General features: G+C 31.8%; 29 protein-coding genes, 2 long non-coding RNA genes and 1 pseudogene across 55 annotated transcripts; 16 read left to right on the forward strand and 16 right to left on the reverse strand.

Moving 5' to 3' along the window:
- Positions 1–9,022: 9,022 nt before the first annotated feature.
- LOC114401812 (probable receptor-like protein kinase At2g42960) lies at positions 9,023–13,913 on the reverse strand. Of its 6 annotated transcripts, none has more exons than XM_028364422.1 (9): positions 13,297–13,832; positions 13,157–13,185; positions 12,048–12,848; positions 11,816–11,920; positions 11,484–11,606; positions 10,606–10,776; positions 10,390–10,519; positions 10,072–10,281; positions 9,023–9,534 (listed from the first exon to the last, which is right to left on the reverse strand). In XM_028364422.1, exons 3-9 carry the CDS (start codon positions 12,740–12,742, stop codon positions 9,415–9,417), a joined length of 1,554 nt encoding a protein of 517 aa, XP_028220223.1. In that variant the 5' UTR covers positions 12,743–12,848; positions 13,157–13,185; positions 13,297–13,832; the 3' UTR covers positions 9,023–9,414. The 6 variants fall into 6 exon arrangements, with proteins under 6 accessions (XP_028220223.1, XP_028220207.1, XP_028220214.1 ...); XM_028364406.1 differs by having other exon boundaries at positions 12,048–13,012; XM_028364413.1 differs by adding an exon at positions 13,897–13,913 and having other exon boundaries at positions 12,048–13,442.
- Positions 13,914–18,820: 4,907 nt separating this feature from the next.
- LOC114372095 (cellulose synthase-like protein D4) lies at positions 18,821–22,986 on the reverse strand. The gene is made up of 5 exons (XM_028329498.1): positions 22,535–22,986; positions 22,023–22,412; positions 21,111–21,915; positions 20,029–20,792; positions 18,821–19,837 (listed from the first exon to the last, which is right to left on the reverse strand). Exons 1-5 carry the CDS (start codon positions 22,984–22,986, stop codon positions 18,874–18,876), a joined length of 3,375 nt encoding a protein of 1,124 aa, XP_028185299.1. The 3' UTR covers positions 18,821–18,873.
- Positions 22,987–28,501: 5,515 nt separating this feature from the next.
- LOC114401852 lies at positions 28,502–29,421 on the forward strand. The gene is made up of 2 exons (XR_003664374.1): positions 28,502–28,637; positions 29,092–29,421. It is a non-coding gene; the product is annotated as an uncharacterized LOC114401852 (long non-coding RNA).
- Positions 29,422–31,274: 1,853 nt separating this feature from the next.
- LOC114401842 (conserved oligomeric Golgi complex subunit 5-like) lies at positions 31,275–36,422 on the forward strand. Of its 2 annotated transcripts, XR_003664373.1 has the most exons (4): positions 31,275–32,485; positions 33,717–34,190; positions 34,841–35,914; positions 36,206–36,422. XR_003664373.1 is itself a non-coding variant. In XM_028364428.1 (3 exons), exons 1-3 carry the CDS (start codon positions 31,403–31,405, stop codon positions 35,777–35,779), a joined length of 2,496 nt encoding a protein of 831 aa, XP_028220229.1. In that variant the 5' UTR covers positions 31,275–31,402; the 3' UTR covers positions 35,780–36,087. The 2 variants fall into 2 exon arrangements, 1 of the variants encoding a protein (XP_028220229.1); XM_028364428.1 differs by lacking the exon at positions 36,206–36,422 and having other exon boundaries at positions 34,841–36,087.
- Positions 36,423–38,282: 1,860 nt separating this feature from the next.
- LOC114401856 lies at positions 38,283–41,499 on the reverse strand. The gene is made up of 2 exons (XM_028364438.1): positions 41,278–41,499; positions 38,283–40,540 (listed from the first exon to the last, which is right to left on the reverse strand). The coding sequence occupies exons 1-2, from the start codon at positions 41,370–41,372 to the stop codon at positions 38,515–38,517; spliced, it is 2,121 nt and encodes a 706-aa protein (XP_028220239.1). The 5' UTR covers positions 41,373–41,499; the 3' UTR covers positions 38,283–38,514.
- Positions 41,500–43,951: 2,452 nt separating this feature from the next.
- On the reverse strand, positions 43,952–46,420 carry LOC114401865 (glycerol-3-phosphate acyltransferase 1-like). The gene is made up of 2 exons (XM_028364445.1): positions 45,490–46,420; positions 43,952–44,958 (listed from the first exon to the last, which is right to left on the reverse strand). Exons 1-2 carry the CDS (start codon positions 46,219–46,221, stop codon positions 44,071–44,073), a joined length of 1,620 nt encoding a protein of 539 aa, XP_028220246.1. The 5' UTR covers positions 46,222–46,420; the 3' UTR covers positions 43,952–44,070.
- A 2,957-nt stretch (positions 46,421–49,377) lies between these two features.
- On the forward strand, positions 49,378–54,355 carry LOC114401869 (DNA primase small subunit-like). 2 transcript variants are annotated; one of them, XM_028364450.1, is made up of 16 exons: positions 49,378–49,523; positions 49,655–49,705; positions 50,067–50,242; positions 50,394–50,474; positions 50,567–50,678; positions 51,484–51,568; positions 51,656–51,707; positions 51,782–51,843; positions 51,922–52,037; positions 52,127–52,248; positions 52,536–52,604; positions 52,776–52,833; positions 53,061–53,134; positions 53,411–53,459; positions 53,637–53,719; positions 53,967–54,355. In XM_028364450.1, the coding sequence occupies exons 1-16, from the start codon at positions 49,469–49,471 to the stop codon at positions 54,027–54,029; spliced, it is 1,308 nt and encodes a 435-aa protein (XP_028220251.1). In that variant the 5' UTR covers positions 49,378–49,468; the 3' UTR covers positions 54,030–54,355. The 2 variants fall into 2 exon arrangements, with proteins under 2 accessions (XP_028220251.1, XP_028220253.1); XM_028364452.1 differs by having other exon boundaries at positions 53,640–53,719.
- A 5,902-nt stretch (positions 54,356–60,257) lies between these two features.
- Positions 60,258–67,109, forward strand: LOC114401876 (mitogen-activated protein kinase 10-like). Of its 5 annotated transcripts, none has more exons than XM_028364468.1 (12): positions 60,259–60,636; positions 60,743–60,790; positions 61,920–62,328; positions 62,688–62,815; positions 62,951–63,010; positions 63,291–63,440; positions 63,561–63,716; positions 63,900–64,111; positions 64,236–64,337; positions 66,140–66,297; positions 66,384–66,569; positions 66,678–67,109. In XM_028364468.1, the coding sequence occupies exons 2-12, from the start codon at positions 60,767–60,769 to the stop codon at positions 66,818–66,820; spliced, it is 1,728 nt and encodes a 575-aa protein (XP_028220269.1). In that variant the 5' UTR covers positions 60,259–60,636; positions 60,743–60,766; the 3' UTR covers positions 66,821–67,109. The 5 variants fall into 5 exon arrangements, with proteins under 5 accessions (XP_028220261.1, XP_028220257.1, XP_028220269.1 ...); XM_028364469.1 differs by having other exon boundaries at positions 66,384–66,546; XM_028364460.1 differs by having other exon boundaries at positions 60,258–60,640; positions 66,384–67,109.
- Positions 67,110–72,066: 4,957 nt separating this feature from the next.
- On the forward strand, positions 72,067–73,047 carry LOC114401895 (transcription factor PAR2-like). Its single transcript, XM_028364476.1, has one exon. The coding sequence runs from the start codon at positions 72,335–72,337 to the stop codon at positions 72,722–72,724; it is 390 nt and encodes a 129-aa protein (XP_028220277.1). The 5' UTR covers positions 72,067–72,334; the 3' UTR covers positions 72,725–73,047.
- A 2,508-nt stretch (positions 73,048–75,555) lies between these two features.
- Positions 75,556–77,607, forward strand: LOC114401919 (peroxisomal and mitochondrial division factor 2-like). Of its 3 annotated transcripts, none has more exons than XM_028364494.1 (2): positions 75,556–75,631; positions 76,083–77,607. In XM_028364494.1, the coding sequence occupies exons 1-2, from the start codon at positions 75,619–75,621 to the stop codon at positions 77,030–77,032; spliced, it is 963 nt and encodes a 320-aa protein (XP_028220295.1). In that variant the 5' UTR covers positions 75,556–75,618; the 3' UTR covers positions 77,033–77,607. The 3 variants fall into 3 exon arrangements, with proteins under 3 accessions (XP_028220295.1, XP_028220298.1, XP_028220303.1); XM_028364497.1 differs by having other exon boundaries at positions 75,614–75,831; XM_028364502.1 differs by lacking the exon at positions 75,556–75,631 and adding an exon at positions 75,862–75,879.
- A 2,723-nt stretch (positions 77,608–80,330) lies between these two features.
- On the reverse strand, positions 80,331–83,613 carry LOC114401904. 3 transcript variants are annotated; one of them, XM_028364482.1, is made up of 4 exons: positions 83,396–83,613; positions 82,261–83,051; positions 82,027–82,119; positions 80,331–80,653 (listed from the first exon to the last, which is right to left on the reverse strand). In XM_028364482.1, exons 1-3 carry the CDS (start codon positions 83,490–83,492, stop codon positions 82,033–82,035), a joined length of 975 nt encoding a protein of 324 aa, XP_028220283.1. In that variant the 5' UTR covers positions 83,493–83,613; the 3' UTR covers positions 80,331–80,653; positions 82,027–82,032. The 3 variants fall into 3 exon arrangements, with proteins under 3 accessions (XP_028220283.1, XP_028220289.1, XP_028220291.1); XM_028364488.1 differs by lacking the exon at positions 83,396–83,613 and adding an exon at positions 83,296–83,355; XM_028364490.1 differs by lacking the exon at positions 83,396–83,613 and adding an exon at positions 83,155–83,289.
- A 1,293-nt stretch (positions 83,614–84,906) lies between these two features.
- On the reverse strand, positions 84,907–86,131 carry LOC114377021 (xyloglucan endotransglucosylase/hydrolase 2-like). Its single transcript, XM_028335395.1, has 3 exons — positions 85,862–86,131; positions 85,518–85,711; positions 84,907–85,306 (listed from the first exon to the last, which is right to left on the reverse strand). The coding sequence occupies exons 1-3, from the start codon at positions 86,129–86,131 to the stop codon at positions 84,919–84,921; spliced, it is 852 nt and encodes a 283-aa protein (XP_028191196.1). The 3' UTR covers positions 84,907–84,918.
- A 3,434-nt stretch (positions 86,132–89,565) lies between these two features.
- LOC114401933 (taxadiene 5-alpha hydroxylase-like) lies at positions 89,566–91,742 on the reverse strand. Its single transcript, XM_028364506.1, has 3 exons — positions 90,555–91,742; positions 90,082–90,269; positions 89,566–89,961 (listed from the first exon to the last, which is right to left on the reverse strand). The coding sequence occupies exons 1-3, from the start codon at positions 91,549–91,551 to the stop codon at positions 89,665–89,667; spliced, it is 1,482 nt and encodes a 493-aa protein (XP_028220307.1). The 5' UTR covers positions 91,552–91,742; the 3' UTR covers positions 89,566–89,664.
- A 6,091-nt stretch (positions 91,743–97,833) lies between these two features.
- On the forward strand, positions 97,834–100,223 carry LOC114401940 (protodermal factor 1-like). Of its 2 annotated transcripts, XM_028364516.1 has the most exons (4): positions 97,834–98,188; positions 98,379–98,921; positions 99,078–99,600; positions 99,702–100,223. In XM_028364516.1, the coding sequence occupies exons 1-4, from the start codon at positions 98,026–98,028 to the stop codon at positions 100,030–100,032; spliced, it is 1,560 nt and encodes a 519-aa protein (XP_028220317.1). In that variant the 5' UTR covers positions 97,834–98,025; the 3' UTR covers positions 100,033–100,223. The 2 variants fall into 2 exon arrangements, with proteins under 2 accessions (XP_028220317.1, XP_028220313.1); XM_028364512.1 differs by having other exon boundaries at positions 98,379–99,600.
- A 2,149-nt stretch (positions 100,224–102,372) lies between these two features.
- LOC114401955 lies at positions 102,373–104,400 on the reverse strand. Its single transcript, XM_028364523.1, has one exon. The coding sequence runs from the start codon at positions 103,718–103,720 to the stop codon at positions 102,659–102,661; it is 1,062 nt and encodes a 353-aa protein (XP_028220324.1). The 5' UTR covers positions 103,721–104,400; the 3' UTR covers positions 102,373–102,658.
- A 6,061-nt stretch (positions 104,401–110,461) lies between these two features.
- LOC114401962 (probable galacturonosyltransferase 15) lies at positions 110,462–117,501 on the forward strand. 2 transcript variants are annotated; one of them, XM_028364529.1, is made up of 6 exons: positions 110,462–110,851; positions 113,634–113,677; positions 114,793–114,948; positions 115,042–115,623; positions 116,063–116,365; positions 116,841–117,501. In XM_028364529.1, the coding sequence occupies exons 1-6, from the start codon at positions 110,665–110,667 to the stop codon at positions 117,135–117,137; spliced, it is 1,569 nt and encodes a 522-aa protein (XP_028220330.1). In that variant the 5' UTR covers positions 110,462–110,664; the 3' UTR covers positions 117,138–117,501. The 2 variants fall into 2 exon arrangements, with proteins under 2 accessions (XP_028220330.1, XP_028220334.1); XM_028364533.1 differs by having other exon boundaries at positions 110,784–110,851; positions 114,774–114,948.
- Positions 117,502–119,848: 2,347 nt separating this feature from the next.
- LOC114401974 (agamous-like MADS-box protein AGL5) lies at positions 119,849–127,166 on the reverse strand. Of its 2 annotated transcripts, XM_028364541.1 has the most exons (9): positions 127,016–127,166; positions 126,504–126,745; positions 123,189–123,270; positions 121,878–121,939; positions 121,692–121,791; positions 121,467–121,508; positions 121,135–121,176; positions 120,868–121,044; positions 119,849–120,221 (listed from the first exon to the last, which is right to left on the reverse strand). In XM_028364541.1, exons 2-8 carry the CDS (start codon positions 126,737–126,739, stop codon positions 120,868–120,870), a joined length of 741 nt encoding a protein of 246 aa, XP_028220342.1. In that variant the 5' UTR covers positions 126,740–126,745; positions 127,016–127,166; the 3' UTR covers positions 119,849–120,221. The 2 variants fall into 2 exon arrangements, with proteins under 2 accessions (XP_028220342.1, XP_028220346.1); XM_028364545.1 differs by lacking the exon at positions 127,016–127,166 and having other exon boundaries at positions 120,872–121,044; positions 126,504–126,992.
- Positions 127,167–137,083: 9,917 nt separating this feature from the next.
- Positions 137,084–138,820, forward strand: LOC114401986 (annotated as a pseudogene).
- A 1,417-nt stretch (positions 138,821–140,237) lies between these two features.
- On the forward strand, positions 140,238–141,678 carry LOC114372102 (HVA22-like protein f). The gene is made up of 4 exons (XM_028329511.1): positions 140,238–140,464; positions 140,940–141,065; positions 141,161–141,404; positions 141,508–141,678. Exons 2-4 carry the CDS (start codon positions 141,025–141,027, stop codon positions 141,532–141,534), a joined length of 312 nt encoding a protein of 103 aa, XP_028185312.1. The 5' UTR covers positions 140,238–140,464; positions 140,940–141,024; the 3' UTR covers positions 141,535–141,678.
- Positions 141,679–143,173: 1,495 nt separating this feature from the next.
- LOC114401994 lies at positions 143,174–151,303 on the reverse strand. Of its 2 annotated transcripts, XR_003664382.1 has the most exons (4): positions 151,100–151,303; positions 149,737–151,000; positions 143,569–146,517; positions 143,174–143,472 (listed from the first exon to the last, which is right to left on the reverse strand). XR_003664382.1 is itself a non-coding variant. In XM_028364556.1 (3 exons), the coding sequence occupies exons 1-3, from the start codon at positions 151,129–151,131 to the stop codon at positions 143,683–143,685; spliced, it is 4,131 nt and encodes a 1,376-aa protein (XP_028220357.1). In that variant the 5' UTR covers positions 151,132–151,303; the 3' UTR covers positions 143,198–143,682. The 2 variants fall into 2 exon arrangements, 1 of the variants encoding a protein (XP_028220357.1); XM_028364556.1 differs by having other exon boundaries at positions 143,198–146,517.
- Positions 151,304–159,179: 7,876 nt separating this feature from the next.
- LOC114402007 lies at positions 159,180–162,054 on the forward strand. 3 transcript variants are annotated; one of them, XR_003664384.1, is made up of 3 exons: positions 159,180–159,292; positions 159,612–159,683; positions 159,791–162,054. It is a non-coding gene; the product is annotated as an uncharacterized LOC114402007 (long non-coding RNA). The 3 variants fall into 3 exon arrangements; XR_003664385.1 differs by lacking the exon at positions 159,612–159,683 and having other exon boundaries at positions 159,181–159,292; XR_003664383.1 differs by lacking the exon at positions 159,180–159,292 and having other exon boundaries at positions 159,303–159,683.
- A 5,171-nt stretch (positions 162,055–167,225) lies between these two features.
- On the reverse strand, positions 167,226–172,277 carry LOC114402016 (integrin-linked protein kinase 1-like). The gene is made up of 12 exons (XM_028364569.1): positions 171,789–172,277; positions 171,623–171,697; positions 171,047–171,142; positions 170,710–170,795; positions 170,479–170,599; positions 169,804–169,883; positions 169,563–169,625; positions 169,296–169,414; positions 168,891–168,976; positions 168,065–168,186; positions 167,833–167,944; positions 167,226–167,550 (listed from the first exon to the last, which is right to left on the reverse strand). Exons 1-12 carry the CDS (start codon positions 172,095–172,097, stop codon positions 167,455–167,457), a joined length of 1,365 nt encoding a protein of 454 aa, XP_028220370.1. The 5' UTR covers positions 172,098–172,277; the 3' UTR covers positions 167,226–167,454.
- Positions 172,278–173,643: 1,366 nt separating this feature from the next.
- LOC114402025 (ubiquinone biosynthesis O-methyltransferase, mitochondrial-like) lies at positions 173,644–177,458 on the forward strand. Its single transcript, XM_028364576.1, has 9 exons — positions 173,644–173,961; positions 174,053–174,142; positions 174,940–175,018; positions 175,398–175,475; positions 175,635–175,683; positions 176,534–176,583; positions 176,742–176,891; positions 176,987–177,067; positions 177,152–177,458. Exons 1-9 carry the CDS (start codon positions 173,777–173,779, stop codon positions 177,263–177,265), a joined length of 876 nt encoding a protein of 291 aa, XP_028220377.1. The 5' UTR covers positions 173,644–173,776; the 3' UTR covers positions 177,266–177,458.
- A 2,333-nt stretch (positions 177,459–179,791) lies between these two features.
- LOC114402050 (citrate synthase, glyoxysomal-like) lies at positions 179,792–185,483 on the forward strand. The gene is made up of 14 exons (XM_028364595.1): positions 179,792–180,166; positions 180,540–180,720; positions 180,928–181,013; positions 181,543–181,647; positions 181,941–182,003; positions 182,213–182,322; positions 182,563–182,682; positions 182,777–182,852; positions 182,982–183,055; positions 183,220–183,340; positions 183,870–183,967; positions 184,076–184,199; positions 184,909–185,082; positions 185,171–185,483. The coding sequence occupies exons 1-13, from the start codon at positions 179,918–179,920 to the stop codon at positions 185,038–185,040; spliced, it is 1,539 nt and encodes a 512-aa protein (XP_028220396.1). The 5' UTR covers positions 179,792–179,917; the 3' UTR covers positions 185,041–185,082; positions 185,171–185,483.
- A 247-nt stretch (positions 185,484–185,730) lies between these two features.
- LOC114402033 (probable LRR receptor-like serine/threonine-protein kinase At1g07650) lies at positions 185,731–196,023 on the reverse strand. 3 transcript variants are annotated; one of them, XM_028364581.1, is made up of 24 exons: positions 195,690–196,023; positions 195,251–195,425; positions 193,459–193,530; positions 193,281–193,349; positions 193,101–193,172; positions 192,759–192,830; positions 192,566–192,637; positions 192,227–192,298; positions 192,070–192,141; positions 191,907–191,981; positions 191,752–191,823; positions 191,369–191,440; positions 191,221–191,286; positions 190,745–190,810; positions 190,627–190,665; positions 190,478–190,536; positions 189,443–189,825; positions 189,121–189,316; positions 188,760–188,906; positions 188,295–188,413; positions 187,788–187,998; positions 187,451–187,688; positions 186,709–186,859; positions 185,731–186,404 (listed from the first exon to the last, which is right to left on the reverse strand). In XM_028364581.1, the coding sequence occupies exons 1-24, from the start codon at positions 195,808–195,810 to the stop codon at positions 186,018–186,020; spliced, it is 3,078 nt and encodes a 1,025-aa protein (XP_028220382.1). In that variant the 5' UTR covers positions 195,811–196,023; the 3' UTR covers positions 185,731–186,017. The 3 variants fall into 3 exon arrangements, with proteins under 3 accessions (XP_028220382.1, XP_028220386.1, XP_028220390.1); XM_028364585.1 differs by lacking the exons at positions 195,251–195,425; positions 195,690–196,023 and adding an exon at positions 194,307–194,327; XM_028364589.1 differs by lacking the exons at positions 193,101–193,172; positions 193,281–193,349; positions 193,459–193,530; positions 195,251–195,425; positions 195,690–196,023 and having other exon boundaries at positions 192,566–192,669.
- Positions 196,024–203,705: 7,682 nt separating this feature from the next.
- LOC114402058 lies at positions 203,706–207,544 on the reverse strand. The gene is made up of 6 exons (XM_028364601.1): positions 207,308–207,544; positions 206,176–206,289; positions 205,804–206,065; positions 205,421–205,535; positions 204,878–205,042; positions 203,706–203,974 (listed from the first exon to the last, which is right to left on the reverse strand). The coding sequence occupies exons 1-6, from the start codon at positions 207,398–207,400 to the stop codon at positions 203,938–203,940; spliced, it is 786 nt and encodes a 261-aa protein (XP_028220402.1). The 5' UTR covers positions 207,401–207,544; the 3' UTR covers positions 203,706–203,937.
- Positions 207,545–209,616: 2,072 nt separating this feature from the next.
- Positions 209,617–211,776, reverse strand: LOC114402063 (KIN17-like protein). 2 transcript variants are annotated; one of them, XM_028364610.1, is made up of 2 exons: positions 211,614–211,776; positions 209,617–211,043 (listed from the first exon to the last, which is right to left on the reverse strand). In XM_028364610.1, exon 2 carries the CDS (start codon positions 211,029–211,031, stop codon positions 209,835–209,837), a length of 1,197 nt encoding a protein of 398 aa, XP_028220411.1. In that variant the 5' UTR covers positions 211,032–211,043; positions 211,614–211,776; the 3' UTR covers positions 209,617–209,834. The 2 variants fall into 2 exon arrangements, with proteins under 2 accessions (XP_028220411.1, XP_028220407.1); XM_028364606.1 differs by having other exon boundaries at positions 209,617–211,038; positions 211,614–211,775.
- A 1,057-nt stretch (positions 211,777–212,833) lies between these two features.
- Positions 212,834–216,608, reverse strand: LOC114402079 (small nuclear ribonucleoprotein-associated protein B-like). The gene is made up of 2 exons (XM_028364619.1): positions 215,618–216,608; positions 212,834–213,182 (listed from the first exon to the last, which is right to left on the reverse strand). Exon 1 carries the CDS (start codon positions 216,479–216,481, stop codon positions 215,633–215,635), a length of 849 nt encoding a protein of 282 aa, XP_028220420.1. The 5' UTR covers positions 216,482–216,608; the 3' UTR covers positions 212,834–213,182; positions 215,618–215,632.
- A 3,751-nt stretch (positions 216,609–220,359) lies between these two features.
- On the forward strand, positions 220,360–224,897 carry LOC114402087 (glucose-6-phosphate/phosphate translocator 1, chloroplastic-like). Its single transcript, XM_028364625.1, has 5 exons — positions 220,360–221,335; positions 221,858–222,080; positions 222,482–222,704; positions 223,498–223,711; positions 224,544–224,897. The coding sequence occupies exons 1-5, from the start codon at positions 220,820–220,822 to the stop codon at positions 224,553–224,555; spliced, it is 1,188 nt and encodes a 395-aa protein (XP_028220426.1). The 5' UTR covers positions 220,360–220,819; the 3' UTR covers positions 224,556–224,897.
- A 2,722-nt stretch (positions 224,898–227,619) lies between these two features.
- LOC114372111 (putative F-box/LRR-repeat protein At1g56400) lies at positions 227,620–229,563 on the forward strand. Its single transcript, XM_028329524.1, has 3 exons — positions 227,620–228,648; positions 228,886–229,059; positions 229,196–229,563. The coding sequence occupies exons 1-3, from the start codon at positions 227,719–227,721 to the stop codon at positions 229,490–229,492; spliced, it is 1,401 nt and encodes a 466-aa protein (XP_028185325.1). The 5' UTR covers positions 227,620–227,718; the 3' UTR covers positions 229,493–229,563.
- Positions 229,564–235,431: 5,868 nt separating this feature from the next.
- LOC114402105 (septum-promoting GTP-binding protein 1-like) lies at positions 235,432–238,576 on the reverse strand. Its single transcript, XM_028364633.1, has 6 exons — positions 237,871–238,576; positions 237,379–237,499; positions 237,140–237,236; positions 236,995–237,034; positions 236,361–236,444; positions 235,432–235,947 (listed from the first exon to the last, which is right to left on the reverse strand). The coding sequence occupies exons 1-6, from the start codon at positions 238,210–238,212 to the stop codon at positions 235,783–235,785; spliced, it is 849 nt and encodes a 282-aa protein (XP_028220434.1). The 5' UTR covers positions 238,213–238,576; the 3' UTR covers positions 235,432–235,782.
- A 5,706-nt stretch (positions 238,577–244,282) lies between these two features.
- LOC114402097 (chloroplastic lipocalin-like) lies at positions 244,283–247,285 on the forward strand. The gene is made up of 5 exons (XM_028364629.1): positions 244,283–244,406; positions 244,986–245,112; positions 245,797–246,030; positions 246,333–246,623; positions 246,847–247,285. The coding sequence occupies exons 1-5, from the start codon at positions 244,351–244,353 to the stop codon at positions 247,126–247,128; spliced, it is 990 nt and encodes a 329-aa protein (XP_028220430.1). The 5' UTR covers positions 244,283–244,350; the 3' UTR covers positions 247,129–247,285.
- The last annotated feature ends 1,450 nt before the right edge of the window (positions 247,286–248,735 follow it).

A 248,735-nucleotide genomic window follows, 5' to 3' on the forward strand; every position in this document is an offset into this window, starting at 1 on the left:
ATATATATATATATATATATAATATAGAATTAAGAAGTACAATAATTATGTTTCATTTCTTTATAAAATGCAACTTGGAAACAAGGGTAATGGTAATATAGTTTCCTTTCGCTGACTTATATTAATCTTTCAAATGAAAGTAATTTTATTCTATTCGTTTTTCCCTCTGGTACGTCCATAATTGTTATTCATATATTTTAAGAATCCAAACATATCATGAAAATTATTTTTTATACTTAAAGAAATTTAGACTCTTTAAAATAATAATCATGTTGTGCCATATTCATATATGAACACTTTGAAATTGTTTTTTTCCTTGTTTTAAAAAAATATTATACCAATAATATATAGATTATAATATCAAAACTATAATCCGAACAAATCATGAAATATAGACACTTTAAAATAATAATCATGTCGTGCCATATTCGTATATAAACACATGAAATTGTTTTTGACATTTTTTTAAAATATATTATACCAATGTAGATGGTAATATCATAATAATTAGATAAGTTATACTATTTTGTTTTGCTCCTTTTTAAAATACTAATTGCTCTTTTTAATCAAAGATTTATATTTTGTACTAATTTTTGTATTTTAAAAATTTGTCGTATCTCTATATTTGTGCCGTATTGAAGTTTTAACTCATGCTCGTGTGCATGTGCACTTTCTATGTTATACTAATATTCTCTTTTCTATTTGATTTAGAATTTCGTTATTCAGAATTCACTTTAACTAATTTTAATTAAGTCAGATGATTTACTAAAAAGGACAATTTTTTCGAAACTTTACTTAAACAACTTAAACTAACACATATATCAATAGGCTAGATTAACACTCTCTATGTTAAGGCTTTTTAATACACTTAAAGTAATACGAAGACAATAAAAAAATAAACGCAAACTAAAGCCAGAAAATATATAATGGGAAAAAAAGCAAGAAAATGAGACCATTTTTCTTCTTAAGAACAATATATGTTGCAGGCGTCTTCACGAATCTTGTTTCTCTATTTGTTTGTTTTTCACTATTGCAACAAATTTATGCTCTAAAACTTTCAATATTGAGGAGCATTCTTATTTTATATTTCTAAAACTAATATGATTCGATTAATTTTCCTATTTTTTTAAAAAAAAAACTTCATTCACGAGCTTTATCTTTATATGAGTGACCTATAATTAAATTCATTAATATGTCAGATTTTCTGATTGAAACATGTTGGCTGAAATTTATATATTTTTTACTAGAATAAATATTACAAAGACCATTAATGAGGTTAAAAGAATATGAAGTCAGGTTTTAGAAATACTACGATAAGTAGTCAAGATGTCTGTTACCCTTCCATCTGTCCTCATGCACTCTAGATCTAAATGGGGTGTAGTTACCCTTAACCTTTTCATGTTCATTATTAAACAATTGTTTGACGTTTACCAATTACTTTCATAATTACTTAATTTGTATCCTGTTTAATTGATTGCGATGAATTAATGATAATCCAACTAGCCATACAACTATCCAAGTTGAGAATTTGACCAGAATAATGCATTGGATCCAGAAATGCACGCATGTTCTAGGGTACGTGATGTCCATAAAATCATTTACTGGTTATAACTTATAAATATATATATATGACTAAATATAATTATAATGGGCATGTTTTATTTATTTATTTTCTACTTAAAAATTGAATATGATTTTTTTTTTGTTTTGTGTGTGTGTGTGTGTGCAACTATTCAAACACGGGGGGCTAAATGCATGTTTTCCGTAGATCAAATCATACTTAAAAAGGAAAAAGCAAGTTGCTTAAAATTTCAGTGCTCTCATTTGTCTCGCTCTTACCTTTTTTGAGATGAGTTACGGTGGTGTTAATTATTTTTCTGCGATGTTTTACTAACTTGTGTTTATAGTTTTATTATTTGAACATAAAAGAATAAATATTAGATATACTATTATCTATAATTATTCTTATCTCGTATTTTAATTTTATTTGTATATATGTATTCTAAAAATGCACCATATATTAAAAGACATTTTTTGTTATTTCAAATTTGTATTCAAAAGACAATAAAGTCTTGATGCCTACAACGCTTCAATAAAGTTATGAGTAATTTCTATTTTTATATATGGGATTTAATTTTAATAGTTGATATCATTTCTTAATTAGTCATGTGCAATTATATATTTTTTGAAAATAATTTAAAATAGTTATCATTTCTTTCAAAAGCAATATTTTATATTTTTAGTGTAACCATATACGTATAGTACAAAACTTGACATTATAATTTTTCAAAGTTCTCTTTTTTATCCATATATTTAATATGAAAATTTATAATTTATATTGTATTTTAATTTTAAAAATATAATTTCTTTGCTTTTTTTTAAGTCAATTTCTTTGCTTATATCTTAAAATACTGAACATTAAAAAAAACTTAAAATACTGAACAACTAGACCATGTTAAATTCTTAATAGAATGTTGCTTTGAAATTTGTCACACGTAACATCAACGAGGGTGGTGTTATATGGCATAGAAAGTCAAAGCAGGTGGAGCTAACGGGGCTGGGTATAGCTGAGGGCTGCTCCAAGGTTTAAAACATTTTAATATATAATCATTGAAAATAAATGAAAAATGATAATTTACTGTTAATTTCATTTCGATAATCGATAACTTTAAGAAAATGAGCAAAAGTATTCCATAGGAAAATTCTAATTGCTCACAAGACAAATAAAAAGTGACAAAGCTGATTTATTTATTCTGCAGGTTAAACATTATATCACAAAACTTTTGTAGATTGCAGAAGTCCAAATCATTATGGCTATAAATTCGGTTTACCATAATTAACGGAACTAATTAACAAACTATTTACCATCCAAACCGTCTTAATTAATTCCATGAATGAATCATTGAGTGCCTCCATTATTGATTTATTGTTTGCTCTGCCGCCATAGAAGCTTTTTAAATGAGCTTCACCTTTCTCGCGACTAACAGTTTGTCTGTCTCGTGTGCTTTTAGTTTATCCTAAATTTATCAACGATTAGTCAACACAAAGTTACCATCTCAACTTCAAAATATTTTCTGCTTTAAAAACACATCAAAATATATGCTACTTTAGAAAATCAAGATCAATTATATTTATTTTAATAATATTTTTGTTTATTTTCTTGGTATAGACTATATATATCTTTAATCAGAACATTATGAAGTATGGAGGATAAAATTTTAGCTTTGAATCTTTAACACATTTACATATCCAAAAATATATTCATTATTGGTATCTTATGTGAAATATTTTATTAATTTACAATATTATACTGTAACTCCTTTAATGAAAATATTTTAATAAAAGAACATGAGACCAGCTTATTAAAAATTAAAAAATGGAAACTTATCACACTTAGCCAAGCTAGTCAAAACAAATATTATCGATACACACATAGGAAATTGCCATAAAAAATTAAGTCTAATGAAAGAGATTAATTTCTCACAATATGACAAAATAAGGTTCTGATCTCCATTGAAAAAATGTATTCATATTTAGTGTCAGAATTATGTTTTAGACTAGATTATCTTTGAAAGAAAAACTTCTAGAAAAAAAAAATCATACATTCATTCATACCAAATTTTGTCAAGTGAAAATTTCAAGAAAATAGATGCTTATATATAATTTTGTTTGCTCAATGAAATTAACATTCTTACAATATTTTTTCAGATAAAGTTATTTTGAGGGACTCTTTTTAATTTATTAATATATAGAGACTAATTTAAAACTGTAGTTCACTTGATCTCAAGATGCCTATTGAAAAATGAAGGCAGATTGATCAGGGTTAATTTTACAAATAAGGTATTGAAATAAAGTTCTTTTAAAATATTTTATCAAACTAAGACAATCAGTTTAACTAGACACTTTAACTAGTGTCACATAATTTATTTATTACTGTAACATGAGATACTGCAATATTAGTATAGTGTCCCACATGAGCACCACATGACATTGATAAATCAAAATTTTAAAATATTACTTGACACTTTATTGGAGTTTTCTGGTGTTTACCGTCACAATTTGATAAAATATTTCAAAAGAGATCTACTTAAATATATTTTTGTAAAATTAACCCCTTTTAACCCATCAACCAAAAATGAAAAGATAGTCCAGCTATATAATGCAACACTTGTCCAACTTGTTTACAGTAGCGGCTTTTCATTTGTCTGCACATACGGATACAAACAAAGTTGTTGCCCAATAAAAGTTTGAGTGACATGCAAGGCATATCTTGATACAAAAAGGAAAATGTTTCAGTAATGTGGAACAGTAAAAATTATCCTATTTTGTAGAAATAAATTCATTACTGAAGTAGTATTTCACGTACGATTTTCTTTTTAATTTTTTTATGAATACAAAATATATTAAAAAAATTCAAGTAAATTTTACATTGCAGTGAAAGTTTTTAAAAATGTATTATAAATGATTGTGAAAGATTTAAAGCTAATTCATTATAAAAAAATAAAATTTAAACCCTCGATAAACTATAATATCTTCATACTAATTATTTTACTTGTATGTACATTGAATTTTTTTTATCATGTTAACTATAAATGAGTGTCTAATGATTTTACCAATAATCAACTTTTATTGAAAAATGCAGTTGACCGTCTCTAATGAAGTCTGATCTCTAAACTAGTGAACAGTTTATTTTTTAAACATTAAATATACATAGTTATTTTTATTCAATATTTTCTTTATAAAATATTGAAACTATTTGTTATGGTATATAACATTAGTCTTATCAAAGAAAGTCTAGATTAATTGATTAAATATAATATATGAATTCTGATATTATTTTCGATTCATACGAATAAACAAATAATTTGCCAAAATTATCAGTTTGAGTTGAAATTATACATGCAGACAGAAGAAGTGCTGCATCTATCTGGCAAGAGTCCCTCTACTTCCGTGGTTGAAAAAGTGACATGCTTGTGGTTGTGGCTGTTGCTTGTAGAAATGGACTTGTTTTGTCTGACTTGCAAGTTCCAACCTCAAAGCAATGCCTTAAAACGGCATTAGTTTCCATCACATTCCAGTTGCATAATTAACGTGACTTGAATATTGCCAACTTGTTATAGCCAGTTTGGAATTGGAACCACGTTAACCAAAAGTAAGAGTAAAGATGGTGGATTTACATTTTCTAATTCCATGTTAGAACTAGGGTCCAAACACGCTAATTTATAAGAAACAGCTGGTTACACATGTATATAAAATAATTTGCTTAATGAGAAGTGAGGGAAAGGAAAGAATTACAGTGATTGTATATATACAATCAGAAGTTCATACTGGACATGAACATTTTTTGGTTGTGATCATGTTACATATACTTTTCTATCAATATTTTTTTAATTTGTTCATAAAAATTGAAAATATTATTAAAAAATTTATAATAATTCATGTACTTGTTCAATTAACTTAAGTTAAATTACTTTAATCTCGTCTAATCAGATTTGAAATAAATATACTCATTACTATGGAAATTAGCATAAATTATATCTATATATATATATATAGATATATTCTGTTTTAGAAGTCCAAATACGTATGCGAGTAATAAATTAAATAGATAAAATTATGTGAAAAACTGTTGTATTTGGTAAAGAGAAAGGAAATAGAGGGAGTATAAATAAGTAAATAAAAAAAGAAAAAAGGAAAATAGATAAGATTTTTTTTAATTAGCCAAAAACAGAAATAGATAAGATATAAAGTGACAAAATAATAGTTGTTTTGTTTGAGAGAAATAGAAGGGAAATTGAATGAAAATAAGATCTAAACACACTTTATGTTGAATACATAATTGATTATGTTGGAGATCGAACACCAGAGCTTGTGAGGAAGAAAACACCAACAACACGAGATCGAAAGCTAGAGCAAAAGAGGAAGAAAACATGAGGACTGTTAAAGAAAAAGCTGCCTCAAGTTTTTCACTCAAATCTTCTCTGTAAAGAGTGGAAGTTAATGACTGTGGACTCCACCAATTTTTTTTATAAATATTTCTCATTTATTTCATGTGTACCAAACGAGGGAAGTCGTACACTTCTTTGCATTTCTATTCCCTTCACTTCTATTTAATATTTCACATGTACTAGACAGAGCCTTATTAATGAAAATTGTATGTACAAGCAGAATTTTGCTTACATGCAGGTTATTCGTAGATTTCTATATTATCTCTGAAGATAATAGAGATAGCTGATAGCTTCCACATCTTTCAAAAAATAGATGCGTTTATTTTCTTCTGCTCCTATAACGTGTTTCCAAACATACTTATATATCATTGCTTGTATAGAAGTAGTAAATGTATGTATAATTTATAAATACCCTATGTTAACATATTGAAGAAAAAAAAAAAGACCACTGAGTTTTCAATAAAATAAATACTAATATAAAAAAGTTAATATAATCAACTAAAAAAAACATTATACATGCAGTAAACAACACGTTTATAAAAGGGAGGAAGGAGAAGTCAAAAGCTGTGGCAAATATGGGCCAACTTGCCCCATTCCCCATGGAGCTTGTAAAGTGGTAGCAGAAGAGAAAGATAGTTATCAAGAAGCCTAGATGCTAGTCCGTGAAAATAGGCCTACTTTATCAGAATATTGAATTATTATGTATTCCACTTCCACCGTTTGAAACCTTCAACTTGAATCATTTGTTTGACTGTCTACCTAATAAGTGCTTCCTCAAGAAACTCCCATCTATGGATTCCTTTTCCGTTTGGGGTGAAATTAGAGAATCAACAAGGATTGCAATAACAATTGCAAAGTTAACAGTTTTTCCCTTCTCATTTTCACTAAGAAGTAAGATCCACAAAAATGTTAGTACAATTTAATTTATTTATGGAAGATAAGATTCCTTTATGACACTAGCATCAATGGAATGGAACAAAAATTATGTTGAAAAGAATCAAAAGACAATCATAACTAGCTTCGCCCGCCATTCACAATTTTAGTGCATGAACCAACAATGTGCTGGGAAGGAAAGCAACCACTTTTACAAATTATTGGGGTACTGCACCGTTCGGTGCTGGCATCTTGAAATGGAAACCTGATTAACTGTTAAAAATGAAAAAATGTTTAGGGCCCATTTCTTGTCAGATGATTTATGCAAGTGACTGTATAGACAAACCTTAGCTATATCTAACCATAAAGCCCAACAATTTGGAGAGGGGAGAGAAGCAGCAGTAGTATTGATAAGGAATCAAATTGTTGAGAAAATAATACAACTAAGTCAAAATACTGCATAACACACACACACACACACATATATATATATATATATATATATATATATATATATATATCCACAAACTATTTAACTTCTTTATAACAGCCCTAACACCACACAAGTTTTAAAAATTTCAATGTGCAAGGCTGTGTTTGGAAAGCTGTTACACACTTACACTGCTGTCCAACAGATCTTTTACACATTAGGAATAGGACTTTGGATTGGCATTATGTTGAACTTAACAGATATAAAAACGGGCCAAATCTTTAAAAACAAAATAAATCTGTCAGAGTGTGTTTGGATGATGACTTTTAATTAGGTAATTTATTTTAATCATGTAATTGAAATATTTTAAGATAAAATTACACGTTTAGATAAATCATTTAAAAGAGAAATTGAATTCAGTCATTTTAATAAGGAATTTTATTCAATAGAAAGAACGAAAGAATTGAAATTCTTTGAAAAAATGAGAGAATTTCAATTTCTTAGCAACTCCTCTCTATAGACGGGTCTCCTTCATCACTCTCCACCTGCACCTCACTTGCTTTCACTCATTCCTCTCCACCCACACGCTTTCCCCTGTGACCCTAATCGACTTCAACGACTTCAAATCAAACACGACATCGATATCCGACATCAAATTCGTCAAGGCGTCATGCAAATCCAGAATCTTGAACAACTTCTCCGACGACCAACAGCTTATGCTAATTGCCTCAGTGAAGTTGAAGAGCTGAATCGCGGAACCTTTCACCATCTCCATGAAGCAAGCCTCGTCGATGGAAGTTCTGACGCTGTCGAAGATTTGCTCGCAGAGCTTCTTCTCACTCGCAAAGAGAGTTCTGACGCAGACCTTGGCGGCTTTTATCCCGCGTCTGCTTTTGTTCTCGAGCTGCTCCCACTCAAGGCGCTAAACGTCTATGATGTTGAGCTTTTCAATGTGGAGCTTGTGGAAGCTCACGTCCACGGAGGATTTTCGCACGCTGACATAGACCTGGATGCACTCGCAGAAGTAGCCGAAGGAGAACATGCACTCATCGATGCAACGGAGGTCGTAGATGGCATCGGAGGGGATCAAATCAATATCGCGGATGCTACTAGTGGAACAGTAACTGTTGTTGTTAACAAAGTTGACAGAAATAATATAAGAATTAAAAATATAAGAAATCTAAATTGGTTTATCTAAACAAAAAATTTGAAATTCAAGGAATTTAAATTAGTTTATCCAAACAAAAAATTTTAAAAATCCAAGAATTTTAATTGATGTATTTAATTTTCCTGAATTTTCAACTCTCTAGACTTTTAAAATACTCCATCCAAACAGACAGCCAAGTTATTTCATATACATATTTATATTCTTTTAATAAGTCACAAGAAATTATTTTTTAAAATGTTCAGAAACAAGTTTCTTTTTTGAAAAAAAAAACCATTCTTACATATCAGTTCTACAGTCACCAGTTTGCTAAAAATCATTAGGGTTCAATATGTTAAGTACCTTTGACTCGATTAATAAAACACTAAAATATGTCTCTAAATAAGGAAAATATTTTGTTAGAATGAACAGGATATATTGGAATTATTCATATACAATATCATAATTATTGACTATAATGGTGAACTTATATAAAAACTGATTCTTTAAGTCTAAGAATCTCATAAGGAACTTCCATTCAAGATGCTTGAAAAATATATTATCACTAGCTTAAATGGTTTTCGAAGCTTAAAACATGGATAAACTAAAAGCAAAATGACAAGGAAATTAGCCAAACATTCGTTTTTAATTACTATCGCCACTCTCCAGCAGCATGTTAGGATAAATAGTCAAGGAAGTAAAGAAAGAAAATCAACAATCATGTAAGATAGACCCCACAGACATCTGTACAGCACCCATACTGATTCTAATCCCCTTTGCAAGGCTAGCTCTAGCTAGTGTATCATATCTTCAATGGCAACCATTCAATTAAAAACAAAAACAGAACAAAACAAAACCATCATTATCCAAACGGGCTCACTCTGATCTGATTCTATCCTCAGATGCAACAAAATTTTCTGAAGGTCACAAAGTTGGAGATATATGAATATGGTATAGATAAGTTACTATAATAACGTGTACAGCGGGAATTGTCAGGCTAAGTCATGGGGTTGTCAATTCTATCCTTCTTCAACGTGGCTTTCAGAAATTACCATCTTTTCAGCATCAGATGGACCAGAAATATCCTTCACGGTTTCAATTTCCATGCTGGCAGTGCCACTCTTTCTTTTCCTTCTATCCTGAAAGTCATTATATCAATCAGTTGTCTAGCTTACCTACGTTTTAGTGATTTGCTGTCAACAGATATACTTCAATATTATGTATTCACGAAGCACCAAAAAACATGCATTCAAAAGAGGACCATGCTCTTTATAAGATAATGCATCAGAATGCTAAGTATGTAGAAACAGTATACTCCCACCAATATGTTATGATGAAGTAAACGCATGCCATCTTAGAGTGATCATTAATGTGACATTTATGACACATTATGAGGATTAAAACCAACAATTATTTTTTTAAAGATAAAAACCAAAATTTTCCATATTTGTAGGAAACACGGACATATTTTTCCCCCAATTTTTTTCCTGAGAGTTCATCCAATATTTTGTTCTTTCTAGTTGGTGGTAGGTTAGCCAACACATGTATGAAGGAGAATAATGATAAGAATGCAAACAAGGTCAAAAAGTTGCAAAAATTTGATAAAAGACTCAAGAGTCAACTCATTAACTAAACACTAGAACTTAAATGTGAGAAAACAAGATATTGAAGGGAACCTCTCGAAATGGATATTCGTCAGCTTCAAGCATCCTCACAACTTGACTCATTTTAGGCCTCTTGTCAGCGTCAGGATCAATACACCTGAGTGCAACCAAAAGAGTGCGCTTCAAAGCACGCAGCGGTGGTTTAACTTCAAGGCTTGAGTCCACTACTTCTTCGGCCCTCCTTGTCCCCACCATTGTTTTGAGCCATTCAACTAGATTAACCTGTCATAATGAAGATTATCTCATCAGCTATTTGAAACACAGTGATGACTTCCAGTGGAAAGTATGGTTAGAACTGGCAAGCTGGCAGAGTTCATAAGAATTAGGCACCTCATTAGCAGGGCGCGCATAGTCTACAGGATCCCTTCCAGTAACTGCTTCCAGTAAGAGGACACCAAAGCTGTAAATGTCACTCTTCTCATTTAACAAACCACTGTTAGCATATTCTGGTGCCACGTAACTGAAATCCACAACAGAAGTGAGTTCCTAAGTGCATAAATCCTTTAAGTAAAAAATAAGGAAAGAGATAATAAATTTTCTGTATACCCAAACGTTCCCATTACTCTAGTGGTTATGTGACTTTCGCCTGAATCCAAAAGTTTGGCCAGACCAAAATCAGAAACCTTTGCATTGAATTCATCGTCAATCAATATGTTGCTAGACTTTATATCCCGGTGAATAACTTTTGGTTCTATTGCTTCATGTAAATAAGCAAGCCTGCCACCAGTCACAGTACATTAGGGGGGTTAATTAGCAGAACAAGTTCCATCGTTGAATCTTCCATAAAAATAAATTTGTAACTAATTAAGTAAAATATTTAAACTACAATAGGTCACTTGTCCATTATGTTTGAACTAATGGAAGGAATGGAGTGGAGTGAAATGAAATGGAATCCATTCCATTCCATCCAAAAATGCTCCTTTTCTTCCCCCCAATTTGGGGGTACTGGGTCGGGGTGGAACCAGATTTTCTAATTCAATTCCATTCCATCATAAAATATCAAAACAATGCAACGGTAAATTTATTTCATTCCATCACATTCTTTTTTTTTTTGAAAAGGCATTCCATCACATTCTACCCATTGTTAGTTATCCATATCCAAATATAGCCTAAGATAGTCAGTGGTCCGATGGGCAGATATTGTTGTTTAGACTAAAAACCTAATGGGCTTAAATAAACTATATGAAAATATAAAGTCTATAACATAATATTAACAAGAAACATAAATAAACAGTCAATAACATTTATGATATATTTTGACATGCAAAAAATACTAATAGTAATAACATTAATTAAAGGAACACAACATTGTTACAATCAAAACTCAGAGATGAGAGATTCATGATAATTATACTGAGTGATTTGGCACCAGACTATACAAATGATTACCATGGTATATATTTTAAGTTGCACCCTGAACTTACGCTTTGGCAGTGCCAAGTATAACTTTCATGCGGGCCTCCCAGGTAAGCGTCCCATATTGGTGCATGTTTCCATGTAACCATTGTTCTAAGTTACCATTGTTCACATATTCATACACAAGCAGCCTGAATATCAATCGGGAAGCACATTCATTATGACAGAATACATATATAGAGACATAACATAGAGAAAAGCTTATGTTCAATTTTGGACCAAGTAGAATATGACAATCATAAACCCAAAGCTGGCACTATTATTGAGAATGAATTTGTGAAATATAATACAAAATTGTTAGTGGATACTTTTCTGTAAGAAACCAGAGAAATTTTTTTACCTATGAACTCCTTCTACACAATATCCAAGAAGGCGTACAAGATGCTTATGTCTAACATGGCCGATAGCCTCCACTTCAACCCTGAATTCTTTCTCAGCTTGTCCCCTTGGAATTCAATGTAGAACTCAATTACATAACAAGATTAACAGAAGTTGTTGTTTATGTGTCATGCCAAAAAGTGCCACAAAAAAAACCCTTAAAGGGTATATCAATGATAAATAAATATCCTTACAAGTTGTTAAGAAGCTTCTTCACTGCCACCTCAGTCCCATTAATCAGTCTGCCCCTGTAAACAATGCCATATCCACCTTCACCAATGATGTTTTCGCTTGAGAAACGATTGGTTGCCATTTCCAGATCTCTAAGTGTAAACCAGTGGCCCCACCCAAGATGAGAAAATTCTGGTAAGCCAACTAAAGGAGAGGCAGTGGCCAGCCCTCCATGTGACAATGTAGATTGCTTCTTAACATTCCCAGAGCTTCCTTCTTCGGCCGACATTGAACTAAATCCTCTCTCATGATGATAAATTGAGCTGCACTGACTGATATTATCAGGATCACCAGATTTGCTCTTCCCTAAATGAACTGATACATTATCTGAATTCTTATCACTTGCCTTGTCATGAACAGGAATAACCACATTTTCTGGTTGAACATGAGAACTCTGCACCCCAACCTTGTCAACATCTATATCTTTTGAGACATTTGGTATTTGGGATACAGAATACTTGTCCAGAGATCTCCTACACTTTCTCCGAAACATCGCCCATATCGATAATATACACAGAATTAGCACAATAAATGCACCGACACCTATCCCAATCAAAACCCATCGTTTCAAACCCAAAAATGATGTCTTCTTTGACAATTCCATATTCAAAGAACTGTTGGATGACATAATTGGTTGCAACAAGTCAATCAATATCATCCCCACAAGTTCTTCAGCTGGTAGAGCCAAGACATTTCCACCCAAGTACAGGATTCAAGTTAAGTACTCCCCTTACTCAAGACTTCGAAACACACATCTGAACATTCTAATTTACAGCCAACATTTCAGTTCTTGCAACAATGCCATAAACAATAACCAAAGCCAGATTTCAACAAATCACTAATTGCATCTTAATCATGATTTAAGATAATCTCAGACTACAAAGTTTCCTGTAAGCTAAATTTGAAGATCAAAGGCTCCCATATCAGGCTTTATTGGCAAATGGCAATGGCATACAATAAAACAGAATCCAATTAATACAAGAAGCAGCATACATAATCAGCAGTTTCAAAACCAACACAATAGAAAAGGCATGATGAATGAATTCACAGTTTATCGGGAAAGTAAAATAACCTGATGAATGTTGATAAGCGCCATAATTTCTAATGAAAAGAAAAGGAAACCAGGAAAGCATCACTTATGATCCAAGCAAACAAAAGAGAAAGTGAAATGCATATTATCCAAAAAGTGGTAGAGAAAGACAAAGCATTTACCTTTGTGGTGATCCAAGGTAGCTAGACTCCTGAATCCTCTACCCAAAGAAGCAACAGGTTTCACACCTCATTTTGAACCGACAACTCAATGTGCAAAGAATACCTGAGGATGAGCAACACACATACCCTACAGCAAAATCCAGATGCTGCAAAAGATGTAGTGGCACAACAGTAGGTAATAAGTGGGCCACACTTAAAACAAAAAATGAAAATACATTTTAAAAAAATGCAAGGGAATGCCAGACAAAAATCTTATTTTGATGGGAAAAATAAAGAGGCAGAGAGAGAATGGTTGTATTTTACTAATTTTAGAGAAGAGGAAGAGTAAATGCGGTAAAAATGGTTGGTGGGTATTGTGTTGTGTTGTGTCTGAGAGCAGGACCAGAACAAGCTGGAAAGGAAGCTTGGTTTGCAATGAAGGAAAGCGGAGACAGAGAGAGAGAAGAAACAGTAAAGGGAAAGCAAATGTGAAATGAATAGGTAAGTATGGTGTTTATGGATGGCTGGTAGAAAGAAGATTAAAAAAAGAAGTAAAACTGTAATGAGTAAGGAAGAAAGGTAAAGTAAAGTGAAGAGAGAGAGTAAGGAGAGAGGGTCAACCTCAATCCAACAGAGGAGCTAAGCACCAAATCTAGGCTTCCTCTGATGTCCTCACTAAACTGTCCTATTTGTGTGAAAGGGAAAAATCCTGTGCAAATCTTGAAACTTGGCACCATGCTATTATGCTTCCCCTCACATGCCATTTCAATTTGCTTTGGGTTTTGGTTTTTGGACATAGCCCAAAATTAACTATGTTTTGAACGGATCATAGAAAACCAAGATGGAAAGAAAATCTTAAAATTATAATAATAATAAAAAAAGATAATCTTAAAATTTAATTTGTAAATTAAATAAAAATATATCATTATTTAAAGAAAATTTTATTCTTAATGTTGAATAAATTATTGTATATATCACATCTCAAAGATAATTTATTTATTTTTCCTAGTATAGCTTGATATGTTCAATCCTAGACTAATTATTTCATATTATTGAGAGAGAGGAAAAAAATAACATTTGAATATGTAATAAGAAAAAACATTTTTAAAAATTATGGGAAAAGCCAACAAATATAAACAGTGAAGTAATAAAATTACGTTTTTTCTTAACCAACTCAAACTTAGCCAAGTAAGGTTAAGAAAATAATTATCTTCCACTTTTTTTCCCATTACAACTCAAATTTATGACTTTATTTAAGGGGGAAAAAAAACTTTTTTGTTATGTACAGTTGTAAGCCAACCAATAGCATATATAATTTGTTATTATTATAAGAAATTAATTCCTTACCAGCAATGGCTAAACTTCTTTTTCAGATTAGATTAAATGTGTCGAAGTAGGAAGCTTTTAGTTGCCAGCTTATTGAAAATACATACATTAGGCGAAATATAACTTGCAGAAAGGTATGTTTTTTTGCCCCTCTTAATAGATGATGTCATGCCTTGATGTTTAACTATGCCCCGTATGATATAAAATTCCGGTGACTATAGTGAGAGAAATAATTTTGTCAATACGTTTTGACTAAGTTTGATCTTCAGACCTCTCCTGAGAAAAAATCGCAAGCTTGAGTAAAAAATTTTGCATTTTCTGAGTATCATTATGGGTTTAGAGGGCCACAAAAAGCCACCAATGAAGGAAGAAATAGATACTTTGATTCGAAGCATATTTTTTTATTGAAGATAATCCGGACAAAACCTTTGCACTTTTCCTCACCTTTTTAAATTAATTACTATTAGAATTACTATTTTTTATTATCTAATATTATACGAGATTACGAGCTTATAATTACTATTGGCTCAAACTATTGTCAAGGTATTTTTTTAATCCACATTTGATATTATCTTATATATATGGTTCAACTCTTAAAAAAAAAAATTGTGTGTACTCAACTCTTGCATATAGAGATTTAGTATTTCACAGGGAACAAAATTTCTATATTAATATAAAAATATATAACAAAAATAAAATATCCAAATGTATAAAGTAGCAATTTAATCAAATATTATCATTTCACAAAGATGAAAGTAATTTTACCCTGTGATAGCGGAAATGATGAGGTTTTATAATTAACAAATGAGAATTGAAAATATCTGTTATTCAATTATTTTAATAGTGTGGGCCAAAGATTGAATATGTCAATAGATATATATTTGTTATAATTTGAATTCTAACAATACTATTATTTTTTTTAAAGCAACAATAGTAATTATTAGAGATTAAATTGTGAGTAAATCTTTGTGAATTTTTTCATACAGCGTGCATAGATAGTTCTTAGTCGGATCAAAAGAGTAAATTAGTTGAAGTGATTCCTTAAATTTGAGTATTTTTTGTCCTTCATATTAAAAATTATTTTATTTAATTCTCCAATTTTACAAAATGTTGTTTTGATCCCTTGTAGCTAACGGTGTTAAACTCGTTGTTTTGACATCCACATCAATAATACACGTGAAATTAATTAAATAACAATTTTTAATAAAAAAAATAGTTTAAGTATTCTTTTATCTCTTAAAATTGCGTCCCCAAATTTAAAAAATTACATATATACATCACATTATTACATTAGGATTATTAGAATTAGGAAGTAAATTGTGACCATTCAAAAATTCAGTTAACTAAGTATGAAAGTCTCGTCACATAAATTCCCATCTTTCTCAAGCACACATGATTTATTCATATTTTAAAGAAATTATATGTAACTTCTTCGAGCTCCAACAAAAAAAAACATTTTGTAACAAAGAAAAACACGATCTAGCTACACTTTGACCACATTCAATATATATATATATATATATATATATATATATATATATATATATATATATATATATATATAATTTGCATCAATCCAATTTCCATTTTGACTGCGGAGGTAAATAAATTTGGGGAAAAGATTTGTGTGGAGAACACCAATCTTCTAGTTAACACCAAGAGAGAAAAAGAGAAAGATGAAATATAAATGTGACTATAATAAGTAATATGATCTTATAAGAAAAAAGAGATTATGGTCTTGTGAACCCTTAGACACCACTCCCTTCATGATTATGGTCTTGTGAGTTTCAGAAATCATCTTCTCATAATCAGTGTCCCCTGTTTCTCCAAGGATGACGTACATGTTTGCAACGTTCAATCTCCAACGTACAAAGAGATACCTATATATAAGCAAATAATAAACATTCAGTATTTGTAAATATAATACTGTAATTACATTTAACTTAATATTATAATATATATATATATATATATAGCAATATATACTTTGTATCCTAATTTTTTTTTTTAAAAACATCGTATTTACATATATGATATCCATTTCTTGTACTCATATCACATATACAACATAATAAGGCAATTAAAGGCAGGTCAATTATTAAGTTAGGTAATATGAATTGAGTGTGGGATCAAGTTTCCACAATTCTTTTTCACTCTCTTATTTCCTCCCTCTCATAGGTGCTAGTATCAACTTCTCCTTGAAAGAAAAAAAAAACACATAAATCTACAGGTCCTCAGCACTCGCTAGCAACATTTTTGTTATATAATTCACTATCTATCTTTTTCATTGCTCCATGCTATTGCTAACATGCAATAACGTTAATTTATCCAACTCCACTTGCTTCCTGCAAGATAAAGTATAGTACTTGATTATATTCAGATTTTTACTCTCTAGTTTTCATTTGACATGCAAATGGCAATTAACGCACTATGCCTATTTTCCTCTCATATCAACTTAACGGATAGATCTGATGAAATATTTAGTTTTAGAAATAAATTTAAATTCATTATATGTCTAATAATATGTTATACGCTTTGTTAAAATTGACATCTTATGTATTTTCAAACTTATTAAATAAATGTGATGACACATTATATAACATAAAATTCATACCTTTGAACCCGTTTGATTTTATATATTTAAAAACTTGCCCAAAATGGTTAAAAAATTGTTGTGAGGCACTCACCCAAAGCCTATGATGTCTGAACAAAATGGTTAAAAATCAAGGGACAATGTCGCCCATGTGTTTGATGCGAAAGTTTGTGGCAAGTGAGCCATCATCCCTCAAAGTGGTAATCGCCATCGACCAAATTAACTTTATCTCTTCTCTTAACACATTTTCCCTTCATTGTTTTCGAGCCTTTTACAAAATATATATGCATGCCTTTCCGAAATATCTAGTAATGCATTAAATTGATTGCACCAAATTTTAGTTTCGATACGATTGATTTCATTGACACGTCCTCTCCTTTAGCAATCAGACAAGAAGGGTACGTAGCTATTTGGGTGAGACTTGGCAAAAGCAGACAAACTAGTGTTTGTGGCACTTCGTCACACTTATCCTTTTGTTTTAGACTGATTCACTGAATTCGATTCCAATTAATATATCAAAAAGAAAAATGTTGCTTGTTGTCTTGGTTCTTCTTAGTTATCTTTGATAAACTTTAGGAACCATTCACGAGTAGTTTAAAGATATTAATTAAGAATTAATGCATAAATATATTAGTAATAACATTAAATTTTACGTATTACTTTTAGTAACAATTTTTCACTTTTATTTTTTTTAATTAGTGTTCTAATTAATATTCTCCCACACGTAACAACGAAAAATATGTGATAAATTTTGTATTCGTAAAATTTAAAAAAGACAAAAAATAAAAAATAAAAAATGAAAGGGTTCTCCGAGATGGCTCAATCTAGATACTTGAGATTTTATGGGCTAAAAGATTGAAAATTTAAACCATCTTGAGACTTGCTAAATCGTTTTCTTTTTTTTGAAAGTGACTTTGTAAATAGTTAAAATGTCCATACATAAAAATAATTAATATTGTTTATTTCCGCTATTTTCTTTTCCTTCTTTTTGCTTGTCATTGTGTTGCTAAATCCTGTAAACACAAAAATCAGATAGCACATTAGGGAAGCAGCCCGCAATTTGTTTACTTTACTGTTTAGTTGTTTAAGCAAAGAAATAACCAAAGAAATTGATTACTTTACTGATGTTTAGTTGTTTAAGCAGCCCGCAATTTGTAAGATTAGAGTAAGAAGAATTAACTGTATAATGTTTTAGCAAATCGATTACCCTTTTTTTAAGTACTTGAATTTTGAGGAATTATGAGTAGTACCTGTAAAAGGCTTGCCAAACCCTTTTCTTGTAGCACCACTTTGACCAGTGAGACAATTGTACCAGACTACGTAACAGTCAATTTTCAGATTCATTTGAACTTCATTTTTCCTTTAGTTCACTTTAATTTAAGTTACTAAGATGCTTAACTATTCATCTACTCTAATGAGTAAATCAAACAACATAACCGTTTAATGCTTTAGAGGATGAAAAAAAATGGAATGCTTAAATCTGAATGACAATAAAAACTAATCCAGATGCACATTATGATGAACATCAATCATGTCGTCCTGTATAAACTAATTCATAGTATTATTAATTTGACCTTTTAAAAAAGAACTCTAAAAGTAATTTTTATTTTCCTATTTTATGTACTTAATTAAAAGACATGATTGTTAAGTAGCCATGCATTTAATTGTTATTATTAATTTCATGGAAATTGAAAATCTCCCCCTACACCTTGTCCGTCAGCACCTTGTGGTGGGCTAATGGAAACCCAAAGCAAAGAAAGTGTAATCGCAATGAGACCTGACCACACAAACACAATAGTTGGTGTCTTGCCTCTCCTCCCCATCAAACCTTTGGCAAACGGGTACAAATGAGCAAGCACCCAAAAACTGAAGAATGCACCTCCAATAAACTTGCTCCATTGTGGGTTGGCACTGTAAATAGTCCTTGAAAACGCAACCGCAATGGCAATGATGTTGGTCATAGCAATAACAATCGGCGGAACCATGAGTGAGCTCCACTTTACTATATACAAATCTGCAAACATGTCGTCCTCGTCTTCACCCGCTGATTTCGACGTTAGAGTGAAAGATATCTCAATGCCAGCCATCACCTTCAGGAGTCCTTGCACCACAGCAGCCAAGTGAGCACTGGTTCCAGAAATCAGCCAAAATTGTTCGTTTCTCCACCATTGCTCTAACTCCACACCAGACCACTTCACCTCCAGAATGGCCAGCATCACCAGGCATACGGTGATGATGAGCAAGTAGATTAAGAAGGCGATGCTGAGGGTTTCGACAATGAAGGAACCAGAGAATAGAGAGAGTGCAGGGAGGAAGCAGTACACGACTAGGAAGAGGGAGGTGAAAGGGTAGATTCCAACGTTGAGGTAAGAGAGACGTTGGAGAATCTTGAGGCGCTTGCTGGCGAGGAATGCGTTGTTCTTTGAGAAGAATATTTCGACTGAGCCTGTGGCCCATCTCAGCACCTGGTGCAGTCTATCAGTTAGGTTGATTGGTGCTGATCCGCGAAATGCATCTCGCTTCGTTATGCAATACACCGATCGCCATCCCCGGTTATGCATGCGGTATCCTGTAACCACATCTTCAGTCACAGACCCATAAATCCATCCCACTCTATCTCCCCATTCAGTCTTGTCTTCATACCTATACATATACATAGATAACAAATTTTAAACACACTTTGAGAAAATAAGATATGCACTCATAATGTAAAATACTTTGATTGGTTGATCCACTCAAGTGTGTCGGTGCATTATCATTAGAATCAAACACTTTTGTTACAAAGAAAACTTTCATTCTAGTTTATATAGAGAAAAGATACGTATGTTACGAACCAACAAGAAATGACAGATACGGCTTCAGCTACGGTAGTAGCATCGAGTGGCTCGCGAGGAGCCCTAAGAACACCAAGTGGGCGTCCAAACTTGATGGCGGGGTGATCTGCTAAAGGACGTCCCTGGAACTCAGCGACGGGTATGCTCTCAGCCAACATGGTTGAATTTCCAAAGCGCTTGGGCAGTAAGTTCACGTCAAGATTTGGATCAAACTCGCTAGCATTCATGGCCGGTGTTTCAGACCCTTCAATCTTTTTACCATCTTTATTGTCACTGTCCTTGTCCGCGAAGGGAGGGTCGAATCCGTATAAAGCAAATCGTCGAAACATGCATCCAGTTCCCACGTACATTGGACCTTGAAGACCATCAAGGGCTCGCATGTTTCCATCAAAGAACACAGTGTTGTGATTGGCATAACGATCTGAAGGGTCAATGCCTTCGAATCTTTGTGGGAATTGGATGTAGCATATGTCCTCGCCACCTCTGTCCATCATGAAGCACATGCCTTCTCGTACTGCCTTGCAATTGTAGATGTAATGATCACAATCAAGGTTGAGAATGAATGGGCCATTCGACAAAATTGCAGATGCTCGAACTAATGCATTCATGGCACCGGCTTTCTTGTTGTGATCATAACCTGGTCGTTTCTCCCGAGAAACATATACAAACATTGGCAACCGTGTATCAACCTCGGTGAAGTCTAGAATCTTGTCATCATCGGCACTTCCAAATAACGGATCGGGACTTGGTGGCTTCAACATCACCTATATTCATTAAATGCCAAAAAGTTGGATTAAAATAGTACTATTATATATGAAATTGATGTTAAATTGATTCTTGGATATGTCATCATATCTTTTTTTATTTTAATAGTTACTTAAATTGCTAGCCAAGTAGCAACAAAGGTTGGCCCAGTTTATAAGGAATGAATTTATCACACAAGGACGACATAGGTTTGATTCCCGATCCTGATGTGTTGTATTAAGCCTTGAAGTCTATCTTGATCTGATTTTATGTAAGCCCCCAAGACTGAACTCCTCTAAACTTTTTTAAGTAAAAAAAATGCTAGCTAGGTGTAGTACCTGAAGTATTCCAGCATGATCACCCTTAGCATGTTCACTAGAAGGAGTAGCCCAAGTACCAGGCCAGTGGGTGCCATCAGCCATCCATGTGGACTTTAACACTTTGACAGGCTCAGAAGGGTCAGCCCCACTCTCCTTCATATGCTTCATCATCTTCATTTCCTCTCTCGCATTAAATGCATCAGATCTTCTCCTTATGGAATCTGGTAGGCCATTTATGCGTACCTTGAACTCATCATACTCCCTCTTAACCCTCCTTCTGTCCTTGACAAAATCTGTCCTGCTTTTGTTCTTGGTAGGATCAACTTTTAAGCTAAAATACGATTCTGGATTCCTCGGCTCGATGTTGTGCTTTCGGCAAAAGGGAACCCATAAATCAGCAAAACTTGCAGCCTCAGCCATGGCTTCGAAAGTCAAGAGAGCACCTCCATCATCAGAAATGTAACACGCAAGCTTTTCAACAGGGTAATCAACTGCTAATATGGAAAGAATGGTATTGGCAGTGGTTAGAGGTGGCTCCTTCTCAGGATCAGCAGTGGACACAAAGAGGTCCATACCGGGTAGATCAGATCGCCCTGTGGGATTTGATGGGGATGGACTATCAAATTTTTCGTGAAGGACTGCAAGGTCAGTGGAACGATTCACAGGGCAAAGCTTTGGAACTTGATCTAGAATCCATGAGAAGCCAAACCATATCTCACATGTAATTGACATAATCCACAACCAAACTGCATCTTTATTTGGATTTACCACTCTCCAATGTAAAAAAAAGATCAATACCACAAATCTCACCAAGATAAGTAACCTGCAAATAGATATAGATATAGACATATATTTAGTCATGTAACAATAATTATTATTATCATTATAATTACAAACTATGGGAAGTATATATAACTTGATGAAATTAACCTGTAAGGACTTATGATGCCTGATGGAATTGGTGTTACCCGGCTCAAAGGCTTCCACGGCTTCTCTGGATCCAGCATTCCTGCCTTTAGGGCATCATCACCATACATGTCATCTTGAGGCCAATATGCATTACCAACTCCGTAGGTACCTTGAGTCTCAAACAACCACTTGTTATGATCAAATTCTCCATTTTGATTTCTCTTCATAACTGACATGTTGTTTGGATTGCGTTTGGAACCATTTGGGGCTGGCAATGGCAATGCCCCATTGTTGGAATACTGATCTGTGAGGTCTTCCTCATATTCCCCCACTTTATATGGCTCCTTGCAACCGGGACACATACCAGATTCTTTTTGTGCATCTATAAAGCAATCTCTACAAATCTTGTACCTAAATTTGAATTATTATTATGTAATTTAGTTAGTTCCTCTTAATTTCTCAACAAGGAATCAAATAAAAATAATGTCAAAATTAAGATATGATAATAATAATAATAATCAATTTCCACATACCTACACTCACAGGGAGTGACATCACGTCCCCTCTCATCCCTCATGACCCTGCCATCACAAATTGAACATAGAGAGCCTTTGGAGCCTGCCATTTGAGGATGAGTGACTTCAGAATCAATGACCTTATCCATTAGATGCGCTCTAGTCACGCTGTTGAATCCACCGGTAAATAAAGAATTAGAAACATATTGTTCTTCAGCTTTCATTGCAACAGATGAGTCCATGGGTTGATTGTCTGGGGTAGGAGGAATATGAACAGTGTAGTTCATGTAATCCCCTGATAAGTCTGAAGACACATCAATTTCATCCCTTGAAAGACTCACATATCTCCCACTTGAAGTTCTTCTCGCAAACTTAACACTTGGCCCGCCAGAGCTTTGTGACCCTTGAGATGTTGATCCTCCTGAATTACGTCCAGATTTCTTCGAAGATTGCCTATTAATGGATGACATTGTTTCTAATTGCTACACCTTACACCTACACCTCTAAAATTTAATTACTACTTTTCTAGTAATTAATTAACAAAGTCGATCTACATGTACATTGTATCTGATTGATAAATAGCTTTATGAAGAGAAATTAAATTAAACGAGAAATGTAAATAAAATTACACCAACTTTAATTTACCATGCATGGCAAGATCTATTGGATGTTGAACATGTTATAGCTACAATTAAAGATAAGAATGGAAGTTCAAATTATTCATGGTAAGAGAACAAGAGTGGTTAGAGAGGAGAAGTTTGATTGACAATGAAAGATTTGTCAAGAGCATAGAATGTTGGTAGAGAAGAAGAATGATTTATGGTGCGAGACCAAGTCTATCTTACAATGCTATTTTCAGGAGTCTCACTTCCGAATTCATAGAAGTGTGTCGCTCTCTATCTCTCTCTATACATTTGTAAACTATTTGATTTTATAACTTTTCTATTTAGGTTCAATCTTCAACTCTTTCTATTGTTAGACTTTATTTGGTTTAAATTTTGTTCATATTCTACTTTTAATTTTTATATGATCAAATTATTTTATTAATTTGGTTAAAGAAGTTTATGTATTTTGAAGGGGGGGAAACCTTGGTCTATTATAAGGGATATTTTTACGTACGTACTAATAAAACATCAATTAAATAATTACTAAGGAAAAATATATTGACACCAATATATAGGATGGAAGACTCATGATAGGGTTTTGTGTGAGATCTCAGAATGATGCAACACCAAGAAAGTAAATGAATGGGTTGGTGACCTCCCATGCACTTGATGGCGAGGCTGGATCTCCTATATATATAGTCCTATGTCTTACAAAAAGATGCCTCTGATTTTAATGGACTCTCTTGCTATTTTACTTGAAGAATTTGATGTCATTAACCTAGTGAAAACTGCTAGTGTGTTTGTATATATATATATATATATATATATATATATATATATATATATATATATAATAATGAGGTGGATCTGATTGGGAATGGTTTGAACAAATTGGCCCGTGCATGTCTTAAAATTTATATTTCTAAATAAGAGTATGGTGCAGGGAGCAATCCTTGGAAAGGCACCTTAGTTGTTTTGATAAATTTTAAGAATAATAACTCCAACTTTCCTTGATCATATTTAATTTGTTATGATAATTAAGATCGAATAAAGCGATGAATCAGGTTATATATAAAATAAACAAGATAAAGATAGTTCAGGTTATATATATGTACGTATAACTTTCACAAGTAACTAATTTTCAATAAAAGCATTCTTAATAATATAAAATCCAAACCATGACGATTTCTATACAAAGATAATGTTTAACAATAGAGTTTATAAAATTTGATAGTATTTCACAATAACAAAGGTCTTGTAAATTTTACCTTTGATTTTGAGAACTTTTAATAATTAAAGTAGTTAAAACAAAAACACACACAAAGTCATGTATCGACACAGCAAAAAATTAATGCCTTAATTTTAAAATCATGGGCATGCAATTCTTTTAAATGTTGCAGTATATGTAGTAATAGAACATTTGTTATACCCTAAATTTAGTTGTGTAATATGCAACAAATTAAATTTTGTTCAAGAAAAATAATTCAAACATTTCTTATTTTTATTTTTAAATTACAAGAATGCTATTGTTTTAATATTTATATATGAGAAATAAATTGTTGTCATTTAGCGACCAAAGTTTTTAGCCGCTATTTCTATGTGTTTTTGTTTTTGTTTTTAGACACCCAGCAACTGATTTCTGGATTGGCAGCTATTTTTAAAGTTTTCAGCAAATGATATTATTCGGTCTCTGTGTGGCGCTTTAAATAGTGTTTTAATTAGGGACATCAATGCAGTCGCAAATTATAAATCAGACTCGGTTGCTGATATGAATATAAAAGATGGTTACTTTGCTGCAGAATTAGCGACCGATGTTTATGTGACTTTGATTTAATTTATATAATTAAATTAAAAAAAATTGATTTTGAATGAGATTAGCAAAAATAGTGCACATATGTAATAAATAATTTGACAAAATATTGATTTAATTATTTACATAATCAAATAATTTTTTTATCAATATAAATTATTTTAGATTTTTAACAAATATGTCTATGCATGAGAGAATTAATTCGCCGAAAACTACATATTCATAGAAAAAACTATTAAATTTTCTGTAATTTTTAATGGATAATCCCCAGAAGATAACTATATTTTTATGAAATTCAAAAGTAAAACTTGAAGAAACTCTTAGGAAAAACGTCACAACAAAATTCTAAAAGTGCCAAATGTCAAATATCTTGCTACGTACCTTTATGAGAAACGGTCTTCTTTTTTTTTACATATATGTAATAACGTCTATGATTATCAAATAATGATAACGTTTATGAAACGGTCATTAGTCATTTACTGGTATACTAGCCGTTATGCATTGCAAATTGGCATATGTAGTTAGAGAAACCAAGTAAACAACGATTAGCTAACGTCTAAGCATAAGTGGACATGAGTATGTGGGACCACTTGATTGACCCATTTTGGAGGGACGACCATACCAAAGTGAAATTAGGGAACCAATGAAATAATGTCAATTTGTCTTTTGACAACACAGTTCAATGAGAAAATTGCTGAAAATACAAGAAAAAAGGACTTGATAGATAAAGTTATGGACAAATGTAGAAAGGATATCCAACACATAACATGTACATTTCACACGATGTTGTTTCAATGAAAATAACACTAATGTCATCTACTACTACAATTAATAATAATTAATAACTAGAGAAATGTTCTTGTACTTTACACGGAGAACAAAAGAAAAATGTTCCAATCAGTACGTAATTCCATTTTTCAATGCAAATAAAAGAAATTATGATGTGGAATAAAGCATAAAGTGTTGGAATCTGTCCAATTCCTGAGCTAATTTTAATATATGTTGAGATAATATAATATATAGAAGTCATGAATAAAAAAAATATTAGATTCGATTTTGATGGATTACTTCATTAATTTATTTTATACTTCACTTAATTGGGCATTATTAATTTGTTAAGAAACTCTTTAATAACAATTTCAAAATATTTTGTTTGATGACACGATAATACATGAGTAACTTATAATAAAATCTTTTGCACCGAAGTCAATTGAAATAAAACTCGAAGATATTTTATATAGATATTTTAAGATTTTTCTCAAGAAAAGACATCTTTGGATTTTTTTTTTCTTTTCAGAATTGGATATTTTCTAACATTATTATTTATATTATAATATAGTAATTATAATTCTGAAGATAATAAATATAATAGTGTTAGAAAATATTTCACAAGAGCTTAATGAAAATTATGAAAATAGTTTTTGTCTTTTTTATAAACTCTTACGTATATATATGAACTCTGGCATCATACTTACAAAATACAAATCTACTCCTATATAATAAATGTAAATCATTATCTTGATTTTAATTAATAATTTTTTTTAATTCATTTTACTTTCTTATTTTTTATAAGTTGATTCTATTCAAACTCGGTCATAGTAACAATTGAATATTATGAGATTCTAGGCATGCATGTCTTCCAAAAATTATATGTCAACTTATATATCAACCTCTAATAGAGTAAAAGTAGGAGCAGTTTAACAAGGAAAGGTATGCATATTAGGGCGTAATCCTAATTTAAGAATGGTTTAATAAAAGACGAAAGTTTTAAAATATACAGATCAGTTGTTTCTAATATATTTCGTAAGACCATTAACCATAAAATATAACCTGGACATTATTTTCTCACCTCCATTTTATTTATATCAACGTATCAGAATTGCAACATTAATCAATAAAAGTGAAACGCTAGCTCCCCTCTTTTTTCTTCTTCTTTTTGCTGATTTTTTGTTAATTTGAGACTTGCACTTGCTAGTTATATACATTATACAACTTTGTTAATTCTTCGCACCCTTGTTACCAAGCCAGGTCAAGTCTTATCATCATGCAGTGCACGACAACAACGCGGGAAGCAAGTTGCTCCACGCAACCAAAAGAAAACTATAAATATCTCTGCAAAAATGTTTTCTAGTAACGAAGTTGTCTTGATTTATAAACAAACAAAATCAATTATACAAAATTAATATTGGATTGTGGGATTTTGTGTATAGATAAATTCAATTATACAAAGGTGAGATTTGCTGGAAATATCACATTACTTTTCGTGTTTGCAAGGGAATAGTACCTTTCATTTTTCTTTGCATACATACGTACGTATATAATCAATAAGTAAGAAAATATTTAAATATGTTTCTGGATCTTAAACAATTTTATGTACATGTACAGTTTTTATTATTTCTATTAATTATTTTTATTTTATTAAACAATGACATTTTTTTCATTTATCATATCACACCATCACTTAATAGAATAATAATAATAATATAATTTAAAATATAAACAATAAAGTGAAAAACTTTATCTATGCTTTAATAATTGATCCTAAATCTGGATAAATGATGAGAATTGTATTAAGCCCTAAACAAACATAAATCTCTATAAAGTGAAAGGTCAAAATAATAAAGAAAAATAGGAACTAAAATTAAAATCATTTTTTCAGCATCTAAAAACATTTAAGAGAAATATTACAAACATAATTTAATGTGATTTGATCCAATTCATTTACCAACCTCTATATTATTATAAATTTCCACTCTCATTAAATATTAGAATATCTTTTGTTATAATTTTTTTATAAAACATGACGTTATCATTATTTAATATTTGTATTTTTACAATTATCAAATTATTAATCATTTTAAAATTTATTTTTATATTAATAGTCTTTATCCGCAAATCTCAACTTTAATTACTAACGGGAGGTATATATATGTCTAATTTGTCTTAAAAATATGTATCAGATTATATACGAGGAGTCTATATAATTTTAATCTAATAATTGTAATTTAATACTTTTATTATTATTCACAATAATAACTCGTAAGATATGCTCCCTGCAGTAATGTATCGCAAGTTTAAATACTCATTTTTTAAAAATGGGATAAAAATCATATTTACTTTCTTTCTCATGTGGCTATGATTCTTTCTAATTAATTCGTGACAAATGATATATGGTATTCGATCTTATTCTATATCAAATCGAATTGATAGAGTTAGTTATTCAATAAGAGAAGACTTTTATATCTCCCTTCATCTTTAACAAGCTTTTAAATCTTTGATACAATTTCTAAAACTAGTTAATTATCTATGATACAACGGAAACTAAAAATCGGGAACAAGATTGGTGGAATTTTTTAATGATTGAGACCAAAGTGTTGGATTGAGAAATGTGACAAAAGCAGAGTTCATAATAAAGTGATATAGTAATTGTTTAGGGTTCAACGGTTCAACCTATTCATGGGCCAGCAAAACATCCTTGTCTTTGAAGCATCCAAAGCATCCCAATATTCTATATATAAACAACAGCTCATACTCTTATTCTTTGTGTCCAAATTACATAATAGAGAAAGAGGGAGAGATGATGGAGGACAAGAACAAGAAGAAGAAGAAGAAGAGGAGCAAGTTGTGGTTGAAGAAGGTGTCGTGGCCGTTTCGGTGGAAACGACTGGATCTTCAAACGACCATCATGGACACCGTCGTTTTCAAGGTACTCTACGCGGCTGAGGCTGTAGTTCTTGTCTCCACCCTCTGCTTCTTCTACCTTTGTTGTGGCTGCCACTTCTGAATCACCACCACCACCCTTTGGCTTCTTCCATCAGAAAAAGATGATTTAGCTAATTTCACCTTACAAAATAAGTTTTTTTTTTTTTAGTTTCTTCTCCAATAAATATTTATAGAAAAAATTCTCCTGATATTGTTATTTCATTCATTCTTTTTCATTATTACTTTGCTTCAATTGTATTTATTTACAGGTTTCTGATTAGTAAATGCACAGAAATTAAGCTTGCAAAGTTGCCATGACATATTTTCTGCTCAATTTCTTCTTGACATTCCCATCTTGCTCTGTTTTATAATTTGAAAGCTTAGTTTTCACACCAAATTGGAAGATACGAGATGATGAATGATCATATATGTAGTTTGATATATTTTCACGTTTATAGGTTGGAATGAATAATTTGAAGAGCATAAACTATGAATTCTGGAGAACAAATTTCCCTACCATTACATTTTTTGTCTCTTCCTCGTACTTTTCTTTCCCATTGTAAAAATAGTATGAGAAACTGTTTGGTGAACAAATATGCTGGAGAGATTTGACTGCTTCATTTATTATTATTTATTGGGAGAAGAGGACTGGTTTCTATATTTGTAAATGCAAAAATTACCACTTCGAGTGAAATTACATTGTGGAACTACCAATTTTACGAGAAAAATAAGTGTTCTTTCGGTGATGAATTGTAATTGCAATATCTATATTAATATTCAAACTATAATTTTATTTTGTTTTAAATGTCGGGTGAAATGAATGGAAATCAATTACTTGGCTATTTAAAATAATATGTGATCAGTGTGCTCGTAGTGATATGAATTCGTCGGAGTAAAAGAGAAAGAGAAGACAATCGTGCTTGTATTTCATTGAAAATAAGTTAAATTTAAAATTATAAATAAAAATCTAATTTTTTTAAAAGGGAAAAGTATATTGATATTATAAGTAGAAGAGGTATTACAACTGTTCTGTACAAGACTACAAGGTGTACAATATAACAACATGCCAAAACAAAAAAGCAGAGCCAAACAATATCCCTTTTTAGTACCTCAACCAAAAAAATTACTCTTTTATAAAACATCCAGTTTCATGACACAACCTTAATGTGTGCTATCAAGTCCATAGCAGTGAAGGATTTATTTTTGAAGATAATAGAGTTTATGGTGATCCAAATACATCAACATGTTGCATATATGCCACAGAATATATTCATTCTTATTGCTTTTCTTCCTACAAAACACCTCCTCATTGGGACATACAATTGCTTAATGTTATGAGGCATTACAAACACAATACCCAACCAGCTAAAAATAGCACGCCAGATTTCAGAGATCACATTCACATGGCATATGTAAAATAGATGATGGCAGTCTTCAACAACTTCATTACAAAACACGCAGGAGTTTTGTAACTGGTCACACATTTGAAGTCTGTTTTGTAGAAGACTCCGCAAAAATATCAACACTTTGGGAGGAATCTTACAAGACCAAAACTTCATCAAAATATTTGAATTGGATTGGATATTTGAGAACTATGGAACACTAATACTTCTTTTGTTTGAAATGTTAGTGTGTCAGACATGTTTTTGACTGATCTTTCTTATTACGTGTCTAATTTAAAAAATACTTTTTTTACTTAAACACCTAAGTTATTATTTTTTATACTTAAAAACATAATATTTGTTTAAGAATATCAATATATCATTAATTCATATATTTTGTTATTAGATATTAATATTTTATTTCATTAGAGATGTTTAAGTGCATGTTTGTTTCCTTGTCCATGTTAAAGTTTGGTGCTTCATAGTTTGAAAAACTCCTAGCCTAGTTTTCAATCAGTTTGCATGTAGAAGTTATTGAAAAATTATTGGAGCTATCTGTAATCCAAATCCATCTATCATCTCCACGAAATAACAATCTAGTTTGACAGAATTAGGGGTGTTAGAGATGTGCAAAAAAAAGAATTAGGTGTTGGAGATTCAATTTAATTCTATTTTGAACAGATAGTTATTTGAACCCCAGAAAATAAAAAATACATTGGCGCTAAAAGATACGAAGGATAGAAAGGTGTTGCTTTGAGTGAAGTGCTTTCATGGTCAACAAACGGAACCCAAAACATAGACTTTTACTGTGTTTGGACTTTGGATTAGATTTATGATAAAAAAAATAATTAATTAAATTTATATGATGAAAATAAAATATAAAATAATTATTCTTACTTTCTCCCAGTATCACCATTATTTATGAAGTAAAATTAATTCATATATGTTATCCAAACACATTATTTATTATTTTTAAAGTAAAAGTTGTTTGAACTATTTTTTTTATGGAGTCCTTTGAACTATCCTAGTTTTAATCAAAACATGCATTAAATCATTTTAAACTTACTTTCACTTAAAATCTCCTTAATCAAAATATCACACTTAATTTTATCTTCAACACTTAACTTCGCATTGAACAAAAAAATCCATTGTTAATTAAAAAGCAAGGATACTAAATTCAAACAAAAATCATTAACAAAATCACATATAAGTGCTAACTAAATTATATAAAAAAAAAAAAACCAGACACAACACAATTACAAGAAGAAAGAAGTGACATAAAACAAAAGAAATAGAGAGACTAACTAACTAACTATCCAATCCCAGTGTCTGTACTAGTACTAGACTAAACGATCTTCGCCGCTCGCTCGCGAAAACAAAAATCACAATGGCGTCACCAGCGGCGGCGAGGACGCCGGTCTCCACCGGCGCATCTCCGATGCAACGCCTCTCCACCTTCAAAAACTCCTCCTCCACCACCGCCACCGCCACAACCACCACCTCATCCGCCCTAGACTCCCTGGCCTCGGATCCCATCTTCTCCGCCTTCCTCTCCCCTTCCTTCTCCTCCACCTCCTTCTCCTCCGCCGCCCTCTCCTCCGGCTCCCCGGCCTCCACCGCCGAGAAGCTCCACCACGCGATCCGCCTCCTCGAGAACCAGCTCCGTTCCGAAGTCCTCTCGCGGCATCACGATCTCCTCTCGCAGCTCTCGTCCCTCCACCACGCGGACCACGCCCTCTCCACCCTCCGATCCGCGCTCTCCTCTCTCCAGTCCTCCGTCCGCCGCCTCCGCTCCGAGCTCTCCGACCCGCACCGCTCCGTCGCCGCCAAAACCGCCCAGCTCTCCAACCTCCACCGCACCACGGAGCTCCTCCAGCACTCCATCCGCGCCCTCCGCCTCTCGAAGAAGCTCCGCGACCTCATGGCCGCCCCTGACCCCGAAAAACTCGATCTCGCCAAGGCCGCCCAGCTCCACTTCGAGATCCTCAGCCTCTGCGACGAGTACGACCTCTCCGGCATCGACGCCGTCGACGAAGAGCTCAATTGGGTCAGGGAGACCGGAGATTTGCTTCGCAGCGTGGCGATGAAGGTTCTGGAACGCGGAATGGATGGGTTGAACCAGGCAGAGGTTGGGACCGGGTTGCAGGTTTTCTACAATCTCGGGGAATTGAAGGTCACTGTGGAGCAGGTGGTGAATAAGTATAAGGGCTTGGGTGCTAAGAGTGTTACTGTGGCGTTGGATATGAAGACCATTTCGGGTGGAAGCGGGTACGGTCCCGGTGGGATTAGGGGCTCTGGAACGCCCCACATTGGAGGAGGGGCTAAGGCTAGAGAGGCTCTCTGGCATAGGTTGGGGAATTGCATGGATCAGTTGCATTCCATTGCTGTTGCTGTGTGGCATTTGCAGAGGGTGCTCTCCAAGAAACGTGATCCCTTTACCCATGTTTTGTTGCTTGATGAGGCCATTCAGGTGAGGCTCATTGGTTATTGTTTTAGTTGTTATCAGAAGGAAATTATGTTGTTGCTTGCCTTGGATTCCTATATGCTCATCGGCATCCATCCCACGACTCTAGAAATTATTGTTTTTCATCTGAATGCCCAAGTTTGATGTGTAGATGATAGATAGTATTGTGATTATATTGGGGGTGCTTCTCTCGTAGAATTGATTTACCAACATAATTGTGTAACGAATATCCTGTGGCTTTAGCTTATGCAAAATGGTCAGCCAAATCTTGAATTGAAGTTTGGAAATTGTTAGCCCAAACAGGTTTACTTTTAGTTTTTGACACCCAGTTTGATTAGTGTATTGAAGAAACTGAGGATCATATTAGAAGTTTGAATTGAGTCAATAATTGTTAATTTATGTACGTGTGTTTTCATTTGGTTCTGAAGAGACTGACATGACAAGATCTTTGTATCTATTGCACTGGTTTAATAGATCTATTATCTATAAATGTTAGAGACCACAAGAAGGCAAGACTGCAATATTTCATGTTTTTTGTCTCAATCAAGTATTTGCTGTGCAATACAAACCATGTTGCCAGCCTTCCAAATCTTTCCTTTTTGTGGTCTTCTTTTCCCCTGGTATGCTGTAAACAGATGCCAAGGAGTGAATTGTGCTATACTGTACTGCCTATACATAAGTGAAGAGGGAGTAAGGAGATCAAGGGTGATTGCTTGTTGTTTCTCTTCTGTGTTTAATAGGCTTCCAGCTTTATGCAACATTATACAGTCACAGCCTTTCTCTCTTCAAAAGAGTTGTATAGGATGCAGAGTAGAGAAATTGTAAAAAATCATGCCTGCCCGTTCTCTTCTGATGCATTAAACACTACTAGATGGATTTTGGATGAGATGAGATCAATATGCAATCTTTTGAAAATCTACTCCTCTGTATGTATTCAGAGTGCAATAAAGAGATCAATATGTTAGATGTATGAAGAAGTTGCATTGATTTTTTTAATAAGGTCTTTTACCCTAGATTTTGAAAAAATTGTGATCTTATATCATGTGCAAATAAACAGATTCAATGGACTTCCTAGTTCATAGGGGTGTGGGTCTTCATGATCTATTATACTTTACAGTATTGAGTTCTTACCAAGGAAGATTCATCAGATCATACTTATTCTAGCTACTGCTCACACTTTCTTATTTTCTATTGTTTTTCTCTCTCTCTTTTTTTGATGTTGATTGCTGCTGCATAGGAAGGTGATCCCATGCTAACAGATCGAGTGTGGGAGGCCATTACAAAGGCTTTTGCAAGCCAAATGAAGTCTGCTTTCACCGCATCAAGTTTTGTTAAAGAGATTTTTACAATGGGATATCCAAAGCTTTACTCCATGATAGAGAATCTACTTGAAAGAATTTCACATGACACAGATGTCAAAGGAGTGTTACCAGCTATCAATTCGTCTGGAAAAGAGCAGATAATTTCAGCTGTTGAAATATTCCAGAATGCATTTTTGGCTCATTGCTTGAGTCGCCTTTCAGATCTTGTGAATTCTGTATTTCCAATGTCCAGTCGTGGTAGTGTTCCCTCCAAGGAACAAATATCAAGAATTATATCACGCATTCAGGAAGAGATAGAAGCTGTTCAGGTGGATGCACGCTTAACTCTTCTTGTTTTGCGTGAAATTGGCAAGGTGTTAATTCTTCTTGCAGAACGAGCTGAATACCAGGTAAACAGAAATGACTTTATTGGATCTAAGGTGTTGTGTGCTGTTTATTGGCTTAGAAATGAATTCAATGCTATCTAGCTCATGGGTTTTCAGGAAGGCTATCAAATTAGCTGTTATATAACTACTTATATTTTTGGAATAAAGAATATTTTATTACAAGGAAATAATGGATTCACAGAAGAAGGAAAGTCATGTTGAGTGCAGTTAATCATGACACTGTTAACTGCATGCATAAAGAATATCGTGTGTTCTTTCATTGATGAGTTTATATGTGTATTGTATTATTGGCCTTGTACTGTATCACATTGTAGTAATCAGCAACCATTCAATTATTTAACTTGCTTGCTCATTTTGTTTTTCAGTGTGTTAAGTAATTAATATTTTGGCTAGACTTATATAATATTTTTACCAATATTACTACCTGAAGTGTTGTCACCTGTCATGATATGGTGAGACATAATGACTGGAGATAGGTAATTACTACTGTTGCTGTATGTTTTCTCTGGAACCTAAAGGCATTGTTTCCCCTTTTTCTTTGTGTATGCAATATATAGAATCCCAAAGTCCAATTTATTCAAGAAAAGGGAGGACGAATATTATAGAAGCATAGTTTCTAATCTTTTAATTATTCATTCTCATTGTTATGGCAGATATCCACTGGTCCTGAATCACGTCAAGTGGGTGGTCCCGCAACACCAGCACAGCTCAAGAACTTTACATTGTGTCAGCATCTGCAAGATGTTCATACACGGATATCATCTATACTTAAAGGAATGCCCAGTATTGCTGCAGATGTGTTGTCTGCTTCATTAGGTGCTCTATATGGTGTTGCCTGTGATTCTGTAACAGCTTTATTCCAGGCAATGCTGGATCGTCTTGAGTCTTGCATATTACAAATACATGATCATAACTTTGGAGTGCTCGGTATGGATGCTGCTATGGACAACAATGCATCACCTTACATGGAGGAGCTCCAGAAGTGTATTCTTCACTTTCGCAGTGAGTTTCTGTCTAGGTTGTTGCCTTCCAGAAATTCTACAGCTCCTGGGACAGAGAACATATGCACCAGGCTTGTCCAGAGTATGGCTTCACGTGTTCTAGTATTCTTCATCCGACATGCATCTCTTGTGAGACCACTTTCAGAATCAGGTAAGTTGAGGATGGCTAGGGATATGGCTGAATTGGAACTAGCTGTGGGCCAAAATTTGTTCCCTGTTGAACAACTTGGTGCACCATATCGCGCACTTAGAGCATTTCGTCCACTTATTTTCTTGGAAACATCCCAGCTTGCGTCATCACCTCTTCTTCAAGATCTACCACCAAATGTCATACTTCATCATCTGTACACCCGTGCTCCTGAAGAATTGCAGTCACCACTGCAAAGGAACAAACTAACACCATTGCAGTATTCATTGTGGCTAGATTCTCAATGGGAGGATCAAATCTGGAAGGGCATCAAAGCAACACTTGATGATTATGCTGCAAATGTGAGGAGCAGAGGAGATAAAGAGTTTAGTCCTGTTTATCCTCTTATGCTTCAATTGGGTTCATCTTTGATTGAAAAAGATCAGACTTCCTCAAAGTCATGATCCAGTAAATAATATGTAGTCTAGCAAATTAAACCACATCAGCTACTTCCCATATTGCTTCTTGAAAGTTATTGAAAAGAGTTTGGTTGCGGAAACATGAGGAAGATGCCTGCTACTTCTGATAGCAAGCATGAGGTACAAACATTTAAATGAATTAATATGTTTTTTTTCTTTTTTCATTTCTATTATTATTATTCTTCCTTCCTTTCTTTTTTAAATGGAATTACTGTTGTTGGTTAATCTCGAATTTCTTGATTATTTGTTGTTATATTTAATGTAGAGAAATATAGCCTTTTGATGGATTATAGATACAAGTGCTGTAGTATTCGATTATTTCATCATGTCTTACGTATGTCTGCGAATATCTTCATGTATAGTGTAAACTATTCTTATCTTACTATTCATCAAGTTATTTTTCTCAACAAGTTTGTGGCAGCTTCGCAATATTTGACGTTATAACTTCGAGTACATGAGTTTGTGGACCTAAAGGAGTTCAATATTCAGCCGCATGGTGAAACTGAAACAGCAGCAACGGAGTTACGTAGGGCGGTTTTGCCTTTCTTTTTTTAGGAGTGCCAAGCTAAACCTAATGGTCAAAGCCAGTCTTGCCGCATACAATGCTTGATAATATATTGGTGATTAATGGGCGTGTGTCTGACAGTTATTTAACCACCTTCAAATTGCAGTAAGCAAATGGAACGGCAAAAGCCAAATGAAAGGACCAAACGCAGCATGGTAGTGAGGAACCTTCCAAGTTCCAAGTTGCTTTTCTTCGTAAAATCCATTTTAATGGTTTAATTTAAATAACATTGTTAGAGTGAGTTTTATTAAGTTTCATAATAAATGTAACGACAAAAATAAACATAACACGAAATAAGTTGGAGGATTTAAATTAAATGTAAAGTTAAATGTTAAAGTGAAGCTTAAAAGAAAATGCGACGGAGGCCCATTTAACATTGAAGGGAAATAACGTTGGGATGTTTCATCCAAATCCGGTGCCTTTTTGGATTGGGTGTTACTATTGGCTCCTATTATAATTTCTCTTGCTCCCTACAAAGCTTTAAAATTCTTGGAAAATATAATTTTACCCTTTTTTCAAATACTCCATCCCTTCTTCTTACCATGTTTTCTTTCTCCTCACCCCCTATTAAATATATAATAGAAACACAATTTCATTGTGATCTTTGTTGAAATTCAACAAAATCATATTTCCTTTATGTATTTTTTTTTGTTTTAAAAAATAAAACAAAATTATATTTCAAATCAATTCATGATTATTTTGATTACAATTAAAAGGAATAATTTATGTAACAATTAATTTGGTTACTGTTAAAAAAAAAGATAATGTGTCGTCCTTAAAATTAATTCAAGTAAAAAAGATAACTTAATTTTACCATTAATTTTTGGTGAAAAATACATGGAAACACATTATGTTATATAAAAGAGGTGCGAAAAAATTACAGAAAATACGTTTTCGTTTTTGGATATTGTATGCGTAAATAAGTTTCCTAATTTTTTCGCACTTCCTTTTTATAAAATAGAAGCGTGTCTCTATTGTTATACCTGGGACAGAAAAAAGTATATACCGAAATCTTGATTCCATTATAATAGGAAGGGGTGCGAAAATCGGTCGTCTATTTTATTCAAGGAATCATGATTCACTCCCTTGAACTTGAACTGTTCTTGAATGTTCATTTTGAGTTTGAATCACTGTCTTTTATTTGGCATTACTGATTACTCTATTGAACTGCATTGAAAATTTACAATTTAAAATTGTCAACTGCATGAATTTTGAAAAAAAGACATACCGTAAAGGTTTTATTGCCCATTTTTGGAATCGTTAATCTGCCAAACTAAGGTTTGAAATATGATCTCATAAATTTGTATTATATTTATTTTTAATTTGTCTGGTAATGGTTATTTTATATCTTAATGATTTTTTAACAAGAAAAATATTTAATGCATATTCACAATGTTACTAGACATTTAGAAAGAGAAAGAAAAACTTAAAAAGAGAAAGAAAAATATAAGTTTGATAAAGTTTATAACGTGATAGGATGACAAAACAGAGAGAAATAAGAAATGTTAGTGGAATTTTTAAAATAAAAGATGATTCATGATGTATGATTACTCTTTTAAGAAATAGATTGAATTTTTCTTAATAGAATACAAATTTATTTATTTATAAATAAAAACAGTTTAGGCAATCACGTGTAAAAAAATAAGATGTTAATAGGATGTTGTGATTTTGGAGATGAGAAAGAGTTAAAAATGAAAGTAGTTAAAGATTGAAGGCAGGCTTATCAATCATAGCCTTCTAGTTTGTTTGTTTGTTATATGATAGATGTTAAACCTCAATTCACTTTGTCACTTTTCCCTTCTTTTCTTTTATCATCATCTATACTGTTTGTAGCTTTCTTATTTACATATCCAAGTAGAAAGCATTTCAATTTTCAACTGCCTCCGCTGTGAATCTGTACGAGTGTTTTGTGATTTCAAAGAAAATACACTTTTTTGTCTTAAGAATTAGTTTGATCAACCTGCCATGCATTTAAATGAATTAGTATCAAGTTAACCTGGAATTTCAGCACTGTTTAGTCAAAGAAAATATTGTTACCCGGCAAAACTTTATTTTTACAAACTCTTGAGATAATATTGGATAACATCATGCTTTCATATATCTAGTAGATTCAAAAGGCCCAAATGCTATTCCCTAGCAACAATGTTTCCACCCCTTAGGCTTCATTCTTTTCCAGAGAAGGACCTATATTCTCTGTTGTGCCGTTACTCTCGTGAGCATACACTTGAGAAATCCATTTGCTCGCTCCAAAACCGGCATCCTTCAAGCTAGATAATTGAGGTATCCAACTCTTCAGACCAGTACCTGAAGTCTTATCATTGCTGACTTGACTTTCACAGACAAACTCTGCCTTCTCTCTAGTATTTCTGAGACTCATGTCTGGTAAAACAGATGGTAGATTACTAAATAGGCGTGATACTTGAGAAGGTGTTGAAGAGTACAAAGATTGAAGTTGACTGCTGATATAGTCGGTATTGTTACTATACATATGAGGAACCCATTTTCTCAAAACAAAACTAGCATCCTTCAAGCCAGATAATTGAGGTATCCAACTCTTTAATCCTGCATCTGAAGTCTTGTGTCTATCATTGCTTACGGTCCCTTGAGTTTCACTACTTGAAGGAAGCATAGATTTAAGACTATTCCATTTCCAGACAAACTCTTCCCTTTCTCCAATATTACTGAGACTCATGGCAAGTGACACAAAAGGTGGACTTAATAAATGTGTTGCTTCCCAATGTGTACTGGTGTATAAATATCTAAGCTGCCAGCTAATGTGTTTCCTATTATGGATTACTTGCACAAGTTCTGCTTCACTTGGCCACCATTGTTCCAGGCCACGAGCTGCAAAGAATTTCTGTTTTTCCTTAGACACAACAAACAAGTTTTGCTCATTTATAGGAACCTTATTCTCTTTGTCAACCATCCTTTTTCCCATGCCATCATTCTTGTAATCATACAGATAAGAAACACATTTCCTCACCCAAAAGCCAGCATCCTTCAAGCCAGATAACTGAGGTATCCAACCCTTCAAACCAACACTTGAAGTATTGTCTCCATCATTGCTGACTTGAGCTTTTCCAATTGAAAGAGGCATAGATTTTAGTATATTCCAGACAAAACCAGTCGTTTCTCTAATGTTACTGTGACTCATGGCAAATGAAACAATGTGTGGATAAAGTAAAAAAAATACTAGTGAAGGTGTAGCAATGTTCAAAGACCTAAGTTGCTTGCTTATGAGTTTGCTATTATGAGTATCCTGATCAAGTTCCGCATCACTTGACCACCATTGTTTCAGGCTATGTGCCTCAAGAAATTCCTGGTTTTCCTTAGAGACAACAAACAACTTTGCTGAGTTTTTCCCATATGCAGGACCCATATTTTCCTCCTCAGTGATCTCTCTTGTTCCATCAGCATAAAAATAAAAGCAACTGATATAGTCACTGCTATTAATATACAAATGAGGAACCCTATTTCCCACACCAAAACCAGCATCCAGTATTCCTTGTATCACTTGCTTCAATCTTATACCATGAGTCTTGTCTCCATCATTGCTGACTTGAGCTTCACTACCTGAAGTAATCATAGATTTAAGTCCATTCCAGACATATCCAGCCTTTTCTTCAATATATTCAATATTCATGGCTAATGAAACAGAAGGTGGATTAAATAGATGTGCCTCCACATTAATTCCTTCCTTTGCTAGTTCCTTTCCCACTTGAAGACCAAATCCAGCCCCCAAGGAATGCCCTGCAATGCATACATTTCTGCTTCCATATGCACCAGAAACTGATTGTAATGCCTCCAAAGTTACTTTGAACCTGAAAGATCCCTTCAAGCTTTCCCAAGCAGCAAAACGGATGTCATCTTCAATATCTCTTTGCCTTGTAGCGCTCCTGAGTAATGTTCCTCTGAGTGCCAAAACAGCTTTAGGGGCACCCTTTGGTCTAATTGGTAGAAAGTCAGCCAATGCTGCAGATCGATCCCATTCAAATATTGCACCAAAAATGGATTCATCTCTTTCATCAATCAATATTTGTGTGAGCTTGTACTTGAAGGGAATCCACCAACTTGGAGCAAGAGCATTTTCTTGTGTTCTGTTCTCCTGTCTATCAAGTTCAAGCATGTAAACTGCACGAACAAGGCTAGCCATGGCAACTCGTTTATAATTTGTATCCTTCCTGCATAGATCAAAATAATTATTAGTAACGCGCACATATAAAAGAATGTAAATGCCACCAAAACTATTAGTACTTTTTCCATCGATTTTAGGATGGCATATAATTTGTATCCATGAATATAACTTATAAATCATAAAGGCAATCTCCTTTTGACAGCATAACGCAACTAATACAAGATAAGCATTATTTACCTCTGGAGTTTTGGAAAGCCTTTAAGGCCTATTTGGATAAATTTATCAACAAGTACTTATAGGAAAATAAAATAAAATAAGACTGTCAAATAAATACACTTCAATTTTTATAGAAATTCTCTTTTCTAATTTCTCCAAAATGAGCATTTTATAACCCTTATTCTACCAAATCCAAACAACCAGTCATCACTTTATTACAATAGATAAAATCCAGTTCATACTTTTCACTATCATTTTCCATTTCATGTTGGTTCCTATACTTAGAACCAGTAACCTAAAAAACCATGCACACTCATTTAGTAAAGTTTGCAACTTTATAACCGTGTTAGAACCCATAGAGCTGACATCCTCAAAATTGATCAACAAAAACTGAGACTTAAAAAAACAAGAAATAACGCATGCTATGATGCTATTGCTACACTAAAAAAAAATTGGCATCTGAAGCCTAACAAACACTGATAAAGTGTTATCTAGGATCATCAAATATATGAGTGAAAGAGTAGATTAATATGAGAATTGAAGTGGCTACTGACTACTGATACTGACCAACTAGAATTAATAAGGTCCCTCCAAGTGAGGCTTCTCAAGTTGGGAGGGCCAGATGGTTTGCCATCAAGCTGAGTTTCACTTGAAACCGCCATCAAAGTGTGGCAATGAATCCAATTTGCTGTGTGCAGGATGAGCAAGAGGTCAACACTAAGTGTATAATACGGTGACTACAACTTCACTGAAATGCAATCACTGGAGTACTACTTTATTTGCCTTTTTTTCTTCATATTACAGGCTGTGCATTATTGCATGTATGGTAAAGAATGTATTCATTTTTATATTCTTATTTTCTTCTTAATCAGTGGTCGATTATGACTTATGAGCAGCTTTTCATATTCCAATAATGTTAGGTAGGAACTTGTAAGCTTTCCTTAATTTGAATACCAGTCTTCTTATTAGTCTCTGACTCTACGTTTTTCCAATGACTAAAATATTATACTTCTAGTCCTGTGATGCATAGAAACTAGAAACTTAACTTTTTTCTCTCATTTGTAACAAAAATAAAATAAAATAGAAAGTTAACTCTTGGCGGGATTTTTTTTTCTTTCGAGAATTTCAATATCGAGATTAAAAAATGAAGGTTTTCTTTAAAAGATATCGTTAATACACTGTCATTGTGATTTTTAATGCATTCTTAACGTAAATTTTAATAACAACTTTCTATTTTGTTAGGTTTGGCAGTTTAAGGACAAGCACGATCAATCAGTCAAAAAACTCTTACATATCAATTAATCAGAAATGGTTGTTGCTTCCCTTGGCATAAAACAAAATCAGAAATTACTAGTGATATAATTATTATAAAAATCAATAATTTATAGTTTAGTGTGAGTCTTTTTTTTATGAAATTTAGTATGAGTCTTTTATTTTTACCAAAAAAATCAGTATGAGTCTTGTTAACTAGTACTTAGCAACATGAGTTAAAAAATCATTCATATAAATTTTTTATTAGAAATCATATGTTTTTTAGAAAAAGAAAATTATATCATTTCATTTAATAGAAGATTCAATACATGATGAAATAAAATAAAAAACATAATGATTAACCTAAAATCTAGACACCCTAACATAGATGTATATATTAAAAATCATGATATATATATATATATATAGAATATGATGATAAAGTATATTAATAATATATTTTTAAAATTATATAAAAAAAATTCGTAAAACTATAACTATCAAATAAATATTCTGATTATATATATTTAAAAGTTTTATAATTATCAATTGTAATTTTTCTAACTAAAAAAATAAAAAATTAAAAAAAACATTTAAATTAAAAACAAAATTAAAAACAATATGTATATCGAGAATCCGTATGTTTCATATGGACTAACAATCCATATACTTCTTACGGATTGATAATCTGTATAAAGTTTACGGATTGTCAATCCATATATTTTCTATGAATTACTAATTCGTAAGTAGTATACATATTAAATAGTATATGGATTTTCAACCAGTAAGTTGAATTAACTTTACGGATTATAAATCCGTAAAACTAATCTAACTTACGGATTATCAATCCTTTTGTATTACAAAAAAAAATTAGCACCTTACCTCCATCGACCAAACTAGTCACCGCCACGACCACCACTTGTCTACCAACCACCAAAGAACACAACAACGAACCAAAAAATCTTGTGAATAACCTCTCACAGAACGAACAAAACAAATGACAGTGAACAAAAAATGAAAACAAGCTCGAACGCAAAATGAATAACGAAACCGTTGCTTATAAGCTAGGGGTATAATGAGCATTTTCAAAATTTTGCTCGGTGTACCAGCAAATATGCTGGTGTCCAAAGCAAATCCCATCGATTAATATTTATTCCAATTTTGATAATAATCTTAAGCTTAAAAATAATAAATATTGAAAAATAAGTATGCACTTAAATTTTTGTAACTTTTTTCATTGTACTGTATAAAAATACAGTAAGTATGCACTTAAATACAGTTAATTTAGTTACAAGTATTTATAATCACAATGAAAAAATTATCAAAATTTAAGTGCATACTCTTTTAACTAATTCAAAAAATTTAAAAATAATTAATTTGGTTAATAACATTACATTTATTATCAATGGTATATTTTTCTAAAATTATTCTTAAAATTAATCACATCATTTTTTATTTAAGTAATTTTAACCTAACTAATGTATGGAGAAAAAATAGTAATTATAAAATTATCTTTTAACTAATTCACAAGGTTAAAAAATAATTATTTCAATTAACGGCATTAAATTTATTAACGACTATATTAATTTTTCTAAAATTATTCTTAAAATTATTAAAATTAATCATATCATTTTTCTATTCAAGTACTTTCCGCCGAACTAATTAATGTATAAAAAAATATGGGTTATACAAATATTTTTTCTAATTTTTATAAGAGAGAAAAAGAGACAATTTATAGGACTTGTTTATTTATTAACTAAAAACCAAAAATCAATTACAGTTATCTTGATAAAAAAAATTAACATTAGAGACAATTTAAAAATAAAATAAAATAAGTCTTATAGATTTCCTGTAGGTTGTATAAGCCCCAGATTCCTCCTCTAGTCAAGTCAATCCTAGTTACTTTAGAGAAGAAGCACAGTGTACCTAAAGTAAATAAATATGCTTTGCTTGACACTCTAATCCCGTTAATTAAGATCACAGTCATAAATGTCAACGCTGAAAAAAAACACAAATATGGCAACCAAAAAAATAAGTGTACAAAACAATATGGCATTTCAAAATACAAGTGAAAAGTGAAAATCCTTTTTTTTTTTCTTTTCATATCTATCAATAGCATTTGCTCCACTTGTCTTGTTTGACGATCCCTTCATTCCCTGCCAGCATCATGTACTTATCCTTCCTAGTGAGTGTGGTGCACTCAAATCCCAAAGCACAAGCCAACTGTTGCTGTATATAGTTTGCCACTTCACAACTTGATTTTCCTCCAGCACATGTTAGTTCCTTGGGAACCTTTCCCAGAACCTCAATATAATAGCTAGGCCTTGGATTCATGAGAAAGAAAATAGGATCCAAGCATTTCAAACCGCTTGCTGTGGTCCCATAGAACATGCTCACATGACTATTGATGGCCACAGGCACAATCTCATCAGCCAATTCAGCAAACAGTGAGCTGAACCTTAGTAAATATGGTTCCCTACAAGTTGTTCCTTCAGGACACACCACCAAATCACCTTCTTTCAGAAGCCTTTGCATGGTTTCACCATCTTTTTTTCTGTCCCTTGTTAGTCTCACTGTCCTAATAGGGGCTATTAACTCAGACACTTTGCTTAGGCTGTATGTGACTGCTGTCAAAGGCTTTGCCAAACATGTGCTTAGGAAAACAGGATCAAGGAGAGTCCTGTGTGAGCATACAAATAGAACCCCTTTGTTTTGTTCTAACTTTTCAGGGACATTGCCTTTGACTTGCATATTTATGCCACTCCAAACCCCTAATGCCTGTGCCCATCCATAAGGGAGTAGAATGCCCAAAAGGATTCTATAAATGGCTAAAAGAATTCCAAATGGAAACCACATAAACATATATAGAGTTGCTGAGGGAGTAGGCAGGAATGCTAGTCTTCCATCATGGAATATTAGGGGCTTTGGATATTTGTCCCTTGGCAACACTGAGCTTGGGTTGCCCTTGCCCTCTTCATTGTTCACCACATATGCTTCCTGTCATTATCATGCAGCTGGAATTAGACACAATACATAAATAGATTTAATAAAATCATGTCTACTAAATTACTATCTAAAAAGATTTTTTAAAAAATATTATCCGTTACTGCAGTTTTAACCGCAACGTCAACTAAAATTATAACAAACATTGGTTATATTTGTTCGCAATTTCCTACAATATTAAAGACCGTGACACAATTGAGACAGTGACTGCAGTTTAAAACCTTGATATAAATGCAATAGATTTATAATATGTTGTGCTAACAGAACTTGTCAAAAAGGGAAATAAAACTGTACACCAGAACAATACGTACAGAACTATGTTGAACTTTGATTAGTCTTTGTTTTTTTCAATTTAAATGGTTTTGTTTTTTCTTTTTATTAAGGCGTGTAATAAGGTCTCAGGTCCTTGGTGGGTTGTGGAAACAGTGAAAGATTATTTATTTAAGAACATTGAAGTATTGAACACGCAAGAATTAAACAGTTAGTGAGGCGGTTAAACAGTAGTGGAGCTAACTTGAGACTTACTTTGCAAAGGGAGAGGAAAAGATGATCATGAAAACTAGAGCTTCCAACTCCAATATCAGGCTTTGTGTCTCCGAAATAATCCTTGAGTGCTCTGTGCTTCACAAGTAAGCCAGAACCAGATACCAAACCACTGAAGTAACAACCAACAGTGTGCAACTCTGTGCCTACAACAGCACCGACACTCAAATACTCCCTTAGAAACCCTTCCACCATAACTCTAGGCACACTTGTGAAAACAACTTTAGACCCTGCTGAGGCCAGAACCTCATAAGCATGAAGATTGAGATTCTCCAAATAAAACTTGGGCAAAACTGCCCTTGACATATTTTCCATGACACTTGTTCTTAGCCCAAAAAAGGTTATAAAGGTCATGACCCTAAGACTTAACTCACTGTCTAAAATCCACAACACAGGACAGGACAAGAGCAAGAGGAGTGCCCTTAAAATGCTGCCACCTTCAAAGGCAACAAGCATGAAATATGGAAAGAAGGAGTGAGACCTCAAAAGGACTCTATGAATGCCACAAGCAACAAGTGTTTGTGAGCCTCTACCCTCCCAATCACATTCGGTAACACTGGGGAAAGAGGAAGGCTGAAGGGATGGTTTAGATGACAAATACCCCAAATGGAATCCATAACTCTTCATTTTCCTTGCTGCTCTATAACATGAGTTAGCAAGCAGCTGGTACAAGATCCAATCTGCAAGCCTCAGGAGCTCCATTGGGAACACCATGCTCTTTTTTCTTTTTTTTCTTTTCAAATTGGTTGATGATGATGATGAAAAGGAGCAAGAGAGGCAAGAGAAGTAAATGGAATAAGAAGAGTGGGACTGTATATTTGTGGTGAAGAGCTAAGAGTGCAGAAAATATTTATAGAGTCATTAAAAGGGTGATTGTAGCATTTGGTTAACCACACCGCTGGCATTAACTTCACCTTCCACAATTTTTTTCTTTCTTTCTTTTGTTACCGTTTGTAAGCATTGGCCATAATAGTAGCATTTTTTTCTTTCATGCAACTGCTCTCTACATGTTGCCAGATAATATTAGCTTGGCTACTGCTGACGTAAGTAAATACAGTAGGTAGGTTAAAATGTTGGTGACCGCTTGAGAGAGTCTTTGTTTGAAATGTGCCCAAACAAACACTGTGCTACCTATTTTAAATGACATTGGAATGTGTGTATCATATCCCTTTGAAAAAGCCTTTCCTCAGACAAATTTCCATCCAATACTTGTTCCATTTTCTCTTGCCACAGGCCAATGGCAAGTTAGATCACCCACATCATCGAAACAATTGACTTTTTAAAACCAATTACAGAATGATCCCCTAGGCATATTGTTCCTATCAATAAAAACTGTCGTTGACTACTAGTTCTATTTCTATTTTTATATTCTAAACAATATTGATGGAACAGTAACATCAAATTCTTTTGACAAATACTAACTCGTGTAATGGTCATGAAATTGAGAATAAAAAGTTATTTTTAGTGAGATACACAAAATTATGTTTTTTATGATTTTTTTTTGTACTCTTTTGTAATTTACACATTAAAAAAATATATTTTAATTCATTAACTAATATCCGGGAACTGGTTAACAATACTTAAATCTTTTTAATATTATATCTTTTATTGTTAGATAGAATATATATATATATATATATATATAAGATGGGTTGAAAAAATTAATATGTTGCATGTTTTATTATGCTGTTGCTGTCTACGGCTCTATGCATTGCATTCCCAAGGCTATTTACCGATCATAGGTGGGACAGTTACAGGGTTTGAGTTTAATTGCTTAACTAATCTATTGTCTGTGACGTAATTATCGCAAAGTCACATGATTCGTTTGAAGTTAATTAATAAAGTGATATACTACTATTTGTTGAATAATGGAGATGATTAGGCACTTCGGCAAAATCATACTTTCTGCATAGTGTGATATATCTCATGAGTTACAGTGACTTTTGCATTATTCAGATTAAATACTAGCATAGTATCTCATTTAATAAGTGTAAACGTTTAATCATTTTATCTGCATGGTACTCCTTTTAGAGTTAAAACACTAGACGCGTGAGTAGATTTATTTGTTTTGACTGAAAAATTAGTTATTCGTCACTTAAACTTAAATGAAGCCATATTTATGATAGGAATATTGTGATTATTATACTTGAGAAGTGAGAAGTGAGAAGCTAGCATCTGTTTTGGCCATTTATTGTTTTTGTTTTGCCATAAATAATTTATTGTTTTTGCCAATTCCTACAAGCCAGACAAGGTAGGTAAAAGTTGAGCAAAGTTATTCAAAATGTAATGACGACATGCCTTTGGTACACAATCTTTGAAAACCTTATGGAACTTATTTCTTTGATGTTCTGTTTGTTCGTGTGACGGTTAGAACACTAATTCATGTCACCCTCATTTTGTGGTTTGGTGAACCCTTAATCATTTGATATGGCTGTTCAATGCACATAGTTTGCATGGAAACGTTAAGAAGATTCACGTATCTATGGCTTTTCATTCTAGCTTCTTGCGTTTCCTTCGTCAATAAAATAAAATACAAGTTTAATTTACTTAAATTATTTGTATTATTAAGATATAACTGGGTGTTATTGATAACAAACTGCAACTCAATACCAAAAAAAAAAAAAAAAACTGAAACTTACGAGTAATTGTAATAAAGAATGAATTGATAAAATTAATTAAATTTTAAATATATTTTTTTCTCTTATACTATCTATATTTTAAAGAGTTTTATATTAGTTTGTTTTCAAGAATAATTCTAAATTCTTCTAACATTAATAAGACGTTGCAAAGATCATGTCAGGCAACAATTACTACTTGGCATTGCTTGCATAATTTCCCAAGCCATTGGGATGAACACAATTGACACAAAATACATCACCTTTCTCATGAAAGTAACACAAAGTTAAAGAATATTCACGAGACATTGCAAGTTGGGGTGAGCTTGCACTCAAATTAAACATCAAACTCTAATCAACTGAGCTAATAAGTCAATTAGACTATAAAATAATTAATATTATTATATATAACACTAAAATTTATAATATATATTTAATGTTTATGTAAATTTACATAATAATTTTTATGACAATTAATTTTTATTTAATAATTAATTTGTTTACATATATAAAATTTTATGAAACCTATAATTTTTATTTAAAATTTATATATATATATATATATATATAATATTATTATATCAAAATTAATTGTAATAAGATCAAAAGATTTATGTTAATAATGTATTTCTTTTTACATATATAATTTTTTATTAAACCTATGATTTTTATTTTCAATTATTATTAGATAAAAACTAATTATATATATATATATATATACAAATTAATTATTAGATAGAAATTAATTGTCACAAAATTTATTATGTAAATTTATATGTGCATTAAATATACATTAGAAATTTTAGTGTTATATAAAGTGATGTCAATTATTTTATAACATAATTAATCTATTAGTTTAATTGGTTAGAGCGTCATGCTAATAACATGAAAATCACAGGTTTGATTCCTATTTGAGCAATTAATTTGTAAAAAACATATTTTTGAAAAAAAAATCATATGAGCCACTTTGGCAATTTGTAAGTGTCATATGGATTGACAATCCGTATGAAACTTACGGATTGTTATCCATATCAATTTTACGGAAGGATAAAATTGGAATTGTGCATGTTTCGTTGGGTGTACAGCAATTTGTTGGTGCACAAAGAAAAACCCTAATCTTGGTCAGAGGAACTGAGTATCAAGGCCCAATCAAGTGCTCGCTTAGGCCCAGAAAATAAGTGAAATGGGCCGAAGCGGCATAGGCCCATTAATGTCTCAGTTTCCCGCCAGATATATGTTTATCTTCCCGCCATCTCACACACCAATCACTTCGCTCTCGATTTCTTCCTTTCCCTCTTTGCAAACACAATTCTCCGATTCAGTTCATAATTTCGATCGCAAAGCAAATGATCCCACAACAAGAACCCGATTTCAATCTCAATCACCTCAAATTATATTACGGTTCGTTACTTTCACTTCCCGTTTCGCCTTTTTCTTTTAATCTCTGTATCAAGGTAGCATAATTTCCCTTGTTTCGTACTGGGTTTTAACCTTTTAAAGGTTTTCTCTTCTCTTATTTTTGTTTTCCCCAGGAAAGCTGTTTCCGTTTGCTGATTTAGTTAGATGGGTGTCGTATGGCAACGGTAAGAATATCACCAAACCCATGCTTCCAATGAGTGTTGAATGACCTTCTTAATTTTAATTTTAAGGATTAAATATATTTTTAGGGTGATGTTTGTTTTTTTGTCCCTCTAAAAAAATCGAATCATTTTAGTTCATTGTTTATAGAAATGTGTTAGGTGTTTTCCTTGTTCTTCACAAAAATGTCTCTTTTTTGGTCATTCGTTTATGGAAATAGGAACCACACATGACACACTTTCATATGTGATAGACCAAAATGAGATGATTATTTTTTTAGGGATTAAAAGTGAGCATCATTTCATTTGCAGGTCTAGAAACAAAGTTTATTTTTAGTTTTAAATTTTTTGTGGGGATTATTTGTAGATGGAAAGCACCCTGGTTGTGATCAATCCTACATTGGGCGAAGAGAGTTTTCCTTCACTCTGGAGAATGATATATATCTGCGTTTCCAATCTTTCCACAATGCACTTGAGCTCGAAAACTCCATCAAAGAAAAGACCCCTGTTAAGATAGATATTGGACCTGTCTACACTGTTGATGTAAAGTTTCCACTTTTCTCCAAATCCTCTCTACCCAGATTCCATAATTATGCTTCAAGTCTTTTATAATTCATGCAGGAATAATAATTTATGCAGGCAGCGTTTCTTTTCTTCATTAATCTGTTTAATCTGTTCCTTGTATTTGGTTCAGCCTGCAAAAAGGAATGCCTATGCACAGAGTGGCGATAATAATGTCTTTGCCCCAGTTGAGAGGGAGTTGATTTTTGATATAGTAAGATTTTTCGCTTCAGTCTCCAAGTGAAGCCTTTAGCTATTGTGGCCTTCTTCAAATTTGACACCCTTTCTTATTTTGGCTTTCTGTAGGATATGTCAGATTATGATGATGTTAGATACTGCTGTTCGGGTGCCGATGTTTGTTTGGTTTGCTGGCCGTTGATGACTATAGCGATCAAAGTGATTGATACTGCCTTAAGAGGTACTATTTTGCATCTTATTTGATATCGGAGAAGTGGTGCAATTATGTCATTTATATTGTTCATTACATTCAAAAAACAATTGTTGAAATAATAAGATAGCAGTACATCTCATTGAAAGACCATGGAGTTGATATAAGTAACCTAGCAAAAATCCTCCCAAAATAACATAACTTTGCCTCACAACAAGTTTGATCCTCCCAATTCATAACATAGCAGGGGAAAGCAACTTTACTGGATGTGGTCATCTCTCAGCATGATAGGTTTATTTTTTCTGAAGTAGAAAGAGACATGATTTCTACTTGAAATTTTATGATAATAGTTGTAGTCTAGGCTTCAATAATGCCTAATACACCTCTTAAAGTAGGCTCAGTGCTTAAATTAGCCTTCACTCCGTTATATATGGTATGGTATTACTTGATTTTCATCACACCTATTACTGTATAACATGCTTGAGGTTCATCAAGCATCCCTTCTGCATTTGTTTTCATCCCATTTCTGATCTTTCATTGTGCTTAATCTTTATTTCAAGGACTGAGGTTTTTTTTCCTAATTCTTTTTGGCCTTTGTGTTCAAATGCTTTACACATATGAAAATAGTCAAAATACTATGGGAGGGATATATAATATCTAACATGCATTAAAATTATATATACTAGCTTCGTATGTGGCAAGATTGAGCCTATCTGGTGGAGTGGTGGTGATTGCAAAAATCAAATGAGTGTTATTTGTTGGGATAGGGGGGGAGGGGGGGCTGCAATTTTTTGTAACTGTTGTGTTGACTTTTGCTTTGGGGCTTCTGTTTCAGATGACTTTGGTTTCAAGCACATTCTCTGGGTATACAGTGGTCGCAGAGGTGTTCATTGTTGGGTCTGTGATGGAAAGGCGAGAAGGTGAGGCAATAAACAATCAAAAGTTATCCTTAATCTACTTGGGGCTGTACAGTCATAAATTCAAATAGCTTGCCTTTACTCATACAGGTTGACAAATGAGCAAAGAGGAGCTATTGCTGACTATTTTCGTGTCTACAAGGTATAGTATACTGATGACGAGTGAGTTTGTCAATACTTGTTTAAGTTTTTTTGTTGATTTCATATGCTGTCCAGGGCAATGAAAACAGTCACAAGAAGGTTTCTTTGATGGGTGCTGCTCTTCATCCTTTCTTGGCGTAAGTCTTAATATGAATCATTAACTTTCTGGACCAGATCTCGTATTTCATATCCTAACCAATATTTTATTTTTCCAGGACGTCATACACTAATGTTCTCAAGAACTATTTTGAGAAAAATCTGCTTACTGGTCAAAATTTACTTGCTACCGAGGAGAGATATGAAAAGATCCTTGACATGATTCCTGATGAATGTACTTTTTTTTCCTGCCCTCCCTTCATATGAACCTTGTTATTTCAATTCCTGCTTTTTTCTTATGCAATACATGGGTTACTTTTGCAGCTATTGCTTCTGAACTTAGGGGAAGATGGCAAGATAGTAGGCGCTCTTCTAGTGCAAAAGAAGACATCAATGTTGTTCGTTGGGAACAGTGCAAACAGTTGCTGCAATCTGGAAAACATAAGGTACACAAGCTTCCTTTTAGGAAATGTTATGTCAAGGTGACTGTGTTGTTTGCTCTGCAATATTTGCACGGGTATTTTGAAAATTCAGAAGAGCATGAATCTCATGAGCAATAGATTGGTCTTGAAATTTTTGCTTTGACCTCCTACTGTTGTAACATGCTTCTATTATTCATATAAGATGATTATAAATTGTATTGTTCATTACAGGGAATGATGCAGGATTTGCTGAAACAAGTATTATTTGATATTGCTATTTATGATTAATGTTTTCCTAATCCTTATCGTAGGCACAAGGGCTGCGTCGGTGCATTGAAGAGATTGTGTTCTGCTTTACCTATCCCAGGCTAGATATGGAGGTTTGTCTATCAACTGGCCCTCTTTTTCCCATATCCACTGTTATATTTCATGTTATTACCATTTCTGCTGTCTTTACTTCCCAGCAATGTCACTCTATAGATGAGTAACACCTTTTGACTAATTTGAAGTTTAGTCTGAATGTTTGTTCATTAAAACTGTTACTGTTTTAGGTTTCTAAACATATGAATCATTTGCTTAAAGCACCATTTTGTGTACATCCTAAAACAGGTCAGTTTGTAATATGTTTATGCACAATTTTTTATTGACATAACCAGTTGAATTTTTTGAGGGTTGAGAATTCACTGATGACATTATAATCATTCAGCTTTTTCTTTATCTTTTGATTTTTTTAACAAGAAATTGAAACTATAAAACTATCTTCCAGTTAAAACTTATTGATAGATTAATTAGCTCATTTGATTGTATAGAGCATTACATGGTATTCTTTGTTCTAGGTCGTGTTTGTGTCCCTATTGATCCAAAACGGTGCGAGGAGTTTGATCCTACTACAGTACCCACCCTTTCACAGGTAAACTTATTCTGCAATGATAATTTTTTTATATGCATTCCAGGGAGAGAAAAACTTTCCTTGGGCTCAATTATTTGCTTAGTTTTCAATAAGGATGTTTGTATTTACTACTCGGAGTATGTGGAACTTGCATAAAGGCACTTGCTCCCTTCTCCAACAGATTACACATTTTTTTGTGTGAAAAGGAAAACACATCAGGATGCTGCTTTCTGAGAATTTCTGGACATTTCTTGTTTTTATGTGAATCTTGATATTGAGTTGTATGTAACATTGCAGCTGATAGAAGAGCTTAATTATGAAGGCTCAAGAGCTGATGCTGATGGTGGTATGTTAATTTTATACTCAATCCAATTTTCCTTTTTTGTAAAATCTTCACATTGCCATCACCACGTGTCTTGGACTCTGGGGATCCTGTTTATGTACATTGATATGTTCCTTCAATTCTATTTGCAACTTGGAGTCCATTACAAGGTGAAGTGATTTTTAATACCTTGTTTGGTAGCAGAATCGAATAGAACTTCGCTTGGAAATGCAATTACGCTTTTCAGATCATCATTCTTACAGCCTTTACTAAAAGCCTGCAAGGTATGGATCATTGTATAAATGTTGGTAAAGTTTAGCAATTTTCACTTACACATCATTTTATTGCATTAAAAAACTTATGCAATGTAAAAACCTTGGCACTGTTATTATGAATCATTTGGAAAAATCTATTCCATGTGAAAGTAGTATGAGATTGGTGTTGATCATAGTAATCTGATACCTTATTACAGGTTCAGCATTCAAGTACCACCTTACCTATCATAACTAACTTAAATAATGAATATTGCAGGAGGAGATTGAAAATTCCTATAACTTAAAATTGCAGCAGTCAAAGAATTCCCTTGGTTGGTAGTGCCACGTATTCTTAATTGGTCAAATAGAACTGTCTTGGGGTCACATTAGTTGACACAATGAAATGATGAAAATTTCGTGGTACTGTTGAATCTTTTTTTTTGTATTTTTCTTGCAACTACAACCGTTCTTTCTACTTCTGGTGAGAGATTAGGCAGTTGATTTGAATCTTTCCATCCACTGTATAAATTTTGGATGAAACAGTTATTAGGTGTTCCGTGTTATCTATAGATATTTCTGCCAATGCGTAGTAATTTTAATGTAGTGTCATGTAAAGGACTACAAGTTTATTCATTATATAGTTTTCCGGGTATTTGAAAATTTGAAGGACTGAAAATATTACCATTAGTAATTATTATAGCACTCACAGTAACACTAACACTACAATTTTTGTCCATAATTTTTTAAGATTTTGTTTTATTATAGAAATTCAGGAACGTGACCATGTCAGGTCTTGTTATGGCTACCATTAATATCCGATGTAATTACTAAATACCCACTATACTTAAACAGTTAAACTAGTCTGCTAGATGCATGTTTGGGTATCGGTGCAAACAGACATCGGTGACAAAATGAAATTTACAAAAACATTTTCATTCTTTTTTATATTTAGTTTGTGATGCACCATTGTATTTGGTCTTAAAATTTGTACACAAGTTAGATCGGAAACCAAACATTATCAGAATTTGTTGATGGTTTCACACGATAGTGATAAAGTCTCCCTGAACAAAAGATTATTTAGTGTAATGTGTTGTTGAATAACATAAATTGACGGCCTTATAGTACTCTTGAGAGTGCATTTGGATAAAGAATGAGAATGTGTTTGGATAAAGAATTTTAACTAAGAAAAATAATTTATCGAATAATTTAAATTTTTTTTGATCTAAAATTCATTTGTTTGGATTTTTTATGAAGAATTTAAATTTTTGAAATTTCAAAACTAAATTTTGAATAACTAAAAACATGAAATTTTAATTTTCTTCTAAGAAAGTGAAATTCTTTTTTTTTTCTATAGATGTTCACACCGCACCGCAATCTCACACTCGCATTCTTGCTTTCACATTTGTAACCCCTTGTGTTTATTTGCACTCACAACCTCGTTTTCTCTCTCAAGTTTGTTTCTTTCACGTGCTTGTCCGTGTCATCATGAGAGGAACCGTCGAGGCACATGACTTGGTTCATTATGACAGCGCTGATGAGGGTTTTAAGATTGTCGGTGTGCTGGTACAGAGTTTTCATGTTAAGATAGAGTTTGAGGTCGTGATGTGTTTCTCTGAGCTTATTGAGGGTTTTGTCTATGATTTTGAGGCAATGATGGAGCGCACTTGCCTCACGTTTCATTAGGTCATGTTTGATTTGAAGTTTTTTCAAGGTTAAGTAGTTGTACTTCATTGCGCGGAAGGTGACGTTTAAGTAGAGTTAGATGATAACCCGTGATTGGTGAATTTGTGAGTGACGTTGTGCTCTAAAATTATAACGGAGATGTAGAGTTTAAAATAAAATATGAAATTTTAAAAATGAAATAATTTAATTTTGGGAAGGAGACTTTGATTGATAAACAGACATAATCCGTAAAATTGGTTAATGATGTTACAGTAATAACAAACCACAACATGACATTTTGGGAAGTCCAAAATCAAAATGGAGAGATAGCAACCACACTGGGAGCAGTCCTATATCAGTTGGGTAGGTCCCACATCTCCACTGGTGTTCATATGGCAATCGTGTATTCTCGTTGCCCCTTGATTGAGACTAGGAATATACTCCTATAGTCCATTAAGCTGTGTACTTATACATGTATTCCTTCCACTAATGACTAAAAACTATGCTTAGACGCCAAAACGTAGGGGAAGGTCAAATGTGTAAATATGCAACCCTGTGTACTTACAAATCCGTACGCTACACCTAAGGGTTTTTTTTTTCTATTAAAAAAAAAGTTCTTTTGTTTGGGCTCCTCTAATATACTCCCTCTGCAAATATACTTTTTTCGAGATCAAAATTGTTGATGTTTCAAATAAATTTTCTTCAAAATTCTTGAAGTTTTACGATTTATAAATTTTAAGTTTCATTAATTGTTTTCTTTCACCAATACCCTTATTTAATCGGGTCTAAATTTTACAACTATTCTCATCATAAACATCAAACAAAGACATTTTAGACTAAATACATAATTTGTGAGTAGTATTAAATATTTTTTAAGCTGTGTGCGTTAACCTTTAACATAAAGAGTTTGGTTGGAGACAGTAAAATGACATTTGTTTTCTATTTTTATGATGCTTATTCAATTTAAAATATGAAATATTAAATACAAATTACACTTTTAGCTTTATTTTTAAAATACATACTTTTAAGTTAAATTAAAAATTTAGCCCCTACACCTGACATCATTTTGTTTTAATTTCTACATGTTAAACCACGAAATGGTACTTCTCATGCTACAATGATATTAGATCAAGTCCTTATATTTGACTATTTTTCATTTTAGCCCCTATGTGATATAAATTTATACTTGATGTTTTAAATAACATTTTACACTCCATTTGATTATACAGGAATAGGATCCATATATATATTTGTTGTTAAAGGGAGGCCATGGTCCCCCTCATTTTTTTGAAAGTTTCCTAATTAATATTTTAAATATTTTTTTTATTTTATTAATTTTTAATTATTAGATAATATTTTATTCTACTTTAAAGGCTTTTAAAAGGCTTTTTTAAACATTATATGTGCTGTGGACTTTTTTTTTTGGCTCCAGTCCATGATTGTTAAACAAATATTCTTACAAAATATAAGATAAATTTAAAAAAGTCATTCCATTTTAATTCTTTTGAAAAAAATTAAATTCCTTTATTAGTAGAAATGTACAACATATCTTAATAAAAAAAATTATTAATAAAACATATCATATTCAATTATGTAGTAACTGATATACACTAACACAAGTATATTACAAGAGTTTAATAATTAAGTATTGATAATATAAAATAATTTTATAATATAATTTTTAAGATAATTATTATAAAAGTCAATAAATTTACTATAAAAAATAATGTGTGGTTAGATAATTATTTATTTTACATTATTATTAGTATATATTTCTTTTTCTCATATTGTAATATTAACTATCATATTTTGATATTTTTATTTGTTTCTTATCTCATAAAATAAAGTTTTTTATTTTCAAGTGTTAATTGGTATTGTATGGATAAAAATGTAATTAATTTAAATATTTGTATCCATAATTTAATTATTTTAATTTTTAGTAAAAATTATTTTAATTTAATTTCTGTTATGAACGGTTGTTAATGACAAATAAAAATAATTTTTTAAAAAACTTATCATTATTGGTCCCCTATTTGTCAATCCTGGGTCCGTCCTTTTACATATATATATTATCATTCTATTTAGTAACATGGAAATATCTAAATTCAAGCATAAATTTATAACACCAAAAAGGCAAAGTTGTAACAGCGTTGTCCATACGAATGCAGAACACCCATTGAATTAACCTGTTACCAAACTAAATCATTCATTTATTTATACTTCGTTTGACATAAATTAATTAATTACTTATTTAATTGACTCCATCACTCATAAGTCATAACGAATATGGGAACGATGTCACGTATACGAATGCCAAAATTCTTATATTTCATCATGATTGGGCCACATCACAATCTTTTCTCTGTCCCCTCCCTTAAAAATATCAAAATTCTCTATACCGTGTTGGTTCAATGGTTCATTCATGAGTCATATAGCGTGAACGTGAAACACGCGTTGCGTAAGCATGCTCATGCTGCTCCCCACTTTAATATTGCTAAAATTTACAGCAAATTAAAGTATGTAGATATTGAATTAAAATTGAGCAAAGCAATAATGTATTCCACCATCCACATTTCCTCTACTAAATGCTAATCCGTATAACATGAACTAGTAAAGTATTTAAGCTTTTGTTTTTATAACTCTCAATACTAAAATTATGTTTACTTGGAGTAGAATTTTCATGTAAAATGATAAAAAAAAAACCTTCAATGAAATGGTTACTCGTTTGTAATTTGTATTTAAGAAAAATATATATATATGTATATATATATTTACCATTTAAGGGTAAGGTTATTCACTGTGGAATATGCCTGAGCTGCCACCTCTTCCACCAATCTTTAAAATGGACGATGCCCACAACGTTCATGACATTGATGAGGAGCGATATGACCTCTCATCATTTTAATTTCTTTTTTGTATTTTTTTACTCCATGTTATAGTGAACATATATATATATATATATATGATTGTTAATTGTTTCATCACCACATAATATCTTTCTTGCGTTTTGTATTATTAGTGAACATATTTATAAAATGGTATATTTTCATTTCAAACTCGTTTTCAACATGAAGTCATATTGTACACAGAAATTCATCAAATATTTTACTCTTTGAGTAATGGCCGTTCAGAAAATTGAATTGCGACAAATTTTAGTAGTATATGTTAAATCCTTGGTCAATTTAGAAACATTAATTGAAAGCATAACGCTCAATTTTACTCTTTCAGTTACGGTATCTATAAAACAAGAAAATGTATACGTACTAATGCAACTGTTTTGTTGGAAACATGCAATTTTTTATCTTCAACTATTTTTCTATGGTGTATACTCTTTTGTGACTGGGCAATTAAAAAAGCACTTCATATTCCAATTTCCAACAAGCACCATGCCACTGCTATTGTTTTTTTGTCAGCAAATATGCCACTACTGTGTTATACACACATACACTAATCACTAATGTACATTTCTACGTTGAAATTAATTTTAACTACAGATTAAAGAGAGCAGACACACTAAATATATAGAATTATTTTTACTTATATTAATCTCGATAACTTGGTTGTTAAGTAGAATTTTTTTAATTTGATTGAATAGATTATCTTTCTTTCTTTGTCTGAGTGCGCAGCAGATGCATATCATTGTTTTGATTTTTGAAAACGATTCACTCTGTCTCTGTTGAATGTATTACTTAGGATGTCTGGTATGGTTGTGCAAGTAGAGTAAGTGTAAAGGAAAAGAAAGGTAGAAGTCTATGAGTATTACGAAATGTGTATTTGTCATACAATTTCTGCAAATGCAACTTAGGTTTAGGATCATACGGGGAACAGAAAAAAAGGGGTGACATTTTGATTCGATTTATTTATTATGTCAATATGCTGAATGAATCTTTTTTTTTTTTCTTCTAAATTCTCAATGCCCTTGAGATATGTGTAAACAAAGTCTCATTCTTCATATGTGACGTGATTTATTTGTTTTTGTGTAAAAGCCTATAAAGTGTGCTTTTAATCCGTTAATCTACATTATTCGGCCACCCTGTGAACTGCACCGACATTAATCAATAACAGTGAATTTTAACATGTTTAATTAATGCTGCAAAATAAAAACATGCATTAAATTAGATTATTTTTTGCATCATCTAATATCTAGTATCATAGAAAATAAGAGTGAAGGACCATTTTGGTCCTACAATATATAAACAGTTGACAATCTAATTTGTAAAAGATTAAAAATTCTGATTTAATTATTTAACAGGTAAAATATGCAATAATTATGTTTTGTTATACTGTCAGATTCATCTTTAAATTTTATAATTTAATATTAAATTAATTATTAAATATTATAATTTAATAACATAATAATCTTATAAAATTTAATGATTCGATATAATTGTCACAATTTTTATATATTTAGGACCTAAATAAAAAAAAATCACGTTTTCAAAAACTAAATTATCAGCCACTTTTGCATTTAAATACCAAAATGATATTTTACCCTAAAAAATAATCCTTAGTTTGTGCTTTAGAGATACTTTGGATTTACTTAAAGGAAATAATAAATCAATATTACACTAAGAAATAAAAGCAAATAAAAATTAAAAGTAAACATCGGCATTCAGATAAATATTATAAAAATTAAAAAATTATACATTTACAAATTACAAAAACGAAAAAACATAAATTGAAAAATTGAAATCAAAATATGTTGAAAGTTGAAACCTGACACGTGTTAGGCACATTCCCTGTGCCATGTAAATTGGAGAGGGGACAGACAGGTAATTCCAGAAAAGTATCTGCCACCTTACTTCGTAACTTGTCTTTCGGAACCTGAAATTATGAAACCACCCTCCACATTTTCTCAAAATACCAAATACACCCCTTCGGTATAATTAAGAATCCCATATCCGTATCTCACAAGCGAATGCGAAGCAGAGAGAGAGAGAGAGAGAGAGCCACCCTTTCTTACAACAAACAACAACTCATTCTTCAAGGCTTCAACAACAGAACCTTTCATAGTTTTTCACTCCTTCTCCCTGTGTCGGTGTACTCTTCTTCTGGGGGCATTCGTTTTTTGCTTCTTCAGCTCCAACTTCAAACGCGCTTTTGGTAGAAGAAGCTTCACCGGGATCACTGGGGTGTGTGTGAGAGAGAGGGATTACGGATTAGTGAGTTTTTTGTCACTAAGTTAGAGCTACGTCGTTTCATGATTGTGGGCTGGTAGCAGTTTGGTATTGAGATTGAAAGTGGTGGGGCTTTATTTGGATTCTGTGTTTGTTGAAGGAGCTGGGGTAGGTGGGAAAAATGTGCTTGAGTTTTTTTTTTTTTTTTATATGCCAAAATTGAAACTTACCTTTCTGAGTTTCTTCTGTTTCATATTGGTGGCTTAATTTGTAGAATTGTAGTAGCTGTTGCCTCAGAATGCAGCAAGATCAAAGAAAAAAGGTGAATTTGTGGTTTCTTCCCCTCATTTGCTACCATTACTCTAATTAATTGCTTCACAAAAGTCATTACTTTTTCAGTTTTTCTATGTCGCGAATGAATAATGAAAGTACCCTTTTTGTGACCAAGCCGAGTTTAACCGAATGAACGATAAAAATAAAATCTTGTCTAGTTTTGTGTTGGTGGGTTACTACCGAGAATTTTATTAGATTACTTAAGTCAAAGTGTGGGAGTGAGGCTCTGCTAATTTGGTTCCATGGGTCGTGTTATGATGTTAGTTAGCTCTCCTAATGTTTAATCCATCACGTGACATAATTTATTTCCCCCACGTGACATTTGGTTGACAAGATCTTTATTTTTTCACCATTTTTTTGACGGGGTCTAATTAATGTGCTGATGAAATTTGCTCGATGCTTCTTTGAACTGGTTAGATGGCATTCCTAGGGTTGATCTTCCATCCCAATCAACCAACCCTTTTGCTTTTCTTTGTTTCTACGTATTCTAAGATGTGTCTTGCACGCTTTAGGTGCGTTGTACGAGATTGTCTCTCCGAAATAAACGTTGGTGAATGACAAGAAATGATGATTTGGGGAAGAAAAAAATATTCGTCTTAAAATGAATATTGGTTTGTCATAAGAATTGTGATGTGATGTGTTGAGTGGTTTTAATTGAGTGCTGTATTTTCCCCTTCTTTTGGCTTTGTCAAGCTGGGGACGGGCAGTGAGGCGTTGCATGGTGACAATGTGTTTCTTTATGTTTATTATTTGTTATTCTGCTTGTGTTAGTCCAATCTATCCAGACATGATCAGATTACTGCAAATATGATTTCTACTCTCTTTCTTTGAGTCTATGATTCTTCAATACTGAGTTTCATAATGTGAATTCTATTGCACACACAAATTTTGAGTTATGTGTATTGAGCTTATGGATGAATCATGGATTCCGAGACATAAATTAATTTCCCTTGTAACATAGCAAAGAAAAATTCCTAATTATTTTAATTTCTATTTATCAATTATTGAAATTTGTTTCCCATTTGGTGCTTTTAGCTTGATTTATTAACATTTGTAGACAATCAAATTTGGGTTTGTCTGATTTTCCCTTGTGGATTACTTTAATATCTTTGGTACAGGGTTCAATGGAGATGGAATTTTTCTCCGATTATGGTGATGTCAGCAGGTACAAAATTCAAGAGGTCATTGGAAAAGGAAGCTATGGTGTTGTTTGTTCAGCTATTGACAGTCATACTGGCGAAAAAGTAGCAATTAAAAAGATTCATGATATCTTTGAGCATGTATCCGATGCTGCGCGTATTCTGCGTGAGATAAAGTTGCTTAGACTTCTTCGACATCCTGATATTGTTGAAATTAAGCATGTTATGCTGCCTCCTTCTAGGAGGGACTTTAAAGATATTTATGTTGTTTTTGAGCTCATGGAGTCTGATCTGCATCAAGTCATTAAAGCCAATGATGACCTAACAAAAGAGCACTATCAATTTTTTCTTTACCAGTTACTTCGAGCATTGAAGTATATTCACACTGGTATTCTTCAATATTTGATAGTTACTTGTTCATGAAAATCTTATTTGAATGCGCATTGTGTTGCTAGTGGCTATAGCTTGTTTTCTCTCTTCAATGAAATGTAATTGAAATTGCATCATTCCTCAGCATTTCTTACAAAGATGTCAGGATCATTTATATTTTTTTCTCTAATTATTGCTGTTGACTTTTTTTCCACCTCATTCCTGGATCTCCTTAAACTTGTAGTACTTTTATGGTTTTGCCAAAATGTTTTACCTATTCATTTGTCCTTTTTATATTTTGCTTTGTTTATTTATCAACATAAGGTTGCTGGCATCAATGTCAATATTGCTCATCAATTACTTGTCAACACATTGCAGCAAGTGTCTATCACCGAGACTTGAAGCCAAAGAATATACTGGCCAATGCAAACTGTAAACTTAAAATATGTGATTTTGGGTTAGCTAGAGTTGCTTTCAATGACACACCAACAACTGTATTTTGGACGGTATTCCATCCCAACATTTTGTCTGTTTGTTTCATACCTTTCCAACAGCTTTGCTAGATTTTTTGCTCCCTCATATCAAAAGTATTGGTAACCCAGGTGCTGATGTTTTCTTGTTTACTTATTACATTTCTATAGGATTATGTTGCTACAAGGTGGTATAGAGCACCAGAACTCTGTGGATCATTTTACTCAAGGGTATGTCTTTTTCAAGATTCTTTCAGATATCATATAAGTGGGAGCAAACCTAATTATGCATAGTGTTGACTCACACCATACCCTAATTCATGCTCATTAGTTTTGTGTGTAGAAATTGCATATCAACCCATGATACATGCTTTCTGTTACTTCTTTCCCATCAATAGCTAAAAGTAAGACCCAAGACCAATCTGTTATTTATTCTTAATCTACTGGTTTTCTGTTTCTATTAGTTTATTTCATGTCTGCTGATGAGCTAACGGTAAGGTATTGACTGCAGTATACTCCAGCAATTGACATTTGGAGTATAGGTTGCATATTTGCTGAAGTATTAATAGGAAAGCCTCTTTTCCCTGGAAAAAATGTTGTCCATCAGTTGGATCTGATGACAGATTTGCTTGGCACTCCCTCGCTGGATGCTATATCCAAGGTAGTTTTTTTTTTTTCTCTATAGAGGGAAAACTGTTTGTATTTTCTTAACTATGTTTCACTAACATCATTGTTTTGCTGGTTTACAATTTTGAATCTTTGTGTTGGATCATGGATGCAGGTACGCAATGATAAGGCACGGAGATACCTGACTAGTATGAGGAAAAAACAACCTATACCATTTGCACAAAAGTTTCCTAATGCTGATCCTTTAGCACTACAACTACTGGAAAGGTTGCTTGCCTTTGATCCAAAAGACCGGCCTACTGCTGAAGAGGTTTGTTATATTGTTCTCTATTTCTTATGTGTGTGTGTGTTAAAAAATTATTCTAGTCAGATAATTAACTGCTTCTTGAGCTTATGCTTTTTCTTTGGAGTTTGGACAATAGAAATGTATAATTGATGTGCAACAATATGTGACTTCCTTGCTTGAGAATTCTGAAGGATTTGGCATTTTCAGGCATTAGCTGATCCTTACTTCAAGGGACTTTCAAAGATTGAGAGGGAACCATCTTGCCAGCCTATTACAAAAATGGAGTTTGAATTTGAAAGAAGAAGAGTCACAAAGGAAGAAATTGGAGAGTTAATTTTCCGTGAGATTCTAGAGTATCATCCTCAACTATTGAAAGACTACATAAATGGAACAGAGAGAACTAATTTTCTTTACCCAAGGTTTTTATTTTGGGCTTATTGATTTATAATTCAACTGTTTATCTTCTTTTCCTTAATATTTTTTATTCATATGTTCTACCCTATTATTCTCTCCTTAACCTTCATTGGTGCATATTCTTAACAGTGCTGTTGATCAATTCAAACAGCAGTTTGCTCATCTCGAGGAAGACAGTGGTAAATGTTGTCCAATTATGCCACTTGAAAGAAAGCATGTATCACTGCCCAGGTAATTCACTAATGCAGTATCTCATTGGTTTCAGTTGTCATTGGTTGTAATCATTTGTTAACAATAGGTTACTTAGATTATATTATATTTAAGATATGAGCCAATATTCTATGATGACTGTTAAAATATTTTCGTATGACTATATGAGATGCATTAAAATTATGCATGTGAAAAAAGAAACTGATATCGGCAGCTGACTCTGATGTAATGCCAGTTAGTTCTAATTTAATGTATCAGTTTTGTTCTTAGAATTTGGGCTTAGAGTCTAACTAAATCGCACAAAACCAGCTTGTAAGCTGAGAATTACCCAAGTTTTATAATATTTAGATCGTATCTATAGTAGACATAGGACTGAAGACACACCCTCGAGTTGCACTTAAGTCATCCCAACAAGGCCACAATTAAAGTGGGTTAGGGGTGATCACAATTAAGATGACTTTTCAACACACCCACCACTTCACACCCAAGTGTATGGGTCTGGAGCATGGCAATACAAGTGACCCAACAATGGATCTTAGATAGACTCTGATATCATCATTGAATTTAAACTTAGGGCATAACTAGGGGTGCTCAAATTAAATGGTTATAAAATAAGTTAACCATAACTGCACATAACCAGTTGCATAATATCTGGTGAATTAAAACTAGTTATAAAATTTATCTATTTCATTGTTAAAATTGAAATTTGGTTATTTAATTTTATTAACGGGTTATTTCATTGTTAAAATTAAAATTTATCTATTTTTTTAACTATTTGATAATCGGTTATAACTTATAACCGCTGTGTGGATGTATAATGTGATCCTGTGTGTGCCTCTGATCCAATGACGTGAAGAGTGAGAGACAGAGATAGCCGACGAAAGCTTCCACTCATATAACACCACCTTAATTCCCCTTTGCTGTTAATTTTATGGGACACTCACACCCCAAACCCAAGCCAAAGAGAGTTAATTGCAAACTGGTCCAGTGGTTGACATATCACTATCAATGCATATCTCTTCATTAGATATAACCGGTTTTTTAAAAACAATAACGAGTTATATCAAATCATAACTGGTTGTACAAAATTGGTTATGGTCATGGTTATAATAACCACTTGTAATCTGATTATTTAGTTATGGTTATGGTTTACTGGAATAACCAAATCACGAACAGCCCTAGGCATAACTTTTTTCTTTTTTTCTTTTTCATTCTAGGAAGGGCCTAACGGCCCTAGGCATAACTCTCGCTTGTTACTTGTAAGGTGAGGATTATCCAAACTTCATAAGCTCTATTTAAATCATATATCTAGTCGATATAGGACTAAATACACCCCCTCAAAGCTGCAATTAAGGCAGCCCAAAGAGGTTGCAACTAAAGCAACTCAGAGAGGCCGCAGTTAAGGTGGCTTTCCTAAAGTTGTTACATAGCATAATACAGTATAAAAGTGTTTACACCTTGTAGTCAAATGTTGAGACCTTACATCGACTAGAGACCTGGATCAGTAGTGACGTGTATGAGTTGCATATACCCTTCACTTCAAACCCGTTGTTGATATTTATTTGAGCCATGGTTTATATTGCTGCTAATTACTTTCTATGTACCCTTTTTCTTAATTCATTTCCCTACCATCCTATTTAGCTGCTCTTTGAATGTCTCAGCATGGCATGAGATGAAATCGACCAAAATAATCCACACCTTCTCCAGGCTGCATTTGCTTCCATTTGGTGTTACAACTGTTTTCATTCATAGGGAGCCTAATCTGATTACATCATACTGAACTTTTGTTTGTTTGCTTTACTCTTTTTTGGAATCATTGACAGGTCAACAATTGTACATTCAAATATGGTACCCTTGAAAGAGCAATCAAACATTGCTTCCTGCATAAACCGGCAAACAGCTGAGGAATATAATAAGAATTCCAGGGATACAGAAAATCCTGCGCCAAGTTACATTCAGGGTCTGCAAAAATTTCCACAAGGTATGTCATTGTTATCAATTATCATCATAATTTGTTATGTTTGTATGCATTGTTAGTAATCAATAATCTAACATTCTTGTATTCAGCAAAACCTGGAAAAGTTGTTGGGCCAGTGATTCCATACGAATATGCAAGTGTTGTCAAGGGTACATATGATCCAAGGACATTTATGAGAGGTTCTGTGCTTCCTTCTCAACCTATCCCCCCTACGAATCACTATCAAAGATCAACCTCTGGAAAACAAGAAAGGTCAGCAACAGAAGCTGACAAGGGTGTGTCTTTACAATCAAAACTTGCTAAGCAATGTGGTGTGAATGTCAAAATAGCACCAGAGATAGCTATAAATATTGACACCAACCCTTTTTTCATGACACGAGCAGGAATCAACAAGATAGAGCAGGATGACCGAATAGCCATAGAGACAAAGTTGCTGCAGTCAAAGGCTCATCAATATGGTGGGATTAGTACCACTGCTCATAGAAAGGTTGGACCTGTTCAGTATGGTATGACAAGGTTGTTGTAGAAGAATGTTGTCTTGTGAATAGTTTGGCCAGGTGGAGCGTTCCTTGTGGAGAATAAGAAAAAGGTTCTTCATAGTGGAGAAGTAGTCGTCTCTGGTGGTGCTTTGTGTAAGATGATGACATGAGTTAGTGCTTCCACAGATAGAGCTAGCTTTCTCTGGTCAAACCTTGTAAACATTGGTTTCAGTTATCAATAAACTGTACAACCGAATTTGAGTCCTATCTTTGTAATTCAATCCACACATTCCTTTCCTCGGGATTTTTTTATTTTATTTTATAAATTTCCTGCAATAACTATTTTCCAAATAGAAACAAATAAATCAGACTGGTACATGTACTACTGTACTAGTAAAAATGTCGAAAATATTAGGTGTGTTTAATTTGTATTTTTATTTTTTTTTTATTTTTTGAAAATTGTTTTCATTTTCAAAAGAAAGAATTCTGAAAACATGTTTGGTTTAACTTCTTGTTTTTTGTTTTCATGAAATAAAAATACTGAAAATGTATGATATATTAACTTCTTGTCTTTTTGTATTTTTAGATTTGTTTAAAATTACATTCATTGTTACCGTAATTTTATTTTATCCGAAATGAGGTTTCTGTTATCATTTTCTGATTATTTTCTGTTTTTATTTTCACTGAAAATATTTTCAGAAATTCAACCAAACACATTTTTATCACCATTTTTCGTTTTCAGTAAAAATGAAAATAAAAAATAATCAAATCAAACATTTCCTTACTGTTTTATGCATGTTATACACACAGGATACAAAGGAGTTTCATTGTTTAACCGTAGTTCTTTAACCCCCTTCGGTCATTATAAAAACAGATTCCTCACAAGCTTCTTTAACAACTGGATTCCATTTAAAATTTTATCAAATGGTTCAAATGCTACCAAATTTTCCTAACCTAGGCACAGTAACAATTTACCCTTGAAACTAGGTTTGGTGTTTGGATAATTTCCTTTTATTTATGTCTTTTTAAATAAAAAAGAAGAAATAGATACCTCATTGTTTTTATTGGAATCAAACCCCAACAAATAGTTTGAGCATTGGATCGAATACGACATCACAGTATTTCATATGATTTTGAAAATTTGAACGGACATGTGCCCACCTTCACTCTCATGGAGCCACATTGGCCTTCCATGTGTAGGAAGTTACTGCAGCTACCTTTTTGGAAGCTCTATCTAGTAAGCTAGCTATACAGGATAAGATTAACTTTATGTGGAGGCTAGCTTTCAGAATGTACAACCACTTGTAACTCATGCTTTTTTCTAGTACTTCTTACTTCAGAATAGTTAAAATGCTCACGGTGGAAAGTGTGATGCAAAAAGACTTGTTTAAGTTGTTACTAACCTATCAGAAAACCTGGTGGAACACTCTTGTCAGAGTAATGTTACATTGCAGCCCACATAATAGAATTGAAGATAAACAAATAATAATAAAAAAAAGAGCCACTACTAGATGCTTGGCTCTAAAATGTACTTACATTGTTTGTTGATTTACATTAATCATTAATTTAATGTCTTACATTAAAAAAGAGTAACAAGAATGTCCTAGAAAATGGGGTAAAAATCTGAAATTGAAACACGGAGTTGAGATAATGCATTTGAATGATATCTGGTCGCTTGTTTATTGTTTGGCATTTACTGCATATGCAAGCTGCAGACAACGCGGGGCTCACCAATAAAAGTCTGAGTCAGTTCATGTGCTGATCATTAAGTTATAAACAGGTTGAGAAAAATCCTCATTCCTCCCTCTCTACTAAGACCAACTGTGAATATTCCTCACCAACTGCATGCATTTATTTTTCCTTTTTTTTTTTTCTTTTCTAAAACTAATTGCTGATATTGTTGCAATAAGTTTTGCGCCAGGGATTTTTTTTCTTCATTTACCTACACATCCTAAAGATGGCGTTTAAACTTCCTTTTCCTTGTTTGAACCTTTGTGGTGCCATCATGCCTGCCTAGTTCATTTATATTCACAGAATTTTCTTTAATGAAACATGATTAATTCAATGTTTGGTTATCATCATACAATGTTATCATCAACGTGGGATATGTCTATAGAGGTGGATTAGTGTGTGCCTTATAATGTGACAAACCAAGGTTTAAGTATTTATGTTTAGTATCTGATTGCATTTCGAAGTTAAATGAAAAATACAAGTGATAAGAAAAAAGTTAAATGTTAGTTAATATTCATGATTAACATGTTAAACATTTATTATATGTATTCTTTTATGTTCTATCTATGTCCTCGTGACGTACTACTACTTGGAGGGAAATAATGGAAACATGTTATTAGGTATCCCTAGAGGCCTACCATGTGAGAGCTTCATTTGTTTGCACCCTAAGGAGATCTTAAGAAGTCCAAAGGAGGAATAGAGATAACGGAAAGAAGATCCGTCAAAAATTGTGAACAGAAACAAAACTCGGGTAGGATTAAATTAGGATAGTATTGAATTATAATAGCTCTCTCATAAATGAATGATATATGCCAAGCAAGGCCCCTATGTAACAATTTGATTCAATTTCGTACAAGAAATGGTGGTACGGACCCATTAGTCCATTACCTATTACCCTCAAGAACAAAAAAGGAAAAATTATGAAGGATTGGAAAAAATTGTGTGGCATTAAATAAAAAGGGTGGTGTAGTGTGTGAATGTGACAAGAACAGAGGGATCCGAGTGGGTCTGAGCACATGGAGTCCCATATGCCCAACACAACCAAATCTCTCATACAATCCCAATGACCCAATCCGCCGATTGGTTTCCTTCTTGGAAACACCACCACCTCCCCTCTCTCTCTCTCTCTCTCTCTCTCAGGGCCACACCACACCACTCACTCACTAACTACGGACACCCTCACCTCACCTCACTAAAGCTGCAAACCCAATCACTACCAAATTAACAAACATATCAATCCTCTTTTCACACTCTTACACTACTTTCATATCATCAAAATTACAAATGTTAAATATTTACTGTAGTACTATCATTTATCAAGCTATTTTTTTTTCTTTAGCCAAATGATAATATTTATCTCACGGATATTTATTCAGAAATTTAAAATAAAAATATTTTTATTAGAAGACAAAAATTATGATGTTTATAATTTTTTTATAATCAATATCCTACAAATATCAGTTAACAATATCCTTTTTTACTACCCTGGTATATAAACATATATCTGACTCTAACCCAGTCTTCTTCTGTATAACCATTATCATATAGCAATTACCATAAAGATTTATCACCCTGTCCATTTACCTAGCTATGATTTTTGTCTACAGAATTTATCTTATGGTAATATTGTCTATAATTGATTCTTATTTCTTAATTATATGACTTAATTACAATTACTTAAAACCTATAACAAATTGCATTCTTTTCATCATCTCTCTCTGTTTTTTTGGTGAAAATAGATATAATTTACTTTCTTGCAAATATCTCAAGCTTTCATCACCGTTCACGTTTTTCGTCCTTTTTAATTTTTTTTTTTATCTTTTACTCACTATCAATGATTTTTGTTTTTGCTGTACATAGTGACTCGATTTTTATTTTTGTGTGTTCTGTCAAATTGATTATCTGTGTAACATTTTTAATGAAAAAAAAACCCATCATTCAAGGCAGTTGATACCTTTCATTTCAGATTATTGAATTTTTTTACGGGCATTTATTATTATAGATACGACATAATCAATCATTTAATAAACATACTGTAGTCATGTTTCTTCTGTTTTCTCTTTAATTAAGGGAGTGACATATTTTATACGATAATGCCACTTAAATGCGAACTTAACTTCTTTATCCACAAAACCAACTTGTCCTAAATAAGCTAAGCAAGAAGAATTTGATTTCCTTAAAATCCCAAGTTGTTAATTTAATAGGGGTTGGGATTGGGATTGATATGATTCTAGCATTTTACATGATTAATTTGGCCTAAAAGGGTTAGAAGGGGGGTGTTTGTGGGGCTCAAGGTGGGGTCACTGGAAAGTAAACACGTGGCAGTCATGCGAAGGGTGATGATGCAGATCATATGGCATATGAATGAAAGAGAAGAGAGTGGAGAGGCACATGGGTGGGTGTTAGGTTCAAGGAATTCATGTGAGCACATGTGCTTTCTCCCCTTTGTTTTGTGTCCTGTGGGACCTTTTTTATGCTCTCACATCTCCCCTCCACAGCTCACAAATCACCCCTCCTCACTCCTTAACCACTTTGCATTTTCAGTCACACTTGTAAACTTTTTACTTTCACCTTTACCTCACCTCCTATCTCTTTCTCTCTCCAAACTCCTCTTTTGAATCTTACTAGTTAAGAATCCTTCAAATCTAATGTCCATATATATTTTATAGATTATTAGCAAGATGCATGTGTTTAGCATGTTATAATTGACCATAGATATCCTATTAGTGCTACTAAGATGATACTTTAATTTCCCGTGTTCTTGTAACACCCTCTAAAATCTATGGGTATAGCAATTGTTTGATTTTTTAAAAGAATAATTTAGTTTAACATTTTTTATTAATAATTATTAGACTAATATCATATTTTTATTTCAACCTCCTAGGAAGGAAACAATGAGCAATGAAAAAGTAATATAATTCTTTAATGTTATTATAAAAAAAATTATACTATAACCTAATTTAAAATATTTTAACATATTTTTAAGATAATTATTATAAAGACAAAATTTAGATACAAATCTATAGGTGTTATTTGTGTTGCTTTCTAATCAAAATTAGAGTTTCACTTCTATAATTCTTGTAACAAAAAGGATTATGCATTATTGGATAAAATTTAGATGCATGTTGTTTGAAGTTCTATTTCGATAATACACACTAATATTTAATGAAATTCTTTGTTATGCATATTATACGGATGAAACTCTATTATGATTAGAAAACAATAGGGGAACAATACTTTTGATACTGCATTTAAAGTTTGTTTATTATAAAGGATAAAATTATTAGAAATTTTATTGTAAAAGTGAAAAACATATATAATTATTATTTGTGGTAATATAAAATGTGGAAAATAAGTTTTAAAAATAAACAAAGTATCTAACATGATGATAACTTTTTTGGAGAACTAAGAGGTTAAATAATTAATATATCGAGAAAATAAGATTGATTTAAGAAATTATTGATATTTTATTAGAAGTAGTGTTAAAATTTGACTGTGTTTAGTGGTAGGATAGCATTAAGAAAACGAGAATTTAGAAGGGAGAGGGTAAAAAAATTGATGAGGGAGTGGTGTTGGTGTGTGTGGAGCGTGAAGGCCACCTCATTGCTCCAATCCAAAACTCGGGAGCTTCTTCTTCTTTGTGTTGTGAGGCCAAAACCAGTGGGACCAGCTTCGTTGGCATTGACATTTCTAGAGCTCAACAATAATTTAACATCTTCCTCTCCTTCCCTCGCACCTCATTCATATAACTCCCTCACACATTAACCTCCCTTCTCTCTCACACACATCACATTACTATTACTACTACTACATCATCATCATCATCATCCATGGAACAAGAAGATAACACTATCATACCCACATTCCTCAGAAAACCTGCAGCAGACCAGAACAACAACAACAACAACAACAACAACTCTCCCACCACCCCTTCTCACAAGTCTTTGCATGTTTTCCGCCGCAGCAGGAGGCGGTGGAGGAAGGAAGTGGCAGTGAAAGAAGATGAAGATGTTGATGAGGGTGATGACAGAGAAGAGATAGAGAGGAAGATTCATGCATTGCAGAGGATTGTGCCTGGCGGTGAGTCTTTAGGCGTGGACAAGCTCTTTGATGAAACTGCTGGATATATTCTTGCTTTGCAGTACCAAGTCAAAGCCTTGAGGGCTCTCACTGGATTCTTTGACAAGCTGGAGAAGGAGAAGACAAAGTTTGGAGGTTGATGATGAATGAATGAAAATGAATAATCCATGGTGATGATGATGATGGATTATGGAAGCAAGCAGCCTAGGTTAGGTTCTTTTGGTTTTTCCCACAGACCCCATTAGTTAGAATTTTTATTTTTTTATTTTCTTCTTTTAATTTTTATGTTTTCCTTTGTTGTACTTTTGGAAGTTGGGATCAAGGAAAATGTTTATCCCATGATCGGTGTTCTTAGATTTTTATTTTTTAATTTTTTTTTTTGAAGTTCTCATCAGTTAGTTCTTTCTTTCTTTCTCACTGTTTTCTTTTTTTCACGACTTTATCTATATATCTTGAAAGTTGATATATTATTCTTACGCCGCAGATTAGTGTTACAGAACCAGTTATTGATTTTGGGTAACCGTTGTAGGAATCTTATTAACCTGTTTCATGATCTGGAGTGGAGTAAAGTTAGAGTGGATGCAAGTGTATGACACATTATGGTGTGGCTACTTCGATGTACGTCGGCTGTGATAGGTTTTCTTTTTTTGTTCATCTTGGTCCAGTGGGCCACCCCTATTGGGTCTTGAAATCTGGATGGGATCAGACGTTTTTTTAAAGTAACATGGCACATACACATGTTGTCATTGATCACTTTCTCTTTTATTTTTTGTTGTGAAAACTTTGCTTTGTGTGGATTTTGGAATAGGGTTGCTTGACTTTTTTGGCAGTTAGCCATTACTACCACAGTAACTTAGACTGAGAATGCGGTATACAGGAAAAAAAAGACCCCCACTTGAAGGGTTGTAAATTTCACATGGCTTCTTTCTCATCGGAGGATAACATGATCTTCCATAATTTAAGGCAAAAAGGCACACATTGGCGATGATAGTGTTAGCCGAATCATTGTACAGCCATTAATTTGTTGGAGATGCATCACTCTTAACCTTCTTGATTCTTACCTTGTGCATGTACTATTTCAAATATGGAGCATAGCTTACAAATAACAACGAGTCACCAACTTTAATATGTTTGCTTGCATTTTGAGAGAGAGAAAAAAAAGTAGTGGAAAAAGAAGCTCTCTTTCTTTCAAAGTTAACAATCTCTGCTTCTGAAAAAAGAAAAATGTTTTCAATCAGTAAATTGATACAACAAAAAAAGTTGTTTCCTTTAATTTTAGAACATATTGTACATAGTATCATATATAATGTCAAATTTTTTATGTTCAAATAATGAAATTTTATTAAAAATGAAAAAAATGCAAGTAAAAAGTTGAGGGCATAATAATAAATACTATGAGATAAAACCAAGGCTGCTCTGAGCAATGTAGCAACTACTACAGCACAGGCACTCCCACTACAGTCACTGTTTTGGAGATCCAACAGAACACCACACTCTGGCAATCAAATTCCAGCATGCTTTTGCGGAAACTCTTATGCATTCTCCAATTGCCAACTTCCTGGAACAGTCACAGTCACAATCACAATCACAATCACAATGACAGCCACAGCCATCACAAAATTTTGGAGACCGAATCATGAAAAAGCTTATCATGTAGGCAGAAATTAACTTGGACGTATGACATTGTGCACAACAACAATATGTATCCATCACAACACATAAAGCATGCATCAACGTTGACAACATGCATGAGTTATCTAACTTCTATGTGACTGACTGTTACCCATCTGCATAACCACCAAATTTATCTATATAATAACCACCACCAGCATTGTAATGCCACCTCTACTGATGAAACAAAACTCTAAAGCTTTGTTCATGTACTATTCAAAGGAATTGGCAGGCAGGGGAGAGATTTTCCCCCATCTCTTCTTATATGAGTGTTAGTGTCACTTCATCCACATTATCAATGTAATGTTCTATGATTAATACACTGTTATGCAATTTTGTTTTTAAAAATTAAGTTTTAATCCAAAATATAATAAACTTAAGCATTAATTATTTATGCTTTAAATACAAACAGTATTTACATACGGGAATCAATACATTTCTTTTTTAAAACCTTTTTTCTTTAATCTAAATTTATCAGGTAAAAAATAAAAATTAAAAGAGAAACATTAATTTTTTTAAGTAATTAAGTTATTATCATTTTAACAAAAAATGATGGAGAATGAGATTAAAAAACAAGACAAATAATTTTTGTTTGCTAAAGAGGACTGAAGCCCCCAATTTTTTTCTTAATCTTACGTGATAGGACGCAATAAATATAAAACCATTTGCTTGGACTCAATATGTTGGATAACTTGGGGTTGAGACCTCTCTTGGGCTGGGGATGAAATAGTCGCAGAGGTAGAGAACTAAGTCCAATTTTATTTACTACTATTTTATATTAGATTTGGTTTTCTTATATGGGCATAAATGCCTTTTAAGTTCAATTTTTTTTGTCATCACTTTTTAAATTAAAAAAAAAATACAAGTTAAAATCTAAAAAAATATTATAATGATATGTAGAGTTAAGTTTGCATATATTGCAAGGTTGACAATTGTCATTTTGTTTTGTATATATGTTTATATCACGATGTTTTTGAAAATGTGAGATGTTAATATATGAAGTAAATAATAATCTAATTTATTAATAATATTCTCTCTCTAAATATAATTATATTATTTTCTTTTAAATGAGCTTTACCTTGTGAGTATGTATGTATGTTTGTTTATTTTTTTTGTTTGACTGTTTTAATGAGCTTAACATTGTATTCTTTAAAGATATTATATTATGTAGAAATCAAATTGAGGTCATTCTCTACTATCTCAATGTACACCCATTATTAGGTTGTTTTTAGTTTTATTTCTTGATGGATATATGACATGACATATATAAATAAATGGTGTAACATTCTCCCATCACGGAGAACATAACTTCAAATGTGAACCGTTGGTTGACTATGATCTCACTTTCAGAGCACTGCCTTTTATGAAGGAAAAAGGTGAAAACGAAAATGATAAAGTTAAAGATATTTTTGACGCATACACACCACTCAAAACCCTAGTCACACCCATTCCATAAAAACAAAGCTTTTTCTTCCTTTGCCACTTTCCCGGAAAATCCTCCTCATTTTTTCTGGAAAATTTATCTTCCGTTTTCTCGCTGACACCACCGCACACTCTTCACGCCTTCTCTCACTCTGTACTGTCCTTACCTTAGTCTTGCTCTTTGCTTTTGCTTCATAAGAATGTACCCCAACAATTATTTATTCATTTTTTTTATTTTTTAATTGTTTACTTCATTGTATAGTTTGATTCACGATTCGTTATTCTGTTACTTGGAGCTTATAATTAAATTCATTTTCATTTTACGCGGTGCAGTTTCGATTTAGATTTCGATTTCTGGCTTAATTAACCGTTTTCGGTGTTTGCGTTTTTTTCGTTGTTTGGCAGAATCTATTATGGCGGATGAAGGTGTTGCCAACGGCGGCGTCGATGATCAGTACGGCGAAGAATCGGCGACTAAGATCGCGGCGTTGCAACGCGAGCGCGACGAATTGGTGAGCGAAAACGCGGCGAGGAAGGAGGAGATCAAGAAGCTGACGGCGGAGCTCGACGGATTGAGGAGCGACGGTGCAGATAGGAGCGAGAAGATTGAAGAGCTGCAGAGAGAAGTAGCGCAGTCGCGTGATGCTGCCAAAGCGACGGAGGTTATCGCCGCGAGGGCGGCGGACCTGGAGACGGAGGTGGCGAGGCTTCACCACGATATGGTAGCGGAGATGACTGCGGCAGAGGAGGCGAGGGCGGATGCCGCTGAATTGAGGAAGGTTTTGGGAGAGACAGAGTCTAGGGTTGAGTCTCTGGAAAGGGAATTGGCAGGGTTGAAGAAGGTGAAGGCTGAGAGTGAGGTTAGGGTTAGGGATTTGGAGAGGAAGATTGGAGTTCTGGAGACTAAGGAAATTGAGGAAAGAAACAAGAGAATTAGGTTTGAGGAGGAGACTAGGGATAAGATTGATGAAAAGGAGAGGGAAATTAAGGGTTACAGACAGAAGGTTGAGGGATTGGAGAAGGTTGCTGCTGAGAAAAAAACAGAATTAGATGAGTTGGTTAAACAGAAATTGAGGTTGGAGGAATCACTTAGAGAATCTGAGGAGAAAGTGACTGGTTTGGAGTCCAGTATTCTTCAATTGCGTGAGGAAGCAAAGGAAGCCGAGAGGGTGATCATATCGCTGAATGAAAAGGCGGTGGAGACGGTTGAGACAATCGACAGAGGTTTGAATGGTGTACATGGTGAAGGGAAGAAGGGATTGAAGTTGCAGTGGCCAGTGGTGGCAGCAGGGTCTACAGGAGCTGTTGTTGCAGCTGCTGCTGTAATCTACGTGTGCTATGGGAAACGGAGGTGATTTTCTGTGTCGGAGACTGATCAAGAACAAAGGAACAAGGGGAATTCCAATGGAAGGAGGAAGGTGTAGAGGTTAGACATACCAGGTCTTTAGTAGTCATAGATTTGCTGCTGCAGTTTTGTTTGTCACAAAACAATGCTGCTTCTCTGGCTTTTGTTTTTGAAGCCTGTGAATTTTTTGCTCATCGAAGTTGGCATACTACTTGTTTGGTTGTTAGTTGCTTGTTATGAGGATCAAACCACTGTGTGTTGGATTTAATAAATAGGTTGCATAATTGAGATTACAAGTTTCTTTGTGTTTAGTTTAGCCCTTATTAGCTTGGAGGATAACAATGGCACTGCTGAACCCTTAGTTTAAGGTGGCACTTGGTAGTTGGTATCACCTTTGACAAGTTGTTCAGTTTCTGAAGTTGACTTCTGCAATTATTAGTCTTTTTCATGTTGATTTTCTCAGAATGTCTTTGAATGTAGAACCACAGAACCAATTATATGATGTTTCAGGACTAGCTGATGTCACTGATTTTTTCTTTTGTTATTGTTATAAACTTTTTGTCTTGCTTGGTGCCATTTTGGTTCTATTTAATGGGTTTGGAGAAACTGTTGCAATGTGCTCTGTGAGAGATGCTTTATCCAGTCCTGCTCTTCTTTTTTTCCTTCTTCTAACCTTATATCCATCGCATTTGTGGTTATTGTCTTCCGAAGAATTCTTATTTGGTTGAAAGTTTTTTTCAGTTGTAGTTGTAGGTGCCCTAGGTGGTGGGTTTGGTGTATGAAAGCGTGGCTTGCATTGCATCCTTGGTTTCCACTTTTTAATGGTTTCTGTTAAGTTGCCATACTATTAACCTTTTGCTTTAACTTAAAGAGACACAAGAGTTTATTTCGTGAATTTGAAGATCAATGCCAAACTTGTGTGGACTGCTATGCTAACGTTAGATAGATACTATTATTTAGCAGTTGCGGACAAAATCTGATAGATACTATGCTATTGTTTAACTGCTAGGAGGCGAAATTCTGTGAGCTCTTGCGTTTTTGTTGGGATTTATCTTTCGTTTCTGCAGTGTAGCGCATAATTTTTGGTTTTCCAACTTCAATTTTTATTAAGATCGACTCCACTTAATGCGTTCATGTTGTTTATGCGCGAAGAAAGTCTGTTTATATAAATCCCCTTAATCTGATGCTCCAATTTTGTATTTATCTATCTCTTAAGTTGATTCTGATGTATAAAAATCTCACATAAAACTATTTCTAGCGTGACAATCGACGATTATGCAATGTTGGAAGAACCCGGCGCGAGTTGCAACCCTTTATGATTCCCTGCTCTAGAAATTTGAACACCATATTCAACAAAATGATTTATTGGTTAGAAAAACGGTTCCTAATTGAAAAAGCTTACGTTTTACCTTGTTTAAAATTAAATGTGAAGACTCAACCAAGTAATATTTAGCTTAAATTTTTTTTTGGGTACTACATAATAACTTGCTTAAATATAAAATGAAATTAATTTTTTTTAAGGCGAACTAAAGTCAATTTCCCAAAATAATAAAAAAGAAAAATTAGCCACTATAAGTTGCATGATATTCATTCAGGTGGAAATAGCAGCCTTTAATTTTTGGGCCCCACACCAGGCAAGAACAGATCTTATCAATAAGAGAACCTTTCAGTTGCACTTCGTTTAGATGGCTGACACTGCGTTGATGCATTCCGCACACCAAAAACTTATAGTGTTTAAGCTTACAATATCATCATCACTACTTTAATAAATTTCTTTTAATATTAGACTATTTTAATAAAATTTCATTTTTTAATAATATATCATTATTTTAATTATTGCACTATTTATTTTAATTTTTAATGAAATATTTGATCTTTTTGAACAAAAAATGATAAAATTTCAAAGTATACTATAACATAATCTAACCTATAATTGAAAAAAAATCTCATAAACATGCCCTTTTACGTTATTTTTTCTTCCATTTATAACTTAATTTAACAACTAATTTTAATAATATTAGTAATTTCAATATAATAGCATAACAATCAGTTAAAAGTTTCTAGCTATAAAAATTATTTTTTCAACATCTAACTAATTAACTATTTGACCAAATTTAATGGACAAGGTTTTTTTAATCATATTATTTGTACTAAATATTTGTTAATTTTGTCAATGACTAATCTCCGACAGAGAATCTAATTGATCACTTTTAGAGGTATGCTCTCCTTTTAATCATATTTTTTCATCTACAAGACTTAACTCAAAACCTTACTTAAAGAAACCGATTCTAATATCACTTATACCAACAACTTGTTAGTATTTAATAGCAAAGTTTGTTACAACTTTATAGCTATTATAGTATGTGCTATGTTCCATTTCTAAAGTTGTGACCAAACTTTATAGGTTATATTTCCGTTGTGTATCTAGTTGAAATACATAATGGAAATTTGCCATTACATCTGCAATTAAAAAAAATAATCCCAAAGCTCGAGCAAGATGTGGCGACCGAAGAGGAAAGGGGCAGAGAGTGGGGGAAGGGACAAGAGGGATAAGTTCGACAAAATTGTCTAAGAGCAAAAGGAGTTTGAGAAGGAGAAGAATGAGGTGTTGAGGAGTATGGAGAAGAAGTTTAAAGGAGTTTTTAGGCTACAAAGGGGTCAAAGATGTTGACAATTGGACACAAAATTTAACTCATAAACACACACACACTTAAGCAGCGAAAGATAAAATAAGAGAGCAAATAAATTCTACACAAACTCACTCACACAAGGGAGGAAGAGACTTTGAATTTTACAGACTAAAATCTTGAAGTTTCTATAGGCAAGCAAATGTTACATGATGGTGGCCTTTCATAGGCAAGCAAATGGCGGTGCAGAAAAAAATAATGGCGTTTCAATCCAATTAGCTACTAGAAGTTTCTATATGTTTCTTTCTAGGCAGATGGAGAAAAATCTTGAAAGTGGAATTGCTAGCAAAAAATAATGACGGTGTAATACTTTCCAGGGGGATGGAGAAAAAAAAAAGGTGAGAATAACAACCCGTGTAAGGCTATAAGTATTTGTGTTTCTTAGATAGTCATGCTCCAAACATTCCCTTCCTCTCTGTCATCCCGATGAATGGAAATAAATCTACGTGACAATCACCAACCAAACATGCGACAACTTAATTTATCCTTTGAATGTGTCATTTCAAAACAATGACCCTTGTCTTTGGTTTTTGTAGTTCATTTGTTTAGCTCTTGGCCTTTATAAAAGGCGTTTCTATCTCTATAATATAAGCCTACAAAACTATGGGAAGAAGAATGAAGTGACACCTGAACTTACTTCGTATATATCATAACGTGGTGAATGTAAGATAACTTTTGATAATAAATTCTAGTTCATGGAAGTTTACAATTTGCCACAACTAAAATGTACCATACATTTTGTCGTTTTTCAAAAGATATAATGTTAACCACTCTTACTCTGAAACGAAGCAGGAAAGCAAAGCAGAACATGCCCCTTAATTTGAGGCTCAAAGAATGCATGCAGAACAGATTTTGTCTCCTTAGAAAGGACACCCTCACAGCCTATGATTGTGCAATGCCTCAATAACCTTAGCTCAAGGTCCAACCTTTTAAGATGCTCTGCCCTGTAATATTAAAAAATCAAATAACGATTCACAACTTAGAAAATGGCCCTAAAGCAAAGCTAATTAATTTTGACAAATGAACAGATACTTAAATTTGGCTATTGGCAATTTTCAGGTCAGGAAGACCGAATCAATTTTATTACAAATTTTTCTTAAAATATCATCTCAACATTTAGAAATTTGACATGACTTGGGCTTTTGACTCTTGAGGAGCATCAGTGATTATAACGCATATATCAATATCCCTTGAAATAATTGTTGAAACCAATCTACCATATTAGTACATTGCTGCCAAATGGCACTTAAAGAACAATTGAATGCCTGTGGTCACTAAAAATTTCAGAACCGAAGTCTTGGCCAAATAAAAAGATATACATTATTAAATAATCAGTATAAAGATTAGCATGACTTTTAAGATAGTTATAAGTTATTATTAAAAGCTAACAAATTTATTATATACTCTAATTTATAATTAAATAATAATGTAATTTTACATTACAAGTGTATTTGGTTAAAAATATAAGCTGATAACCAGCCATGTTAGCCATATTGACATAAAATGAATGCTAGATTGGATTCAAAAGCATGATAAAATTTCAGGCAAATAATTTTCAATTCTTTTCTTGTTTAGAGGAGGTACTTTCATTGCTAATATGTAGGTAATTGATACACAGTTGGACTCCTACTTCTGTTCAACACTGACATAATTGATAATGAGGCTGCTTAGCATCAAGTTTTTATTTGCATAACAGCTTATCATTCTCCTTGCAATGTCCAAATAATTTGAAAATTCACTAATTAACGCCATATTTTGCAGCTAATGTAATCAAAACAATTTTCTGATACTTGAATCGAAACAATTTTAAGTCTTATTCTACCGACAGTTTGAAAGGCCAGGGAGTTGTAAAATTTTGTTTGAGAAAGCACAACAGCTCTAAAGTGTTGTTATTTCCATATCATACCTTTATTTTTTTTTGTTTCAAACTTAACAAGACAAAAAGCAATAACAGGATTCTGATGCCAACTAGACTATTCTCTTTAGTGGGTTACGTAAAGTCTTAAAATAAGGAAAATGTATAATTTGTATGCCTTGGGGTCTCCAAGTCAAACCTTGAAATATTCCCATTAGGTTTTTATGTTATTATAGGGACAGTTAATACTACTTCAGACCCAATTAATTAAGCTGTATACCATTTAGCATTTAGGTATAAAGTTCAACTAGATGCTCATTCAAGAAATTGTACAAAGAAAATAAATCACTTTTATGAGCTGAATTAAGTTTCATATTTGCCCTTTCAAATATCTGATTCATCAGTTATTTAACATTTATTTTTGGTCAAAGAAAAAATGATCCTTGGTTGAGGTTTACTCACCTTGAATTATCTATCACCACCCCTCATAATCTCAAAGAGTCCGCAGCAACTCTTCCAAGAGGTGTTTTCCCTTTGAGCCACAGGGACAATGGTCTGTCACACCAAAAAGAAAAATGATCACTACATACGTAAATGCATATGAAATTACAAAAGACAAACCTTATAATAACCAACACTTGCTTAGCATAAACTGAAATGTGTATATGAAACTATCATAAAGTGTGAATCACCCACCGGATTTTCAGTGCTTTCAGCATCGGGAACACTTGGTGATGGTTGAAAAGATTCCTTGGCACTTTCATAGGATGACTCTTCTTGACAACCTGATGGTTCCTCAACTTTCTCGTCCAAAGTTGGCTCCAAATCCAATGATTTCTCAATTATGGTTGGAGCAACCTGGTCACTGTCATCTGATTTTAGAACACTTGTTTCCTCTGAAGCCACATCAGTTAGAGGCAAAGAAGAATCACCATAGACTTCATTTGGTTCCTCACTCTCTCTAAGTAACTTATCTGTCACAACTGAAGACAAAACATCCTTCTCCTCTCCACCAAACATCATGGACTTAAAAAATGTTTCAACCACAACCACTTCAGTTTCTCTTAGTCCCTCATTTCCTGAAACTGAAAAAAGCTCATTATTGTTCTCTGAAAAGGGAAAATCTGTTTCCTTCACCTCATGATTATCCACAGCTAGATCAGATAGAAAACCTTTCCCTTTCTCTTTCTTCAGTTCCAACTCTATAGTATCTGATTCCATTGTATTCTCAACTTGAGCATCTTTCACAGTATCAGGCTCAAAAGTCTCACCAACTGATTCAGAAACATCTTCTTGTACATCTTCAACTTTGCCTGACTCAACCAGCTCCTTATTCTCCACACTTTGTGGTGCCTCTTCTTCATCAACTTCAACAACCACCTTCTTATCTTCACCGGAAGTTTGTGTTTCTACTTTGTGGCTGTCTTGTAATGTTACATTGAGCGATCCTTCCATTTTCTGGCCGTGGTTTGGTGAAACAGCTGCCCCTGCAGTTAAAAAACAAGAATGACCCTCTGTTTATTCTATTCGACTACCACAAAATATACAATAGCCTTGGCAAATCAAATCGGTGCCAAACTGGCGATGAACCTTTTTCCTTCCTTAAGAAATATAAGACCAAAGTAGCCTAAACCAGTTGGTGTTAATTGTTATTGAATGAAAAAACAAGAAAATTAACAAAAAAATAACTTAATAAGATTAAGGAAAGTAACAACAAAAAGCATAGGATACCCAACAAGGATGTACAAAGAACAGATGGACATAAAGAAAAAGAGGACACACACAACACAAGTAGGTGGGGATGGTAGATGGAGAGAGTAATAGTGATTACCTTGGAATTGATCAGAAGGAGGAGAATGGTGGTTGAGAATGGTCAAAGTTTTAAGTTTCTTGGCTTGTTTTGCTTTCCTTCTTGAAGCCGGAGGCATGGACGCTGACTGGTTGTTCCAGAGAATGGTGGATGAAGATTGGTGTTGGCGTCAATGCCAATGGTTATACTGTAGTGTATGTGTCAGTGTGACTTCTCTTTCTTTTTTTCTTTGCTTCTTCTGTTTACTTATATAAAAGAATAATAAGTGCTTTTAAATTGAATTGAAACGCTCATGGAGGGAACTCAAGTGATGATGAAACGTTACGGCTACAATCATCACTGCCTAATAAAGGAAGTGCCTCAACAGTTCCATCTCAACCTGAAGTATATTTGTGTGTGTGGGCGTAAAGATGTGTACTATGTTATGGATTGCTTTGTTATTGTTACCTTAAATTTTAAGAGAGTATTAGTACCTTTGTATCCTAAACCAATAAAAAAAATAATTATTCATATATTCATATCACATCATAAATTAATTAAAATTTAATTTATGGTATTTTAAATTTTTAACTACAAATTTATTTCAAATTTTAAAAATATTAAACATGAAAAATATACAAATGTAAATGGAATGGGCAACAAAGTAATTATAATTTTTAGGGATCGTTTAGGGATTAAAAAATATAAAGATACTAAAGAATAAGTCATTATTTATAAGTACAAGGTTACAACTTATAATTTACAAATTTACAAACAATAAGTCACTTTCTCTTTAATTATAGTATTTGTAAGTACTTGTGAGTTGTAACAATATTAACCTTTACTTGATAGCAACAAAGAAAAGTTTTCCATTACTGATTAACCTTTCAGCATTGTAATGTACCGGAATGTAAATCACATTTTGGAATAAGGTGCAAGAAGCAGGTCCGGTGGTGAAAGAAGCAATTACCCCATCTATTTACCCATCTTCACTATTATATCATTTAATCACAAATTAAACTCTGTACAAAATTAATTGCTTCAGCGATTCAATATGTATGATTTTTAATTTCATAAGCTTAGTTCATGCATTTTTTTTTTCGTTTTTCAAAATTTCAAATTCTCTTTTTTAGTTGAGGTGAACATATATCATGATCTTCTGACTCTATCAAAATTGATTTTTTTTTTAAGTGGGTATCAACTCTTATATGCACTCAAAGGATCATTGACATGCGTAATTAAGGTTAATAACATAAGCAATATTAAAAATGTATTTAACTTTTTAACAGTAGATGTCAACGGTTGATTCACTTGATTGAGAAAAACAACGTATTTGTGGATTTAATAGACAAATGAAATATTTTCACAAAGTATCAAGTGTTACAACTTTCAAAGACATCTTCAAATTAAAATTGTTCAGCCAAGAAGTTTAAATATTCATCGTATATATAATAAAGCAATTAATTGAACATTTATACTTTTCTAAATTAATAAAAAAATTATTCAGTATACATATAATCATGCATGCATGGTTTATATGCCCACGAGCAACATTTATTCGGAAGTCAAGTGTGTTTATTCTTGCGGCATTCAGATGGAAAACCATGAGCAAAGCGTATGAAATCACGACAATAATCGTAAACAACCCATCTTGAATGGATCTCTTTGAGGTGCTTCCTGATTTGAGCATCAAGACCTTTGTTTCTTCCACCGTTGAAACCCATGCAAGATGACCCCTCTGGTCCTGCAATGCACGCATTCGCATTGAAATTTCTGAAACCTGCTATGAATGGAGCTTTAGACCAATCAATCTTAACCTTCCCCCCTCTTGTTGCCCAAAAGTCTCCATCCCATAAAGTTGCATAAACCTTCATGGGTTGACTTGTGGGGAATGGAACACCAATGTTCTCCCTGTTGTGCATCACTCTTATGGGTATGTTATCCACCAAGATTCTACAAACACAAAAAAACATACATATTTAGTTATGTTATATGGCACCACAAGTAGATTTTTACAAATTTATCTTGTTACTTGCATATTTGAATAAATAGTAATTTCACTAACAATCTAAAAGGTTTTTAAGCTATGTACAAAAAAGGTTTATGATGACAAGTGTATATAAATTAGATTCTTAGTTTTATACATATTTATTTTTCTACTTACATTATGCGTTGAGGGTTCCAATCAATGGAATAGGTGTGGAAGTCTTGTGTAGGATCAAACCAAAGATAGAACTGTATCTCACGACCCCCAGTACCATTGGCATAATAATTGGTTGAAAGAATATGTGGATCACCGGATAAGTTGCCCAAGAACTCTAAATCAATCTCATCATGGTTTGGCCCTTGAGAGCTTAGCTGCATATGAAATAGTAATATGTATGAATATAGTGCAATATATTAATTATATATGTGTATGTTGTAATGTGTTTACGTGTGTGCGTGCATGCATAATGGATAGGAGAGAATAAGCAAGTGAATGAATGGCTAAATTGGAACAAGTCGTACATAAAATGTAGTGACAGTGCCTGCAGAATTGTCTGGTATAAGCTTCATTTGCATGTCAAATCGTCCAAACAAGTACTCATTCTTGGTTGCTATGCCCGAGCCAGAAGATTTGTCCATTGCAAGGGACATGTTTGACCCTCCATCTTGTATGTTAGCTCGATTATCTCCAAAGAGAATGTTAAAATCAGTGTAAAAATTCCCACCCAAAGCAAATTTTGTTGTTGAGGCTAAGCAGAGAGAAAGCATGAATAAAACATATGAAGAAGCCATGTTAATTTGATCATATGAAAAAAATATGAATCCGACTAAGGTATTTAAAGCAAAGTTGCATTCACGGATTGAGATGATAACAGTAAAACACAGTGGATTCATATCAATTTAGCTGTCAAAGGTGGTTGCGGTAATTGCCTCAAGCGCAATATTGTTGTCACAGTTACAGGTCAATACCTTAAAATAACAAAATAAAAATAATTTTTTAATAACAAAAAGTCTAATTGGATGAGAGTTGGTTTTGCTAGCAATTTTTCTTTTTGGGCTTTACATGGTTGTGTCTTGACAAAATTACACCAGTGAAAGCCCAAAAGAAGTTAATACTAAAAAATGTAGTATGGGCTGGACCTGAATTAAATCCTCCTTTTCAGGATTTTGTTTCTGCATCCGGCATATTTCTTCCTGCACCAAGAATATTTCGAGAAAACCAAAAATACCCTTACTTATAGCTTATACGAATTGTGAATCCATATGAGTCTTACCGATTATCAATTTGTGATCCATAAAAAAATTATATATGTAAAAAAATATTATTAATTAAAATTAATTATGTAAACTTATGTGTATTAAATATATATTAAAAATTTTGGTGTTATATATAGTGATATTAATTATTTTTAACAATTCGTATAGATGCTACACAAGGATATTTTGGTTTTCTCAAAATATGTTGGGTTAGGAAAAAAATCTCGTTTTTTGTTAAGGAGACATCCAGCAGGATAGATTAAATTAAAAAAATTAAGTCAACAGTAGGAAAATGGTTTAAAGAAACAAATAATACTAGTATAAAAATTGCGGTAAAGTATTGACCATCGATTATGGTAGACGTAAACAAAACTACGTAAGTTATAATAAGTAGGTGGTGATGGCGGCTGAGTGTGCGCTAAATTTAGCGCCCCTTTGGCTCGATGAGTTGAGATAGGAAAATCATTTTTGTACGCTATTTTTATATTTTATCTGCATTACTGTTTTTACATTAATTAAAGAAATTAAAAACTCTGTACAAGAGTTGCTTCATGTGCAGCATATATGTCACGATCAAGTAGTTATTGTGCAGTGGTAGGTGTCAAATAATGGTGGTGGTGGTGAGCTAGGTGCCCCCAGTGGGTGGCATCTGAGATAGACCATCTTAACTTTCTTCACGTTCACAACAGTGCACTCTGCCACATATCATTATTCAGTGCCGTGCAATGCATATAGTCAAAACTCTAAACTGTATCAGAATTCAGAAAACTTCCCTGACCCACATCTAAATGCACTGCTAAGTCGTAATATCAATCAATTGGTACATCTGGATATTATTATTTGACCTTGGCAACCAAAGCTACGTGTCTTTTACATTAATGCGAGGGCTTCTCATTCTTACAGGGCATACTCAATAAATACCCATAATTCCTTTGGTCACGTACGTGTAGCAAAAAAGTTTATGGGTTATTTTAACATGCTTTAAGATTTCTTAGTTTGGCAATCTCAAGCTTGAACATGTTGTGGATCATCAAATGTCTGTGTCTTTCAAGCTTAACTTCCAGAGATTGTGGACTGTTCCATCGTGAATTATACAACTTAGTAAGCATTTGTGCTTTTAATTATTAAGGCGTTTGAAATGTGGACTTTCCGATATATCAAGCTAAAGTCCTCTTCTTTCATATTTGTTTGACGTTTGAGGGACTGTCAACTGTCCAACTGAGGATGGATGGACATCTAATCATTGGATCCAATATAATGGTCAAAGGAAAAATACACTCAATAAATAAGCATGACTCGTATTTGATCATATCAAAACTCGAATTTGATAATATGAAATCATGCATATTACATATTAAAATTGGTATCCAATCCGCTATAAGTTAATATTGTAAAGTTAAATTAGATCCATAATTCACTTTTTTTATATATAGTAGAACTCATTTGAATTTTCCGAGTTAATAATATACTTTAGAACGAATCAATATGTGTAAGCGTTACAATATTTATATCATAATCTTAAACTCTCCAACAAAATGAGTACAAGTACATTTTCTTTTTCTTAAGTTAGGAAACTAAATAAAAATACGGTCAATTCTTTTAACTTTTCATTTTACATAAATTATTTATACTTTTAATTTATATAAATTTTCTTCCATTTTACAAATATTTATATTTAAATATAATATTTATTTTCATATTATTTATGTTATTCTAATATAAAAAATCCATTTAAAAATTTAATATTTTTTCCTATTAATAGTTTCAAATTGTACAACCTTATAAGTAGTTAATTATAACGTGTATACAATAAAAGGGAGTTTGTATAATGTTTTAATTAAGAAATAGAAGATTTTATGTAATTAGTCAAAATATGTAATAAGGGTACTCTTGTTTAAAGGTTTTAAGTTTGTGTATCATATTCAGAAAATCAGAGAGAATTTATGTAGGTTTTAAACATAGAAAAAAATGTCTAAAAAATACAAAATAGAAAGGAAATTCGAGTAATTTACTGACAAAATGATATAATACTTTTATATGTAAAATACAAATATAAAAATATTTTCTTAAGCCAAATAATTCTTTAAAATGGTTTTATTTATTCTAAAAAAAGGTATTCTCATAACTAGAAGCCATGATACAACCTTGATGCCTACAATCATTTAAGTGGGTTCAATTACTTCTATCTCTTCCAACAAATTTTTCTCCATATACATAATTATAGAATGAAACCCTATAATCATGTTTAAGGAATTCAGTTGTCCATCAACCGTGTTGAATATTTTAAGTATTTTTGCATTTGGTTCTCAGTGATAAGCATATGTTTGTTCGGTCATACTTTGACCACCAGTGCATCCGTTTTCTCTTCTCGGTTGTGTTTTGATATTTAATACTTGATGGTGGTGACAGGTGAGGAAGCTAGAGACTTCCTTTCTAAATTGTAAACGTGTTATCTTTTGTAATACACCACTATGTTCTGGTTTGCTATGTATTCATACTATATGTGAAAGACCATGTGAGTTTGTCTATTATAGACATCGTCCTTGTAACGTATAACTTATATCATATAGTCATGGATGAACGTGCCCACTTCATTAATTTCCATCTTCATCCTTGTTTAATTAAACATCAGACGGTTCTAAAAGATTAAGAATTTGATAAATTAAAAGAAGCATTACAAATCACGTCTTTCATTAGTTACTAGTTTTCGCAGTTTTTTTATGTCAGCCATTTACTTTGGAAATGATGAGATGTACCTAACACCGATATCTTTTCTGGAGTTGTGATCTTCAATGGATTTGTTTCCCATAACATACATTCTTTTTAACTGCTAGTATATTCCAAAGATGCTGCTCATGTGCATCTTTTATATTATGTTCCGAAATTTCTTCGAAATCGAGTCGAAAACTTGATCCATACCCAAGTAAATAACATGTGCAAACGCCTCAATTCAAGGACAGCATACGATAGGAAACAAAATAATATTAATTATTGCCTTATTGGTAATGTCAATGTGTTCCAAGAGTACAATTTGTTATATGGTAAAACAAATTCATTTTGAGGTTGTATCATGTATACTTGGGAGAAATTCTGATTGGCATTCCAAGGGAAGGGAAAGGCAAAGGGTCCATGGCAACTGGCTCATCTGGATGGAGTAAGAACCACTCATATTGGGTCACAACATAGTGCACAAAGATGAGGATATTTAACCTAGCTAATTGGTACCCTGCGCACACTCTTGGCCCCCCTCCAAAGGGAACAAATGCATATTGGGGTACTCCCTCCTCAAACCTACTAGGGTTGAAACTCATAGGATCCTTAAAATACTCTTCATTGTAATGTGTCCCATATGTTGTCCATAGCACCTGAGAAGAGCCACAAAACAAAACCCCATGTTATATGATTTATTTCAAAATTGACAAATTATGAGATATGCATGCATGGATTCAATCTGTATAAGAAGGAAAGAAGAATGTAGTATTCACCTTCCATCCTCTAGGTATAATGAATCCTTCATATTCAATATCAGTGATAGCCTTCCTGAAAGAACCAAATATTGGAGGGAACAGTCTCATACTTTCTCTAGCAACTTGCCAGGTATACTTCATCTTCTTTATGTCCTCCAATGTGAGATTCTCACCCCGGCTTTTGTTGCTCATTATAGCAACATGTTCTGCATAAAATTAAGTACTTTCAAGTTTCAATTATCAACCCTAAATACTTTTTTGGATAATTTAAAGAGAAAATAGTTTATGCACTCACATGCAATTTTTTTATAGTTGCATTCAATTACAATTTGATATTTATGACAAATTTATTGACTTTTATTATAATTATTTTAAAAATTATACCTATTATGATTTTTTTTATTAATTATTGGTTAACAGTGTAAAAAAATTATAGTGTATAGAAATTAAACTCTAATTTAAATATAATGTTAGAATTAGAATTAGATTACCTTGAAGAAGTTTTCCAAAGCAATCAGGATGCTGAGCCAACATCTTGAATGTCATAGCAACAGCAAAAGAAGTGGTATCATGAGCTGCAAAAACTAGAAGCACCACATTGTCTATGACCTCTTTTTCACTGATCTCCCCTTGGATCATCCCAGATACCAATTTGGACAGCAGCATTCCATCTTGTTCTCTTCCCAAGCTTCCTTCCATTTCCCTTCTCTTCTCTCTCACCACTTTGACCAACATCTTTTCTATCTCCACCCTGGCCTTCTTTGCTCTCCAAAATTTAGAACCTGGAAACATAACTGCTGGAGAGAAAACTCCTTCCAACACTCTTTCAAAGGTATCTAGCATACCTGGCTCCACTTTGATCCCCAACAAACACTCGAACACTATGCTAAAACTGAGGACTTTTGTTGAACGGTAAAGACTAATCTTTTCTTGCCCCTTCCAGTTTGTAGCTAAATGAAACTGAACAGAATTGCACAGTTTTGGAACTAATAGCTCAAGTCCAGCATAACCAAGGCTTGTGCCAATAACACCGCGGAGGAATCGGTGCCTTCCCCCATCTTTCTCCATGATAGAGTCCCTTCCCATGAGCTCAACTGAGGAAGAAGGCCAAGAGCTTTTCACCAACTTGAATTCATTAGACAACAAGAATTTGTTGGCCTCAGCTCCATTCACAACCACAGTTGGAGACCCCATTATCCTTGTTCTGAAGATCCTCCCATGTTTCAGAATGCGAGGATGGACAAACTCTTCAAACAATTGGTTTCTCCTTTGTGCATTGAAGAATTCCATGGTCTCCCCTATCAATGGAAACCCCATTTCCCCTGGTGGCAGATTTCTTTTGTCTTTGTAGCATTGTTTGTGCCTCAAGAAATTGAAAGAGACTAGCAAAAGTAGAAGGGAAAACAAACCCCACAAAATAAAATACACAATATCCCCAAACATTGGTGAACTTGTAAAGATCAAGGACTTTGAAAAATTTAAGCTCATGCCTATAAATTGTTTTAAGATTCTAATGCTACTTCAGCAAATTTTTATAGGAACTTGTGGTTTGTGGAAGAAGATGAATGAAGTCAAACCCAAATGAATTTTACGATTATTATAATGTTGATCATCCTTGAAGTCAATTCCTTCCTAATAAATTTCTAATTTGTGACAAAAAAAAAAAGTAATACCATAGCACCACAGCTTGTGTGAAAAGAATACTATGTAGGATTCTTTTCTGTAATAGATTCATTGTCCCAAAAGAATGACACGTAATCATCAGTACATACCTGAGAAATTCATGATGGAAAATAAAAATAATTTTTCTCTTGATGGTCAACGCTAGAAGCTTTTTAGTTACCCAAGAATCCCTAAAAATCTGGTGAAGTCTCGTTGTTTTATGTGACTTTGGGTCCTGTTTCAGTCATCATGATTGCTCATTATTGCAGCAATGTAAATATTGATTGGTTGTCTGATGGTGCAGAATCACCGTCTCTGAATCTCAACTTTACAATATCTTCTTAAAGTAATTAGAAAGGTAGGCTGATCATGTTGGAGATAATGTTGTTTGTAATCGCCTGAACACAGTGGTTGAACATTTTAAACAAAGTTTTCGGAGCATGGCGATAAATTAAATCAGCATCATTCCCATGCATTTTAGAAAGCTGGATTTTGTGAATTTATTGCTTGCTGGAGGATGTTTAGCATAGAAGGTTCATCATTTCATATGTCAAAGGAACCAAAAACAAGCTGTGAATGAATTGTATACAGTTGTTCTTTCACAAGAAATATTATGATTACATTAATAACAAGATATGTATTTGCTCAATGCCACCAAATTTTGACTCGTTGTTAGATTATTACTATATCGACCATCGGGCTAAGATTAACAAATTGTTTACACCATTTCATATGCCAAAATTTGTCTTTCTTTTACATTTAGCCCTTGATAGATTGTGGATGATCCAAAAGAGACTTAGGCCGCACATGGGGCCAATTGACTATGCATTCAACATGCCTTTAAACAGATTAATGAGATAAATCAGGCTTTCAAAAGGCCCAAAAATATAAGCCTATGATAAATAATATAGTAGGCCGAGGCTTTAGATCTTTTAAGTCTCGTTCGCTCACCAAAAACACTTGACACAAGTGATAATAATTTATGTTTTTTAATCAAGTTGTTCAAAGTTCAAATGTTAGACCTTAAAAAAAGCCTTGTTTAGATCTATTTCTATTCCAACAACAATCAACCACAACTTTTTGAGAGAATTACCTCTATTATTCCCTATGATTTCACTAAACAGGAGTATAATTTTGCTGTTAAAATAGAAGCAAAAGTAAACCTGGTTTTAGTCATGGAACCTTGCCTATGCTGGCTCCACAACAACTACATTCATAAACCAAATTTCACTCTTAAGAACTCTTCTATTTTGGCAAGTATATAAAAGAAACTTATTAACAACTCTATGGTCGTTCCAATCTGGTATAGTAGTAAACTCGTGGATTCTATCACAACCATATGGTAACCACCGAAACATATTGCCAATGGATTGAGACTGTGAACTTCGAAGGAAGCAACAACTTTTATGTTAGGTGGGAAGCTTCCTATAGACATAATTGTTAGCATGTGATAGACTCAGAAACTTTAGACAGTTGCATTCAATACGGCCAAGACTTAATTATCATACTTGTGCAGATCAGACGATCGAGAACATTATTATTTTTTTTTTATCATAATATGTTAGATAATTAAAATGTGAGTTTAGATCTAACTTAATTTCAAAAGGTTAACTCAAAAGATGAGGGTTATCCCTAACTTGTATAATCTTATTTGATTTTATCTTTAACAGATGTGAGAATTGAATTTTTTTCTAATACACCCCTTCAGTCTTAGTATTTTCTGGGCTTGTACGTGGATAACAATGGTGGGTGACCTTTTGGATCAATCTTGATACCATCAGGTATTTTTATGATGTGAGTTTATGACTAATTCAACATCAAAAACTAATTCAAGGAGTGATGATTATTCCTCATTGATATGCTCTTACTTGAACCGATGTAGAACTTGAATTTTTTATTTTAATAATATATCATAAACAAATAAGAAAAAAAAGCCATAAAATAATTAATGTGAAGAAAAAAGATAGAGAAAAGAATGTTTACTTCCAATCCTAATCCTAAGGTGAAATATTCAAGGTAGAATTTGAAATTTTCAATAGTCTTTTATGAACTAGTGCAAAGCAAACATGCACTTAAACTCTAAACTCTAGAGTAATTACTTGCAAGACTCTACTATGGAAGTCAATGTATGTCATAGATGGTGAAGTAAATTAGAATTTGAGTGTGCACTTACATGACTCTCTTCGAGCTAGGATGATCATTCTCATGCAAGATAATGTGCGGGACAGTTAATCCCACAATCCGGGGGTGTTCATTGCTAATTAATGTTTCAGCATTTCACGTTCGTATGAGCTCTTGTGTAACTTTAAGAAAGGTTCTTTAGTGGTGACGAACATTAAACATTGTTGAGTGGTGATGAATTGGACTCATAAAGATTTTGGGTCACCATGTATACTCTAATCAAATATTCAGAGCAAGATGGGTCTAGTAACATTCCAGAACAAATAATATTATAAAAATATTCTAAAAATAATGTCATGTAAATAACATTACTTTTTCTATGCACATGTAAATTTATAATTAAAAATATGATTTAATAGTGATTCTTCCGTTAATAATTAACATAACGGATACACCTATGGCCTTGTTATTTATTAGTCATCTTCCAGCCTCACTTCACCCCGAGATTTGTCCAACACCTGTAACCAATCTTTGAGGAATTATTAATTGTTTTAGAAGGGTGGTCCTTCACCAATGTAAAATGAGTTATTTCTAAGAAGTTTATGCAAAAATCAGAAATCACCTTTCTTTTAGTAGATTTTTTCGGACTTGAATCCACTAGTATGTTGGATTTAAATTTAGTTAAATATTTTGTTTGTTATGTTTCATAATTAGAATATAAAATAACTCTCTTATTTAATTAAAATGTAGGTAATGAATTTAAATGAGTGTCTACCTATACACAAAGTACTATACGAATAACGAATGCTAAAATTATTAGCTATATAAAAATGAATTGGAGATGAATAATTTTCTAAAATACTACAGGTATATGAACATATACTATATCACTCTAACGAATGGAAAGCACTCTCTCCAGAAATTCATATAGAAAGGCTTATGTTTCATGAATACTTATTTCAAACAGAGAAGGTGCTCCTTCCAAAGTCCAAACTGTATGTTTTTCAAGACAGCAGGCACTGAAAAGTCAAAATCTAAACTGAAACTCCAGCAAATGAAAAGGTGTTTCAATGTTATCCAGCCTGTCTGAATAATATTTTCAAGTTTCTTACACGTAAATAATGTTCTTCAAAGTATTTCACAATTTGCTTCTCAAAATGCAACACAAGAAACTTTATTTGGTAACTAAATTAACAAACACAACATAACTAACAGATCTAACACAATAGTATAAAACTCAATCAATATTAGATTCCGAGAAAATGTTATCCTCAAGTGGTTCATCCAATGCATAGCTCAAGGGCCAGTAAGTGTACGTTCCTCTGTTTGTGGCCGAAATTTTTTATGTGGCCACTGTTTATGTACATTTGCAATTTTTGAGTTTTTTTTTCAACTTTACATAAAATCAATTTTGAATATACGTGTCATGAAGTAGTAGGACAATGAGAAAAATCCAAATCCTTATTTCTGTCCTATTGATGAAGAACAATAGTATACAAATCCAAACTTCAACGAATGAACTCAGAAATGTCCCTCCCGTAGCAGCTTTCCCAAAACAGTAAATCCATGAAGAGTTCACAACTCCATTGATGAGAGAGACTTTCCAGTTCCTACTTCCACAACCATGGATAGCATTTTACTTCCTTACAAACAAATAGACAACAGTTTTGTTGTTTCTATTTAGTCCATATGCGACAGCTCATGGCTAACTTGTTTTCCTCACTTCCTATACATAGACACATTTATTTAAGATTTAATTATAAAATCTGTTCTCATATTTTATCTATTTTTTTCTATTTTTAATTGATTATTTGCTTTTTCTAATATTTCAAAATTTATTATCTTAATCCCAAAGTTAATTAATATTTTCTTAAAAAATAAAAATTTAATTTTTTTAAAAAGTTGACTAGACTAAAAAATTTATCAATATTTCCTTAAAAAATTAAAACTGAAAAATGCTTAAACAAAGATTAGAACTATAATTTTTGGAGTAAATGACACATTCCTCTATAACTACATCCAATGACCATTTAAATATTTAGTTCAAAATATAATATTAATATAAATTTTATGTGAAAATAATTTAAAAATTTTAAAATTTATTCTTTTTTAATTTATTGTATTTTTATAATCTTATATATTATCTTTTAAAATATAATATATAAAATTAAAATTTATTTTTCACATAAATTAAAATATGTATACTTATATAAATTTTATTGTTATTTTATATATTATATTTTTATAAACTTATGTATTTTTATAACATTATTTAAAAATTATTTTATACAGTAAAGATATAATATAAATTTTAACTTTAATCTATATCTTTTATATAAATTATAATTTTATAAAATGACTATATTTTATTATCTATTAAAATATTTATATATAAAATTTAATGATAATATTTTTTCGTCTATCTTAAGATATTTTTATTATTTATTATAATAATATTTTTTATTTATATTTAACTTTATTTAACCAGGTACATGATTTTTTTAAAGAATTAAATTATACAGTAAATATACATAGTTAAATAAAATGACAGCATTTTCTATTTTTTTTTAAATATTTGTATATAGTTTATTGACATTTTTTTATCTATATTACAATAAATAATATGAATATTTTAATATAGATAAAAAAAATATCACTATTAAATCACAAGTATTATTTTAAAAGATAAATATAATATATAAAATAAAAATAAAATTTATATAAATACATATTTTAATTTATGTGAAAATAGAATTTAATCTTATATATATTATATTTTAAAAGATAATATATAATATTATAAAAATATAATAAATTAAAAAAGAATAAAAATAAAATTTTGAATTATTTTCACATAAAATCTATATTTTATCCCAAATATTCAAATTAATATTTAAGTATAATAGTAAAAAAATGTATTTTTTACTTTAAGGATCATAATTCTAATTCTTCCTTAAATATTTTTAAAGTTCTTATTTTTTTAAGAAAATATTAATCAACTTTTAAAATTTAACCATCAACCGTTTATGGAAACTAAATAAGAAAACTGATTTGCTGAAATAGGTAAAATAAGAGGATAAATTTTACAATTAAATCTTTATTTAATTATTTCAACAAATATTTAAGTCTATGTTTAGATAATTTTGTCTATAAACATTTATGGGAAAAAATAGGTAAAATTTATTAAACTTATCCATAAATTAAAATTAATTTAAACACCTTAATTTTGGTTTTTTTTTTTCCATCTCTTTTTGAGGATGGAAAACTAGATATTAACAGAAAATGTTCCACTTTGAAGGGAATTTCATCTGTCCAGTGTTTCTCATGCAAATCAAAAGCTAAAGATGCTAATTCATGGGCAACTCTATTTCCCAATCTTCTAGTGAAAGTGAGAGTAAATTCTTGAAAAACAGAACTCAAAGCTAAACAATCCGTTTTAATTCCATGAAAGGAGTTTCTATAAATACTAATGAAAATTTTATTCATGAGATATGACTCCATTAATAAACAAATTCGTAATACAAAATTCAAAATCGATGCTCGAGTAATATCAAAATGTGAGGACATACAGCTTGTAATCTTACCGGCTAAAAAGTGGGGAAAAAACCACTCGTATTCTCCCAACATTTTATAGTAAACTCCCCTACCCTCTGCTTTTGTCATTTAGTTCGGAATGACTCAACACTTGTAATAAATGCATCGGGTGCTGGAGATTTCTCTGTCAAGTATTTGATTTGATATTATTGAAGGATAAAGAAATGTGTAACTTACTAAGCTTTCAGAATATAAAATTTTCATTAGTACCATAATATGACAAATGCAGCACTCAAAGCTAATGAGTAATTTCAGTACAATCCAGCTCAAGCTTATGATCAACGAGAAACAAGACCAGAGTTAGGTGAGAGTGTACAAACAGGTACGTGTTCAACTGAACTCAAGTCCTGTGTTTTAAATCTATTTTAGAAAATTCAGGCATTATTGCATGAAATAGTAGTAGTAAATATGGGAGTAAATGCTTCTGCAAAACATCAACTAATCCGCATACTCCTTCACCTGCGAATATTTACTCCACTCTGTGAACCATTTTATATATTCTTCCCAGTCCACTTCCCTCTCCAAACTCAAACCCCCCCTTCCCCTTCTCTTCTTTCTCAATAGTGTTCTAAGCAGTCAGTGACAATGGAGAGGAAAAGAAACAATCCTACTTCTTTCACTATGTTCACATTGCTACTTGGAGTGCTTTCTCAGAACCTTGTCATCCCTGTAATATCTACCACTACCACCATTGAGGACCACAACTCTCCAGACCCACATGCAGGAACAGATTTATCAAATTCTCTGTGTAATTCTCTAACTCCACTATACATTTTATTTCATTATTTATGCAAAATAGAAGATATTATTTCCTTACTAGCTACAGTAGGCCATTTACTTTCAAATTTGAAATATGAAGGATCAAAAGCTCTTAAAAGAAGCTTTCTTAACATTTAACTTTCTAATCAAATAGTATACGTTGCTTTTACTTCTTGAAGGTTCATACTGCTCTCCAGATCATGGCTCTGGGAGTAGTGGACATGGAAGCTCACCACATCACTCTCATCATGGATCACCATCTCATCATGGATCACCATCTCATCATGGATCTCCGTCACATGGAGGTGGTGGAAGTTACAATCCAACCCCATCAACTCCCCCTGGTGGTGGAAGCTATGATCCAACTCCATCACCACCCTCAGGTGGTGGTGGAAGTTACAATCCAACCCCATCAACTCCCCCTAGTGGTGGAAGCTATGATCCAACTCCATCACCACCCTCAGATGGAGGTGAAAATTGCAATCCAACCCCATCAACTCCTCCCGGTGGTGGAAGCTATGATCCAACTCCATCACCACCCTCAAGTGGTGGTGGTGGAAGTTACAATCCAACCCCATTAACTCCCCCTGGTGGTGGAAGCTATGATACAACTCCATCACCACCCTTAGGTGGAGGTGGAAGTTACAATCCAACCCCATCAACTCCTCCAGGTGGTGGAAGCTATGATCCAACTCCATCACCACCCTCAGGTGATGGTGGTGGTGGAAGTTACAATCCAACTCCATCAACTCCCCCAGGTGGTGGAAGCTATGATCCAACCCCATCACCACCCACAAATGGTGGAAGTTACAATCCAACCCCATCAACTCCTCCTGGTGGTGGAAGCTATGATCCAACTCCATCACCACCCTCGGGTGGTGGAAGTTACAATCCAACTCCATCAACTCCCCCAGGTGGTGGAAGCTATGATCCAACCCCATCACCACCCACAAATGGTGGAAGTTACAATCCAACCCCATCAACTCCTCCTGGTGGTGGAAGCTATGATCCAACTCCATCACCACCCTCGGGTGGTGGAAGTTACAATCCAACTCCATCAACTCCCCCAGGTGGTGGAAGCTATGATCCAACCCCATCACCACCCACAGATGGTGGAAGTTATAATCCAACTCCATCACCACCCTCAGGTAGCAACTGTGGAACACCACCACAAGACCCCTCTACTCCAACACCCTCAGTCCCAACAACACCATCAACCCCATCAAACCCTCCCTTGGGAGGAGGTGGGTACTATAACTCACCACCAACTTATGGAGGTGGTAGCCCCCCAACACCAATCACTGTGAGCCCACCTTCAACCCCAATTGATCCAGGCACCCCCACTATCCCCTCCACACCCCCTTACCTTCCTTCCCCAACTCCCTTCACTGGTACATGCAAGTAAGTTCCTACTTCTTTTCACTACATTGCACTATAAACTATCATATGATATACAGCCACACTGTTAAGTAACCTATGGGACATTGTCCTCTAAATTGCAGCTACTGGAACACTCACCCAGGAATCATTTGGGGATTGCTAGGCTGGTGGGGAACCTTAGGCCATGCATTTGGTGTCTCTAGTATACCAGGGTTTGGTGCCAGTCGCAGCTTACCACAAGCACTTTCCAACACTAGAACTGATGGACTAGGAGCACTCTACAGAGAAGGGACAGCTTCCTTTCTTAACTCCTTGGTGAACAACAGGTTCCCTTATACAACCCAGCAAGTCAGAGACAGATTTGTAGCATCTCTTGCCTCAAATAATGCAGCAGCAGCACAAGCCAACCTCTTCAAGATGGCCAATGAGGGGCGAATGAAGCCTCGAGCATGATATAGTTAATTTGGTTTGTGTGTCAGTTTATTAGTTTAGAATATTATGTCTTAAGACTTATTCTAAGAGTGTGTTATTTAGGTTCTTATCATGCATAATATGGATATCGTTTTACTTTACAAGTTCATGTTAGCCTTTATGGTTTCTTATTTTGTAATAAAGTTTATATATTGTTACTTCAATAGTTCAATATCTACATTCAAAAAGTACAAACTTATTTTCATTATATATGAAAAAATGCAAAATTCTTATTAAGATAAACTTCTTTCAATTATATATAAAAATCACTTCAACTCACGCTAAAATAGAAGGCAAAATCAGAATCTGTGATATTATTCATCAAATAAAAACTGAGGATTGTTATAAGTACAGCACTAAAGGGGTCAGCATCATCTTCTAAGTTCTCATTAATAAAGGTTCACCTAATAAGGATGTACACAATCTGTCAAAAGACATTTATTATCCATAAAAGTGTAATTTAGAAACAGCCCTAGTCTAGAAATGTCGATTGTTCATGCAACATGATTGCATTCAAGTGATAAGAATGATTTGGTGAGTCTAGAAAACATGAGCAAGGTCCACACTGTAAAGAATGAAGTTGTCTAGAATTGTTTCCTAGTGAAATTCAAGGGAACGGTTTTGTTGCCAATATATATGCAAACAGAGACAATAGATGGACCAAGATGCTGGCAATGGTGCCCCTATGAGAATTGGGAATGATGAGCTATTGTGGCAGGGAAAGATTAAAGCACCATATGAACTCCAATTAATGTCTTTTTAAGTGCCTCAACGGGAAGTGTACAAGGCTGTGGTATGGTCCAGAACACTTGTACGGGCAGGTAAAGACTATAAAAGGAGGGTAGTCTTCCCAGTGTAATGTAAAAAGATTAATTATATCTTTAAAACACAAACACACAAACAAAACCCAAAACGCGTCTTCAACTTACCAAATACTTAGGAGCAAGATAATAACTGGGATATTAAAGGCCTCTGCTACTTTTGTGTACTTCGTAGCTAGAAAGTTATATTGCTTTTTGCTATATATTTAATTGTGTTAATGGTAAGGAATAAAACGAAGAACATGGATCAAATTCATTGTGATTTAAAAAAAAAAGGTATTTTTAAAATTCAAAATATATGATAAGATAACCAAAAGCCTCAAAGAAAAAGTGGGGTTGTGCTTTTCTTTTTCACAAGTCTGGAAAAAAAAATCTAAAAGAAAATTATATGATAAAAGCATTTATTTTAGTTTATCCGAATGAACCCAAAATTTTTAATATTAAGAATCCCATTGTGTATATAACTTATAAGTTCCAAAAGCTTTTGAATGCTTAAGATGACAAACAAGAGAAATATGAACTCGTCCATATGTCCAAGGTAGTCAAATTGAGATCCCATCTAGGATTGGAAAGGAGGAGAACATGTATATCGTAAGATCCTAACAAGAATACTCAGACTCACATAAAATACAAAATTGATAAATGTTTTCACCCCCACATCACTTCCATTTTCAGGAGCATTCTTGTGCTTAGAACCTCCACTTGCAGGGACAAAAACAGCACCAGATAATTACAAGAAATTGGGCGTTTATTAGTAGAAAGGAGGAAAGCTCTCATAATACTATAGTTTATATGTTTACTGATAGAAAGGAAGAAAGTTTCCACATCCCATTCATTGTTCCAGTAGAAGTGAATGGAATTAAAAGAATTACAAGTTTATTGTTCCCATGGTGCCCTCATATCAAACACATTAAACCTTAGGATGAATGGAAAAAAAGATAATTTCATAAGTTGTTCCATCCACTCCCCTGTCAATTTGGAAGTAATAGAGAGGTGTGGAGTGGAAAGGAGTCTCCCTGATTCCATTCCTTTTGTATATCCTTTCTAAACATCCAAAGAATGGCATCTTTTACTATCTCATATTTTTTTTCCTTTCCACCTCTCACCATCAATACAAGCAAAGGGTAAAACCCCAAGGAAAATTGTATGCATTTTAATTAAAATACTATCATAATTCTTCACTTTGAAACCAATTATCTAAAATTCAAGAGAGAAAATTATAAACCCTCGTCTAAAACTCGCTTCAATTTTATTCATTTTAGTTCTTATTTAAAAATTATTTCTGCCTTTCTTATTTTAAAAATATTGGACAAATATTTCCACATTTTTTTCACCAAGTATAGATGTCAACTTGGGTTTCGATCATAGGGCAAATAAGTCTAGTAGTCAAACTTGCAGAATCAGACTCATAATTTGATAGTCATATTAAAAAGGGTTTGAAATGCAAGTCCACCAGGGTATTCAAATTTCAAAGATTAAACGATGATTTTTGCTTCGAATCTCAAGAAAAACGGTAGGAAGATTATAATTTTAACAAAATCTAGGATAACATACAGCATACTGCTTGCCAAAGCACATATGGTATTGGTGAAAAGGTTCAGAGGCATACCTTTTACATAGATAACTTCTGACAGTAACACCTAGGTAAGAAATTCCAACTCAACCTCTGATAAAGAAACCACTATAGAAGTTTTTACATGAGTCAATAAATCTCGGATTGAATTTCAGGAAAATTGAGAAGGATAGGTCCATCATATACAAGTGGTTTCAACGCAGGTAATTTTTTATCAGCTCATGTGAGATTCAAACCATTTAAAAATTTGGTCAGAATGCACACTAGTCATCTCATGGTAAGCAAATGCAAGGTTTAGCTCCTCTTGGATGTGAGGGACCAGATTCTTATCCAGCAGAAGAGCTTTCTTCTCCTCAAGAGCCTTTTTCCATTTGATTTGACGCCCATCTTTTTTCATATAACCATTTTTATCAATAAAGCCCTTTTCCTGAAAGAACTCAAATAACTTCCTGGAAAGAGCCTGATCAAGCCCTGGAATTCTGTCAGCTAAAGTATTCGGCAACAACGGGAACTCCATACATTCAACAACACCAACATCAATCCCTTTATCTTTTAAAACCTTCACATATTCATCTATTTTCTGCTGCCTATAAAGATCTTTTGGCATGTGAACAAAAAGGGTAGGCGGATAGTCCCCTTTAACATCAATTTGCTCAAACATCCCCTCAGCAATCATGAGCACAGTACTACTAAACTTCATGGCGGCGGCAAGCACAGACACGAAATACCCTCCAGAAGAAGCACCCAAAGCCACAAGAGGAAGCTTCTCAAGCTTCCTTCTACCAATCCACCACTCTATAATGTCTTTAACAACCATCACTTCTTTACCAAGTGTCCAACATCTTTGTGCACTTGAAATAGTAATAACAGCAAAACCTTGGGCAAGACCATGGAGTACAAGCAACCGCTCTTCAGGCAAACCAATGCAATCAGGGCATTCAGGGGACTTGTCCCAGAAGTTAATGGCCCTGCCATTGCATCCATGAGCCAGAAAGAGAACACCTTTAGGTGATTCGGGCACTTGCCATATCAAATCAGTTCCATTCCGGAACTCTTTTTTCGGATGCAAACTCACCAACGAGTCAGAGCTATTCCATTTTTGTTTAGGAAGCTCATAATCATAAGCTAAACTGGGATTAGCACCATCACTATCATAATGAAATACTAAAAGGAAAACCACTAACATTAGCATCAATGTGAAAAACATGAGAAACACAGAGACCCCGCAATTCTGTGCTCCAATCCATGGCTTTGGTTTGTATCCACGCTTCAACATGCAGCAAGAAGGGTTGATAGAAAGGGTAGAAAAGATCAAAATTTTACCAAAATTTCTTGAGGGAAGATTGATAAACCATGAAGGGTCGATAGCGCTAAATCAAATGCATCATTCAAATAAGAAGGAGATCAGCCACGGTGTTGAAAACATACTCACATGAAATCACGCGGAGAAACTCCAAAATCGACACTACCTCTGAAGTGTTGAATTGAATCTCTAGGTGCAACGACAATCCATTTCCATTGTGTGAATCACTGAAATGTTGTGTGCGGTAAACGATTTGCACTTTAGTCGGTTACTGAATTGCTGTGATTTGAGAACTGTTGTTTTCACCCCCTTCGTATCCTAAGTTCATCCCTTACCTTCTTGATAAATTTTTTTTAAAAAAAAAAAAACAAAATACATTAACACTTGAGACTTGGGAGTTGAGAAGCATTCTGGTTGAGATACGATTTGTGACGCACCTGCCATCTTGGGTCCCAGCCCGCACCTTTCAGACTCATATTGGGCTAACATTAAAACACGGAGCACTTAACTATTTAGTGGGCCATTATAGGGCCCACTCGGACGTTGCATGTAGCATGTTCTCTGTTCTGCAACAGAAGCACCAAAGACAACAAAGCTAAATCATGTGCATGCTTGGTTCGTTCAGCCATGAGCCACCTTCACCTTTGCTCCATAAATTTAGCTTTTGACTTTGTGCACTCCATCACGTTCCTCCTTTTCATATTTGTCCTTTGAAAAACTGCAAAGCGGGTTCCATATTCTTTTCAATATGCCTCATGATGTTATATTTCTTTTTTCTTCCTTGCAATTATATTCTACTTTTTTGTTTAACTCGTTACCCCTTTCAAAATTTTATATAACTTTCCTTTGCATATTCATTTTTAGTAATTCTAAAGTGAAATGCCGACCAAACTTATATGGAAATAATTTTTTTTGTTGTAAATTCAATATAATATTGTGATTCACATGCGATCGAAATTGACAAAAAAAAAAATCTCATCTGAAGTTTAGAAATAAAAATAGAACTTATACCGAATATATTAAATATGTATCCTAAAATAGAATTTAATTAGGCGAAGAGTCCATAAATCTACAAGGCTCACTATCAGTGCAAGCTAAAAAAATATTGAATGAGTCATCAAAATGGTGGCATAACATAACATGAAGCCAAAGATAGTGATAGCTCAACAGTCAAGAAGTAGATATAGGTGAAAAAAGACAGCATATGTTTCATATGGACTGAAGATTAAAGTGGTAAGGACTGAATTTAATGTTAATAGTGAATATATACTCCGTATAATATAAAGATTTAGTAAAACATTGAATGAAAATAATCTCTCACAAAAACCAAAAAGGACAGACTTAAAAGTTGAAATTAATTTTAAGTTATTAATTATTTGTTGTTCAAATCCATAATTCTATCCACTCATCTTAATGATGTGAGGAATGTGAGGCTAAATTTATTTTGCCACAAGAATCATTTTGCATTATTGAGAAAAAAAAATCTGAATATATGTACAGCCACAACATCATAATCCATTTCATTTTGTATGACTCAAGGTAGCTAGTGTGAGTGCCATATTTCACGTCGATATTATCCTGAATCAACATGTCCATTAATAAGTAATAACGTTATCATAGTGGGCTCGGTGTGATACAATTCAAGAAAAATGAGGTGGTGATTTCCCATATTCATCAAAATTAATTTTGTCTATGCATAATACATTATTGTTTAATTATTGACCAAAGATAAAAGACAACATGCTTGCTCCAACTCTGCATCAAGGATCAATCAGCTGGAGTGGTTCCGTTTGAATATATAGGAGAAATTAAAGTCAGACAATCACGTCGTAGTCCTTTGTGTATACTGCATATACTGTTCCTTTTTAAAAATAAAAAAAATAAAAAAAACTGTTCATGCATGTAGGAGGTGTTTAATTTTGGTAGTCTTATCACGTTCGAAAGCTTTATAGCACTAAAAGTTGATCAAGCAATTTAACACTTAGAATTTTTTAAATAAAATTTAGAGTTTGATCTTTTACTTGAATATGAAGTCACATTTAATAATATTAATTTACTCTGAAATGGATTGATTGGGTGAGAAATGTTTAATTATGTGTTAAATAAGAAATCTCTAATTAAAAAAAAGCTTTATAACAATTTTTAAGGGCGGTCCACAAGTAATTAAGAAATAAAAGGAGAAATTGAATATTTACGAAGACATTCAATTACATCTTTAAATTAAATAGTTAATTAAAAAGACTCTAGGAAAAAGAAGAAGAAAACTAAACTAATAGATACTTGACAAAGGTATTTGTAAAACTCATTGTATTTGTATGAGATATTGCATCAACATGCATATATCAATGCAAGTGTCAATCAGAATCTAACTTGAGTGTAACTATCTTAGTTTAGAGTTGGTATACATGGTATAGATTATTGCTAGACCTGTTAGTTAGTTCCACTTTGCATATATGAGTGCTTGCTGTTTGTTGTATCAGATCACATGCAGCTCGCTCTCATTATAGCTTAGTTTCCTCACTCTATAGTAAGTTACTTTTATGGATTTCCTTTTTTAACTCTTTTTGAGATTTATGATATTTTTCCTCATCAACTTAGAATTACTTGTATCCAACCGAATTCTGATAATAGTAATCTGTAATTAATTCACGCTTCTCGTTAATTGAAGAAAATTTTCTTTGATCAAAGTAAATTTTAATTTGTAATCATAAATGATTTTTCATTAATTAGAATAGTTTGGGATTTTAAAAGTTTCAAGGTTTTAAATATTTTATATTTATATCTATTATCATTAAAATAACTATTTATCAATTGAGTTAAGTTTATATTTATTTAACTTTTATACATTTTTACATATATAGCTGTTCGTTGCACGAAATACTAACTACTTTTCTTTTCTTTTCTTTTAATTAAAATTTAATTAGGAGAATGAAAAAAGAGACAAATAATTATTAAACCTACTAGTTATAGTAGTATTTTCTTTCTATTATGACTTTTACTTTCCAATGTAATCATATCGTTTTACGAGAGGATCTAAAATTGGTAGAAAGAGAAGAGATAAGTGTCCTTCACATCCGATGTCCCCCTAGCCTTTTTTTTCCTCCTTGTATTTTTAATTAACTTATTGTTTTTTTACTTTATCATGTTATTTTTGTTTTTTTGAACGAAAAAAAAAAAAAAAACCCAGCCTCATATGTACGTAATTTGGGTGTCACAAATTGCATCCTCAACAAATCCTTCAAAGTGTTGCATAAAACCGAGCATCTCACTAAAACCTTCTTTTTTTTAATCTTGTTAGCGAATTCCTTAAACAGATTAATTAGTAAAAAATATTAAATACACCCTTATTAATTTTTTAATTCAAATATTTAAATTAGTCTACATGTTAAATAATTCTTACATTACTAATGTAATAAATATTTATTTTTTCAGTATTTTTAATCATTATTTTTAAGATATGTTTGAGTTAAATTTTAGGCAAAAAAATAACAATAAAGAGTATCATATGATCATATTTATAAAAATAAAAAAATATTACTATTATATTTAATTAATTTACGTTAGTCTATCATTTTATTTTCTATATTTTAAATGATAGTAGTATTTACTAAAAATAAATTCAGATCCCAGTGTTGGTTCTCATTATATTTTTTTAGTGTCATTTTTACCTATATGCATTCCTATCTAATTCTTTAGGTATACAATCACTACCACTTACCATATATCTTTTTCAGAACTATGCATTTTTCAAAAAATTAGGTAAACACTCACTAATAATAACCATTTAATCTTTTCCTTGGGAGAAAAATCCCGGTGTAGAAACTGAGATCTAACCTACAGTCGTTGCAACACAAAAAAAAAAAAAAAAAAAAAAAGATCTAACCCTACAGTCGTTCCCTTATATATACATAAAAAAAACCCTACAGTCGTTGAAGTTTATAAGTTTATGTTTTCTCCGTTAGCATCGAACTACAAGCTAGGAATTAAGATTTCACACGCACAAATTATTAATAATTCAGATTAATATTAGTATTAGAATTGAACTAAATCTACCAATTGGCATGGACTGGTTGAACCAGAAATTAATAATCAAACCTGCTCATTTAACTCTAGAAACCAGTCTTACAAAAAACTGGTATAAAACCAATTGAACTAATCCAAAACTGGACGAATCATCCAACACTTGTTTGAATCAGTTTGCCCAAAAAGCCATTTCTATTTTATTTTTTTAAATTAAAAGCTTAAAATTATAATGATTGATATAATTCAAACATAGTATTATGATGATAGATAATTATATTAATTATATTTATTTTTTAAGTGTAGTTACTACTAATAAATATTATTATGAGTTATTAAATTTAAATATTATGACATATTTGATTTAGTTTCATATTTAATTTTTAATATTATGAAGTTATAAATATATTATCTGGTTTTTTGTTTAATACTATTTAATATCTTATATTAAAAATAAAAATAAGGTTATTAATTACTAATTAAACCATTTCACCACCCACTCTAGTTTTTAAAACCTTGATTCAGATGTGTTGCTGTACACAACGTTTTAAAAACTGGGCCGTATGCCGTACCAAATACTGCTTAACGTCAATTAAATCTAAGTGGTAGATTCCGTCTCATATGTCCATCCAAATCTAATTTATTAATTAGGAGAGCATTGCTAAAACCCATTCCAAATAGTAGAACTTGTGATATTCAATTACTACTAGTAAATTTAATTAATTAGATAATATTAATAAGGATATTGTTAATTGATGCTCTTAAGATATTGATAAAGAATTAAAAGAAAAAATATTTAATGTAACAATAGTGTAAAAAACAGTGATTATAACATAATTTTGTACATTTAAATAAAAGTATTTTTTTAGTTCTTTAACCAACATGAGAGTATTGATTAATATTTGTTTAATAATAATTTACAACTAGTTAAAAAAATATTTTTTAAGATTTAAAATGGTATTTAATATCATGAATATATATATATATATATATATATATATATATATATATATATATATATATAATTTTCTGAATGTAGGTTTGGCTAGCTTCTCTAGCTAAAATAAGTATATCTCATGAAAAAACAATAATTAATATTTTAAAAAATTCATAATTTATTATATATGTACATAATATTAACTATTAATCTTATTTATTTTTCTCTCTAAAATAAATAAGCCCAAATATATAACTATAGGCTAGATATTTTACTTGTGATTGCTTTCTGCTGTTTTCTGATCATGAGTACATCAAGCGTTGTGTTGCACACATAATTCGATAATATATAGTTTTAGAATATGATCAATAACTATAGAGTAATTTAAAAAATGGATACAAAAATATAAGAGCACAAAAGTGCATGGGAAAAAATTGAGCAACACGTAGAGCAGTGGCAGACCTATGTTGATTTCAGGGTGTACTTGCCCCTCTCATTTTTTTAAAATTTATTAAATTTATAAATAAAATTTTATATTTTATTTTATTTATATTTATATAATTCAACCTGATTTTATTTTTATTTTTTATATGTTCTCAAGAAGTTGGAGACAGAATCACCAACCTCAACATTAATTTCGAAAAGAAAAAAAAACGAGTGAAAGTGGTACAGTGGTAGTAGTTCTTTTTTCTCTTTTTGAGGGACGTACTTCTATGTTAATAGTCATTAAAAACGTTAGATTTCCAAAAGATAGTACATTATTAAAAGTTTTAAAATATTATTTTTTAGTATATCAATAAAAAAAATTAAAAGTATAAGTTTTTATTAAAAATCTTATTTTGTTCTGTTATTAAAATTGTTATTAATAGGAGTATATCCAAGTTATTTTTAAAATGATATTATTATTATTTGTTTAACCAATATTTTTAAGATATTAGTTAATAAGATTAATTTTTTTAAATTATTGATAGGGATCATAAAAAATGTAACAAATTAAAAAAAAATTGAAGAGAAAAATAAATACATTCAATGTACTTGTTCAATACTTTTATGTAATCAAGAAAATTGTTATGTTTCATTCATGCAAATAAATAGATTTTATTTTATCATTAGCACTATTATTTTTCAAACAAAAAAATTTCAATAATTTAAAATGATACTCTAAGACACTTTTAAATAATTTACACACACTAAAAAATATTAGCATTAAATTTATTAATAATCTATATTTTTTTTCTAAAATACTCTCAAAATTATTGAGATTCGTACTCTTACTTTTTTGTTTATTAAAATTATTTTTTACCAAATTAATTAATATGTGTTAGTTATTTTTTCTAATTTTCATAATAGAGAGAATAATTTTATCTTATTATTTTATAATATGTATTATAAATTAAGAGTATTTTGGTTAAAATAAATTAATACAGGATATAACTTGAAAAAATCTTATAAAAAGGGTAAATAAATTTTAAAAAAAGTGTTTAATATATAAAGATGGAGGAAGTATTAATATTTATTTTAATTTTTAAATATTTTCACTTTTTATAAATGAAAAAAATAATAAAATCGTATAAAAAATAAAAATATAATATATAAAATGTTGATTAGGCCTATCAATTTATATATTATTTTTTTAAAAAAAATAAAGTGATCAAATACTACAAAAAAAAATGAAATTGAAAATACTGCATGTGGTCATAACTCATAAGTAAAAGGAAGATAACTGTATCTCAAAGAAGTGGCTGGCACGTGATGGAGGTGTCGGTGAAAGAGTGTCAAAAGAGTAAATAATGCGAAAAACGAGATCGCAACACCAACGTGTCCTTGCAATATAATCATTTCCCGCGACTTTGGTTTTCGCATTTCCACTCTTTCTTTATCTCACTGCAACACAGATCCGGTGCCGATTCGATCGGAGAGAAAGCTAGCTAGATATATATAGGCGAATGGAATTCAGAAGATGAAGTTCTATGTATCTGCCAAAGACGCCCGAAAAGGATCCGTCAAGACAACTGTTCCTGCCGACACCGTCGCCGCTCGCCGGATTTCCAGCCGGACGGTGCTGGTCCTCGGAATCGTCTTCCTGCTCAGCTTTGTGAGAGTGGCGGTTTTGGTGCTGGAATCTTCTGCGGTGTGCTCCACCTTTGGTAATTCTTCTTTTCCGATTTCTTTTTTACTTTTCGTTCGTAATTCTTGTTTTTACTGTTTCGTAGTAGACAGTTCGGTAAGGAAAACAGTTGAGTGTGAGACAAGTACATATGAATGAATTTCAGTGTACACCAAAGTACCACACCATATCATAGTGAAAATAATAAATACCAAAACTTACTATTTTCAGCTTCATTTGTCTTCTTCTAGGTCCAACATAATGTCAAGGACTTTTCAAAATTCTGTTAACGATTTACTTTAATAATACTAGTGTTTTTAAGAAACATTTTGAAATGAAATGTTTATAAATAACAAATATTTGCTGCAATTAAAACTTTAATAAGTATTCTAAAGTCTAAACACATGCAATATCATTCTCTTTTTTTTTAATATTTATTTTTTCATAGACAAATGCATGCAGTTGTTTCAATCTAAACTTAAGATTTATCATTTTTAATGATGTTAACTAATTAATGGTTACTAATTCTTTTTTTTATAGAAGAAATGGTTACTAATTCTTAATCACTAATCAAGATTGAATCTTAATCATTGTAATTAATTTTTATGCTAGAAATTAAATCATAATATTTTATTATTTTAATTTCCTAAATACTAAAGAAAGAATCTAAAAGTAAAGGAAGTGTCGCCTTTCTATTTATATTGTGTTCTTTTGTTAAACTTCAACTTTAAAAGAAATAAGAAATTAGAAACAAGTGATGGAGTAGTAAAAAAGTCACAATTGTGAATATGAGACAGATTTTTTTTATAAAAAAAAATTCGATCCAGGTTTCTAAAATTTTCGTAATTACCATCGTAACAAAAATATCATGCATGTCCTCATTTGTTTCTCAAAGTCATTTCTTAATTCTTCCAATGATAAAACCTTTCAATAATAAAAAATAAATAAATCTTCCAATGACAAAAGTACATATATGGAGGTTCATTTTCCATCAAAGTCATATGTTCGAAAATACACCAAATGAATGTGGACTTGACTAATTAAATAAGTTGAGTTAACAGAATTAAGCTCGACTTGACTAATTAAATAAGAATTAATTAACTTAACTCAAACTCCGATTCAAATTTGGTATGACTGTTTTTTTAGTCTAAATTTGATTCTATTCAAAATTGTTAAAAATTTAGTTCAACTTGTTTGTTTGGATAATTTGAATTATGCTATACATTTTTATTATTTATTATGTTATATGTTTTGATTTATTTATTTCATACATAAAATAAAATTATTTTGAAACCGATCAAAAATTAATTATATGAATTGAATTGCATGTGTAAAAATGTTAAATATATAACGACGAAACATAAAGCTTATTAGAATATTACAAGCTATTTACGATATTTTAAAGTAAAACTAAGTAAAAATTTGCCTTTCTATAATTGAATGTGTAATTCTATTCAGTAAATTAAAATTAAAACAAAAAAAAATCAATATTTCATAATTTTTTTCTTCAGTTCTAATTTTTTTAATTCCTATAATTTCTAGAAAAATGTTTTAATGAAGAATGAAAAATTATCCTATCAAACATTACTTAATAACAATATCAAACAAATATAATTTCAGATGGTAAAATTAAATGAATTTATAAAATTTTCTTACCCTATTAACCATTCCCATATTTTTATCATTTAAAACTATTAATTTTTATGATAACTAGCATTTTTGTTTATGTATTAAATGAGATGAGTATTTTGTAATAATAAAAATTTATACCTAAATTTTTTAACATTTTTTAATATTCAAATTATAGGTATATATAATTTTTTTAATATATTAAATGAGATGAGCATTTTAGGTATATTTTTTAATATTCAAATTATATCATACCTAAAATTTATAATAAATACAATATTTATAAATTATATTTTGAGTTTATAGTCAACAGTTTAAATTATGATATAAATTTGTTTTTAATTATTAATAATTTCTTTAAAAACAGTTGTTGATATTTAATTTTAATATGAAGAAAAAAATTAGATCAAGATAGCTAGGCAATTAAGAAGATATTATTATTATTATTATTATATATAAAGGAAAACGTTAACCAATGCAATAAGGATTAAGGGTATCGGTTAAGAAAGTAAAAAAAAAATTATCCGAATTCATAAAAATTCATTTTTCTATAAATTTTAAATGAGCTTTCGTATTATTTTTAATAAAAAAAAAATTCTGTTTTACTAATTTTTTAACTAGTATTCTTATAGGAGCATTGGTTATATATATATATATATATATATATATATATATATATATATATATATATATATATATATATATATATATATATATATCATTTTAAAAAAATAGCTATATATAAATAAAGACAATTAAAAAGATAGTAGTACTAGTTTAAGATGATAGAAAGGATTTTTCTCTCTCATTGATAAGATAATTAATATGTTAAATGCGTATCCGCATAAAAGAGAAGAAAAATAGTTAAAGGTGTTTAATTACAAGAGTTGATGGAACGAAAGTCTCACTCTTTATGTTATTCATTATAATTTATTTTATATATATATATATATATATATATATATATATATATATAAATTTAAAAGTCATACTTAAGTTATTATTTTATTAATAGTGGTATATAAAAATCATCGCACTGATAGGATATATCAAAATTAAAATTACATATTTACCCTGTTTAACTCAAAATTATACAAAGATAAATTTAACTCCTAAATCATCCTTAAAATGAGCTCATCTTTGTTGAAAAGTTGATGACAACATCTATACATGAACCATTGTAATTGTTGCAGATTGCGTGGGATCGACATTTTTCGGCGGAGGTGACGCCGATCTGGTAGAACCAATCTATTGTTATTATTTTTATTGACTTGTTTATTTTAATTAGTTGAATAAACATCTTATAACGTTATAAGTATTCATTTTTAATAAATTATATTATCATTAATTCGTTTTAAGGTGAGCTGGATAATGCTGGAATAAATAATTTTGAATTTCTATGATTTATTTGTATAAAATCAACGCAACACTAAGTACACTAATATATATTCTTAGTATTTTTTTATTGATTTTTAATAAAAAGCTTATTATTTAACTGTCTATTTTTGTAAACACTAATACCAGTTGATTTTTAACTCTTTCTTATTATATTGTGTAGTCAACAGTAATGTTAAGATAAATACCATAATGCTTTAAATTTAAAATGAAATGAATTTAAATACCAACATTGCCAGCTCACAGACGTGAAAGATGATATGTGTCGTATGCGAGGTATTCATACGGGGATCCAACAAAAAAAAAATAATAAGACAAAATAAAAGTTTAGAAGAGAGACTATCGAATGATAAGTGACAACAACATTAAACATATAATCCATGATTTTAACATTTGTTATGCCCGTAATAAATATCTTACGGATATAACACATGTTAGAAAAATATTTAAAATTTGAGAAAATAGGTTAGAAATATATTTTGATAAAAAATGATATTTGACTATATATTCGCTTAAAGATTAGTTACCGTTTGACTTGCATGCCAGAGAACCAACTATTATAAATTACGCTTAAATTGAACTTTTATTTAGACACCACAATGAATCAATTATTTAAATTGCATGTGCTGAAATTTAGTTTTTATTTAGAATAACGAGGACAGTAAGGATTGATTAAATTAATATTCTAATATCATCTTATAAAACTGATTGAAAAAACTTTAACACTTTGGTGAAAGCACATAAATGGTTTTATTTATAACTTTGTAAGTTTTAAGTGAAGTTTTATCCCTTAAAAAAAAAAGGGAAGTATTATAATTTATTATAGTTTTTATAGTAAGAAAAAATATATATGAAAAAACTAAATGAGAAAATTATTTTAACTTTTATCTCAAATTTTACGTTCCCGGAACTTTCATTCCCGTTTTTTACGGTGATAGTGTATGTATATGCATGAAGAAACTCAGAGATGAGCTGACCAGAGCGCTAATAGAAGCAAAGGTTATCGATGGCAATGCTAACGAAGGAGGAGCAATAATGTCATTTAACGAGCTTGTGAAAGTGTTGGCGTCAAAACAAGACCTCAAGGCATTTGCTTTCAAGACCAAAGCCATGGTACACACAAAATTTACTGATTATTTACGTTGTTAATTACTCTTAGGATCGATATAGTGTAATGTCTGATATGTCATGTTGATATATATGTAGCTGTTACGGATGGAGCGTGAGGTGCAATCAGCTAGAAAGCAGGAGTCACTTTATTGGCATATAGCTTCACACGGTGTTCCTCAAAGTCTGCATTGTCTTTGTTTGAAGTTGGCTGAAGAATACGCTGTAAATGCCATTGCACGATCTCGTCTACCTCTTCCTGAACATGTCTCTCGCCTCGTTGACCCCACTTTTCACCACATTGTTCTCCTAACCGACAACGTCCTTGCGGCTTCTGTTGTTGTAACCTCCACTGTTGAAAATTCAGCCAACCCTGAAAGATTAGTCTTTCACGTTGTTACTGACAAGAAGACTTTCACTCCAATGCATACTTGGTTTGCCATCAACTCTATTAACTCAGCAGTTGTTGAAGTTAGGGGGTTACACCACTATGATTGGTCTAAAGAAGTGAACGCTGGTGTTAAGGATATGCAGGAAACTAATAACTTAATTTGGAAGCACTACTACAGCAACTATAAACAAAAGGAGCTTGACCATAGTGAAGACCATAACAGATATTTGGAAGCTTTGAGGCCTAGCAGCCTTTCCTTGTTGAATCATCTCCGCATCTATATCCCTGAGGTAATACATATTAGTTTTCTTTTTTCTTTAGCCAGCCCTAATGCTAAGGTCAAGGTTTTAAAAACAAGTCTACAACCACATTTTCAATGTTGGAAGGTTTCTGTAGTGTTTGCAACTGCAATGCGATTGCAATTACAATTGTGGCTGTATTCATTCGCAATTTCCTATAAGAGGAATACTAGTGACATTTGTTTTTACTAAAATTTATTAAAAATTATTAATTTTAACTTCTTATTTAAAAATTCTCTTTCATGATTTAGAAATATCATCCACCAAAATCGGTAATCATTCCACTTTCCTGCAATATCAAAGAACTCAACGAAATTATATAGGACTGTACGCAATTTAAAACCTTGAGTAAGATTTTAGTAATAAAAACACGAATGCTCAGTGATGATTCATGATTGTTTCATAATCTGATTTTTGTGGACCATCACAGCTCTTTCCAGATCTAAACAAGGTAGTATTGCTGGATGATGATGTGGTAGTACAACATGACCTATCTTCTTTGTGGGAACTAGATCTTAATGGCAAAGTCAGTGGTTCAGTGTTCAAGTCATGGTGTGAGAACAGTTGCTGCCCTGGAAACAAATACGTCAACTTCTTGAACTTTTCACATCCTATCATATCATCCAACTTTGACGGTGATAAGTGTGCATGGCTCTTTGGCGTGGATATATTTGATCTTGAAGCTTGGAGAAAATCAGATATTACTAAGACCTATCATCAATGGCTGAAACTTGTAAGTATATGTTGATGAATTTAAGGAAGTTAGGCGACTGCATTTCTCTATAAAATGTGTTTTGACGAATTAATATCCATATATGCTTCAAAATGGAACCAGCAAGATAATGTTTCAACTGCACATTCTTCCTTTTTAAGGGTGTCTCATCATTCTTGATGAACAACAACACGAGTGATTTGAAATGTTCATAATTTTTTTTTATTAGTTAGTATGAACTATAAGAAGTATCAAGCAGTTGTATTATAATATCTTATCTTACGAAAATGATACATGGACACCTGGAGAGAAATAGAGATATATGAAAGAAAAAAAGGTGTAGATATATATAGTATGTGATATAATATGTAGATATATATAACAGTGACAAGAAAAGAGATAAAAACAAAAAATTAAGATTTGCTAATGTAGACATGTTTGGTTTTTTAGTATCATTAATTGCATGTATAGTTGTCTGATTTGAAATTTGACACAGAACGTCCAGTCTGGGTTGACATTATGGAATCCAGGAATGCTCCCAGCTGCCTTGATTGCTTTTGAGGGTCAAGTGCACCCCATAGATACATCATGGCTCGTCACTGATTTAGGTTATCGCCATCGATCAGAAGAAATAGGCAACAGCATAGAGAGAGTGGAAACTGCTGCTGTTGTTCATTTCAATGGCCCAGCAAAGCCGTGGCTTGAAATTGGTTTACCTGAGGTTCGAAGTTTATGGACTAGATATGTAAATTTCTCCGATAAGTTTATTAGCAAATGTAGGATTATAGTGTGAAGAGACAAAGTTAACTGTTCCACCTCCAATATTGAGATAGAATCAATGATACCGTATGGAACAAGAGGGAAGAAGGTCTTGCCTTCAGTCTCTGACTTACGGTAATTATCCATGCATATGTCCATATATAAATAGCAAATAGATGACGCAACTATACAATACGTCGCGTACCATGTTAGAAGAAGCTAGCAGCAGCTCATGCAGTTTAAGAATATGAAGATACAAGCATCATAATGCATGCAGTAGTCTAGTAAATTATTTTATTTTTCTTAATGTCATTGGAGATATTGTTTTACTTGAACAACATTTGTATCTTGTTAATTTTTTAGTTTAGATCCTTGCTTGAATTGAATGTATAGTTAAATTAATGGTTATCAAATCTCCTTACATACTATATATTAACCCTTTTCAGTACGATTATTTTTAATTTTCTAGATTGATTCTAGGTATATAGATGCAAAATCAATTGATTAAAAAAGCAGGTTGAATATTTAGGATCAATAAGTGTGGCTGAAGCAAATTTTGATTAACAAAATTAAAATAATTTTGTTGACTTTATACGAGAGAGTTATAATGTTGGAGCCTTTTTCATTGTTTATATGATTTTTTTAATATATGTCAACTTTTTTGTTTTATAAAAATTAATAATAAATATTATTTTTATTGGTGATCCTAATGTTTAAACTTTAGTTATTCTATCTTTAAGTACCATCCTGATTATATTTTTCTCTTTAAATTTAACTTATACCTTTTGAATAATTAATCCTTACTTTACTTTAAGTATGCATCTATATAAATGCATTCCATTATTTTCACGAACACTATATTTTTTTATATTTAAATAAAATAATAGCAATTAAAATTCCGACATATTTAATAAGAGGAAATTTAAAATTAAAATGAAAATTAAAGTGCCCATAGAAGACACTGATCAATATGTAATTTATTTTATATTTGTAATATGTATCTAGGCATAATGTTTTAATGGTGACAGTCTTCAGGAATAAACTTGCTTTTTGAAATTAGTGAATTTTTTAGCTTCCAGGTAATATAAAAGTTAATTTTAGATGTATATACCACATAATTTTAGAAATATATTTACAATTTTATCCTATAAATGATTAATTTTTATTTAAATAAAAATAAATTTCTATATAAATTTTTAAAATTTATTTCTAAATAAAAATAAGTCTTTTAACATCAATTATAAAAATTAATTCTACTAAAAGTTAAATGCGGAAGGATATTTTGAGTCAAAAGAGGCCCTAACAGAATTTGATATGTAAATCTTTATAATTATGTTTTTGAAATAGGACTTCCTTGAAAGCACTGCAACACCAAGCTTTTAAATAACGAATAATATTATTTATTTAAAAACAATTTTTACACACTCACTTATTTATTTATATTATACTACCATTTATCTTACAACATTTGTTGCTTTTTCTATCTCTCTTCCTTGTATATAATAACAAAATTCTTAAATACATAATCTGTGATCATGAAAGTTACCTTTCAAAAAGGAGGCAGAGGAGCCATCACAATTGATTGGTAGAATTTCACTCGGACAACAAGCTGGACATCAAGGAACAGACCCTGGTAACAAATGTTGCCGAGTTTTGTCACTATGGCAAGAAACCGAGGATTTTTTGGAAGCAAAACTGCTTAAAGACTTAGGACCATAGGGATTACTACTTAATGCAATTTCTGTATGTATGCTGGAGGGAGTGTACAGGTCTACAGTCTACTGTGTCATTTTTTCTCTCACGTGAGCGGCTATATTCTTCATTTATGTTGAAATCAAGCAGCCCAAGAGCTTATACCTAATACACGTACTTATTTGGATAAATTTTCTGGTAATTACAAGAGAAAAAATGAAATAAACATTACACGCAAGTTAAAATTATATATATAATATGTTTTGACAAAGCTTACATACAAGTTAAAATTAGTTTTTTTTAAGAAGTTAAAAAAAAAACTTACTTATTTTCACCTATGGGTGAAGTTCATTAATTTAATTTTACTTTCTTATTTTCATTTCTATGTATAAGTGTTTATAAGAAAATCTATCCAAACAATCTAATATGGATTGCGGCCCTAATTAATAATAGAATGTGGTTGGGCTCGTTAATGTTTAAGTTTAGGTATCATGTTGTCCTAAAAGTCTTAACTTAATAACTCAAACATTTCTAACTTATTCTCACTTTTTTTTTTTAATTTACTCGTTGTTTTGAGACTTGTAAATTCTCCGGCACAATCAAACACCATAACTATATTATTCTTCAAATGCTCGAGAATCGGAAGTACCACTAATCTTAAGAGTGTTTGTTTCATGGATTATTTTTTATTTTCAAAATATCAGAATGAAAATATTTATTCTCATATTTATTATGAGATAATAAAATAATTAGTCAGATATACAGTACATTTTTTTATAATACTCATAAATAATATTTTTATGTTATATTTCTAGGATTAAAGAAATAATATCTGAAAGAACCCCCCTTAATCCTCCTCTAATTTGTTGTCCAACTTTGAAGTTTTAGGCTTTAGTAGTTCTTCAAAACAAGGATTTTTTCCTCATTAGCGGAGAGTGACCATGGCATAAAAAATTGCAATCATTCAGGCTTTTGTAATTTCAGAATTATAGAATTGTGGGGAATTAATATAATGGAGAAATTAATATATGATGAATAATGCGGACTCCCAATTAATTTTGACTACTCGATATAGTGTTCATATTGAAATAAGCATTTATAATATTATAGTATGGTCAACCAAACATAAAAATACAATATGCCAGGACTGAATAGAAACTATATATATTGAAAGATACATAAACAATATCATATGATGTATTGGTACAAATTAAATATTGACTCTAGCTTTTCTCTTGTTCTCCGTTGGAATAACTCTAGCAGAGGAATTTCTAAGGGCACTCGTTCTTCACGAAACATATATAGGGCGATGTATGGGCTAGCTCCCTCAACACTTGAAAGGTAACTAGCTAGCTATTCAAATAGACGAAACCATAGAAAGGTTGTGCCATGCATAATTTAAAATCGCTTTCCAGCTTATGATCAGCTGCATCCAAAGGTGAAAAAGGAAGTGAGAAACATATCAAAATGGTTAGTTAATGTTACCATGGGAAATCATCTGTCTAAATCATGAACTTATGGATTTGTGCATAAAAAACACAGCATAAAAAAGGTTAATACGTCTCTTTCTACCAAGTCATATTACTTACTATATTTATACTTCTCTAACTTTTTCTCTTTATATTTACCTAGAGATATTGCCATATTGGTGTCCACTCATCTTTTTTATATTATAAGAAGATGATTCCCCAAGGTAGAAAGAAACAGTAATATAACTTAAAAGTATTCTAAGACAAAATTATAGTGTTTGTTTGGTTTAAGTATTTCCTGCGTTCCAATGCACATTGAACACAATTTTACGTGAGGAAACTTTGGTGTTCAACATGCTAAACGCCAATACAAACACAACCTCGAGTCATTTAAGTTGAGCGATATAATGTACATATGGTTGCATATAAAGGATTGGTACAATGCTGGAAGTAATTGATCGAGTTGTTTTTTTCATTGGTCATTGCGCCCCTCTAGCTTGTTTTAGTTTTCATGATCAATTAATTCATCCTGATCAATGAATTGTTAAAAGGGCATTCAACAACAACTTGGAACTTATAATAGTGAAAGATGAGTGTACGTACTTACACAAGTTGAAGAGCAGTCTGGTCTTGACGTGAATATTGATTATTATTGGAATCTATGAGATTAACAGGGAAGAAATTGCGGTCATATGATTGTGAATTAGGTATGGTTGACTCGCACTCAGTTCCCGGTATCATATCCTGTTGCCGTTGTTGTGCTCTCTCGTTTTCAGCTATCTACATGCATCATCCACCAACTATATATTATTAATCATCATTCATCTTATTTAACTATTTATAGAGTCTTGGAGGGAGTTAAGAGATCACCTTAGCTCTCAGAAAATTATTATGGTTTTGCAGCTCTATTTCCTGCATTTTTTTCAGCAAGTATAATGTTCATGTTTGAAGAAATATAAATATCAAGCATAAATTTGGAAGATTTTATAATTCCCTTTCGTGCCAAGTAATCAAGCCATATTTTTCAGGATTATTGATTTTTTTTGGGTTTAATATCCCGTTTCAGTTTCATATTCTTGGTGCTATAGAAAATATGCATGGTTTCAATATTGTAAACCTTTGATATATTTTCTTCAGATACTATATGCATATATATGAAGCAAGTAAAGCAAACTAATAGCATCGAATGAAATGGTAAGTACCCGCTTTTGCATGAACTCGATATCCGCAAACAAAGTTTCATGCTGAAAGAATTGGAGAGAGTAATTAGTCCGAAGGAATAGAGATACCTTTCTGCAAACAAAATACTAGGCAAACCATTTTATTCAAAATACTAACTGAAATTATCTTAATTAATTAGTTGCTAGTTTCTTACTACTTGCATATTTATATAAAATTCACAATGCCTATTTAGAAGCTTAAGGTACCTTTCTGGATCTAACTCTGCTTAAACCTTTCTCCAGTCTACTCTCAAGGTTCTTTAATTCCTTTAGACTCAGAGAGCTAAGACCTTCGCCAAGGATGTGCCTGGAATGCAAAAATTGCCACATGGGTTTTTTCATTCAATGGAGAAGTACTGTGTTGAATAATATTATTAGGAGAAAGGAACTGACCTATTTAGATTCTGAATGTCTCTGATTTGTCTTTTTAATTTGGACGCTTCCTGCTGATAGAACTGATATTGATAAATAGTGTCAAGTAGTTAGAGAAACCTTGTGGAGGAGCATTATGATATAGCAATTAATTTAGTGATAGGAGAATTAAATTAATTTAACTAGAACACAGAACAAGGATAAAACAAATTACTGATTAATTTTTAAGTGTGATGCTTTGAATTATGTGTTGAGAAACATGCATGATATAGTCTATAGAGCTCAAGTGAGGAGAGAACATGAACATGAGAGATATTAACAAAACAATGCGTAATATTGATATATCATGAGAGAAAAAAGTGTGTGTATATATATATATATATATATATATATATATATATATATATAACTGTAGGAAAAACTAACTAATTTAACTGTTATCTTGTTGAGCTAATAGATTAGCTGATTTCTAACTATTTCAATCTGTATATTATCTAGAATGTAGTAAATAAAAAAGGTTAAATTTCGGTAAATTATCATCCTATTTAACTCGCCAAAATAAGTTGCGTTGGATTATGCAATTAAATTTCGGTAAATTATCATCCTATTTGCATAACTTGCTAATTCAACGGGTCAAAAGGCAGGTTGAATTGATCCATCCGGTTGAATTTTATTTCTTTTATGAATTATTTAGTTGGATAATATTTTAGTTGACATAATCTTGTTGACCTATTATTTATTTTGTTACGTTACTTGATATTTATTAAAGTTTATTTAGTAAGATAGTATTATAGAGATTGTGACATTAATTATATTTAACTTTTTATATATTTATGTATTTGACAAGTCAACTCATCAGTTAAATATTTTTTTATATGTATTTTTAAAATTTAATGACCAATTCAATCCAACCCATAATGTACTTAAGTTGGGCTGGATCGATTGAAATTTTCAATCCAATCTTAAAATCTGCCCAATCCATTTTTAATTTTGAGTTGAGAGAGTGTTTGATGCATTTTAACATTACAATTGTAAAAAAAATCCCTAACATGGTCTCGCGTGTGACTCATGACACGCCTCAGTACCAAACTGTCAAATATTAGTGAAGATGACCCTTGAACATTTGAACTCGTAAATGTCACATTCAAAACTAAGCATTAGATGGACTATTAGAGTATCCTGATGATAAAAGATTTTATTGGCTTTGAGAAGATTATAGCTTGGAATAATTAACCTTCACGCTGTAATTCTATTAAGAAAAATATGCCGTAATTTCAAAAACAGCATTTTCTACCATTTCTTTGATTTTTTTTTTAAGTTTACTAAATTTACCTGTGTATTAGCTTCAGAGACAGATTCTGCATTTGTGGAAGCAGCACATGCTTTCTTGTACCTTTCGATAGTCCCTCTAACACTGCAAAACAATACAACAAATAGAAACATAAGAACGTACATGCTAATTTTTCCAAAAACACATACATAGTGACGACTTAATCTGTAGTTTACAAATTTTAAAAAATAATTATGCACTCATATTCTTTGACATTGAAGTTTTAGGTCACAAAGCTCAACTTTTGATTTTTGTCCTTTTATTTTTAATTTTCATCCTCAAAAAGTTAAAATCTTATTTTTGGTCTATACTACTGTGTAACATTCGTTAACGGCAGTGGAATGTCAAGTGACCCTCCCAAGAAACAACCATAGTGTCTTGGTACAATGTCAACATGTAATATCTTAAAAAATATTTCTAGAAATTAAAATTAAAATATTTTATAGGAATCAAAATCAAAATTTGTTCATATTATAAGGACTGAAATCAATAAATTTAAATGAATGAAAAATAAAATAATTTTTTTATAAGGTTCAAATAACTTGTTAATTTTATAGGGATTAAAAACATATTTAAATTTCATAATTTTTAATTTCAATGACCATTGGAATCTATAAAATTGAAAAATTACATTACATCTATTACATAAGAGAAATGATAGGAACAAATTATCTAACACATTCTTTTCTTTGTTATCGACTAAAAATTATAAATTATAAAATTTTGTGAATCTTAATTTCATTTCATTTATAATAGTAGAATGGATACAAAAGGAAATATTATATAAAAAAACATGAATGTTAACATGAAACCCTAGTGCCCTTACATGAATCTTAATTCTTATCTAGTGAGCCTTACTCATATGCTATTAATTTCTCTTCCATATAAATAGCTCAGTGCATGGCCTCGTGCTTTAGTTTCTTTGTTTACCATACAATGTTACGCCCTCTCCCAATTTTACTAATAAGAACACAAATTTTAGTTGATTGAGTATGGTTAAACATATGAAGTTTCATTCTTTTGATCCTAAAGAATATGTTAAACTCCATCTGTCTGAGCTTCTCTAAAGTTCAAATACAAAGTAGTTATTTACTGAGTATGCAGGAAGAGGTCGATGTTTCATCAGTGGGTCGGGTTGGTGTAAGTTTAACTTTCCCTTTAACTGAAATGTCCAAATTAAAACACATATATAATGGAGAGAATAGGTAAAGAATTGACGTCAGGAATGAGAAGCTTTATTCCACAAAGATGAAAGCAATAAAAACATATGGAAAAGAGAACTAATTTGCCTTTAGCCATTCTTAGAATCTGCTATTATCATCATGTTACTTTTACCTACTTAGGGTAAAGAAATCAGAAGTGAGGATATATATATATATATATATATATATATATATATATATATATATATATATATATATATATATATATATATATATATATATATATATATATATATATATATATATAACTTCTTTCGGATTTTAAGATTTTCTTTAAATTTTTTTTTTTTTGTTAAGGGGGGAAAGATCGAAACCATTTTTTTAAAAAAATATAGGAGAAGAGGATGAGAAAATGAGCTTGATAAAATTAAAAAAGAAAAATCAATGGAGGTGGAAGACCGAAGACTCTGCATAAGATTGAAGACAATACATTTCTGCCCTTGCTCAAAAACTAAGAAATCATGTGTTTTTTAACTGTCCAGGAAAACTTCTAAAAATATTAATTTCTCGTAAAAATTGTTTCTCTACACTTCATAAGTTTATAGTTTTATGCACAAAATCAAATTCTTACATGTTTGCATTTTCATCTTACATTCGATTTTTTTAACCACGTACAGAACAACTTAAATGTATGATCTTTATTTAAAGTAAAATCAAATACTTAAACGTACGTTTTCCTTTTCATCTTACATTCATTTGTTTTTTGTTTTGCGTACCCAAAAGAAATTCAAGTTATTTATAGTAAAATCACCAAATAATAGTACCCATATGGGCTTAGAAACGCCCTAACCATATTATACTTTCCTCCATTATGAAAAGCACAAAATTTACCAAAATGGAAAACAAATTGGGACATCCATTAACCCTCGATATACTTATTAGTTTAAATTCATGATTTACTCCATGCTCAAAAACAGTTTATAATGAAAATTTAAATTAGTAAGAATTTAAAAAAAATATTGAAACATTATATACTAAAAAAGCCCTTAATTAATTATAAACAATTAATCGAGAGCCCTAATATCTAATTTGATTGCTTCTTCGTGTAACCTCATTGTACGGAGATAAAAAGAGAAACTATATTAGTACGATTTTTTGGTATAAAAATAAAAATATTAGACAATAAAAATATATATAAAAAAGAGAGTATAAGATAAGATGATTAATGTCATAAAATAAATATACAAGTTTACTTTATGTGAGTAAAAGTCTGAAAGGGTTATTTAGTTTGCAGTTTCTGCATATTATCCTGTATTCTATCTCATTAGAATTGAAGTGGGGTCTTCCTCCAACGTTATGTACATATGTAAAAACGAATTGAAGTGATTGAGGTGTGACTAAATACTAAATAGTGAAAAGTCTGAAACCCTAACTCCAATTGGATGAGGTGCTTGTGTTGTGTCACTATACATTGACAAATAAGTGGTATTAAGGAGGAGTCAAGATGGAAGGGGTCATTGAATGCATGACAGCTTTGTGCAGCAGACCAGACCCTTTTAAGATTTGATGGATGACAAGTGGAGAGAGAAATTCAAGAGAGAGGGATTGGTAAACCTTAACACCAGGAAGCTAAGATTTCTCACCTGCAAATCTTTGTAACCCTAACTAAAAGCTTTCTCTTCATCTGCTACATATGCTACTTTACATTGTTTCATTGTAACGTCGATATTTCTATCACTTACACAGATCTGCACCCTTCTAAACAAATCACTGGGAAGACGCGTGTGATAGAGCAACAATTCAGTACAAGTTTAGAGAGAATGATATATACATGGGTGAACCTAGTATGATACTTATTTACTTAAGGAATTAACCTCTTTTAACTATATAATATTCAAGAAATAATTAAGATTATCTTCTAACTATGTCTTATCATGTTGATGTTGTTATATAATACCACAAAACAAACAAAAATAATAATCATAAGAACGAAAGGTCTCTTAATTATATAACCCCATAAAACCCTTATTTCTAAATATGATTTTATATGTTTTTTTAAATACTTATGTAAAGGTTTTTAAGGTATTGAGAGAGAGAGAGAGAGAGAGGAATAGTGTGTTGAATTGAATCAGAAGTAAAAGAATTAATTTGAACCTGTTGTTGGCATACTCATAGAGGCGTCCACGGCTTGAGAAGACAACAAGAGCAACCTCAGCATCACACAGAACAGACAATTCATAAGCCTTCTTCAGCAATCCGTTACGGCGTTTGCAGAAGGTAACTTGCCTATTCGTTGTGTTCTCGATCCGTTTGATTTCTATTTTCCCTCTCCCCGTTTTCTTCTGAGAATTAGACCCTTCTGATATTATTGCTTCGTTGGGAAACTCCATCTATGGCTGCAACGACCCACCCAAAGCTAGCTAGTTAAAAATTATAATTAGCAAAAAAGTAAAACACCAAAGTTGATATTTAATTTGGTGTGTCACTTCAAAGATGGATGAAATTAATTAAGAGAACCCAAGAAGAAGCTTTGAAAAAAAATGGTCATTAAACTATAAGCTAATAAACTTGTCCTTGATATGTATGAAGATAATAATTAATCAAAGACAGAAGGGAAAGAAACAAGGGGTGTGTGTCTAGCTAGCTAGCTAGTTAGGTTGTTGTACCTGTGCAATGACAACTATTTGTAGTTCTTTGGTGTTATGCAACAAGTGAGGAGAAAATGTTGCAAAATATGGAAGTGGTATGGCCTATGAGACAGGTATTAATGGACAGAAAATAGACCCTCCAACTCTCAGTACTGAAAATAATAATTTGGTAGTAACTCCTTGTGTAATGTTTGGAGAATAAAAGAAAAAAAAAGGGGTATAGTGAGAATTGGGGTTTGGGATTTCACCTGTCAACTTCCATGCCCAATCTATTATAAACCGTTCATTTTCTTCATGTATGGAAAAAAAGTGAGGGGGGGACAACGAAAGTGTCTTTTTGAAAGTGACTTTGTTAATGTGTGGGGTTTCATTCAATTCCAATGAGAGGGACGTGAACGTAAGTTTGCACGCAAAAGCTTGAATTTTTGAAGCATAGCTGCAGGGTTGCTTCTTGGATTTTGAGTTTTGGCATTTTATCCTGATAGAATCTAGTTTTGTTCCCTCCACTTCAGCCCCGTTTCTCTTTCTCTCATGCTTGAAACCTCAGTTTTCAATAGCTCACTCTACCCGACTCTTGCATTTTTTTTTATTTTAATTTAGGACAAATTAAGTTTGGATTCATGTTGAAATATCAGGTAACACGATTTTAAATAATATTTCATTTTATGTTGAAATTAAAATCAATTTTGCATCTGGAATTGACTGAATTGATAAAACTTTAACTTAATTAAGTGTGTGGATTGGTTTCATATATATGTAGAGAGAGATGATTATATATATATATATATATATGAAATATCAGTTTTAGTTAAATAAATTTTTATGTTTTCACAATAAAGAAGTTTGAGTTTTAGAATTGATAAAAAAAAACAAGCATTCAAACATAATCACCTAACTTTAAAATCAATTTTAATCAAAATTAATTTAATTCAAAATCAATTTTATCAACACTTATTAATTCACACACTAAATAACTTTTGTATTGGATGAAATTTTTTAATTTTATTACTAACTTCTTTTTAGAATAAAAAATATGCAATATAAATTATAGCACTTCAAAATTAATTTTACTAAATCTCACTCAAACAAACATGTAGTGTTTGAGTGAGCATGAATTAATTAATTTTAATTAAAATTAATTTTTAAGTAAACTAATTTATGTCTAAAGGGTTTATTTTAAAAATAGGTTAATAATAAAATTTCATATGATTTTTTTATCAAACACAAAAATTATTTAAAATTAATTTAAATTTAAATTAATTTTAGACTAAAAAATAATTTATCAATATGAAGCCTAATATGTGAATATTACCCTATATTTACATCTTAAGTATGTGAGTTAGGTTTACTAATATTATATTTCATAGGTCTTTTTTGTTGATTTTATACATATTTCTTTTCATATAAATAATAACGTTTTTTTATCGTAATTATTAATTTTTTATTTTTATTAACAGGAATTCGAAGTCATATTTATTTCTTTCTCGTTTAGATAGCAACTTAATGTTATGTATTTCCGTTAATACATTTTTAAAAAAATTTACGATATTATGATAAGTCATGATCAAATACGAAACATACTTAGTGTAACGTCATTAAATTCCATTTCCATGGAATGTGAGTACAGTTCATTATTTAATTTAATTTTTTTTTTGTTGCAGAATTTAATTGACCAGGTTTTGTGGTGACGTCTCTGCACAGGCTTCCCGTAAGGCGTCCTAATCATAATCTTAAAATTCTTCAATATCTACCTTGTATTTTGGGTAATGGGAAAATCAGACTCGATCTGTATTTTCAGTTGCAATTCTCTTCCTTCTCGTGACTCTCCAGTACCTTGTTGATTTGAACGACTTGGTTAATCTTTAAATTACCTTCATTAAACATTCGTTTGAATTAGGTGTTACATTGTTAGGACCACAACGGTGTGACCTCACAACCTTGCGGAGTTAATTATGGTGGATTGGTGGGTACATATATAGACTCATCATCAGGAACAAAAAATATCTACGAAACCATTATATTTATTTTTGTTGTTTGAGACTGTCTACATGAATGATACGAGACTAAAGATTGTTATTTGTCAGGAATTGTAATTTATTTTTACTACAATATAAACAACTGCTAGGTTTTTTTAAGAGAAAAACAACGGTTAGGTTGACATGGTAATCAACTAATTGTATTTAAAAAAAAAAAAAAAAACAATTGTACCATCGTACTTGGCTCATGAGATCCCCACATGCTTAGATCAGGGCAATCCTTAACTATCACTCATGAACTCAGTCACGACACATAGAGGAATAGTTAGCGAATGTGACTCGAACATTGCACGACTCCCATGACACCTGATATGTATATATAGATCCAGATGAGAGACTCACACGTACATTTTACTCATCCCAATTATAAATACATAAACACTATAGAACACCACTAAATTGCTCTTTGGAGTTTATTTTGTAGATATTTCCCCTCACTTTGGAGATCGGAGATTCCTATGAGAATGAGAGGACAAGACAGCTCGGTCAAAACTCAATCGTCGAAATTCAATGGGAACATTTTGGTATCTAACCTCAACTTCAATACTGGAGATCGGAAATTCCACTAACAAGGAAATGACCATTCGATCGGACCTCATCAGAACTCAGTAGTAACATATTGTATTTGAAAGAACAATTAAATCATATATAAGCTTTTGTGGAAAAAAAGGATACTACGTACTAAAATATAAACGTTGAAGTAAATTACAGAAAATGCTAATTTCATAACACGGTTATCTTCAAATTTTAGTGGCCCGTTTAAGCCCTAGTTAAATCAAATATATGAATGCAGTTTATGTATAAGGTATGCATGTGTTATAGTTAATCGAGTTTAGATAATTAGAATCAAATATATGATTAATGGTACCTGTGTTACATAAAGAGACTAATTAACCTAAGTTCTGAACAAGTAATTAATCAAACATTGAAGTGATAGATGTTGGGCCTAAATCCAGAGCATAACCTTTACGTCAATGAACTACAAATTTTCACACTAGAAACATACATTGAACTTTTTTTCCTTCGTTTAAACTCCTTTTCTTTTAACTGTGTTTCCGCGTTTAATCAAATTTTACGTGTGTCGACCGAAAGTTAGAAATTATAACTAATAACAGACTCAAGTTGACGTAATTTTTTCATGATACCTACGTATTGCTCGGAGTTTAGATGCTATATAAACATGAGTGATGACATGGTTTTAAATTGTGCTTCCAGTTGTGTTACCATGAACTAAAAAATCTTATAGGTAATTGTAAGAAAATATGATTGATCCAGTCATGATTGCGGTTATGATGCGATTGTACAGAATCAAAATACCTTGAAATTGCGATTGCAATTGTTATTACAGACTCCAATTTAAAATCATGAGTGAGGATTTTATGATAGATCGAATCAATGTTTCACACTACACCTGGAATAAAAACCTGAGTCGTTTATTAGATCTATATCTTCATATGCATGCATGTACCTTAGCTATTCATTTTTCACTGTAAATCTTTACTCACACTTAAAATAGTCGTGCATTTGATATTTGAATGAAATTTATAGAGCTTTCGATTTGAGATAGTCCCATCTCTATTTGGGTTGGTCAATCATGGAGCATGAAAAAAACAATAGTTTAGCTAGGCCAGGCCAAATTAATATTGAGCTGAAATTTGGTTAGTTCAATCAAATCCTTGACGAGCCGTAGTCCAAATGAGTTGGTCACTAATAACTCTTTTAAAATATAAAAAATAAATAAAATTATCAAAATAAATTAACTTTTACGTAACAAGTCAATAAAATATTTTTGTAATCATTATAAATTAACTAAAATACAAAAATACAAGTTGTTAATTTTTCTCTAAGATAGAATAATGTAATCCACAATAATAGAAATAAAATAGTGTGCATGGATTAAAAGCCACCATTATGTGTTAATTACATTATATATTGAGATGTTTTAGAAGGAAAAAAAACGTTTTATGGTGATTTTTAATAGCCAATACCTTAAAAATTATTAACACAACCTTAAATCTACATTGGCAAAAGAACTAAATGAAAAAATTTTAAAACATAAAGAGTAAAATGAATTTTTTGAAAGAGGAAAGATCAAACTAAAAAAAGTAAGGACCAAAAATGATATATATTTAGTCTATTTATAATAATTGTTGTTTGATTGTGTCTTTTATACACAGTTGATCATAATATACTTAAGAGATTGGGATGCAAGCATATTTTATTTTTTTATACACACTAGAATAAATTAAGAGATGCCTTAGCATCTCATACAGATAGAGAATAACAGTGTGTAATCTATTTAAAGCCATTTACAATGCAGCAAATTTATAATAGTATGGTTCGTCAACCATGTCGATGAAATAGATAATGTTAAACACATATTCTAGTTAGAAGAAATATAATGGGTAAGACGATAATTACGCTATATATAATAATTTGTGTGTGTGTGTGTGGGGGGGGGGGGGGGGGGATTTAATTTGTGTAAGTTGTTATTAAGTTTAAATTTTGTTAATGTTTACATAAAAAATATATGACTAAATTATTAAAAGGACCGAATGAAGCTTTGTAAGAATGTTTCATTGTGGAGAAAAAAAATTTAATTATGGTGGTTAAAAAAAATGGATATACTATTCATCCTTGTTCCCAAAACTCTATTAGGTATAGAAATGATTACATATATCTTCATTTTTTCTGGTTTGTTGAAGGAATTTATATTTCTACTTTTTGTAAGTGGTAGGGGCAGTCGGGCAGATATTACAAGTTATTAGCATACTTCAACGAGAAAATGATTTCGCAAACAAAATTTTACATGTAATCATTCATCATATATCTTTTCATATACATATATATATATATATATATATATATATATATATATATATATATATATATATTGTCACCATTTTTGATATGGACAGTTTGAAAATTATAAGCCCGATTAAAAGAAGAAACTGTTCATTAGGTTGAACTACTTTGATTAGTCTGAACCAAATGCCTTTCGTTTCAATCAGATGTTGCAAGACGACACCATCTTATCTTCATTCACTGTAACTGATGAATAAATTAGGATCCTCTTTGCAAACTGTTTCTGTTTCAGATATCAAATACCATGGAAAAGTAAAACAGACGATGGATGGAAAATGTAGCTTCAATACATCATTGAGATATGAATAATAAAAGTTATCTAACATAATTAAGCAATATAGTTTGCTCCAAGAAAACAATTAAGCATAGTAATAAGCTATCTTTCCCAAGTTTTCTTCTGTCTGCATTCTGCCATTGATTTGTGAGTATAAGATGAAAATGTATCATCAAATTTGTCTGTTGTAAAATCTACTGAAGATACGGACCAGGCAAAGGAAATCTTTCTCAATTCCTAATGCCATATGCACTTTTAACAAATGCAATTAAATCTTCTTTTTTTATCATAAAAAAATTAGATTAAGGAAAAACACATCTCATTGCCAAGTCAAAAAAGACTATTTAATTTCATCGAGAATTTACAGTAAAATTTGCACATGTTTTTTTATCAGTAGAAGGAAAATTTTATTATTATACTAAAAGGGTACCACCGTACCAGTGGTACCTTTCAAACAGAACCATACAACCATAAAGAAAACTGTCTAAGACCTGTTAAACTACAATTCCTTTTTTTCCCAAAATCAAAAAGACCTGTTAAACTACAACAGTACAAGCTTACACATCGCTTACTAATAAAAAAATATAATGATCGAACACAAATCACAGTCACAATAGTGTGAACGAAACACTCGACTAGAAATTTTGGTAATGCAGTGAGTTTCTTTTAGGTACAATGTAATATGTAATATACTAATGCATTGCTGGAACGCCTATAGCTTGCCAGTTAGTGCCATCTAATGTCATATATAGGCATATTCATAGATTTGGTTATTGTGTGAATGGTCCCTAGCCATTATTTAGATTTCATACTCTAGCTACGTATATTTATTTCTAACATTGTTGTTGAACCTTACATTCAAATTATTCCCAAGCCATCTATTCGGAGCAATTAATTTAATGCCAATATTAAGGCTACATTCTATTTCCTAGTCTCCTAGGTGACCTAACATCATAAAAGGAAATTTGAATCCTTGAAGTTTCTTCTTTAAGGACCACGTTGTTCAAACATGGAAAGAGGTTTGATAATAACCATTGATAAGTGCAATTATTCCTTCGTACCTACTCATAATCATGGTGTCTGAAATTTGGGCATACAATCATCTTCTCCTTGACAATTTCTGATCGTTCACATGCCAGCTAGTTAAAGTTGGTTGTAAACATGCATTTATATGACCATTCAACACTTACAACTAAGACAATTCATAGGTGTTTTCCCAGAGAAAACGAAAATTCCCAATACATGCTAGTAATATAAATCAGAAGGTCTATGAAAGCAGAAACGCTTGGTCATTAAATTAGTTAGAAGGTAAAACCATGCACGAAGTAAAAAATAATAATACTTGGTATCCCTGACAACCGAATTACATAATGTTAGTTAAATGTAACGTTAAAAAGAGGTAAGAAAAAAAGCGAAATAAATTATTAGCGATAAAAAGAGAGATATAAAAAAAATGAGAACAAATAACCAGGTGTTGAAGTTAGTGGGAGTCTAAAAATCAATAACAGTCGTGTTAATGCCTTACTCTCTATTCTCTAACTCTCTTTCTGGGTGTCTATTATGACTGAAGTGCAGTCTCCATGGATATTTTTCAGATCAAGTATTATCTTTTAGGGATTGATGACGACATGGAAACCAATTTTTTATACTTACATAAGAAAAAGAAAAAAGAACAGGAAAGGATTTTTTGAGGGTGGACAAAAGTGAAGAATGTAGGACAAGAAGAAGGATTTGAAACACATAAACGCCCATTTCTACACTTCAACTATGATTACTGAGAATCTTTCATGTGCTGAAAATGGTTTCCTTGCGTTGAACACTGATTCCTAGAGATGCTACTTATTTCCTTGCAAAGCCTCACAATATTTCAGTAACCATATAGATGTATACCAAAATCTTGCTTTTTGACTGGGAATGTAGGTGACTCAAATGCCTTTGTCAATTTTCTAGCCAAAAAGCTAGGTACTTCTTGTACGTTGAACAATACATTCAACAAATTGGTCACCAAATAAGAAGTCAATGGACAGAGGAATAATTTGATCATCATCATATCGGTAAATTTTACCACCCATAAATTTTTGAAAGTCAACGCTTACGGAGTAGATTCAATCTTAATGATGATTAGAGATTTAAATATAAGACAATTGAGGATATTAATTGAACATGCTAGACATGCTGCCACAATACAGTTATACATGTTGCCAGAAATGAGGTTGTTGCTTCTATTTGACTATTTGAGTACACCAAAAAAAATCTTATATTACTTAACAATCAAAACTAAAAATAGTTTAAAAATACCCTCTTCTCTTAATTAATCTTGGTGTCTTCTTAAAGACAACCATAAAAACTCACGAAAACTAAAAACAGGCAATACTTTAGATGGGATGAGCCTAGCAATACTACTATACTAGTAGGCTTGGTCGGAAGTTGGAATATAGTTATATATGTTAATGGGCAAAAGACTTCTTTTACAAATTCCATGATGCATATAATTGCAGAAGGACAATGATAATTGAGCAGGCTAGTTCTAATTAAGTGGATTACAAATAAGTTAGTACCGATCAAAAGGACTAGAACAAATATGTCCAAGTTGAAGATGTAATTAGTTGGCTGGTATACTATTCAAATATAACAACAGCAAATCCTATAGAACCACCATATCATTGAAGGTTCTGAGAGAGAATAAATTAATAGTAGGGGAAAACTTTGGAACTATCTGGAAGAATTAGAAAAATGGAAACAGGGCACAACAAAAAAATTGGGTTCTGTATCCCGAAGAGAAGAAGCACTTGTGTCTCATATGCCCTAATGGAGAAAACAGAGTTAACAAAGCAAAATAGGATAATATATATGTTAAGAATGCCTAGTAAAAGCAAGTCAGAAAAAAAAAAATTACTCCATTTTTTGTGTTTTCCAATTGCCCTACACCATCTACTTGGGTAATTCATACTCATACCAATCAATACGTAAATGTATGGACCACACCACAACAGCAATATTGTAATCATAGTTAACAGCTGTGATTTGTGAAGCACAAGTCAAAATCTTAAAACCCTAGTAGCCAAATTGATCATTGATGTGAGGGACCACGACTATAAAATACGTAAGGAGTTGAAGAGGGCAAGAAGGACAATTAATTGTTACAAAGAAATCAACACTCTGGCATGGGAATGATTTTGTAGGAAACAAAAAACGTGTACCGTGTACGTACGATGAAACAACTTGTTAACGTCATTTAAATACTTCTATGCATTTCCTTTGAATTGATTGACCACAGAATTGGTTGGGGGTATACTTGCAACATTGCAACCCTCATTTTTCGTTCTTTTTGTTGGTTGGGATCATAAAAGGAAAGGAAAATAACTTTTTTCTTTCCAATCCCTCATTTTTCTTTGTGTAGCTTATCGTCACGACCAAAGATATTTTCGTGATCTTTAAAAAAAAACATAATAGTTAATCAACCTTAATAGGATATGTTTGAGTGTCAACACGGAAAGATCCATAATAATCTATAGGGCGCATCTAGCATGGGAAAGGACTCAGATGTCTCTCACCTTGCAAAGATAAGGTGGGGCGTCTAATATAGGGGTTTTTTTAGATATGTGAGGGAATACCATGGGTATGCTACACTAGATTAAATAAAAAAGAAAAAGAAAAACAATAAGCGGCACCGTTCCTTCTCCCTCTCGATTTTCGTCACCCACCATCTCGGCCGACGCATCCCTCTTGCGCTTTTCTGATAAATTTATATACATACTGATCTAAACATGCAAATCAATTTAAATAGCATATTCAGACGGAAGTTAAATATTACGAGCGTACCTCCAGTTTTACAGATCAATCTCGAAGCGGCGTATACACGAACCCAAAAACAATTTTGTAAAGTTTGTCTATCACATAGTTCAACTAATTTTGTCAACCAATTTCGTTATCAAAATGTGTGCTTGAGAATACGAACGTGAGTTTGTTACTGAATATAAAAGAAAAAAGAACTAGTTAAAAAATAAATTTCCGAAAAAATTACAACAAAAGAAAAATAAATAAAAAAATAGAACGTGAAACGTGATCATTCCATCTCTTCATCAAATCTGGCACCAGTAACAATGCTACGTCACAAATCACAATAGTCCTACACTTATCTTAACAATCCTAAGTCACAATAGTTTATTTTTTGAATTTAATCTAGTATAGTATGGACATTCACACAATAGTCCTATACTTATCTCAAAGAATAATCTTACTCATATGTACCAAATTTGTTTTCCATGATGGGAGATTTGTTGAGTTTTCCCATACTAGACGCTACCATAATCTACAAAATCAAATTGCATACAAAGAACAAATTTGTTATGACAAACAGTGGACATGGATTTTGCTCTATTTCTAATGATCTTTGGATACACAAAAAAGAATGAACTTTCATCTTTTTCATGAGTGTGGGATCAAATATTTCTTACGTCACTTTTTTTCCTTAAATGGATAACTATCGTCAGATAGAATTTTTTTTAGCACTAGTTGAATAGGCAACTAATCCTCTAGCTGCGCCTCTTGGCGGCCTCAACATCTCATCATGTCTTAGCCTTTTCATTCTATCATTTTCTATACCAAAAAAAAATTATAATTTAAATTTTGATTTTTGCTTTTTGAGACAAAATCATTAATTTAATCCTTTTAATGTTTTTTTTATAGTAATATGAACTTTTATAAAATTTTGTGACATCATAGAAGTTTGTCAAGTAATTTCAAGAAACGAAAATAAACTTCTTCTATCTTCATAATACTTATTTGATATTTAAACAATAAAATTGATGTGAAGTAAATATTGTGGGGAAAAAGTATGGGCTTGGTTTAAGTGGCCCAATAATGTTATGCTCTGAAACCAAAAATTGGAGGCCCAACAATGACCTGGTTTTGCATCGTTCCTGTTCTGTTCTTCACCGCGCCTCGGTTTCCATTCCTTCTTCTTCCTTTGTGTTTCTTTGCGTTCATTATACCATTCCCATGGCTCAATAATCGTTGCTTTGTTCGTTGGGTTCAAGAAAAACGCTCAAAATTTCAACCATGGCTGCAACCCTTACTTCAAGATGTTCTCTTCGTAAGTCCTTACTTTTTTATTCTGCTTCATCCCCAGTGTTTTCTCCTGGGTTTTCATAAAAGCCTTCAATTTTTAGCTATTGAGCAAATTTCTATTAAAATTCTGTTATTTTTTTTTCTATTAGCTTAGAGTCATTGAGCAAGTGTTATGGTAATAAGCATGCATCAGTACTGTGGTTGGATTGTTATTGTTGGATTATTATTGGTTTCTTACATTTTTTAGATCTGCTAACAGTTTTGATAAAATATTTTATTTTTTTTAATTATAGTTCATGCAGTCACACTGTATATAAAGAATTTTTATCTTGTCATCCGATGATAAAATGTCGCTTAGTTTTACTTTGTTGTTTGCTTTTTTAATAGTCAATCTGAAGTTTTGAAATTTAACATATTAAGCTTTGTGTAACTCGGTAGGCCAAAGTATGCATTGCATTCATTATGTGATGGATAAATCTCCTTACATTTTTATTGCCATGATATATATATTTTTCCATATTGATGAGCTGATTTTTTCATGGAGCAGTAATTAGCTTTGCTTTGGTTTCATGTGTTGAAAATCAAACTAGTGGGCCGTTCTTTGCTTGGTGGATTAAGGAATAATAACTTGTCTGGTTCATTAACATCGCATGAGATAAAATCCAGCAATTTCTTATCCCAGGTCAGTTTATCAATTATGGCAATATCATAGCTGTGAACTTGTGATCACGGGTGATATTTTCAAGAATAAAACTTAGATAAGGTTTGTTTGGTATTGTTGGCTGTTGATGTTGTTATTCAATTAGAATTAGAGTTTCATTTTTGGTAATCTACAAAATAAAGTTTGCATTAAAGGACTAAAATGGATTATCAGGGTAAAACTCTAATTCTAATGGGAGAACAGCGCAAACAACATCTAAAGAACTGAATCTAAGTTTTTCTTATTTGCAATGGCATGTTATTTATTTGCTAAACTTGGTCATTTCAAGTTGTGGACAAGCTTGTAATTCAAAAGTGCTAGACATGGAAATTGGAATGATTGTTAGATCCATGCATGACTGATGAAAGAAATTGTGTGGCTTTAGCAGCAACATCACGTTCATACAGATGAGGACGGTTCTGAAGGTGGTTGATAACTCGGGGGAGAAAAAAGTAACGTGCATTCAAGCATTGAAAGGGAAGAAGGTGACACAATAATAGCATCAGTGAAGGAGGCACATGCAAAGGGGGAGGGTGTGATGGAAGTGAGGTCAAGTTTGATGACAAGCAAGGCCAACCCATTGGGACTAGAGTTTTTGGGCCAGTGCCTCATGAACTCAGGCAGAACAACCATGTCAAGATTCTTACTTTGGCCGGCCATATTGCTTAATTCAGCTTGCATTTTCTTAATTTGGAATTTGTGTGTGTGTAAAATGTACTAATTTGGTTTTAATCAAGCTCTATTAGGGAAAAGAGGAAAACGAGAGTGTACAATTGATGCCCTCAATTTAGGGAAAAGAGAAAAACACATGTATTGGAACTAATTTTTACCATTAAAAATAACAAGTAGCAGGCAAAAGGGATGCATTATTTTTTATTGCTTCTTGTGTGGAGGAATTATTATGTTCATGATTGCACTTGAGAAAAAAAAAATCATATGTATAGGTAATCATATTTTGCTTTTAGTGCTATTAAATCATCTTGCCTGGTTTTTTACGAAGTTAATTTTGTAAAATTATAGTCAATCCGATGATCAAATGATCGGTGCTTAATCTTCTTTTTTTTTTTTTAAAAAAAAAAAAAAAAAGGAACCGTGTGAAGCTATCTCTATAAATAGATATTTTCGTAAATGACGTTCCAGTTACAAACTTTTTTTTTTCCTTGTAAAATAAATGCATATTACGCAATTGAAAACGCCACGAGTGGACAAAAATTACAAATAGCGTATTAAGTACATCATTCAAACATGACATTTCAATATTCTTTAACTTTTTTCCCATTTTGCTTATCGATATAGAAAATGTGTCTGCATATATATATATAGTATTTATTTATATTTTAAAAAATGTATTATAGTTCAAATGAATTTTTTTAGTAAGTATTAGTTAATTTTTGAATTATGCAATTTTTTATAAACTTGATGTGTAATAAGATCAATTTAACAAATATCATTTTTTTGGACGGCAAAAAAAAATATCATAATGAAATTAACATTCTAAAAGGTATTGAATGCAATAAGCTAGAAAGCATACCAAAAAAATAAATAGAAAATTCATGATAACGTCAAAAATTAATTTTGACCATTAAATGAAATGGATTATCAAGATTAAATTTAAGTCAAATAGTTATGGTCAAGATGTTACCTCTCATTTCTTACTTTCCCATTAGATAATTGTATATAGATTTTTAATAAAAAGATACTTTTCGTATAATGATAGTGATGAAATTTGAATTTGTCGCCTTGTACAAATTATTCAAACTCCTCTTCAGGCCCAAGATCCTAGTGACTTTCATGACATTGTTCAATCTTATTTTAACATTTTATTTAATTAATTTGATTATATTAATAAACCGAAGAGATATCAAATTGTATTAAATAATGTGAGAGCACAATATTAAATACAACTACAAAACTTTTTTGTGCTGACATTACACGAAAGAGGAAATTAAATTCATGTATACATACTATACTGTACTATAGGAGTAATGTACAACACAATTCAGAAAAATAAGAAGGAAGAAATTTAAAATAGATTCTCTCGGGACCCTAAAACTATTAATGTAGTAGGGTTTGAATTAGATTGAATTTGATGGGTACTACTATTTTGTCCTATACACTAAAGGCTGTAGTATTATTTACGCAACTCTACCGATAGGGGGAAAAACAATTGAAAGGATAGGCACCTTAATTGGTAAACATTTAATGCCACAACGACAAAAGGTAATACGATAACTCTCGAATATGCACCAAAGGCACGTGAAATACCAAAGTTTTGGCATCCTTATATTCCCCTCCCGTTTTGTTACACATATACCTTAATCTTTATGGTGTCTCTTTCCTCTCTTGAGAGAAAAATAAGACTTTTGGGTCATCCCACCAACCTTCCTTTCCTTTGATTTGCATGCATATCCACAATTAATACAACTCATATTCCTTCAAATCTCATACTAAAGCTTGAATTTTCCCACCTGGAAAGATCTGAGTATCGCAGTTTCTTCATCATGGGTGTCCTTGGAACAATGGTAAGACATTTGGACACAATAATAGGGTGCACAAATTAATTAATCTCTCTCCATTAATTTGCTTTTAAAAATATCTGTAATAATTTGTGTCGTATATGTTATACTTTTCACACAATTAATACCTGAGAAATCCCAAGAACAAAATTCATTTTATGAAAAACATATTCAGTAAAATATGTACTTTCTGCAATTTAACACGCACACACACTCATTGTAACTATAGGTTTTTCATTTTATGTTTTTCCCCCGTAATAACAGCCTGTTTTTTGTTTTCTGCATACCAGGCCTGTAGTGATGCTTCTTTATCCTCTTCAAGTAAATGCCATATCATGCAATAATGTATCATTTTCACTTCATGATTGCTATATTTCTTAATTAACAATTAATAAGAAAGAAATTAAGCATCCTACGCAAAGGCATGCATATTAATTATCTGATACTAGATATGACTAATCTATAAATGCTTGATTTCCAGGTAAATATCACAGATACGCGTCAATGAGAGAAATTGAAAGTGTGATGATCAACAGTGGCTAACGTATTGGGTTTTATACTCCTTCATGACCCTCTTTGAGCTTTCCACTCATGAGATCCTTGCTTGGTATGTTGACATCAACATAATGTCAAATTAAACTATATATATTTATAGGCACACAACAATTTAATATTTGAACTTTGGCATAATAATATATATAGGTTTCCCATTTGGGGATACCTGAAGCTTATGTTTTGCATCTGGTTGGTAATGCCAATGTTCAATGGAGCGGCTTACATAAATGAGAATTATGTGAGGCAATATATAAAGAATATTGGAAGAAGTTCCAATTATTCTGAGGAGTACAAGAAGGTCCTTCACATGATGACCTTCGATGCAAGGAAAGCAGTTGAACGCTATATCGGTAGATATGGCCCTGATGCCTTTGAGAGAGTAGTGAGAGCGGTATGATATACATGATTCAAAACAACTATGAATCATTTCTTCATTGTAAAGCTCATCTATATATCTGTCTTTTTAACATTTTTTTTAACTTTCATATGTGCAGGCTGAAAAAGAATCAAAGAAGAGCTGAGTTAATAGTGACTATATATTTGACCAAGTTGGAATGAACATTGTGAAATCGACACTTCTTTCTGTATATATTTCAACATGAAGGAGACGGAGTTTCAGAATTATTGTTTAATTAATTAAATCAAATGACGGCAATTATAAGATTCATTTATTTTATTTGTATCTTCCATGGTTTAAGAATGTACGTAAGAGCATTCTATCTAGTTTGATATAGTTATTTTCTGATTTAGTTAATAAAAAAATAAAATTATTTGGTGAAATTATCTTAGTTTTTGGCTAAATCCCTTTAACGAGTATTCTACTGCAATGGTTAATAATTGGTTTCCTCTAAGTTCCTCAGCATATATAACTATTAACTACCCACAAAATCATGCTTAATTGGGATTAAAATAATGGAAAAGCTTGACAATCGCAAAAACCATAATGCTTTCATAAGCAACCTTTATTGGGTAATACTCATCTTCAAACAAAGCGACGTACGTAATAGTCATTATGTATAAATTAAAGTGGCGGAAACCCAATCTTATAATAAAATAAAACCAGTTCAACCTTTTTCCTTCAACGGTTTGGCATACACGTACTATATAGTAACTTTATTATGCATATACAGTATATAGTAACTAATACTGTATTGAATGAATGTTTTTAACAGAGTAATTAAAATCAGGAAGAAAATAAAAATTGAAACATAAAATCATGCACCCGTTAGATGAATTGAATTATCCTAGACTCTTCCGATTTTATTTGTGGAAACATTCTAAAACGTAACAACTTCACCCCTCCTTATTTTCCCTTTTCATACAAAGATGCTGTTTGTTATTACTCGTTAGCATCACTTCCAGCTCGGTAATACATAAGCTTAAAATACAAGAAAGTTTGGCCAATATATAAAATACTTGGAGAAGTATGATCTATAAGACAAAGAATCAAACAAGAGGATCGACTGCGCAATACTTTGCCTACTAACTTTTATGTTGGATTTTGATAAAAATTTATGTTTATTTGGTGTTGCATTAATTCAGTATTTTGATCCTCTAATTTATTATTTTGGTTCAATTTAATCTTTTATTTTTTTTCAATCTGATCTTTTAATTTTTAAAATTAATTCAATTTAATATTTTAATTTTTTTTTTCAATTTATTCCTCTAATTTTTAAAATCGATTGATTTTCTTTAAAAAAATATACATTTTATAACGTTTTAAAATCGGTGATGTTGAACCATCATAAAACATAATTTCTGAAGAATCAAATTAAATCTAAATAATAAATTAAACTTACAAAATACTAATTTATTGGTAATAATCGCTGGTGTACAGGCAATTAATATCTGACACATCATTACCTCATTTTGACTCAAATGAATATGAAATCCGTTTAAATTTAATAAATTCATTAATTAATGTAACGTCTCCCTTGTAATTGAACTTGGAATGAATTAGTCAAATTAATTTATTTTAATATATTTTATCTCAGAACTTAAGACATGAATGGAAATTAAAACTATTTTCCCATCAAAAGCAAGTTGACTAGATTAACTTTTCATATATCCAAAGCAGTTTCTAATCAGTTCTTTTTTCTTTATATGAAAAATAATTGTTTTCTAAAAAATAATCAAAGCCAGTTCCAATTAATGAGGAAGTATCCAATGGTTAATGAATATAACTAAAGCCTCAAATTCAAGTTTTATTGAATAGGTTAAGAGAGATGGACTATTCCCTTATTATAAATCCCATCTTTCTTTCCTTTCTGCTGTATCAAAAATAAGCACATCATATATTTGCCATGTGGGGAATACCAGGCTCAAAATTAGAGATAGATATCCAAAGCGTCATTCTTTGGGGACAAAATTCTGCAAAGGGCATAAAACTTCAAAACTGAGAGCTGGATGTATCAAAAGACTGGATGGAATTATATCAATTTTCCACCGGTTTCAGCAACCTGACAATATTGATACATGGACAATCCTGTTATGTTCTCAAATGGATATATACTATGGAGGAGGAGAAACAGATATGATAAAATGATATAACTTACACCTAAAATCAGTATACTTTTGTCAATTTTCTCTGAATTTCTACATCACTATCACTGTCAGTAATCATCGCAGGTGAGAATATGGCAGAATAGCTTGTAATCCTGATCCATGTTTTAAGAGGAATTTAGGATGTGCTTCGCTCTTTTAGGACCAAGTCGGACAGGACCTGATGTTACCATGCTGTCCAGTTTAAAAGAATTCACAGCAGGATAACTTCCAGGATTTTGATTTTGTGCTTCATGCTGACAACACCTACTCCTAGCACTGCCCATGTGCGGATCCAGTTCGAGTGCTCTTGTGTTTCGTTGCAATTCCACGCTTGACTTTTCTTCAGGCAACCTAGTCATACGACTCAAGTTTTCTTGCACTTGTATATTCGGTAACCTGGAATCATCAAGATTGGCTGCGGCTGCAGGATTCTTCCTGGTATTTGCGCACAGATGATGCTCATCAAACTTCAATCTGTCAGCAACCTTATTTATGTTTCTGTTACCACTATTTATGGTAGAGGGTGTAACTGGAAAATGTAGAGGATGAACAATTGATGATGGAGAAAGAGGAGTTGTCTGCATGGGACCTAGAGAAGTCAGATGATTAGAAGGAAAGCGAACTTCTGCTGAATGATTCACAAATGGAGTAGTGAAATTATTTCCCCACAGATTTTGAGGAAAATTTTGACTAATTGAAGCAGAAAATTGCCGAGAAAAGGTCCCTGGTAGCATTTCATCTGTTGAGCTTGACAACCACGATGGTGAACTTCTGTAGGGACTATGAAACCAAGATGTTTTGGCCTGTTCATTCACAGTTGGCTGCAAGAAAGGAAATCCAAAGGCTGATTTTGTAACATGGGGATTTGTGTTCTTGTCATTCAGCTCACCATTGGTTACATGAGGCGAGTGACTAAAATTGCCAGGAGTAGGTAGTACCACTGATTGAGAGATCAATCCTAGAGGTTTAGCTCCAGGTATAAACTGCTCTGAAAAGTCATTGGATGCACCATTAAATACTGAATACGAACTAGACTTTTGAGTAATGGGATTGAAATAAGAACTGGCATTTCTGTTGACTCCAAGACTTCCATTTTGAGATACATGATTACCTAGCCGATCAATAAACTGTTGAGAGAATCCAGAGTATGTACTGCTCATCAATATGGTGCTTTGTGCTGCTTGATTGCTTTGAATTTTTGCTGATTGCAATACATTGTCAGCTGATATTTGTAAAGGTGAACCAGATGCCCAATTCTGCTTAGAACTTCTTCCCAATAAAGAGTGATCTAAAGCAGCATATTCAGAATAATTCCTTCTTCTGGATTCCTCATCAGGCCAAACATCTCCCGCAAATTGTTGCATCTCTTGGCTGCTTCTACCAATTGGAACATCTTTACCCATCAACCTCATTGTTGGTTGGTTGGAACTTGGTGAGATATGATCTGAATCTTCTTTCAGAGAAACCACCCCATTTCCATTATGATTCCTGACCCGGTTATATGGATTCTGTTCAATGAATGAGTTTTTCTTACGGTTCAACTCTGAATTAAGTGGCGGGACATAGTGACCGGAACACATATCTGAAGAATTAGGTCGGTGGATATCTTCTCTCTCTCTAGATTGTAACTCGGTGACAGGTAATCGGGTTGGATGATGTGGAAATGGATTAAGACAATCTTTTGGAAATGTCTTCTGAACAACATGATTTTCATTAATGCTTAAATTTTCCTGGTTATTTTGATGGAGAATATTATTAATGGGTAAGCCACTAAAAGAGCCACGTAATGTACTTGATGTATCTGACTGGTTGATCCTTAAGTCTCCACTTGAACTGAAATTGATTAGCTCACCATGAGAATTGAGTGGCAAACCAAAAAAATTCGGATCCAAACAGCTATTTTTGTCACTTCCTTTCTCCCAGCCTGTAATGGGGAATGAGTTATCAATCATATCTGCAGAAAGCATACGAGAAAACTGTCTGTCACCCAAGGCCTCGCCACTATTATCTTTATCTCCATAAGTTTGCAACGGAGATTCCGGTTTTTCATTTGCATTATATGAAGCAGAATAAGATGAAGAAGGCTCCAGAAATGTCTCTGTATTTTCATTTGAGTTAACAGCATCAACCTGTGGATCATCCAAATGGTCCAACTTCCCACTGTAGCTGAAAGATCCAGATTCACACACTTGTGTATTGATACCAGACATCTGCTCTTCTTGGACTGCAGAAAGAGGTCTAGAAATGTCGGCATATGGAGAACAATGCAGGGTAGTTCTGTTGCCTCCATAAAAAAACTGTGAATCAATATTGTCACAAACTGCCACCTTGGTCAACAATTCTGACTTCTCTTCTAACTGCTTCGACTTCTCTTGATTGATACAAGGCTTCAAGAAGCTTTGTACGGTATCTTGTTCCAGAGTGTTAGAAAACTGTTTACTTTCAACTATAGGGCAAACCTCCTCTCTCTTGTCTCTGTCTATATTAACGGCAATATGATCATAATTTCTGTTTGGCTCCAAACTTGCAGTTTCTTCATCACTTCCAGAAGACTTCTCCTTTACTATTGAAGAAGCCAGCGCATCTGAAGATAACTTGAACATGGTTTCATCAAATGAATTTGTCTTTTTTGGACCAAGTATATCATCTTTGCCAGAGAATTTCACATGTCTGTTCGAGGTTGGCTCTTGATCATTATCATGGCTTTCTTCAGTACCATCTCCAATACTACTGCCACTTGATGTCTTTTCAGAAACATGTTTGAAGTGGTTCTTAAGAATGCCATGAACAGGAGATACTGCTTTTGGTTGCTTTCCAACTGAGTCACAGTTTTTAACTTGTTTCTTTCTATCGATAGAAGGATCAACCTCATGAAGTGGAAGCATTTTATTATCAATTGTACCTTTTAGTTTTCTGGAACTATTAACTGCATTTTGCACCATGCGCTCGTAAGCATCATCCTGAGATGGACAAGATTAACAAAATTATGGATGTTATAATAAAATCAGAATAAGCTGACTAAGCTTTTAGGCTATGCAAAATATGAAGATAAATATGTTTTTTTTTGTAATGTAGCTTTTTTATGGATGTTATATTATAGCTTTTATAAGAAAATAAATAAAATTACAACAACGTTTATGCCAAAAGATGAATGTGAAAGGATTTCAATTGTCTATGACAGTTGCTACATTACAATTTACAGTAACTTGATGCCCAAAGATGAATGTCCCTAAAAGTTTACTCAGACCATTAATTGGTCATCAAAAAGCTTTTTGTAAAAGATTGACTCCGTTCATGACTATATTAATTGATCATTTTAGTATCAATTTTCAGAAGAGGGAAATATACAAATCCATATACGTATCATAAATGCATAGATCATATATTTAAGTAGCCATAAAATACACTTAGGTACTAAGAAAAACTATTGAATTTTTTTGTTATCAATACATCCCAGAAAATGCTCGTAGTTAATAATATAAAGTTATTTGAGCATATATATTCTGGTACAAATATACTATTATTTTTAAAGCTTTTACGAGTGAATATACATGAAATAACCATATATTAAGCTAGATGTAGGTATAATTATATATATGAATACCAGCATGAAGAATGCACGAGAGCTTCAATTCAAAATCTTATTTATCGATAGTAAAATCTATTAAAAGCTTTTACGTATTAATAAAAAGTACATATCCCTAAAATCGTTTTTTTTTATTGCACCCTAAAATCGATTTTAATTTACTTAATAAACAGAACGCTAAATAAACTTGTACAATTTGGTACGAATATTATTTTTTGGAAAAATCTAGCTGTAACTGAAAGGTGGGGCGTAAAATAATTATATGCTATTAAGATATTAAAAATCCGATAAGTTGCAATTACACTATGATAAAAAAAAAATTGTAAAGACAACCCTTTCTGTAACAAATTTTCTACCTTGTACAATTCCACTTTGGGGAATCATGTGAGGAATCTTCTGTTTGAAATCACAAGAGATTACTTCGAAAAATAATACCCTAGTAAAAATTGTACTTCTAAAGAAGAAGCTAACGAAAAACACATGCATGGATGTAGCAAATATAATTACAACAAACAACTATTACAGATTCTGAAATTAACCAATATCACCATGTGGTTAAAATTATTATTGTAAAATATTTTTACGATAAATACCTTGGTTCATTCTTTTAGAAGAAAATTTAAAATGCAAATTAATCATTCTTTTAAAATGAGAAAACCCTCTAATTATAAATAAAATATTCCTAAAGTCATTTATTTTAATTAAATTAAAAAAATAGTGGGATATTAATACTTTTCTCTAAATTAAATGGATTTTATTAAAAGGGAAGGGGAGGACAATGGCAAATGCATGAATCATGATGCTTAAATAGTTTTTTTTACATAAATTTGAGACTGCTACATTCACTGCTGAAATGCACATATCATATATGATACACCTCTGTAGAAATTTACGTGGTCCATATAACCCCATTCCAAACCTGAGATTTCTGTAGAATCTGAATGCCGAAAAAATTCAATCTATTTTAATCTTGAAAAGAAATGACAGCAAGGAAAAAAGAAATAGAGAAAAATAATTATGAACTGAAAGTGTAAAAAATTTTACAGTCATCCAATTACAGTCTATCATATATTAAAATAATTATCTTTAACTAATTCAAACGATTTGTGATTTGATGACGATATAAGACTATTTCAAAGAGAATCCATATATAAGCATTAAACTTAAAAAAATATTATGATTATGGAACCAGAGTTCGAGAAGATTTTAGGAAAATAAAGTATTTACTAAGATTAGTCTAGAAACGTTATTTAAAACAACAATCTAGACACTATTAAGATGCCATTACTGATACAGTAAGGACAGTCAAGTTATAAATTTCATTACTAAGGATACAGTTGGCAGCAAGATCATATCATCCTTATACCATCATCGAGTAAACTTCATGGCTAGCCAAGTTAAATATTTGACTACTTCCACTTTCAAATTTCGGCCAACGTAACCACAAACTGACATTGTTTTCGGTTTTCTCTTGGTTCTATATACACTTAGGTTGGGTTCTAATACTCATCGATTTGGTCGTATATATCTCAAAACTGCCTGAACATGTCCAAAACATGTGTCGCTAACTTATGTTGACCGATACATCGAAGTCATTCTCCCCACAGACCAACACTTTCAGAATATATGATCAGGTGTCTCACAACGACAGAAAGTTCAAAACCATTATACGTACCATCACCACTCCCTACTTCACTAATACGCCATAAAAAATGCCCATGCGATAATGATCTATATCAACCCAAGTCAGAGTATTCTTTTTTCTGATGATACATGCCCATCAAGAATGGCATATGCAAACATTCATCAATCCAAATCAACTAATTATACACTTCTGACAGATCCAACAAATGATCTATCAAATTCTGGACCTCCACTTGCAGATCTCCCACTAGCCAAGATACATCCAGCTGTAAGCTGTGTATAAACCTCTACGTCCGAAAAACTGGCCACAAGAGATATATGATGAGAATCTGTTGATCTACCCATGGCCCATATGATAATTCCCCCCCCCAAATTATTAGTTAATAGTGACGGGGCTAGAGAAACCCCTCATCATTAGACTCGGCTCTCTCTTCTACCTCGTAACCCATGAGTGGCCCCTTCTAGCTAGGGTACTTGTACTGATTATACACACAACACACACACACACAACAGCTGGAGCAACATTCTTTGCAGGCTTCACTAACTTCTGAATCCCTTCCGCGCACGAAGGCACTTGTCTTAGTTTTCCTTTTTCGTAACACTCCCCTTTCCCAACTTTTACTTGCCGCGTATTTCGCTCAAGTACTCAACCAAAAAAAAAAAAAAACACACTCACTTTCGTCCACAAATATGTGAAGCACTCTCTCTAATCAGCTTTTTCAGCAGTAAATTTATGCAGAAAAAGCAAGACATAGAGTAAGGAAAGGGAAAGCTATAATCCCATGGCATAAGAAACTACATCAACGCAAAATCTACAGTAACGGGTAATATTTTATGCGCAAATTCCATGAATTGCATACTTATTAGCCAGGAATTAGCTGAAAATCGCCGAAACATACAACAAATAACGAAAGATAAACTAATATTTTATGAGACACAAACCACATACCTTGTTCCCAGTTGGTACGTTGTTGAAGGCATTCTTCTTTTTCTTCCTCTTCTTCTTGCTCACAACTGTCTTCTTCTCATGGTTCACGAACCACACACCACTATCACCGTGCTTCTCCACCTTGCTTTTCTTCTTCAACTTTTTCTTGTTCCTATTCTTCATCGTACTCTTGTTGTTCTTAATTACCGAAGCAACGGGACTAGCAACAGTAGCATAAGGAGCAGGAGTGGCGGAACTAGTTGAATCTCCACCTGAATAGCCATAATCGGATTTCTCCTCATCTTCTTCCTCAACCTGAATCGCTTTCCTTTTGCTGGCTTCGAACGGTGGTGCCACAGTGAGAATCTCCGCGATCGAGCGCTTCTTTGGCACCTTAGGTTTGGGAGGCGCCTTAGGTATGGGCTTGCAATTAACAGTCGTCCTTCTCATCTGCCGCCGTTCCTCCCTGACAGCCTGTGCTAGGCAACCGTCTATGTGCGCGTTTACTGCCGTCACCGTGGCGGCGTTGAAATCCCGACAAACAGGACACACCATCTCCATCTTCTCCTCGGAGGATTCTCCTTGGTCCGATTTCACCTCGCCACCTCTGGGCGTGGGCCTGGATCTCAGCGCCTCAAGCCGCCGAGAGAGCCACTCGAACTTCGTAACGGTAATCGAGGTAATCGAAACATCATTCGCCTCGCCCTTGCGGAACGGCCAGAACTTCAACACGCTCTCGATTTGCGGCAACGGCGGCGGCTGCAGCTGTGGCCGTGGAGGCTGTTGTTGCTCCTCCACCTTGAAAATCTCAGCGATAGAGCGCTTCTTCAGTGGCTTCGACTTCGACGAGGAAGATTTCAAATTCATAATCCTCATGTGGCGACGCTCCTCTCTCATCGTCTGCGCGAGACATCCGTCGATGTGTGCGTTCACCGCCGTGAGCGTCACGGCGTTGAATTCGCGGCACACCGGACAAACCATCTCCAATTTTTCATCCTCGTTGTTGTTGGAGTCGGAAGGAGGCGCAGATTTCTCGAAATCCATAGATTCTGCAGATTCCTCTTCGCTGCAATCTCCGTCGCCATCGGTTCTCGAAACTTCCGCAGCAGAAGGCGGATTCTCCAGATTTTGGGCGTGGCTGTCGTTGAAATCGTCGGATCTAGGGCACGGATTCATGGGCGGAAGCCACGACTGAACCTCCTCACGTGACGTATCACGTGAGGAGGTGGATGCGAAGGGCCAGCACTTGAAAACATCGATGGACCTCATCTTGGATGTGTAGTCCCTGCAACACAGCGAATCAAAACCTATAAAGCGTGCTTCTATATATTTATATTAGTAAAACGAAATCCACAAACAATAGATAATAGATAAATAGATATACCTTATGGAGAATCCATCAAACGTAGCCGCCATGATCAGTGATTAGATGAAGAGAGAGACTATGAGGAAGAAGCAGAAAACTGAGAAAAGAGGAACATGGAAGATTATGATTATTAGATGAGAGAGAATAATTAACGTTTAGAAGAGAAGAAGGAATGGGAGAGAGTGTATTGTGTGTAGCTGTCTGCTTGCTTTTCCCTAATTTATGACTGAAAGGGACGTATGAGAGAGAGCTCTAAAGTGACGACAGATACAGAAGAAACGAAGGTGAGAGAACATTTTATTAGTTAATTAATTAACACTCATATTTAATGTTGGTGCTTGCTGATTAATTATTTTATTATTGCTAATCAACTCTTGTGCTTTATTCTTTTATTTCCATGCATGTTTTTAAAATTAATTAAGTTATTGGGACTCTGGTGTATAATGTGTATTTGTTTAATGTTAATGTTAGATTTGTAGTATGATCTGTGTTATATGCCCATGCTCCTCTACTTATATGAAACAAAGATTCTGCTGTAAGACCACAAACAGTCCACCATACGCCATCACCCACCAAACCACGCGCTTTCTACCTTCATAATATCACCCTTTTTTATATAATTATTATTATAAATAGTTTCCAAATTATATTTGCATTGCTTCGTTTTTTGTATACAATTAACGCGTTATTTTTCATGGTTTTGAGGTCCACTTAAATAATAAGAAATAAATAAATATAAATTAAGAACTAATGATAAATCATGTGACATTAGACATAAGATAATAAATATTAGAATTCAATTTACTAAACAAAATTGAAAAATATTCACTTAGTAATAACTCGAATTTCAGTTACTACTTAATCTTTATGGTTTTTCCTTGCTTAAGAAAGAGGTGTGAAAACAGGAAACAACAATAAAAATTAATATGATTTTCTTTCTTTTAATACTTTCATTTGTTGAGTTTTATTAAGTTATATTCACTTTCACTTTGTTCTTTTTACTTTCATTTAGTTTCTTGAGTTATATTAATCAATTCGCTTTTGCTTTGTATTTAGTGGCGATCACAAAGAAATGGCAAAAAAGAGATGTGAAATAAGAGTTCCTTTCTTGAGTTTTATTATTAATTTAGAGTTACTTTTTCTCCATATTTGGTGACTAAAAGATGAGGGGGGAAATGAGAAAGAAGGTAAAAATGGGATAAAATAATAAAAGTCAATTTATTATTTATGAAATATAGTGAAGATAATTTTTTTTTTAAAAGAAAATGGTGAATCTCACTTGCATTTTTTTTTTCAAGTAAAAAGGACTATAAATGATAAAGAAACGCGTAACCATTTGATCTATAATTAATTTTGCATGATGACATAATTTCTTTTGCATAACAATGTGTTACTAATTGACATCCACTTACATTCGACGACCGCTAAATGAACTTATATGTGTCTTATTTTAACCCAATTTTCATCAACTTATAATTTGTGTGCCTCTTGTTTTAATTCAATTCCCTGGAACAAAACACACACACCTCAATAATTATTATGCTATTTGAAACTATTCTATCTCGAGAAATAGAGCGATTTCATATTTTTTTTTGTGTACTTTAAAACATCCTTCTTAGAGCAGAAAATAGGGGGGGAATAAATAAAAATCTTATGTAGCTGAAAAATATGAGAAAAAAATCAGTAGCAAACTTTTCTCTCATTCAAATGTTTAAAGATTCTATCTTTCTCGTTTTATTTTTTCCGTGCAAATAAAAGGTGAAACGTTAGTAAAAAAAAATAAGGAAAATATAAGGTATCAAGAAAGAGATTAATAACAAATACTCTTGAATGTTTTTTGGATTCATGGTTGACATGCCTTAACTTATAATATATAATGAGTCAATTTTTTTTCATTTATAAAGAGATTTTTTTTCTCATTTACCATGATATTTGACTTTGTATTAAAAATATGATTCTAAATTTTAGACTGAAATCTATTAAAACAATTAAAAATATTAAAAATAATTTTTACCTTAATACTAACTTGAGACACGATAATTGTTTAATGTATATCCTTAATCATATTATTTCTTCTATGTATAAATTTAATTAGACTTAAAGACATTTTGATAATTACATTCTGAAAATCAATCTTAATTGATAGTATAAGTTTTCGAACAAAACATTGTGCATTAGAGTCTCTTTATAAATATGTTTTATCCAAACAAAAATCATGTGACTATAAATTTATATTTACTTTTGGAATCAATTTTAGAAAATTGCATTATTCAAAATGAATTATACGAATGCATATTCAAATGCTGATAAAAAAAAAACGAATACATATTCAAGCATGCACTTGAGCAATGAGCATATTTATATTTTCATGCGTAAAATTAAACCCGTTAGTCGCCAAAATTTTATGGTTGTTCGTATTTGTTGTTTAATAGTATATCAATGTTCTTCGTATGAAAGTGATTTGTCCTTTGAGACACTTCAAAATCTTTAAATAATTGCCTACGAGCTCACCGAGAATTGCTTCGATGAGTCCAACTCCATCCATTGATTCATTCATGAATCAAGCGCCATAGCATGTAGACCGATTCAATCCAATGTGAATAGAAAAAAAACGATAAAAAAATCAAAAAATCGAATAAATCAACAATCAAACAGATAAAAAAATTATAAAAGCAAAATTTTTTATTGCCATCAGATCAAATTTTGGATTTGATTTTAGAAATTGATCCAAACTAAATGTATATATTTCTATTCATAAATTTATAATATCACTTATTTCTATTTTTATTTCTTATATATCTATAAAATTATCACATATATATAAATTATATTTATTTATGAAAAATATATCTAATTAAAGATATTTTTACTAATTATTTAAGTTAAGATACTTAAATATTATATTATTAGTTATATAATGACATATAAAGAAATATTTGATACTTTAAATTATTTTTCATTATATTTATTAAATATCATACCTTTTATTTAATATTTTCTTAAAAAATTAAAAGTAGAATTAAAACTAAAAATCGATCCAATTCAAACAATTTTAAGTTGGATCCGATCAAATCGAATTAAAAATTTAAACCGAACCAATTGAATAATAAATTAACAAAAACAGAATGATTGAATTTAATCATTTTTCTCTTTAAAATCAATTCAATTTAATCCAATAACACCCCTGATGAAAATAAGTTATGATGCTGAGGGAGGCAACAAGGAAGCAAGTATAAGAAAGGAAGAACTATTGATTGGGGCAGAGGTAATTCAAAATTACAATTAATGCATGGTTTGTGTTTTTTTTAGTTTTTAGTTTTTTTAAATTATTTTTAAGTTAATAAATTTTTTATTTAGGTTATGTTTAGTAAAATTAGTGTAATTGAAAATTGAAAAAACCAACTTATTATTATATTAGAAGTGTTTAATAAAATTAATTATTAAAATAGTTAAAAAGTATAAATGACATAAAAATAATAATACTATAATTTATTTTAAAAAAGTAACAAGAAAACTAAATAAATATATTAAAAATAAAAGTGAAGAAAAAGATAAAAAAACGAGAAATTAGAAATTAGTATTTCAAAAAAAACAAAAACTTAAAACATAACTTAATTACAACTATTTTATATTTTTTTTTAAATAATTAAAATGCGTACAGTAATAACATAAACATATTTTACATTATCATATATAATTAAAATTTTAGAATAAATTTTAAAGGCTTACGTCACTGAGCCATCCACTTCATCAACTTAAAACATTGAAAGTTCAAGATAGTAAAAGACACCTATATTAAAGTCCACTACAAGTGACTCAATTACAAGACAAGTTTGATACAATTTAAAATAGGAGAGCACACATTAGTCAAGGATACATTTCTCTTAACCAAGAATGAAATTAATGATAATAATAAAAAACTGTGCTTCTTTACATGTACCATTTTACATATTATTTTTTTAAAAATTATCTCAAACAACTATTGTCCTATTTATATACGTTACTTTCCTAGTTGTTTAACAATTTCAATATATCCTATATCCTATTATATTTTTTTAAAATTAAATTTTAATAGTTTTTTAAAAGAACTTATCAACAGTTTAAAATAATCTATATAAGGATGGACAACTTCAATTTTGAGATACATGAAAAATAATATTTTCTTTATCCTCCTCTTATCATCTTGAATCTTTTGAGCATCATTTATGAGATTCTAGCATTTTTTATTTTTTATTTTTGCTTTAAATACACAAATCTGTATGCATCACAATGTAAATTTTGAGAAAGCAAACTGATCAAGGCCAAAATTTACTTTCAAAACAATACTATTGTCACATCACAATTACTGTCTTATTTTTTCCAATAATTACATAATAAAATAATGTTTTTAATATATTTTATCATTAAATGATAAATATATATTATTAATAAAAAAATATTTAGTAAAAAGCGATATAAAACATTGCAAGAGTTAGTGTAGTTTATGAAAGTATAATTTAATCTCTTCTCGTATAAATTTGATCTCCACCTAATTTTATTCATTAAAAAAAAAGAGAAGCATGAGAAAGAATGAATAAACTCATACATGAAAGAAAAAATGATGCTGCTGTTTATAATTTTTCTCACTACAAATATAAGTAAAATCTAAAGCAAAAAGAATGTAAAATTTAAAAAATGAGAAGACAAAAAAAAAAGAGAGAGAGAAGAAAACCTACTTATATATATTTTTATTTTTTATATAAGAACGAATGTAGTATTAGTTATAGGTAAAATAAAAGAAAGTCAAGTAGTTGAAAAGTTATAGTGATCACTTCCATTCATCTGAGGTGAATGTCTACGGATTTTATAAATTTCAACTAGGATTACACTTCAAGTTTCAACCTTATTGCATTATGAAAAATGATATTTATAACTGTTTTTGTCGACAACTATAGTCATAACTTTGATTCTTTTTATTTTTAAATATTTCTTTATAGTTATATTCGTTTTCAAAAAATATATATTTCAATACTTAATAGAAATAATTTTAATATTAATATATGCACGGAAAAATCTAAGCCAACTTACTCTTTAGTAATCATTGATTAGATATTTAGATGTACTTGAGACCTTGAAAAGAAATGATTTTAAGATAGGACGCATGCAGGTTGGTCGCAGTGAATAGGATGTATTCAATCTGGACATTTGTACATAAAATATACCTGGATAGAATGCATCTAATTTGGACAAATTTAGATATGTAGAGCTTTTTTGGGTGGCATTTAGATATAGAGCTCAAATCATTAAGATTAACATAAATGATAAAGCTAGCTTGTAAGAAGAAATTGTACATTAGAATTATCCAAAGATAACTAAAAATGTAAGTTAGTTTGCAAATTTAGTTTCCAGTTTTCATTTTTGTTAATTGATCATAATACATTTTACAATGTATGTCTGGTTAAATATTTTTCAAAATGTATATATATATATATAGAGAGAGAGTTTCAAACAAAAAATAAGATATATGCATATGGAGAATTAGATTTTTATCATTAAGATTTAGTGACTTAAATGTAAAGTGAAAGATTGTATTTTATTAGATAAATCTTAGTTGAATGGATGAAAATTTTATAATCAAAAGATTTTAAACGGGTAACAAGAAATTATTTGATTCTATTTCTTTTTTTTTTAAAAAAAATTGTTTCCCAATAAAAATTAGTCTTATAATCATCTAAAGGCTGAAAACTTTATAATCAAAAGATTTAATTTAATTTAATTTAATTGATTAAACAAAGTTTATGTTATAAATTTTTTAATATTATTTTTAATTTTTACCGATAAAAAAATCATTCTATTAACATATTTTATTTATTTTTATTTATACTTTTATCACATAATAAACCTTATTTCATACTTATATTTTTCTCTTCTTTTTTTTATTCTCTAAATGTTTAGATAGATATCCACCAAACATATTTATTTTCGAAAAGCTACAAAAACTGTTTTTACTTTTTAGAAATAGTTATGAAACAAGAAAGGCCACATCTTGTTACAATTGTTTTCCAACGTTATAGGTACTATGCTTAAGAATTGAAAAGACATGGGATGGAAGTATCATGAAGCGCGTGAAAGGGACGAGTTGTGTGGCGATGCTTAGAATATGAGGCGCCCCCAATAACACATTACACACAATTGTTAGAAAAATAATTAGGAAATCAGAATTACGAACATATCAGTAAAATTATTTCGCATATAATTAATAGACAAATAGTTTTTATAAAAATACTTAATATAAAAAATAAATATGATAATAAATGAAAATTTAAAAAGAATTTGGATTAAAACATGTTATGTGTTATCTTTAGAGAGAGAGAAAAATATTTTTATTGTACTGGTAAAATAAATTAATATACATGTATCATTCTCTCAAAATATAACAATAGGTTAATTCAATCGAATGTTCCGGAAAAAAAAAACACAATCCAAAATATATATATATATATATATATATATATATATATATATATATATATATATATATTTGTAATAATATAATATAATTTTATAAAAAAGAAAAATAAACAAATGGTATCTTGTTGAAGGTATGTGCCTGTCTATGTGTTTTTTATTTTATTTTTTCATAAGAGAAAGTTATATATAAGTAAAAAAAATAATCACTAAATATGTAGCCCAAATATTACAACTAACAAACTAATAATAGACATAACAACAAACCGTAAAGGAGTTCTCCAACTAATACAAAAAATAAAGACTTAGTTAAACATAATTTCTAATAGATAAAAAATAATTTTTATCTTAAAAAAAACCTGATTGAAAAAACGAAAATATATTTACTTTAAATTTTAAATTATAGAAAAATATTTTCCAACAATTACTTACACCATGCATCATTTTGACTTTAAAGAGCTTTTGTTTGGTTAAACTTTAAAGTAACGTACACTGCAAATTACCAAACTTCTCCAACATACGATCTTTATCTTTAGCATGTTTAAACCATAGGATAGGATGCGGCCAAACACTCTCACTTCTTGTGTTTTAATTCGGGTAGATAGAGTTTTTTTTTTACTAGATAAATATGTTAGATAAAATTATAGTTGGGTAATAGTAAATATAACTTTAAATATCAATTATAATGTGAGGTAAAAGTAAAATATTATTATTAGATGAATTTATATAATTTATAAACCATAATCAATCCAAAAATATTTCATGATCTGTGAACACTCACTCAATCATGCATAAATTTTAAGAATTAATAGTGAATATAATAAAAGTACAAAGAATTTTTATATTAGTATTCAACAATAATAAATTAACATATATGATAAATTTTTTATTAACTATCTCAATATTTATAATAATTTTCTAATTGGTTGATAATATAATATTTTATAATAATAGTATATAAAGTTAAATTCAATATTTTTTTAATATTATAAGTATTATTTGTGAGAGATAATTTTATTCAAGTCTTTGATCAGACTTTACTTAATTTCTGAAAGATGTTCTAAAGAAATAAAACTAACAAAAACAATAAAACTTAAGAAAATTCTTTTTGAATCTTTAATTTAATGTATTTTTTATGTATAAAAATTAAACATAATATCAAATTTATAATACTCAGATATTCTAACTCATTGATAAATTTAATGTAATTATATAAATAAAATTTAAACTTAAAATTATTAATTAAATTAAAGTAATTTTATGCCCATTAATTCACATGTTAAATGAATATTTATATTTTATTTTAAGAGTTTAATAATAACATATTATTAAAGTAAAATATCATCGATCATTTAATCAGATATTATTGGTATTATGATTTTTAAAATAATTATAATAAAAATCATAAATTTATAATAAATTGGTATTGAAAGACTGTATAAATAAAATGGTATTTGAATATAATTAGCGCGAAGAATATAGTTGGGGTTGGGGCGTGGCAAACTGGCATAATGATGCAGGAAGTGACTGAAAATATCATAGATGCATGCGGTCAAAGAAAACGACAAGTATGTAGGACCCACTCACTAATGATATTCGTGTCGTGTAGTGCACAGAACAGATTATTCTCTTTCTCTCTAATCTAATCTTAATATCACACTTTGGTTTGGTTTCGTTTGCATCATGCCTAGCTTCCAATTCCAACACCCAAATGCAATTTTCACTTCTTATCTTACCTCTCACTCACGAATCCTCCTCATATAGGTATGTGCCTATAATCATTATAATACATAATTCCCTCAAATTAGTCTTTATTCTAGATTGGAAAGTCTTCCATGCATTTTCTATATTTCTTTAGTAAATATGGCTTACTGATATCATGATATATATATTTATTCCTCATTTTATTATGATTCCTGCCCCAATCCTTAATCAAGGGAGCATTTCAGTAAAGAAAATGAAATATAATTTTATATTCGAAGGAGTATGGACTCAAATATGGACTTGCTATTTTAGCTCAACACTTTTCTGAAAGAGCTTAAATATTCTTTTGCTTTTTTTGTTTTTTTTTTGTTTGTTTGAGGATTGGGAACTATGAAGTAACATACTGTGATCTACTGATTTTCATTCCCAAAATGAACAAAGCAAGTGTCAGGTGATTGTGTTGAATTTTAATATTTTTTAAAATTTCAACCTGATTTTGGATATTTTTTTAGTTGATTTTTTATTCTTTCTCTTCTAATATGATGTTTTTTTTTTCAGTAACAGATTGAGGATCAGATTCAAGGGCATCATATTGTTGAAATCATTTCCTGTTTGCTGATCCTGGGTGATGAAGAAGTTGGAGTTGATTAATATTCACAAGTCATAACCTTTGAAGGTTGGAGAAACAGAATCTACAGTCCAAGCTACCTCCAAGAGAATTGAAGGTTCCCAAGTCACTTTTAATTGAAACCTCCAAAACTGAGCCCGAGGATCAAACAACTGCAATACAATATACAACAAGAAGGTAACAAGAAATTCTAACTAGACCACCATCATGAGTATGGGATATTTCACTGAAATTGTTTTATGCATTCAAATGGGGATAGAGAAGTGTTAGCAATACACTCTCTAACACACTCCTTCTAACACCTCTATTATAGCTAAAATTGATGAAAACCACAAAACTATGATTGAGGCTTCTTAAACAGAAGCCAGATGTGCAAAGTTTTGTGATTTTGAATAAATTTTAGTCCATAATATTAATAGAGTATATTTTAAAAGAGTGTGTTATTGATCGACATTTCTGAATGAGGAAATATAAATATAAGTCATAAATGCAATGCATGAGATTAAGCTTGTTTCCGATAGGAACAAGAAATTGAAAAATGATTGGCATTCATTGAAGCAATGCTAGATATTTTCTGAAGCTCTTTGGGGATCATAAGTAAACCATATTGTCATTCCAACAAGAAAGAAAAGATGAAGGAGATGGTAGCTGTTTGCTTTGATAATTAAATGAACAATTAATGCTAGAGAGGCATTGAGTAGGATGGCAATCATGGATGAGCTACCCTTTAGGTTTGTGTCAAAGCAGAAGGATTTAGATACAGCATGAGTGTTGTTCAGCTTTTATTTAATGCTCCATCCAGGATGTACAATGAACAGTTATAAATTTACATAAATAAAAACATAGGAAAGGACTTATTATTATCTCAGGATGCAAAATCTGAATTATACGTGCATCATTTCCCCCTTCACAGATAAAGAGTACACAGTCCACAAGAGGATTATGAATTTGTTAAATTCCTACTGAGTACTAACAAAAGGAGCGGGGGGGGGGGGGGGGGGGGGGGTGGACTATTAAGTTAATTTGACTTTAGAAATATAGTGAGATTAAAAATTCAACTAATTGTACAAAGATGAAAGGCAAATCACTAGTGTCTGGGGGTGTTCAAATAAGGTGTTAGAGTATGCTTTTAAATTACAAACAACATTTTAGAGACTTGAAGATACTAATGGGAACTATTTGTTTGAGTTTTTAGGTGTAAAAGGATCTTCCAGAGACCAGAGAGCTAGTTAGTAATGATTGATGACATTAAATCCATGGATAGCAAAATGAAACGAAAGCATAAGAACTATTAATTGGGGAAACTTAGTTACTTAATGCTGATTTTTTATACTAAGTTTTTGTTGGACCAAAGATATAAAATACTGTAAACTTTGTTGAGTTTCTTTAATTTGCTAACTGTATGGTTTTGAAACTGCAAAAGCATTGGCTTCCAATTAATGTGAAATATACATTAACCTCATTGTTTGAGCATTATTTCTTTTATTGTGACTCGTGAAGTAGCTCAAGAACTGAACACTTCTAAGTTTCAGTTCTTCAGGCTAAGGATTATGGAGCCTTCATTGAAGACATTCATTTATATATATCTATGGATTTTGCTGAATTAATGAGTAAGAAATATCTATTTGAGAACAAAAATGAAAACGAAACCAAGAGAGGAATCATCTGTAAATTGGAATTTACTAATTGGCGTAAGATAAACTCATCCAAATATGAAATATCTTTTACTTGTCATGATAGCAAGGAATGTTCTTCTTGTCCCAATTTCCGCACAGTGGCTGATGTGATCATGTCAACTTTTTGCATGAGAAGACCTCTGTAGATGCATATATATATATATATATATAGAAAATTATTGAGTCTAATTTATAAGGGTTAAGCACCCATTTGTGCTTAAACCTGGTTTTTGTGTATATATATCACTGCCCAGTGCTATTTATGGAGAGACAAGGTGGTGGATGAAATTGATCATGGTAATATATCATAACACTTTTAGTTCATTCTTGAACAACACTAATATGTTGGAAAGAAGACAGATAGCTTTCTGGATCAGGAAATCTGATCTGCATGCTAATTACTCAATAAACAAAATGTATGTTTATTCACATGTATGTAGTACTGTACTTTGTAATCCTGACCTTTTAGCTTTTATAGATTGAAGGAAAGAGGTACTAGGCTACTAGTTTGATGAGAATATAGCTTATTGCATGAGTCATGAGTGGTTGTTCTTGTCGGTTATGATAAAAATTGTTGGCATTTAAACCTATTAGATTTCAGTGTTAGCAACAATGAACGTAGTTCATGCTGTTAGGCTGTGCTGCTGCAGCCTTCAGTTATGAAGTTTTTAATGCTGGTTATGATTTTTAATTTCAGTTGTTAGATTTTATGCTTTATGGTATGGTAAAGTCATACTTTTATTTTTTATTTATACTTTTGTGAATTAACATTAAATTTTTCCTTAGAAAAAGTTACTACTATATATATACAATCTTATAAACCTGAATATATACATACATATACAGGAAATATATAAAAGAAAGTTATTTTATGTCAGAGTAGGAGAAATGAATATTGACTTATTATAGACGATTGAGATCAGAATATAAAACTCATGCGATTTTTTTAAATGGTCATGTGATATTAAGAAACTTTTCATCTTAATTATCCACGCACATATAGTTATTTGACTAAGATTTGTTTCGTATGTAACATATTGTGACAACTACAATATATCTATTAGAGAAAAAAAGTCAGACGCACGAAAAGCCATTGAGGTAGCTAATCAACCCAAACTCCTTTACTCAGTATAAAATTTGAATTAGTTATGTTAACTAGTCATCCATGTTTGCCTGTGTCAACTGTTGGATCTCAAACGAACTTTAGTTTTGAAATTACTTAATTTAATAACCTTTTTTTTTTCTTTCAAGTTTTCATTAGTTTTCTATTCAATACCATATTCGATTAATCCAAGTCGACATGGGTAAGATTAATATAGCCAACAAAACCCTCTCTCAAAGTTTAATTTAAACACAATTACATTTTAAGAATTTCCATCAATTAATCTATGCGCTAGTGATCAATATAAATAATTTAAGTGTGTCTTTACTCAAGCATTGTGTTAACCCAGATACTGATAAAAAAAAATTGTGTCAACCCAGATCCGCATTATTTAGAAGCAAGATGTTGTAGCTTACCGTATTTTGAGTTATTGGATGTGGTTTTCATAGTTAACACTTAATACATATCACAAGCGTAGTTTGAAACACACTAAGTTTCTTTGCAGGTAATTTTTTTTAATAAAATGTTTAAATTATATTGTCCTTTAAACTCCTGACTCCTCTTTATTAAGAGTTGAAAACATCCTATGCCTTTTGTTAATGAGTAATTATATAAATAAAGTTTTCGGGACCAATTTTCCTTTATCTAAGTTTTAATATAAGTAACTTAAACACTTGAAAAAAAAATGAAAATCTGAACACTTTCACTATCAGATTTATAAGCATATACAAACTCTTTATTTTATGAGGTCTCAAAAATGATAATAGGTGTGTTTAAAATTGTCCATCAACAAAGCTGAAGTGAGAAGATAAATTTACTCGCGAAATACTCATTTACAATAAAATGAACATATGTCTCTTGACAACAATAGTATAACTTTTGGCAATAATAAAAACTATTACTATAATTTAAACATCTATGAAAGCGACAAAAGAGTGTATATACATATATTGAAACATAGAGTAATTTCAACTTTCAAGTAATAAAAGATCAAAAAGAGTATTTACACAAAATTACAATCCCCCCTCTTCCCTACAGAAAGGAGAGAAAAAAAGTAAAAGGGAGACATAAGTAACTGTGCCAATACAGCTCCCAAAATGGCACGCAAGTAGGAAGAAGTTGTAAGCCAAAATGGGACAACGTACGTCTCTCTCTCTCTCACACTCTCCACATGACACTTTTCTTACTTGGGTTAGATTTTGTACACTACACTTTAACTTTAATATTAAACATGTTTAAGATGTGAACACATAATAACTATTAACTAAGAATGCAATTAACAATTTCCATATACAAACAAATGAGACACCGAAACCGAAGAAAAGTAAGATATATATTAGCTTCGATATCTGTCTCAACCTACACATCCAATTCACTTTTTTATTCCCACTTAAGTTTGTTTCTGAGCCAGCTTGTGATTGTGTTGTCTGGTACACAAATGGTTCATGAACATAATTTAGAAATATTAATTAATAATGAAAGATTTTTTACAGTGTAATTTAATCTTTGGTTATTAATTAGTATATAATTGAAAATCATTAAATTTTTAGTAATTACTTCAAAGTCTTATTTACTAATTAATTAAATATCAGTGTATCAAATTAATTAAATTACTAATATCTCGAAAAAGTTGCATTGTCTTTCATATAACTACTAAGTTATTCTTTTTCTTTTCATTTGTGTCTGGTGAATGGTGATCGCTTTCAGGTTCACTGTTTGATTCAGATTGTACCAAAGCAGAATATATGGTTGTAACATGTAATTTTGGTTGTCAGGTGTGTTGTTGCAGCGGTTAATTTTACTTGTGAAAATTAAGAATGAAGGTAACACTAGTATGTATGATAATGATTGGTGTTTCAGAAACTTGGCACCGTTAAAATTTTCGCATAGAATTAGAGGGGAAAGCTTTGTAATGCTTAAATTTTCACTTCAACCCCCATTAAGATATATTTACTTTATCTTTCATCTTATTTAGTTATTTATATATTTTTTATAATTTCACCTCAGTTTATCCCACAGTGAGTGGACGTATATATATCCTTTTTATAATATGATATGTAATTTTGTTTATAAAAAAATATTAATTATTAATCTATTAATTTTTATTAGAAATTGAATTCACAATTTTTTTTTCTTTTTTAATCACTTAATCAATCTTATAACTCCATATGATAGATATGTATTTTAACTATCAAATAGGATTGATATCTGATATCTCCTTATAGATCGTGATACAAATTAATAAAATCACTTCGTGATCAAATTAACTAACATCTCATTCAATTTATTTAAATTACAAACGTTCATCTCATTTAGCCTTCTATAGTTGGGAAAGGAAGAAAAAATAAATAATATTGAACGTGTTGTTTTTTTGGTGCCTAATGCTTACTGATAAAACATTAAACCAAACAAGCGGTAAGAAGAAAAAAGAGGCAACAAACCTTCTTCCAATAAAAATTCAACTTCCATTTTCAAGTACCTGTATGTGAAAGCGATAAAATTAAAACGACTTCAATTTTGAGTTTGATTTTTTTTTTTTTGGAAGACAAATACAATTTTGAGTTTGATGAATATCCACTATTAACGTAAATGAGATTTAAATTAATGTCTAATGTATTGGTATATCATTACTTATTATCATATCATTTTTTATTCATTAAAAATGTACTAAGTTAATGTATTGAGTTTTATACAGTGTACATAACTTCTGTTATATAGAGAATACATATTTTTTTTATATAAGCATATAGAGGATACATTTTTTTAAGCATATAGAGAATGCATATTAATTATTTTCAACATAATTAAATTTTTTGAAAAAAAATCTCTTAATATTTTTTAAAAAAGCATTGATTGTCGATGCCTCAATGCGAACAGGAAAGCAAACATTGATTCTTAAATTTTAAATTTATATATTTTCAAAATTGATTTCAGATAGTCTGTTAAAAATTAATTACTAGCAGGAAAGCAAATATACTTTTTGGGTACAAATTATTGAGAAAGTTAATCTCCCATCCTGGTAATCAAAGTTGTGCTATGCTTTTGTGGGGGAATAACTTGCAGTGAATAATTTTTTTTGTTAAATTTTTATTATTCAAAAGCTACTTGGAATTCGATTCATTCAGAATTTTGTACAGTTAAGATTCTAAATTTTAGATGTAGAACTCATAAATTTATTTGAGGGAATCAAGTTATTTGTTACTCAAACCAAAAACCAATAAACATTAGCTTATACTCATAACAAAATCCATTAGTCCTATTTGCAACCCAACCTAAGTTGTAAAATGTACTACACTAATGGAATTACACATTTAAAATGATTTTTCTTTAATAAAAGGTTGATAAAATGATATAAAATCCCATTATGTTTATATGAGTGAAAATAATCTATTTAATAAAAAAATTGGATCAACGGTGATTTTGCAAGCGATATTAATCTCTAACTCAATGGATTTGGGGACATATTTGGTCTCTAACTACGACAAATTTTCTTTTTCAAATTTTACATTTGTGGAAAGTTTTTTAAGGATGGAATTAGACTTCAATTTATGAATGTCCTTTTCTTCTAAATCCTTTTCTTCTAATTTTTTTTTGAAATAATGTTATTGATTTTTGAATTAATGAGAGTGTAAAAAAAAGGTAGTGCCAATGGTCAAAATACTGTCTTATTTTATTCATTGTCCAATGTCCATAATGCTTGTAGACTTGTTTGCAGTATTGCAGGTGCAGCGGCAGCATATGGACACATTCGGTACAAACCCTCAGAATGGCACTGAACCAACCTAGACATTAGATGGGTCAAAGCATGCGACAAGATGCACAAAACATTGCAAAAGCAGATCCCGGCTTAAAGGTGTTTCCAGACTACTTCGCTTGTTAGAAACTAAAAAGAAAAAAATATTCATGCCTAAACAAGAAGACAACATAATTTGATTGCATATAACAAAATGACCCTTAGTTTGTTATTCCTTAAATTCTTTTACTTTTGTTTCTTTCTTCTTTACGCGCCAGTAGTTAGAGGGTCTATAGCTCTCTCGGTTGAACATGTGAGTTATTGTTGTAAAATCTTTGCTACTTTTCTTTGATTCTTATAGACAAAAAAAAACCTTTATGCTAAAGATTTTCTTCAAACTAGACAAATGAAAGGACATTATTACTCAACTAAATCAAATAGGCAGGGTCGTACATGTCCTTGGCAGCTTGTATCCATTTACATCGTCCAGCATTCTGATTCACAAGGTTGTCTGTTATCAGAATCATTTCCAGCAGCACCATTACTGAGGAAGAAACTTGGAAGCAAAATACTGCCCCTTAGCTATATTGCAAAGACAGTTTTCGTTGTTTTAATTTTACAGCAAAAATCTTCGTATTCACAATTTCTTATATCGATGGACGAAAGCAAACAAGATGAGATATGTATCGGTGTTAAAAGTAATTCTGTTCACCGGTCCAAACAGGTACTCAATTCTATTGAGGCCCACACATGAGAATACCAGCAACGACATGATAGCTTCTTTATTGAAAAGAACAACCAACGTCTTAACAAAATATGCCTAAAGTTAACATCATATTTTAAAAAGATAAAGCTTAGAAAAAGAACAATTTTTTTAAAAATAAGCTAGAAAGAATATCTTTGGACAAAATTACACAATGATATGTCACATTCTTTTTAGAATTTATTCAACCGCACGTTGAGCGAAAGTTATTTACAAAAAGCAATGTATGACATGCAAGTATATGGAAACCACAATCTATTATTTGTTCTCTCTTGAAACTGCATGATCAAAATTCTTGTTTGGTTCTTGATGGCAAATATTTATCTGGCCGTAGAGCGAGATGATCGGCTACTTGGATTTGTGCGATTGCCCCTAAATATGACCTCCAGGTTCTGGAAGCATCCAGGAGCCCTAACCTGTGTATCATAACAGAAAACCACACCTTAGAAAACAAATTATCACTCCGACTCATTTTTGGAGTTATAAGGTTGGTTTGGTGACAAAAGAAGAAGAGATGACAGGAAAGGTCATGGGTTCGACCTCCCCACTAACCAACAATTAACAACTATCATTTGCTGGAAAAGAAAAACACGGTAAAGTTGCTTTGTTACCTATTCCATTAGGAACTGCGGATTTTTTGGTCCATCATATTCATCAGACACGTAAAGTAATAACTATATCACAATAAAAAGGGATACCTTCCAGCGCCTCTTTTGAGCAAGATGGTAGTATATGTCTTCCAATCTCCCAATTATTTGCCTAAATGTTGGTCTTCTGTATGGTTTTTCATCCCAGCATTCCTCAATTAACCTATGGAAAAATCAAATTTCCTGAATGTAAAATTTTTATTCTTTTAATTTCCTACTCGTGGTAGGTTTTGAAACTAAACCTTAAAATCTGCTGCCAATAAAATGTATTTAAAACACTCACTGTTTTAGTCCATAAGCATAAAGCTTTGGTGAAGCTCTAAATGGTGGACGCTCATTTTCAACATATGCTTTGGGAACTTCATTTTCAGGCTTTTCATAAAACGGTGGACAACCTTCAATCATCTAGAGGAATAGAAAACCATACAAGTGCCAGTCAATATTTTGCTTGGCATCTCTCAATAACCATAGACTCCTATATGTATATACTTGATAAGTGAAAGAGATCCTATGTGTAAAAGACACCATCAAATATCTAAAATTCAATATGCCGTAACAATACTGAAGGAATTTGAATGCTGAAATCAACATAGGATACATAGAAACAAATGATACACCTCTCAATGCATTGCTTTTCCTGGACTTGCAATTTTTTAACTAACATGAATAACACAAATGTATGTATGTATGTAGGGGATAAGACTTTATGTTCAGGATTATGTAAATGCTTTTAATTTGCTCAAAATAAAACTGAAAAAGAAACAGAAAATATAAAGTAAATTCTCATTTTTTGAAGAAAGCGAATGCAATTAACAGCCTTCTAAAAGTTTTGTGCTAAGATAAACAGAAATTACAAAGGACGGAGAGTATTGAATTAGGATGTATTAATTGCTCAATACCACCATAATATTCAGCAAGCATCAATTCATCAAACAGATTTTATATTTATTAATTAATTTGGAAGTTTAGGGTTTAAAAGTCTTGTTTCAAGACCAGAGAAGATACAGCCATTCACATTATAAGGGTAAACAATTAACTTGGAAGTCATTAAAAAGCTCTAAAATAAGAAAAATCACCATGCATCCGAAGGTGAGGAATAATGATTTTACCTCCTGTAATATCAAAGCAAATGAAAATACATCCACCTTTGTGTCGTATTCCTCATTTTTATATACCTCTGGAGCAACATAACGCCCTGTTACAGATTTGAATAAATTCATCAATACAAACTATGAAATCAGAACCAATCCCAATAGGATTAAAATAAAACCAGTTATACATATAAGAGATGGCCATATTTATAAATCAATTAATAAATTCAAATTAGTAAAATTGAGCACCAGCTGACAAACTGTCTTTAGTAGTCACTGAGTAGACAGCATTTATTTATTTTTTTTCTTGCAAACTATGCATCATAATGCCCTCATGAAATAGAAGTTCACAATATTGCTTTTATGCAGACCAACATGATTGACAATGAATATTTCAAGCCTCCACTAAAGAAGAAAACCTACATGATGTATCCAGGCTTGTCACGGGTTTGTCCTCTTTGACTGTTTTAGCAACTTTAAGCAACTTGCTAACTCCAAAGTCTGCAACTTTCAGATGCCCAGAATCATCCCGCAGTATATTTCTGTTATCTTACTCATGTAAAATGAAGAAACTTTAAACAGTTCCAAACACTCAATTAAAAATGCATGCTTCTACTGAAAAATCCATGATACTTCATACACATGCTGGAAGAATAATAAAATCAACAAGACAGGAGAACTAAAACATACGAAGGCTCAAGATCTCGGTGTATAATGGCTTCTGGTTTATGTTCATGCAAATAGTTCATACCCCTGCAAAATATACATGCATTGTATTTATTACAAATATCCAAATGCAAATTTTTAATATAGGAGTAAATTTTCATTTATTATTAAACTTTTAAAAAATAAAAGAATCAGGAGAGTTTGCTTCCTTGCAACCCAACTGAAAGCTAGTGATGCATCCATAATATGGAAGCTCTTGACTGACCTAGCAATATCAAGTGCAAACTTTACAGCTGTTACTGGTTTTAATGCACCTTTCCGCTTCAAGTAGGCACGGAGATCCCCCTAAAGAGATGATAATTCATTCCAAATTGTTAGACATTACAATTGTGAAGAATACAGGGTATAGTTAATCACATTGCACACACAAGTAGAGGAGATATCTTCCTAATTATATGCACTTCCATATTTTTTCACCACTTCACTAACATGAAGTGAAATCCCCAATAAAGATAAATGAAACTCCTAATTCAACACTTATCAATGCTAGATTAAAATGGGTATCTCTTATCATTACTTAAAATCCTTCAACGTAGATATTTATAACTTCTAAACAGAACAGGAACAAAATTGTCGGACCGGATTCAGTTCCTCTAAAGTGAGAAAGTGAGAACCACCCATCATCAATTTGAATTAAAGTATTTTGCATACATAACCGACTTTATATCAATTGTAGATAATCCCTCACTTTTTCAATTTACACATCTACTAACTTAGTGGGCCAAATCCTGTCTGGCCAATGCAGAATTGCAAATAACTCCTGACACTTCAACAATTAGTATCAGTTCCAGTATAACTTTTTATCATATTAAGTTCTTAATTATTAATTATTTGTGCACTCCAACTGTGCTAGATTTCCAGTAGCGCTATTGAAACTAACCTGGGGTAGATATTCTGTGACAATCATCATCGGTGTGCTTTGTGTTACAGCACCCAAAAACTGGACTACATTTGGATGTCTTATTTTCTCAAGCAATGTAAGCTCATCATGAAATGCCTTTCTGATAAACAGATGCCAACAAACAAAATCGAATATGAGAATAACAATTAAGAATTGAATAATCCAATTGACATGAATGAAACGACAGCTTGCATAAGTAGACCAACCCACACTTTATCATCATCAGTGAACAATTCCTCCCCAAGTGTCTTGACAGCAACCTGAGTTCCACGCCATAATGCAATCCGAAAAGTTCCCTAAAATATTCAATATAAAATATGGAACACAAAATAAATGAGGGTAAATTGACTTGAGAGAATATGTCAAAACTAGGCAAAAGGATAAATCAAGTTACAAGACGATTTGCTTCTTAAAAAAAAAAAGAAAAAACAGTTTTTTAAAAGCAAAAGTAGATTAAGCAAACACATAAAAAAAGCAGAAAATTGTTTATTTTTATTAAAAAAGAAGCTTTTTTCAACAGATAAGCTTATACAAACTGACTCATTACCTTTGTTATGCAAACGCTATTAGTAAAATCAAGTTCAGAAGGATCAATCTCATACTCCGGGACTTCACGAGCATTTTGCACATGCATGGGAGCCATCTACCAAAAAAAAAAAAGAAGTTCACAATTGAAACAGATATCATAAACCAACTATTCTAAAAAGAGTTTAACAATTATGCAATGTCAGTTGAATTGTTTTATACGTAAAAATCAACCCTTTTTTTTTACTCTCTAACAGTAATTCCGATATTATTATAGTCTTTTTAGTGAATAATACAAAAGAAAATAATAGAAGAAACTTTTTTGAATAATAGTTACAAATTCCTTCATATTTTTAGAGACAACCAACTTATATGATAATTTGTAACTAAACATATATCAGAAACTGCTGGTATGTGTGTTGACTTTCATAATCATTATCTTAAAAGTCATACAAAACTACTAAAGTTAATATCTGATTGCTTGACAATGTAAAAAATTTCACACTACCAGTGGCATGTCTATTAAACTCTCTAAATGAATAACAAAATTGGTTTTATATATAAGAAGAGGGAAATGAAAAGAAGAGAAGACACATACCGGGGGTCTTGCACCGTGTTTCTCCAAAAGCTTGACAACGTCGTGATTTTTGTAGTACATTGCATCAACTAGAGGCTGTTAAACAATCCAATCCAGAAATTAGTGTGTCAGTGAGTGTAGAATAAGAGACAGCGAGAAGAGAGAAAGAGGAAGGAGGTGGAATTACGGTGCTGCCCCAGCGGTCTTGAGGATCGACGTCGGCGCCTCGTCGGAGCAGCAAGCCAACTACGTCGGTGCGGCCCTGGCAGGCGGCGACGTGGAGCGCGGTGCGGCCGTCAATGTCGGTGAAATTGACGTCACTCCCGGCGTCCAAGAGCTCCTTAATACCGTCCGAGTCGCCTTCGTTGGCCAGATACATCAACCGGACCGCCGGGTCCAGCGCCTCCGACGCGTCGCCGCCGCAGCCGCCGCGCTCCGGCGCGAGGGAGGATTGGCGGCCGAGAGAGAAGCGAGGCTGGAGCTTCTTGATTTCCATTGCGGCGGAGAGGGCTTTCAGTTTTCAGAGAGAGAGAGAAGGAGTTGTGAATTCAACGAGGGATGAGAATAAGAATAAGAAGAAATGAGAGTGTGTGAATGAAATTAATTAATATGAATGATGATTTTTGCTTAGAGGATGGTATCGGGTTCTAAGAGACTCACTAGTTTAAATCTTCTGACGACACTGCCTTTCTACTTTCTACAAACTAAATACAATAAATATGCGTGTAAAGATTAAAATGAGTTACAAAAATTTATATATAAGTACTAAAATAAATTAAAATATATATGTAAGACTAAAATAAATAACTTGTTAATATAAGGATTAAAACATAAAATTTGTGTAACTGTAAAACTTAAATGAATATTTTTATGATGTACTAATCTTTAGGATATTTTTGGTCAACTGTTTTTTCTAATATTTTTTTATAATTTAAAAGAAAAGCTTAGGTGGTTAAGTTGACTTTCTAAAAATGTACTTTTTCTTATAACTTTCCTAAGTTGACTTCCTAATTCAATTGATTGCAAGTTGCAGCGTTTAAAGTATTTTTTTTATGGCAAACGGTAAAATATAAAAAGGCTAAGGGCATATAATAAAGGATCATGAATAAAAAATAAATATCTAACCAACTTATGATTAATGAACTATTAAAATGTAGTTATTTTTAATTTAGTACAAAATATTTCCTGACTTTATTAATAATTAATTTTTATTAAAAAATTTAATTGAATCATTTAAAATTATATTTTTTTATTCATAAAATTTAAATCTGAAATCTTACTTATAAAAATTGAATCTAATATAATTCATATTAACAACTTATTGATGCTCATAAAACATATAGTTAGACACTATTTTAATTGTCATCTACTATTGTTTTGTTCAAAACATAATATGATTAGTTAAATACCTATTTTAATGCAAATTTGAATTCCCTGATGCCACATTTTTTGCTTGGTAGTGGACAATTCTTTTAAGGAAAATATTCTAGCACTAAGGGACTAGTAGTAATTCTCTAGGTGGATTTCTACAAGCAGTTTCAATGTCATTGACATCCTCCTCAATAGTATTTTTTTTATTTGGTAAGAAAAAAATCCAATAGTATTGGAAGTGATTTCCTATTATACCATTTTGAGCAACAAAAAAAAAATACCTATTTTAAATTTTTGAATTTATCGGCTATGCTTTGTCATTATAATAGTTTTTTATAATATCAATCGATTAAAAATCATGTTTGATGTGATTTTTACACTAGTAATATACATGAATTATTCTAATTTTACAAAAAATATTTTGTATAATTTTTTTAAAAAAATTGAGATACCATCACAACCTTTTCACTATTTTGAGTCGTTTTGAATTAATTTTAAATTTTAGACCTAATTACACTTCAAACTCTCTACCTCTTCACAAAATTATATTATGCAATTATGGAATCCAAATCCCTTTCTCCAAACTTAACTTGTATTACCAATCAAAATATCAATTAAACCATAATTTAAACCAATTTTAAAATAAGATTCTCAATATTTTTAAATATTAATGAAAATCAGCCCGTTTTTCACGGTCGGATCAAAACAGGAGCTCCGAGAGGTTCAAGCCATGGGGATCTACCTAGCTGAAGGGTTCAGCAGTTAAGGAAAAGAGACGAAGATTTTGAGCTCGGAACCATTGCGATGGCCATGGCTTCCAACCATCTTCGAAACCTCAATCGCATCTCCATCCACCATTTTCAGGCTCTCCTCAACGATACTACCAGGTTCTTCTCCGACGCTGCTTCTTCATTGCCTCAACCGCAACCTCCCTCATCATCCTTGAAGCACAATGAGCTCGCCAAGTTCGCCGCCATCGCCGATACCTGGTGAGCTTTCGAATCTGTTGAATGAATTTGTTGTTATAGACACAAGAAAATGGATGACATGTATTTGCCCTTTCCTTGTTGATGTCAATAGGTGGGATTCTGAAGGCCCCTTTAAACCATTGCATGTGATGAATCCTACGAGACTTGCTTTCATCCGTTCTGCACTTTGTCGACATTTCAAGTAAGCCCCCTCTTTTGTTTGCTCCTTGTTACCTCTATTTTCTAAAATTATCGCGGATCCTTTGAAATTGAACGCAAATCCGCCGTGCCGGACACTCTTCGATCACCCTCTTGCCGCCGCCGACCTCCTTCTTTTTCATTTGAGTGCCGTAACGTTCCAATAGTAGCGGCGTGAGCTAACTGCATAACAGAGAACTTGGGTAGATGGGTCGGGTCTTAGGGTTTTAGCCTCTCAGGGTGTATTTTTTTATCTTTTCTAATCTTTTGGGCCTTGGGCCTCAAGTCCACCGTTTCTGTTTCATATTTTTAAGTGTGGCTTTTTAACTTTCTGATCTGTTACGCGGTAAAAAAATTTGTGTACTGTTAATATATATATATATATTACAAATTTTCAGAATAGGTAAAAAAAACAAAAAAAAAAATAATATTAAAATAGCTGTCATCCTGCTATCCGTTATCCAGCTAGGCTCTGCTCCACGATGATGGGATTGACAACTATGGTGTTTATTCTTGAAACTACTTTGGTAGAATGTGCAATGCTTTGTGCTATGTTATAATTTCACATGGTAGAAATCTTGTTCAATACCCCTTGAATTAAATATAATCATATAAGGATGTGTAAGAAGATGACTCTAATGAAGTATTTGTTAGTAAGAAAGTGTTTACTGAATTATTTTTGTGAGACAATCCACATGAAGAAGAAGAAAAACAAAAGGAAAAAAGTTATTGCTGTTATAATAGGTTTTTTTGTCTTTTTAGGGTTCTATTAGGATAATAATTAGATTTCCCTTGTCCCAGGAAGGACCCTTACAATGCTAAACCCCTTGAAGGACTTAAAATTATTGATGTAGGATGTGGAGGTGGAATTCTTTCCGAGGTATATCTTTTCTCCTTTTTCTTGTGATGTTGGGAAAAACCTTTTCCTTTTTATCTTCTGTCCTATGATAAATCTAAATTTGGTTTAATCAGTTCAGAGATGACTATATTTGTTGACCAGAAATGTGGAAATCTAATTTTTTTGACTATATTACTTGTTATCGTAATCCTCATGGGAATCTGTAGCATTATGATCGATTCGGAGGTGACTAAATTTGTTAGGTGGAATTGTGGAAATCTGAATTCTTTCTTTGGTGCATATTGTCCTCCCTCTCACTTATAGAGTATTAAGATTGTTTTTTTGTTTTTTATTTCAAATTTGTGCTCTTTTTTGTTGTTATTTTATAATTTACAGCCGTGCTTCTAATTTTGTTCTTCAGCCACTAGCTCGATTGGGAGCTACTGTGACGGGTGTTGATGCTGTAGAGAAGAATATCAAGATTGCTCAACTTCATGCTGTATGCTTATTATATATTTTGAATATTTGAGATTTGTCAGTATTGTCCTACAATAAATTGATCAGATTACTGTATTCTGTATATTGGAGGAAGCAGTTGCCAACTTAGTAAATTAAATCTACCCTATTTGCTAGACAACTTATTATTTCCTGTCAACAGGGTTTGGATCCAGCAACTTCATCTATTGAGTTTTGTTGCACAACAGCTGGTACACATATATACAAATCTTGAAGCATTCTTGTACACATCTGTTTTACATCCATCCATGACGTGCATGCTTTAAGTCTGTTAAACATTTGGACACTATTCTACTGCTGAAATGCCCTACTTTTCCTTGTGAATGCTCATACAGTTTAGTACACACTCTTGACAAGAAGCACAAGTCTGACTGGCATAATTTCCTTTTATCTAATTTTTTGAGTGGTCTTTCCATGGATTTAGACCTTTGCTGGATAGTTTAGAGTTTCAAAAGTTGAGGTTATGATTCATTAGCATAAAAAAACTCAAATAGTAGTATTCACTTCCTATTGGCTTTTGTGATTGGGCTTCTCATTTCTTCTTATTCTTGCAGCTTGCAGTTAATAACCATTTTGGGTTATTTATCTTAACTTAGAATGCATGTTTGGCTGTAGAAAAATCATTTCTTTTTTGCTTTTGATCTTATTTCTTCCCACGAGGGTCTTACATTAAAGTAAGATTTTACTCTATCCTTTAATGTTCTCAGTTCTCACTAAACAAGCTGTTATATTTGAACATAATAAACCGCTCAAGTGTGAGAATGAGTTTTGAACTAAAAGAGTTGTTACTTGTTACATACTTATTACTTCGTCCTCTCTGTAGCTCAGCAGCTGTAAGAATTCTAGTTTTCATTGGCGATATCCATCCAATTTCTTTACTGGCAATTAGGTAGCATGTCTGTAAAAAAATGAACGCTCTTGGTACATCAGTATATGCATGAAGTAAAAGTAGCTTGCATTCATCTAGTTTGTTTAGAATTGTCCTGTGTTTTTGGGTATTATGCACTCTCCAACTCAAACAATTTTAAATTGACTGATCAGAGAAGCTAGTTGAAGAAGGAAGAACATTCGACGCAGTTATGGCCTTGGAGGTACTTTCTCTTTCGTGCCCCCTTACCTCTCTCTGATTGGGTGCTTGCAGATTGGAGTGCATAAATGGGTGTTGAGACAGAAAAAAGATATGACGTAAAATATTTGATAGTAGTACAATGCCCAATGGAGTTGAAGGATACATCTTGTTGTCTTGCAGGTGATTGAGCACGTAGCAGATCCTGCAGAGTTCTGCAAATCTCTGTCTGCACTAACAGTCCCAGAAGGAGCCACTGTGATATCCACGATCAATCGATCCATGAGAGCCTACGCAACTGCCATTGTTGCTGCAGAATACATTCTCCGCTGGGTATCCATACAACACTTATCTTTTTCATCCTACATCCTTTGCTATTTCTATTTCAATCTGAGATAATATATCGTATCATATATTGAACTCCGCAGCTTCCGAGAGGCACACATCAATGGTCCAGTTTTCTGACTCCAGAGGAACTCGTCCTGATCCTCCAACGCGCCGGTATCAATGTAGGCGAAATGCATTCATAATTCATAAATGATAAACAATTTCATTTGCTAGATACTTAATAATGGCATTCACATGACTCACAGGTGGAGGAGATGGCTGGATTTGTGTATAACCCAGTGACAGGACGGTGGTCTTTATCAGACGATATCAGCGTAAATTTCATCGCGTTCGGTACCAAATCAAACAACACGGAATAAAATACATAGATAAGATACGTGTTATTGTCATTACTATGTTGAATGCTAATAAAACAATAAGGGTTAAGTGCGGTGGAATCAGGGAGAGGATGGGCTTGGGACGCCCTTCATACTTTATCTGCTTACTTACTAGTAATTGGAGAAATACTCAAAACACATTCATTTAAATACGCTCTAATTATGTTTCATAAAACTTGATAAAATTAAATGTTTAAATAGTTGAAAAATATAAAATAATTGGAGAATAATCAAATCATGATTTATTTTTAAAAAATAAGCAGAATATTTGTTAAATATATTTGGATAAAAAAGAAAAATATATATAAGTTAGTTACTAAAAAACGTTAAAAGTTATTAAAAAAATTTATTTATCGAATAATTAAATGAATTTTTTAGCTATTAAAAAAATTATAAGCTAACAAATGTCTTGTCGAATATAGTCTCTATCTCATTGGCTGAAATTGATTAAAAATGATAATATTAGTTGAGTCTCATATCATATTTAATAATCCTTCTAATTTTATAATTTTTTAATAAATTTTAACCAATTAGAAAGTGTTTGAAAGAGTGTGCTAAAGAATATGTTATTAACATTCTTTTTACTTATTTGTATTTTTTAAAATGACTCAATTTAATTCTTAAATTTTCAAAAGCATCAATAAGATCTTCTAATTTTTAAATTTTTTTCAATCAAGTCATTTTTGTCTTAGGGTCCGTTTTGTGAAATTAGTTAACTTAATTGAGAGCTCAAGCTGGTCAGCGAAAAATGAAGTTATATATTTTTTAAGATAAAAAAATGTTTTTCAGATCATTAAATCTAAGACAAATAAATATAAGACTAACTATTCTTTAATAAAGACTAATTACAAGCTATAAATTAGTTTATCCAATACTTTTACTTTTGTTAAACAAAGTTACAAGTTATGGCGAATTCTAGAGTGAATCACCTATAAAAGTGGTTCATTTTGAACCACAATTACCAACTGTCGGATTGATCTGTGATGTATATTTTACCATAGATCCTCTCCATCATAACATTCATCTTCCCCTTCCAATTCCTTTCCCACAACCTTCAACCACTGTTCACCAGTGCCAATGGCTATTTCTGGCCCAGATTATTTTCTCCTTTCCTCTGCCACAACAACCAAAGATGCAACAACGTCACCATCTTAAATTTGTTTATTTAATCCAGCAATAAGACACTTTCAAAGGAGGCAAAAGAACATCAACATCACCCATTCTCCATAACTCTAGTAAAATCCAATTCAATGCTTCTCACAAAGCAATTAACAAATCTTCACACTAATTAAATTCCAAATTCATTCACAATCAAATGTTTTTTTTTCTTTCTTATTTTCAATTTAACTCACAAATCCAATTCCTGCTGTAACGAAGAAATTGTGAAAAAAGTTATAAGATTCTCTACAAACCCATCCAATCCCCTTTTCTCTAACTACACCACCGCACCCCAGTTCGTGTTCCACTCCACGTTTCCAAAACCTCTTTTCACAATATATATATATATATATATATATATATGATTCACTTTTTGTTATGACTTCAAAATAAAAGTTAATCTGGAGGTAGAGAAAAGATCGATTGTGAAAGGGGAAATGAGAAAAAAAAAATGATGAAACCACATGAAGTAGAGAAAGATATTGGTGAAGGATTGAAGTTTATGAAATGTCATCAATTTTCAGTGGGAAGTCAGGAAGAGATTTGTGGGAGCTATTATCTGATGTAAAATATGTAAATTTGAGAGATTAATCTAACGACTCAGAATTATAATCCTTTTGGATCATTTAAAATATTGAATGAAAACGAGGTTCCTATGCATACTCTTCTTTGTACATAGTTATGTATTTATTCAGTATATAAAAATGTCAAATTAATATTTTTACCTATTTAATTAGTTATCTAATCAAAGAATTTTTTTTATTCAATGTTTAATTTAACAATAATATTATAAATCACCAATAAAAAATAATCTCATAAAAGAAATCTAAAAATTAAAAATATCACCTTATAGAAATTTATTAAGAGTTTAATTCCCACAATTTTAATTTACATTTTCACTTTGGATATAACTTTTAAATAATTATCAATCTTTTCATTTGCAATAATTTATGTATTCACACTATAATATTACTATATTTTAATTAAGTTATTTATTTATTTAAATTTAATTAATATATACTCATATTTTATACTTTCAACCAACGTGTGAGTATTGTAAAAGTATTATGTTCTGATGAAAAAATATATTTAATACTCATTTAATTAATATTATAATAATAATATCAGCACTATGTTAGTTTAAGTAGAATGTTTAGATATCTTAAATAAAAAGTAGAGTGTTTAGACTTTAGATCCCTTAAATAAATTCTTAAGAGTTACATAAATACTCCACACTTATTACATACTGATACTGTAATATAAAAAAAAAATAATAATAAGTTAAGTTTGTTGAATTTTGTAATATTTTCCTCGAAAGTCGAAACTCGTAGACGAGATTATCCGTTATTATTAGTTAAGAGCGTATACGTCTCTTTTAGCTTCAGAATTCTTCATCCAACTCCAAACTCCAAATCCTCCGTTTTTCTCTCTGAATTCTGGATTCCAATAGTTGTTGTGTTCTGAAGAGAGAACAACATGTCAAGCAATTCAGATGCAGCAGCAGCGACGGTGCATGCTCATGGCCGTTTGGCCATGCTCGCCGCTCACCTCCTCCCCTCTCAACTCACTCATCACGGCGCCCTCCACCCTCTCCATCTCTCCTCCCAGTTGCCGCCGCCGCCCAACCTCGCCGGCACTTTGACCGTCGTCGACGAAAGGACCGGCAAGAAGTACCAGCTTCATGTCTCCAAAGAAGGCACTGTCAAAGCTTCTGAATTCAAGAAGGTAACTCAATCCTCATCCCTGAAAATTTTCAATTTTGATCTTTGTTTTCCAAGGAATTTCCAATTTTGAAAGCTGGGTATCCACCCGTTCTGCTCCTTTCACCTTTGTTTAATTTTTTGCAAAATGGTTTTCTTTCTATTCCTAGTTGCATGGTGAAATCATAGATGGGTTGGTTTGTGATTATAGTATGATTGTGTTGAGCTTATTTAACATTGAGTTTAGTTTTTATGCATGGTCAGCGTAAATTTACATTTTACACTGAAACTTAACATACAAGTAGTCTGTGATTGAATGACAGTAGTATATACACTATTTAATCTTTACTAATTTAGTTATTATTGTGTTGTGGGGTTTTCTGATTTTGGATTTGCAGATATTGACAGGGAAGAATGACAAGGGACTCAAGCTTTATGATCCTGGCTATTTGAACACGGCTCCTGTTCGATCAACAATTAGTTATATTGATGGAGATGAGGGGATTCTTAGATATAGAGGTTACCCTATTGAGGAGTTGGCAGATAAAAGCACTTTCACGGAAGTGTCCTATCTCATAAGTGAGTGTTTGTTTCACTGAAAATGTGTGTCTGAATAGATAAAAGTAAAATATTTTGACTGATGATTCACTTAAACAGAGATTTTATGTCATTGGAGACACTTGAATTTTGGGCTTAGCTCTGCTTCTTGTTAACTATGTGCTTCGATATGTATGTAGCACGAATTCTTCTGAATTTATTAACTTGCATCTTTTTTCTGTTTTCAAGTGTATGGAAGTTTGCCTTCTGAAAGTCAGTTAGCAGAATGGGAGTTTGCTATATCTCAGCATTCGGCTGTTCCACAAGGAGTTTTGGTGACATTTTATGCTTTATCTAAAATAACTCTTATTATGGATTTATGGTCCCCAAATCCCATCTGCTAAGTGATTACTTTTTTTGTTTTTTGTTTCAGTCAGTGACAGCTTTTAGATTTGTAAAATGTAAACAACTTCCACTGATTATTTTACTTCTTGAAATTTAGTATGCCAGTGGTATTTTATTTTGTTAAAGAAATCTAATAGCTCTTTAATAGTAGCGTTAATATTTTCTAAATGAGTTTTCTAGAAGCATCTTTATTTATGAAGTATATGATATTTTTTTCTCTATTTCCCTTTATTTTGGTTGAAGTAGAATTATAGCTTGTTGAAGACCACTTGTTAATTTTCCAGACTGATTTGGGTTCTAATGGGCAGTCTTTTGAATTTCTTTTGCAACCACATACAGGGTTCTCTTGAAGTGATCATATAAAATAAAATAGAGAGATTATGTTATTTGTTTCTTACAATCAAGTACGGGATTGTTAATCTAACTGAGTAGTGGTATCATCTTACATTTATTTTGCAGGATATGATACAATCTATGCCCCATGATGCACATCCCATGGGTGTGCTTGTTAATGCCATGAGTGCTCTTTCTGTTTTTCATCCTGATGCAAATCCCGCTCTCAGAGTAAGTAAAAAAAACTGCTGTCAAGTTACTCACTTTTTGTTAATAAGTTGAATTTCAATACAAATTAAAATGTGTCGGTACATTGTCTATGCTTCGAGTCCAAAGGACTCTGGAGCGAATGAGGGGGCATATTAGAGATTAGAGATATAAAAACAGTAATCTTGGGATTCCTTTTGGATACTACTTTTTCCTATGGGTTACTTGTTGGGAGTGGTACTATTTCTCTTATTAGGATTCAACATTGTTTACCTGTGATCCTTTTTCATTTAATTTTTTAATTATAATTAATGCAGGGTCTTGATATTTATGACTCAAAGCAAATAAGAGACAAACAGATAACACGGGTTATTGGAAAGGCAGGGTTATTTGGTTCTTTCTTCTCCTTTCACTGTTCTATCTCTGAAACATGCAGATTGTTTAGTTATTTGAATGATTCTAGCCCTGGTTTTACTGATTGTATCTTGTGGGATTTTGTTCACTATCCTCACAACCCTATGCTTATTTGTTATGTATTCTACTGCTTTATTGCAATATCATATTTTCATCCCTTTTTTATTTACTGCAGATAACAACAATTGCTGCTGCAGTTTATCTTAGAATGGCAGGAAGGCCACCCGTGCTTCCATCCAACCTCCTTTCTTACACAGAGAACTTCCTATACATGCTAGATTCTTTGTATGTATGGTATTTTGTGTTGGATCGAAAATTTGGAATAAGACAACCTTGCTTTTTTATATTTAACTTTTCTTTATAGATTAATAGTAGTTTGAATCTTGTCCTCATATATAACAAATCCGTTTTGTTTTCACTTTTTAAAAAGAGCTATAATTCAATCTTAGAGGATAGAATGGTAGCCACACTAGCATTTTTTTGGAGTTTTAGCACAAATAAAATCTCCACTGTGCATACTTTCAGTGGCAATCGGTCATATAAACCCAATCCTCAGCTAACTCGTGCGCTGGACATTATCTTCATCCTGCATGCAGAACATGAAATGAATTGTTCTACATCTGCTGTTCGACACCTTGCATCAAGGTAGACATCTTATTGCAATACTACTCAATTAAGCAATATAAAGCAAATACAAAACAGTCTCATATTGCTTAACTATACCTTATTCTTATTTCAGTGGCGTTGATGTATACACTGCTATTGCCGGGGCTGTTGGAGCTCTTTATGGACCACTTCATGGTGGAGCTAATGAGGTAGCTATAAGTAATTAATGAAGCTGTTATGATATTTTATGCATTGCTTGGTTGAATATAATGGGTAAACTCAAACACCATATTGTTATTTAATATGGGAGCATGTTAATGTGACCTTCAATTCTGCAGGCTGTCCTCAAAATGCTGAGTGAAATTGGAACTGTTCAGAACATTCCAGAGTTCATTGAAGGTGTCAAAGCCAGGTGGCTTTTACAGTATTAATTTCTTCTGTTATCTAGTTTTACTCTTTCCTTAGTTGTTAGCTTATTGCTTATACCCTGAAAGGATAGCACGATACCTGCTCTTTGCAGCAAGCAGAGAAAATGATAGTTTTAGTTGATATTTTTGTCCTGCATTTTTCCTCTAGGAAACGAAAGCTCTCTGGTTTTGGACACCGAGTGTACAAAAACTATGATCCCAGGGCAAAGGTCTTAAGAAAACTGGCAGAGGAAGTGTTTTCCATTGTTGGCCGGGATCCTCTTATTGAGGTGTTTATCCATTTTGTATTTCCGGTGTCTCTTGTCTGTTATATGTTTCTTAATTTTGGTATGCTGGTCATGAGGCCTATGATCAGGGGTGTGAATACAGAGAAAAACTACTACATTTAAAAAATTTCTACCTATTTTCTATTTAAATGTATTTTTAATTTTGATTACAGAATAGTATGCATAGTGTGTATATTGTATATGTTTGTGCATATAGTATTTACCTAAACATGTCCACACACATTTAAATGTTTGCGCATACAGGTTTGGCACCTATTGTGTCTACATGCATAATCATTAGATGTCTTGTTTGGTTTGGGGAATAAAATAGCGGATCAAGTCAAATGAAGATCTTTAGACATTAAAAATCTCTAGCAACACCTTTCATTTTCAAATTAAGTATTACTAGGGTTTCTGGCACTATTTTTCCCTGACCAGAACAGCACCTTTGTAATTTAATGTAGATTGGACAGTATATTTAGATTGGACTTTAAAAGTTCTAACTTCTGTATGCAATTATTTGATCGTTTAGGTGGCCGTTTCCTTGGAGAAGATTGCACTATCTGATGAATATTTCATCAAGAGGAAGCTATATCCAAATGTTGACTTCTACTCTGGATTAATTTATAGGTAATCCATTATTACACCTAGTTATTCTAACCATGGAGGATAAAATATGCCCCCTCTCCCCCCCAAGAATACCATACAAGGTTTGAACAAATAGTTTTATGCAACCAGGGCCATGGGATTTCCACCAGAGTATTTCACTGTTTTATTTGCTATTCCTCGAATGGCTGGGTACTTGGCTCATTGGAGAGAGTCCTTGGATGATCCTGATACAAAGATTTTGAGACCTCAACAGGTTACTTTCTTTCTTTAAATTATTTTTCTGGTTATGATTTTCTTGCATATTAAAATCTATCATGCTTATTGTATCGTGCTAATGTAGCTGTACTAGTTGTGTATCACTTGTTTTACTGGAAAATGGTTTTCTAGTTGTATCATGGCTTCATTATATTTCTCAACAGTGGTACCAGGCAATATTTACGTAATACATTAGAACTGTATGGTAAACCTTTAGAGCCACCTATAACTACCACACTATTCAATTCTACCTGAAGATATACAACATATGATAAGAAACTTGGGAGAACCACATGATAAAAACTAGCCGTTGTAGTTGGAGACTTATAAACCCTATACCAGAATCCCATACTTCCAATGTGGGATTCAAGTCCCCTGTCTTGCAATTGGATCCAAACATCTCATCACACTTTTCCAGGTGAACACTCCAATGCCGGCATCACGATCTCCACTGCTCATTTGCAGCTGAGAACAAGGTGAAACACTCTGATAACAATCGATAAGAAGTTTGAGAGAACCACACCACAAAAGTTAGCCATTGAAATTGGAGAGTAGAAGGCCTAATAAATCCTACACTAGAACTAGAACCCCATACTTCCAATGTAGGACTTAAGACCCAATACCTTGCAATTGGATCCTAACAACATGTGATGCTTTTCTTATTGCAATCTCTTGCCTAGTTTCATCATATATATTTTATGCTTCAGGTTTACGTTGGGGAATGGTTACGACATTATACACAAGTCAATGTAAGAACTACATCAAGTGATGCTGACAAGCTTGGTGAGGTGGCCATATCAAACGCCTCAAAGCGGCGGCTTGCCGGATCCGGGGTATAGCTTACAGGCTCAATTTAGTTATATGATCAAGATGACCAAAAGGTGATATATAATTCTCACGAATTAAAGGGAGAAAATAATTCTTTGTTGATGGCTTTTTATAACCCAAAGTTAACTTTGCTATGATCAGGATGATATGTCTCTGCATAAATAATGCTACTGGTGTCACATCCATCACCTACCAGAAGAACGATGCTGGTTGAGCCATTATGTGCATGTCACGTTTCAGTACTTCTATTTTAAATTATTTGTTAATTGTTACACGGAAATAGTAAATAGAAAAGCTTACATATCTCATGGGAGCAGTAACATGTACAATTGATTAGCAAAACGTTTGTATTCAAGAAATAAACAGAGTTTTCTGTGTATCAGTACAAATTCTTTCCTCCCCCTCCCCCCATAGTTTCGTGCACTAATAAAAAAAATCTGCTGAAATTTAATTACCTTTTTTCCCCCCTCAATATTTCATTTGGACTACGGCAGCTAATGCATAAGTGTTGCACAAATAATCTACTTTTTTTAATTTTAAAAACATTTAAACAATGTCAAAAGAAATGTTAGTAATACACTTGTTAACATACTTTATCAGTTTATTGAACACTCTTTATTGTTAATTAATATTTATTAAAAACCACGAAATTTTGTAGGTCTTGCACCTTGTTTAATGACATCCACACATGATTTTGTAGCTTTTGATAAATTTAAGCAATAGATAATGTATTAGAGACTGTAATGTTAGCAATCTCACATGTCAACGTAAATTGTAACTAACCCTAAATTAAGGCACCCCAGTGTGATGGGAATAGGTACATAACCATAGCTTCAAATGATGGCACCCCAAATTTTGGGCGAACGAGAGCAACAAGATAAAACTCTTTAGTATTTACATGGTTATTAATTTTAATTTTTTTCTCTCTCTTTTCTTTCATTGAATACACCACGAGTTTTGTATTAAATGTGGCATTAAGAAACTAATTTCACTTGTCTGATCCATCTGAATTAACGGTTACGGGAAGATAGCTCTTATCTGTTTCAACATGTGAGCCAGAGAAATCAGTATCAATACTAGGTATTGACATGCTATGTGTTCCGCTTGGATTCTGCCAGAAGTGACTTCTTATACTCTTATGTTTGGAACTTGAACTGATAGCTGAATATCCCGGATCAGAAAGTAGATCTTGAATATCAGTCCAACCTTCAAGCATGCTCACAACTTGGGACATTGTTGGTCTAAGTGTAGGAGATGCATTAGTACATAAGAGAGCCACATTTAGCACCACCATGGCCTCCTCAGTTGAATACTCTGAACCCAAATTTGGATCAACCAACTCTAGAAGACTTCCTCTCTCTTGCAAAACATATGCCTGAAAGAAACTCAAATTTCAGACCAAATTGATACTAAAACTCTAAAAAAGAATTGCAATATATGTGTGTGTGTGTGTGAACAATTCTAGACCAAATAACTATATGTTAAGATTACAAGTGATTTTATGATTACATGATCACTGAAAAAAGTCACATGACTTTGTGATTTAATCTTTCCAAAACCCTTATCACTTGATATGACCGTATATGTATAGTAAAACCAATAATCCATAGGTCTTGGTAACTTAGTATCTTTTGTTTGTTTGAGCCGTTATATTACGCATTAAGATAAATTCTAATTACCCAATCAAGAAGGTAAAAAAAATCCTCGTTTGGCCTGAAATTTGTATTGCTCTTTCCACTGACAGTTTCCAATGCAACCACCCCAAAGCTATAAACATCTGCTTTGTCAGTTAGATAGCCACGCATTGCATACTCAGGAGCCATATAACCACTACAAAATGAAAAAAAAAAAAAAAAGCATTTAGCATTGTTGAAATAATGGATTTGACTAAGAGTATACTTTACAGAATAAAGTACATCAATAATCATGGGTTAAATATTTAATGCTTGAAATTATAACTAACTTCAGAGAATGATACACATGCATTTGATTTTTACCATAATCTCCACTATTGATTAAAAGTGGGTATTTTTCAAGTGCACACTTTATCCTTTAAAGTGTATTTGCTCCAAACATCTCATCAGATAATATATGTTACATAAACTATTCAAGGGCATCCACTGCTTAAGATTTTAGGAAAATGATCCTTGAATGAAATGTTCTTGCTGCTTCTGTGTCTCTAAATCTAATTATGATTTTGGCACATGATTGAGGAGACATGTCTTGTTCCTATTTCCATGCCCAAAAAGACGTTTTGCAAGAAGGGGTGTGTTAGAGATATAGGTCCTTGGCAACATAGACTTTACTCTTGTTTTTTCATGACAAAACCAGTGGTGAATCTTTCCTCCAAACTATTATCAAGATTGCAATGCTATGTTTTGATATGAAAACAAGAGAAATAGTAGCAAAATATGAACTTACATTGTTCCTGCAACTCGAGTGCTAATATGGGTTTTGTCATCTTCAATTAGTTTTGCCAAGCCAAAATCTGAGACTTTAGCATTAAAATCCTTGTCCAACAATACATTACTTGCCTTTATATCCCTATGTATGATTTTTATTCTGGACTCTTCATGAAGATAAGCCAAAGCTTTAGCTATACCAAGACAAATTTTCTTCCTTGTTGGCCAGTCTAGTTTTGTTTTGTTTGGATCCCTCCCTGTATGTGATTGGGAGAAGGACAATCAGTTAGTTGATTATATCAAATATTTGATTCAAATGGCAAGTATGGCTAAAGTTTATTCATCATGAAGCTTACCAAAAAGAATGCGAGATAGACAATTATTTTCCATGTACTCATATATCAGTATTAGCTGGTTGCCCTCCACACAACATCCATAAAGCTTAACAAGATTGGGATGTTGAAGTCCAGATATCAGTCCCATCTCATTCACAAACTCACGATTTCCCTGTTTAGATTTTGAAGAAAGCTGCTTTACTGCTATTATTGTACCATCTGATAATAGGCCCTGCATCATGAACAAGGTGTATTTTTTTTTTCTTGCATTACAATTACACAGGTACACATATCAAACTACTGAAGTGTTGATTGGTCTAACAAATCTCCATTACACTTTAACCATCATGCACGTGGATAATTTTTCTCTTTCATTACCCACGAAGGTTATATATGCTTGCTAATGAGTACAAAATGCATTACAGAGATTATCAATTAAATTATAAGTGTGTCTTCTATTTCAAATCAAGTAACAAATAAATTAACCATAAGATGGAATAGGTAACCAAGAATGGAAGATCAAAATACCTTAAAAACACAACCAAAGCCACCTTCACCAATTTTATTCTCTGCATCAAAGTTTTTCGTTGCTGCTTTGATTTGTCTTAGTGTAAATAATCCCGTCTGCAGATCTATGCCCCTGAGCTCTGAAAAAAAAATCGAAATTTGGATTCAACAACAAAGTTTATAACTTTCTCTACAATATCTTCCACATAGTTCATTTCATTTCTATCTAGCATATAAATATATATGGTGAGCAGGTATACTCTCCTATGTTCTCTTAAAGCCTTCTCTTTCTGAAAAATCTTATATAAAAGTAAATTATTGCGCTTCAGTTTTATTACATTTGAATAAAATTTGTAGAAATATTTATTTAATACAAATTGTTGAAGAATCTCAGGCAAATACTGATGGATATAGAAAAGATGTTGTGCTGGAAACAAATGGAAATTTTTATTCTAACTAAAAGAACCTTAGTGGCATATTCCATACCTTTATACACTGGATCTTTGCCTCCTAACCATCCCATCCTCCTCATGAGAACCAGTACCAGAAGAACAACCACTAAAACACCAGCTACTATGCCGATGGCCAGCATGAAATAAGTTCTTTTGCCATCCCCTGATGGAGGTTTAAAATCTGTGCAAGGGAAAAGTATTATTTACTTTTAGCTTTTGCATAAATGAAGAACAGAACTGGATCGGATAAATGGAAATCTAGTGGAGGTCTTGTAGACTGTAGAGGTAGACATAAATGGTAATCTTTCCCTTTTCCTACATTTTTTAAAATTCATAATGCAGTCTTATTAAGTCAGATAAAGCACTAACACTAATATGCAGGATACGTGACTTACTAGGGTTAACTGAAATAGCAGATATAAGAGGTCCATAAACTCCTCTTGTGGGTATGCCAGTGGTTCCTTTTCCAGCCCAGTAGAAGTGAATCTCCAAGGTGTGTTGGGTGACACTAGCATTCAATGTCTTCACAATTGGCTTGCCAGTACCACCAGCTTCTCTTTGGATATCAAAGTCTTTCAGCACTAAATTCCCCTTAATTTAAGGACACAATAATATTTTCCATCTTCAGTAAAAAATATTCCATCTACATCAATGCACAACTCAGTGCAAATGAATTATTTAGCATCATTTGAAAATTAGCCAAGTACTAATTGTTACCTGGATATAGACGTCAAATACTCGCCTTCCAAGACTGTAAAGTGACCTATCATTGATGAAAATAATCTCAGCAAAGTGAAGCTTAACTGTGTAATTTCCATTTATTAGGCAGAGGCCATAGTATGTGAGAGCAAGGGGAGAAACACGCGCTGTTGTATATAGTTGTGAATTGAGTGCAGAGACATTCAGTCTAGAAGTATTGGCCACAACATATGGATCAGAGTCAATATCATTGTCCATGAAGTTTCCAGTGCTACTAAGAGCCCAATCTTGGCCGGTGTAATATAACATTGCAGCACCCTTTTGTTCTCTGTCAGCTTCATAGATTTGACCACTAATATTTGCTTCGTTACCACCACAATTAATGTTCATGGAGTAATGATCTATTGAAAAACAAATTAATGACAAACAGGGTTGAAAAGAAAGAATACTTAGTGTAAAATCTTTCAAATTGTAATGGTCTAATGGTAAAGATAGACAACAGCATAGAAAGGTAAAATTCGCTAAGAACACAATATAATTAGTATTTGAATTATTTAAGATTTTAGTTCAGTTACTTGAATTTATTCAATAAAATGTCATTACAATCATTCAATGGTTGTAATAAAAAAGACTATCAAATTATCTTCCAGTTTTAAGTTTCTTAGAATTAGTCAATCTATTTATTTCAAATAATTAGAAAAGGAGGAAATCAGTCTTAACCCCTTAAGAAAAACAGTTATATTCTTGTTTCTTTCCTAATGGACATTTATCATTCTTACTTTATTTTGTTTTATACGAATTTCTGTACAACTCTGAGCTTAAGATTGTTAGCAAAGAAGTAGGCAGTGAACTTTTGCATAAATAGAATCATAAGCAAAATCATGTTATATGACTATCTTAAAATTTTCTTTTCGGTATGAAATCATGTTGAGTTGAGAGTTTCTCATTAACTTATTTCACTCAATTTCAGGTCACAGAATTTGAGTCAATATTTAAACCAGCCTATCAGATCATAAAAGTAATTTAAAACTTGTAGTATGGTCACATACTTACATTTGTTAACTGAAGATGTGCATGGAAAGTTCCTTTTTAAGCATGAATGAATCTTATTTCTGCAACAGAGAGAGAAATTTAAGGTTATATTCTAGGGCTACTACCAAAAACCAAATTTTACAGAAAACATTCCAAACAAAACAGCTTACTGTGTATTTACAGATGAAGAGTAGCTCTCAACAAGGTTTCTGGAAAAAAAAAATGTTTCAGTGATAACTGATGACTAATTGAGGACAACTTATACTCAAAGCTTAAATAAAACTTTACATGCTCCCGCGTGGACATTCAGTTGGACTTGAGCTGTCCCAGGAGAAGTTGTTGTCAGAGATATCACTGTGCACCAAAATATATTATAAAAGATGTTAATCTCATGTTGCTAAAGGAGTGTTTATTTAATTTTAGTTGTGTATCATATATTATCTTTATGCAGACATCAATAGATTGAAGTTCCTAGAGAGTATAAGCCATTTAACTATATTTTTGTTCATTTTCTAAATGGATTTGTTGAAAAAATTGTTTCATGTTGGAATTTAATATAAGACTTGACTTGTTGCTCAATTCTAAATGCTCTAAAACATATTAATCTACACCGAGAGAGAGAGAGAGAGAGTTTCTTGGTGCCTTATCCACTACACACATGTTTGTGTGTGTATTTCTTGGTGGCTTAGTCACTGTAGCTACTGAAGAAAATATTAGATGAAACACTGAAAATTGAAACATAACAATTCAAGAATTTAACGTACATGTTTTTGTTATTTGCAAGGACCCAGCCAGGTATAATCCCCGATAATTTGTTCCCGGTAAGATACCTGCATTATTTAACACATTTTTTTCGTCAAAATTAAAAATGAGATGTACCAATAACATATTTCATTCAACCAATCCACTTACATGAAGTCTACTTTGTCAAGTTGGGCAAAAGATTCAGGTATCTCTCCACTCAAGCCATTGTAACTCAAATCTCTACAGCAACGAAGATAAAATAAAAGAACTTGTTTTACGTAAGGAAACGGTTAATATATTTTTTATTATAAAAAAATGCATTTTGCCATAATTGACCTACAAAACTTTTTACCTGGAAAAAATTGTATTTCAGATCTAGATAAATTATAGAATATTATTATGAGTGCAGTGTCAACATTATAATTTATATGTAAGGATGGCTTATACAACTTGAATTGATTCTCTGAGATCTTCTCAAGTGGAACATGATCCTCAAAGTAACATATTTTATGTTGTCAAAACTGTTGCAAGTTACTTGTTGAACAACTTACAAGATTTTCAGTTTTTCCATTCTCCCAATATATGCTGGGATTTCTCCTTTAATCATGCATTTTCTCAATACCCTGCATTATGATGTCCAAATAAAATATAAGTCATTTTTATAAAGACTTATAAGAGAAAGAAGCGTTTAAGTCATTGAGCTTACAGTGTCTTCATGGATTTCAAGTTATTTAGTGGTGGGAAAGCTGAGCTTTTACTACCTTTTAGGTCAGCTATCCTCCTAAGTATCAAAGAAAAATAAAACAATCACTTAGCATATTCATCTTCTATGATCAAAACATAAATAAAATAAAGAATTACAAACATACAAATCACTTAATCTTGTCAAGGCAGAAATGCTAGAAGGTATGGGACCCTCAAGAGAGCAACCGTGCATATGCCTGTAACCCCAAAAGAAAAAAAGTTAACATGATAAAGTAGTCTATACAACAAATACAACAAGAAAGAACGAGGTAGGAGACTTACAGCTTTTCGATCAATGTCCAATTACTAATGAAATCGGGAATCTTCCCAAAGAAATTATTGTCACTTATCCTCCTAAAATGTGTTTCCCAAAGGTTAATCAGTATGCAAAGAAATGTCAAAATTCAAATGTAACAACAATAAAAGAACATAAGTGATAAGCAAACTACAGATTCTTTAGTTTTGTAGCTCCTTATATGAATTAATTTAAGAAACCTGCAGTGGCTTGCAGTAACACCTCACTACCTAATATTAAATACAATCAAAGGGCTCATCTTTGTGCATCTTTATCTGTCAGATTGTAACCATGTGCTAGAAGATGTAAACTTAATAAGAACTTACAAATCAATCAACTTGGTTAACTTGGAAAGCGTGGGTGGCAATGCTCCCGTGAATCCATTGGATGACAGAATGCTAAACAAGCATGATTTACTCATGTTAAAACACTACAAAATAATATATTAGGGGGAAAAGTGAAGCAGATATTGAGATTCCAAATTTCCAATAAACACACAAAGAAGATCAAAAGAATTACAGCTTTTCTAAATTGGTCAGCTTCCCAATCTCCGTTGGAATGTGGCCTGAAAATTGATTTCCTTCAATACTCCTGTAACATTCATAAAATATTTAATTTAAACAAAGCTGCAGAAATAAATTGGCAATTATACTAAACCAGCAATCCTGGATCACCTATGCCAAGCTTCCTTTAGGTAAAAGGAAATATGTTGGCAAGAGGCAAAAGCTACCTTTAGATATTCCAAATATACTTTTCACTTTGTTTCTATTTTTCTTTAAAAATACATTCAATTTATCGCTAAGCTAAGTAATTGAGTAAACTAACAATTCATTTGAAAATAAGGAAATGATTTCAACATACAAGTTTCTGAGGGTTGTGATATTGGTGAGAACTTTGGGGAATGGCCCTGACAATTTGTTTCCCATAAAAGAGCTGCATATTCAATTAACAAGAATCTTTAGAGTCACTGATCTCAAGTTGTTTACTTAAAAAGAAGAAAGAAATTGAAGAGACAATGCAGAAAAAACAGAAAGTTCTTACAGCTCAACCAAGCGCATGGTACCCCATTGTGGAGGTATAGCCCCAGTGATGATGTTACGACTAAGATCTCTGTTTGAAAGTGCAAGACAAAGTTACTGGACTTCACCATTCCACAGGGAACATCATGCAGACCAACAAAAAAAGTCATGGCTTCAAAACTGAGATTTGATTATCTTACAATTCTTGGAGATGATGAAGCTTGGAAAAATCTGGTGAGAGACTACCAGACAGATTCTGAGCCTTCAAGGATCTGTTCATTTAGAATATGAAAATAAAAGCAGAAATTCAGAATTTATATGGTGGTTAACATGATTATTCCAAGATATCCAACCAATAAACAAATACAGTACATGAAATGAGAGAAGAAACAATCTTGTGAATCCCTCATGTTATACTACACCATTGTGTACAAAAGTTAGGAAGTGCTCACAAACACAAATCTTTTTTTTTTTTTAACCAAGGTAGAATTTATAATTAATTCAAGAATTTAATTAGACTGTATTGAAAGTATTAACTATTTTACGCTGTAAAGAAATCATGATTGCTATGTATGCCAAAATGTTGAGTTTTGTACTCATTATTTTTAAAATCATATCTAAAGTGTTTTCTAATTACTTTAAAATGTATTAAAATTAAACTCTTAATTTAATTACTTTCTTTTTGTTGAAATCCAAACATGTTTATATGAAATTAAGGTGTCTAACCACAAATTGTATACCCACCTTGCACCCCTCTCAAACCCACTATCCTAATGGAGTTGGGGTTGGACAGGATGCATAAAGTTATATGTTTTAATTTTAATATAAAAAAATTAAACTTACATCCTTTTTTTTTTCTTTCTATCGCATCACTTGTTAAATCTATCATTTTTTATTCTTATCTCTCTCTTAAAACCTAAGGTATGTATACCTCTTTAAATTTTGCCTATTTTAAAAAATTTACACCTCTTGAAATATGAAATGATCATTTTTTGTAAAAACTAATCGTGCTACCTAGGAAAAATAATATATATTTTTGGTCATTAACCTGTCTGTGAGACTAGTGAGCAGTGATCAGTATCCCTTCTGTGGTAACCATCAACAGTTGATCTAGTGTTCAGTAAACCCTTACCCATTCTTTGAACAAAAATTAATCAACATTTCCTATTTAAAAAATCAACAAATTACTTTTTTACTAGACACAGTTTAATGTAACAAAAAAAAATAGTTTGAAGCAAAAACGTAAACGTATAACCCAACAGATGAAAATCATAAGTTTTCAGGAAACATTGACAAGAAAAAAAGATAAAGACAGCACATCACGTTCAAAGTCAACTTACATCGGGTCGGTTGAGTTGTCGATCAAGACCCGTGTCCGACATTTCAAACTTAAGTTTTTTTGTATGTTAATGAGTTCTGGTACTTAAACATAATAAAATCAACATTATACATGATAAGTATATAATTATTTTTGTCATTTACTTATTTTTATTATTATTTCTCTGGTATACATTTATTTTAAAAATATAGTCCACGAAACATTTTCCTCTTCTCATTTACTCCTACGCGTTACTTTGACAAGCCACAACCATAAATATGCATGATTAAGCTTCCGGATATATAGTCAACTTTTTTAAGAAGGCAGTATATTATAAATCTTTGGAAATATTCTAGGTAAAAAGAAAACTAGTAGAAAAACACCCATTACCCTTTTCTTCCTTTTTGCTTCATCAATTAAAAAAGTTATTGGAATCCAGCAAAGAAAACATGAATTTATAACTGGACATTTTTTTTTTCATAAAGAAGAATGTGTAACTGCACGTGAAGGTTTGATGGTAACTTCAGGTTTGATGGTAGTAAAAAAAATTATAGAGGGAGGATTGTCCCTCACTTATATGTTTTATCTTGGTTTTATTTGGGTTTTTTCCAATAGAATCCATAGGGATTGGACCAAAAACTTGATTGAAACAAAAGAGAGAAAGAGAACATTACATGCTTACGACATGGCAAGAAGAATTGTGATCGAAGGAACAATCACATATGACAGAACTCTCAAAGCCTTTCCTAGCATCAGACACATTCCAATTTCCTTTTCCACTGCAAGGATCCACCCCAAAGTCCCAGTCTTTCTTCCCAATCTTGCTCCCTATCTCCTTCAATGCCTTCACTGCACACAATTCAACTTCATCAATAAGAGAAAAACCAAACAACATTCTAATGAATCTTAACACAGATGCATATGCATAGAATTAGAAGCTATGATGAAATGAAACAACCAATCCATGATTGCTTTTGCTGTTCATAGATCCAAACAAAAGAACTGAGTGAGACTATTGACTCTGCCTCACTTTTGCAACTCTATGTTCCAATCCAAAACATGGAAAAGTATGAACTAATCTGATACAACAATGAATGAAGGAATGAGTTTTACCCTCTTGAGTGTTGAGCTTGGGAGTGGCAGCAGAAGCCAATTGTGGGAAGAAAAAAATCAATGAAGTGGAACCAAGGAGGAGTAAAAAGAGCATCTTGGAATAATCTAAGTTAATCTCCATGAAAGTGTTTTCACTTTTCGGAGAGTGGAACTCTTTTTGGTTGTTCAAGCAGGATGAAAATGATAGGGAGTGAGTCAGAGTCTATTATATGCTATGCTATCAGATGAGGATAGACAGTGGGTTGCATAAATGGTGATGTTGGTAGCTACTGTACTCTGGTTGGGAGCATGTGACAAAAAAACTATGCCAAAGCCAATATGAGTATTTATATTATGCATTGCATTTTTTTGTTCTGTAAAGGATCTAGAGTTAATTCTGATCCTTCAAACGCGGGGTTAACAACCATCCTAAAAAAGATCTCTTAATGTAGAAGTAGTTGAATGAATAAATTAAATTGTTTGTGGTTTAGACTTAAATAGTAGTAATTATTTCTGGTGAGTTTCTGCTAATAGTTAACATTTAGTACTAATTTACACCCTGTCCAATTTTATTACTTTAAGGATAAACCAGCTTAATCAATTTTATTACTTTAAGCACAAACCACCTTACACAATTTTATTACTTTAAGCATAAACCAAAAAAACTTGCAAGGAAGAACAGGGTTTGCAAGCCTAGCGCTTGGGAAACGTGCGTTTAAGATGTGAAGGAAAAGTCCAAAGTTGGAAGTGGGAAATGTATTCAAACATTAATTATAGAATTGGAATTGGTTGCGTTGTGGCCATATCGCTTGGCTTCCCAGTGTTAAAAAAGAAGAAAAACTCGAAAATTTAGATTAAGAATATTTAAAACTAAATCAAGTTTCTAGTACTGCTAAATAATCATGAATTAATAGTAGAGAATTAGTCAAATTTTGACTTAAAATTAATTATTTAGTAGTTATTTGTAATTAAAAGTTAGAAAATTAATTAAGTTGAATTTTTTGCCGCAGATATGAAAACTGAAGGTACAACAAGCAAAAAGACACCAGAAATTGAAGAAAAAGAAGAAAATTTGAAGTAGGTCCAGCCCAAAATGCGCGCGTTACGCGCTAAGCGTGCAAGGCAGCACAAGCGCTAAGCGAGGCGTTAAGCACGAAGATGCAGGATTTGTTACGTGCGCTAAGCGCGAGGCACGCGCCAAGCACACGATCCAACAGAAGCACATACTAAGCCTACAGCACGCGCTGAGCGCACGATCTGAACGCGCTAAGCGCACCTATGAAGGCCCAAAGCTCATTTCTGCATCTATAAATAGAGATCCAAGCCAAGGAAAAACACACATCTTGCCTCAAAGTACTTCTCTCAGTATTCCAAGTCATTCCAAGTCTGAGCTCTCCCTTTTCTCTCTACATTCTTTGCTTGTATTATCCATTTTTTCCTTCACCCCACAATTGTAAAGCCCTCAATGGTCATGAGTGGCTAATCCCCTAGCTAGGGCCTGGCAGGCCTAAAAAGCCAATGATGTATGATGTACTTCAAGAGTTATCAATGCAAAGAAGATTCATTCCAGGTTTTATGTTCTAATTCTTTTCTTCTTATCTTGTATTTATGTCTTAAATTTCTTTTGGGTTTTATTCGCTCGGGAGAGGGTATTTCCTAATAAGGGTTTAAGAAGTAATGCATGCATCAGTTTTAGGAGTTATGCGCTTGGAAAAGGGTAACACCTAATAGAACAAATTAAGAAAAGGATTGTCGGGCTAGCATTGCTAGGCATAGAATGATGGCCCAATGCCGATGCATTTAGCAACATCTAGAATTTGACCTTAATGCATTTTAATTATTGAATCTTCACAAAGACATTTGGGAGATAGGTAGTTAAAATAGGTTTGTTATCGTAAGGCATCAAGGGCAAGTAAAATTAATAGATGTGGATAGAACTAATTCAACTTCATTGGTAATGAACATCATAAATACATGCATCGTAGACCAATTAGGTTTGTCCGGTCTTGACATTTCCATCAATTGTCTTCCTAAATTATTTGATCTAGTAGTAACAATTTATTTTTGCGCCTATTCCTGATTTTTTACTAATTACTTTTACTTATAAATTGAAGAGTATTCAATAAAGTGCAATAAAATTCCCGTGGAAACGATACTCGGACTTCCGAGAATTACTACTTAGAATAATTTGGTACATTTGCCAAACAATTCAACAATAGTATAACTTTTTTTTTTTTACAATTTTGGATAAAATTAAGTATTAAAATTTTAATCATATTTTTTCTACAATTTACTTACATATTAAGTGTGTCGTTGGATTAACATATAAGATTTACCTTAAGATGCAACAAAACAAAAGCAACTGAAAATTATTGTTTTTGTTATTCACATTTGAGTTGTGCGAGAATCAAAATATGGTAAATCATTCACAAAAATTGTAAAAGAAAAATACCTTAGGAATCAAAATATTAGAAATTTATAATAACTCATATTATCACTATATAATCGACAAATCAACAAGATATTTTAATTAGTCTCTAATTTTTTTTATTAAATGAAAAATTTTATTTGATTATTTAGTAAATATTTTTTTAATAGTTTGTAGCATTTTTTAAAATTATACTTGAAATAGCATTTTCTAAAATGATAGCTTCTAACTACTAGTATATTTATATTTTCTTTATTTTTTATCCTCAATATATTTATCAAATTTTTTATTATACTTTTAAAATAAATCATGATTTTTTTTAATTTTATGCATTTTAGTTATGGTAAAAATTAATTTTATTCAATACTTATAATTTAATAAGCTAGTTTTTCAGTTTTAAGCTATTTTTAGTTAATCATCCCAGACATATGATCAGTTTGTTAAAATTTATTTGTTGAAATAAACAACTTTATATTTTTTTAGTGTATTTGTCTAAATTGTTTCTTCTAAAAAATATAGTTTTCTGTTTATTTTAATAAGTCAATTTTATCTGTTTTTTAAAAATACTTATTTTTAAGTTATTTTTTAAAAAAATTAAACAAACTTTTTTCTCATTAATAATTAATATTTGTTTGGGGAAAAAAAAAAAACCAACTGCGACGTCTCGTATTGCATTGCTTCCAACGTTTTTCTTCAATTGAAAGAAAAGCACGGTATTGATCTATGTAGAATTGACCATCATAATTCAAAAATTAGAATCATTGGAACTGTTAATTTAATTTGGAAGTATTAAACGCACTACACAGGTTTGCATTTATGCATGATGCACGTATCTTTGTTATCCTTATGGTTAAATACATAAAGACGTATGTTTTTTTTTTTTTTACTGTGACGTATGTATTAATTGATTCTTGACTTAATTGTATATTTAATATTTGATTAAATGTAATAAACGGGTAATGAATACTTATACTAGTACTGTATTTGATAACTGGTCATCATGTATATATTTATTATATCTGTGTATTTATCTATACCTATATATATTTATTATATCTGTGTATTTATATTAAATATAACAAAGTTCAATTCAATACTATTATTAAATGTTGAGTTTAATAAATGAAATAAATAGTTAACTGTATATATTTATCTTAAACCGATTAAGGTTTAAAATTCTAATTAAAAAATCCAAATCCCCAAAATCTTTTTGTTCAAAAATGTAGTTATTTATCTCTTTTTTTTACAGTCTAGTTATTTATCTCTATATTATAAAATTTGATTACAAGAAGAATAATTTCTTTATGCATTATTTTTTTCATGCAATCACATAGTTTCTTTATTTTGAGGTAATGAAATAATGATGATTCTGTGCAAGAATTTCTTAACTTGGCACGCAGGCTATTGCAACCGTAATTCAGCCATTTGGAAGTGATCAAAGTCCATAATGCTCCAAACATCTTTCGGCTCAGTTGGAGGGCAGTCCAATCGTCTTAAGCAGTGGTTTGGTTTGATTTTGTTCAACTGGGAGGTAAAAATATATTTAAATTAATCATCAGAAACTTCATTTTGTAAGTTTAATTCGGTTGAAATATAGTATTATAAATTTAATTTAAGTCAAACCAATACTTTATAATTTTAATTAAATCGATTTTTCCAATAATTAAGTTAAATTTATTTTTAATTTTTATTTTATTTTATTAAGGAGCAATACTCTTAATTTGGGGGTCTATAAAAACAAATGAAAATTAACTACAATATTAAGAAAATATCGCGCAGTTAATTTGACCTGATAGAACAATACCAAGTATTGGCATTTTCCCAACCTAGCTTTACCATATTGCTGGGTTGAGACTCCTGAGGAGATTATTACTTTTAAACAATAAACATCATACGGTATTAATTTTTAATTTTTTAAATAATTATTTTATAAGTGCAAAAGTATTTTTAAAGATAAATATAGTTTTAATATAATTTTTTTAGTTTTAAACATTAAAGAATGTTTTTTTTTACTGGAACATCAAAGAATGTTTAAATACAGATTGTAATAACAAAGGGCATCGTTAAAATAACTGTGATGGGGTACGCATGTGGATTAAATGATTTTTTATGTGTAAAAGTGAGAAAACTAAGTATTAATAATTAAATCTTATTATAAATGGTTAAAATTATAAATTATAAATTAAAAGAAAAAACTACTTATTATAAAAACAGTATTTAATTAATCTTAACCAACCCTCACATCCCACAAATACGTATAAAAGTCTACCTGAAAATTAATTTATATCTGCTGAAAGGTAAGATTTAAGATGGCTTTGATATTTTTATTTTCTTTTTTCTTTTTACTATTGCAATAGTATAAGGAAAAAGTTTAAACACAGCGTCAAAATAACTAGTACTAGTAGTGGTTGACCAGGGTTTGAAGCTTGAAATAATGAAATGTTGCCCTTTTATAAGTATGAAAAGGAGTTGAAGACCACCTTCATTAATTTGCTTGAATTTGATGTTAAGTAGAGACATTCTTATCTCTCAACGTTGGAAGGGTTGCCAACAACGTCTCTCTCTCTATTAGCAACATTTAGGCTTGATTTTAAAGTTAAATATAAGTATTTTTTTATAAAACTAATTTTAAATCTTAATTTGTTTCAAAAGTAAAACAAATAACTCTTTTAATTAATCTATTATTGTTCCACAGGTTTCCAAAGCTCTTGATCTTATGGTAATGAAAACACCAAATTAAACATTAATTAGCAACTAATTTTTCAACATATATATATAGCTAAATTTTGGATTTTTTTTTTGTTTCTGAATTGATGAAATCACGATCATGGACTTGTTCAAACATATATAGCTACAAAAATATTCAGAAATCCACAGTGCTTATTTTCCAGTGTCTTATGTGTGATTCGGAGTTGGAAGGAAGTAATAAGAAAGTAACATTTTTGTGTCGTCTTGCATTGGAATTAAGAAGGAGGAAAGTAAAGGGAGAAAGCGTGTGGGGACACATATGACTATATGAAAGCTAGATGCATGGTGTAGAACGCGTTTTTAATTTAAGGAATAAAATACAAAAGAAAGAGGCTACTGAATGTTTAATGCCATATGAGTCATAGGATTGCGCAAAAGAAAATCAATTCTAACTCGATCATTCTAAAATAAGAAATATTAATAACAATTTAAAAAATGAAATATTTTTGCATTAATAACTCGTCAATTAATTTATAATATTTTTAGACAAAAAATATCTGTTATTATAAAAAGAAAGATAGTATATTGACAAACAATTTAAAAAAAGAAATATTAATAACAAAAATAATTTTAAAAAATATAAATTTAAAATAAAATTATTATTATTAATTAAATTAATTATTTTTTTTTAATTTTAATAAATTAGGTAGTTGAGTCTTATAAATGAAAAAATAATTAGTTCTTTCAAAAAAATTGGGGTGAATGAATAATATTAAGAAGGCTAAAAGCCTCTAGGAAAACAAGTCTGAGCTAGATCAGCTCTTAATTCTAAAACAATAAAATCAGAAGCAAAAATATAAACATAAAAATTAATATCAATACCTAAAACATGTTTAGCTAATCTGTCAACAATTTGGTTTGCTTCTCACAATATGTGATTCCAAATCATGTGTCCCGAATAAAGCATAATGAACAACTTGAATAATGTTTGAACAAGCAGGATGCAAAATCACAGCACCCACTCGACAACAACTTCACAGCCAGCCTTTAATCTGAGTCCATCGTTCTTTAAAATAAATAAAAAACTTAATCATACATGAGTAAAAAAAAACATAATTAAACTAAACTGAACCAATTTTTTTTTTTTAAAAAAAAAACAAATCATTTAGAAAAAGTTAAACCAGCTACTTTATGATGAATACAGTTTTGTTCAAAATAAACCATTTTAATAGAGTGATTTGATTCGATTTAAAAAAAAATATGGGCAGCCCCAATCTACTAATGTTCTGACCTTGGCTGCATTAATTCTTGAATTGGGCAATGATATATTTCATATTCATAAGTAGGTGCAGTAATCTAAATAAAGTGTTTTTGAGATCGAGAGAGACTGAGAGAGTGCATGCAGTATGCATAATTAATTGCATACCACACTGCTATGCCAGCTAGCATTCCATTTTGGACTCTACTATACTAGTACCATGCTTCTTCTTTTGACCCTAATTATTAAACTACCATTTCGACTTCAACCTTTCTTCTGCATTCATTGGGTACGCGCTACTTCCAAATTGTGTGTGTGTGTTTTTTTGAAATTTCCAAATTGTGCTTTTACAAGATAATTAAAATGAATGATTATTGTTTCGTCGTCATTAATTTATCATTTCTAGAAGTCGTACTGGTATTTAGCATTAATTATCTTATGGAGGATTATATTTGCTTGTTACAGGAAGCCAGTCATGACCAATAATGAGTGGCTGGACTGTGACGTTACGAGGTACCGCTATATAGAATTAGAATGAAAGAAAAAAAAAAGAGTTCTCATTTATATTTAATATATATTTAAAAAAATAACAGAAGATAAGATTAAAAGCTAATTGAAATGGTGAAAATAATATATATATAAAAAATAGTTTATGGTCATGCATTATTAGTGTAAAAAAAACAATATATTTTTGTGCAATTATTATGTAACAACTATTATCACGAGTCCTCTACAAAAAAGCTATTATCACCTGTACTAATTTTTAAATTTATGTTTTTTCTAAATAAGTATTGTTATATAAAATATAGGATAAGCGAGTCAATTCATTTTTAATCGATTTGGCAGGCATGATTCAACTTATTGAGTATGATGGTTATTGTTTGACTAATCTAGGCTAAAATATTGGTTTTAAATTATGGATGGAGCTCATCAATAAAAAATTGGAAAAAAAAAAAAAACTCCTGATCCGTCCACTTCCTCGTTTAAGCAGAACAATGGTTATAAGATTGTCGTTTATTCTCTATAGAGGATGTAAATAGACGTAATTGTGAAGCTATGAGAATGTCGTTTACAATGTGTTATGGTGCTGGATTATAAGTCGAGGCCCAATAAAGATACAATATTCATCAAATTTCATTTGCAAATTCCACTGTCTTCTGCATTTGATTCAATCCCAGCTCCTTGAGTACTAGTTTTGTTTGCAGTTCCTTACATTGCCCGGTGAGTCTTGATAAAAGCTGTTCATATATAACTTATTTTCATAAAGGCCCACCATGTGTTTGACAAAAGACATCCACCTTAGCTCAAACAAATCACCCTAGCCTCTGCAACTCCTCCCAATGCCATTTAATCGCGTCACATTTCAAGGAGTAGACAGTACTAATAAGTGAAAGAAAGACTTTATCACTTTATCTCATTAATTTTCAGCATTTGTTTTTTTTTTTTACTAAAAAATTTGTTAATTAAAGACACTTTTAAAAAAATAAAATAAAGAGATAATTAGGAAACGGTCTTATGAAAAGAAACAAAAAAATTCTTGAAAAACATCTTATATACTTTTTTTTTTTTACAAACATCTTATATACTATATTTAAGGATAGAGGAAGTATTATTATTATTTTTGTTCAATTGACTTAATAAATTAGATTTCAAAAGTGGAACGTAGAATGAAAAACATCTCACGATGCATCAGGACATTTTCTGCACAACAATTAAGTTGTATATGAAATCAAAATTAACCCATCATCTGTTCATTACATTAAAAATATATATATAGGGCATGATATGGCTCATGCAGAACAATGCCCATTTCTTCTCCATCTATAATCTATAAGCACGGGGTATAGGTATATGTATACATATATATGCCACAAATCAATATTGCTCAGTCATTCTCAAACTTTAGGAACTATAATTTGTAGAAATCCATCCCTGAAAATTGAGAAAGAAACAACAACTTATCAGCTTCAAATGTATATAAAGGTACAGCACATATCTTTGAACGTGTGCAAAACCACACACATCACATACTAGTCCCTGAAATTATTCAAGTCACTTTCAACCCCATGCATGCATATTTTTAAAATAAAATGACATGAAGTCACATACAAATTCAGTAAACCAAAACAAAAAAGTACACTTATTTTAAGCTATATGGGGAAACCTTTTCAGCTTTCAGCATAGCAGAATAGAGGGGGAAGGATGGGGAAAGAGTTCCCCTTGAGTAGATGTGATAAATTATATAGCTTTTACATTGAGTTAAAAAATTTATGAATCATCATGGCAGTATTCTAGCTGCAAAACAAAGCATTAACATGGGCATAGATTCAGTTTTTTGTGTATTTAAAATAACATAATGATCTAAGTACCAAAACAGTATAAAAGTGATGACCATCATCATTACAGTAGCTACCATTTTAGCCTAACAGAACATTAAATATTCAATAAGTTTCTCAGTTAACTCAATTGAACTTCAAGGTTACAATTTGACTCACCATTTTATGTTAGTAAAAGAGATCACTATTCAGTATTCACTAACCTGGATTGTTGGCTTGGCAGTGTGATAGCTTGTAGCCAAAATCTTCCTAATGTATGTTAGTTACCTAGGTATTTTATTACTACTTCCAATTTGAAAGAATATTAATATTGAACTTTTATAATCAAGAAACATATACATGAGGTTATAATCAAGAAACATATACATGACTCCAAGATATTAATGCAATACACCAAATTAGAAGAGGTTTTTAACAACAAAACATCTAGTTTGTGAATTGAGTTAAAATATGAGGCTATAATCAAGAGACAGGTACATAACACTAAGATATAACTCACAAAAATTCAGCAGATATTCTGTCCTTGTTCACACCAGCAGGAAGTGGCCAGATCACCTCATATGGTCCATATAGTATTTCTCTTCGATGATATGAAGAAAGTGAAGCATTTGTACAGCCTGCAACTGTCCAGGAGCTAGTAGAGCGTCTACCTTTAACATACAACCTGTCAGTACACATATTGGCTCTTTTATCACATATACTCCAAAAGATCTATAACCATGAATGTCCAACATTAAAATTTACATTTAGCGTTTCACTTCCCGAATTTATGCTTTTTATTACAATGCAGTAATAATGTATAAAGTTTCTATTAATAGACAAGACCCTCCCCCGGTACCCAAATGAAAGAACAACTCAAACACAATAATGACTCAGAGATCGACAAAAGTAGTATCCAACAATATTTTATTTTGCCTTATCTTTTCTTTCGCCACTCCCTATGCTATGATTAGGGAGAACTAAATGCTTAATACCACAAATTGCAAAGAGTATTACAATTAATATGAGGGTGTATATTAGATATTAGAGAGATTCTTCTTACTTTAGATCATCAACCTCCACTCTTATGTCACCGATACTGACACCTGGAACTTCCACCATGATAACATATTTGCCTTCTGATTCTGCAACATCCATCCTTGGAGACCACTCAATTCCTGCAAAAACCAAGGTCACAAAAATTATAGAGTAAATAGTCAAAGCACTCATTTTTACATTGTCATCCAATCACAAACTGTCGTACATATTGGAATTTATAATATATTATCTTAAAAGTCATATCAACAATATTTTTTATTGATCAATGGTGTAAAAAAATTCACACTGACAGTGCATATAAATTAAACTCAAAATTGTATACTTTTGTTTGTTATAGCTAATCAGCTATTATAACTTCAAAAATAATTCCGAGTTCAAAGTGCTAACCACCAATTTCAGAATAGCACGCTTTCTTTTCAGAATGTAACTTATCTCCTCTAATCTGTCTGCTTGGTCTAGCAAATGTAGGAGGATCAAGTGTACTAAAATCACAGCCCTGTTCCTGAGCCATTGGTTGGACCACTGAATTTGTGAAGACTGATTCTGCCCTTGCAGGTTTAGCAAAACATGGTGCTCTTGCATTAGAAGGACCTTCAGATGCAGCAGCACCAGGATGGGTTTTGGGAGCAATAAAGCCAGTTGAGCCACCCTGAAAATCATTGTATTAAGTAAGCCAGTGAGAAGTGAATCATTTACCAAAAAATTGATAAGTAAATAGAACATTGTGAAGTATTTCAATAATAAGAACACTTTAAGTACCTCTTCAATTGAAGTCTGCCTCATAAAATAACCAAGAGAAGCAGATGCTTGGCGTGCAAAATACACCTTATTATCACATCTCCGGAGCACAGAGTTCAGACTGCCACTACAGTTCTGATGGGGGTAGGAAAATTGATGAACAAAATGAATTACAAACAAATATTCAAGGAAAAAAAAAGGATTATACGTACAGATTATTTTATTAGACATTGCAAAACAAAAGCTATAAAACAAAATTAGTGGTCCACTATAAGCATATATATAGAAGGTAACATGTGTGGAAATTCTGAATTAAGGAAACAATAAGTATCAAAAAGGGACAAAGATGAAGGAAAGACTTAGGTTTTAAAAAATAAAGTTGCTTGTAGCCCACAAAAATGCATTGATTTGATAGTGTTCAAGCTATTATTGCCTAAGCCAATCATAAAAGAAAATGCCAAGTTAAACAATTAATTTCCAAAGTTGAACTACAAGATCAATAAACACATGACCATGATTAATAGTAACATCTATACAAGTTACAGCTACTTCTCATAAATGCAAATATGCAATATTAGTGAGGTCAAACTACGGAAAACCAGACACTGAATAGGTGATATTTCACTTACGTATTCAAAACAAGTTGCACAATGGCATCAATTATTTGATGAAAGGTCATATATATAAAGGAAAATATAAAGTATAAAGGAAAAGTATTTGTCCACTTTACAATACTCAAATTATATGCCGTTTGATTCTCCTGTAAAATAAGAAAAATAACAAAATCTTATCTTATTAGGTGAAGTCAGCTACATGAATCACAAGACACTTCCACACTGTCAAAAACCGAAGCTTTAAGAATATTAATTATCATGAGAGATTGATTCTCCTAAGATTACAACAAATAAAGATTCAGTTTAGTTCTGAATCCCAACAGAGATGAGGAACGTAAGTTCAATACCCTCTTTCCCCACTTAGCAATATCTAACTCCCAAATAATTCCCATGTGTCGAGAAAAAACATCACTGAATTCAAATGAATTCCTTTATTTTCAATCATTATCTAGTGAACCACGTGAATAAAAGAGCCATAGTAACAAGAGTGTTAATATAAATAAATAAATAAATAAATAAAAGAGCATAATTATTAGTACCATAGGCAGAACGTGGGTAGTTGAAATATCATCATTGGGTGCAAAGTGAGCAGCAATCATGTGAATTCTGCGTTTCACCGACTCACTCTCCATTTCTACCAATAAAAATGCTTCACAAAATTATTTGAGCTAAACAGATAATGCAGGATGGCACCAGCATCAGAGGATCAAGAATATAAGCAGAAGGAGTCACTACTGAATGGAAGATTTTTTAAGAAAAGAACATAAGTGGGGCCCATTGAATCTAAATATCATAGTGAACTGAAGATAATGTCAGTCAGATACCATACCATCTAAAGTCGTCCAGGACCCAAAATATCAGTTTGAGACTGTAGGATATCCCTTCATTCGAATTATTTTTTTATTATCATTATTATTTAATGTCTATTTTTAAAATCTTATAATAATAAAATATATATAATAACAAAAGTAAAATAATATAATATAAAATGAAAAATTGTAATTGAAAATGATTTTTTTCATTGCTTATCAATTTAATAAGTACGTTATAAATTAAATATCAATTTATTAGTTAAGAATTTTATTTTTATCATTTTATATAGTGTATGTTTAATCTCTTTTTGTTTTTATTAAAAAAACTATGGACGTTAAATATAATTACATAGTTTATTATATTTTTTAAAAACAAATAATAAATAAAATTAGTTGGTTATATTTTTTTTACTTTAAAACAAAATACAAGCATACTCTTTCTTCATTAATATCATATCTTATTCTCCATAATTATTAGTTTCCTTTATTTTATTAAGAAAACGATAAAATATATCCCACCTGGTTGTCTCATTCGTGCAGAAACAATTTGTACTATATATAGCATTGCTGCAGTTTGAATTCCAAGCAGTTGTTTTCTGAATGAACGACCAAAGTAAAGAGTAATTAAGACAATAAATAAAGCAGACTAGAAAGACATCGAGCCTGTGAAATTCTACTAACCTATATGCATTACACAGAATATGAGTATCACAAAGTATACTGTTTACAGAGAGTAAGTGCTTATGCCACTCCAAAATCCAAATCTATCTGTAACTAAAGATAATCAGATTAATGGCTATGCACAAAATCAATATTGTTATGATTTGAAAAATAGTTATTGTAAAAGTCAATAAATTTACCATAATGTTTGTGATAGAATAATAATATAAAATTATTTTACATTATTAGGGGATAACCTACTCTCTCAAAGTTAATTTAGATATACATCTGAATTATGTTTAACAATCCAAAATCAATTCTATCAAAATTCTAAAACAACCAAACACTAACTAGTAAGTAGTAGTAGTTAATAATAATAGAAAAATAGAAAGAAATTCATAACCACTCAAGACAAAACTGTAGAAGCCCAACATTTGTAGTTAGCATTAAGAAGGAATCAGCTGAGACCATTAAGTCAAAATGCAGAACAGAAGCAAACTACATAAACAGACGCTAAGAAATGGAAATAATGATTGCAGCTTTGTGATCAATACAAATTATTAAAACCTGCGACGTGATGTTTGTAACAGATTGTTGTTGAAGTGTAATTTTTTAACCTTTAGCAAGTGTCAAGTGAAACAGTTTAACTTACCAATAAACGAAAAGTGCGACACTGATATTGCAACTTTATCAAATTAGTTAATAAAAACTTCCGCACAAATTTAGATTTGAGTTGTGATTGAGTAAAGAGTTCTCTAGTTTTCTTGATAACTGTTAAAAGTGTTTTTTAACGGATGCTGAAAGGTTTGCATAATCCCCAATGTAGGTACTCTGAACTACTCTTGCTCCAATGCCCCTGCTCTTGTTAAACAAAAAGATAGAAATGCAAATGAATCAATATTCTTAGCTAGCTTGATTCTTTGAGGAAGCTCCCCGGGCTACTCATGCTGATTATCTTCATAGCCAAGACATGGTCATTCAAGGTGTAAGGTGGTGATCCACTTTTAATGTTCCGTTGCATAGGAAATTTATGATGTGACTAATAGCAGAACTTTGCCTGCTGCATGGTTTATGCCAATTTGTGTGCACTAAAAATATGGACGTCATAATCTCTGACTCCATATGGTTTATGCCAACTTGGTGTTCCATTGAAATAGGACTTTGGTAGCATTTACACTTTGGTGGAATGATAATTATGGAACGCGATGTCATCATCTCTATCGCACTAGATATGGGGTTGGCTTTTATATGCTGTGGGATGCAGGGGGTTTTGGCTTGTATGTTGGGTTTGTTGTGGTATAATTTTTATCAATTGAAGTAATTTTGTCCCAAAACTTATACAGTTGCACACAAGGGAGGAGAGAGTTCATTCAAAGTAACAGAAAACAAAGAGCAAGAATTAGAATTCAACTTTACTCGCCACAGAATTACAAAATAAAACTGCAGTCTAATTGCACCTGCAACATGATGCCATCTTTTTCTGCACGTTTGGGGCCCAATTATAGTCAGAAATATAAATTACCAAGAAAAGAATTGTATCCAATATAAGATACTGATAAACAGAACCATCGAGTTATTAATTCCATCAAACTCACTAGGCTACTTTACAAATGTCCTCATATTCCACAGATTTAAGTACTCTGCCATCATAAGCTCCTTTCTCAATCTGCACCTTAGCACAAAAATTATCTGTATCCACCCCCAACAGCTTAGCAATTGATCCTCGATATGCACCATTGACTATTTTTACACGCCCCCCAACTTGTGGAATCACAGTTTCAAGCTCGGCCTGATCAACTCTGAGCACGTGCTTGCTTTCAAGCATTTCTATTTCCCCAACATACTTGTCAATCACCTTCCGCACAACACCCTTTTGCTTGTAGTACCCCTTCTCTGCCAAGACTTTGCTCATAACCTTGACAACAATTCCCTCGTGCAACCAATAATCCTTCCGATTAATTTTTTCCTTTTTCTTCTCTTCTTCCCTCATCATTTCATCCAAAGCTGATTTTCCACCACCACTTTCTTTCCTCTTCAAATTGTTTCCGGGATTCCTTCCATTATATTTCTCTTCATCACCCTCATCAAACACCACCCTTGACGCGTCATGTTTTTCCTTGACCACAGGTTTAGCTGATGTTGACCCAAGAGAAAATCCTATCTTGATTCCATCTTCCATATTTAGTTCCCTCGGAGGCTCAACCTGTGAAGGCTGATCAGCCTCAGAAGTAGGCGGCTGCATCATTTGCTCAGCCTTTTCAATCTGTCTCCTGATCTCCTTCTCTTGCTTTTCTTCATCTACCATATCTGCCTTGATTCTCTTATTCTTCATCCTCTCCTTGAAAAGGGTTTCGGAATCTCTGTCTATGTATGTAATGAACCATCCCTTGGGTGTTTCCTCAACCTTACATTTGCCAGTTCGACCCAAGTACTTAACAAACTCAGTAAGCGTGGCCCACTGAGTAGAGTTCATATGAATGTGGTGTCTGTCATTTATGTATTCGTTATAAACTACAGTGGCTGCCACACGGCTGAATCGGTGACTGCGCTTCATGTGCTCCAGAAAAGTACTCTCAAACTCTTCGGAATAGCCCTCAACTATCCGGTGTGGGTTTTGTCCAAAAATCTGCATTTGACGCTGGTGCCCTTCACTCATGCAATGGCATTTAAACCCATTCTCATCTCGGCACTGCTTCTGACACATCTGGCAATACCACCGAAGCTTCTGCAATCCTTTTGCTTTGATTCGATTGGCAATTGCTTTAGGTGTGAGAAACTCATTTTTCCCCATCACGAATCTGGACTTAACATTTCAGATCAAACAAAACGTTATCAGTAATCAGTAATCCTACCCACTTTTTCCTTACAGCTGAAATTACGTTAAAAAGGAAAAAAAAAACACAACAAAAACAGCATTGAAACAAAAGCTAAAATTCTTAAAGCATTAGAAAACAAGGAAGCAGAGTACTTTGGAGCAAGCATCCGCACTAAATAACTAATGAATAAAGTTTGATTAGTATACAATAAACAACTTCACTTTTTCCCTCACATGTTAATTGAAATCCTTCAGAGTCGAAGCTCATCATCAATTGGCAAAGATTCCCATAGGAACCCAATGACAAAAACAACACTAAGCTCAATTACTTTGATTCTCAACACGATGCGAATAATAATTCAATGGTTTTTCAAGCATTCTCTGTTGCAACCAACATCTTTGGCTCAGTATCCTATTCTAGTTTGATTACATCTCGATTATTCGGAACACACTTCTTTCCTTCTCGGTCTTTCATTCAAAGCATTACCAACGAAGAATAAAAATCATCCAATCAATATACATACAACGAGGAGAGAGAGAGAGAGAAAGAGAACGGACCAGAAATTGGCGGCAACTATTCTGGAGGTGGCGCTCGCGGTGGTGACGGCAACTACAACTGCAGGAACCCTAGATTTGATGACGGAGAGAAACTGAGAAAGCGATTGGGATAGGAAAGGGTTTTGTTTTCCCGTTCACGCTGTGCTTAATTATAAATAGCTTGGTGGAACACCATTTATCACACAAATAAACCGTTTTCGATTATATGGCGATCTATAATTTATTGACAATATAATAAATTTTCACATAGTTATTAGATCCAATTAAATATAACAAAAAAATACGCATACATAAAATTGTCATTATTTCAAAAAAAAAAAAGTGTCTTAAAAAATATATAAATCTATTATCTATCACTTAAAAAGTAGTACTAATGTCTAGGCTCATAATTTAGTTTGTAATTTAAGTCTTTCTAAATTATTTATATTTAATCCTCATAGTTTTTGTTAAAAAATTCTTAACCCAGGAATTGCCACGAATACTGAAAATTTAGGGGTATATTTTATGTGTGGATATCTAGTTGGAAATTTACTTAAGCTTTTAGTGGATCAAAAAGTTTTGATTTATTTGTTCGATCCTTATTTTCCTTCAATAACTCCTTCATAATCTACTTTTCTTTATCATAAATTTTTGTGTTTTAATTTTTAATTTAAAAACTTATATGAAATATTTTTATAAAAAAATTAAATGATAGTACAAAGTAAAATGAAAGTTAATAGGTAAATATTATGACAACTTTTAACATTTTATTATAAAAGTAACATATTCATATATAAAAATAAAAATACAGGTAAACATAATCATGATACCTTTATTCAGAATTAACAATATTCAGTCATTTATATTTGATTTTTGTAACAAATTTCCACGTATATAGTTTATTATTTGTAGTATTATATAAGTATTTTAACCTTTTAATGATAAACCGTATGTGATTCAACGTGTCGAACATTTTGACTATATTAAATTATTTATTATTATTACAAATATTTATCCTATCAGTTCAGACTAAAATACTAATTTATCAATAACTAAGTGAATTTGAAAAACAAACTTATCAGTTATTTTTGCCAGTATATAAAAAAATAAAGAAGAAATTATCCATTCACAAATAAGTACTAAATCTAATTAATAAATTCCGTAATTTCTCTTAAAAATAATAAATTCCGCAATTAGATAAATGTCAACTGCAGATAATTTAAAGAAAATGATCCAGAAACATTAGCAAAGTCATAATCATGTAATATTAACCCAAATGATATAAAGGGGTCTTGTCCTACACTCAAATCAGTACGATGTCTATGCAATCCGGCATTTTTTTTTCCCTGAAAATCTACATAGCCGACTTATATGTCTAATGCTCAGGTTCTAGTAGAATAATTCCCTCCAAAACATAAAGTTGTTCTTCTAACATTACACATTCTCATCAAGACATCAGAAAAACAATCCCTAAGAAGAGAGTGATTCTTCAAGGTTGTACAAGCAACAATCAGGTCCAACGTACAAGCTGGATATTGAATTGCGTGCAAGAAGCCCAGAGTCCATATCTTCAGATTACCAGTAAGAAACCTGTCAATTTCAAGTTCTCTATTCAGTCCGTATACAAATGAGGGACGTCATAACACAAGTCACAAGCCTATGACTAGAATAATCAACTAATAATACTCATAAGCAGTAGCACTATGTCTATACCAAGTTATTTACTTGCATCTTGTTGCTTAGTTATTTCTTCTTCTTCCCTATTTTTATCACACAGAAAAGAAGACAACAAAATAACGCCACTCTTGCTTTACTGAGACAAACCGGTATCATATAGCTGGTAAGTGTTCACAAGCATTTAGATGCTCATTGTCAAGCTCAACACCTGAGCTTGAGCCAAATCCCAGCCAACAGCCGCATAATGAGTTGAACACTAAAATAAACTGGTCCAAACCATTATCATTACATTTATATAAAGGTAAATGAAGAACAAATAAGGAGAATGTGCAGCCAGCAAGTCATAGTCACCAGTCAGCTTTGGTTTCTGATATGGTTCTGGCGCAAATAAGCACTATTAAAGGATAATAAACGCCAGTAGAAGTGTTTGATGGGTTAAAGCAAGTCAAAGAAAAGTTAGCATTAATTAGGATGTCACCAGTAAAGGATACATTGATTCAGTGAAAAGTATTTTGGACATGATAGGAATGGTTGTCAAACTCACGAGTCAAGAAAACAAGTTGAGTTACATTGTTTCTTTTAGAAGAATTGGTTAGACGTGCATAAATTCACTAGTTCATGAGGGAATCAAGCCTGAGTCATGTAATTTCTCGCCAAAAGACATAGTGGGTAGCTTTGGGTAGACATGCATAAATTCACAAGTCCAAGAGCCTGAAAATCTACACCTGTTACATCTATTTTCACAACATATGGACAGAACAAAGCAAGGCAGCAAAGGTCACATTTGGCTAGAAACAGTGAAAGGTTTGCAGAAACTTGCCACAGAATTCTCAGGGATGATCATAAACTATGGAGAGCAGAGGCTGCATATGTTGGGGATGGCCAACTGTCACAACTGGCCAGAAAATGCTGAGAAATACTGGCTATGTTCCCAGAAAAGGGTGGGTGTTTGGCAGTGCCAAGGCTACCATGGCGGGTTTATTGCCACCTGTCATAGGCAACAATATGTGAAGGGAAGCCCACAATGGTGGCGCCATAGGGCACAATGGCATGTTTATATGGCAGAAATTAGGATTCCAGCAATCCACCATTGATAACACTAACTGCATGCTCATTCAATTTTTCCAAAATGCTCCAGCTGCTCCACTTTGTGAGCACAAGATAGCAACACTATTCGGCACTATTGACAACTATGCTAAAGCAATGCTCATTTACAAAGGTAAAGGGAACGGACAGAATTACACATTTGCCTTACCACCATTTGAACCAGTTAACATTTAATTTCCTTGGTTAGAGTCTGTAAATAGCTGATACTAGTATGTAGGGAAGCTACCTTTCCTTGACAATTTCCCAACAGGAATAACAACAAAATACTAATAAAGTCAGCTTGGCACCTATCTGGCCACAAATAAAGATGATGGAATGGCTCAAAAGGCTGGAAATGTATGTGTAAATGTATATACACACATACACAATATACATATATATCTTCTCTTAAGGCATTATATCCAACAATTAAATTTAAAAATCGTTATAGCAAACAACATACTATCCTTTTACTATCAAAAATCACAATCATGTCAAATTATCAATAGGCGTCCTAATGAGTCTAGAAACTTGACTCAAAGGTATTGATGTTAAATTTTGCTTCACTTCCAAACATAAATTTGAGTGGGTATTACTAATAGCCTCTGGCTCCAACACCCTTACCAATAAAAATAAAGAGAGATTTATGATAACAAATTTAGTTTTTCCTTGCAAAATGTACGCTCTCATCTTATCCTAATTTCATGAAATTCTTAGGAACCTTCAATTTTCCTTCTAGACATCACTATCTGTACGCACAAAAAGGAGGAGTGCAAGATACACAGAAAAACATAGCATGCGAGTCTGGTTGCTCAGTGGGTGGTAACATAATTGATTTATTGGAATTGATTGTCTCTTGTCAAACACGGTTTTAGAAAAGATACAAATATTTGGTCTTTGTCAGACTAGAGGTGACAAAAAGTAACTTTTGAGATTTCAGCAGCAAAATCAAGGTTAACTTGAGAGTTGAGATGTCCAGGGCCACTATTATGGCAGCATTTGTCCACAAATTCCAACAAAATCAAGGAACACGATGGAAACAGCAATTTCAAACTTTGATGTTGAAAAATTTAAACTAAATTTTACATCAAAATAGCTATCATAGTAAAATCATCCAAACATAAATCGCTACAAAATCAATTTTACAAAGGCACACCCAAACACTCACACACATACACTCACTCACTGACTCACTCAATTCTGATAACACACACTCAAACACATAAACAGAGTACTGAAGAAAACAACAAATACAAACCTACCAATCAATTCTCCCATTACTGTTGCTGTTGATTTGGAGGGTTCGGCGGAGGGGGCATGCCAGGTCGAGGAGGACCAAACACGGGAACACCACTTCCAGGTGGCGGTGGCATGCCGGGGCGAGGCGGTGGTGGAGCCGGCATCCCGGGACGAGGAGGAGCCGGAGGTCCTCTCACCATCTGTCCAGGAGGGGGAGGCCCCATGGGTCTCTGTCCAAACTGCGGCGGTGGAACTTGGAACTGTGGCGGAGGGCCACCAGGTCTCGGTGGTGCAAACTGCCCAGGCGGCATAGGCGGTGGCGGACCCCTCGCCATAGGAGGAGGAGCGAATTGCCCCGGCATCTGCCCCGGAGGCCTCATCACAGGCGGTCCACCGCCGGGATAAGACACCGGTGGTGCGTTGAGCTGAGGCGGGCGCGAGATCTGCGGTTGCATCATGCCGGGGGCGGGGCCGCCGACTCCGCGGACAGGGCCGGCGAGTCCGGGCTGGGCCTGGACGACGGGGGCGGGCGGGATACCTCTACCGGCAGCACGTCCGATGCCGGGGCCTGCCAGAGCGGCGGCACCGACGGCCTTGGAGCGGGACTCTTCCGGCGGAGGAGGGCCCTCGACGGTCATGGAGATGACCTCCTCGCCGCGGAGGAGGACGAGGCCGAGCGTGCGGCGGTCCTCGCGGTCGGCGCCTTCGGCTGGCTTCTTGCCCTTGGCCGGAGGAAGCTTGCGGAACTCCTCACAGTCGCCGAGGACGAGGTTCATGTGGCGGTCGAAGGCCATGAATTTTCCGACGAGCTGGCGACCGTCCTGAATGGTGACACGCATACGGTAGTTGATGTACTGAAGCATCTTGGAACTCTTCGACATCGACATTTTGGAAATTCTCTTCTGCAGCAGCTTCTTCTTCTGTGAGAGAGAGTGTGTGTTCTAGGGTTTAAGAAAAAATTGGGACCTTAGAGGAGGGAAAACATCGCTCACTCCATATGCCCGTTTAGTTTAACCCACCCAACTCTCATTTATACATAGTACAAGATCCAATTAAACCAGGCCAAGGCCCAGAGCCCAAAAATAAAATAAAGGAGTCTTTTCATTTACGCTAGTATAAATTAAGAAATTGGGAGTAGCTAAGAAAAATATTAATTAGAGGTTAATTGTGTGATTAAATAAAGAAGATGTTTTTTTTTTACCTTTTTATGTTTCTTCTATTAATAAATTATATTTTTATAAAAATTGAATAGCATTGTAGAAAGTTTTCCTTTATAGACTAAATTTGAATGAAGATAAATAGAGAATGGTCTTTAAAATTAAAACTATTCAACTTCATTTTTTATATTTTATTTTTCACATCCATTTTTTACTATTTTATATGAAGTTATTCATTACAATTATAATTTTTTTCTTTTACAAATACGCCTTTGAAGGTATTAAATAATATTTTCCTTTCTAAAAAATTCAATTTCAATTTGAATTATTTTTTTAATACATTAGATTTTTGTAAAAATTACTCATTTGATAATTATTGTTATATAAAGTTTACATTTTAGTCCTTATACTTAAAAATCATTCATTTTAATTGTTATATAAACATTTTTGAATTTTGGTCTTTGACATTACATAACATTTATCTTGGTCCTTGTCATTTTGAACAACAAAAACTAAAAGGAATCCAAAACTTTTTGTATAAGGACTAAAAAAGATGTTTCTTAAGTGTAGAGACTAAAATATAAAGTTTATGTAACTATAGCAACTAAATGAAGATTTTTTCTAAATTTTTTTATTACATTTTTTAATCCTGAAACGTTTGGTCAATTTTATCCTCGACAAATTATTCTAGATAGGAGTGTTCATAGGTATGAGTTACCCATGAATCCGAACAGTTTGAATTTGGATCATTTATCTATTTGGGTCAAAATTGAACCAAAGCAATCAAAATCGTTCATGTAGATGTTGGATCATAGGTTTAAATTTATAGATCCGGTCAAAACCAAGTCGAATTGATTAAAATTTTTAGAGTTGTTTGATTTGACTTTAAATATTTCTAATATTGAGACTCCAAGTGTTGTCACTATTAGTGTTGAAATTTCGTAAAATATTACTTTCAAATACATTATTAGTTGTTTCACTTTTTTTCATATTTATTTTTTCTGTCATGTTTATAATATTAATTTATCATATTTTGTTTAATTGTTTTAACAAATCTGATTGCAGTAGACGTGGTTTTAACAAATCGGATTGCAGCAAAACTTATTGTAAGAAATTAGTTGGTAGAAAATAGTTGTAATTCATATTATTATTATATTAAATCTCATTGAAGAATATTTTGTTTTAATTTGTATTGATCTATTTTAGAATATTATGTTGATGATATTAAATAAATCAATTTTATTACTTTCAGACACTTGACAATATTGTGTTAATTGTAGTGGATATTTAGATGAATCATGATATAAAATAATAATTTTAAGAAAAAAGAATAAAATTTAAATGGATAATCTGTTGACTCGGACCGAATAAAACCGTTCATGAATGAGTTGAGTTAAACTGAGTTAAAAGAATGTGAAAATTAAACCGATCAAATTTAATTGAGTTAAATCCTAAATTTGACCAAAACAAGTCTAGTTCGTGAACACCCCTAGTTCTAACGTCTTTGGTTCTCTACTTATAAAAATATAGTGAATTGTTTTTTTTTATGATATTGGTGTTAAATTTCAAACCATGTTAACACTTTCTCACAATTTTTAACCACCATTAAATCACATATTTGAAACAAGTATTTTTAACCTAATGACCAACTAAAAATTACCACTATTATTATTATTATTATTTTGTTTTTCCCTTTCTTAATAACCACCTTGCTTCTTTTGTGAGCCCCAATTTGGTCCCTACCCGGCAAGTCCATCTCAAAATGCAAAATCAATCATGCTTGTGTGTTTTCTTGTGTGTGTGTGTGTGTAAAATTCCGTAGTAAAAAAACATGCTTCCAAAATTTCAAAACTATTTGTTTATGTGCGTGTTGTAATTCTTGTAGTAAGAAAATTAAGGAGGAGAAAAATGAATGTTTAAGATTCAGGATCATTACCAAGGGGTGTGAAACCAATACGATACAAATGGGTGTTCTATAGAATAAATAAAATCTGGTACGTGTGTCATTCTTATAGGAAAAAATATTTTTTTAAAAATTATAATATGACGTGTATATTAATTTTAATGTAGTTTTATTAAAAATAATTTGACATACCATTCTTATAAGAAAAATTACAATTTTTTAGGATAAATTACAATTTTTTTTAATTTAAAATATGATGTGTATATTAATTTTAATTTATTTTTATTAAAAATGCATGGTTCCACCACTCACATATATAACAATTACAATAATATTTTAACACAATAAAAATACAGATACCTAAGAATCTTTTGAATGCATTTTGTATTATATAAATTAATTTATACAATATATCAATGTTTAGTTTCTACGTATACATATATATATATATATATATATATATATATATATATATATATATATATATATATATATATATATATATATATATATATAATTTAACACATTAAAATGTAACAATGCAATAAAAATGTAGATATACATGCGCGATAATACTTGTATATATTCCCGCTGATCAAAATAAAGTTAATGACAAGATAAATGGTTAAGTACTCCAAACAACTGAACAAAACAAGATAAAATATTATCATAACCACCATATGAAATTTTGTCAACCATTTAAAACTATATTTACAATGTTATGGAATATATAAATATTATCAATTAATTTATTTTTTTACATTTAAAAAGTAAAAATAAAAGTAATATAGTCACTAATTTTAGTGTATAAACATCAAATTGATTCTTTATATTAAAAACTAATTTAATGAATAATACTGAAATTTATAAATTAAAATTGTTATCCATCATTTTAATTTTGAAAATAAAGATAAGGAAAATTAAAAAATAGATAAAGAGATAAAAAGAAATTTGGAGAAGATAGATCAACATGATGGTAAAATCTTTAGAGAAGAAGAAAAAATATAGTATTTGAATTTTGAACTTTGAAGATAAGATATACATATTTAGTTATAACTTGTTAAATAGTTCCATTTACATTAAAAATATACAAGAGGATACGTTAAAGGAGTGTTTGATAGAGAAAAAAATTTCATTTTCTCAAGAATTCTAACTTTGAAGTTTGATATGCATTTTTTAAGAAACATATTTTTATAGAGAATTATTTTTAACTCATATTGATACAAACATTCCTGTGAAGAGACGAAGAATCATATTTTTTCAAGTTTAATTTTTATTTATTATGATAAAAATATTATATCACTTTTATTAAATTATTTAATATAATAAAAATATCATATGATTCTTTAAATTTTTTTAAAAAAAATATTTAAAGATTCATAATCATCAACCAAATAATTTTTTTTATTCTCAAAAGACATGATTTCTAGATTCACGGTTCTCAAGATTTACTTATTTTACATACATGGTATGTTATATATAACATGAGAGAAAAAAAAAATAGGAGAATTAATTTTAGATATACTCGATATGATATATATATATATATATAATTATTTTTTTGAGAAAGTCCATATATGACTGATGTTTCAATTAAGGAATATAAAAAAAATATTTTAAAATGTGCTATAATAAATAAGTATTGAATATTTCATCCTTTACCAAAAAAAAAGTACTACTGAATTTACTCTTTCTCCCTGTACCGCTTCACCAAGCCCACTGTTTTTACTTTCTTTCTCCCCACCATTTCCCAAAACAGATTCCTAGTAGTCGATCCTTAAAAAGTTTACCATATCTTTTCTATTTTTATGCTTGATCTTTTCTAAATTAAGATAACAACCTAGTAAGTTTTAAGGATTCTGCCGCAGTAACTTCGATTTGCACTAAACTAAACCTATGAGGAGAGGGGCATCACATATCACATATAAGAGCCAAATCACGGCGACATTCTCAAATCACATTAAAATATAGTGCCCAGTCCGTGAGACTGTGAGAGTTCATATCACGGCTCTGACACTGACACATAACGCACGGGATCCCTACTCTCTTCTCTCGTTTATTGATTCTCCCATGAATTATTTTTAGCAAGCCATTAAGGTTATCGTCAGAAAGTTTAGATTTTTATTACTATTATTATTTTCCATCGTTTCATCAGTGATCACACCATGATTTGCACCGTGAAACAACCCGCCATATCGATCAGAGTTTCTGATATTTTCCTACGTAAGAAGGGTTTACCTTCAACCCCAGTTCAGTCATGTTCCATTGTTTCACCTTCTTCCCTCCCGAGGGAAAAAAACTCTCTGAGATCATTGGTGTCAGTGCAAAAGCCACTGCACCTTTCTCGAGTTGGTTTTGGAGATTTTGTTGGGTCTCTGGTAAGGCGTGAGCGTGGTGATTTCGTGACATGTGATGCTTATGAGGCTGATAGATCAGAGGTTGGAGGGGCTCCATCAAAGGCTGCTAAGAAGGTGAAGATTGGGATATACTTTGCAACATGGTGGGTTCTGAATGTGGTGTTCAATATTTATAACAAGAAGGTTCTGAATGCATTCCCATACCCTTGGCTTACCTCAACTCTCTCCCTTGCATGTGGCTCTCTCATAATGTTGTTCTGTTGGGCCACCAAGATAGTTGAGCCTCCTAAGACTGATCTTCAGTTCTGGAAGGATTTGTTCCCTGTAAGTCACTCACTTTTTGTTTCTTTCCTTAGGAGAATGTGAAAGCATGCTTTTTTTGTTTGTTCATTTGTTATAACTGACTTGTACTTGTTCTGGGGAAAAGATTTTTTTTTGTCCCATGTCTCTTGATATATATGTGTGTGTGGTTTGACTAAAGAGAAGCTTGACGATTTCATGAAAAAGAAAAAAAAAAGAAAATTTAATTCATTTAAACAATGTTGATGAATTGGCAGGAGCTTTACAAGAGAGTTTTTTTTTTTTTTTAACGATGGAAATTTAAGTTTTTGAAAGGTTTTAGAAAATTGTTTGTGACTGTGATTTTGGATGCAATGTCAAGGCTTTTGGGGGCCTTTGTGGCTGCAATTCGTCGCAATATCAAGGATCCTGATGAAACCTAGACTGTGTCTGCCGCCGCAATTTAATCAAGACCTTGAATAGTTTTGGCTTTTCCTCCTATTTGTTCATTTATTAACATCCTGATATGGATAGGGAGCTTAGTGTTTGCTGTTTTTTCCCCTGCAGGTTGCTGTTTTACATACAATAGGACATGTAGCGGCAACTGTTAGCATGTCAAAAGTTGCCGTATCATTCACCCATATTATTAAGAGTGCTGAGCCTGCTTTCAGTGTAATGGTTTCCAGACTACTGGGCGAGGAATTCCCAGCACCAGTCTACCTGTCTTTGATTCCAATTATTGGTGGATGTGGACTTGCAGCTGTGACTGAGCTCAATTTCAACATGATTGGTAAAGAAGTTGCTTTTCTAACGAAAAAATGATTTGTTATCTTATTCTGTTCTATTTTGTATTTTGTTGTAGGGATATGAGAAGATAATCTGACTTGAACTTAAAAATTTGACCTGAGAAAAGATAATTTAATGGCAAGTTATTGATTAAGGCAATATCACAATCCCCTTCCCCTTCCTCCACAAGCAAAGTGATTATTACTAGACTTGTATTTTAACTATTATGTGTTCATGCTTGTGTTGAACCCCCAACAGAATGGATGATCCACTATTATATACTTCGGTGCTTATGCCATTGGCAGAGGTTATGATGGAATGTACATAACTTTTCATCTTTTCTGCATAGGAGTCCTTTACACCCTCCTAATTTTGATTTCATAACCGTTTTATTATATTTTTCAGGTTTTATGGGGGCTATGATATCGAATTTGGCATTCGTACTCCGTAATATCTATTCAAAAAAGGGCATGAAGGGAAAGGATATTAGTGGAATGAATTACTACGCTTGTTTATCTATGTTGTCCCTTGTAATTCTCACACCATTTGCGATTGCTGTGGAGGGACCACAGATGTGGGCAGCTGGATGGCAAACAGCACTCTCTCAAATTGGACCCCAAGTTATATGGTAATTACAAAATGTCTAGTCTATCTGATGTTATGCATGCTATGTTTCCATAAAGGTTATATCTTGAAATTGTCATAAATTCACAATATTCTTTTTCCGACAACTATTGTCCACATCTTTTCTGTCCTTTTCAGAAATTCAAATTTATTTGATGTTGGGCAAATTATTAGTTCATTTGTTTTTGTAATGTATACACTATCTGAGGGCAGAAGGTAAGGTTGAGGTGTTTGGATTGTTTATGGAGTTGCTATGTAGTCATTAGAAAGCAGAGCAAATCTTTTCCGTATAACTAGACATAGATGATCAACATTAAAAGCTACTTAAAAGTAGCATGACTACTTAAAAAATAGTTACATGATTTTTGTTTTTTAATGTTGGTTTGAGAAATGCGAACATTTAATTATAACCATTTTGATTTTAAATTGACAGATCAAATTGTTTATTTTATTATTAATCTCATGTGATTTTCCCTTTCTAATTAAAGATCATGTGGGATTTGTAATTAAATATGCAATTTTAACAGTTAGTTTTAATAACTGTAATTCAATGTTTTCATTTCTCACAATAATTAAGAGTTCTCACCTGATACACTTCACATACGCATTTGCTGATGACCGTGAAGTTGGTGGGAAACCTGATTTATGTGTTTGGATTTTCAAACAGGAAATTGACCTGAGTTCTTTTGTTTTTATTGAGTAATCTGATTTTCTTGTCTTTTCACTTGAGGTTCTGAAAAACTTCTGCGTTTCTTTGTCTTGTAATTAAACATATGGCTGCTACTTGTGCACAACAGGTGGGTGGCAGCTCAAAGCATATTTTATCATCTGTACAATCAAGTGTCGTACATGTCTCTGGATGAGATCTCTCCCTTGACATTTAGCATTGGAAACACCATGAAACGTATATCTGTTATAGTTTCTTCAATCATTATATTCCACACACCAGTTCAGCCTATTAATGCTCTAGGAGCTGCTATTGCCATCTTTGGAACCTTCTTGTATTCACAGGTATTATCTAGATGAGAATGTTCTTTAGTGATATTTCATTTGCTGAGTACTATGCCCCTTGGCCATATCATGCACTAAAATGAAACATAGACATGCTCACGCTCTTACCTCTTATTGGTTGGAGCCTTGGAGGATCCTTTGCAAAGGTTGTATTTGTATTAGGGTGGTTTTGGAGGCTAACTTCAGGGGTGACACAGATTGTGTTGTGAGATATTGGGTGATTAGGTAGACTAATTTCAAGGTGGAGGAACCTACATTTTCTACTACTAGTGTGCAAACTGTCTTAGGATTCTACTTCATAAGATGTTTAATGGAACAATTTGATTTTGTAAGTATACAAGAAGGCAAAATTTGAGATTTCTAGTCATAGGTTAGAATTGAGGGTCAATTTGCCTTCGTGTGTCTATCCTTCCCATGGGATGGAGCTATTCTAAATTAGGTGATTTGATATTTATCTAGTAGTTTCACTTTGAATTGCCACCTAACTGCTATTGGTTTGAACCCACCGTACTTTTTATTCCTTTTTCTAAGTCTATTTTAACATGAATTAGCATATCAAAGCTTCAAAAAGTTGACTGCACCAATCCATTTGTTCAAACCTTTGCAATGAGGCTTCTTATGGGAGCATGTATTTTTTAGTATCTTTTTAAATATAGTTTGTTGTACTTGTGGAGGTCCTTGAAAAATTAAGAAAAAGATTGGTGGTAACTGGTAAGAAAGTAAGAAATAGACTATAATACTGACTATGTGGATTGCTTATGATGTGGTTTTCTTATGAAAATAAATTTTAGTTGCAGGTATACATAATCTCTCAATCTACTCATTTTTGCAGGCAAATCAGTAGGGTTGAGGAGTTGAGAATTATCCACTAACTTCTTTACATGTGGTCATACAAGGCCACCGATAAGGACGTTAATTTTGGAATGTGGTTGCTGGATTATGGTAAAGACTAGATGATCCAGCTTTCTGCCTAATTGTATACAATAATTAATAATGATGAGACTGCTGAGGAACATTATCATTAGAGATTATTAGTTTTTTGACCCACCCTCCCTCTATTTCTGAATTATCATTAAGTTTGAGGAATAAACTTGTGTATTTGTTTAGTCTGAGGATAATTTCTCTAGACATGGCATATTATAATAAGGTTTTCTTAATGATAATATAAGTATGGTTATCTGTTTAATGTTCGTTATGATTCACATTACTATTTATTAATGCTTGCTAACACTAGGGAAGATGCTGGCTGGAGCTTTATTACATATTTCTGGGCATTTTTGAGATTGCTCACGAAACCTCACACCATCTGACAATCTATGACAATCATTACTTTGGGGTGGGCGATTTTTGTATCTAGCTTTGGTTTTTGTCGTGTCTCAAATTGAGCAACAGAGATTTTTAGTGGCATGAAGATTGCTCACGACACCTCAAACTCTAATTGGATTTCTCATGGAGACCTGATGTGTCCCACTTATAAAGTCACTGCCCACAATTATAGATGTTTTTCATTTCTTTTTGTTTTTGCTACAATGAGTAAGTTCTCCACAATTAGGGATTTATGATTTTCAAAACTGGTTTTAAATAATAAACCGGTTTTAAAACTAGTTTTAGAAACAAACTGAATTTATCTCCACCGACAGTAAAAAAAATACACCTACACTCCATCACATCATTTATCCCTTTTTTTTTTTTTTCTCTCTTTATCTATATATATGTATACACATATATGATACTGATTAAATTCATTTGAAAAAAATAGAGTACAAACAACAACGCTACAATTGCAAATTTATTTATATGTTCAAATTTGTTTCTAACAATAGCAACCATTAATTCACTTTGAGAAAATCAATATATATATATATATATATATATATATATATATATATATATAAATATAAAATTTATATTGTAACTAGTTATTTAACATTTAATAATTAATGTTATTGAAATTATTAGTTGTATACTTGTATTTAATATAAAACAACGAATATGATTGGGATAATTAATTATTCAATGATAACATATTTCTTAAAAAAATATTTGAAAGAGATATCTTAATAATTTCTTTTAAAAAAATCAATTTCTCACATCATTTTAATTATTTTTTTTAAAATAAAAAATATCCTATTTATCACGCTAGACATAAGTTAATAAGTTAACATTGTTAGAACATAAGTTAACACTTAGTAAAGATTTTGTGAGGAAAGAGTAAAAATAAGTTGTTTTTTTTTTAATTTAGGAATTAAAGTAGAGGTATAAAGTTTAGTAACTAAAAATATAATTCCATAAAAATATAAGAAACAAAAACATATTGTTTTTAATAATAATGATATCTTTATGGTCTTTTATGTACTCACTTTTCTTTTATTTTATTTCTCTATCATATCATTAATCCCATTTATTATTTTCTCCCTCCTTTCTCTATTTTATTTTACTCTAACTCTCTTTCTTCCATTTAAGTTCATTTAAAAAAAATTAGAATATAGACAACAATTGTATAGTAATTGGTTTCAAATTTATTTATATGTTTACTAAAATCTGTTTCTAACAATTGAAGCCAATTGATTTTGTGTAATTAATATAGAGAGAGAGTGAATTCATATTATAAATAATTATTTAATATTTAATGATTTATTTAATGTTTTACTAATATTTAATAATTAACATAAATGAAATTATTAAATAATTAATTTTATTGAAATTAATTATAATTAATATTAATATGGTTGGAGTTAAATAATTAATTCTTCAATACTAACATAAAATGAAAGTAATATTTTTTAAAAGATCACTTTCTTTTATTACAGAATGGTATGATTGCTAACGTCCTTCTCATGCATTCAGAGAAAAAAAAAACGTTCGATCTTCTGATAAAAGAAATAGCTAATTTCCTATAACTTGACCATTGGTAATTAGCCATAAAAATTGTGGTGTTAGTACTTAATTGAAAAACGTATTGACGACATCCTTACCGTCTTTATGTGTATTGACTTTTCTAACATTTCATTTTTTTTCAATATATCATCATTAATTTCTCTCCGTCTCTTTTATTTTTTTCTATCTCTTTCTTCCACTGATTTTAGTATACTAGTACTCATAATTTACTTAATACGACAAGAAAAAATTAATACAGGTTAAATTCATTTTAAAAAATAGAATATAAACAACAATTGTATAGTAGTTGATTACAAATTTACTTATATGTGTAGTAAATTTGTTTCTAACAATGAAAGCCATTAATTGACTTTGAGAAAATTAATATATATACACACACAGAATTTATATTGTAATCAATGATTTATTAATGATTTATTAATATTTAATACTCAACATAAATGAAAGTATTTAATGAATACTTTTATTGAAACCAGTTATAATCAATATGATCAGAATAATTAATTATTCAATACTAAGATAAAATGAAAATAAATCAACATTGTTACAAGTGTAGCAACTTGTATTCATTAGTTAAGTGTTTTAGAATTTTTATTTTTAACTTTAGATATAAAATAAATTATATTAAAAAAATATTCATCTTCAATATGAAAAATTATTGATTTTTTAATTAAAAAATCATATTTAAAATGATTTGTAATTGGATGATAACATCAAAGACTTTATACTAACATTATATAAATAATTAGAAATTAAATTTTTAAAAATGCATGTACACCTAATTAATCTTAAAATATTATTCTTCAGTATTTTAAGTATTCAAACTTTCAGTCAAAATCACACCCAATAACAATAATAATAATAATAATATTATAAGTTATTTACCTTCCTAAAATATGTTTCTAACCATGGCTATCATTAATATAGACATTGAATCTAGTCAATCTACAAAGCAAAAAAGTAAAAGAGAAGAAAAAAAAAAACCATTACAAAAGTCAATATATACATCTCAGAAACAATATTTTGTTCTCACGAAACAAATCAGAAAGTTTGTCCATAGAGCTTCACTCATTGTCTTCATTATCAATCCCCCTATCACATAACTAGCCATGGCAGTGAGCTCTGACTGCTTCTGTTTGTTACCAATCGAAGTGGTTTTAACCATCCTTTCACTCCTTCCCTTCAAGGAAGTTGTGAGAACTTGTGTACTCTCCAAGGACTGGTTGGACATATGCAAGTCCACTCCAAACATAGAGTTCAATGAACTCTTTTTCGTGAAACCCGATCAATCAAATGAAACAAGAGAAGCCCAGAGAAGGGCTTTTCTTGAGTTCATAAAATCTTGGATTGAAAACCACAAAGGAGCTACTATAGACAAGTTCTCTTTAAGTTTATCAATGCCTGCAAATGTTGGCGAGATCATTAATGAATCCGTTGCTTTTGCTACACAACGTGGGGTGAAAGAGTTGGATCTTGACTTTGTTGATAGGAGTAAGAATGAGAATGGTGATTGTTCATACGATAGTGACGAGGCATTGTTTGAATTACCATCACGGGTTTATGAGCACATAAGCCTTGAGTCTTTAAAGTTGTATTCATGCAGTTTTATTGAGACTAAAGTGCTTAACTTTCATGCACTCAAAGAAGTTTCTTTGGGTTGGATGGAAGTGAGGCTTACTGCTATCAAAGCTTTTCTTTTCAACTGTAAAAAGCTTGAGTGTTTGAGTTTTACAAGGTGTTGGAACTCAGATAAGTTTGACCTAGGTGAAGAAGAACACATGGGTCTAACAAAGCTCTTCCTGGACAAGTGCAATTTTGATTTTGATTATTTCAGAGTGAAAGCACCAAATCTTAAAATTTTCAAGTATTGCGGGTGGATAAACTTTGCCGTCGTAGAAATTGATTCACTCGCAATGGAAGAGGTAGATCTTGACTTCTCTCTAGAATCATCATTTGAAGAATTTGGTCATCCTATCTACAATCTGGTGAAAGATGTTTGTACTGCTAGAGTGCTGACAGTATGTAGTTTTGTGCTTCAGGTATCAATTCGTCATCACCTTTTCTCTCAGAATTAATTTGACAATTGTTATGGTATATTAGTACTAGTTTTATAACTGTCTATAAGGGTATAACAACCCTTAGTCCATGATAACATATATTCACTCTTTTGACTTGCTCCAGTTCTGATAATTTGGATGAACTGAAATATGGATTAATTAAAGAATCTTGTCTAAATTAAATTGTTTTAATTAACGTATTGTGTGTGATATTTTCAGGTAATTCCTACTGGTCCTGAACAGCTACGTATGGAAGTTGACATGGATGCACGACATTTGATAATGAAGACGGCCTTGGATGACGATGAGTTTATTGGAATCTCATTCTTCCTTAACAGTTGTCCCCTCTTAGAGCGTCTCACCATTGAAATAGGTCCAAAAAGTGAGCTGTCTGTGAGTATCGATTACGTAAATTGAATTTGTTTTTCCTATATACATGTGTGTGTGTTGAGTTTTGGATTTTCTTTTAATTAAAACATCTTTGTGGTTATTTTCTATTAACAGAAAAGGAGGCTAATTTTTGTTGTAGGATTATGAACCAGCGTTTGAATTTACCAGCTTACTTTTCTGGATTGAATATTTGAATGTTTGCGAATGCTTGATTTCAAGTCTTGAAGTGGTGGAGATTAATGGCTTTAGAGGAACTCTGAATGAATATCGCTTCCTCGAGTATTTGATCTTTAGTGGGTATGTCTTGAAAAAGATTATCATAAACATGTTGAAGGATGATTCTGGTAGGACTGTGGAGTATTATTGCCGTCATATGGCAGAACTTCTGTTGACATGTCCATGCACTTCAAGAAACTTAGAGATATCAATCTTTTGATAAATAGTTTTGAGAGAGTTGTATCAAATATCAATAATGTCTTGAAGAAGTACTCTATCATTAATAATATTTTATAGAACCTTCAACTTTTTATTCACAAAAAAATACTTGCCATATGTCATATGTTTTAGTTCTAATCCCGGTCTTTGTTTTTATGCATTTTTAGTTTGCAAACGTCACTTACTTATACAAGACATTTGTCTATATATTATATAAACGTATTTCTTTTTTTTTTTTTTTAGATTTCGCAGATTTCATTAAATACATATGTTACTTGTTATTTAAAAAATTTAATTTACAATAGCTTTTAATTGACGCGTGTTTCAGCTTAAGATTTTTCATTCTTACTTAAGGCTAAAATTTAGTATTTATATGCATTTTAATATCAAGCGTGAATATATTCATACATAAAATCTAAAGGCTCAAGTGGTACTTCCCATCTATGACTTAATTTTTTTTATAAAATTTAAATAATAATAAAAACTTTAGAATATAATTAGTATGCTACTAATATATCAAGTTTTAGACATTTTTAGGCTTAATTTTATTTTTGGAGTATATCGTAATTTAGTGATTTTGGACTCTCAAGGTCCAATACGTGAATTGAATCATTCAAATATCATAATTAATTATTTTGCCATATTTTTTAACTATTTAATCATTCTTTATTATGTAACATTAGATAAAAACATATTATTGATGTGACAATTGACATGTTATAAAAAAGACACATTGACATACAATAATTACAGTTTTAATTTCTCGATTATTTATGAGAGTTTAAAAATATAATTTAGTCACCCCAGTCATACACAAAAGTTATTGATTGAATTTATATTTCATAATATTTCTTGAATTTTTAATTTGTGGTTAAGTATCAAAGTTCTAAATTGTAATTATATATTTATTAAATATTATTTTTCAAATAATCTTAAATTCTTAAATTTTATTTAAATAAGTTGTCTTATAATTTGTCTTAGGATACTCTTAAGCATTTGTCTTATAATTTTTTTTATCTATTTATTAACTTTTTGTTCTTATTTTATATGTGTAAAAAAATAAAATGACATTTATTTTGAAATGGAGAGAGGAATTTGTATTTGGATGACAATTTTTACACAACCAATTAATATTTATTAGTTTCTCTTAAAATAGTTCATGCATGTAAAACTAATTAATTATCTTAAAATGTTAATTATCCTACACTAGTTTACATTTATTAGTTTCTCTTTCTTCTTTTATTTGCTCTCACACTCTCTCTTTCTTCAATTAATACACAAAAAAATAAAGACATATTTTATATAAAAACTGATCATTCAAATAAGGAAACATAAAAAAAAAATGTTAAAGTAGGCTGAATTCAGTGAATTCATTAAAATATTGAAATACAAACAACAAATGTAAAGTAATTGATTGCAAATATATATTTATATGTTTCTTAAAATTTATTTCTAACCATGGAAACCATTGACCGTAAACAAAAAACCATGGAAACCATTGTGGGACTTGAGGAAATTAATTAATAGATATATACAATCTACAAAAAAGAAAAGCACAAATGAAGAAAAAAATCCCATATTAAAATTTTAAGCATTTTCACCAAAGGTTGCACCCATTGCCTTCATTTTTTCTTATACATGCATATTTCAATCCCACTGAAATATTTGAAGAAATTTCAGAAACCTAGCTAATAGTCCTCTCCTCCACAACTTAACTATCAATCACCATATCATATAGCTAGAGTCATGGCAAGCTCTGACCGCATCAGTTCATTGCCAATCCAATTGCTTATGACCATTGTTTCACTCCTTCCCTTCAAGGAATCTATGAGAGCTTCTATCATATCCAGCAAATGGTTGAAAGCATGCAAGTTGACAAAAAACATAAAGTTCAATGAACTCTTTTTTGTTCAACCAGATCAGCCTGCTTAAACAAGAGAAATCCTGAGAAGGGATTTGGTTGAATTCATTCACTTTTGGATTGACAACTACAAAGGAACTGTGATGGAGAAATTCTCTTTAAGGTTTTCAATGCCTGGAAATCATGATTCTGATATCATTGATCAATGCGTTAGTTTTGCCACAGAACATGGGATGAAGGAGTTGGAACTTGACTTTGCTGATCCAAACTAGAATGAAAATAATATTTATTATGGTGATTATGATGAGGCGCTGTTTGAATTGCCAGAACAGGTTTATCAGCACGGTAGCCTTTAGTCTTTGAAGCAATATTCATGTAGTTTTGTTGAGACTGAAGTGCTTAACAACTTTCATGAACTAAAAGAAGTTTCTTTGGGTTGGATTGAAGTGAGACTCAGTGCTATCAAGGCTTTGCTTTCCAACTATAACATGTTGGAGAGTTTGAGTTTTAAAAGGTGTTGGAACTTAGAGAAGTTTGACCTAGGCGAGGAACAACACACAGGTCTTAGAAAGCTTGTCTTGGATAAGTGTCGCTTGAATTTGATGTTTCCAAAGTGAATGCACCAAATCTAAAAAATTTCTAGTACTGTGGGTTAATTAATGAACTTTTTCATCACGGAAATTTATTCTCCCGTAATGGAAGAGGAAAATCTTAATTTCTCTCTAGAATATGGATTCGAAGGACTTGGACATCCTCTTTATAATACGGTGGGAAATGAAATCTATTTACTGCAAGAGTTTTGACTGTATGCAGTTTTGTGCTTCAGGTATACATTCTTCCTCACCTCACCTTTTCTCTCTTGAAATTAATTTCTTAATTATATTGTACATTGTCGTATATTATGATATAGTTTTAAAAAAATAACGTTAGACTCCAACTCTTTTGATCAATTGCTAGCTCCATTTCTTTTTTCATTGAATTGAAACTAATTTTTTACCCATGTGATACACAGATAAAGTTTTGTTGTGTAATTATATGATAATTTTATATTTTAATTTTTATTGAATTATTTGTTTTGAGATATAATAAGTAAAACATTAAAAAAATTAATTTAATAAAAATAAGATAACATATATGTGTTAATGTAAAAAATTAATGTTATTATTACAGACAGCCGTAAATTTCTAAAACACATATCTAATCCTTCACGCGGCTTAAACATATGATAAAAAAAGATAAAAAAAAAAAGAGTATTATATTACAAATATACATGTAATTAAAAATGTTTGTTAGTATGTAATTCTTTACTTGAATTATTCCTCCAATAAAAATCATCATTGGTCCTAAAAAAAATAAAAACCATCAACCCTAGTAAATCAATGATACTAATACTTTTCAAATCGAGTGAGATTGTAGAATAAGAAATAGAAATATTATTGTATGAAATTATTTGAAAAAAATGATGAAAACATAGATGAAATCAATAATAAAAAAAACACAAATGGTTGTATATGGAACGTGAGTTAAACTCATTTACAAAACACACACCAAACATAACCATACTCATCTAAATTGTAAGTAATATAACATTTTTTACAAACACAATTAAAATAGGAGAAAAAAAGAAGAAAATAACAGAAAATAAAACAAATAAGGAAATCTTTTAAAATCAAAATTTATCAGAAATTTATTACTTGTACCTAATATTATATTAAGGTTTAATATTTTATTAAGGTTTAAACAGAGTGTTAATGCAAGAGAAAGATGGAGGTTTAAACTGAGTGTCAAAATGATATGTTTATTGTGTCGATTAACCTTTTTTTTTATGTGATAAAGGTTATTTCTACCGGGCTTGAACTGCTAGGTTTTCAAAGTGACGACATGCTTGTGCAACATTTGATCATGAAGACGTACGGCTTTGCACAAGAACAAGTTCTTGGGAATCACATTCTTCCTCAAAAGTTGCCCAATGTTCCGAAAAAGATCCGTTTGTGAGTATCAATCACATACATTGAATTTGTTTCTCCTTTATATATACTATTAGGTTTTGAATTTGCTTTGCCTATATGTGTGGTTTTTTCTTTTGGAAAAAAAAAGGCTGGTAATTTTTGGTTGCATATATTGTACGTAGGATTATGAAGCCCCGTTTGTGTTTAATCGCACGCGATTCTGGAGTGACAACGTGTGAGTGAGTTTATGAAAGCTCCTGGGTTTAAGTCTGGAAGTGGTGGTGATTAATGGGTTCAGTGGAACTGAGAATCAACTTCTTGTGCTCATGTATTTCATTGCTAATGGAGATATGTTGAAAAGTATCAGTAAAAAACATGCTGAAGGATGATTTTGGTAGGACCATGGAACCTCAATTCTGTGAAAACACAGAATTTTTGTTGACAGTTCCAAGGGTTGCAAGAAACTTAGAGATATCAATCCATTAATAAATTAATAATACATTTGAGAGTATTGTGAATATGCGACTGGGTGGTGCTACAGTAAATGTTAGTGTTTAAATTTTACAACAAAGTTGATATAATGTTATAACATCTCTTTATTTTATCTTATCATTCATTTTTTGGATTTCGTAACTTTAATTACACGAGGGTATTGAGTTTGGTGGTTATTTGAAAATATGCAATTTCTTTTCTTAGGAATTGTCTATTGGGTTCGTATTGAATACTGGAGGAAGGCTAACTAAATGTGCTTTTGATTAATATATTTGCTTTGCACACTTCTTTTTCTTTTTAAAGATGAAAATAAATATAAAATAAATAAAAATTTTAAGTTCTTAAAAAAAATAGTATAAACAAGTTGAAGGATGGTTCTTGGAGGATAATGGAATCTGATTCCCAAGAAAACGCAACAGGTTTATTGACGGTTCCAGGGGCTTCAAGAAATTTGGAGATATCAATCTTTTAATAAATAATATTTGAGTAATAAATGATGTAATAAAAAAATTCTATAACAGATTCTAAAAATTAAGAAAAAAAAAAGAGAAGAATGAATAATATGAGATGAAATACATTTACGAATGAATTGTTGCATAAATAGCGCATAATCTTTGTTTTATTTTATTATGCTTAATTACTTGCTAACATGGCCTCTGTTTTCAGTCCAAAAAAAAAAATGACGGGCTCTGTTTTGTTGTTGTGTACATAGGAATTTAGTTTTCGGAATGGAAAAATGGGTAATATATAGATAAAAACTAAAAGTAGAAAAAAGGTATATAATTAAAATGAGGAGGTGTATTAAACAATTGCCTTAAGAAAGGCATCTAGGGTTTTTTCTTCACGAAAGGCATCTAGTTTTGAAACATTGGGCCGACGGCCCAAGACATTGGATTGTTGTTTTCTTTCTTCTTCTTTTTTTAATAAAGAAAATGACATTGTCAAATATGCAAAATGCTCAAACAAAACATAGTAGTTTGCCATAAAGATGACAAAAAGGAGCAAAGCTTATGTCGTTCTCTCTCACACACGCATCTTCCTATGTATTAAGATAATGCTACGATCATTTAAGCAAACACAACACCTCTTTATTGGTGATATTGTTTCTTTAATATATTTTTACAATATTTTTTATCATTCACTTTTTTTTATTTTACAATATTTTTTAACATTTATTCTCTCTTTTTTAACTTCTCTTCATCCCACAAGTGCTTGCTTAATTTCGTGTTGACTTCCACATAATTAGGCGTGGATGCCCATTATGAGTGAATATATTTAATAATTCTATTTTTATCCCATAAAAATATAACTATTTCTCTCTTAATACAAAATGAATGTAGAAAATTAGAAAGCATAAAACAGAGAGAATTTTACTATTTTACCTTGTTTAATTTTTGTATCACTCTTATTACTTACACCAGACACACAATGACACAAAACATGTCAAATTTTAAAAAATAAAAGCGTCTCAAACAAGAGAGACAGAGATTGAAACTTGTGAGGATAAATATTTTACTTTAAATGAAAAAATTATATATTAAATCTTTTTATCATTCTCACACATAAACTACAATTTCTAATAAATCTTGAACAATGATAAAAAGAAAATGTGTTAGAGAGTATATTTATAGCATTAGATTAGATGAATAAAAAAATATATCATACGAAAATTATATAGAAATAGAATTTCTCCTTTATCAGGGCAACATAGAAAATTATCAAGACCCCTGTGGGCTTTGACCTCAGCCACAACAGGGGTAAGCTTACCAGCGACAGAAAAACCGAGTCACAACGTCTCAGGTTCTCACTCTCTAAAGATGTATAGTCAAAATGGCCTATTGAGACATGGAAATTAGGTACCTAGGTGGTGAATGGTGATAGATCCCAGCCAATATGAAAAAGTTGACTTGTTTTCTTTCTTTGTCATTCTATTTTTTATTCTCTATCTTTTGTCCTTCTATATACATACGAATCAGTGTAAAGAACAATTTAGAAGTCAATTATGGGTTCTCCAACTCTCAAATTTCGTTCCACTGTCCATGGTAAGTTAAAGAGCTTGGCCATGATAAACTTGAAAATTTTGTTGACATTTATGTTGTGGGTTGCACTTGAAAAGAAAAGGGTTGCCTTCATCGCCCTTGCATATGCCCTTGCCTGTATTTATGCGCCGTACCAAGTTAATTAAATTTTGAAAAGCCAAGTAATGTGATAATTAAAAAAAAAAAGTAGTACTATTAACTTTATTTAAAGTTATAACCGTGAATTTCTGCCAAAAAAAGAAAGTAGTGAGACCTGTGAACACATCACTGATTCGACTTTAATCAACATGTAGGCCCCAAAGTTAATGCTAAACGCGGAAACATAGAACTTTCATAAATGACACACGCTGAGGTTCCAAATAAGACTCCTATTTATTAGAAGAATTATTCTTTGTTCCCGAGTCAATCAAGGATGAGTCAATAGGTGAAAATGACCAAGACAAGTAAAGCAGCCCCATGCATGTACTATGCTTACGATAAATTTAAGTTACCAAACCTAATTTGCAGCAATAATTAATATTCAGTTACCTGTGTTACAATTGTCCATTGCACATCTGGGGGAAGTCTAACAAAATCATCAAACTTGGTCCCTATTAGAATTGGAATTGCAGTCTGCAAATTGAACAAAATGTCATCAGAAATTTCACAAAAAAATATGTCAAAATCTTCAAAATATTGATATTATCAGCCTAAAACAGGATACTTGGTTATATTAACAAGCCATGATTTTGATACCTTGAACAAATAGCATAAGAAAACAAGTAAATAATCAGTTCCTTTCTCTGTCTAATGTTAATGAGAAATTAATGTCACTTTCCTGTCATAATAGTCAGTAAAGTCTCATTATTATCATAATGTGGTTACTCAATCCATTTGCACTACCACTTCAAAATTTCTCTCGTTTATTTTCATCAAAAGAGTTTCCGTGCCAAAAGCCTTTGGAAACTACACCATAATTTAAACATTATCATCATAATGTGGTTACTCAATCCATTTGCACTACCACTTCAAAATTTCTCTCGTTTATTTTCATCAAAAGAGTTTCCGTGCCAAAAGCCTTTGGAAACTACACCATAATTTAAACAGTGGCGTCACTTTGTGAAATAAAATCAATTCAAGTAATAGTACTATATAAGCCCTGCAAAATTAATTTTTATGGTACCTGATTCCACTTTCTTGCTTCACTATACCATCCAACAACACTGCACGAACATAACAAAGTACAAAAAAAAAGCAAATCATCGTTAACGTTTCCAAGAACCCTCCACCGAACTCATGACACACAGATAATAATATGTCTCAGCTACCTATTTAGTGTACAACGACTGGTGAGATCGAACATAATCAAAATCGCAACCGAATCTTTACAAGCCATGGGAATTTGATCCAGGGACCTTTTATCACCTACACACGCCACATAATATAATACTTTACCATCAATAAAATCATAAAAAACAAACCCAGAAAACTAATAAGAATAAAAACAAAAAAGCAAATGTAAAAGTACACAGAAAATTGTAAGAAAGGTAAGGTTTAAGCAAAGCACCTGCAACATCCCATATTCTAAATGAAATACGAGCTCCTTGAACAGACAAAGTTTTGTCCATTAGATTCAATCCTTCCATCTGTAAGCTCCTCTTTTCTTGCTCATTCCCCACATACTTGATCTGAAAATAGGAATTCACATAACCCAAGCTAGTTAGACCCTTTAAAATAAAAGATACTACACTCGACCAATATGAAGGAGAATCTAATCACAAACTTCCATAGTAAATTTGTTAATTTTCATGATAAATAAGCTTGAGAATTTTATAATAATAAAAAAAGAGTGCTGAGGGTATCCTCGTTGAGAGTCAGATATTAATCTCTGGAGACAAATATTCTCTTATATGCGTAGACCTGAAATCGAAGCCTAACTGCAAGCTTAAGATTTCTATTTATTTGCTAACCATGTAGATAATAATGTAAAAGTTTTAAAATTTCTAGTACAACCTTTGTTAAATTTTAAAAAAAATGGTAAAGTTAGAAACATGCTGACCACAAAAGTAGTTTTTCCAATATGGCAATCACCCAACAAGCTGATCTTGAGGTTCACCAAATCGGAATCGGAGTCATAGCCGCCAGTGGTGGTTGTAGCGGAAAAGAAGACGTCGTCAGCGTAGGACGGCGGCGAAGAAGAGGGGTCCCGGACGGGTAGTTTCCGGTACTGAGATGGCCTTCCGGCGACGGAGCAAACAAGAAGTCTGTTCCAAATGAAGCGGAAAAAGTGTCCAACGAAAGATACCCTTTTGAGGACACCCCACCGGACGTCGACCTTAACGATTTTCTGGCACAGCTGCGACATCTTCCTAGTGGTGTCGTGAATGATCTTCTTCGCCATCGAGCATGGTTTCTTTTCTCTTGCAGAATACTTTCATATAATCTTCTTCTTTGTTGTTGCGGTGTGTTTGTTCTATTAGTTTGGTTTCTCGGTCCCACCGTTTAATATAGGGGACAGTTGACCGGTATTTTTCATTTCGGTTTCCCAAACTCTGCGTAGGGATGGGTACTTTGGTAAATTTGCATTACCACCTTGGGGTGATAAGAGCAAATTGCAACACAACACAGAACATGTTTGAAAATTGGTTAAGAAAATTAAGTTTGAGAAAAAATAATTTTTTCATCGGATTAAGACACTTGTTTTTGTGTTTATTTTGTTTGCATCGGTTTGATTTCTTGGCGGCACCAATTCTTAGAAAATATGTGAAAGAAAGCTTTGAAATCAACGTACGTTTGGGGTGAAGAAACGGAAAATCAAAACACTATTAACCAATCATAACATGTTGTATTATTTATACAAAGATTTTATATTTATATAAAAAGTAAGAAAAAAGTATTTCATTAACACTCTTACATGTCAAAAGGTTCATGGCTGTATAAGAAATGGAACAAGAATGTTATGGGGTGTGGTATGAGAGAAGTATATGTATCTTTGTCAATTGTGATTTGTCATGATGCATTCGGCATCTTATGGGGTGTGGTGTTAGGGATAGGATAGGAATTGAAAAACCGAGTGCGATGAGGAGTTATCTGATGTGGAGAGGGCGCATGATGTGACCACTTGGCGTAATTTCTGTGCTTTAAAATAATAACATTCATGACTGAAAAAGTAGGAAATCATTTTATTTTGATATTTCTTTCTGATTATTATTAGCATTTTAGTATTAGTTTGAAATTGAATTGAAGACATGATGAGAATGATTACATGTATTAAAGGATTGAACCGTTTAGTGAATGGTGACTTCTTCTCAAAACAAGAAATAATAAAGATACTGCTCTTTTTAAGAGTTTCTAAATCAGAGGTCCATACTTATCATTCTAATCATATTTATCATTTTTAAAGAAAAATATATAAAATATAATTATATCTATAGTTTGAATTGAAATATTTTATAAGCTAAATATATTTGTTGAATATAAAGAATATTCCACCCCATTAGTATTTAATACATGTATTAATTTTAAAAAAACACAATATTCTAATTATTTGATTTGATATTAAAAGTATAAGTTAAAAATGTACCCAGAAAATTATGAATTAAAAAACAATTAATTTGAAAGAGTATTGATTTTTTTTTATAAAAGCATTATATATCATATATTTGAAAGTTTAATTTTATATTTTAGTATGAAATTATGAAAATATATACTGTTATTTAATAATAATAGTAAACTTAAAGATGCCTAATATTTAATAAACTATCTACTAAAATAAGTAAACATTTAATATTTAGCATGTTAAACACGCCTAATATTTAATAAAATACTATTAACCAAAATAAGCAAACATTTATTATTAGCATGTTAATAAAAACACACAAATATTTAGCATGTTAGACACGTCTAATATATTTGAAGTTAAACGCGCTTTTGAATTAGTTTTGCTAAAGTCAATTACAAATGATAATTGAGAAATTAATAAAAATAAAATAAAATGCTTAGATGAGTTGATTTCTAACTAATTTAAAAAGTGAATAATAGACCAGTTGATTAGATTGTAGATGTCTAGTATTTTAACTAATTTTCACATTAGGAAATGCAGTGGAGGCACAGATTACAGAATATAGTGGAAGTGGGTACAGTACACCATCAATTTGTTGGTCTGAATGCTGCTCTGATTGGTGGATCTGAATCTACTGATCACTCACACCATAAAAGTGAAAACTATTTGATAAAGGAAAAGCCTGCAACCTTCCTATCTTTTCCCTCACACCAAAATGTATCATTCAAATTTTAAATATAAAATAAAATAACGAACTACACATCAGATGTCGACATACTATGGGTGCCATGATTCTCTTTTAAAATATTACTTGCAGCTAATATTCACTCAAATTTATATTTTATAGATTTTTAGATAGCATCACTTAATTACACTCTGTTTTCTTTAAGAAATTAATTACACTCTGTTTGCGAAGTAAGAAATGGTGCAAGTTCCTGTAAAAAAGAAAAAGAAACGGAGTAAATAAAAATAGGATAGATTTTTTTATATTGTTTTGTCTAAGAGAAATACCAAGAAAATTGAAAACAAAAATATTATCAGATTTTTTAATTGAATAGAAAGAGAAGAAAAAGGAATACAAAAAAGAAAGCAAAGAGAAAAATTAGATTAAATATAAAAATACTATTTTATTCTTATATACAAATTCTCACATGTGAATATTAAATAGTTGTAGATCCAATTTGCAAGACATAATGGGTTGCATAATTAGCTCGGAATACAATACATTACAAGTTTTAGTGTGCATATAATGACTATAGCAGCACAAATAATAGATTATAGAGGCAATGGGACATACATAAATATTATCGGGATTATTGTAAATAAGAAGATTCTGCTGACTTCGTTTTTTCGCTATTTAATCACTGGTTTGGATATTTTTTTTTTCCTTATTATTTCATGTCAACCAAAAAATCTTATCTTTTAACTTTCACTCTATTTCTATTCACTTCTCAGTTTTGTACTCATTTCACTCTTAACAAAACGAGTGTTAGTTAGCAACCGTGATTTTTGCCTTCATAGATTTCTGTCTTTTGGTTATACTAAGGAGAAATATGAATAATAAAATAAAATAATGTAAAAAAGAAAAACAAAACATTAAAATGCCACTCTAGTTCAACGAGAGGAGAATTGAAACTGCCACGTGTAAGTTTTTGCACTTTATTTAAATTGGAAATTTATTTTCAGTATTTGAATGCGTCTTTGGTATCGGTTCTAGGAAGTTTACATTGATTTGATTTCGGCAACTAGATAGCAAACCTTGGTACGAGATAAGTTTGTGGAAACCAATTTCACTTTCTCCTCACGTTTTTCCTGAAAGATAATGAACACCGCATCAGATCTAAAACCTATTTAATTTATTGTGGAATCTTGGTAATTCCAAATGTTGCCCTAAATGAACCTATATCCATGACTGACCTTGCATACACTTTAATTAGGGATGCTACGTACCCTTTTTTAAGGTGGTCCATCTATAAAAGTCTAGACTCCATAGCAAGGTATCTAGCTAAAGTTTTATTGATTAATTAAACCCACCAACCTATCTATCTGTAATATATTTTATATGTTTTTTTAATAAGATTTTATTTTGTTAGTTACATAGATCATGGGGTTTGGATAATGTAATGAAATGAACGAAAAGGTTCTCACCAAACTGATATTAGTATATATGTAACCACTGCTAATTTTTTATTAACTAATCCACTAACTTACACGTAACTACGAACATTATCGTTGATAATTAAGTATGCTAATGGTTTACTAAATTGAAATCGGGATCAACTAACTACAATTAGGTTTACTATAGTTTGCGTTGGATGTTGATGCCTAGAATACCAACACACGTGTTGACAAACAGAAAGAAAGTGAAAAACACACGACTTGGAATTATGCTTAATTTCAAGACGTGTAATCGGTGTAATTGAGAGATGGGTTCCTTTGAAAATTGATTTTTGTGTTTATTTGATCGTGGAAGTTTGGTAAAGTTTCGAAGTGGGTTTTGCAAAGTTGGGATGCTTGTCTTCGTAGCTAAAATTCAGTAATGCGTGTAGTGCGTGAAATACTTTCGGTGGGTTTGCATATCATCTTTATATAAATTGGAAATCTTGCACAGTCCACACTTCATTTGTAGAGAAGAATATCAAAAGACACACTTAATAAAATGTTTTTTTTTTAATATAAGCACTCAAATAATCAACTAAAGAACCACAATAATGTAATTTATTTAATTTTCAAACAATTGTTTTTCTTTCCAAATTAAGCTTGTTTTTAAATAGTTTTTTTTATAAAAAAAAAAGCAAATATATATTAATAGAAGCACCAGAGATGCCAAAATCCTGAGTACAATGTGCTCGCATGCTAACAAGAAATAATAAAAGAAATAATAAGTATTGGTTGTTTCTACATTTATTTTATTTTTTAATAAAATACAGTAGGCTAAAGACCAGCATGTGCATGTCAAGACTTTATTTCTTATACAATCTCCTGAAAGGATATCTCCTCTACTTATTCAATATAATTTATTATATCTTGTAATAGACATGTTTCACAATTATCATGGAAGAAAAGAAAAACTCAACTTTCTTTTAATGACAAATAAACTCGATTGAGTGTCAATATCTGAAAAACTATCGTCCCCAAAGGGATTTTTGTGCTTGAAAGTTTAAAAGAGACTTTTTCTTCCATTAGTAGTCCACAATATGTTTTGAGAAAAAATCTTAATAAGTAGGTTTTTATCTAATTTGGTAACTAGTTATGTTTAACAAAAATAGTTGATAAATTAATTGAAAGTTATAAAATATATGCTTTTAGGTTGAATTTAATTTGATCTCTTATTATTTTCTATTTACAGATCAAATATTTTATTAAAAACTAAAAATAAATTGAATTAATAGTATAGAAAATAAAATAAGTAATATAGCATCAAAGGAGGCTATATATGATAATTTTTTTATTAAAATATTAATGATAAAAATGAAAGAATTTTTTTAAATTATATTTTTTTTTGTGGAATAAAGGGGCTAAAACTCCATGTTAAATTATATGCTACAAGTTACGCTATTTTAAGTAGAAAACGAAAAATAAAACGTTAGAAGTAAATGAGATTAATTTATTTATCAAACAATTACTTTAGCCAAATAAATTCATAAAGTAATTAAATAAGTTACTAGATAACTAAAATAGTTTACCAAACTCACTGAGTGATATTTGGTAGTTAATGAAAGCTTAAATAAGATTAATGTGGAAAGGGAATAATATACTTTATCGAATTCATGCATGAGAGTAACTTTATGGAGAATAGAACCTAAGAACAAAACTTTAGGGAAAACGGAATAAAGCAAAACCTCATTATTTATTTATTTAATTTAAAGGTTGTCTATAACCTAATTAAAATGACAAAATCTTACCAATTTTTCCCAGAACTTTTCAATTCATTCACATGTTTTCTCTAAATTTGGCGTTAGCCATTAATTCTCCCACTAGTTTTTGGCTTTGGTCTCGTCACCACCAATAAATAAAAACGGTTTGAGATTCCTGCCTATTATTTCAATATAAACCCAAAATGAACAACGCAATTAGGAATTGAAAAAAAAAAAAACACTTCTCTTAGATAGAATTCAATCACTAATCCTAATATCATGTACAAGCCTGGCGTACATACAAACATGAGCAAACACATGACACAAATAAACCTACGTTTTTATTATTGTTAATTTGTTATGAATCAAGAAAAATCTTAAACAAAATTGTTCTCATATTTTAACTAGCTGAGAAAATGCTTTCTGACTTCTTTTCTAATTTAAATAAATAAAAAGATGTTAGTTGTTCATCACTCCTTACACACATTTACTAATGTGTAAATATTAAGGTTTTATTTGGATAAACTTATTTATAAGTACTTATAAGAAGAAAAAGATAAAGTAAATTTTTGCACTTAATTTATAGAAGTTTTTTTTTTCATTTAATTTCTATAAAAGTTATGGTGCATAAGTTGATCTTAGATTATAGAGAAATTGAATGTATTTTACCTTTTTATTACACTCTTTCTAACAGAATTTTTTATTATTAGTTGAAATTGGTAGGAATCACAAAATTGCTTCGGTTTCACTTTATTTAAAGAAATTTTTTAATTAATCAATAAAAATATGTATGAGAAAAAGTGTGTTAGATAATATGGTTTCATGTTTATTATTATTTGATGGTCAGAAGAAAGGTGTTAGGATCAATTGATAGTTCATCAACTGTTAGTTAGCTTTAAGCCTTCAACTGAATAATATAGTTAGTTAAAGTGGTTGTACAGATAGCTCACAAATTGGGCCTTGAACATAAAATCCAAAAATGTGATCCGTGAGACAGGCCCAGTTTGATTCATGGGACCTTGGACGATGATGTTTCAAGAGGATCTTTTTGTCATAGAAACCAAGCAGAGTAGAAAGTTGAGAATGGGCAACTGTAGTAGACAAGTGAAAAGGCAAAGACATGGTAGAGGTTCTTCTACGAGCATCACCTCCTCCACCTCACTCTTCTTATCTGAGGTAACAAATCTAATTCTTTTCTCTCCTTTTTCATCTTTAGCAATAATTATTGTTGAAATTTTGTTGCTTCACTTATGTTTATGTCCCTTTATTTGTTTTTCCATTCTGGAACACTCCCTTAGATTTTTCTTTTAATATTTACTCATAATTTCAAGCCTTTTAACAATGACTTTTTTCCCATTTTTCTTGCAGACTTTTTTTTTTTTTTGCTTCTTCATTCAATTCTCAGTTTTTTTTTTTTTTGGTGTACTTCAATTTTCAGTTTATGTAATGTAGCTTTTCCATATTCATATACATAGCATTCCTGAATGAATTTCCTTTTTAATACTCCCAGAATTTTGTTGTGTAATAACCAACTTTTAGTGAATTAGATTGCAGACTCCTTTTTTTTCCTCATTGTGGTCCTCCTCTTTCATTTGGATTCTAAGTGCATTTTTTGTCTCTTCATTAGTAGATACTGTTAAATATAAACTCTTTTGCTAAAACTTGATACTCGATCTGGGATTGTGTGAATAATATTTTTTGTAATTTATCTTTCTGTTTTTCTTTTGTTCAAATTGGATGGAATTTTGTTTACAGACAATGCAGGACAGTGTCAGGAAGGACATTGGTGAAGTGCTCGTTGGAAGTCCCAAGTAAGGTTCTGACAAAGCATGTCTTATCTGGGCTTGCTGCTTCCTTGATATTTATTTCTCCAGCAAATCAGGTTTGTGTTGTATACCACAATCCAAAAGTTTTACTATTGACATTTCAGTAAATCATGCAACTTCAAGATGTGATATCTCCAATACCCATTAGGAGGACTTACTTAACGTTCTCACAATATTTTTTTTTCCCAAATACATGATAGCAAGGTTTTAAATTGTGGTCACAATTGTAGTTTTGTCATGATCCTTAATGTTGCAGGAAATTGTGGACAAATGCAGCTGATGCGGCCACAATTGCAATCACGATTCAGTCGTAGTGACTCTAAAAACCTTGATGTTGTGGCCGAAATCATGGTCACAAGTCATTTTTTAAAACCTTTCTTGATGGTAGATTGGTAGTGTATAGAGACTTTAGCTATAGTGGTTTGCAATCCTTTTCTATGACTCCATAATTACATGGACATTGGCCAAAACAAAAGTCATTGCTATTAAATATTAATAATTGTAGTTTGCGTTATCTGGTGCCATTACTTTCTTATGTGGATCTCTTTACTCGTACAAATATTTTGTATCACCCTTGAATTTTTCCCATATTGGAGCTCTTACAAAGGCTGGATGTTTTTATGGTTTTGGAAATGCAGCAAATAGAGAATATTATTCATTGATTAAAAATCTAGAAAATAGATGTATATTCTTATGATGAATGAGTTTATCTAATGTGTGCTCATTTATTTCATTAACAGACTATTGCAGCAGATCTATCTCGTGCACCAAATAATATATGCCAACTTGCCAGTGCCAGTGAGAACGCAGTTACTTCACCATTTGAGAATGAAAAAGGTTCAAATCTAATGATGATGAGAGGAATGACAGCCAAGGACTTTGACCCTGTAAGATATTCAGGAAGATGGTTCGAAGTTGCTTCACTTAAACGTGGATTTGCAGGACAAGGCCAAGAAGACTGTCATTGCACTCAGGTAAATGCTAAAATAAATATAGCCGTAAATATACAGGACAACATTTGGTATAGAAAAGAGCCCATTATATTTATGCTCTTCCAACATCTTTCCCTAATTAACTTCATATTCTTTATAATAAATTGTTGAATTTGGAGGCACAGACAGAATCCTAAGGTTGTTCATTTATTAGGCATGTGCGGAAAATTCTACCATTCAGTAGTATAACAGTTAGTACATCTTGGAGATAAGATTTATCATTTACCTTATTTGGCATGGACAAGCTTCTTGATATTGATTTGGGTATACTAATGATATTTCAGGGTGTATATACATTTGATAGGGAAGCACCATCTATCCAAGTTGATACCTTTTGTGTTCATGGAGGCCCTAATGGATTTATAACTGGAATTAGAGGAAGGGTTCAATGTCTTTCAGAAGAAGATTTGGGGAAAACTGAGACACAGCTAGAGAAGCAGGAAATGATCAAAGAAAAATGCTATCTCCGCTTTCCTACACTGCCATTCATTCCCAAGGAACCTTATGATGTGATTGCTACAGATTATGACAATTTTTCTCTTGTTTCAGGAGCTAAGGATCAAAGTTTTATTCAGGTATTTAAGAAACTATAAAATGTAGCTTAAATACTCCTGAATCTTGATCATGTGCTAAGCAAGCATTCTAACTCTGCAGCTATTGAACTTCATTCAAATGTTAAGATAAATAAAAGAAACAATGCTGCATCATAAGATTTATAATTAATAGCTATTAACTAGCATGGAAGTGTATGATTTGTTTTTGCTTATAGTGTTGATTCCCCTGTGATCAATATCACAGATATACTCAAGGACACCTAACCCTGGACCTGAATTTATAGAGAAGTACAAGTCTTACCTTGCAAACTATGGATATGATCCTAGCAAAATTAAAGATACGCCTCAGGATTGTGAAGTAATGTCCAATAGTCAGTTGGCAGCTATGATGTCTATGTCTGGAATGCAGCAGGCACTTACAAACCAATTTCCTGATCTAGGACTCAACGCCCCTATTGAGCTTAATCCTTTCACAAGTGTATTTGACACTTTGAAGAAGCTTCTTGAGCTTTATTTTAAGCAGTAACTGTTATACATGTACTCTTGTAACGAATAGCTAGCTATTCTTGATAGCAGCCTGTGTCTGTGTGTAATATGTAAGTATAAACTACCTGTATCTGGTGAAATCCTGTGTATATGGTGTTTTATTTTTACATGAATGTTTGCTCTGGTTAGTATGCAAATCACTACGGTGTGGCAGGATGTGACAGACTCGATACAAGTTATTAGCATGAAATATGTTAAACATCCCATGATCCCACAAGTTTAACATGAAAGAATTCTGCAATTTAATGATAAAAATTGAAAGCGGAAAGATGCTATATTATGATATTTGACTAAGGTTTTAATCTCCGTGCTTATTATCTAGTGGAATTTTACTAAAAATTAAAATCTGAGTTTAAATCCTTGGCCTGAAAATAAATTTGTTATCTTTTGATCATGATTCTATATTTTGTTCATCACAAAAAAGTTATTTCCTTTATTAAAATTATAAGATTGCTTTATAATCTAAATAAATTGCTGAAAGATATATATACGAGTCTACACGAAATCTTAAATGGCGTGAATTTATTGGAGACAATTTTCACTCTCTCACTTGCCTTCCTGAATTTTTATGCAACGCTTAGATTGTTAAACTTTAAATTTATATGAATTCATACTGCCAGTTTTCGTACTAAATAACACCACTTCTAACTTTTACGTTAATTATCTTAAAAGCTACAACGAGATGATGCAAACGAAGGCATTTTGCTTGGCTTATGACAAGATTTAGAAAGAGGAGATTTTTGTTGCACGACACTTTACGAAGTTGAGAGGAACTTTTTTTAAGTTATTATTGATTTTGATTTATGATGTTTCAATAGAATGAAAGAATATGCTTATAATTTTTTTCTTATTTTTCCAAACTTCCTTAGTAATTATTTTAGTAATTGAATGACTTGACCCAACCTAAATTAAATTTGTTAGGATTACTTAAAATTTAAACCAAACTTGATTAATCATCTAGGCTTTAACTTTCATATTATCTGATTTAACAACCCTATGCCTCACCTATTTATAGTTGTTTTATCTCCTCAACAAAAAGATAGGTATAATTTTGAAGGAACTGGTATATTCTTAAAATGCACACTATATGGATAAATAGTAAGGACCTGGTCCTTTTCGTGAATGAGACACTCCTTAGCTTTGGTTATAAAGATTTTGTTTTTCCACCTTATGAAATGGAATCTATGTCTAAGAAGTGAAACGAACTACCCGTGAGTGTCACCAAAGCAAAGGCCGTGACGATGGTCCAGTAGGATTGGCGGTTTCTGAAGAGTAAGGCACAAGTTCCTCAAACTTGCTCCTTCTCTTTTGGGTAGTAAAGTAGGGTGGCAATAAATTTCTGCACATAAGTAGAATAAAGGGAAGAAATGGATTCCATAACGCAGATAATATTTAAATATACCAAAGGAAGATTCAGATAGCATAAAACTATAGTTACAAATCAACAATTTTTGAGTGAATTAAGATACATATTTTTTTAGATTCTGAATTGGACTCAATAGTGTTTCCATAGCCGGAAAGTTATGAAACTAATCTTTTAAAAGAGTAGAGTAGCATTGAAGGAGTAATTCTTCTAATCACGGATAC

This window comes from Glycine soja, chromosome 2 (genome assembly GCF_004193775.1).
Source record: "Glycine soja cultivar W05 chromosome 2, ASM419377v2, whole genome shotgun sequence".
Taxonomy (NCBI): Eukaryota; Viridiplantae; Streptophyta; class Magnoliopsida; order Fabales; family Fabaceae; genus Glycine; species Glycine soja.

Bases quoted from the DNA above. Each gene is read 5' to 3' on its own strand.
- LOC114401812 (XM_028364413.1), bottom strand. From the start codon at position 12,742: ATGATATTGATTGACTTGTTGCAACCAATTATGTCATCCAACAGTTCT. The intron at 11,921-12,047 runs GTAAGGATATTT...TTGAATTCCAAG, and splicing joins AAGAAGCTTCTTAACAACTT to GGGACAAGCTGAGAAAGAAT. The intron at 10,520-10,605 runs GTATACAGAAAA...TGTGGATTTCAG, and splicing joins AGAGTAATGGGAACGTTTGG to TTACGTGGCACCAGAATATG.
- LOC114372095 (XM_028329498.1), bottom strand. From the start codon at position 22,986: ATGTCATCCATTAATAGGCAATCTTCGAAGAAATCTGGACGTAATTCA. The intron at 22,413-22,534 runs GTATGTGGAAAT...ATTCAAATTTAG, and splicing joins GTCACTCCCTGTGAGTGTAG to GTACAAGATTTGTAGAGATT. The intron at 20,793-21,110 runs GTACTACACCTA...TAATGAATATAG, and splicing joins ATCATGCTGGAATACTTCAG to GTGATGTTGAAGCCACCAAG.
- LOC114401842 (XM_028364428.1), top strand. From the start codon at position 31,403: ATGGCGTCACCAGCGGCGGCGAGGACGCCGGTCTCCACCGGCGCATCT. The intron at 32,486-33,716 runs GTGAGGCTCATT...GCTGCTGCATAG, and splicing joins TGCTTGATGAGGCCATTCAG to GAAGGTGATCCCATGCTAAC. The intron at 34,191-34,840 runs GTAAACAGAAAT...TTGTTATGGCAG, and splicing joins CAGAACGAGCTGAATACCAG to ATATCCACTGGTCCTGAATC.
- LOC114401856 (XM_028364438.1), bottom strand. From the start codon at position 41,372: ATGGCGGTTTCAAGTGAAACTCAGCTTGATGGCAAACCATCTGGCCCT. The intron at 40,541-41,277 runs GTCAGTATCAGT...TGATCTATGCAG, and splicing joins GACCTTATTAATTCTAGTTG to GAAGGATACAAATTATAAAC.
- LOC114401865 (XM_028364445.1), bottom strand. From the start codon at position 46,221: ATGGTGTTCCCAATGGAGCTCCTGAGGCTTGCAGATTGGATCTTGTAC. The intron at 44,959-45,489 runs GTAAGTCTCAAG...TGATAATGACAG, and splicing joins TTTTCCTCTCCCTTTGCAAA to GAAGCATATGTGGTGAACAA.
- LOC114401869 (XM_028364450.1), top strand. From the start codon at position 49,469: ATGATCCCACAACAAGAACCCGATTTCAATCTCAATCACCTCAAATTA. The intron at 50,243-50,393 runs GTAAAGTTTCCA...TATTTGGTTCAG, and splicing joins GACCTGTCTACACTGTTGAT to CCTGCAAAAAGGAATGCCTA. The intron at 51,844-51,921 runs GTAAGTCTTAAT...TTATTTTTCCAG, and splicing joins GCTCTTCATCCTTTCTTGGC to GACGTCATACACTAATGTTC.
- LOC114401876 (XM_028364460.1), top strand. From the start codon at position 60,767: ATGCAGCAAGATCAAAGAAAAAAG. The intron at 62,816-62,950 runs GTATTCCATCCC...ACATTTCTATAG, and splicing joins CAACAACTGTATTTTGGACG to GATTATGTTGCTACAAGGTG. The intron at 64,338-66,139 runs GTAATTCACTAA...AATCATTGACAG, and splicing joins AAGCATGTATCACTGCCCAG to GTCAACAATTGTACATTCAA.
- LOC114401895 (XM_028364476.1), top strand. From the start codon at position 72,335: ATGGAACAAGAAGATAACACTATCATACCCACATTCCTCAGAAAACCT.
- LOC114401904 (XM_028364482.1), bottom strand. From the start codon at position 83,492: ATGCCTCCGGCTTCAAGAAGGAAAGCAAAACAAGCCAAGAAACTTAAA. The intron at 83,052-83,395 runs GTAATCACTATT...TTTTAACTGCAG, and splicing joins TCCTTCTGATCAATTCCAAG to GGGCAGCTGTTTCACCAAAC. The intron at 82,120-82,260 runs GTGGGTGATTCA...TTGGTGTGACAG, and splicing joins CTGAAAGCACTGAAAATCCG to ACCATTGTCCCTGTGGCTCA.
- LOC114377021 (XM_028335395.1), bottom strand. From the start codon at position 86,131: ATGGCTTCTTCATATGTTTTATTCATGCTTTCTCTCTGCTTAGCCTCA. The intron at 85,712-85,861 runs GTACGACTTGTT...TTTCATATGCAG, and splicing joins GCACTGTCACTACATTTTAT to CTAAGCTCTCAAGGGCCAAA. The intron at 85,307-85,517 runs GTAAGTAGAAAA...TTGTGTTTGTAG, and splicing joins TGGAACCCTCAACGCATAAT to AATCTTGGTGGATAACATAC.
- LOC114401933 (XM_028364506.1), bottom strand. From the start codon at position 91,551: ATGAGCTTAAATTTTTCAAAGTCCTTGATCTTTACAAGTTCACCAATG. The intron at 90,270-90,554 runs GTAATCTAATTC...AATTTTATGCAG, and splicing joins CTTTGGAAAACTTCTTCAAG to AACATGTTGCTATAATGAGC. The intron at 89,962-90,081 runs GTGAATACTACA...GGCTCTTCTCAG, and splicing joins TTATACCTAGAGGATGGAAG to GTGCTATGGACAACATATGG.
- LOC114401940 (XM_028364512.1), top strand. From the start codon at position 98,026: ATGGAGAGGAAAAGAAACAATCCTACTTCTTTCACTATGTTCACATTG. The intron at 98,189-98,378 runs GTAATTCTCTAA...TACTTCTTGAAG, and splicing joins AGATTTATCAAATTCTCTGT to GTTCATACTGCTCTCCAGAT. The intron at 99,601-99,701 runs GTAAGTTCCTAC...TCTAAATTGCAG, and splicing joins CCCTTCACTGGTACATGCAA to CTACTGGAACACTCACCCAG.
- LOC114401955 (XM_028364523.1), bottom strand. From the start codon at position 103,720: ATGTTGAAGCGTGGATACAAACCAAAGCCATGGATTGGAGCACAGAAT.
- LOC114401962 (XM_028364529.1), top strand. From the start codon at position 110,665: ATGAAGTTCTATGTATCTGCCAAAGACGCCCGAAAAGGATCCGTCAAG. The intron at 113,678-114,792 runs GTAGAACCAATC...ATATGCATGAAG, and splicing joins GCGGAGGTGACGCCGATCTG to AAACTCAGAGATGAGCTGAC. The intron at 114,949-115,041 runs GTACACACAAAA...ATATATATGTAG, and splicing joins CTTTCAAGACCAAAGCCATG to CTGTTACGGATGGAGCGTGA.
- LOC114401974 (XM_028364541.1), bottom strand. From the start codon at position 126,739: ATGGAGTTTCCCAACGAAGCAATAATATCAGAAGGGTCTAATTCTCAG. The intron at 123,271-126,503 runs GTTCAAATTAAT...ATTGTTTTGCAG, and splicing joins TATGAGTATGCCAACAACAG to TGTTAGAGGGACTATCGAAA. The intron at 121,045-121,134 runs GTGATCTCTTAA...TGATGCATGTAG, and splicing joins ATAATTTTCTGAGAGCTAAG to ATAGCTGAAAACGAGAGAGC.
- LOC114372102 (XM_028329511.1), top strand. From the start codon at position 141,025: ATGACCCTCTTTGAGCTTTCCACTCATGAGATCCTTGCTTG. The intron at 141,066-141,160 runs GTATGTTGACAT...TAATATATATAG, and splicing joins ACTCATGAGATCCTTGCTTG to GTTTCCCATTTGGGGATACC. The intron at 141,405-141,507 runs GTATGATATACA...TCATATGTGCAG, and splicing joins TTGAGAGAGTAGTGAGAGCG to GCTGAAAAAGAATCAAAGAA.
- LOC114401994 (XM_028364556.1), bottom strand. From the start codon at position 151,131: ATGGCGGCTACGTTTGATGGATTCTCCATAAG. The intron at 151,001-151,099 runs GTATATCTATTT...GCTGTGTTGCAG, and splicing joins TTTGATGGATTCTCCATAAG to GGACTACACATCCAAGATGA. The intron at 146,518-149,736 runs GTATGTGGTTTG...TGTCCATCTCAG, and splicing joins ACGTACCAACTGGGAACAAG to GATGATGCTTACGAGCGCAT.
- LOC114402016 (XM_028364569.1), bottom strand. From the start codon at position 172,097: ATGGAAATCAAGAAGCTCCAGCCTCGCTTCTCTCTCGGCCGCCAATCC. The intron at 171,698-171,788 runs GTAATTCCACCT...ATTGTTTAACAG, and splicing joins AAGACCGCTGGGGCAGCACC to CCTCTAGTTGATGCAATGTA. The intron at 169,884-170,478 runs GTTAGTTTCAAT...TCATCTCTTTAG, and splicing joins TCACAGAATATCTACCCCAG to GGGGATCTCCGTGCCTACTT.
- LOC114402025 (XM_028364576.1), top strand. From the start codon at position 173,777: ATGGCCATGGCTTCCAACCATCTTCGAAACCTCAATCGCATCTCCATC. The intron at 176,584-176,741 runs GTACTTTCTCTT...GTTGTCTTGCAG, and splicing joins ACGCAGTTATGGCCTTGGAG to GTGATTGAGCACGTAGCAGA. The intron at 176,892-176,986 runs GTATCCATACAA...TGAACTCCGCAG, and splicing joins CAGAATACATTCTCCGCTGG to CTTCCGAGAGGCACACATCA.
- LOC114402050 (XM_028364595.1), top strand. From the start codon at position 179,918: ATGTCAAGCAATTCAGATGCAGCAGCAGCGACGGTGCATGCTCATGGC. The intron at 180,721-180,927 runs GTGAGTGTTTGT...TCTGTTTTCAAG, and splicing joins GGAAGTGTCCTATCTCATAA to TGTATGGAAGTTTGCCTTCT. The intron at 184,200-184,908 runs GTTACTTTCTTT...TTTATGCTTCAG, and splicing joins AGATTTTGAGACCTCAACAG to GTTTACGTTGGGGAATGGTT.
- LOC114402033 (XM_028364581.1), bottom strand. From the start codon at position 195,810: ATGGAGATTAACTTAGATTATTCCAAGATGCTCTTTTTACTCCTCCTT. The intron at 192,831-193,100 runs GTATGTTGAAAT...TGAATGTTACAG, and splicing joins ATCACAACCCTCAGAAACTT to GAGTATTGAAGGAAATCAAT. The intron at 192,142-192,226 runs GTAAGTCTCCTA...TTGGGGTTACAG, and splicing joins TGGACATTGATCGAAAAGCT to GCATATGCACGGTTGCTCTC.
- LOC114402058 (XM_028364601.1), bottom strand. From the start codon at position 207,400: ATGGAGAGTGAGTCGGTGAAACGCAGAATTCACATGATTGCTGCTCAC. The intron at 206,066-206,175 runs GTACTTAAAGTG...AATGATTTTCAG, and splicing joins GGCAGACTTCAATTGAAGAG to GGTGGCTCAACTGGCTTTAT. The intron at 205,043-205,420 runs GTAAGAAGAATC...GTGTACTGACAG, and splicing joins GTGGAGGTTGATGATCTAAA to GTTGTATGTTAAAGGTAGAC.
- LOC114402063 (XM_028364610.1), bottom strand. From the start codon at position 211,031: ATGGGGAAAAATGAGTTTCTCACACCTAAAGCAATTGCCAATCGAATC.
- LOC114402079 (XM_028364619.1), bottom strand. From the start codon at position 216,481: ATGTCGATGTCGAAGAGTTCCAAGATGCTTCAGTACATCAACTACCGT.
- LOC114402087 (XM_028364625.1), top strand. From the start codon at position 220,820: ATGATTTGCACCGTGAAACAACCCGCCATATCGATCAGAGTTTCTGAT. The intron at 221,336-221,857 runs GTAAGTCACTCA...TTTCCCCTGCAG, and splicing joins TCTGGAAGGATTTGTTCCCT to GTTGCTGTTTTACATACAAT. The intron at 222,705-223,497 runs GTAATTACAAAA...TGTGCACAACAG, and splicing joins ATTGGACCCCAAGTTATATG to GTGGGTGGCAGCTCAAAGCA.
- LOC114372111 (XM_028329524.1), top strand. From the start codon at position 227,719: ATGGCAGTGAGCTCTGACTGCTTCTGTTTGTTACCAATCGAAGTGGTT. The intron at 228,649-228,885 runs GTATCAATTCGT...TGATATTTTCAG, and splicing joins TATGTAGTTTTGTGCTTCAG to GTAATTCCTACTGGTCCTGA. The intron at 229,060-229,195 runs GTGAGTATCGAT...TTTTTGTTGTAG, and splicing joins GTCCAAAAAGTGAGCTGTCT to GATTATGAACCAGCGTTTGA.
- LOC114402105 (XM_028364633.1), bottom strand. From the start codon at position 238,212: ATGGCGAAGAAGATCATTCACGACACCACTAGGAAGATGTCGCAGCTG. The intron at 237,237-237,378 runs GTGCTTTGCTTA...TGGCGTGTGTAG, and splicing joins TAGAATATGGGATGTTGCAG to GTGATAAAAGGTCCCTGGAT. The intron at 236,445-236,994 runs GTACCATAAAAA...TTCAATTTGCAG, and splicing joins AAGCAAGAAAGTGGAATCAG to ACTGCAATTCCAATTCTAAT.
- LOC114402097 (XM_028364629.1), top strand. From the start codon at position 244,351: ATGGTAGAGGTTCTTCTACGAGCATCACCTCCTCCACCTCACTCTTCT. The intron at 244,407-244,985 runs GTAACAAATCTA...TTTTGTTTACAG, and splicing joins CCTCACTCTTCTTATCTGAG to ACAATGCAGGACAGTGTCAG. The intron at 245,113-245,796 runs GTTTGTGTTGTA...TTTCATTAACAG, and splicing joins TTATTTCTCCAGCAAATCAG to ACTATTGCAGCAGATCTATC.